We start from the raw sequence: 288,358 nt of genomic DNA on the forward strand, positions 1-288,358 counted from the left end.
GCATCAGGATCCCTGGATGGAGTTGTAAAATGAAAGGCAATTAAAAAGAAAACTTATTTCATGCAATATGAATATCACTGGCAATCATTTGTTGACCCTCACTAATTCTCCTGGGGTGGGGGGAGGTGGTGGGGGCATGGCATCAGAAACCTCTGTCCTTCATTGCCAAACAAGTTTTTACTTATCTCTGTCAAATTACTTTGGGTTTTGCATCAATACAAAAGTAATAATGAAGATTACACAGTTTGACAGTGAGCAGGATGTGTAGGAGCTTATAGTATATATGGAGGACACGAGGTAGCTAGATGGAGATTTATCCTTTTGGAATCGACAAGTATTATGGAGGGATTATTGAGGACAATGGAGGTAGGCTAAGTGGCTTGGTATAAAAAGGATTTTTGTGGTTGGTGAGGTGGGTCGTGGATAACCATTTTCTCATTGTGCTGAAATAAAGTGCTAATTGACCACTGTCTCTCAACGCGAAACCTGTTCTTTTCTCGTGATGTTACCTCAGGATTTTACAAAAGGGCTATAACTCATGAGTGGCTGCAGTCTGAGTGAGCTGAGAAAGATTTCCATGTGGGTGATACATTGTGAATGATGTAATATTCTCTGAGTGATTCATTCCAGTGTTTTAAATGCATGCTGGAATCAGACTGAGTGATAATTCACTGCTGCCATGATATTAATGTCATGTCAGCAGACAAAAAAAGTATCACTTGAACCCAGGCAATGAAGATAGTTTTAGTGCAGATACCACAAGTGTGGAGATAAAGGGTGAGTGAAATTATGTCTGTGTGTGGCATTCCACAATTATTGAATAATAACTGTCTGATGACACTGTGAGGGAGACCACATAAACCCCTTTTATTGGAAACACAGCTAACCTTCAGCCACACGAGTCAAACACAACTCCTCTCATGATACCACAATGAGTCATTTTGCCGCTTACAGAATACAGTTGCATTGTCAGTGCTGCAAAAAGAAATGACTGTATTTTACCTGCTCGGCAATGGCAGCCTTCCTCTTGTGCTAAGGACTACCGAAATCGTCATCCCATCAAGCATTTTTTTATTGAGTCAGGACAATGTCTAGAGCTGAACCCTAATTATAGAGTGAATGCAGTCAGGGGTGCAGTTCAGAGTTTGTTAATGAGTTAAGGGGAGGAGGTACTCTTCAAAGTGATATTTAATACTGGTTAATTGGCAGCACAATGAATGACATTTTATTGTAAAACAGTAATCCAAGCATTCAAGTACCCTGAATGATATGAACTGCTGCCTGAGATTCATTAAGAAGTAAAAAAATTATGTAAATATATGAATTGTAAGTTGCATTTTCTCACTTGTATTGTCTTTGTTGATTTTCCCAATGTCATTTGATTTGTGGAACGATAGTAAGCTCTAGTTTCAGTGGTCATGTGAAATTAACATAACACTCCTAAGAGGATAGGGAGAGAGGACCAGTGTTATTTTCATGCTGACAGCATCATTTGATCGAGCTATTGGTCATCTGCCCGAATATAATCCTTATGTGGCTCAGGATCAACTGTTCTCCCTGTGAAGAATCTTGGGATGTTTTATCATGTCAAAGATGTGATATAAATGAAAGTTGTTGCTCTGATTGGTCATTTATCTCAGTGTAGTTTGAGGGACCTTGTTATTTCAAAATGTCTTCCAACTTTCTCTTAAATATTTCAACAATGACACACCATAAAAGTATATTATTGGATTCAAAAAGCTTTCGAAGCTGCAATGGTCATGAAAGATGCTGTTAGAACACAATTTCCTACAAACTCGAAATAATATGATTCATCCTTATATACATGTTTGTAACAGTCTAAAAGATAGTGAGAGGTGAGTGTTAAAGGTTAAAAAGCGTGATGCGGAAGTTGAAAGGGTGTATTTCTAAATGCTTCAAAAGTCCCTTTCACTTTTTTGCATATTATATTCAAATTCAGGGGGCAGCATTTTCAATATTGATTATAGTTTCCATTCCTGATTGAGCTGTGTCAGCAAGTCATGTTTGGGTGAGAACGGAGGAGTTCAAAAGCTTGGCTAAAATTTGAAGGTTTTGTGGAATGCATTAAAGGAGAGGTGAGAGGAACAGAGGTTTCTGGAGGAAATTTCAGAGCTTAGGGAATCTTTGGTGGCCGAAGGTTGGGGCACCAATGGTCTGGTGATGGCAATTCCTAGGAAATGGCTGAAGAGGTCACTACTGAGGCATCACGGAGTTCTCACAGAATTGCAAGAAATCATGAGGGTGCATTTGAAAATAAAGATGCAAGTTTTAAGTACGAGAATTACTGGATTGGAAACCAATATGAGTCACTAAGCACATGGTGTTTATTACAACATGGTCAGTAGAGTTTTGGCTGCGTTCAGAAATGGATTCTAGTTTACTGTCAATCCTGCGACACCACTTAAGTCAATGATTTCACCGTTGATTCTCCACTTGAGTTCAAATATTCCCCATCTCCTCCCTTAACCAAAAAAAACACTACAGATATATGACGCAATTCTGCCTTTGAATGATTTAGTTGCATTGCCTAAGCTAATACAACATCTTTGCATCAGTGTCTTTTCATGTAAGCACAAGTATAGCAACCTATATTGGAAATCTAAATATATTAATAAAGGCCAGAAAGTACTGCTACAGGCCAAGAAATGTATGAATTTATGTATTCACATTTAAAACCTCTGTACTTGGAAGTATTTTATAATTAAAAGTGGACTCCTGTAATCCATAAGAGATCTGGTGGGAAGCTGGATTGCTTGCCATACATTTTTAAATGCTGTTCGTAAAGGCATAATAAAGATAAATTGAAAGCCACTCTCACAGCCCTTCCAAATTGGCCTGAACCTGCTGAGACACCAGAATAAAGCAAGTTTACGGTTAGCTTACAGATTAAAGGGTCTACAGATTTGTTCAAAGGATTTAGGGGACCATTTCAATCCAAGGAAATGCCAAAACACATAAAATCATAACCTGGGGCCTTGTTGCATATTGAATATCTGTTCAGTACTTCTTAAAAGCTCACACGCCAGTGAAGTTACAGAGTTTGACATCTTAGCAAGATTTTTATCTTGCAACGCGATACAGCCTGTTTCAGATTGATTGCTTGGAGCCCACCCTGAAAATGAATACCCTACTCATGAAAAGTGAGCAGCAGAGTCCCTGCAAATGTTCTTTTGCTTCCTTTCTTGGTGCTAACCTGTACAAAAAAAAATCTCCACTCAAAGCAGCAAGGTCCCAGTCCCTGGTTCAGACCGTGGTCTGTGTTGAAGTGGTTTATGCCAGTAGTGCTCAGAGAGATGCCAAATCGACAACAGTGCCTTTGAGGAAAGGGAGGGAGAATGGAGGTGGGAGTTGGTGATGGTTAGGGAAGTGGGGGAGAAGGGAAGTGGGGGAACAGTTTCTTGTCTCCTGCTTAGAATCCAATAAACCTGGCCAGACAAAAAAATCCACTCATGGCTGAGTGCACATCTGATTCAGTTGTGTTGCCAACCACAGTTGACTGGCTAACAATTTATAAAATTTGCAAGCCAGCAATTGCAACTGCATAGGTGAAGCTGTTAAAGTTTTTGGGGTCATTGGAAGGTCACCACGTTCAAGTGGGCCATTAGAGCAAACCTCACGTTCCTAACTTGGCTAAAATTTCCCGGATTGTGAGTGTAACTGCATGGGCTGACAGACCAAGGAGCTGAGGTTAAGACAAGCTCATTGTTAATGGTCCAAACACTCAAATAGTCCTCTTCCCTCAATCTGCCTCTGTCCACTGAAGGTGCAGGAATTGAGAACTCCCAGTTTTGGGAATCCTGACTCCTACAACTCTACTGCCCTAGTTAGGAATGGGCAGAGGCTGTAAATACTCCAAATATTCAGCGGGAGGGAGCTGGTTCAGCCTGTTCTGTTTTCTCTTTAGCCTCTCAATCTTTATTTTCTGATTTTTCTACACAGTTGTCAATTATGGAACTGCTGAGTACTTTCGGCCTTTACCATTTTAATGTTAGAAGCTGCACTTCAATATGAATTCAAGTTAAAGTCATCACAGAGGAAAGTACAAGAGCAGCAAAGGAACAAGGAAGGAAGCAGGAACAGGTAGAGTGACTGTGCAGAAGCAGAAAAATGGCCAGAAAATTGAGTGAGATCCAGGGCCAGGGGAAAGGCCAGGGTGTAGGGAAAAGTGCAGGGACTGGGGTGGAGAATGGGACACAAGCAGGGACAGGGAATTCACCAGGAAAGGGACAGGGAATGGGACAGGGAGTGGGATATGGATATGGAATGCAACAGGGAATGAGATAAGGACTAGGTTGGAGAATGGTACAGAATTGGTCCAATTCCCTGCTCCTTTATCATTCCCAGTTGCATTCTCTGTTCCTGCCGCAGCAGCAGGGAATGGTGCAAGGAATTGTACAGGGCCAGGGAGTAAGGCAAGGAATAGGGCAGAGACAGCGAATGGGATATGGACAGGGAAATGAATAGGCACAGGAAAGAATAAATACCTCCAACGTACTTTCCACTGTTGTGACCACAATGTGTCTCTTGTGCTCTCTCCCTTCTCACAGTTCAGCTAATTTCTCCAAATCTGTCTGTGCAGGAGGGGGCATGCAAAGTTATACAAAGAAACCCCAAGCAAAACCTAAATGAAGTGGAGAAAGGATTTGCTGTGTACCAGTGCTGCCTGTTCCTTGGCAGCTGGACTGCCTCATTAATGATTTGACCACTGAGCTATTCAAGCTATTGCTGAGTTCCTTTCCTCAGTGCATTTCACTGAGGTTGTTTGCTCAGAGCTAGTTAATTAAAAAATGAATGTAGCACTGAGTATAAAGGAAGACAGCTTGCAGAGAGCGCTGAAGGTCCAGTTTCATTTAATCATCCTCAGATGATAGAACCATTTCAGAGAACTGTGTGTTTGGTCCCTCATGCACATGGCCTTGAGTCCTAGGAGTATAAGAACTGAAAACAGAGAGAGTAAGAAGTTCCTTCACCATTTCTGCAGCAAAGCAGAGATTGCAAATAACTGCTGCAGTTAGCCTGTCCCCTACTGTGAGATGTAACCATCGTTGACCTTTATCAGAATGATTACATAATGGTGTATCCGGAATGTGAGGAAGCATTCAACCATGGACCATAACATGCAGGAGGATCTGGGCTACAAAAATAGACAAGGATCATTAATATCATTGCTGGGTTGTGTCAGGACAGGGCTAGACACTTCCTATAACTGCACAGGATCCTGGACAACATCGCTTTTTAGGCTGGCCTCTCCAGATTTCGAAGGAACCAGATGGAGCATCTCTTCAAGCTTATCAGGTTATCTGAATCATGATTGTTTTTTTTTAACTTCACTTCTTTGATATATCTGTCATTCGTTATTTACTGCGTGTCCTAAGTTGGCCTTGAAGTTAGTGGCAACTAATTGCTAACTAAAATGTTATTCCTGTTGTACATTATAAAGGCATTCTGCGGGGGTAATACTACTTTCTTAAAATGATACAGCTAGAAACAGATCATTCAGCCCTTTATTCCAGTGCTGAAAAGTCTTGTTGAATCTGTCCCACTCATCTGCCCTCTTCCTGTAGCCTTATGATGTTTTCCCCTAGCAAGTTCTTTTTAATCTAATTCCTTTTGCAAGTTATTCTTTAATCTGCATCCATCACCTTTTCAGACAGTGCATTATGGACCCTAACAACTAGCTTCAACTCACTGACACTGTCTGAAATAATCAGGCACAATACCAAAATGGCTCTTACCAAAATCACAAATGATAGCCTATGTGACCCTGACAAAAGTAGAATACCACTCCTTTTCCTTCTTTCTGCAGCCTTTGTAATAGTTAGTTACTCCATACTCCACTTCCAATGCCACTCCTTCATCATCCAACTGAGGGAGAAATACACTCGCTGAGTTCCATTCTTTTCCATCTCATTCTGAGAATTCGCTACAATGGCTTCTCTTTCTGCTCCCACATTAATATCTCTGATTCCTGTGAGGATCTATCCTCGACCCCATCCTACCCCTATATCTCACCTCCACCTTGATGCCCTGTGATATTGCCTGAAAACACAATTGCTGGTTAAGTTGATGGCATCCAGCCATATCTCATTACCACCATTCTTGACTCCTGCACTATCTGTAAATTGTCAGCCTGCTTATCCGACATCCAGTAGCAAATGAGCAGAAATTTCCACCAAGTAAACAATGGGAAGACCGAAGCTGTTTTATATGAATCCCACATTAACTCTGCTTCCTTGATATTGACTCCATTTCTCTGCCCAGCAACTGAGGCTTAATTGGACGGGTCACGTTCATAATGGTTCATGCTTGACACTACCTACTTCATATTCTATAGCTGCCTTTGCCTCAGCTTATCTACTGCTAGAACCCTCAGTCATGCCTTCTTTATGTCTTAACTATTATACTGTACTAATGGTGGGGCTCCCACTTCCTACTTTTGATGTTGTCCACAAATGAGTTGCAAGGTCTCAATGGTTTTAGGGAGTTACTGGTCATCAATTAGTATATGCAGGAAATGTCTGAGATTGTGCCAATCATCCCCAGACTGCACTTACCTCTTGGGGTGTCTGTTAATATCATAAAGAATATCCAGGTGTCTCGGAGTGTGTTTATACTTCTACAAACTTTCCGACACAGTAAGCTTAAAAACCTGCTTCTGCACAATGCAGCCTTTGTTTCTGGAAGTCGAAATTGCCGTTCTGCACCTTAATCCCATAATAGGAATGGCTGTAAATTGTTACATTGTTCCAATCCCTGTGAGGAATTGTAAAGCAAAATAACCAAATTTACCAAATAACCCTCAGAGAAGAAATTACCAACAAGATTTCACTTCTGTAACATTTACCTTCATGTGAATCAGAGCCAATTCAAGTTAAACGTGGATTAACATGTTTAAAATGATGATGACTTAAAAAGATACTTCAAATAAAAGATTACATTTCCATTTAAATAGCCAATACAACACAAGCATTCACATCACTTCCCACACAATGTGGCACTACATAGCTGCATAATTCCACAGTATGCTGCTCATTATTCATGCCCAAAGGCTGGTTAGACAGCATCTTCCAAACTCACTACAGGTGCAGGGTACATCTAGCAAAGTCTAAAAGGCAGACCTTAATGTGGAGGTGCCGGTGTTGGACTGGGGTGTACAAGGTCAGAAGTCACATGACACTAGGTTATACCCCAACAGGTTTATTTGAAATCACAAGCCTGTGTTATCAAAAAAGCCGGTTGGGGTATAACCTGGTGTTATGTGACTTCTGACTTTGTCCACCTCGGTTTAACACTGACAACTCCAAGTCACAGCCTGACTTGGAAATATATTGCCGTTCCTTCAGTGTTGTTGTGACAAAATCTTGGAATTCCCTCTATAATGGCATTGTGGGTCGATGTACAGCACATAAACTGCAGTGGTTTAAGAAGGCAGCTAACTGCCATTTTCTTAAGGGAAACAGGGATCAAGGCAATAAATGTTAGCCCAGCCAGTGACGCCCACATTCCATAAGTGAATTTTAAAAAGTCTCGATGTGTAGCTTTCCACAGTTCATTTTCAACTGACCAAATTATAACCCCAATCTATGGTTATAATCTTATTCCTGGGACAACTTCTTGATTGTCTATAAGCTACTCACACAGTTTTTCAGACTCTAATGTCTTTTAACCAGCTCACACAGTATCTCCAAGAGCTCCTGTCTCCTCCACTGCCAAAGCAAAACAATCTGTTCCTCAGAATAGTTTGCTTCTTCTCCTCAAAGAATCTTTTTTTTCTCTGTTATCTTTCTATCTCTGTTTGCTTTTTCTTGTTGGCATCTGTGTCTTTAACCTCCAACTCTCTACTTGTAACTGTCCTTGAACCTGCCAGCATTGCAGTTATTTGTCTGAACTTCATCCTATTGCTACTGATCCTGAGACGAAGGTCATCACAATATAAAAACCACTGTTCTCCTCACTAATAAACATTTGAAGTATTAATTTAATAACATAAGAATACTTAAATGATAGATAATGTTCCTCAGAATAAAACTCCAGCACTTCCCATTCTGCCTCCATTAAATACAACCTCATCTTCAATACACACAGTGGCTCAGTGGTTGGCACTGCTGCCTCACAGTACCAGGGACTTAGGTTCAATTCCAGCCTTGGGCGACTATCTGTGTGGAGTTTGCACATTCTCCCTGTGTCTGCATGGGTTTTCTCCAGGTGCTCCGGTTTCCTCCCACAGTCCAAAGATGTTCCGGTCAGGTGAATTGGCCATTCTAAGTTATCTGTAGTGTTAGGTGCATTAGTTAGAGGGAAATGGGTCTGGGTAGGTTACTCTTCAAAGGGTTGGTGTGGACTTGTTGGGCCGAAGGGCCTGTTTCCACACTGTAGGGAATCTAATCTAATCAACTACACACTTGTCTCCAGAGTGTTGGGGTGGACCTCTCCCTACAGTTTGAAATGCTCCACATAAGTTGCTTCCCCTTTGATTCAGATTCTGTCAATCCTTTCAAAGGCAGTGAGCAAGATTTTAACTCACTCACAACCCCCGCAGTTGGACAGAGTTAAAATTGGGCTTGTTTTCTTTATTTTTCTTTCTGTAATTGCTCCTCATTCCCCTTGGTACTTTGACATGATTGATCATATCATACTTCCTCAAAGACCCTACTCTGTTGCCTAGCTCAGTGGGGGAGGGGGGGTAAACTACTTCCTAGTTTAACTATTACCTATCCATCCTTTCCAAAACAATTCCACTGATAGCAATGAAGTGAAACTATCACGGTATTCTAACAGATGAAAGGCTTAACAGACAATCAATTTTTCAATGTATAATTTCAGTTACATCACAATGTAAATTTTTGCTATAAATTCTGTGTTAGGATTGAGCCCTCCACTACCACCTGATGAAGGAGCGACGCTCCGAAAGCTAGTGTGCTTCCAATTAAGCCTGTTGGACTATAACCTAGTGTTGTGTGATTTTTAACTTTGTAAGAAAGGGAACCCTCAAGTGTCCAGATTGGTTTTATCTCTGAAAATCATGAAATCAGCACCTAGTTTTATTTTGCAGTGCAAGTCATGTTAGTTTGACTTCAACAATCAGAAATAATGCACGCAAGACTAAAGCACTTGGTCTTCCCATGTGAACATGAACGTTTGAAGGTCTGCATCTTCAGGTTGCCATGGGGATGTGTTATTGCTGGAAGGAGCAGCTAACAGCAGTCCCTGCAACTACAAGTGACAACCTACACTGCCCCCACTACGGAATAATGTCTTGCGCAAATATTCCCACTTGAAGCCTCACAACAGATGTGGATCATTGACAATGATGCAACACCAAAGATGAGAAGTAGGTGTCTACTCATTCGGCTCAGGTACCCCCGGCTGTAGTAACCACACTCCATAGATGCTGAATTCCACCAGGTAACAAACAGCTCTAACACTTGTGGCATAATTTGAAGGTTATTGATTGCTGTTTCTTGTCAGCCGTTAGACCTTTCCCCTTTGTAATTAGAGAATAATGTCACTAGTTTGCCTCTCCTTTGGTGTGTTGTAGACTCATCTTCAATCTGCAATGAACCAGCCACTTGATCCTGCATTCTAACATAATTCCAATATCCAGTGTACAGCTCCCACTTTTATATAACATCATATATAAGATCTCAATCTTATTTAAAGAAAATCACCAGAAGCACGTATTTGTTTTCCTGTTCAGAAAAGCTTGGGTTGAATTATCTAGTGCAGCCAGCAAGATGTTACAACCAGACTCAGTTCTTCTTGGGTTTGGCTTGGGGGTGCTGGGTGGGAGTTGAAATAATCTGTGGCTATATTACTAGATGATTATCACAGTGGTCCAAACTGGAAACACATCTGTTTATTTGTCAGGAGAGTGCAGAATCAGAATTCTATTGAGTGCTCACATTTACTGTTCTCTCCACTGAAATAGCTCAAATTATTGGGACAAGTATGAAACTTGTTTCCTTCAGTTTAGAGCTCATGGCATTGTCCTGTAAGATGAGTCAGGAGCAGAAGGCTGCAAAATTTGAAATCAGAAGGAAAGGCCCATGGCCCAGCAAACCAAATGCCAGTATTGTTGCAAATAGTTATGTGTCCCATTAACAGTACTGTGACATGAAAACCCTCCTCAAATCAGTCCCTTAATCCCAAGGACTGGGAGATCACTAAAATATGTCACTCTGCTTCTGCAATTGTGTCAAGTACTGTAGCTAGTTCAACTGAAATTAATTTAGCCCAGGTTTTCCAGCAGGACAATTGAGAAACTTAAGGAAGGTGTCTACTAAGGCCCATAGAAAACTAAGCTGGGAACTTGAGGATTTCTTAATGCTGGGCAGAAGTAGGTACTGCAGATGCTGGAGATTAGAATCAAGATTAGAGTGTACAAAGTTACAAATCACACAACACCAAATTATAGTCCAACAGATTTAATTGGAAGCACACTAGCTTTCAGAGTGCCGCTCCTTCATCAGGAATGATGAAGGGCTTTTGCCCGAAACATTGATTTTCCTGTTCCTCGGATACTGCCTGACCTGCTGTGCTTTTCCAGCACCATTCTAATATTGATTCCTTAACACAGTCTGGATATTAAATTTTTGGAAAACAGTGTAATATTGCATCATTTTGCCATCTTTCTGAACTTGTCCTGTTAGTATGACCAAGCAATTTGGATTAAGGTATTTTGAATATATTTATGTTATGATAAATAAATGGCAATTGAATGGATTAGCTCCTCTCGAAGACTATTAAATGAATTGTTTGGATCTGAATCAAAATGGATTTATATCTGCATCAGTAAGATTTTGCTGTTTTCTTGGTTCAAACTCCAAGTCTTGTTTCCATGTCTGAGTCGTATTGAGAATAAAGACATAATCCCAGGTTGTTCAAATCTCACTTATAGTGGAGAATGTTAATTTAATGACAATCAGCAGTGAAGGGTACCGCCAAGACTTAGAAAGACAGGAGTAAAGACAACTCAAAGTATTGGTACATGTCAAACGTGCAGGCTGTATACGGTAAAGAAATTTGAGGGTGGTTTAAGGTCTACGAAAAAGAAAGGACGATTGCAGCAGTCTAGAGTTTCACAGTTTCAGATCTTTGGAACAAATTAATATGAAGAGGATTTAATTTATAAATAGACTGGGACATTCAGACTAAACATTTTTACATCATATTAGTTGTTTGGAAATTTAAGATTAATTATATTTTATTCCATCCATGAAACCAGAAAATGAGCCAGTCCCACAATAATCTAGTTGGTTCGGATCTCTACCTGACAGTGGCAGTCAATGTGACAATCTGCTGAAGTGTTTGATTAATTCCAAAAAGTCAAATTTAAGTTTTTGAAAATCCTGAACCTGGGGAGTGAAAATGGTCTCACCATTGATATATACCTACAAAATTCACAAAATGAACTCAGCGACCAATCAGAACAAAATGTGGGAGTTTCATGGCATTATTTGCATAACAACAGTAATTAGGACTTTGCAAATTTAGCGACAGACCTCACTACTGAATGACATTTAAGAGAGCTTCCTCTACAACAGATGACTTTTGAATAATCCCACCCTACAGCTTGTGCTGGATTGTGCCTTTATTTCCTGTGGAAAATATCATTCAGATGTGGGATTTAACTTGAGGTTTAAACAAGGAAACAGCGAAGTAAACTGTGCAGAAGTAGAACAATCCTTTTGCTTCAAATAATTAATTGACTTGTGTTAGAGCGAGGAGTTTATCCATACAATCCTTACTTGTTTAGTGCTCAAAGTACACTCTCATTACGACTATAATAGCTAAGGAAACAAAGAACTGAATAGGTGATCAAAAGACATGATGCTATTTGGTTTTCTAAAAGCTTTAAAAACCCAGACTGTGTAATTCAGAGTCGAAGAATGCTGTCTGTTTAATGATATGACCACTAAACCATTCAGGCTGCTACTAAGTTCATTTCCCTACTCATTCCTTGGAGATTGCTTGCTCGGAACCAGTTAATTTAAATTGAACATGGTACTCAGGATAAGAGAGACAGGCTGCCAAGCAGTGGAGGCCCCACCAGGCCCAGCAGCCTGGGTCAGGGAGATGGACAAAAACGGATGTTCTGCACTTCAGGTTCCCATACCTTCATCTATCAGTGCCAGGAGGGGAGCCGTCATCTTTCTCATAACCTAATTGTGGTTCCAGATATGCATTTCTCCTTTTTTTTTCATAGGAGGGACACACTATATATTCGTTAGGAGAGCACATCATTTCTATTCTCCTAGGTCAGTGTGGGAACAATTAAGTGTGGAGGGTGCAGCCAGTTTTCACTGTGCGGCGGACAGTTGATGAATGTGCGAGCAGGCAGCGAGTGACAATATGCAGACAAGTGATGTAATTTGCAAATGGATACAGCGAGACAAAGTCATGAACAGCAAGGATTTTTTTTGTTTTTTTTTAACTTGGAAAGAATACTACGGAGAAAAGGTACACACACATTCACAAAAGGAAATGTTTTGTAAATATCCACACAATTTCTCCAAAATGTTTTTGACTATTTGATATGAGTGGGGATTTTCATTAACCCCTTGAGTGCTGAAACTTCTGCTTAGCATTTGTGTGTAGATTTCTTCGAAGGTTCTGAAGTTTTAGGAAAGCTACATTTGACTGGTAAATGTGGTTTTGATTGAATCAAGCTCCACTTTAATGAGTTTGCAATGCTCTGCCGGGGCCGATGCTCTCACTTTCTTTATGTGAGGTATACTATTTGAAATATAAAGCCTTGCTTATTTAAAGATCAAAGAGGAGTTGTCTGCTGAAATACATAATGTCTTCATTAAAACTGCCTTTTCCCCTTGATCTTATTTTGGGTTTATGTCAATCAAATCTGAGGTGAGCTTGATTTAGATTGATCCAAATCCAAATGAACTATTTCAAAGGGGTTGATTACTACAGAAATTATCTGGATGGACCTTATCACTAATTTTATAAATACAGAACTATGGAGTGACATGCTAGATGCATGACATTCATTCTATTATTGGTTCTGATTGTCAAGATACATTTTTGACAATTTAATAAAAGTTTATCTATGTTGTCAGAGCATGTCTAGCAATGACTTCTCTGGTTCTTGTCTCTATACTCCTGGAGTCCTTCAAGGAAGAGGCCTCGTCCTCCACCTCACCTACATGTTGTTGTGTGGCAACATTAACCAAGGTGTGGGATGAGGTTCCACATGTGTCCTGACAGCACCAACTCTTCCTCTCCACTATCTCTCCTGATCCTTTCATAAATTCTGTACTATCAGTCTTCTTGTCAATCACTGCTTCCTCCTTCTCCCTGGAGATTGTTAAGCTGCTTTCCTTTCACTTATATATATGAGCCCTGTATTATTTCCAACGTCAAGACCATTTACTTCCACCTCCATGAGATGGCTTGTCTCTACTCGTCCAACAGTCTATCTGCTGCTGGACACCTCATCCTTTCCATTGTGATGTCTAGATTCCATTATTCCCATATTCTCTTGGCCAGACTCTTATTTTCCAGCTTCCATGAACTTATTTAAGATTCAGCCACCTACACTATCTTGTGCCAAGACCTAATCCTCAGTCTTACATATTTCTGTAACGTTCTCCAATCCTAAAGTCCCTCTGTTCAGCAAACCCTTTGATCTTTGAACCACCAATTGGTGGCCAATGTCTTCAGCTATCTAAGCCCAATGCTCTGGAATTCACTTGCAAAGTTTGTGCCTTCCCACCTCCTTCCTGGTTTTATGAAAGCATTCTTAAAGCTCTGAAATAAAACAGCAAGTCTGGCAGCATTTCAAAGCATTAACACCATTTCTTTCTCCACAGGTGCTGCCTGACCTGATGAGTTTCTTCAGCACTTTTTGCCTTTATTTTGAACCTCCAGCATTTGCAGTATTTTATTTCTTAAAGCTTATCAGAGAAGCTTATGTGTTGGGCAGTACAACTTTCTTAGGTCATGTAGTTACTGCATGCTGTGTTCAGCATTGATTCTCTCATTAAGAAACGGTGCAAAATTGGGATCTGACCTGAACGATGGGTTATCACTCTTCACAGGTGCTGACCTTTGGCTTTGATTTACTTATTTCATCATTTCATAGAATCATGGATTTATGAAATCATAGAATCCCTACAGTTCGGCCCATCGAGTCCTCACTGACCTTCCAAACAGCATCCCACCCAGACTCTCACCCTATTCCCATAATCCAACATTTACCATGACTAACCAATTTAGCCTGCACATTCCTGGACATTATGGACAATTTACAGATGCCAATCCACCTAACCTGCATGTCTTTTGATTTTATATGCCATTTTCTATTCAATAAATAGTATGTAATGCATTGCGAACAGTCTGTACTCTCAGGAATGTCATATGGGAACATTATAAATTTAATCCCTACACTAGTAATATTTCTCACAAATATGTTTGTCTACCAATGACACAGAGGTCAACATTTCTATGATCCTCACAATGTTCCAAACAATTTCTGCAGTGAGTCACCTGAAATGTTCACTCTGATTCTCCCTTCACAGGCTTGATGAGTACTTCCATTGTCTTCTGTTTTAAGTTCATACAATGGTAATCCTAGCAACAGCAATCTTTTTCCTTTGACGGGGACTTGTATAATCCGAATTTGATTTTGAATTGTAGAACAAAACTTTGACCTCTAAAAATACAGAAAGGATACCTAAAAATATCCCAGTTTAAATTATTTGCATATATTTTAGTTTCAAGAATTAATTATATATCTTCAGACAGAAATGAAGAGAAAAACAGAGAAATATGACATAAAATAAAAATGTTGCAAACAAAATAAGCAGATAGATGCCAGATTAATTAGATAGAACATGATAGTTCATATGTTGAGAATAGATAGGTATAAATAGCAGATTAATTGGATTGTACGTGATCTTAAATATAACGAATGGATAGATGATGAATAGATGAATAGAACAGAAAGAAACAATAACATCAATGTTTATATCTAGATGTATTTAGAAATAGCAGCTTTACAAAGAAATTACTTACAGATTAAACATACCTGACAAAAGGATTGAAGTACTAGTTTAAAAGGGACAAGTCTAAACTGTACTGGCAGTGCTTGCTCTTTGCTATTAAAAACTTTGTCAGATAAAAATGTATCCCTCCCCCTGTTTGAGTTTCTGTAATTATTCCTCCTTCCCTAAGCCCCTGATGTCCTGTTTCATTGCATTCATCTCCTTCACTGACAGCCTCCTGCTCTTAAATCAATCTAACTACACAAAGGTTGCTGGTTGGTTGATTTGTAACTTTCTGAAACTGGCCTGAAATTGACAAGATGATTGTTGGGAGAAGGTAAATTTCCACAGCGTTTAAAGACAAACATATTTTCATTTGATTCACCCCATCGCAGATGATTTTCAATCTTTAGGCTATGGGGTCTGCTAATATTACCAGCTGCATACCTGAGCAATCTCCCAGAGAACAAGGTGGTTTACATGCAGACAGTAAAAGCCCTATTACACATTATCTGCAGCCATCATTACTGGGAGCCCATATTGAACAGATTTATGGATAATGAAACGTTAACATATAGAATGTCTTCACTGCAGATGAATTTCATCGGCAATTTCTTTTCCTCCATTCAATCGTTTTAAATAAGCATTGGTCTTTCTTTTATCAATTTTGTTTTTATTTTCTTTATTCTTTAGGCTGAACATTGTGAAGGATGTAATTTGCAATGATTGGAACAACTTTCTGTTTTGGGTGTTAGTGGTGGTAGCATCAAACACTCCCAAGTCACACATGGCACAGGCAGATTTAGAGTTTAGTTCCCTTAAATATTCCGAACAAGGAGTTGTAATTACAATATCCAAAGCACATTCTCCATTGGAAATGTCCACTCTGACACTGACCAGCTTTATTTATTCGGTAAATTTGTCAATTTTCTCTCTGCGTGTGACAAATTTTCAACTGTCATGCTGTAGACTTGCATTGGCTAGATGTTATTTTGGAACTGTCCGAACTCGATTCCTCAAGGACATCTATAGCCAGCGAAGAATGCAGATATTTATTCCATTAGTCTGGTGAAAACTACATGATTAATCCACTGCATGGTCCAAATGCCATTATATGTATTTTTATAGAAATGTACCTTTTTTAAGTGGTATCATGATGCATTTCTTCTCTTGTCTTCAACCAGCTCGTACCACTAACATCTTGTAAATTGACTAGAAGTTTAACTGAACCTACCATATTAATATTGTGGATATTTCTGAGGTCACTATCTTGCTGTGAAAGAAATATTTTTTGAACAACATATTCCATTAAGAAGGTGAAATGTTCAAATGTTCAATTAACTTTTGAGGGATCTTAAGTCAGAACTTTAGGTGCTAAAGGGACACAAACATTCAACAAGTTAAAGAACAGTCCATTTATATCTGATGAGAAATTTATCATCAATAATATTTTTTCACTACAGGATGGCTCCCAAAATATAATGGAGTATGTTTAATTAGTGGAAATTATAGTATCAGTGTTTAAATAATCTCGTTAAAAATGACTTTTGGTTCCTTTTCAAATGGGATTATTGGAAGTAAGTTGGCACCTCATTTAACTGAATATGTCAGTTGGTTTATACCTCGACCTCCCTGGGAAGTGACCAGTTGCCTTTTTGAATGTTCCCATTCACAGAGATCAAGTAATCTTGCATTATAGAGATCACAGAACTGATATAAATTGCTGACTTCACCATGCTGTGCACATTCGAAAGGTGTTTAGGTTATGTTGGTAAATTTATACCCAGGTGCCATATGGAAACAGTGCTCTTGCTGCTTCAGTCCTGCACTGGAGTTTGAATGTAATCACAGTAGAGAATCTGGATACTATGGTAATAGTTAGAGTGGGTGAATTAAAGCTGGTCACAGGAATGTCACACCGTACAATAACTTTCACATCACGTTTTTCATCTGAAGGGATTTATCAAAATCCACATTGTCTAAAAGTTAACTCTTCAATTTTACTTATTGAAGGATCGTTAGTTTTCTAAGTGATTTTGGTAACTTGTGCACACAACTAACTGGGGCAAAAAAAATCCAAGTACAACCATAATGTGCGTTAAAAGTGGCCTCTAATTGCACATCTCCGATGTCATATGTCTGTTGTCTTTAATTACAAACCATCTGCTCACCTGTATACAGTCTACTCCCAGCAACATGACACCAACCTCCTATTGAGGAGACTAAATAAAACAAATTATGCTATCTGTATTATATAAAATAACAGATGGTTGGGGTAGCTTACTAAGGTTGTATACAATTCTGTGTTGGTCATGAGCCCTTATATATACATACAGCTCTTCCGTGTCTTGGCTGATAAGAATGACAAGACCACATATGCCATTATTTTAAATATTGTCACAGATCATCCTTTATTCTGATTATATCGTTGTTCCTTTACTTTTCTTAACAAACTAATTATTCCTTTAAAAAAGCTTTGCATTAGGTTTGTGATTGCAACCTTTAAGCGCAATTCTATTTTCTAGATGAATAAATATATTCTTGAGAAGAGCAAAAATAGAGACAGTGAGAGAGAGAAGTGGGGGAGGGAGCGGGTGGCTATCCCAGATCCCAGTCTACATGGCTGATAATTTTATTCACCTCCATACATCACTGCTCAGTGTATTAATAAGTGGGTGAGAAGAAGTGTGATGAATGACAGACAGCCACAGTGTCTCCTGTTTTATGAGTTTTACTGTACAGCTCGGAGAGCACTGGAGAAATGCAAGAGCAAAACAGCAGTACGAGAAGATTTCAGCTGTTCAGTCTCAAAGCCAGAGAAAGAAAAAAACACTTCAACTAGTTTTATTTATTGCAGTAAGTCTCCATGTAAACATTTAAAGACCACTGTTATTATGGTACGCATGAAGTTTATGACATTGATTATTACATATATATGTCAAGATAACATGAAAACTGTATTTGTAAATTGCTTTTTGTTGCTTTACTATACGTATATGTGCAGAAAGTTACATCTTGAACAATTGTGTGTGGGCTTAGTTTCTATGAGTAGGAATGACCTTGGTGTCTCCATCAAAATAAACACAGATTATGTCTCCTCAAAAGCAATGTCCAATTTATTTTGTCACGTAGTGCAGGCCACAGTCCCCCAGACATTGAGTTAAACAGCCAGTGTGTTTATGGACTGGAAATGACACTTTCTCAGATCGTTATTGGCAACTTAGCAGTATATTTGCATGGAGAGTTATTGTTACTCCTTATTTTTCTCTTTATTTTAATACATCACATTAACTTTAACAGAAAATGCTGCAGCATGAAAATGAAAACTATGCTAGCATGCCCTGCAGGGGCCAAATAGCCTCTTTCCATGCCATAATGATGCTATGAGTTTGGAGAAATCTCGACTCAGCCAATGTACACACAAGTAGAAATTTAGGGTGGTTTCTACATTGTCATTCAGTAAGACGGCTGAATTTTTTCACATGTTCCATATGCAACGTGTGCTGTCCTTTTATTTTCAGAACAAGTGCCGCAGCTTGCTATCAGTCAATAGGGGGTTGCTTGAGGTTCCAGTATTGTCTGACAGTCAGATTCAGCAGCCACACTTTGTAATGATGAGTTTCATCAGTCTTCAATGAGCCACCAGGTAGAATACCTCTGGGAGTGCCCATGATTGTTGTATTTTATGGCAAAGCACAAAGACTTTTCTTTCTTTTATCTTGCCTTATCCCCCTTTTTTCGTTTTCTCAAAAGGATTGCATACATACAAATGTAAATTGATGGAGAGAAGAAGAGAGAGAATTAACCCTCTGCCTCCCAGAATAAGTTTAGTACCCTTGAGCAACTGTTGACTATTATGGATGACCTGTTACAATAGTGGTTCTGATACTGAATGTGTGAGGGTGATTCAAGGGGAGCCAAAACCATGCAAAGAGATGGCCCAAGTGCAACTGACATCTGATAGGTCCAGTTAGGGTGGAGTGGACTTAGCTTCAAACTTGAAATGTTTATAGTGAATTTCATTGAGTTGCAAGAAATCCTTGACTGGCCAAAAAAGCCTTGGCAGTGAGCCAGCTGTAATGAATGAGACTGGGATTTGGAAGTGCCTAGAGTTGGTGCATTCCATTTTGAAGATCCCAATTTGCCTTGAGTTAACTCTAGATGTGTGTCTATAATTTACAATATTTTAAAAAATGTAATGCATTTGCTGGAAGTGTAAGTACCCACTAGTAATGATGGCTTAAATTGTGACAGTACATTCAGTTTGGAGATGCTGCTGATGTATGTTCAACAGAATGTAGGAATCAGTGATGGGGGGAGCTGTTGAATAGCTCATCAAACACAACAGGTTGGCAGCTTTCTCCTTTATATTTCTTTTAAAAGTTTGTTCCTGTGCGACAAATATTGGTGGTAAGGCTGGCATTTATTGCCCATCCTCAGCAAGTCTTCCTGAACCTCTGTTTTCAACGTGGTGTAGGTGCACATTGTTGCTGAGCTGGGAGTTCCAGGATTTAGATCCCATGACACTGAAGGCCTTCATCATGTCCAATGCTGACTTGATGGGAGGTGGCTCAGTCTCGTTTTATTCTGATGAGACTCTCCTTGCAACAGTTTTAAAGCAACTGACTCGATTAATTGCCGGGCATTTAGAGTCACAAGTAAGCTAAACTGGATAACAACAACAGATTTCCTTTTCCAAATGATGTTAGCAAGCCAGCTAGGTTTATGCAGCAATCCTCTTATCACAGTCACCATCCTTTACAGTAGCTTTGCAATCCCAAATTATTAATTCATTGTACTTAAAATTCTGTGGGGAGATTTGGATTAATCTCTTCAGGTTGTTGGACTTAAACTTCTGGTGTACTGGTTACAATGATGCCACAGAATTCCTTAGATTGCACAGAACAGAAACAGGCCATTCAACCCATAGTCAGCATGGAGTTATCAGAGGGAGATCCTGTCTCAGTAATTTAATTGGGTTTTTCTTGAAAAGGTGACTAAACATATTGATAAAATTAGTGCATTCAATACGGTTTAGATGGACTTCAGAAAGTCATTGATAAGGTCCCACATGGAAGGCTGGTCCAAGCGACAGGAGCTCATGGGATCCAGGCAAAGTGGGAAACCTGATCCAAATATTGTCTTACAAATAGGAGGCATGTTAGTGTGCTACAGACAGATGGCATACAGGGAATGGATTTTGACCTTGTATTCCAATGGAAATGCAAACTGAGGGACAGAGATGTCAAATAGTCAGCTGATTTGTTATCATCTGTTTCACATGATCACGCAAAGGCAATAGTTAACCCACTCTGTGCCCAATCTGTCTGTAGCACTTTCAAACTGCACAGAATGCTCAAAATCAAGATCTATTTTACCATCTTTTTGCTACGTGGCAATTGGTGTAGGTGATTATTGTTGTGCAATGATACAAAGAGTCCAGAGGAGGTTAGCTGAATTGAGAAATGTATTCTCTTAATAGGATAAGCTCGAGAGACCAGGATTCATTTCAACTGGAGTTTAGAAAAGTGAGGGTGACATGATTGAAGTATATAAGCATCTGAATTGTATTGACAAGGCAGATGTGGAAAGGGTGTTTCCTCCATAAACAGGAGGCACAGTTTTAAAATTAGGGGGTATTTTCAGGAGAGAGGTGAGGAAAATTTGTTTCCCTGCCTCAGAGGTGGTAGAGGCAGGTCATTGAATTGTTTTGAATATAAAGCTAGAGAAATTCTTGGCAAGGAGGGGAAACCATGGATTTCGGGAGTTAGATGGAAATACAGAATTCAACACAACAGCAGATCACCTGTGGTATTATTAAACAGTGGAGTAAGCATGAGAGGCTGAATGGTCTCTTTCTGTTCCTGTTTAGTATATTGGTATATATAACCAGTAAACAGTTGGGCCTTTGGTCACTGGAACCAAATAGCCCAGCTCTTGGGTTTTGAGTAAGGCTCACCGGACCTGAAAAGTTTTTAGATTAGATTGCTTACAGTGTGGAAACAGCCCCTTCGACCCAACAAGTCCACACCGACCTGCCGAAGCGCACCACCCAGACCCATTCCCCTACGTTTACCCCTACACTACGTGCAATTTAGCATGGCCAATTCATCTAACCTGCACATTTTTGGATTGTGGGAGAAAACTGAAGCACCTGGAGGAAACCCACGCAGACACGGGCAGAATGTGCAAACTCCACACAGACAGTCGCCTGAGGCGGGAATTGAACCTGGGTCTCTGGCGCTATGAGGCAGCAGTGCTAACCACTGTGCCACCATGCTGCCCACTGCCACTGTGCCGCCCAGCGCTCTGATTTCTCTCCACAGATGCTGCCAGACTTGCTGAGCTTTTCCAGCAATTTCTGTCTTGTTTCTTACTTGGATAGCCCTGAGTTCCTGCAAATTTCAACTCCTTCCATCCTCTTCTGCATGCCACCCATTATTCATTCCATTTCAGGCTACAGGTAGGATATCCTACCATGACTATTAAATAACTATGCATCCAACTTTCACTGATGGAACCAAGCTATCAGTGCTCCTTTTCAGACTCATACTCAGAATTGAGGTCTCTTTACATTGTTGTATTTACTTTATTTTGGTTTATAGGTCACCGGGCAGTAATAACCCTCTGATACCAATTGGAGATTAGGAGTTGGTACATTCATCAACAATGGGAGGTTGAGAACAATATGACTGAAAAGTTTGCCATCTCTTTGAGAAAGCTATCTACTTGGCCCCATACACTCCCTGCCCCCATCTTATGGCCTTGTAGATTTGCTCAATACTTCTTCAAGTATTTATTTAATTCTTTATTAAAAGTTAGCATTGAATCCACTTCCATCATCCTTCTGGGCATTGCATTCAAAATCACTTCATTTAAAATATTTGACAACATTACCCCTCATCTCACAGATACTTTCTTCTGGAAGCTAGGGCAAGGCACCAACTGGAGTGTATTGGCATCTCAAGGGTCTCCCAGTGCGAGTGGTAATTTTGTAAAGACCCCCCCAGGCCACATGTCAGTTATTAAACAGGACTTGCCAGACACTTGTTAATATTGTTGTTACAGCACATTGAAAACAGAGGGGATGTCCTTCAAAAGTATTGAGAGTGTAGGAAGTTGCTTAAAAAAGGACAGCGCAGTGGCTCAGTGGTTAGCACTGCTGCCTCACAACACCAGGGACCTGACTTCAATTCCACCGTGGAGCAACTGTCTGTGTGGAGTTTGCACATTCTCCCCATGTCTGCGTGGGTTTCCTCTAGTGCTCCGGTTTCCTCCCATAGCCCAAAGATGTGCAGGTTAGGGGGATTGGCTGTGCTAAATTGCCCATAGTGTCCAGGGATGTGTAGGTCAGATGGATTAGCCATGGAAAAATGCAGGGTTACAGGGATAGGGTAGGGGGTGTGGGTCTGGGCAGGATACTCTTCAGAGGGCTGGTGTGGACTTGGTGGGCCAAACACTGGAGGGATGTTTTTGCGATTGGAAGCCAGTGGCCAGCAGTGTACCACGGGAACCAGTGCTGGGACCCTTGCCATTTGTTGTGTGTACATTAATGACTTGGATGTGAATGTAGAAGATACAATTAGTAAGTTTGCAGATGACACAACAATTGGTGTTGCTGATAGTGGAGAGAATAGTCTCAGACTATGGACTGGTATTGATCAGCTGGTGAATTGGGCAGAGCAATGTCAGATGGAATTTAATCCCAGTATGTGAGATGTGATGCATTTTAGGATACCTGATTAAGAAGGATATACACAATGACTGGAAATCCTTAGGGAATTCCAAGAAGCAAAGGGACCTTGGTGTGTGAATTCATAGTTCCCTGAAGGTGTAAGCACAGATAGACAGGGTGATGAGGAAGGTTTGTTTTAATTTTCCAGAACATAGAATTTAGGAGCAAAGAAGTCATGTTGCAAGTTTATAAAACACATGTTAGGTCACAGATGAAATACTGTGTGCAGTTCTGGTTGTCACACAATCAAAAGGATATGATTGCACTAGAGGGTGTGCAGAGGGGATTCACCAGGATGTTGACTTGGATGAAAAGTCTCAGTAATGAGGAGGGACTAGATAGACTGGGTTTGTTTTCCTTGAGCAAAGGAGGCTGAGGGGGGATTGATTGAGGTACACAAAATTATAAGAGGCTGTGATAGGGTAAACCATGAGAATCTTTTCCCCATGGTGGACATGACAAAGACCAAAAGGCATCAATTTAAAGTGAGGACGAAGTGGTTTCGAGGATATCCGACTTTTCACTGAGAGGATGGTAGATATATGGAAGGTGCTGCCTGAGTGGGTGGTGGAGGCAATTACTTTCTCAACATTTAAGAAGCATCTGGATGTGTTTGGTGTTTGTTGATCAGCATAGACATGGTGAGCCAAAGGGCCTGTTTCTATGCTTTATGATTCTATGCTTCGATATCAACCCTAAGGCGGGAGTTCCTCAGAGTAGTGCTCCAGGCCCAACTATCTTCAGCAGTTTCATCAATGACCTTCCCTCCATCATTAGGTCAGAAGTGGGGATGTCTGTAGATGATTGCACAATGTGCAGAGGTTCTCATTTGAAACCTGTCAAGAGCTGAAGCAGTCCTTGTCCATATGCAGCAAGAGCTGGACCACATTCAAATGGGCTAAAAAGCAGTAAGTAACATTCATACCATGCAAGCGTCAAGAAATGATGATCCCCAATAAGAGTGAATCTAACCATCTCCTCTTCTTCATAGTCAACACCATGACCATTGCTAAATCTCTTACCATCATCATTGATCAAACACTTAACTAGACCAGCTTTATTATACAATGGCTACAAGAGCAGGTCAAAAGCTAGGAATCCTGCAGCGTTTAACTTGCTTCTATCTCCCAAAGCCCTGCCCCACTATCTAATCTGTAAGGTATGAGTTAAAAGTATAATGGAATAGTCACGAGTTGCCTGGATGAGTATAGCTCTAACGACACTCAAGAAGCTTGTCATCAACTAGCCTCTCAACCTTTTGAACATTCAATCTTTCCACCATAAATGCACATGGGCAACAATGTTTATCTTCTGGACTGCAGCACTAATGTACTGCAGCAATTTGTCAATCCTCCTTCAATTGCACCGTCTAAACTTATGGCTTTCAGTAGCTAGTTGGATGAGGGAAAATGATACATAGGTAGAAACACCATCACCTGCCAATACCCCTTCAAGCAATGCAACATTCTGATTTGGAACTATATCACCATTCCTTCTCTGTCACTGGTTAAAATCCTGGATTACCCTTCAAAATAGCACTGTTGGTAGACCTATGTGATAAACCAGTAACAGTTCGAGAAGGCACTTTATCATCACTTATGTCATTGACATAACGTAGGTAGGTAGGAAAGTATATTGTGAAGAAGATATAAAGAAATTGCAGATGAATATCGACAGGTTGAATTGGTGGACAAGAATCTCACAAACTAAATGCAATTTGGGAAATGTGAAGTTGTTTTACTTTGGTAGGAAGAATAAAAAAGCAGAGTATTATTTAAATAGAGATCAACAGCAGAATCACAAAAGGTTTAGGTGTTCTGGGTCAAGAGTCACATGACATTAGAATGCAGTCACAGTACATAATAGAGAAGGTAAATGGGATACTATCTTTTACTTCAAGAGGATTGGAAATAAAAGTAATGATGCAATGCTATTGGTCTTTGATGGGACCACACCTATACTGAATGCTATGAACAGTTTTGGTCTCTTTATTTCGGGAAGACTGGAAATGCGTGGAGGAGATTCAGACGAGGCTACAAGATTAATGTTTGTAATGAATGAGTTGTCTTATGAGTATAGGTTGGATCGACCGAGTTATTTCTCAAGGAAAATTAGAGATGGCCAACAATTGCTGGGTTTGCTAAGAGTGCTCATTTCCCATGAAAAAATTAAAACATTGTGGAGAATACCCAAAGTATTTTACTTAAGATAATTTCTTCTCATCCCTACTCGTCTTGTATGTATGTTTCTTTAGTATTGCTCATCTGACACTGTTCAGAATTGGAAACTCTGGATAATGTTTCCCTCTCCCTGAGCCAGGAATGTAGAGGCCAATTGTAACTCTGCCAGCCCTGATTCAGTGGAAATCTGTTGGCTCAAAAGTGAGAATTTAACATGGAACATGACTCAGACAGACTTGGGGGAGAAGTAGATGCTAATTCCTCCCCAAACCTTATACCAAGGTGCCCTGGCTGTATTACAATGGAACTGAAGATGGTAATAATGATGATTCTGACTCCAATAGTTACATGCCATGCAACTGACTCAGAGTGGAGACAGTCCAAGTAGGATAACATCAAGAGAGCAACATGGACACCAAACATTCAGTCCTTGTGGTAGACAGAATTGATAAGGACAGGAAAACACAGTGATGGGGCCATATGGGTGAAGCACAATCCATGGAGACCAATAGGCAGAACTTGACCTTGGCTAGCTAGTGACAAAAACCAGCCTGCGACAAAAGGTGGACTTGCCAACAGGTAATTAACTCACTTCCTGACTCCTCCCACTCTGCTATCTATATTGAAATATAGAAAGTAGGATCAGACATAAGCTTTCATGCCTACTCTGCCATTCATTATCATCATGGCTGATCATTCGACTCAATAGCCCACAACATTTTGGATTTGAGTTCTGAGGAAGGGTCACTAGACCCAAATGTTAGCTTTGATTTCTCTCGATAGATACTATCAAACCTGCTGAGCTTTTCCAGCAATTTCTGTTCTTGTTTCAACATTTTAGACTCGATCAATTTCTATGGTAGTGAATTCCATAGGCTCATCACTCCTGGGTGAAGAAATTTCTTCTCATCTCAGTTGTAAATGGTTTATCAGGTATCCTTAGACTTTGGCCCTCAATTCTGGACTCCCTTCCATTGGGAACATCCTTCCAGCATCAACTCAGTCTAGTCCTGTTAGAATTTTATAGGTTTTTATGAGATCCCCCTCACATTCTTCTAAACTCCAGTGACTATAAGGCTGGAAAGCCGGTGAGATTAAGAATCGCAAATTCAACAGCTTTAACAGCTGAACAACGTAAACCTAAATAAAAAACAGACTGATTGAAAACATATAGTTACTTCCTAGTGAGTTAGTCTAGGCTGACCACAGGTCAATTGTATCTGATCTGACCAGGACTGATATCCTTTCAGCAGGATTTATCCTGGTATTAGTCCTGCTCCTGATGATGCTGTCTCAATGAGAGTTATAGCCTGATTGTATACATGACTACATGGCAATTGCTGTTGTGTTCAGTCACTGAGAGCTGTTCAACTGTTCATCTTTGATTGGTTTCTGGAGCTCAGGGCAACCTGTTCTGAGGATTGCCAGTTCATTTATACAGCAAATTAAAGCAAGTCTTGAAATGTATTTTCACAAGGCACAAGGAAGACCAAGTGAATATTGCCCACTTTCTTGGATGACTATAGCTCCAATAACAGTTGCAAAATTCAAGACAAAGCAGTCTTGATTTCCACTACTGTGCACTACATACAAGATGCTCTCTCAGTTAGGATCATAGAGTCATAGAGATGTAGAGCATGAAAACAGACCTTTTAGTCCAACTCATCCATACCGACCAGTTATCCTAACCTAATCTAATCCCATTTGTCAGCACTTGGCCCATAGCCCTCTAAACCCTTCATATTCAGATACCCATCCAGATGCCTTTTAAATATTGTAATTGTACCAGCCTCCACCATTTCCTCTGGCAGCTCATTCCATACACGCACCACTCTCTCTGGGAAAAAGTTGCCCATGAGATCCCATTTAAATGTTTCCCCTCTCACCCTAAAACTATGCTCTCTAGTTCTGGACTCCCCCACCTCAGGGAAAAGACCTTGTCTACTTATCCTAGCCATGCCGTTCATGATTTTCTAAACCTCCATAAAGGTCACCCCTCAGCCCTTGATGCTCCAAGGAAAACAGCCCCAACCTATTCAGTCTCTCTCTCCAGCTCAAATTCTCCAACCTTGGCAACATCCTTGTAAATCTTTTCAGTTACTCAGATAAGTCCTGGCTTGGAGCTTTGAAATCTCATAAGCGGTCTGAAGAGGCCTTCAATTTTACTGATGTGGTCTGTATCACCACCTGCTGCTGGATCCACAATGTCTTTCTCTCAAGCTATATTTAAAATCACAAATTCATCAATGGGTACAGTAGTATATTAGTTATGCTACTGGACAATGTTATGCCAACTTTGGTTACGTTGGGAGCATTCTTGCCTTTGAGTTCGAAGATAGTTGATTTAAGTCCCACTGCAGAGGTGTGAGCGCACTACTTTAGCTGAACACTCCAGTGCATTACTGATGGAGTGCTGCACTATCAGATGAACTACTTTGAACTATTCTGTTGGATGTAAGATCCCATGAGATGAGCCAGAATAAAATTCTCTCTGGTCTCCTGGCCATTATCTATGTCTGAACCAACATCACAAGAACAGGTCATAGAGTCATAGAGATGTACAGCATGGAAACAGACCCTTCGGTCCAATCCGTCCATGCCCACCTCCTTGTCAATAAGTCTGTAAAGGCTCACACGCAGGTGCAGGAAGCTATTAGGAAGACTGATGGAATGTTAGTTTTTAATGAAAGTGGATTCGAGAACAGAAGTGAAGTTTTGTACATTCACTTGTATAGCAGCTTGTCTAGACCACACCTGGAGTATTGTGTTCAGTTTTGGTTTCCTTATCTAAGAATGGATACAGTGGCTCAGTGGTTAGCACTGCTACCTCACACCACCAGGGTCCCAGGTTCGATTCCAGCCTCAGGCAGACTGTCTGTGTGGAGTTTGCACATTTTCCCCGTGTCTGCGTGGGTTTTCTCCCACAATCCAAAGATGTGCAGGTTAGGTGAATTGTCCAAGCTAAATTGCCCATAGTGTTAGGTGCATTAGTCAGAGGGAAATGGGCCTGGATGGGTTACTCTTTAGAAGGTCGGTGTGGACTTGTTGGGCCAAAGGGCCTGTTTCCACACTGTAGAGAATCTAATCTAATTATTACCATAGAGGGATTGCAACAAAGGTTTATCAGACTTGTTACTGGGATGGCAGAACTGTCCTATGAAGATAAATTGGATAAACTTGGCCTGTACTCCCTAGAGTTTCAGAACATTGAAGCCTACAAAACACTTAAAGAGACACAAAGTTAAAAATCTCACAACACCAGGTTATAGTCCAACAGGTTTAATTGGAAGCACTAGCTTTCGGAACACCACCCCTTCATCAGGTTCATCACAACCACCTGATGACGGAGCAGCGCTCCGAAAGCTAGTGCTTCCAATTAAACCTGTTGGACTATAACCTGGTTTTGTGTGATTTTTAACTTTGTACATCCCCAGTCCAACACCGTCATCTCCGAATCTTAAAGAGACGGACAGGGTAACTGCAGTTAACATGTTTCCGCAGCTTAGAAAGTGTAGAACCAGCAGCATAAGGGGAGTACTATTAAGGATGAGATAGAAATTGTTTTGCACAGTGCAGAGAATCTTTGGAATTCTCTGCCACAGAGGGCTGTGGAAGGCCAGCCTTTCATTATATGGAAAGCAGAGGTTGATAAAGTATTGATTATCAGTGGTATAAAATGTTGTGGGGGTAGTAAGGGTAAAAGTCATTGAAGTATTCGATCAACCACGTTCGTATTAAATGGTGGGGCAAGCTCGATAGGCTGAATAGTCGATTTCTGTTTCTACATTCATACATTCCTAGTGGATTACCATGTAGTTATCCCTTTTCTGTTTGAGGGAGCTTACCATTCACAAATTGGCTGCTGTATATCAAATATAAATTTAAATTACACAATAGCAGTTTGAAACTTAGAACTTAACTTCAAAATAAATTAAATTTGAGCAGCCATCCATTGGTGAGGCTGAAGAAGGTAGACCAAAGGTGACATTAAAGTTGTTGGAGATACGGGCAGATCAGTAAAGATGTGGGGCGATACTAATGAGGATTGATGCAGAAATGAGGGTGTACAGGAGAAAGAAAATTTCAATGAAGAAAATTCCAAAGTTGTTTAGGCAGATGATAGCTGAAGAGGATTCTGAAGAAGATTTGATAAACACGGAAGTAGAATAGAGTATATATGGCAATATTATAGCAGTATTCATCTCCTATGTAATGAGTCCTTGTGGGTCCTTCAAGCTAATGTCTCTGAAAATGTCAACAGTGCTGGCTTCTTAAAACATTGGATGGTATTTAATCCTAGTGACAGGGGTCTCGCTCTCCAACTCGAGAGTTAGTGGGAGCCCCAGGTAGTCTCTTTTGAAGAAGGACCACGGTATTAAGTGCCATTTAAGCAATTCGTTTCAGATCTTCCCAAGAGATTAAGGATCCCCATCGTCCAGGACAGAATGCTGTCCCCTGAAAACCGCTGGCCAAGTGTACAGTGATTAATTAGTGTTATTAATATTCTCAGTTGAAGCAGACAGACAGTGGTGCACCATTGATTTGTGTCCCTCAGAGCAACTGACAGGGTAAAGGTATGTTTAGACTCGGTAGTTCTGTCCCAATGTCAAATGGAATCATTTGCAGAGCTGGCTTTATTCCCTTTCTACCTTATTGCAGTCTTAACATTTCTGTGTATTTTTCTATCCCCTTTTCTCTAGTTCCACCCACTCATGCCACACCCGTTGGCTTCCACACACCATCTCCTGGAAGATGCCTGGCCAGAGTGAGACACGTTATTGCAGAGGTCACTTTTCAGACTTCCCATGTGGCAACCGCTCTCCCTGCACCTGCTTGAATACCTGTGCCAAGTGGGCTGAGGCTCTCAACTGGACATGAATTATTCCCTTCGAGAGTGTGGTGCAGCAGGTCAGGCAACATCGGAGAAGCAGGAGAATTGATGAATCAGGATGAAAGGCTTATGCCCGAAACATCGATTCACCTGCTCCTCAGATGCTGCCTGACCTGCTGTGCTTTTCCAGCACCACACTCTTGACTCTGGTCTCCAGCATCTGCAGTCCTCACTTTCTCCTGATGAATTACTCACTTACAAAAACAGAAATTGCTGGAAAATTCAGCAGGTCTGGCAGCATCTGTGCAGAAAATCAGAGTCAATGTTTTGATCGAGTGACCTTTCTTCAGCCCAGATCAAGTTGCTGTTAAAAGACAAGAGACTTAACAAACAATCAAGGCCTTTTTCAATATATAATATTAGTTACATCACACTGTAAACTTTTGCTGTAAATTCTGTCTTACGATTTTATACTCCACAACCACCTGATGAAGGAGCAGCGCTCCAAAAGCTGGTGCTTCCATGTAAACCTGTTGGATTCTAACCTGATGTTGTGTGATTTTGAACTTTGCACAACCCAGTCCAATCTCTTGACACCTCCACATCATGTGGAAGAAAGGCATGTCTCTTGCATGTCCTCCTCCTGATTGGGCTGCCTGTGGTGCCACTTTCCAAACCACTGTGAGGTACTGGCTTATTAAATCATCACAGATCTTCTGCCCTTCTTCTTAAGGTCCTGCAGCTGATGGTGCACTGCAGCATCAGCCAGTTTCCCTGCTGGTGATGGCAGAACCCCTTTAGAGAACAGAGTTACTACCAAGACACTGGCATGCAAGTGTTGCATCCTCCCACCTCAATAAAAAAGGGTTTGGTATGGTTTGGGGCGGCACGGTGGCTCAGTGGTTAGCACTGCTGCCTCATAGCGCCAGGGACCTGGGTTCAATTCCCAACTCGGGCAACTGTCTATGTGGAGTGTACACATTCTCCCCGTGTCTGCGTGGGTTTCCTCTGAGTGCTCCGGTTTCCTCCCACAGTTACAAAGATGTGCAGGCTGGGTGAATAGGCCATGCTAAATTGCCTGTAGTGTTAGCTGCATTAGTCAGGGGTAAATGTAGGGGAATGGTTCTGGGTGGGTTGCTCTTTGGAGGGTTGGTGTGGACTTGTTGGGCTGAAGGGCCTGTTTCCAAACTGTATGGAATCTAATCTAATCTCAAAAGAGAGGGGGCAATAAGTAGAAACCCTCGCCTGATGCTCCTCTGCAGGGTTACCAGCAAACCCTGCTGCCCAATATCTGTGCTCATACTGGAGGTACGGGATTTTCAGGTGGACAGAGCCACTTGGGCCTGTTGCACCATTCAATTAGACCATCCCTGATCTGTACCTCAACTCGAGTTATCTGCTTTATCTCTGTAACCTTGCTCACCAAAGATCTAAGCATTGAAACTGTCAATTGACCCCCAGCTTCAAGTGCTTTTTTTGCAGGAGAAAGTTCAAGATTTGTTGATACCTATTCTGTGAAGAAATGATCTTTTAATTTGATTGTGATTTCGCTTAATTTAATTTCAAGATTACGTTACTTTCTTCTGCACTATCTTACCAAAGGAAATAATTGATCTGAATAATTCCATTCATCATCTTAAACCCTTTAGTTCCTCCTAAACTTCGATACTCAAAGGGATACAGACTTAGTTTATGTAAGCTGTGCTTGTAATTTCTTTTTATTTGGCCTTGGGAGAAAGGCGGGCTCGTGGTGCACTGAGGAGTGTTCCTGCCTCTCAGCCAGTAGCTCCAGGTTGAGTCTTGATTGCTGGTCATGGTCCAGCCTTGATCCTCAATTTGCAAAACCTTCCAATAAGCCTGTGGCAGATAGTGAGGGAGGGAAAGTCTGGTCAGCCAAGACCTGCAGAAGACAAGAGTGAACAATCTGACCAATTGACCAATCTAACCATGGGCCAAGACAATCAATGGTTGCTAATGCCTTCTTAAGTCATGGAAGCTGAAGAGAGAGACAGAATCCTCGAAAAAGTAAACTAATGAAGAAAGTAAAGATTGTAAAATCTTCATAGTTTGGCAGAAACGAGCCACATAGTATTTGAACTCAGACAAAACCCCAAACTCAGACTTTAGCTGATAAATTCATGATTCTTGCTTTTGTGATATCTTCAGAACCACTGATTGAATTACAGTCTTCTGACCCACAGCAAGATATCCAGCATCTCTCTTTGCCTAAGTGGCAGGTAGATGATGAAATCAGGAAAATGAGGTGCTGAGAGATTGCATTCTCATTGTAACCTTGGAACAAATCAGAGTACTCTTGGTTAATGCAGTCATTAATTAATCATTATTAAGCAAAGGGCTGAGTCAAACAAAAGGTTCAGAGGAGCTGGCTACTGGTGTTAATTTATTTCTCCAATTCTGTCATTGCTAAGAAATATTCCACAATGTTCTTAACAAATTGACAATGTTTCCCCTCACTAATTATATAAAATTGGTAATAGTATGCAGGAAATAGCAAGATAGAATTGAAGGGTTTTTTCATCTTGTGTTCCAATTTGCTTTTATTAATAGTTGGAGGTGGACATTGTTGGCAAGCCTGACATTTATTGTCAATCCTAAATTGCTATAAAGAAATGTTAACATTTCCTTTTAAGGTTAAGATACCACTTAAGAAACATTTAGATGTGCACTTGAGGTGCCAAGGCATACAAAGCCAACTGCTGGATAACAGGGTGAGAATAGTTAGAAGTTTGTTTTTGACTAGTGCAGACTTGATGGACTGAAGGACCTCTTTCTGTGCTGTGAACCTCTATGACTCTTTGACCCTAAGGTGAGAGCAGACTTTATTCTTGTATTGCTGCATTCCATATGGTGAATGTGATCCCACAATGTTGTCATAAAGGAAATATCAGGATTTTGACCCAGTGATAGTCAGGCTATGATTATGTATAAATCCAAGTCAGAACAATGTCCAACATGAAAGAGATCTTAATGTTTTAAAGCAATTGCGGTTGTTGTCCTAATTAATAGAAATCGCAGGTTTGGAGGATGTTGCTGAAGCATCCAGGACATGCAGCAGTGCATTTTGTAGTCAGATGGTAATGCATTAATGGAAAGGTTTGATGTTTGGGACAATGTAGATTTAAAAAATGCTTCATCTTAGATACAAACATATAACTGTACAAATAGGAGCAGGAGCCATGCTCTACTATTTGAAAAGATCATGGCTGATCTGACTATAACTTCAAATCTGGATTCCTGTCCACCTCTGATAACCTTTCATTCTTTTGCGTAACACGAATCTATCTACTCTTTCCTTAAAAATATTGAAGGATCTGCTTCTCCTATCTTTTTTAGGAAGAAAGATCCAAAGACCCATGACTTTGTTATATTCATTCATTTTGAAGGATGTGGGTGTTGCTGGCTGGCCAACATTTATTGCCCATCCCTAGTTGCCCTTGAGAAGGTGGTGATGAGCTGCCTTCTTGAACCACTGCAGTCCACCTGCTATGGTTTGACCCACAATGCCAAGAATTCCAGGATTTTGACCCAGTGACGGAACGGCGATATATTTCCAAGTCAGGATGGTGAGTGACTTGAAGGAGAACTTGAAGGTGGTGGTATTCCCATATATGAACAGATGGAAATGTCTGAGAGAAACAATTTTGCTTTGTCTCTGTTTGAAATGATGGCTCACCTGTAAAAAGAAATGTCCTCTCCACATTTATCCTGTCAACACCCCTCATGAATTTACATGATTCAGTCAAGTTACCTTTCTAAGTTCCAACGATACAAGCTTAGCCTGTCCAACCATCCCTCATAAGATTACTCCCTGCTTCCAGATTTTCATCTTCGCCGAATTTCCAACAAAGCATTTCAATCCTTCCTCAAATGAGGTGACCATTGCTGCAGTTCTCCAGATGCAGACTCACCAGTGCCCAGTTTAACTGAAGCATAGGTCCCTACTTTTGCATTCAACTGCCCTCACGATCAATGATAACATTTTGTTAGCTTGTCTAATTGCTTGCTGTACTTTGATGTTACCAAGCCTCTTGATACCTGATGCAGTTATACCCACCAAGACCATTCGATGAAACTCCTGACTTTTAGATTAGTTTCCCTAAAGTAGGGAAACAGGCCCTTCAGCCCAACAAGTCCACACCAACTCTCTGAAGAGTAACCCACCCAGACCCATTTCCCTATATTTACCCCTGATTACAGCACCTAACACCATGGGCAATTTAGCATGGCCAATTCACCTGACCTGTACATCTTTGGATTGTGGGAGGAAACCAGAGCACCCGGAGGAAACCCATGCAGACACAGGGAGAATGTGCAAACGCCACACAGGCAGTTGCCCAAGGTGGGAATCGAACCCGGGTCCCTGGCGCTGTGAGGCAACAGTGCTAACCACTGAGCCACCGTGCTTTTTGTGCCTTGTAGATGATGGACAAGCTTTGGGAAGTTGAATGATAGGTTACTTACCTCAAAGTCCCAAGCTGCTGACCCATTCTGTTAGCCACAGTATACATGTGGCTGGTCCATTTAAGTTTCAGGTCAGTGGTGGCCACAAACTGTTAATGATGATAGAATTGCTGATGATATTGCCTTTGAATATTGAGGGGAATCTCTTGCCGGAGATGACCATTGCCTGACAATTGTGAGTCATGATTATCATTTGTCATTTATCACTTAACTCTCAATGTAGGGTCCTGGTGCATGTGGACAGGGACTGGCTCTGTCTCTGAGCAGTTGTTTACAGTCATGAAGAAGGTACAATCAGTCAACATCCCACATCTGACCTTATGCTGGAGGGAAAGTCACTGGTGAAGCAGCCAAAGATATTTGGGTCCACCCAGCTCTCTTTTCATTTTTTCTGAAACCACAAATTTCTCTGTATGGAAATTATTGTGGGCTTAATACTTTCACAGCAGAGTTAAAAATTAAACAGTCGATATTTCAATCAGCAAAATTACTACACATTTGCCAGTAGATGGCAGCAGCTCCTTTCTTTCTCAATATGACAACTCTCAATTTTCCATAAATGCATTTGTTTTTAAGTGTCACAACTTAGATGTTTGGATAGTTCTACAAAATAAATGAGACAATAAAAGGTGTATATAAGGAATTTTAGAACAGCAAAATTCATAGCATGTAGTAATCCATGTCTGCACTGTACAAACTTCTCAATCTTCAAGTTAATTGCCTCTGAGCACCTTAGAAGTGTTACAACTGCTAAGAGGGACACTATCATGAATGAATCATTCTTTCAGTTGTTTTATTGCCAATGTTTCTGCAGTCAGGTCCAGCCAAACACAATATCATACACCTATATCACAAAGGTTGGAAAGTCAGCTTTCATTGAGGAAGTGCCTTTGATGCATCCTCAATGATGGGGGAGCCCAGCATACCAGTGCAAATGGCAAGACATTGCATTCATAAACCAGAACTGCCTAGTGGATGATCCATCTCAGTCTCCTCCTAACCATCCCAGCCTCACAGCTGCCAGTTTCAACCAGTTTGATGCACACCATGTTCTATCAAAGACTGGCTTAAGGCGAGGGATACTGAGAAGGCTATGGACCCTAATAACTTTCCAGCATTAGTACTTAACATGTGCTCCAGAAACAGCCAAGCACAAGCTGTTCCAGTATAGGTATAACAACAATAAAATGAGAAATACCCCAGGAGTGTCCTGTCCATTAGAAACAGGGCACGTCCAATCTAGCCAATTCCCATCTAAGTAGTCTACCCTCAATCTTCAGCAATCTGATGAAAACTATTATTGACGATCCTCTCAAGATGCACTTATTCAATAATCACCTGCTCACTGATGCTCAGATTGGGTTCTGCCACTAAACCCCTGGCCTTATTGCTGCCTTGGTCCAAGAATGGACAATGGAGGAAAAGAGAGGTAGAAGTGACTGTCCTTGATATGAAGGGCACTGAATCGAGCATTAAGGAGCCCTAGCAAAACTGGAGTCAATGACAGTCAATGGGAAATTCTCTACTTGTTGGAGTTATACTTAACACAGAGGAAAGGTGTGGTTGTTGTTGGAGGTCAAACATCTCAATCACAAGACATCTCTGCAGAGGTTCCTCAGGCTAGTGTCCTAGGGCTAACCATCTTCAGCTAACCATCCATCAGTCAACTTCTTTCCATCATTTGGTCAGAAGTCAGGATGTTCACTGATGATTGCACAATGTTTAGCACCATTCACAAATCCTCAGATATGGAAGCAAGACCTGGACAATATTCTGATTTGTGATGCTAGGTGACAAGTACAAGTGCCATGTAATGGCTGTCTCTAACTGAGAGTCTAGCTATCTCCCCTTCATACTCAATGGAATTACCAGCTGCCATCTACCATCTACCCACTATTAACATCCTGGGAATTACTATTGACAGAAACTGAACTAAACAGACTGTACAAATACCATGACTAGAAGAGCAGGTCCAAAATGACTAACACAATTCCTGCCTGCCCACCAGCTAGAAAGCACAAATCAGGAATGAGATGGAGATATTCTCCACTTGCCTGGATGAGTGTGACTCCAAAAACACTGAGGAAATTTGGTACCACCCAGGACAAAGCAGTCTGCTTGATTGGCACTGCATCCTCCAACTTAAGCATTTACTCCGTCGACCACTGGTATACAGTAGCAGCAGTGTGTACCATTCACAAGGCATGCTGCAGTAACACACCAAGACTCTTTCAACAGCACTTTCCAATCCAGAACCTCTACCATCTATCAGGAGCGAGGGATACATGGAACACCACCATTTGCAAGTTTCCCTCCAAGCAACATACATTCCTGACTTGGAGCTTACTGTTCTTTTACTGCTTCTGGGTCAAGGTCCTGGAACGTTCCTCCTAACAGCACAGTAGCTTTACCCACATTAGGTGGACTGCAGCTGTTCATGATGACGGCTCACTAGATTGCCATGTCCCATAAACAAATAAGCATAGCGTGGCCCCATGATTCGAGAGCCATCATACTCAACACATTGAATCTGATGACAAAAGGTTTCCACAAAAGACTGATCCTCTTCACAATACTCTGACGTGTTGGATGGTTTCTACAGCAGTGAAGTTACACTAACTCATGAAGTGGCTCTGCTGTTTCCGAATGCATGCTCATGAAATAATTGTGAGCTGCACAGTGAAACAAAGAATAAAACATCTCACAAGGTGATCATTCAGCCCATTGTGCCCGTGTCAGCCCTTTGAACGAACTACTCAATTACTCCCACTTGCTTTTCTCATCCTGCATGCTCCTGTAGGTTTCATCATTTCAAGCATTTATCCAATTCTCTTTGAAAGTTACTATTTCAGACATTTCAGACAGAATCTTTCAGCTCACTGCAAACTTGCTACATATGAAAAGAAAACTCCTCATCACCCCCCCACCCCCCCACCACCGATTCTTTTGCCAATTGCCTGGCCGGTTTATCGATTTTATTAAGTTTTCCTAAAGATACTGACATTTGATGTGTCATGTCTCTCAATCCGAAGGTCAGAAGAAATCAATTCTCTTTGTAACAGACAAGAAACTTGTCTCATAGCTTCATGAATTGCAGAAGTTTACATGAACCCTACCCCTGGCTGTTACATTAAGAAGTGAGGAAAGATTGATATCAGCAGTCACAGAATGAGGAGATCTGCCTGCTAATGGTCCTGCGAAGCACCTTGCAATAATTTCTCCGCTCCTCAAAGGTGCTATGTAAATGCAACTTCTTGAGACAATTAGCTATGGCAGCATTGTCACAATGTTTCAGAACATTACACATCTAAAGCCATTTCAAGTAGTCACAGAATGAGGAGACCGATCCTGCCTACTCATGGTCCTGCGAAGCACTTCAGAATAAGTTTCTCACTCTTCAAAGGTGCTATGTAAATGCAATTTCTTGAGATACTTGGTTATGGCAGCATTGTCACAATATTTCAGAACATTAAACGCCAAAGCCATTTTGAACCCTGTATGATTCCCCATTCACTTTTCTACATCTATAATTTCACCCCCTCGTTCTTCATTGTTTTTCACCCGTTAAAAAAAAGCTTAATCTGTTTATCTTTGCTTAGCTTTCCCTTGTTGTGAAATGGAAGTTGAAAGCTCAGGCAGATTACAGCTAATAAACCTATTTAGCTTTTGGGACTCTTGACCTTGTGCTTTTGAAATCTATTGCTGCTAAAATATTCCAATGATTGTACAAGCAGCTGTACATGGACTAACAGTATGAGTAGGTGAGATATCAGGGTAATTATAGGTCAAACTGTCGTGATAAGCAGTAATGACTGTTCAGTCCCCAGCAATGCACAAAAAGTGAAGGTACCATTATATTCTGATTGCAATGGGAGTTATTAATAATCTGAAGCCTATTCTAATAAGAAAGAAAGTCTTACATTTGTGTAGTGTCTGTCATGATCTCAGAATGTCCCAAAGCATTTTGTGGTCAATAATGAAATGCTGAAGTGCTGCCATTGTTGTTGTACAGACAACCTAGCAGCCAATTTGAACAAAGCAAGATCCCATAACAGAACAGAGATTGGGACTTGATTCTGCTTTTAGTCCTGTCGTGTAATGCTTAAATATAGACCAGGGCACTGGGGATTACTTCACCCGCTGTTCTTCTTGGTATCTTTTACATCCACCTGAGAAAGTAGACAATCTCATTTTAATGTCACAATTAAAAACCACTGCCAGGAGGGCAGCACATCTCAATGTTGCAGAGGAAGGATCATATGCTCAGGTTTCCAGAGAAACCACAACTTTCTGCCTCAGAGATGAGGTTGCCATATTACATGAGATAGTAAAGGCATTATAAATTGTAACTGCACAATAATAAATGGCTACAAGTAAGTTGCAGGGCAATGACACGGCTGGGACAGTGCGGAGTAAAACATTGCCTTTGATGAAAGCTGTCTTGTTAGGCTGAAGTCAGTTGGAGCTGACTTATAACCTACTGAGAGATGGTGAGCAAAGCATGAAGCAAGGGTTACAACTCTTTGAGAAATTAACTCAAAAATTGCTTTCAGTAAAACATACAGTTAGCTTGATTGTTCAATGGACAAAGATGACTAAGCTACCATGGTCAGTTCTCCTCACAACAAGTGAAATTGCTGATGAAGTTTGCACAAAGTCTAAAAGCCAATATCCTGGGGATCCTTGTGATTGCAACTAGCTCTAGGATACAATGCTAGTTCAAATAATGGCAAACACAATCTAATAAAGGAACAAAAAGTCCCAAATATTACTGGATGCAGTCCCTTGACCAAAAATATTGATGAACATGACTTTAACCTTTGACCTAATGAATAAGGGATAATTATTGGGGATGATGTATTAGTGATTGAATGTCTATCTTCCACATTACCTTTTGATTCCACCACACCAAAAAATTCATTATAAAATATCTCAACACAGATTAAGTGATCAGATTCCTTGGGGGAGAGACATTAGTATTGGTCACCACCACATCATATTTATTCTGACCTAATAAATCTCACACACTCAGGGATCAAGGTAATTTTACTATGATAGATATCTTCGCAGGACCACATGATGTGTCCTAGAGTCTAACTCCCTCTGGCTGAAGTTGAGGGAAATAAGTTGAGAGATCCACCTGATCCTAATCACTCCAGGTGAAGAGTTACAAGTAAGTAACATCAGAGACTGCTTCACAAGCTGGAGTGAAGGGAAAAGAGAGTGAATGGCTGTTCAAAGGCAGTCACACCATGGAATAATACATCATAAACCCAAAGAGCAATGCACTCTATAAATTTTATTAGTGTCCTCCAAATTATTTTACACACAGTAGAACCCTCCCAGCTTAAACTTTACAGTTCGTGCGATGATAGTGATAAGAGATTTGGCAGAACTGGGCCGGTCCAAGGTTATGATCCCATGGTACGAGCAAATGAGTTCTAATGCCGGAAATGCTTGATCCAGGGGTCATGCTGTGAATGTGTTACACTAATGTGTAATTTTCCCAAGCGAGAAATTCTTAATCTGCATTGATTAGATGTAATCTATGAAGAGTATTTTGGGTCAGGGGTCGAACTGAAGGTTGTTAACTTTGTTGAGCAGAAATAGTTGCATTTGTTTTGTTTTTCTTTATTGATTACTTTGTACTCATCATGGATAGAGGTGTTGGGAAACAGAGTATTCAGGCAATCAGTGCCAGGTCTGGTACAGCATGTGAAGGCACAGTTCCATTCCTGCTCTATCATCTTATCCCATGCCCCATATCAAACAACCTATTGGCCATTAAGGCAAATTTGATTCAAATTGGGTGTCATTTTGTTCAGTGAGCTCCAGTTAATTGGGAACTGCAGAGGGAAGACTTCCACTTTATAAGGCTTGGTTACATTCACATTTGCTCCTGACATGCCTGAATTGTAAGGGATGTGCCAACTCATAGTTACCATTCAGTCGTCCAGTGACCAGGTCCATAAGGAAAACAAAACCCTGCAAGTAAATTCAATATTACAAAATCAAATTGCAGGTTATACATAGTAAGTCCCTGTCTTCAGTTTCTCCACTTTGAAGTTGGTCAGTTACTAGGACATGACTAGACATGACATGACTAGGACATGACATGGCCATTCTGCCATGTCCCTTCACCAACCCCAGACTCTCTGTTGCAGTTGATCAACCTAGTGACCGTCCGTCTCATTGTCTCACCAGCTGCAAACTGCCTCAGCAACTTCACAACTCAAAACTGCTTTTTCTAACTGTTGTCTCATGAACCCTCGCTCACAAAGACTTGGGAGAGGGAAATGATGGGTGGGAGGTTTGACGAGAGGAAGGTTTGCTGAGAGGGAAGTTTAGGGAAACACAATTGATCAGGAGGGCTGGGGAGCAGGAGGAAGTGCAAAGAAAAAAGAGGCACAGAGTGAGGGAGCAAAGGAGTTGGTGAGCCAGAGGATTGAAGAGTGGGAGAGACAGCAAGGCATAGATAGCAGAAAGTGTGGAGAGCCAGAGTGTTAAAGAGACAGCAATCTAGAGTTAATTTTAAAAATTTTTGCATTAAAATTTTTTTTTGTTATTTTACCAGAAATATAATTGTTTAGGAGGTTGTGTTATTTAAATTTCCAAGGTATAAAGCTTTAATTTTTTTTACTGATGTGAAAAGACCTGCAAAATTAAACTAAAACTTTTCCTTTGCTGCAATGTTGTTAATTTTAAGTTGCACTTTTTAAGAATGCAGCTGCAACGTTGAATTAGAATATACTGCAATGTATTTGAAAAGGTAACTTGAACAGAAAGATGTTGCAGAGAAGTTTGAGGAATGAAATTAACTAGACTGCTGTTCCAATGAGATAGCATAGGCACATTGAAACCAATGGCCTTCTCCTTCCATGTTGTAAAATGAGGCTAATCTCATTCTATGTACCTAAATAGATTGGCTAGACACATGTCTATATGAAATCTATCAGAATTTCTCTGATTCTATAAATTTATAGCTCAGCAGATAGCACTCTTACTGCTGGGTCAGAGCACCGTGGGCTACAGTCCAGCTCCAGACATGAGTATAAAATCTGAACTGATATGTCACTGTAATACTTAATGGGTGCTGTGCTGTCCAATCTATTCTCTTTTGGATGTGACTTTTGAAGTGAAGTTCTGTCTGCCCTCTTTAATGGATGTAAATTATTCGATGGAACTATTTTAAAGAAGATCAATTTTTTTCCCCAATGTTCTTGCAAATATTTATATCACATGCAACACCACTAACATCAAATTATCTCTTCATTATCACTGTGATGTATGTGGGAGCTGGCTGTGTACAAATTGATTGCTTGATTCCTATATTACAATGAGAATTGTAAAGGGCATTGAGATTGCCTGACTGTCTAAGGTTCCATTTATTAAAGCAAGTGCCTGAACTGTGTAGTATATCATTTGCGGGTTGGGTCACTTAGCTCAGTTGGCTGGCTTGTAACGTAGCTTGATGCCAATGCTGTGGGTTCAATTCCCACCCCAGCTGAGGTCACCATGAATGTTCTGTCTCCAGTTAAACTCATCACCAGTTGTCTCTCTCTAATGAGAAAGCGGCCCTCTGGGATTATGACAACTTTACCTTTACCTGTAGGCCAGTTAAAGAGAAGAAGACTGTTCCCAGATGATGAGATGATAATTTCAGTTACCCCATTGGGGAATGGCTTGGTATCTGTTTTTAAACAGTGAAAAGGGTTGGTGAGAATGACAGGGAGCACCAAGCAGAGCTATAGATAGGAAGTTATTTAATAGTAACTAGATTAAGAGAAACTTGATCATCAGCTCTCTTCTCAAAGCTTTTCACTGGAAAATGTCTTGAAAAACCTCATGCTGTCACGCATCAAGCAAATATATTCAAAGTGTAAGGAAATTCTCGCGGCCCTCTTATGCTATAGTTTAGAGTGAGTACAATTTGTTGAGACAAGGCATAAATGTGATGGACCAGAAGACCTCCCTCAGTTTTCTGATTCAATAGTCACCCAATTCCCTCTTTTATCACTGGGAGCTGGGTAGCACACACAAGGGTAGTTCGCTGCCACAAATCCTCCCTTCCAAGCTGACTCTAAGAGCATTTCTAATTATTAGTGGTAGAGGATAGACTATGAGATTGTCTTCACAAAAAGAGGCACTGATCTTGCATGATAATGAATGATGTGGAGGTTCCAGTGTTGGACTGGGGTGGACATAGTCAGGAGTCACATGACACCAGGTTATAGTCCAACAGGTTTATTGGAAATCACAAGTTTTCAGTGCGCTGCTCCCTACACTTCACCAGATGAAGGAGCTGTGCTCCAGAAGCTTATGATTTCAAATGAACCTGTTGTACGCTAACCTGGTGTTGTGCAACTTATAACAATGCAGAACTTCTTTTTTTATAAATATTTTTATTGAAAACCTTTTTAAATCTTTTACAAAACATATATATGTAATAACGCCATCGAAACAGACAAAAAAAGGCAGTACAAAAAAGCCATAACACAGTACGATTGTTAATAAACGACCTACTATTCTACCAGAACAAACATATCTACTTAACTTAAACTAAACTACAAACATATTAAATAAATATAAACTTAAACTAAATTCAAATAACTTAAATTAAATAGTATCTCACTACTTTATTCTATCTCACTCGTCACACCTCCGCTGAGGCTCCCATCCCTGATGTTCTACAGATGTAGAACTTCTTAAAATGGCAATGTTCATCAAGTCACTTGCATTGAAATATGTTGTTCTTCTGGATTGAATGAACTTTTTCCACTACTGTTATCTTCAAGTATTTCAGTAATGGTACCTACCACTGATCACAATGTCATATTGAGTTCTGCATACCATCTACTGTCCACCACGGGAAAGGCTGTCTGTTCCTACAAAGTACATTTGAGGCAGTGCCTCCACCAAGCTAATGCTGTGGCTGTTTGAATTTTGATTTCAATTTTGATTCCTAGAACCTTTTTTGGTTTAGGCTGCTGGGTATGCCTGTTTCCAACTTCAAGGTTTCAACAGATCTCACGATGGGAGACTTCGAATTTTGGTTTTGTATGCAGTGTGGGGTGAGTGAAATGAGACAACAGAATTTTATCTGGCTGAGGGTTAACATATTACGCTACCTTTACCTTTGAGATTTTGACTGACCAGTGGTACATGCATCTGTGTTTCATTCCCCACTTACTCAACCTCTCTCTTTTTGATCCTCCTCAGTTCAAGTTCGATCCTTTATCTCCCATTCCCCTCTCCACACCCCACTACTGCTCTATTTGAGAAGATGATCTGTAGTTCACAGTTAATTTATTTGTTATTATGAATCAGGTACTGCCCTATACAGTTTGTATACAGTTAGTGATGGCAATTCCAAGTACTATGCCAAAAGTGAATAAATAAGTAAAAACCCACAATCAAATGACTGCAAAAAAACCCACCAACCTCTGGTCCTTTAAATTCAATTTATTTTTCATTTTGGGGAGAAAGATTTACACAGTGTATTAGTTTATATTTTCATTGAGAGAATTCACTGACAAATAAAAGAGCGACTGTCAACTGGAGAAATTCAGTTCTATTATTTATTTCATACAGTGTCTCCAAAGGTTCACAGTGCTATTATTGCCTCAGTACTGTTATGCCTTTTCATAACTAAGTTATTGTGTGTACAAATTACTTTAAATTATATAAAACGAGTGGAAATTATGGGGTTGCTATTCCCTAGACCCTCTACATGTACCATGTAGCGATATGAACTATATTCAGCCATCCTTTAGGATATATTCTCAACTGTAGGGGGAGATTGCCTTTAAACACAGTTAAATACAATTTGTAAGTTTGACACACAGCTGTACAGGAGTTGTGGCTTTCACATATTCACACACACATTGACATACATTTGGAGATCTGTAGAATGTATATCACAGACATAGATCATTCATCCAGCTGTATTATGTCAGTATGAAAGCAAAAACTTGTTGATGCTGGAATATGAAATTTTAAAAATGCTGGACATGCTCAGCAAGTCAAGCAGCATCCATGGAGAGACACAGAGTTGATGATTCAGGTTGGATTGATCTGTCATCTACTGGCTGAGTCTTATTTGCCTCAATTTTTCTCACCAGGAGCCCAACATTTAAATGAATTATAACCTGATCAGATATCCATGCCCAATAGATACCCACCCTGATGTTTTACCTGGACAGGGAAGCACAGACAAACTCTCCAAATCTTGCCTCGTTATCCCATAAAGTGAGACCATTCTGACATTAATTGTATGTGTCCATTATAATTTAAGTGGTTTCATCTAACATTTTATATTTTATGTTTTGGTGATTGCAGCTCCTATTTTTTTTGATTGGGAACTATTTTCTGAGGATTTCACCTCTGGATCCTTCCAATGTCTGAGAAAACTGCAATTTAGCAATCTAGTGAAGTTATTCTTGAATGTAAAATCACAGTAACTAAAACCTGAATATCTGACGCTCTGAGAGTTGATGGGATTTGAAGTCCAAATCTACAGATCTGGAGTTAGATGTAACCCTGCTTCACTGTGAAGGGAATAGGACGAAGACGTGTAAGATGGCTTCGGGAAACTAACCTGAAAGGTTTCTTAACAGAAAAACCTGCAGCAAGCTGCAGTCTTCAAAGGGCAAAAATGACTGGGCATAACATGGTCAACTCCCTTCACTACAATGTGAAAGTGCTGATAAAGATATGGAGCACATAAAAGTCATATCCTGGGGAACCCTTGTGATGACAACAAGCACTGGAAAGCCATGCTAGTTCAGATAAGTAAAACCACAATCTGATAAAGGGATCCTAGGCCCTAGGTCTTATTATCTTTCTGGACACGATGCCATGACCAAACAGATTGACCAACACGACCGTTAACTAGCCCTACATTTTCAAGAATAAATTTTAAAAACGATTTCTTGGAAATAGAATGGGCAATACATGCTATTGTTTATGAGAAGGTCTTCCCAGCGAATATGAAATAATGCTTAGGGGTGATCTATTATGGATTCAATGACCACCTTCCGTGCCACCTGTTAATTATAGAATTCCAAAGAAAATCATTATAAACATCTCAGCACAGGTTGAATGATAAAATTTGTTTGGAGAGAGCCTTTGAATAGGTCACTCCACCTCAGATTAATTCTGAACTGAATGAGTCTTTCTCTATCTCAGCAATCAAGTCAATTTTTCTTTGGCGTTGGACAGATATCTTTGCTTTCTTTTAAAGTCTTGATTTTGCATTAAGTAGAAATTGAATATCTCATATAAATTAGAATCATTTGTCTTTTATTTTCAGGATATTCAGATTTATAATTTATACTCTGTGCAACCACCAAAATTACTTTCTAGCATTAAATGTATGTGTTCCCTTAAGTCTCATCTAATATTTTGTGGATCTTACAAAATCTGAGAAAATTGCAATCGAGCTAAAATAATTTATTTAGACTATCAGAAAAAAGGTTTGACTTTTTCCTTTTGGGTGATGGGGCAAGGTGGGCCCAGACAATATATCCTAGAATCTAACTCATTCTGGCTGGAGTTGAGGAAAATTAATTGAGCATGCATCTGGTCCTAATAGTTCTCGCTAAGGTGCTTCAATTATAAAAACACCATGTCTCCATGGTGTTTCATGGGATCAATGTATAGATAGCTTACCATTCTAATGTCAATTGGGTGCCTTATGTAACAGATTTATTACTTGGATGGTGAGAATGAAAATTAACATCCTCCTACTCCCCTCACTTTCATCCTGACTATCTCCTCTTGGGTTCCAATCCCTCATGTACTGTTTTTACTGAAGGTCCAAGGAAATATTTTAATGCATGAATATGGATAATGAATGGTGTCAGCTTTCTTTGATATTGGAAGATATTGTACCCTGAAGGTGGCAACGCAGGTCAATAGAGTGGTCAAGAAGGCACATTGCATGCTTTCCTTCATCATACAGGCTATTGAGTACAAGAGTTGGCAGGTCATGTTACAGTTGTATAAGACTTTGATTCAGCCACATTTGGAATACTGTGTACAGTTCTGGCCGCCACATTACGAAAAGGATGTGGATGCTTTGGAGCGGGTGCAGAGGAGGTTTACCTGGATTTTGCACTGTATGGAGGGTGCTAACCATGAAGAGAGGTTGAGTAGATTAGGATTATTTTCATTAGAAAGACAGAGGTGGGGGGGGAACCTGATTTAGGTCTACAAAATCATGAGAGGTATAGACAGGGTGGATAGCAAGAAGCTTTTTCCCAGAGTGGGGGACTCAATTACTAGGGGACATGTGTTCAAAGTGAGAGGGGAAACATTTAAGAGAGGTATGCATGGAAAGTTCTTTACACAGAGGGTGGTGGGTGCCTGGAACACATTTCCAGTGGAGGTGGTAGAGACGGATACAGTAGCATCATATAAGATGTATCTCGACAGATACATGAATGGGCAGGGAGCAGATGGATACAGATCCTTAGAAAATAGGCGACAGGTTTAGATAGAGGATCTGGATTGGCGCAGGCCTGGAGGGCCGAAAGGCCTATTCTTGTACTGTAATTTTCTTTGTTCTTTTTGCTTTGAAGCCAGTCTCCGTCTAGTCCTTACTTGTTGTCACTTTCTAACGGGGAGTCACTGGATTGTGATCAGGACAGGGGTGATGCATTCCCCTGCCCTATCCTGTATCCTATTGCTACTTCTAGCAATACTTACAACTCACCCAGGCTGAACTTAGTTAATTGGTGTTGGTGGATTGGGGACCAAACAGTAGAATTGTACCAAGGCCAGTCAGGAGGTGAACACGTTATCAATTCCCTAATTGTCTCCTACAGACCATAGTTTTCATCTCATTATTTATATGTCTTGGGATAGCTTATGAGTAATTCAAATCACTTAGTAGAAGATGCTACAATTTAAATGTTCATGAAATACCTTGTCAATGTAATGTATAAGCTGCAGTTTTCCCTGTTATGTGCCAGGACCACAATTTATTACAATGAGACTGAGGATTGTTTGAAACCTATATAAATAGAAAATGCAAGCAACACACAGCAGATCGGGCTTTTTGTTTTGTTTTTCAGGTTTTTTTGTGTTGTTTTCTATTTGTCATTCTGTAGCTTCTTCCCATTACAATTAGCTGTTCCTTCGAGCATCAACCTTCAGTACAGAAATTAGAGAGTGTGGCAGCCTCTCAAGGTGTGTAATTCAGTGACAGGGGACCAAATAAATCAGACATCTCTTGGGATGAGATCCCTGCTGGTGCTCAGGACTGGACGACATGGCAAGCAAACCAGCAGGTGCCTGAGACCTCCTGAGACAAGCCAGAGGGGGAATAATGTTGCTGTTATTGTTATTTTTATTCTTCAGTATGGTGTTAAGTAAAAAAAAACTAGCTGGGGTACCAGAAGGCTTCTGTTGTACACATTTCATAGTATGTCCACTTTTGACCTCCAACTTGCCTACACTCCTGCACAGATCAGACTAAAAAATCGCATCATATAAAAAAAAAGAAATCTCTCAAGCAGGAGAGCAATGAGAGGAAGCAACACAGTTGGAGTATGTCGGACAATGCCAATGGTGGAATCTGATAATGTACCTTCCTTAGGTTCACCTTCTACCCAGCGAGCAGAGGAAGGAGATCCCAGTAACCGCACTGGTCATTGTGATGAAAAGTAAAGTTGGATAGAGGTGTTAAGCCGTTCTTATCTCCTCAGTTTATCATCAAGCAAGTTCAATTATAATTAGTCCCTGAAAATTCTCTCTTGGCTCAACTTTATTAAGGTGGTAAAAACAATGACTGCAGATGCTGGAAACCAGATTCTGGATTAGTGGTGCTGGAAGAGCACAGCAGTTCAGGCAGCATCCAAGGACCTTCGAAATCGACGTTTCGGGCAAAAGCCCTTCATCAGGAATAAAGGCAGTGAGCCTGAAGCGTGGAGAGATAAGCTAGAGGAGGGTGGGGGTGGGGAGAAAGTAGCATAGAGTACAATGGGTGAGTGGGGGAGGGATGAAGGTGATAGGTCAAGGAGGAGAGGGTGGAGTGGATAGGTGGAAAAGGAGATAGGCAGGTAGGACAAGTCCGGACAAGTCATGGGGACAGTGCTGAGCTGGAAGTTTAGAACTAGGGTGAGGTGGGGGAAGGGGAAATGAGGAAACTGTTGAAGTCCACATTGATGCCCTGGGGTTGAAGTGTTCCGAGGCGGAAGATGAGGCGTTTTTCCTCCAGGCGTGTGGTGGTGAGGGAGCGGCGGTGAAGGAGGCCCAGGACCTCCATGTCCTCGGCAGAGTGGGAGGGGGAGTTGAAATGTTGGGCCACAGGGCAGTGTGGTTGATTGGTGCGGGTGTCCCAGAGATGTTCCCTAAAGTGCTCTGCTAGGAGGCGCCCAGTTTCCCCAATGTAGAGGAGACCGCATCGGGAGCAACGGATACAATAATTGATATTAGTGGAAGTGCAAGTACAACTTGGATGGATGTGGAAGGCTCCTTTAGGGCCTTGGATAGAGGTGAGGGAGGAGGTGTGGGCGCAGGTTTTACAGTTCCTGCAGTGGCAGGGGAAAGTGCCAGGATGGGAGGGTGGGTTGTAGGGGGGCATGGACCTGACCAGGTAGTCATGGAGGGAACGGTCTTTGCGGAAGGCGGAAAGGGGTGGGAAGGGAAATATATCCCTGGTGGTGGGGTCTGTTTGGAGGTGGCGGAAATGTCGGCAGATGATTTGGTTTATGCGAAGGTTGGTAGGGTGGAAGGTGAGGACCAGGGGCATTCTGTCCTTATTACGGTTGGAGGGGTGGGGTCTGAGGGCAGAGGTGCGGGATGTAGACGAAATGCGTTGGAGGGCATCTTTAACCACGTGGGAAGGGAAATTGCGGTCTCTAAAGAAGGAGGCCATCTGATGTGTCCTATGGTGGAACTGGTCCTCCTGAGAGCAGATACGGCAGAGGCGGAGAAATTGGGAATACGGGATGGCATTTTTGCAAGAGATAGGGTGGGAAGAGGTGTAATCCAGGTAGCTGTGGGAGTCAGTGGGTTTGTAAAAAATGTCAGTGTCAAGTCGGTCGTCATTAATGGAGATGGAGAGGTCCAGGAAGGGGAGGGAGGTGTCTGAGATGGTCCAGGTAAATTTAAGGTCAGGGTGGAATGTGTTGGTGAAGTTGATGAATTGCTCAACCTCCTCGCAGGAGCACGAGGTGGCGCCAATGCAGTCATCAATGTAGCGGAGGAAGAGGTGGGGAGTGGTACCAGTGTAATTACAGAAGATCAACTGCTCTACGTAGCCAACAAAGAAACAGACATAGATGGGGCCCATACGTGTGACCATGGCTCCCCCTTTGGTCTGGAGGAAGTGGGAGGATTCAAAGGAGAAATTGGTAAGGGTGAGGACCAGTTCGGCCAAACGAATGAGAGTGTCGGTGGAAGGGTACTGTTGGGGACGTCTGGAGAGGAAAAAACGGAGGGCTTGGAGGCCCTGGTCATGGCGGATGGAGGTGTAGAGGGATTGGATATCCATGGTGAAGATGAGGCGTTGGGGGCCGGGGAAACGGAAGTCTTGGAGGAGGTGGAGGGCGTGGGTGGTGTCTCAAACATATGTGGGGAGTTCCTGGACTAGGGGGCATAGGACAGTGTCGAGGTAGGTAGAGATGAGTTCAGTGGGGCAGGAGCATGCTGAGACAATGGGTTGGCCAGGGTGGTCAGGCTTGTGGATCTTGGGAAGGAGGTAGAACCGGGCAGTGCGGGGTTCCCGGACTATGAGGTTGGAAGCTGTGGGTGGGAGATCTCCTGAGGTGATGAGGTTCTGTATGGTCTGGGAGATGATGGTTTGGTGATGGGGAGTGGGGTCATGGTCGAGGGGGCAGTAGGAAGAGGTGTCCTCGAGTTGGCGTTTGGCTTCAGCGGTGTAGAAGTCAGTGCGTCAGACTACCACTGTGCCCCCTTTATCCGTTGGCTTGATAGTGAGGTTGGGATTGGAGCAGAGGGATTGGAGGGCTGTGCGTTGTGAGGGTGAGAGGATGGAATGGGGGAGGGGAGTAGACAGGTTGAGGCGGTTAATGTCCTGGCGGCAGTTGTGTATCCATCTCTCCTGATGTGGATGCTATTGGTGATTTATCACACCTCAGTACCAGAGATCTTTTCTTATATTGTCATTTATCGGACAAATCTGTTCCTCCTGTTTTGGTGCCTCTTTCTCTGAATAAACAGGACTCTCTGACAAATGGGTCCATGGACACAGCTAGCTCACTAATATCACAAATTAATATCAATGCACTTGAGACTGGAGCTTCAATCTGCATTGAATTAATCAGGGATAGTGGCACTGCAAATGCCCTAGCATCCCTGGGCTAGTTCCTGCTCATTGTTCAGCCGACCCTTACTCCAACCTCACTCCTCAAACCACCATCACCACTGCTATTTTCACCTTCTTGGCCTGGGGCTAGGGAGGTCACTGCCAACAGTATTGTTCACTTTTATCCATAGCTGGCTGTGTTGGTATCTTAACCTTCCAGCTGTTGGTGATTGGCTGGTGAGATGCTGGACTATTTTCCTATCTCCCTATCAACCACAGATGCCTCACATTTCCCTTCTGATTTCAGATTTAATGTAAGTGTGCTGTCTGAGCGTATTAAAAGAAAGCAAATTCATACCTGCTGGCTGAATATTTTAGCTCTGCATTCTGTTTGCGGAATGTACTATTTTCCAAATTACTCATTTCCCTCTGTTGGGAATGATGCTGTGCATCATTTCCTGCATGCCTGCTGTCAGAGCTATTCCTGGGCTTTCCATCAATTTCAGCAAAATTAAGCTCAATATAAAGAGTAGACTGGGATCCCTTTATAAGAATACATTTGAAGAATAAAAGTAGGTATGGCATTGTGTTCACCATTCAGTTTCTGCTCCATTACAGGAGGGATTTGTTCAGGAATCAGCAACGCTAACGTAATCAAGGTGGCCAAGGTGAAGTATAATTTGGGAAAGTCAACTTTGGTCAGCTGTTTTATTTGAGAAACAGTTTCATAGCCAAACACAAAATGGTTCTCATTGGGCCTTTCAGCAAATGCGCCTGGAAAATTTCTAGAAAGGAATGATGCCGCGGTTGGGTGACAGGTCTAGGACTTTGGAAGAAGGAGTAGAATGAAGAGGGTGTGGACTGTAGCTTTGAAGAAGAGTTTATTCAGGATTTTTCTGAGGGAGATCAGGATATTGCCCAAAGGCAGAGAGGAGATGATAGCCTCAAACTCCTGTCCATTTCTTTATTGAGACAAGGTTCAGTTGGGTGGTCAGCTGCTGAAACTGGAGAAGATAAGAAATAGGAGCAGGATTAAACCAATTGTCTCCTTGAGGTTATTCCACCATTGAATAGGGCCATGGCAGTTCAGATTGTGGCTTTAAATCCCTAACCTTTGACTCCCTAGTACATCAAAGATTTGTCTAACAAAGAGAGAATTCAGGAGGTACATTTCTATTTTTCAGCAGTAATGGATGGGTAGACTGGAATCAAAAGGATTATATCAAGATGAGGTTGGAGGTGACATCTGCCAATTGATTTGGACACAAAATATTCCTTGCATTGTGCATCTGAAGTCAAGGTAGGCAGAGCAAAGGAGAGATCCGAGAGATGGTTATTGACGAAGAATAGCAATTTGGGACATCATTAGGCCAACAGCAACTATAGTAATAAAAACTTGTATTCATATATTGAGGTTCAGTTAGCTCAGTTGGCTATATGGCTAGCTCATGGTTCAGAGTGACACTGACAGTGTTGGTTTGATTTTTATTCCAGCTGAGAGAAATATAGGACCTTCCTCCTTGACTTGCACTTGAGTGGAAGGTAATGGCAAAACACCATTGGCCAAAAGAAATTACTAAGGAAATGACTCAGGATGAAACAACAATTGACATCGAGAAAGGATCTACCTTTAAGTAGAATACACAAATGTGTCATTTGTACAGAACATTTAAATTAGTAAAATGTCGCAAAACATTATCAAATAAAATTTTAAAATGCACCCTCTGATGAACTCTTGGGACAAGTGGCCGAAAAACTAGACTTAAAGGAAATCATAAAGAATAGGTCAATTGACTTCTTGAGCCTCCTCTGCCATTCAATAAGATCATGACTGATCAAATTGTATCCTTGACTCCATTTTCTTGCCTGACCTCCATAACCCTTAATTCCCTGTGCAACAATCTGTCTCATACACCCTTGAATATATTCGATGACCCAACTTCCACTGCTCTTTGGGGAAAAGAATTCCAAAGATTAACTACCCACTGAGAGAAAAACTTCCTCATCATCTCTTTATTAAATGGGAAATCCCTATTTTGAACCTATGAACTCCTAGTTCTAAATCTCCCCAGTGAGAAGCAACATCCTCTCAGCATATATCCGAGAAACCCCCTCAGCATTTCAGTAAGATTACTTCTGATCATTCCTGTTCAACCTTTCCTCGGGAGACAATCCCTTCATCCCAGAAATCAGCCTTCTCCAAACTGCCTCCAATGTGAGTATGTCCCTTCTTCAGTAAGGGGATTGTTCACCTAACTCTATGTGCAGTCTCACCAATGCAGTTGTAGCCACACTTTATACTCCAGTACCACTTGTAATGAATGGGAATGAGATAGAAAGGCAAAGAGTCTTAGGAAGAAAATTCCAAAGCTTTGGGTCTTGGCAGCTGGAAACATGGCTGCCAAATGATGAGGTTATGATGTGAAGGTTCTAGTGTTAGATTTAAATGGACAAAATCAGAAGTCACAGAACACCAGGCTATAGTCTAACAGGTTTATTTCAAATAACAAGCTTTCGGAGCACTGCTCTGATTAAAAAGCAGCTCTCTGAAAGCTTGTGAATTCAAAGGATGAAGTGACAGCCACTGGGGATGTGCAAGAGTCATAAATTGGAAAGGCACAAATATGGTGAAGCATTGTAGGAATGGCTGAAGAGATAGGAATTGATAAGGCAATGGAGGGATTTGAACTCAAAACTTCAATTATTCACGTTAATGAGAAACCACAATGGGTTAAGAGATTAACTCCACTACGAATTCATCAGATGTTGGGCTGTATAGCAGCCTTCACATAAGACCTAAGAATGATAATTGTATATAATTGTATATTTTCCTATCAGAGTTTGTTATAATAAGAATCAATGCCTTAAATTTCAAATAATGCTTCCCATTGCATTTAAAAATTTACTACAATATTGTTATAGAAGCCAAGTATTTAATAAGGGTTCCTGCCAACAGAATGCCTGTATTTTAGATCAGCAAAAGATATTTCTGTGTCCTGGAAATGTATTTTTAAATGTAACCAGAATTAGCTTATATACTTTTGAATCATTTTCACATGTAAACCTGAGAAAATAAATTCATTTCCCACACATTCCGAAAATGAAGCCATTTAGAGAGTCATTTGAGAATGAGCATGTTGAAATGATCAGTAGTTAAACCAAATGGACAGGCAGTTCCAAGTTCAGTCCTGTCCTGTACTGAGTTAGCCGGTGTTAGAAACAATGTAGTTGGTGCACCACAGTTGCTGTCAGTGCCTTAGATGCGTTTTCAGTGGTACATCGATCTGTTGTGCCTCTGCATCATGCTTCCTTAGTACTTTATTTCAGTAATACTTTGTACAATTGCATCTTTGAAACAAGGCAGTGCTTTGTTGTTTTTGTGAGGGTTCTGCTTATTGGTAATGCTCAATGATTAATCTTTTAATGAACTTTTCACACGAAAAGTGTTCCATATCTGTGGACTGTGTGAAATTAGGATAAGTCAAAATTATCTGTTGCATTACCTTCACATCTCACCAGGGAGATCTTGAACACTAGGCTGCCCTCTGCTCTACAGCATGTCTGGTTTTAGCTCAGCTATTGGGACCCACCTGGGAAGGGAACTCAAATGGAAGAAATAGGATGAAAAGACTTAAGGTCCCTTTCCTGAATCTTGTGGGCCGTGTCATTGTGCCTTCGCAACAATGTGAGGGAAGCTTGCTTCACTCCTTAAACAATGTCAGAATAGAAGAGGAAAATTTACAAACCAAACTGAAAGTTAAAAAAAAGACTGTTCTAAAGAACCGTTCTTTGATAGGATCCGTACAGTTTGTCGCAATCCTTGGATAAATAATCGAGCCACATTATCATCAAGGCTCCCTCTTAGCAACCTGCCTGCAGTTTACCTGATGGGAGCTGTCACTATTCACTGTGTATCAAATAAACCTGTTGGACTATAACCTGGTGTTGTGTGATTTTTAACTTTTGTTCACCCCAGTCCAACAATGGCAACCTCCACATCATGGCTACCATTAGCTACGTCTATTGAATAGCTGAGGAGAACACAGCATTTTTGGGTGGGGAGGATCAATAGGAGTAAGGGCTGGGGAAAAATATCAAGAGGGAAGGGCACCTTGGGGAGATGTATCTGGTTTGGAGTTGAGAGCTGGAGGTGTGGCAAAAAGGAACCAAAAGGGGGCACTGTGAACCAACAATTCAATATCATTAACACTAATCTGCCAGAGATGCAGATGCAGTGTCTTCTCTGTTTTGCGTTTGCATGTATAGGAATGAACAGCAGGAAAAGCCTGAAAGATAATTCAAAATATGCAGAACTGTGTTTATTAACTCTCTTTTTGAAGGTGCACCACAGAAGTGGCCCAGTCTCTTCCACTGAGTCACAGTGACCACTTACTATGCCTGAGTTTAGATAGGCAGTGAATGTTGGGTGGTGATTCATACCTTAGAGAGGGGAGGGTCTGTGACATTGAAAACCAATTCTGTCCCCACTGAAGGTCCAAATAAACATACTTGCAGCTCTTGCCACTGGAACATAGCTAGGATCAGATCACCAGGTCACTTTTTTCCTACTCACCCCAAGAGCGCTGAACCTAATTGCAAACCTCTCGTCACTGGCTGCACTACCTGAGGTTAGGGATGATCATTCGTAATTTAAAGGGCTTTATATAATAATACAACAGGAATTAGAGGCATCTCAATTATCCAGTGCAGATCCATTAACATATCCCATTAACATTTTCTTTGGATAGGGCGTGGTAGATGTATGGCTTGTTTTCAGAAGTGAATACACTTAAATTATGACTCCTTCTCTTCCAAGCTCCCTACCATGTAACCCCAAAAAATTACTTGAGTCTGTAAAGGGACTGCCTTGAAGAGGTTAACATTCAGTGACGATTTCAGTATACGGCAAGAATGGAAATTGACAACAGAGGAGTTTCAACACAACTTCTGTACATCACCTGAAATGGTATGGAATTGTTACTGTATAGGCTATTTTGTAGCAATGCCTTGGGATACCGGGCTGCAATTTTCCAATATTTTACATTCTCCGATTAAGAAATGGTCGTTTGTAAAAGTTATCAAGTGCAAAGTATTGTTTTACAAAGAAAAACATATCAGTTAAAAATGCGTTGTCTGAGAAATAATGCAGATGTTCTTACAGCTGGTCGGAGGGGATGAGAGATGAAGAGCAAACTTAAAATCTTTGCTTATTTCTTATATCAATATGCAGGTTCTTGCTTATCATTTAGCAGTTTGATATTGATTTACAATCTTGGAGATTTGTTAGAGCCAATGCTGCCACCTTCCTCATTGTACTTTTGTCATCCCAAGGTTTAACAATTCTGGGATTTTCTTTGTCCTATTCAATGCCAACTTGCCGAAAACCAGCTGCCCAGCTTCCTGTCCTATACCATGACCCCCCCAAGAAGGTCCCCATGCATCTAAATTCTCCACTTTCTTTGTGTATCTGTTCATGAGCTGACTGATGCTTTACTCTTGTAATACCCAGTCAACTGATGTCCCAGTTTGCATACTATGATTCTCAGATTTTGGTCTGTCATCTCTTCTCCTTCGACCGTGCAGGGCATAACTATTCAGCCATTTCTATTTTGCACTTTTGAACTGCCTCTATGAACCACTTTACCTTACTATCCCACCTGATGTCTCTGCACTTATGTTTCCTGGAAAGCTGCCATTTTGATCATACTTTCAGTTCTTTCCCCATTGCAGTACACCACCTTCTCCTTTACAAAGCACCTTGCAACCTTCACAAAAGCACCAAATAAATAATGATAATTTGCATTTGTATAACAACCTTTAACATAATAAAACATTCCAAGCTGCTTCACATATGAGGGAACAGATTGAGCAGTGGTGGAAAATTAGAAGATGTGGATGAAAGCACAGTCAAAAAGGCTTTGAGGAGGCTTTTACATAAGGACACATGAGACTGCCTCAATGTAGCAAAGTTTAAATAAAAAGCTGAGAGAATCTCTGATATAGTTACTGTTTTACGCTCCTGAAGAGGACTAAATTATCTGGACTTTTGCACAGAATTGTTATGCTTCTTTCGTCAATGTGACCACTCTTTGTGAATTGATATTTGAAAGTAAATACTGAAGGCCATTCAAACATTTGATTGGAACTGAATCTAACCTTTCTAACATTTTCACTTTCCATCAGTGATCACAGGATTCTGCGGAAAAGCAGAAACATTTTTTTAATATTACATCTACTTATTCTGGAGATATTGGAACCAATTAGGGTGCTCAAAATGCATGTCCAGGCATAATAGTAGAACAGACCAGGCTATGTGTTTAGGACCTGCTGGTTGAAAAGTAGCTCAGTACCTCACTTACCTGTAGAGACAATGAGGACTGCAGATGCTGGAGATCAGAGTTGATAGTGTGTTGCTGGAAAAGCACAGCAGGTCAGGCAGCATCCGAGGAGCAGGAAAATCAATGTTTTGGGCCGGAGCCCTTCATCATCCCTTCCTGATGAAGGGTTCCGGCCTGAAATGTCAATTTTCTGCTCCTTGGATGATGTCTGACCTGTTGTGCTTTTCCACCTCACTTACCTGTGAATATCTGGGAGGCAGTTAACTATATTACTTTGATTTGCTGGATTTATTAGATTTGATTAGATTAGATTAGATTACGGCACGGTGGCACAGTGGTTAGCACTGCTGCCTCACAGCACCAGAGACCCGGGTTCAATTCCCGCCTCAGGCGACTGACTGTGTGGAGTTTGCACGTTCTCCCCGTGTCTGTGTGGGTTTCCTCCGGGTGCTCCGGTTTCCTCCCACAGTCCAAAGATGTGCAGGTCAGGTGAATTGGCCATGCTAAATTTCCCGTAGTGTTAGGTAAGGGGTAAATGTAGGGGTATGGGTGGGTTACGCTTCGGCGGGTCAGTGTGGACTTGTTGGGCCGAAGGGCCTGTTTCCACACTGTAATGTAATCTAATCTAATCTAAAACCAGTATAATGCATAGAAAGAACTTGTGGCACCAATGTATTCAACAGCAGAAGGTCCATCCACAATGTTTATTTTTATCAAAGAGTTCACTTGAGGTTAATACAAAAAGGCACAATGAATGCATGAGTGCTCCAATGATTTACCAAAGCTGGTGATGCAGTTGGTGGCAATTTCAGTTGATATTTGATGTACAAACTGCAGTGACAAGTCACTGCCATATGTTAGTGACTGTCAGAACACTTTGTGGAGGAGGTCCACTGTCTTAGGTCGTATGGTTGCATTGTTTGGGTGTTGATGGCTTCAGGAAATGAGGGAAAAATTCATTTCTGCAGAGAAGGAAAGTAAAGGAAGAATAAGATTTGGTCTCAATACCTCAAAGGAGAATTTACATTGTGAAGGAATAAGATCTAAAATGAACGGGACTGATACAAGAAATTAACTCCAAAGCTCCTTTTCAGTAAAGCCTACAGCAAGCTGCATTCTTCCAAGGGGCAAAAATGGCCAGGTATAAGATGGTCAACTCCTCTCACAGCAATGTGAAAGTGCTGGTTAAGATTACATACACTGAAAAGCCACTATCCTGGAAATTGTTGTGATGACAGCTAATGCTGTAATACAAAAGCTGTCCAAAAGCGGTCCAAAAATGTGCAAGTTAGGTGAATTGACCGTGTGAAATTGGACATGGTGTTAGCTGCATTAGTCAGAGGGAAATGGGTCTGGGTGGGTTACTCTTTGGAGGGTCAGTGTGGACTTGTTGGGCCAAAGGGCCTGTTTCCACACTGTAGGGAATCTAATCTAATCTAATCTAATCTACAATGCTAGTTCAGGTAAGTAAAATCATAACCTGATAATGGAACATTAGGCTCCAGATCTTATTATCTTACTGGGCACAATAATGTGACCCAACAGACTGGCCAACATGACTGTTTATTAGCTCTATGTTTTCAAGAATAAATAAAAAATAAACATTTCTTGGAAATTGAATGGGCAACCTAATTGTAATGAACAGGCCATCTAGCCAATTAAGGGATAATACTTAGGTTTGGTCTATTATTAATTGAATGACCATTTTCCATGCCTACATTTGAGTTCTGCAAAATCATAAAAATTCATTGTAAATATCTCAACATAACTTAAATAATTAGATTTGTTAGAAGAGATTTGTTGGTATCGGTTATCTCCACTTCCCAGACCCATTCTGAATTGAACACATCTTACACTCTCAGGGATCAAGGCAATTTTACTGTGCCGTATGATGAATAGCCTTGCTTTCTTTCAAAAGTTTGTACTCGAATTAAGTGGAGGTTGAAGTTTTAATTCTCTGGTAGAAATAATAACTAGTTTTCTTTTCAGGATCTTATTTAGCTTTGTGATTTATAGTCTGTGTATAACCACCAAAGTTGCATGTTTTCTGTAATATTAAATGTATGTATATATTTAAAATTTAAATTGCCTCACCTAACCTTTTGCATTAATGAACCTAACTCCTATTCCCCTTTGGTGGGGGAATATTTTCTGAGGAATTTCACCCAGATCCTTACAATATCTGAGAAAATTATAATCAGAATTTAAAAAAAATGTAATTTAGACAATTGGGAAGAAGGTAACACTTCTGTTTGCCTTTCATCCTTTGGCTAAGGGACTAGTTGAATTCTGCAAACCCAAATGATGTGTCCTAGAATCCAACACCCTCTGGCTGAAGTTGAAGGAAATTAGTTTGAGATACATCTGATCCTAATAGCTCCAGGTAAGGTGTTACACTTGTAAAAACACCACAACATTTCCAACGATACTTGCAGAAGCCTCCCCTCCCAGGCTTCATATGACCTTCCACTGCTGTGAAATGTCAAACTAAGTTCTGATTTTGATGCAATGGTTTTGCTGTGTTGGGTCCCATTAATTGTATGAGGACAGTGGAAGAGAACAGCAACAAAACATATTGTGATTATGCACAGAATAATAGGTACCTGGGGGTGAGTTACCAGGCTGTAACCCAATTAAGAGGCTTGGATGACATCATAAATCATTACAATGAAACCTGAGCCAATTGATAAACATGATCAGAACACAGAAATTGAGCTGCAATCTTTTAAACATTTTTCTTTCAATTTATTTAGAAATTATATATATTGCAGGTATGTTCTCCAACATCAGCTGAGTTGCTATAGGCTGATAGTATTCTTCAGTGTGCACTGTTGGACTTTAATGAGCACATGTGACTCCTAGAATGATATTAACAACTCTTTGTGATGTAATTACACCATCATGCGACTGACAGAAGGGTATTGCAAGGTTGCCGATTTAAAGATGGTTGTAATTTTATTTGTTAGAGGCTGTATCATAATTACTTCATTCCTTTACTGCATTGACACAATACAGTAAATTGAAAGATTGTATGGTTTAATTCATCTCACTAATGCTGTATTTATTTTTGTGCTTCACAGGGTCAAGTACTGTTCTGTTGGTGCTGTCTAATGAAAAGGCTATCCTTGATATGTAAGTCTGAAACAGGAGCTGTAGACAAGCTATTCATACCTGGGAGGCATCACTACTAAACCCTAGCCCACCTCCTCTCAACATAGACAATCTGGAGCCACTTTTTTTTTGCCCCTCTATATCTCAGTGGTTCTGAGAGTTTTCTCTTAGTCACTTTTTAAATAATCATGTTAAAGCAGGCAATGTATAAATGTTTGGTATAAAAGTGTCCAAACACAGAGTACAATCATAGGTAACATCACAGTCATGTGCTGAAACTGAGCTCTTACTGAGGAAGACAACCCAGTCATTCTCTCCAAGGAGGGAGAATTTTCCAATGGAAAAGATTGCTCTTAGAGTGAAATTACACTTGAGAGAATTTTTGCATTCTGTGGGGATTGCCATCAGCTTCACATATACAGATGAAAAGCTGGGATAATTTAACTCTTCATGGGAAGCTGCTTTGAAATAGAGAAGCCTGCCCTGTAACATTTCAAGAAGTCAGAACAAAAGTGCAATAGGTTCTAGATGAGAGTGAGAGTTCCTAAGTAAACAGTTTATAGTGGAATTTGCAGGCTGAAAGGTGTTTGATTCATGTGAAGTTCATGTGCAGCTCTGAGACTAGTGAGGGACCCCAGGAACAGGGTATGTTCTGTAAACAAGCACTCAATTCCTTTCTGATGTCACAGATCTAAGCTCCCTTCCCTCCCACTGCAACCGTGATTGATTTTCATGAGTTCACTTCTGTTGGCTTCCAGTCTTCTGATAGGACAATGTCAATTTAACAACTCCTCCCATTCATTTCTCTCTCTCTCTCTCTCTCTCTCTCTCTTTCTTGTTCCTTGTGTTTTGTTCTGTCCTTCCATGCATCTTTTCCTGTCGCCTGACTTTTCCAAGTTGTGTGTGTATGTGTGTGTGTGTTTCTTTACAAAAAAAAATCTTTCTGAAGAAGGAAGCAAAAGGACTGTCAAGTGAGTGAGAAAACTTGTTGTGATGTGTTGGTCAGAATTTTATTTTTTTTAGAAAAGGGATAATACATGACAGTGCTGAAGCTCTGCTACAATTGGAGCTGTAATTAACTGGTGCTGTAAATTCTAAGCTCTACAGGGTAGTTTACATAAGTGTATTGTACCTGACTCCCATGAATGTGCACCATGTAGGCACTTGCCAGTAGCAGCCCCATACCATTTGATTTATTTTGCTAGTAGCCAGATTTGTTGCAAAAATGAAGGCCAGGTGTCTGCCAAAATGTCAATAACAACAAAAAGGGAGACAATTTTTTTGTTAACTAACTGCAGTTTTGAAACGCTGCTGGCAAAATCTGCTGCAAAATGCATTGTGCCCGTGCTGAACTGTAGAGACTAGCTTGTGTGTAAATAATATTTAGTGACTGAACATGCGTGATGGGAAGCAGTGCCAATATCAACCCCAAAATTGCAACAGAAATAAAAAGAGAAAGGCGAAGGAGAAAATTCCGATGCAATGTGCCAAAACTTCCAAAATGAATATTTCTACAATGTATTTACAGCTTTAAAACATTACTCATAGAATTCACATTTAGTACTCAGAGCCAGTTCCAAACTGTCACAAATTAGCCTATGTATTATGCGTGTACAGTACAATGTGTTGTGATTGACTGAGTGACTATGTGCAATATGAGCTGCTTGCCAGCATTTACCTTCTTTTGTTGCAGAAATTGAACTGAAGCATAGAAAAAGAACCTCACATGGACCAAGGGAAAAAAAACTTTTGAGGTTATCAATAGCCACTGGATTTATCTGGAACATGTGGGCATTAGTTTATGTGTTTATTATACTGAAAGAGAGAATATTTCAAAAGGGAGAGCTACTCGTGCAGCCCATTCCCATTTAGAATGAGAGGTGTCTCCTTACATTTTAAAGCAGGAGGAAATGCATTCTATTATACGGGGATTGAGTTCAGCATTAAACTGCAGCTTTGTCACACTGTGGTAAATAAAGAGTGGGTAACTATCATCACCTTTGGGATGACAGCAGAGAAAATGAAGCCTATTTGTAAGGTGTGCAACGGTTTCTCTAATTCCGTTTCAATTGTGAGATTGAGGAATACTCAGCCTTAAGTTTTATTTTGTGCAAGCCATTAAGAGTTTATTTTGCAAGGCCTTATTTGTCATTATCAATTGAACCATCTGATTATAAAATAGCATTCAGATTAAAACCCATGACCATCTGGCAAGTAACCTAGCAAGCATTTGTGACAACAGGTACCACTTTTCTTTCTTCTTCACTCTTAAATAAATGCACAAACCTACACTGAAAATTAGAAACAAATATTTATGTAGAGAGTTAATTTTGTCAATAAATTACTGGAAATAGGTTACAACTTTACAGTCGTTTTGCCTCATAAGTGCAATGTTTCGCCCAATGGTACATATTTTGGGTAAAGCAAATAATTGTGTAATGTATTTTTTTTTGCTTCACTGTCAATCTGCAATATTTGGAAACTAAAAAATAAAATGAATGTCCGTGATAAAGTTTTCAAATATCATAGCCCACCTCCATTCTAAAATTGCTATCAGCTATTTTTCCACTGAACAAACTATGCACAATGTGGTCAGATGCTAGTTGTAGCTACTTCTTGAGTGGAAAACAGAAAATAATTTGGATTGTGCCGCTTTTAAAAGATCACTTCTTTCTAAGAGTGTAACAAATATCCAAATTAGGTTAGCTAGTGCTGGTCCTCAACTGTGAAGATTCCACCGTATTGTGATTAAGTGAATGAGTGTACAATGTAAGCTCTTGCCGCTAAAAGCTCCTGTTCAGTTTTTTTTTCTAAAGCACATTGCATTTACTTAGAGTGATGATTACCAATGTAGTTACAAGTAGCTATTTTGCACCACACAGATTGCTCTGTGTGTCTATTGTCTCTGAATGAATGCCTCACAATATGAGCTCTGGGTTTATGTTTGTGTGTATGTGTGTGTGTGTGTGTGTGCTTACAATTACACTATGCCTCAAATTGATCATGCTACAGGATAGGATGGCAAAAAAGATAATTCGAACAAGCAATAATTTGAGGCAAACAATTTCTGCTTTCATTTTTTTGACCTTCCCAATGAGACACCCCATTGACCAGCTTAGTGGAAAGCTAGCCTCAAGTCAGCTTTACCAGATGAGTTTAAATACAAAATTTGGACTTGGGACTTTCTGACTGTGAACAGGAGCAGCAACAAGAAGGAAGCCCACTCTCCAGCAAAGAAATCAAAGGTTATAAGCATAGGACAAGAAAGTGGAGTTGAGGGTGATTAAATCAGCCATGATCTCATTGAATGGGGCAGTGTATTCGACGGGCAGAATAGCCTACTTCTGCTTCAAATCTTATGGTTTTTATGATCAATTGGGATCCATTCAGTTCCTGTCGACCATGTCATTCATGATCGTGTGGCCCAGCCATTTAATTGGAATGGACTCTACAGCTGGATGCTATTCTGGCGCTGCATCATAAAGGTGTCTGCAGTATGTTCGTGATATCGAACATCACCCTGTAACCAATGTGCCACAGACTCGCTGAGCGGGATTTCTAGTTGGGATTGGGCAGATGTATGACAAAATTTTCAAAGAGAAGGTCAGAAACTGTACGCCTTGATTCAAAACCGTAACCATTCCTATCGCAGCCGCGGGCGGGAACAATTTTTAAAAAGAATGCAGCGATCAAAATGAAAGTTAGTAAAAGTTTGCAGGCTTTCTTTTGTGGCCTGTTTCTCTGCTGATGGCGAATCTTCAAGTGTGAGGCAAGAGAGTGTGTCGGCAGGACGGTGAGGAGGATCATAACTCGACGCTGATCCTCGAAGAGCCATTATTGCCTGTTAACCCTTCGTGGGCTTCTGTGGGTGGCTGATGGCGAACAGTACTCCAGTCTGTCATTGACAGACGGATGATTCAGAGCGTTTCACATATTGCTGCTCACGAAAAATCGGTCAGCAGGGAAAGCCATCCGTCCAGTGTGTGTCGTACAATTAATGCAGGCGCAATATATACTATATGCCAGGAAAATTTGATTGCAAGTAACTGATGCCAATGGTGTGCTGCACATGTCAATCTATGTGTACGTACTTTTATTTGAGTTGAATGCCTGGCAATGCGATTTGTTGCCAGAAGTAACCTCCTTTAATTGGAGAACAGAAACAAACATTCAAGACGCAGCATATGTTAAAAACTCCTGCGTTAAAACATGACGAGGAAATGCTAACATACACAGCTGTTGCCAGTCCTACAGGGCACAGGTTAGACGGAAAGCATCTTAAAATGTGCTTCTATGCCAGTTTTTTTTTCCAATTTAATAAAATAAAGGAAGAGGGAAAGTAAAATATTTTGCATTTAGAAAACTGAAAACCAAGAAAAAAATATCACCAATCAAAAGAAAATACAGATGTAAGGAACTGTTCCCGGAATGGCAATATGCAGATGAGATGTATTCCACTAGGATATGCGTGTGTGAAACTCCACCTCATATTAAACTATCTGTTTCTTAATGGTATGTGGCGAGAGAAGCAAATATACCATAGACTTAATTTATTTTACAACCTTAGTTCTCAAACATCCAACTGTATGCATATTAGATGCTCGCTCGGCAGGGCACAGTTTAGAATTGCAGTGCATTGAATTCCATGTATAATAGAATTTATTACAAATAAAATTATCAGTTGCGGTACAATAATGACTCACAGCACATTAAAGGATTTTTTAAAATCACGTAGATGAAAATAGTATTGCAAGTGCGGTGCATGGTAGAAATAGTTGAAAATTCCTCGATTCTTACCTAGAGATAATGATTATCCTTGATATTATTAGTTTATTTCTTTTCTTATCCATAAGAATGTTCTGACATATCCACAAATAAAGAGTTTACGCTCCTGAATATTCCCCTGCTGCAGGAGGAGGCATGAAACATATTGTGTTTCTCTCGTTTTATTTATGCACGTTGATTTATTCATTATTATTGGAAAGATTGGAAGATGGAAGGTGCAATTTGACTGCCCAGGACGGTTCACGTTGGGACATCAGGGATTAAAAACTTCCAGGGATATGTTCAGAAAGTGGGTCTGCTTGCCTGGTCTCTGCACATGGAGCCATGCACCTTGAGGTCAGCTCGGCCGTCGTATCTGGGGTTAACCTGCTCTCTGAGATTCTTTCTATATTTCTTCCTTCCCTCCTTCAGTCCATGATTCTCCCGAATCAGCCTCCCCAAGGGTTACAAACTTTGCAGAAATAGTAAACTGGAGGCGCCAGTTTATACCCCCCTCCCCATCCCCTGAACAACATTAGTAAATCAGTTCCAAGTCAGAGTAGGTGGTGGGATAGGGGAAAACTATTAGCCCTGGTTTCCTGTTTCAATCTTGGACAAGCTTGGGTGACAGGGTCTGCAGAATCTGAAGGAGGAAAATCCTACTAACCCTTCTCTGCCTGCCACCCCCACTGTCAAAGCAGAGTCCCTCACTGGCTTGTGATAAAATGATATTGACGGATCAGGGGGCGAGGTGCTGTGAAGAAAGAGTGAAAAAAAGAGATAGTCTTTCAAACATGTTGACTGGCGAAGCAATGGAATTAGCAGACACCGACCTTTGTGTGCTATATAAATACCTTTCAAATAAATTGTTTTTTTTTTCCTTTGCAAATTAGCTGCTGCCAGCCACAACATAGAAAGTTAAATGATATCAGTGCAAATGTCTGCTCTGTGTATGAGCTTGGCGAACGGAAGCCCCCTATTTAAAATCAATCCAATTCATTTAGTCAGAAAGATGATTGGAAAATGTTACTGTGAGTGGCTATTAGCAGTTTAGCACTGCTCAATTTAGTCCGCGTCTGTTAGTTTTTGATTTGTGAGAGGGAGATTATACTTATCTAATAAACTAACAAATATGCTCTAGTGTTAATCATTCATTCCTACCTTCAATAACGAACTGCAGTAAGACTGCATCTCCCGCTCTATAAACATGAGTGGTGTGTATGCCCCTTACTGTGTTGTTAAATAATTTCTGCTATAGAGATTCAAACTCCTTCCGCAAAAATAAAATCTGAAGTTTTATTGTGTTCTGCTAGCGTTGCGATGGTTTTAATGCCCTCCAGCTTAATAACAAAACAGAATTTAGCCTTTAAAAAAATGCCCGTTTCTATTTAAGCACCAAAAGGGACTGTCTTACACAATGCCACAGTGGGATTGTAGCTGAAGATGTCACTAATCAATATTGAGGTGTGGCTTTGTACAGACGAGGTATCTGTGTTTAATTAGCAGTCAGTGGTTTAGTTTTTTTCCCGCTTCTGATCATACAAGGCCAGCGGTGGAGGAGACTATCAAATCTTACATATTATGCCAAAAGCATCATTTCCACCCCCTAACCTTTCCCCATCATAATTAATAACGTGTGTGGTGTATGACTGAATATATAATCGTATTAACCCGTGCACTGGAGGCAGCTCAGTCATTGCTCTCATTCTTCTGGATCGAAAATAAAACTCTTCAGAAAAGATGCAGGCGAACATTTGAGGATTGAGTCTCGCTGCTCTACACCTTCCGTTCACCCCCCCAGTCCCCACCTCCCCCCGCGACCCTTTGCCTTAATGTTTGCGCGTTATTTTGAATTTGCTACAAAGCGGATGCTTCCATCCAATTTGAGCGCTTTGTAGCCGGTTTACTGACAGAATCCTTGCAAACGCACTTTAAAAAAAATAATTGCAAAGGGGATTCGGACGCGCAGCAGCGAGTGGCCAGTGCGCTGTGCCTGGATGTGAATGAAAGCTGCTCCAATACCAGTAGCAGATCCGAGTTGCGGAGGGAGCTGGATGAATCGGTACATTCCCTCTCCACCTCCTCCCACCACACACCCCCCCCCCCCAGCCCACCCCAGCTTCAAAAAGAATCACTAAAATACATCAAACGTTTGAATAAGCAGTTGTTGCCAACTCTGTAGTTCTCGGATTAGCCGTGTGTATGCATTGTGCGTGAGTCACTATCTGTACAATGCGCTCGCTTGCCAGTTGCAATGCAATGCATTTCCTTGAGAGAGAAAAAAAACGATTGCAAACATAGCAGTAAGTAGCTTTCAGCAGTCCCGCTCTACTCCGGTTTAACAGACGTGCGCGTATGAGCATAATTGCAGATGAATGAATCCCTTCCAGCCCTCCCGCCCTACCCCTCCTCCCCTCTTAAACAGTTGAGCTCCTATTTTTAAAATACAATCCCTTGAAACGAAAAAAAAACCATACACTCCACTCGGAAAGTTCATTATTTTAACATATATGTATATATAATAAAGGGCTGCGAGAAAGTGTCAGTTAGGGGGAGTCCGGCTTAACTTTCAAATCGCAGTCTTAGAAAGTTTGGGGGAAATGAGATATTTTTACTTGCCGATTAAAAAAAAAGTGCTGTCACTGTAGACTTAAAGTTAAGGATAGTGAGAGGGATGGGGAGAGTAAAGAGTTTTTCATAAAAAAAGGTGCTTTCCAGAAGAACGATGCTTCAATTTTAAAGGAAAATAGGCAAATTGCTGAAAAGTTTTACCTATGGATTAAAGCCTCTGCTATGAAAAATGAAATATACATGCAACTTGGAAAAGACAACGATCGAAGTTTTTTTCTAGAGATTATTTTTAATGAAGAGGAAAGCAAATTGATAAATACAATGAAAACTTTTGTTGGGGATTTTTTAAAGTGCAATTTGGAGAAGACAATTACTTTTTTAGATATTATTGTGTTTATTTATACCATGCAGGCAACTTGCAGAGTGCAGTGAAAACTTTTTAGGGACAAAATAATCTTCGTGCAACTTGCAAAAAACAACACAAAGATTGCTTTTAGGGATTGATGTTTCTATTTACACGTGCAACTTGCAGAGAGCAAAAAAAAATGTTGTTTTTAAAGTGTGTGCAATGCATTTACTGCACGATGTGGAGTAAATTGAAGAAAAGTGGGTTGTGTGTGGGATAAGGTGTGTGTGAGGACAGGGGTTCGTACAAGCAGACGTGTATGTGAGATGTCTGTGTGTGAGATGCGAGTTGTGTAGGGTGGTATGTCTGTGTAAGCAGAGGTGTATGTATGAGGCGGTTTGTGAGAGGTCTGTGTGAAGAGGCATGTGTTTGTGAGGAGAGGTATCAGGTGTGTATGGAGGTGTGTGAGAGGAGAGGAGGTGTGGAGAAAGGTGTGTGTATGTGAGGAGACATGTGCCATATGTGTGTATTGAGATCTGTGTATTTGAGGAGAGGTGTGTGCCAGGAAGAGGTCTGTAGACGTGAGGAAAGGAGGTATGTCAGGAAGTGTGTGTGAGAAGAGGTGTGCGCTTATGGTAAGAGGTGTGTGTGGGAAGAGGTATGTGTGAGGAGAGGTGTGTGTATGTGAGGAATAGTGTGTATGAGGAGTGTACGTGAGGAGAGGTGTGCGTATGTGAGGCGGGTTTGTGTGAGGAAGAGAGGTGTGAGGAGACGTGTGTGCATATGAAGGAGGTGTGAGGAGATGTGTGTGAAGTGTGTGAGAGGTGTGTATTTGAGGACAGGAGGTGTGTGAGGAAGAGTGTGTAAGAAGAGGTATTTATGTGAAGAGGTCTTGATATGTGAGGAGAGGTCTGTCAGGACGCGTGTGTATGTGAAAGGAGGTACGTATGAGAGGAGATGGGTGTGAGAGGATAGAAGTGTGAGAGGAGAGGTGTGTGTGAGCGAGGAGAATTGTGTGAAAGAGGTGTGTGTGAGAAAGGAGAGATTTGTGAGAGGGAAGAGGTGTGTGTGAGAAAGGAGAGCTGTGAAGGGAGAGGTGCGTGTGACAGGGGAGAAGTGTGATAGATAAGAGGTGTGTGTGAGAGGGAGAGGTATGAGAGATGAAAAGTGTGTGTGAGAGAGGAGAGGTGTGTAAGAGGGGAGAGGTGTGAGAGATGAGAGGTGTTTGTGAGAGGAGAGGTGTGTAAGAGGGGAGAGGTGTGAGAGATGAGAGGTGTGTGTGAGAGGTGAGAGTGAGGGGAGAAGTGTGAGAGATAAGAGGTGTGTGTGTGAGAGGGGAGAGGTGTGTGAGGAAAGAGGTGCGTGAGAGGAGAGAGGTGTATGTGTGTGAAGAGAGGAGGTGTGTCAGGAGGTGTGTGTGTGTGAGAGAGAGAGACACACACACACAGAACCAAGCAAGTGTCTCGGCTCTTTGCTTGGGGAAAGTGGGCGAGAAGGAGGAAGCCTTTATGTTTATTTTAATTCCCTCCCTCTCCCGACAATGTGATGCCTTTGCCAGTAGTAGCCCCCATTGAGCTGGCGGCTAATTCAACATCGGGGCTTTGACGTTCAAGTTCGCGGGCGCGTCACGTCCGCACTTGAACTTGACAGTGTGTGTGTGTGTATGTGTGTGTGTGTAGTGTCTGTGTGAGAGAGAGAGTGTGTGTGTGTGTGAGAGAGAGAGTGTGAGAGAGAGAGAGTGTGTGTGAGGGAGAGAGAGAGTGTGTGTGATCCTGTGTGTGTGAGTGTCAGACTCCCTCTCTCTGTGTGTGTGTGTGTGAGTGTCTCTCTCTCTCTGTGTATGTGAGTGTGTGTACACTAGCAGCTCTCTCTCTCTCTCTCTCTGCCCCCTCTCTCTCTCTCTCTCCCTCCCTCCCTCCCTCTCACTGACGGCCGTCCCACAATCCATCTCCATCCGCCATCTTTGCATTATTTCCAATTTATTTTCTGTCAGGGGCTCTGATGAAGATATTTTTCTCTGGAGTCTCCGGCTTTCCGCTCCAGATGTGACCGACTATGTCTCGCCGCAAGCAAGGCAACCCTCAGCATTTAAGTAAAAGGGAATTTTCGCGTAAGTAACCATTCAGAGAGAGACAGAATGATAACAATTATTATAATAATGATGGTTATAATAAATAAAACAGCCCTCTTTTTATTCCCCTCAGAATTTGTATTTTTTTTTCAAAAAATATAAATTTCCGAACCCACTATAAATTGTTTTAATATCTCAGGCTGTTTTTGCTTGCGTGTGTGTTGTCTGTTTTTCTCTATTTTCTCCCCTCCCCTTCCACTCTGTCTTCTTTTTTAAACTAATGTTTGAGGTGGATATTGCACAGGAGGATGACAACAAAACACTGAGACTTTTAAAAAATTTCTGGCGGAGTTGTTTCTCCCACCCCTCCCCAGATCCCCGTGCTTTCTTTATTTCTTGTTGGGTTGAAGATCGGTCTGTGGAAATTCGTAGCTCGCTATAAGTTTGATTAATATTATCCCACCCAGCTCCCCCCATCCCCTACCCACCACAACCTCCAGAAAAAAAGGAGGAAAATAAATTTTGAAAAGCCCTCCTTCCCGTGCGTGTACAGTTTTGCATTGCAGTTTTTCTTTCGCAACGAGGGGGATCGCTTGGATTTATTTTGTTTTTTGCAAACGTTTTTGTTTTAATATTGGGGGAAAGTTGCAAAATGAGATAATTTTTACGCTCTTCGGTTTGCAGATCTCTCTCTCTCTCCGGGTTTTCCTTTTTTTTTGCAAACATTTTTTTTTGCGCGTAATTTAATTTTTGTTTGAGTTGCCGGACAACCCCCCCCCCCCCCCTCCTTCTCCACCACCACCTCCTCCTCCTCCTCCTCCTTTCCTCCCCCTTTGCAACCACTTACTTAGTTCTACCGAGAGTGTGCCTCTTAGGGAAGGGGGGGAGAGGGAGTAGGGGGGGAGGGGAGGGGAAAGGTGTGGGGGGGGGGGGGTGAAAGGAAAGGAGAGGAGCTGGGGAAAGAAAGAGGGGCGAAAAGAAAAGGAGAGGTTTAAAAAAAAGTTTGTGCAATAGTGCGTTGGAGTGCTTTCTCTGCATTGATGATTGCACGGGTGTCTGTTCTTGCATGTTTTTGGGTGTTTGGGGTGAATTTTGTGTGTGTGTGTGTGTGTGTAAGATCGGGAGAGTGTTTGAAAAGTTGCGAGTGGCGCGTGGAGCGGAGCTGCCCAGCGCGAGGCGGCGGATCACAACGTTCCAAACGTGGCCAAATAAGGAGAAAGTCGGAATATTTATGTCCCTTATTTCTGCTAAAAATTTAAATAAATATATTCTTTCCTTGCCCCCCCACCCGCTCTCTCTTCCCCTCCTCCTCCCGACCTTCCCCGAAATAAAAAAAAGCACTAAATGCACTCCGCTGCTTGCGATGTTAGGAAAATAAAACCCCCTTTCTCTTTTATTTTTGCAAATCAGGTGTCAGTCGCTGCTCCTTTTTTTTTAAAAGAAAGAGTAATTTTATATATATTTATATATGCTGAGTTGGGCAGCATTTTTGTTTTGTCTGAAATTCTCGGGGATATTATTTTGCTTTCCACCCCTTCTCTCTCTCTCTCACACACACACACACACACAGAGTCAGTCTTGCAAATTAATATATTTGCAGTGGGATCTTTGCAATAAGGTGTGTGTTTTTTTTTCGTGTGTGAAGAAATAATGTTATTTTTTCTCCGGTTGTTGCGTCGCGTGTCCGTGCAAAGGTCGGAATATCATTTTCTTTTCGATGGAGATCGGTTCCATTTTTCTCGCGAAAGAAAAGGTAAATGCATGTTTAGTACGGCTGGGGTTCTTGGAGGGAGGTCGGCTGCATTGGGATATTGGGCGTAAAAAGGCAACACTTTTGAGCAGAAATAACAACATTTTTGCTGGGGTGTATTAGGTATATATGTGTGGGGAATAAATCCGACCCTTTTGTTTTATCATTTAAAACGTGTCTGCATGTCAGACTGGATGCACGTTGCCGTCTTTATGGGGTTTAAAGCGCACTTTTTGGTTTGAGAGATCCTGCAACTCACTGAAAAGGTAAATGCATATGAGACATTTTGCCGTTCTTTATTCTTTGACAGCCTTAATAGTGTTGGGGGGGGGGGGGGGGTTGTATGGAAGAGGTTAAAACAAAAGTGTAACGATTTAGTTTCATTCTGAAAACGATTCTGCCCCTGACCCATTGCATGCATTTTTAAAATTAAATTAACTGACGGGAAATCGGAATGCCTCTTGCCACACACATTTTCTTTAGGTTGCATTTATTTTAATGCACATTTCCGAGTAGCTTCTTTGCTTTCATTCTGTACTCACGCTTCTAACCCCCAGCTTCCCCCTCCCCCCCCCAAAAAAAAATCGTGCTCTTCTCTCGTCTGTCCATCCCGGTTCGGGAATAGGATGAGGAAACTCGCGCTCTGCTCTATACCTTTCATACAGTCACAGAGAATGAATACCACACGCTCCGATGCAATTCTGAATCCCCCCCCACCCCCTCCCCCAGCTTCTTTTTGCACCGTATGGTGGAAACAGCACTGGCCGCTTTTTAATGCCACTTTCTCACTCGATCCGAATAACTTGCCTTCCACCAGTTTTCCCCATTGTATAAATCGTCTCCCTAAACAGTGGCTGGTGGGGGGGGGGTAGTCGATGCATTTCTGTGTGATGGTGTGTGTGTGTGTTTGTGGGGGGGTGGGGGGGTTGTTGGGAGGACGCTGTGCAGAGAGAGGTGAAAGAATTTCATATGCAATTCGTGTATTTTGCTTTGCATGTTGTTTCGACTTTGCTATCGAAATTTCTGCAGTGTTCCAGTGCAGTGCTGCAAAGTCTGGCTGCGGGCAGGTTATTGAGCGAGCTGCAGAGACGGAGGAGGGTTAGACATTGAACTTGGGCTTGTGCTGGGTCTGAGTTAGACTCCTTTTGGCTGCCTTTGTGTTTGAATAAAGGGTTGATGAAAGGAGTGGGGGGGTGGGTGGGGAGGTGGGGTCGGGGCAGAGAGTGTGTGCTTGAAATTCCCATTGCCAGCCGATCGAGGTTGCTTTGCACTGAAAGTCAGAGGGTGTTGTGCATCGGAAGCACACTGTGCAAAAGGAACATTTATTTTTGTTATTAGAAAAAAAAGAGAAAAGCTTTCGCAAACGCATTGACGATATTGAGTCCTATTGAGATAGTTATAATTGTAATAAACTTTGTCCAGGGTTCCAACTTAAAAGTGCGTGGGTCCCGCGCTGCTGAGCGGCGGTAACGCGCTGTCGCCGCAAGGGGGCGCTCCAAGTCAACTCATTAATGCCTTAAGAGCCAGGAAACCTGTTCTAGTGACCAGCAGCAGTCCCATTTACCTGTATCACTGTCAGGCATACATAATACACACAACCCTGCTAAATATAAAGCATTTTCTGCAGCATTCCACCGTTGCAATTCTTTCAGTGCGGTATAATCTCTTTTTTTTTTGTTTGTTGAGGAAGAATATGCCATTTCTTTGCTCCATTTCCAAAATCTCGCTCTTTCTTTGCATCAACTTCTAGTACAACACAATCAGAATCAGTTTGGTGAAACCAAAATGCCGTGTTGATCTTCAGAGGAACTTAAACCATTTCATATACGGGTGGGAGGGAGATTGTAATTAAAATAATAAAGCAAAACATCCAAAAGCAATTTGATATTGGTCGTATTTGAATTAATTCAAACGCTGAACAGCACCACGTAATGGAAATTAAAGTGTGCATCCTTTTTTTTCCAAAGAAATGTGTGTTTGTGTGGCTGGGGAGAAAAAATATTTGGGGCATACCTTCTAAAAATATTTAGGATGTTGCAGTGATGAGTTTTGATTTTAATTAAAGGTGGGTAATCTGAATGAGAGAGTGAGAATGTTTGTACACATTAAATAAATCAGATTTTAACTATCAGTTCGATGTTGTGAAGCAGGCATTTTAGACAAAATGAGATGGTGTTTGTTTTATTGTGGAGTTCCTTCTAGCTAGCCCAGGCTAGCGAGGGGAGAGAGAGAAAGAGAGTATTCGACTTTAAGGGAATGCTTTCGAGCTTCTACCCTTCCTTCATTGTTTTTGTGCTCATAAAACCCAGGAATAAAACAAAAAGTGCCTTAAGCAAGTTATTTAGAAATAAATTAAAGCAGAGGGGATACACTTCAGCAGTTGTACACACGTCAATGAGTAGGTTAGATGAATATCATCATTTTCTTGCTAAAGTGACAGCAGATGTGGGAATTGATTAATGATAGAGCAATCACTGCAAGTCTATTTGCCTTTTCTGAGTCTTCATATATTAAATATTTCAGATTTTATTTTGTACATCAAATGCAGATTTTTTTTGGTTGCTGGGAGAGTTGTTGGGTCACAATTGCATTGCCTGCTGTTGTGTACAAAAATCATTTGCTGCTCATTTTGACTTATAATTTTGTAGGGTTTGGGTTTTAGAAAATAAATAAGATTGTTCTGTCCGTACACATCTATCTGTACACTCTAGTTTGTTGGGATCAGTTTTGCTGCTGATTAATATTCCTCGAGAACCTGTTAAGGGTTTTCAAATAACGCAAAAAAAAATTGTATCACTGAAATAATGAGGCTTCTTGTAATCCTGTGACAGAGCAAGTTGTTAAACTTTGAGCGACTGTCTGTGGAGAGCAGTAAAATGTTACGTGCTTGTCGGTACAATAGCCGGGGAGCTGAGAGGAGGCAGATGAATCAGAACATTCCTATTCATGCTTTGTCTTCCCAATCTCTTTCTCCCTCTTTCCCCTTCTCCTCTTTGTTATTCCTGCTTGCTCACTGCACCCATAAATGTAGAAAACTGTCTACAAAATTTTCGATGTGATGTTGCTCCTCAGCTGTGCGACTTGATGAAGTGACTCGTCCTATTTATTTACATGGAGGCAAAAAATAAAATTGGTGGATGTTTTAAAAATAGCTCGGTGACAGCCGTTAACATCAGCTCAACAAAAGGGCCCCTACAAACCATGAGTTGTGACGTTTTCATATTAAAATGCACTTCTCTGCATTAAGTTTTTTTTTGTTTTGATTGGAAAGGAACAAGGATAGGAAAATTATTCTGACTGATTACTCCACCACCTTTCTTGCTTAGTACAGTATAACTCTGTGTTGGTTGTCAGTAATTGTCACAGACTTGTAATGCAGGTCTTAGGTGGGGAGGCATTAGGAAGAGACTCGGTCAATGTGCCCTCTCACCTGTGAAAAGAATAGTCAATCTTGGGTCTAGTGATTGACTCTCATATTCAATACAATGAGAATAAGCCCCCAAGCCAAGATATCAATAAATGTGAAATTAATCTGAATTGGGCAGGGTATCACTGTAGAATTTGTCTAGATTTATAATAGTCCAGGGTCTTTGTGTTAGAAAAGATCATTTATTTAGTTTCTTTCAGGGAAAGTATAATATCTTCTGTCTGGTATCCTGTGACTTGTTCTACTGACTGCTGTGTGTAAGGTGCAGTTTACCATTTTTAACAAATGAAAGAAAATGGTTCTCTAGCCCCGATTTTGGGCTATTTCCATACTGTCACGGCTTCATTTTCACGACTGCAAATAAAAAAAATGTTCTGTTTGCATGGGAGGGGTTGGGGGGGGAGGGGGATTATGGCCAATAAAAGTCTGGAAATTGTATCCATGCGATCTTTAATTTTGTATGCAAACTTATAAATGGGGATGATGTTATACTGCAATGAATTCCTAGCTAAAAGCAGGCTCTCCTTTTTTTTTGTCTCTCTCTTTTTCTCTTTTCCCTCTGTGTGGTGTGTATATGTGTGTGTGTGCGCGTGTGTTCCTGCGTGAAGCAGAGGCTGACCATGTGGAGACGGCGAGCACGGACGAAGAGGACACGGTCATGGCGGGGCCAGGCAGCGGTGTTGGCAGCGGAGACCACGACCTGCTGACCTGCGGGCAGTGCCAGGCGCACTTCCCGCTGGCCGATATCCTCGTCTTCATCGAGCACAAGAGGAAGCGGTGCAGCGGCGCAGGCATCTGCTTCGAGAAACCAGTGGATAAATCTAGCCCCTCTCCCCCACACCCGGACCCCAGGAGAGTGTCTGAGCCCGTCGAGATCGGCATCCAAGTCACGCCTGAGGAGGACGACCGGCTGCTAACGCCTACGAAAGGAATTTGCCCGAAGCAGGAGAATCTTGCAGGAGGTAATGCGTCTGGTACCTCTCTGTGTCAGATAATTGCTTTGTTTTTGTTACTCATTATGGATTAATAAGTGGGTATGGTCACAATCATAGATCCCCTCTCTCTCACTGCATCTCTCCAGGTACATTTAGCATTTTGCCTTAAACTTTCATTGGCTAACCAGATGTTCCTCTTTTCCAGATTGCTAGACAGGTTTTAATAACATGCAGGGGAAAAGGAAACCCTGCCTGTCTTACTGTGCAAGTTGCTTTCCTATGCTATTACTTATACTGTATATAGCAAGCATCGCGAGAGTTATAACACACAGACATGGACACACACACACACAGACAGACACACACACAGGCACTCTCTCTCTCTAACTCTATAAATAGTTAGGAGGAGGTACAGTCGGCCCTCAGTTTATTTTTAATTTAAGCATTTTCAGAGGATGCTGTTTTTAAATATACTTTTATTGCTGTCTTTACAGAGAGGGCTCCTGGGGTGTGTACACGTTTTTGCATGTAACTCCTGCAGAACAGATCACCTTAACTGTTCACCATGTCGAGTGCATTTAAGGAAATGGGTTTTCTAAGTCAGTCAGTGGTGACGTGTGACACTTGGTGCTTTTAATGGTGAATAGGATGTTAGATATGTGTGGTGTTTTATATGTGTGTGTATGTATTGCCAATGCTCCTTGCTCACTGCTGTTTGGGGTCCAGTTGTATAGAAGGGAAGAAGAATTCATGAGTTGCACTCAGACTGGAAAGGGAAGGGTTGACACTGTTGGCTAAAAATATAAACCGGGATTTCAACTCTTGCTTCTTCCCCTGACCCTTTACCTAGAAAAAGCTTTGTCCAACCTGGAGTGAGAACTTAACTATACTTAGCACAAAGGTGGTTAGCACAAAGGTGGTTAGCACAAAGGTGGTTATATAGAAATGGAACTTAGGCCTGACGCCGAATCGTTGTCTTTCTGTGTTTTTTTTCAAATCAGGTTTGAAATCTCCAAGTCTCTCTGTTCGGCTCTTTTGTGCTATAGAGTGATGATTATGTTGCTAGACTGGAAATCTGCATTTGGACCATAAGATCAAACGCTACTTGTGACAAGCTGTGAAGATGGATTTGATGAATAGCGGGTGTTTATTGGGGGGTCTCGGTGGAGGGGATGGGTGATGTGGTTAATGGAGTAAAACAGACCAGCCCTGGTTTGATGTTTGGACTGACCAAGGAAAGGTGATGGTTAAACTGTGTTAACTCCATCTTAGTTATGCGCTGTACAAAGTCTGTGAGCTGCCCCATTGCCAGCAACGGAAGTAGAATTTGGGAGTGGATGAGTTGGTGACCAGCTTGAGGTTTACAGGCCCTTGTGATCAAGCCTACTTCGCTTTTCTTGTGTCGCAGTTGCTTGTGTCACAAGAACATAAACTGGTGTCAGAATTCTGCGTTGGCTCATTAGTTAGCTTGCCTGTAAAAGTGAACCGCAGAAGATATGTCACTTCCAAGGGGGGCAGTGTGGACTTTTCTACTCTTCATTCAGAATCTCCCATAAGAGGGTACCATTTCCATTTAAAACAAAAGACTTTTGATAATCTTTTAAAAGCTTCTTTAAGCATAATGAGTATTATTATCAGTGTGGACATTGTTTCAGGACGGTAAAACCTCCTTTGTTGGAAGATTTTAAAAGGTTCAGCGTAAATAGGAATGTTCTGGAATTTTGTTTCTTTCAAAGATTGCAGCACGTTGTATGAAGGGGAATGAAAGGTGGTTCATTCAGGTGATTGGGGAATGGTTGAGATTTGAACGAGTAAGTCTGTTTGTGACTAGACATTTCCAAGCAATCGGGAGTGAGGTATTTGTGTTGTTTTTTTTCCTTCAGTGCGATTCACAAACTTCTTTGATGCTTCTCGGGGCCTGAAAACACAAAATCCATGAATCGGGTGACTTCAGCTTGTGCTGTCTTTGACTCTTTCTCATTATGTACATCTTCCTTCAGCCTCTCACACGCACAAACATATCCATATCACTGCGTTCATCACCTTCTCCCTCATTCAGAGATATGTGCATAAATGCACTGTTCAGATATTCAGATTTTGCCTTTTGCCTTGCTTGCTCCCTCTCTCTCTCAAACACCCACTCTACCCTTTGTGTGTTTTCCCTCCACCCATCCGCACCACTATGTTGTGCTCATATGACCATGTCTCTTCTCCCTCTCTTTCTGTCTTTCACTCGCTCAGACATGCAGATGCATATCCTTGCCTTCTCCGCTTGCTGTTACATTCTCACTCTTTCTCCCAGAGTCACTGTTTCACTCACAATGTCTCCCCCGACAATCCCTAAGAAGCTGCTGAGTTAAGTTTGTTTAGTTAAATTTTATTAAGTTTAAAAGAAGGGGTGGGACACCAGGTAGATCTGATGTTCATGGTTAAGGGGCTTATCCATAAATCCCAAACTTACAATGAAAACAGAAAGGTCTTCTCTGCTTTCCTTTTTTTTGATGCCTTTGGCAGTTGGAGCACTCACGAGTCCCAGTGTTTTGTTTGTGAGCGTTTGCCTTAGACTCACATGATGTCCTTTTTTAAACAAAAAGAAAATTACAACATAGATGAGAAACTAGCATTTTTTAATGAAAATTTAAGTTTTCCACTAATTGAAATTTGCGCAAAAATGCTTAGCTTTCTTTTATTAAAAACAATATCGTGGTTCATGTTCGAGACAGAAAAATCAGATAATCCTAGCAGCCAATCCCATGGCTTTCACAAAGTGGATGGAATTATCTGATGGTTACTAGTCTTTAAAAATGAAATAAGTGACTGAGTTCCACATGATGAAGTGCTATAGTGCTCTAATTATTGTCGTGCTGCTGTTATTTCTGTCACTCCTTCCTCACCAACTCCACCCCAAAACAAAAGAAATCTTTCTTGAATTGGTTCCCACAATTTGTCATTGCCTTGGATTATTGCCCCTGGGAGAGAAACTGAAGAACTTTTTGATTATCACATATTGGACTGCATCCTAATATCTAGGTATCTCCCTTTGTAAACTGTGAGCTGCTTAGCAGGTAGAAATTCAGGTGGAGATGAGAGTTGTCAATACTGCAAGGGTGCACTTTGCCGAAGGAAAGTCATCTTGTCTGTTTTAAAATACAGTCTGGAATTGAATGTCAGGTACCATTTGGCGCTCAGCATTTCTTTGCGTCTTATTTGTTTACAGTAAGGTTGGGAAAAATATTTCAACAGAACTTTGGAAATATATCTGTGGAAATGTGCCAGCACCTGCCGTGTGATACACTCTTTTATAATTTGATTTGACTTGCAGTGTTTACGTTGTGCTTCCTTACACCTCACTCACTGATGGGCCTTCCTACACTGCACTAGGATTGTACTTTAACAAACGGAATAAAACTGTGGGCTGTAGAGATCTCTGTTTCTGGGTGTGCTGTTTCCTGCAAGTATCTATGCACGGGCACGTGTACAAATGTATTCTGTCTCTCTCTCTCTGTCTCTCTCTCTCTCTCTCTCTCACATGCACACTTACTTATATTTATTGTCGTACATACGCGCTCACATCTTTATGCTCCTGCATGCTTACACCCAAATCTATGTACATGGACATTCCACACACATGTGCTTGGATGTGCTTTTTCTCACTCTCACATATGCACTCCTTTACAAACTCTTGAAGCTACATATTGTTACACATGTGCGCACCCCTGTGTAAAGGCATATTCCGAAACATGCTAACATATGGATGCTCTGTCTCCCACGTGCATTCAGAAACATGCTCCCAGTACACATGTATAGCATGCGTGCATGCTCACAAATCGAGTCTTTCATGCAATCTTACAATTTGTAAACTGTGCTTACTTTGGAGTCTTTACCTGGCACATACCAGAAACATCTGATTTATGCCATTTATCTTTGCAATTTACATTTCAGAACTGAATATAAAACTTGGCCAAGTTGAGCCCCAGATGTGTCTTAACAGCCAGAGCTCTGCTTCCACAGTTACTGCAGATATCCGGAACCCCTTGGTTGTATTATGGCTCTGCAGCTTAGTCCCACCAGCCAGTGTAGTGGAACGTAGCCAGTTGAGTAAGCTTCGCTTGAATTCCAGAATTCCCAATATAAAAGTTTATTTATACATCATGGCCCTGCTATATACATGCTGAGACAAAAAAACTGTGAAATGGGAGACTTTTTTTTGAAGGGGACATGGGAAAGAAAAAATGCTCTGTCTTTCTAGCTGTCTGTCTCATTTTCCCTGACTCTGCATGTTTCTCTGTCTGTGTCTGTGTCTGTATCTCTGTGCCAGGCGTTGGTTTTCTTTTCTCTGTGTTTGTACCTGTTGATGTCTCTGTCTCTGTTTGTCTGTATTGCTGTGCATTTCTCTATCTCCATTTTCTGCTGATTAAGCGTTTCTCTTTTTTTTTCCGCTCTATCTTTTCCCTCCTTCCTTATTCTGTCTCTTTCTAACTTTTTTTTTCTCTCTGTCTCCCCCCTTGGTTTTATGTCCCTCGTTTCTTTATTTCCCTCCCTTTCACAGAGGTAGTCATTGCCAAAGTAAGCTTTTCGTCAGCTTACTTCAGCTTCAGGAGAGAGTGGAGAGAATGGATGGGTGAACAGCCACATGAAACATTGTAAAATGTTTACCTTGAGAAATGCTTAATGATGGAGTTTGCTGGTACTTGGTAGATTGGACAGCGTTTTCTTTTGAGCTCCGTTCATGTGACTTTTGAAACACAATAGGAGAAACGGCAGACAGTATTACTCAATTTCCCCCATCCCACTGCGTGGCTTTCTTTTCTCTTCAGAAATGAACTGCCTTCCCCTCCAGCTACCTCCCTTTTGCAAACTCAGTGACTATTCCCTGTGGAAAGGTTCCACCAATCTTCTACTTCGCTGACATGGCTTTCTGCATGCATGAAGCTTGACATGTCAGCACTGGTAGGGCGTTTCAACTGTGCAAGGCATTGTGAGGCCGAAGAACTGCTCCGACTTGATTATCACGCCAGACGTGCACTTTGCAGTGGTGGGGGTGGGAGGGTGCTGGGTCTCTCAGAGGATCACTGGATGGTGGGTATTGAAGTGGGTCATGACTATTTATTTCCACATCCCAGGTACTCATGCCAAATATTATAAATCTCGCCCCCCCCCGCACCCCCATTCCGTATTGCACCAGACACTGCAAATTTTTATACCTCTTCATGTTGCTATTGTTCAGCAACTTCCCAGTGTATTGCCAACAGTGTGAACGGGGAAGAAAACCCTTCCCTCCAGTTTGCAGTAAGATGTCTGGGGGGTGAGTGGGAACTCTGGGAGTGGAGAGAGTGGGCAGTTGAGTGGAAGTTGCTTCTGTGCTCAAACATGAGACCGTCGAATGTAACAAATAGCACTTTTGGGGTTGTTGCCCTCTGATGAAAATTTAGTCTCCTCCACCTCCCAAAAGCCAACTCTTCTCGTCCAGTGTAACGTCTGCTGAATCAAACCTCCTATCATGTCCACAATGAGCCACCTGAGGTGAATGAGAAAGTGTTGTCTAAGACTGGGCAAGGAAAAACGTTGGAAAGCTTTCTACAGCTGCCTGTTGCTGGGGATTGGATTTGCCCCCCCTTTGTATTTCAGTTGTGTGTCAGAGAGCATATTGTTAATCTATTTTCCTTATGGTTTACCCTTGAGCTCTGGCTGCATTCTTGTTTTGCCCCTTCTTTTGGTTGCTAGTTTGTAGTCAGCACATTTCTCCGTTTTCTGCATTCTGTCTGTTTCCTTACTGGGATGATCCATGTTTGCTGCATTGCAGTTCCTGCTGTAGTTGAAAGGGCAGTAGGGATCTGCTCATTATTTAGAGTTTGGGGGAGGTTCAGTGGTAAGAGGGATAAGAGAAGTCCAAAGCTGGCAAGTGTTTGTGTGGACGGGGGGGGGGGGGTCCAAAGGTGGCAGCTCTAACCTGTGAGACAGTGTTTCAGACTGAGGGGTGGGGAACACTGTTGCCTCTGCAAGTGCTGGCAGAAGGCAGCGCGGTTCAGCAGGCCTCACTCTTACTGGTGAGTCAGATGACTTCGAATCCCATTCCAAAAACTTGAGCACATTATTCAAACAGGGCCTTCAGTACAAAGGAACTGTGTGCCATCTTTCTCTCGAGCTGGCAAAATGAGATTCTGCTTGGGTGGGTATAAAATGTCCCTTACTACAATGCAAGAAGAACAGGGGCATTCTCCTGGCATGCTGGCTAGTATTTATTCCTTAGCTGATACTCTATTATCCACTTGTTTGTCTCAGATCTGTCTGTGGGACCAAGCTGTGTGTAACTTTATGCTGTGTATACGTTTGTAGTAACACTGGCTACCCTTTTAAAAGTGGTTGATTGATTGGCTGTGAAACTCTTTGGTGCAGCTTGCACACATACATGGTGCTATATAAATGAATTTTCCTAATCTGGATCGTGTTGTCTCAGTGCCTCAAAGAACTTGCTATTGACTGCACTGTTTAAACTAAAGGGTAACTATTAGCCTCTGGTTTTCCCATTGAACCTTTATTTTTTTATTCCTTTCCATCTCCAAATTTTAATTGGATCCAGTGATGTAGACACTCTGGACAGAAGGAAGCAGGCACGTTCTGAAACCTCTTGGTGTTTATTGTATTGGTTTGTATTTCCATTGAATGTAAGGTAGTGTCAGTCAGTGTGGGATAAACTGTTTCACACATCACCTTTTAACTTAACCCTGAAGCAAGGCAAGTGGATTGCTGCAGTTCTGATTGCTTGACTTCCAACATTAACATCTGTTTACTAGGAAGCTCCAATTCCCAAAATTAACAGAAACTGTGCCAGACTTGTCCATGGTTTGTTTCCGGTTAAGATCAGATATTTAAAAATAAAATCAGTTTCCATTCTTTCCTCCCCCAACTCTGCCAAAAAGTGTTGACACACATTTGTCTAAATCTAAAGCAATTTACATAACGGGTCTTGGATTAATGGAAGATGGGTTTGATCACATCCTATTGATTGCCCCCCAACGATACGGGTTCGATCATTAGTGGCAGGAGAGAGTGAAAAGTATAAATTCGCCACAGTCCCAGAGGAGCATGGGGCTGCTCTCATCACATGAGAGATGACTGGAGGTGGTTTAACATGAGGGTCAACATGCCTTAAATGAGGGGTGGGAGGAGAGGTTGGGAAGGAGAGTTCTTCATGGTGACCTCCATGATTAGTGGAAAGTATAAGCTGCAGCTGTCCTGCTCCTGATGGTTAACAGCTATGTTGTTGTACTTGCATGTCCATCAGGGTGAGGATTGTTTTTTATCTATATCACTCTCACCCTCTCTGTCTGCACAGCACAATGTGGCTCCTTGCTAGTGGTAGTTACCAATTGGTGGGGAAGTACTGGCACAACGATAATGTTCCCAATGCTATCTCTAGGACTGGGCTGGTGCTGTGTGGGCATGCGGTCAAATTACTCCCAAGGCATCTGCTAGATTTTCAAATTGACTAATAAATTTGGAATGTAAAAGCTAGTGTCCATGAGGTTGACTCTGATAGCCTCATTGATAAGAGGCCAGCTGGTTCAATAATGGCTTCCTTTCAGGGGAGGAACCCTGCCGTGATTACCTGAGTTGGCCTGCACCTGACTGTAGAATCCCCGCCACTCTTCTCCTGCAATGTGACTCATTCCAGGCTGCCCTCAGTTCAAGGACAGTTAGGGATGGGCAATAAGTGCTGGCTTTGCCAAAGGTAACCACCTCCTGTGAAAGAATGAAAAAAATCGAATCTGATTGCAGGGAGGGGTTCAGATCTTTCTTGATCTCACACACAGGTACAGTTTTGTCTGTGTGTTTTACCATGCCTGCTAAATTGGTAAAGGGTTACCCGCAAGAAGCCTGATCCTGTTATGTTTGGGATTTGTGTTTACTTTTGCTTCCTTGCTCCCTGCTTTCATCCATGGCATCCCTGTCTTTCTGATGGGAATACTGAAGACTTGGTTTCATGTTGAATGTCACAGGGCTGAAATGGTTTATGCATGCATTCCACATCCAAGAAGCGGATTTTTCACAAAGGGTTTGTGGGTCAAATGAACAGGGGAGGGGGAGAGAGTGGGTGGGTGGGAGGAGAGAAGGGGAGAGGAGAGAGCAGTAATTGAATAACAAATTGGGAGACATGTTTAATACAGTTGGATTGGATGTCACCAGAGCCTTATTCCTGATTAGATTAGATTAGATTAGATTACTTACAGTGTGGAAACAGGCCCTTCGGCCCAACATGAAGGGGTTATGCTCGAAATGTTGAGTCTCCTGCACCTCAGATGCTGCCTGACCTGCTGTGCTTTTCCAGCACCACGCTCTTGGTCTGTGATATCCCACAATGTGTGCTTGGTCACGCAGTTGTAGCCTGGCTGACCTGTGCACAGAGGTCACTAGGTTTGTCAGATAACCCTGTGATTGCAGGGTAACTGGAGAGCTGGAAGAGAGGAGTTCAGTTGCCTTGAGGTGGCATTGATGCCCTGTGAGGCATGCCCCAGGTTTGTGGACCTGCCCATCTTGAGCCACCTTTTGACTTAAAACAGACATTTGTGGGGGGAAATCAGCTCCAACCTTTGAGCCCAAATATACGAAAGTGGAATGTGGAGCTCATTCTACTTGTATGGTTATGAAGGAGCTGTAGCTTTTTTCTGATTTGAAGGCAGGCTGTAGTAAATACGAAGACTACACTGGATGAGCTTCAGTGTTTACTTACTTATTAAGGCTAGCTTTTGTTCAACGGTGTTTGTTCCTTCAGAACCTGGTAGACAGCAATGATGGGTGCCTTTGTTTTAATGACACAGGTTGTTGGTGTTGCTTCCATTCCCTGGCAACATTTTAACTTCCTGTGGCAATGATTTTAAAGAGAAAAAAACCTCTCCCTGCCCCCTTGCTGCCTGCTATTGTCCAACTGGCAACAGTCTGCGTCCATGCCTGGCACTGATTCAAAGTCTTTCACAGTTAGGTTTTCAGTATCTTTTTTTTTTGTTTTTAAATAAAAACACACACACACACCGTAAGCTGTGAGGCGCCAATTCAGTTGCAGAACTCGGCCAGCGGAGAATCAATGCAAGTACTGAACGCACAGTGGCAATGCAGCTCCGCTGTTTGCCACTTGGAATGGGAGCAATTCACCGGATCCTTGTGTGTTTTTTGTTAGCAAAAAAAGCAGGTTTGAGTTGGTGCAGCACCTTTCCCAACCTTCTTGTATTGCAGTCACTAGTGTGAGAAAGGGTCCTGAGAAAGAGTCCTGCCTGAAATGGCGACTCCCCTGCTGCTCAGATGCTGCCTGATCTCCTGTGCTTTTTCTAGTATCGCACTCTATCTATTCTGACTGTCCAGCATCTGCAGTCCTCACTATTTCCTAGTCACTACTCTAGTAAGGTAGGGAATGTGACAGCCACTTTGCATACAGCATGTGTCCACAAAATGACAGTGAAATAAAGGATCGCTTTTTTTAGGGATGTTGGTAAAGAGATAAATATTGCCTGCTGTTCTTTGACATTGCTTTAGCTGTAATTGCATATACTGCTGGGTGAACAATGCATAGTTCTAAGTAGGCCAGGGAGTGGGGTTTATTGAGTGTTGGATTGGCTCATTGTCAAGAGCACTGTCTGAAAGTTCCTAAAATGTGAGGGATGTGGGCTGGGTTGGAAGGTGAAGCTTCTTAATCCAAGCAGTTGTGGTCATGCCTGACTGGTACATTTCTCTCTGTGTTTATGAATGTCACTCAAGTGAGCAATCTCTGGTCAGCTTTCTTTTCTCTCGCTTCCTAGCTCTGGGACGCAGGGACCATATACAGTGGCAGGCTGCCACTTTGCTAACTAGGCATAAACGAGGCTGGGACATTATTGGTCTGTGCTGCTGAGTGAATTGCAAACTGTGTCCACACTAATCAAGAGGTTGCTGATGTTCTTATCCCTTGTGATGGTCTGCACTGTGTTGGCAGAGTTTCTACATCATAGAACATAGAACAGTACAGGCCCTTTGGCCCTTGATGTTGTGCCGGCCTTTTATCCTACTTTTAAGATCAAACTAACCTACATTCTCTTCATTTTACTATCATCCATGTGCCTATCCAAGAGTCGCTTAAATGTCCCTAATGTACTGCTCTCCTACTCAACTATCACCGCTGGCAGACCATTCCATGCACCCACCACTCTCTGTATAAAAACCACCCTCTGACATCTCCCCTAAAGCTTCCTTGAATCATCATAAAATTAGGCCCCCTTGTGATAGCCGTTTCTGTTCTGGGAATAGGTCTTTGACTATTCACTCTATCTATGCCTCTCATAATCTTGTACACCTCTATCAAGACAGCTCTCATCCTTCTTTGCTCCAGTGAGAAAAGCCTTAGCTCCCTCAATCTTTATGCATAAGAAATGCCCTCCAGTCCAGGCAGCATCCTGGTAAATCTCCTCTACACCCTCTCTAAAGCTTCCACATCTTTCCTCAAATGAGGCGAGCAGAACTGAACACAAGATTCCAAGTGTGGTCTAACCAGGACTGTATAGAGCTGCAGCAAAACCTCGTGATTCTTAAACTCAGTCCACCTGCTAATGAAAGCCAACACACCATATGCCTTCTTAACAACCCTACCAAATTGTTTGGCAACTTTGAGGAATCTATGGACATGGACCCCAAGATCCCTCTGTTCCTCAACACTGCCAAGAATCCTGCCTTTATCTCTGCAATCTGCAATCAAGTTCAGTCTTCCAAAGTGAATCACTTCACACTTTTCCAGGTTGAAATCCATCTGCCACTTATCAGCTCAGCTCTGCATCCTGTCAATGTCTCGTTGCAACCTCAACAGCCTAAACTATCCACTACTCCACCAACTTTTGTGTCATCAGCAAACTTACGAACCCACCTTTCCACTTCTTCATCCAAGTCATTTATAAAAATCACAAAGAGCAGAGGTCCCAGAACATCTCAGTGGAACACCACTGGTCACCAGGCTCTAGGTTGAATATTTTCCATCCACTACCACCCTCTGTCTTCTATGGTTCTGTATCCAGCCAGCCAGATTTCCCTGTATCCCATACCTCCTTACTTTCTGAATGAGCTTACCATGGGGAACCTTATCAAACGCCTTGCTAAGATCCATGCACACCACATCCACTGCTTTACAATATGTTTTGTTATATCCTCAAAGAATTCAATAAGACTTGTGAGGCATGACCTGTCCCATCACAGTGCCATGCTGACTATCTCTGCTCAGCTATGGTTTTCCAAGTAATCATACATCTTGTCTCTCAGAATCCTCTCCAATAATGTGCCAGCCACAGATGTAAGACTGACCGGTCTGTAATTCCCAGGATTATCCCTGGGGAAGGGAAAAATAAGGGAATGTTCACCATCATACCCTTACCTGGGCCTCTGGCTGACCACCATGGGAACAGTAATAGTGGATTCAGCGAAGTCTTTCAGAAAGGACCAATTAGAGTATCCCGTGATGAAGGAAGGAAGTTATGTAAAATCTTTAGGCTCCAGTTGGTGTAGTGTTGACTTCTTGATGATGAATGAAGGAAAATTTGCAGGCATGGCAGAAAAGAGCACATGAGCAAGATCAGGGGGCAGTGGGCCGAATGATGTGCTGAAGAATCACAGAAGCAAGTTGGCAAGATTAGTCAAGTGTTGAGGGTTTATACCATGAAAGAAGGTGCTACTCGCCATACGCTGCAGTAATTGGTGTTAGTCTCGAACCATTGTCTCTCTATTACATCATGAGCAAGAAGACTTTGGTTTTTATTACCGTTGAGAGTGTTACCTGTAATATATAGTCTTTCGAGACTGAAGTCTCATCAGGAGATGCTTTTAAGATGTGATACAAAAGAGCACTTCATACCACATTCCTTAAACAGACTTGAATTTTTTTGAAGAGGGTAGCAGTGTTGAACATGTGATGTCCTGTACCCTGTAGATCTTTCTCCTTCTATTTCTGATTGTGCATTGTCACATCTCAGCCAGGAACTGTTTAATCTTTAATATGGAAAGTTATTTCCTTCCTTCCTTCCTTTACAAACCCCATGGTCTTTAACACCTGCTAGCTGCTGCTTGAACACATATTTGTTTGTTTGTTTTTCTCCCTCTCTGTCTCTCTGTCTGGTTGTCCTAATAACCCTTTCCTTCTTTCCTGTCTGCTGTCACATGGCTGGTGGTGCTGTCTTCTCATCTCACCCTCTTATTCTTATTTGTCATGGACAGTTGTAATTAATATTGCCACTTCTTCCCCAGACGTAACACCAGAAGCATTTTGTAACTTGTCAAATTTGCCATGTTCGACAGACTGTCCTTGTTCAGAAGAATTGGAGTAAATTCAACATTTCTGTTGAGTTTTAAATGTCCCAGACTTGCACCTTATGCTTTTATCATGTGACTGCCCTCATGAATGTGGCTAGGGCTATGTTGAAAATTCATGAACTGCCTCAGGAATGGTAATAAGTAGTGTCTCTATTTCGTAGGGTGCAAATACAAATGGAAACACCTTCTTCTTTTACCAGTCAAGCTTTGTCATTTAGGTGAAACTGAGATCTGCAGATGCTGGAGATCAGAGTCCAGATTAGAGTGGAGCTGGAAAATCACAGCAGGTCAGGCAGCATCCGAGGTGCAGGAAAATCGACGCAGGAATTTTGTCCGAAACGTCGATTTTCCTGTTCCTTGGATGCTGCCTCTCTAAGTTTTGTCGTTTGACATTTTCAGCCATGCCGTTCAAAACTTGGGCCACCGAGCACAGAACTAGATTGGCGGGTTATATCTCTGTAAAAAAATGCAGAAATGAGCTCTCTCCGCAGAAGCCCTGCACTGACCCAAATTAAACGTCACCTTGTTTGGTAATTTAGGATTTTTATTTAACCATCACCAACGTTTTACAGAGGGCTGATAATCTTCCTGACTGCAACAGCAATGGTCAAGAAATTCCATTAGATTAGATTAGATTTCCTACAGTGTGGAAACAGGCCCTTCAGCCCAACAAGTCCACTCCGAAGAGCAACCACCCAGACCCATTTCCCTCTGACTACTGTACCTAACACTATGGGCAATTTAGCATGGCCAATTCACCTGACCTACACATCTTTGGACTGTGGGAGGAAACCCACACAGACACTGGGAGAATGTGCAAACTCCACACAGGCAGTCGCTTGAGGCTGGAATTGTACCTTGGACCCTGGTGCTGTGAGGCAGCAGTGCTAACCACTGAGCCATAGGTTGGAGAAAAGAAGGGATTGTATTTACATGGCATCTTTCACAACCTTGGGACATCCTGTGTTGATTTCCAGCCAATTAAATACTTGTAAAATTTAAGAGAGTTGCACTTAATTTGTGCATAGTAAGCGCCTAGCAAACAGGGAGGTGATAGTGAGCAGATGATTTTGTTTTTAGTGATGTTGGTTGAGGAGTAAATGTTTGCGAGGTCACTGGAGAGAAGAGCCTTGATCTTCTTTGAAATAGCCCCAGGGATCTTTTACGTCCACCTGAGAGGGAAGATGGAGCCGCAGGACAGTACTCTACCTGAATGGCAGAACCTCTGGCAGTGCACCTCTCCTTCTGTGCTGCATTGCAGGGGTCAGCCTGGATTCTGCTGAGTGGGTCCTGAACTTTGTCTGGCTCAGATGTGAAAGGATCACCCACTGAGCTGTGGCTGTTGGTTGGCTGTGAGCTTTCAAGATCCTGATATGTTCACCACAGTGAAAAACTGCAGATGAACAGTGGTTTAATTGTTAATTATTTGATCCATGCATACCATCAATTTTTAGACTAGCTGATCCTGGCCATAGGATGCTGCAGTTTGCCTGAGTGTGCTCCATGAGTCTTTTTTATTGGAGGGTGGGAACTATAATCAGCAAGTGCCCTCTCTGAGGTGTACCTCAAGTGAATGTACTGAATGAGCAAGCAAAATGGAAATGTACAAAGTACTCAGCAACTCAGGCTGCTATGACAACTCCGCCACCCGGTCAGCTGAGCTGAGGTGAGGGGATGAAGGCCCACCTGGATAAGCTCTCTAAAATATTTCAAAGATTCAGTTGTGATGTGCAACAGTTGGAATCTTTAAAAGGACTTTTTAAAAATCTTCTTGCTTTGTCACCGGAGCCACCATTTTACAAAGGTTACTGTTGTACTTTGAACCAGTTTTGCAGGCATTGTCGACACTTATTAAAGTAAAGGCCACTGCCTAGTTTAGTTAAACACTGTTTTCAAATGGCCTCCAGCAGCAAAAAAGAGCATTACAGACCAATTAAATGTGTGCAGCCATCTTTCGAGAAACAAAACCATGCCACTCAGCACTGGCGCTCAGTGGGTTAAATCCAGCGTTGTGTGTTTTTATCAAAAGGAAAGAATACTTTGGTATGTCTGGTGTCAGGTAGAAGAGAAGTCGATCACTTTTTTTTGTTTTTATCTTCGTCTTTTTTTCTTTAAAGGTGTCTTGGGGTGGGTTTTATGAGCTTGTAAAGATCAGAACAGTGGCCGCTCAGCTTCCTGTGCAGGAAGTTTTTATTTCTCTCTCTCTCTCTCCCTTTGTACAGAGTTAGCTGTGAGTTTGGCTGGGAGCCAATTTACCTCCACTAAACGGAGGAGCCAGTTTGTGCACTGATTGAGAACGGGGAGGGGTGGGGGGAGTGGGGGTGGGGAGGTGCTTTTGGTGAACGCACAAGTCCAAGGGCAGAAGCGTTCCTTGCAAACCCTTTATCTGTTTGTTACTGATTAATGCGGCTGCTTGTTCGACTGGTGCTTTGTCCTCAGCCTTCAGGTTTCTGCCGTGCAAGGCTTTCTTTGTTGTGTACGGTTACATTGAACAGAAGTACAGAGACAAGAACATTCTTCTGCTCTTTGAGTTTATGGAGTGTGTGCTGGAGGAGCAGATGCCAAAGCAGAGGAGTCACTATAGCGAGTCAATGGCTTCTGTACCTCCGACTCAGTGAGATATTTGATAACTGTTAGAGGAAGGTTATTCATTTTTAAAGAAATAATGTGTTATACTTTGGTGGGAAATTGGCTGGTCCTAGGATGATTACAGACACTGCCCTGGTTCATGGAGCCAGCACAGAAATGATGGGCCACTTAGAGTCATAGAGCCGTAGAGGTGTACAGTACAGAAACAGACCCTTCGGCCCATCTTGTCCATGCTGATTGCATATTCTAAATTAATCTAGTCCCATTTGCCAGCACATGGCCCATATCTCTCTAAACCCTTCCTATTCACTTACCCATCTGGATGCATTTTAACTGTTGCAATTGTACCAACCTCCACCACTTCCTCTGGCAGCTCATTTCCATACACACACCACCCTCTGCATGAAAACGTTGCCCTTCAGGCCCCTTTTAAATCTTTTCCCCCTCACCCTAAACCTATGCTCTCTGGTTCTGGACTCCCCCACCCCAGGGAACATCAGTGTTCATCATTCTGTGACTTTGTGAAAGTGGAATGGAGATTAATAGATTATGTATTGTTGCTTTGCGCTGGTCTTGTTATTCTCACAGTCTTTTTCCAAATGGCTATTCGTTTGGAATGTATTGGCAGAGGTTGGGGCGGCATGGTGGCTCAGTGGTTAGCACTGCTGCCTCACAGCGCCAGGGACCCAGGTTCAATCCCAACCTTGGACAGACTGTCTGTGTGGAGTTTGCGCATTCTCCCTGTTACTGCGTGGGTTTCCTCTGGGTACTCCGGTTTCCTCCCACAGTTCAAAGATGTGCAGGTTAGGTGAACTGGCCATTCTAAATTGCCCATAGCGTTAGCTGCATTAGTCAGAGGGAAATGGGTCTGGGTTACTCTTCGGAGGGTCGGTGTGGACTTGTAAGACTGAAGAGCCTGTTTGCACACTGTAGAGAATCTAATCTAATCTAATCTAAAACTTCACGCTGTGGGTCTTACTAGCCTGAAGCAAATGGGCAGGGTCTGTCTGTGATACTGTAGACCTATCTCTGAGCTAACATATCCTTGTAATATAGTAAAGGCTATCATGGTGAAGTGGAGGTTGAGCAGTCTGGCAGTATGGAGATCCATAAAGGCACATGTCTTACCGGCAGATACCACTATGTAGCCGTGGATTATAGTGTGATTTTGAACAAGCTGTTAAATACACCAGTCTCACTTGGAGAAATATCATTCAGCAGGTGCTGAAAGGACAGGAATTTTGGCAGTGGCAGTCCACCTGATCTGCAGTGGGAGATTGGTTAGGAAATCGGAATGTGGCAATAATGACCTTAAAAATCCATTTTAGCTAAGAAATGTTTTAAAATACTAGCTAATGCTTTTGCCATTTGACATGGGTAGTGGCTATTTCTGGGTTAAGTGCCCAGCAGTGCTTTAGGAAGGAGGATTTGAAATCTTCATTCTAAGTGGTGAGGAAATCATGGTGAAGTTGATTAACTGTGTGCTCAATCTTCATGTACATTTGACAGGTGATAGTTTCTTTTCCCGATTTGCCTCTGCAGCCTGGAGATTTATTAAAGAAAGGCCTTCAAGATAATTAACCCTTGCTTTTGAGGCTCAGGGATCATTGGAGAACTTTGCTTGATGGATTTTTTGTTTAGATAAGGGTATATAAGGTTGCAGAGTAAAGGCAGGCTGCTGCAGTCAAGATGGAAATATGCCATGATCTACATAATGGGATAGCAATACCAGCTGGAGGGACTGAGCCGCCTGCTCCTTTACTATATTACAAGGATCTGCGAGCTCAGAGATGGGTCTACAATATCACAGCCTGGGTCTGCCTATTTCCTTCTGGCCAGTAAGACCCAGTAGTGAAGTTGCTGAAAATGTGTTGCTGGAAAAGCGCAGCAGGTCAGGCAGCATCCAAGGAGCAGGAGAATCGACATTTCGGGCATGAGCCCTTCTTCAGGGATGAGGAATGTGTGTCCAGCAGGCTAAGATAAAAGGTAGGGAGGAGGGACTTGGGGGAGGGGCATTGGAAATGCGATAGGTGGAAGGAGGTCAAGGTGAGGGTGATAGGCTGGAGTGGGGGTGGGGGCGGAGAGGTCAGGAAGAAGATTGCAGGTTAGGAAGGCGGTGCTGAGTTTGAGGGATTTGACTGAGACAAGGTGGGGGGAGGGGAAATGAGGAAACTGGAGAAATCTTAAGTTCATCCCTCGTGGTTGGAGGGTTCCTAGGCGGAAGATGAGGCGCTCTTCCTCCAACCGTCGTGTTGCTATGGTCTGGCGATGGAGGAATCCAAGGACCTGCATGTCCTTGGTGGAGTGGGAGGGGTAGTTGAAGTGTTGAACCATGGGGTGGTTAGGTTGGTTAGTCCGGGTGTCCCAGAGGTGTTCTCTGAAATGTTCCGCAAGTAGGCGGCCACTTGCGGAACGTTTCAGAGAACACCTCTGGGACACCCGGACCAACCAACCCAACCACCCTGTAGCCCAACACTTCAACTCCCCCTCCCACTCCACCAAGGACATGCAGGTCCTTGGACTCCTCCATCGCCAGACCATAGCAACACGACGGTTGGAGGAAGAGCACCTCATCTTCCGCCTAGGAATCCTCCAACCACGAGGGATGAACTTAGATTTCTCCAGTTTCCTCATTTCCCCTCCCCCCACCTCGTCTCAGTCAAATCCCTCGAACTCAGCACCGCCTTCCTAACCTGCAATTTTCTTCCTGACCTCTCCGCCCCCACCCCCACTCCAGCCTATCACCCTCACCTTGACCTCCTTCCACCTATCGCATTTCCAATGCCCCTCCCCAAGCCCCTCCTCCCTACCTTTTATCTTAGCCTGCTGGACACACATTCCTCATCCCTGAAGAAGGGCTCATGCCCAAACATCGATTCTCCTGCTCCTTGGATGCTGCCTGACCTGCTGCGCTTTTCCAGCAACACATTTTCAGCTCTGATCTCCAGCATCTGCAGTCCTCACTTTCTCCCAGTAGTGAAGTTGCCTGTGACCTCTGCCAATACATTCCAGCTTTTTCTCCTTTTACAGTCGGTCCGTAAGTTCTGTTACTTGGTTTTGAGTGAAAAGTAAATTCATCCATCATTATTTCCACTTAATCTCCCTCAGAAAGGAGGTGCAATTTATTTAGCAGGCTAAGACAAGAGAGTTAACAATTCGAGAGCATCAATGACCTGCTTTAACATAACGAAAATGGGCTGAAACAGCTGACAGCGCTTTTACAATTGGCTTCCATTTCTCTTGGATCAAGAAGTGGAGGAGGGTGTCCAGATCCTTATTCCTGAGCACAATCTGGGGAATTCTTGTTGGAATTTGCACCAGGCCAGGACAGAATGAAGCATTCTGAACTCAACTCTCTAGGTTAGTGCTTAAGGCCAGTTGCCAGAGGGCAACTATTGCATGTGGAGCCAGTGTGTAAGGCACTTTGTTACTGCTGCCTTACATTTTAGTACAGATATAGGGATGAGTGATCCCTGTTACTACTTCAATAAGAGGGGAATTTCCTCAACTTTTTGCTGTTCTCACCTGTGTTAGCTCAGGAGCTCCATTTGCAAATCTTATTCTGGCTAAGGTTCAAACCTCCCCCTTGTACTTTTCTTTCTGATCAAGTGAATTGACGATATGGTTTTAAAATTGATGCTCGTTCATATTTAATCAGCAGATTAATGTTCCTGCTTCTCACCTTTGGAAATGCAATTTTGTGAATTGAGATAAAAGTGCAGTCAGATTCACACCTCGTTCGCTCATCATTATCCACTCAGGTTGAGTAGGTTCAGCACTTTGAGTTTTCCTAAAATCTCTGCTCTTAGAACAAATACAGGACTTTTTTAAAAAAGTGCACATTTAGGTTTCGCAGTTTGTCCACTAAACGCTCAACTTGCTAGGATTATTTTCTTATTCCCAAATCTCTTAAATTCTGATTGTGAGTGCAAAGTGGAACAACCAATGCACCTTTCACATTTATGGATAAGTTCAAGAACAATATCACCAAATTGGATGGATTGGTTTTGGGTTGGCCCTGGCTGCTCATGGTATGGAGCCCAGTTTCCTTTCATTGGGAAAAAGGTTTATTCTACTAGCAAGTATGGGAATCTCTTTAACTACTTAGTTGAAAACTACAAGGAAGATAGATATAGTTGCCAATACACTATACCATACAATCCAGCACAAGAACAAGTCGTCCAGCCCACTAAGTCTGTGCTGAGTCCTAATCCTTACAGACCTGCTATTTATTGCCCATGTGCGGTATCTATCCCTCTCTTTGCTTTACGCTCATGTATTTATCAAGATGCGCCTTAAACATTGCTACTGTGCCTGCTTCCACCACCATCACTGGCAGTGCATTCCATGCACCCACTACCCTCTCTGTGAAAACATTTCCCTGCACTTCTCCCCTAAACCTTCCCCCTCTTACCTTGAACCTGTGCCGTCTTATCGTTGACTTTTCCACTCTCGGAAAAAGCCTCTGACTATGCCTCACCAAATTTTGTAGACCTCTATCATGTCGCCCCTCAGCTTCCATCATTCCAAATAATCCGAGTTTATCTAACCTCTCCTCATAACTAAAACCCTCCAGATCAGGCAAGATCCTGGTAAACCTTCTCTGCACCCTCTCCAAAGTATTCACATCCTTTTGGCAGTGTGGCGACCAAAATTGCACACAATACTCCAAATATGGCCTACCTAAAACAGCTGTAATGTAACTTGTCAACTTTTATACTTGATGCCCCAGTTGATGAAGGGAAATGTGCTGTATGCCTTCTTGACCACCTTTTCCACCTGTATTGCCACTGTCAGGAATCTGTGGACTAGTATGCCCAGATCCCTCTGTATGTTAATTCTTCCAAGCGTTTTGCCATTTATTGTATAATTTGCACCTGAATTTGATCTTTCAAAATGCATTACCTTGCATTTGTCTGGATTAAACACTATCTGCCATTTCTTTGCCCATATCTGCAATCTGTCTGTATCCCACTGTATTTTTTGACAATCCTCCTCACTCTGTAACTCTGCCAATTTTGATACTGTCCACAAACCTAATCAGAAAATGTTCATTTTCCTCCATATCATTTATGTGTATTACAGGCAGCAAATGCCCCAGCACTGATACCTGCGGAACACCACTTGTTACTGATCTTCATTCTGAAAAAACACCCTTCCACCGCTAGTCTCTGTCTTCTAAGTTTTTTATCCATCCAGCCAGCTCACCCTGGATCCCATGAGATTCGACCTTCTGTACCATCCAGCCATCAGATACCTTATCAAATGTTGCCTTGCTAAAGTCCATGTAGACAACATGCACTACCCTTCCTCATCAATCATTCTTGTCACCTCATCAAAAAAACTCAATCACGTTGATGAGACATGACCTTTCCAGCACAAACCCATGCTGCCTATCACTAACAAGTCCATTCGTTTCCAGATGTGAACAAATCCTGTCTCTCAGTATCTTCTCCAACAGCTCCCCCACCACTGACTTCAGCCTCACTGGCCTGTAATTACCTGGATTGTCTCCGTTTCCCTTCTTAAACAGAGGAGTAACTGTTGACCATTCTCTGGTCCTCTGGAACCTTGCCTGAGGTCAAAGAGGATGCAGAGTTAAGGCCTGAACTATTTCCTGCCTTGCCTCCTGTGATTAGGTTCTTTCGTTTTAACATGAAAAGGAAGGTCTCACATTTAACTATCGTGCCATTCATGACTGCAGGCACCCCAGAGCGCCTTATATTCAATCAGGTTTAGTCACTGTCATAATGCAGTAGGTGTAGCAGCCAATTTGGGCACAGGGATCAGTGTTCTGACAGTAGTCCATGGAGAGACTGAGAATTTAACGGATTGATAACTCAGTACAACACTGAGTCACGGAGAAGATTTGTTTCAATGTTGGAGAAGGCTGTTTGGCCCATTACATTTGCTCTGACTCTCTGAATGAACAGTTCATTTAATTCAACCACTCGCTGCATGAAGTGGTTTTTTTCACACATCACTGTTGCTTCTTTGGCAAATTACTTTAAATCTGTGCCCTTTGATTCTTGATTCTTCCACTAACGAGAATAGTTTATTTCTGTCCAGACTTCTAATGGTTTTGAATCTTCTATCAAATCTTGTCTTGGCCTTCTCCAAAGAAATGTTCTCCAATTTATGAAGCACTAACCATTAGAGGAGAGGGTACGGGGTTTGGAGTGCTATAAGTTCTCCTTTGTTTGTACTTTAACTGATCAGCTATGCACTGTCTGCAAATTATTTATCTCTTTCTGAAAGAGTCTCCATTTTCTGACTGTCAAGTTCTCTATGTGCCTCATTTTCTTGTTCTCTCCACTCATTATTGCTGTTTTGTGCACTCTGTCTCTGTCTCTCTTTTCTTGTCTTTGATTTCTGTTTTCATCATGCCTCTTCTGTCTTTTTCTGATCGCCATTCTCGTTTATCTTTCAGCCTTTTTTCTCCATCTGTATATCAAGCATTCTGAATGTCACTAGTTTTCTTTCTATAAATATTTCTGTATATCATACATTCATCTGTCTCTGAAACTTTGAAACAGAAGCAAACTTTCAAGCCTCTGCTATCTTTATGGATTGTCTTCTCCAGCTCTCTGAATGCCTGTTGTGCTCTTGTTTACCTTATGAGTGATTTGGTGGGCCATAACCTATCATGGGAAAGAACTTTGAGCTGCAGTCAGGCTAGGAAGGGATATGGATGCCAGGATTTAGTGAGAATGCAGAGACGGGAACATTGTTGGCGAGGTCACTGGGGAGGCTGAGGACTGACCTCTGAAGAGATGATCGTGTTGGACTGATGGCTCAGATTTTTGTTCTGTCTCAGTGATTACGTAACGTAAAGAGCAGTCCAGTCACCGAGATATTGAGGATGAAATTCGTTTTATTTCTTGCTGTACCACATGAACGAAGTATGTCAGTGTTACCTACATGAATACCAAAGAAATAGATAAATAGAAAATTAATGCACCACAAACATGTATGAATTGAAACATGTGAAAAAGATGGATGATTCCAATATTGTAAGTGTGAGTGGTTGGGAAAGGGGGTGAGGCCAGTTGCTTGTGCAAAGCATAGTTCACGTGGTTGGATAAAGGGCATGATCTGATTTATTGCTCTTTTTTTTAATGTGGTCTACTATAGGATATGCATTTGTGCTGAATAGAATTGAATTTGAAACAAGTAACTATTTCTTGACATTTTACTAGTGGTGAGTGGCACATAAACAAACCCAATTGTACGGAAGAGAGCTCAATGCAGTGCATCATTTGTGCCATTCGGGGCTGCAGAGTAACCCACCCTCTCACCCACACTCTCTGTCCACATGAGATTAAACTAAGGGCGAGGGAGGACAGATAGCTGTGCCTCAATTTTATTGTGATGCCTTCATACACGAGGGTCACTTTGGGGATCTGTGTGATGCAGTTCCACCCTTGACGATTTTTCTCATCGTCAAAAAGACTGTCCTTAAAGATGCAGCATGCATCTTCATTCACATTGTGTTAAACTGTGACCCTAACTGTAAAAATGCTGATATTTTGCTAAAATAAAATGTGTGGGACAGTTGGCTGCCAGTGGACTCATTCTGTCAACTTAGGGGGCATTTAATTAACATTTGTAAACGAATGTACAAAAGTTGCTGTATTGCCTGGGAAGAGGCTGTGGGTACAGCAGAACCTAGAGGGATTTGAAATTTTGATAATAGCTACTTTTAGTCAAACAGTTTGTGCAACATTCATGGTTCCTTTTTGACTTGGCCCTTATTAATGTTGATTTTCTTTAGTTAAATGTGGAAATTTGGTGATGAGTGTAAGAGAAACCTGCATCAATTTGATCAAAAGCCAAAGCCAGAACAAATGACTTTTAAATAAAAAATTTATGCAAATAAATAGGAATACAATTGGTAATGGTGTTTCTGTTGCATAACCAATTTTTGGAAGTAGGAAAAGTGCAGAACATCTTAAGGCCAGGGATGAAGCATGTAAATGCCACCTATTATAACAGTCAAACAAAGCACATGTTCCCGGACTGGGTTTGCTGTGACTGCTGTTAATGCTGGAACGTTGGACAGGAAGGTCTGTTGCGGCAGAGTGGAAATTTCCCGATCTCTGGCTCCTGGTTCAAGTCCCACCTGTCTCATGACATGTCTGAAGAGGTTGAATAGGAAATATTTATAAGTAAGGACATGGCAACTGATGGAGGTTAGCACTGATGCAGCCTGCTTCCTGGGGGCAAGAGGAATAGTACTGTTAGTCGATATCAGTGGGTACTGGGAAGAAGTGGTGAAGTTAAATCAATGCAGAAGTGCACTTAATGGATTTGATCTCGCATTCAAGATGTCCCAATGCAGCTATTATAGAAAACTGCCAAAAAAAAAATTACCCGTGGCAGGAGCAGCCTGAAATTTACTGCCGAGCTAGTTGCACTCTGGTCAGCGGCGTTCTCGCTGACCGGTCTCAGTGCAAAAAAAAACGTCTGGCTCTCTCCTCGTTTCCTTCAGAGCAAATGTCTCTTTGTGCAGATGTATAAAATGCTGACTGACGGACAATAGCGCTCTGTGTGACTCTTAGTAATAACAGTCCGGTCTGCTGTGTGTTTACTGGCCCTGTTTCCCCAGCAAGCGTGTCACATTGATCTTGCTGCACCCATTGCACAAATGTGTAATACCCAGGGTGACTGTACTTCCTTTTTTGTTTCTGTCTGTGTGTCTGTCTCAGGCAGTGTTTTAATAATAACTTGCAGCATTGGCAGAGTACCAAAGCCTGGCTTTGTAGGATGTTGACCAGCAGCCTACTGTCTTCAACAACCAGACCAACCCAATTTTAAATGCCTGTAGAAGTTGTATGCTGGAAAGCCCACTGACTGAATAAAAGCTTGAAGTACAAAACATCACACTAAATGAAATGGGAAAAATGCTACCTTTTGTGTAGAACGTGACACACCATGGAATAGGGCTTGTATTACAGGTGAACTCGAGAATCCAATAGATAAATACTGACTTAATATGCAAGACAGCACTGAATAGAATAGGTAAAAAATATGGCTTTAATGTGCAGGGAGTACACACAGTAAATTGATGAATAAATCACTATTCAATATGCAGAATATTCCTGGGTAAAAATACCACCTTAATGAACAAGGCAGGAGAGGATAGTTTAGGTAAAAGATTCAGACAGGAGGGAATAGAGTGACTAAAACGCCAAATTAACATTCGGGGGATTGGAGAGTATCATGAGTAAAATACTGCTTTAATATTCGGAGCAAAAGGAAATAAAATGGGTAAAACACTTTAATATTCAGGGCAGGATTGAGTAAAATCAGTGAAATGTTCTCGATATTCAGGGCCGGTGAATATAAGTTCTAACATTGAAATGAGCTTCATCTTCAGTTTATTTTGTTTCTGTCAGAAATTGTCTTGTGAAGTATACTGTCCCTTTTGTTTTGGAAAAAAGTTGCAGATTTACAAGCAGTTATAGAGAATATTGAGTTGAACATACTGGTTTCAAGGCTGTCATATCTTGGTATTGGCCGTTATTACGTATAGGTTTTATTGTGTCATCTATTGCACATGCTGCTGGGAATGAGGTGATCCTTTGCAGACTTCAGCAGGCTCTGTTTACAGTATTATGCTCAAATGCTGCAGAAACATTGCCAGTATGTTTTTGGAGAATTACTTGGAATGTTCAGAAAATATCAATAAGGAAATAAGAATTCATCATCTGAAATTGTTCATAGAGCTGGACAGACAGTTACTTTGATGGAAAATGTCAGATACTTGGTGTATGTTTTGGAGAATATGTGGAATTTAAGAAACCACAAATTATTAGTCACTAAAGCAAAACACAGAGGCTCCTGTAACCTTGATACGAATGTCCAAAAAGCCTACAAAATACTCACTCTGTGACAGTGGGAGTGCAACTGGGGACTGCATAGGGTTAAGTAAACTGACAGCCAGCTTTCTGCAGTGCAAAGTGATTTGTCGTGATTAGTTCAATTGCAGTAGGAGAAAGCGACTGTTGAAAGTACTTTGTAGCATCCTTAATTACGACATTTTTTTTTTGAAGACATGCATCTGAATGAGGAAGGAGCTATTGTTTGGTGGTTGCCGTGCACCGACTTCAGAGTATTCTCCTGGGCCCCATTTATTACAATCTAACAAGATACCATCTACTTTTGAAAATCTGTAAATATACTTCGGGATAAGACAGCTGTATTCATAATTCATAGATACTAAAGAGGAAAAATGCTGTGTTTGATTTTGTGCAGATAGTACAGGGAGATGAAGGGATAGGGGAGGATGAGGAGGATGTTTAACAAAGTGCTTTTTTATGCATGAGCCTTCAAAAGGCTTCCATCTAAAAGTGTAGACCATAAGTGAAGATTTCCTCTGTGCGCTCGTTGCTGTGGGATTGTATATCCATTCCTCTATAAATTCAGCTCCCATATTGTTAGACCTGGTACAGAGAAAGTCATCCCGTGTGAATATTTGTATAAATGTAGCTAATTGTTTCTGGTAGCTTACTGTGTCTGATTATTGACTCTGTGCATAGAAAATTATTTTTCATTGGCCAGCCCATATTTTCATGAATTAAGTCATGTTTATTTTATTAAATTAATACATTTTAAAAATTTACCTTGTGCCTTCTTCACTGGCATATAGCTGAGATGCTGTGGGTGAGGACTACAAATCAGTTAAATCAATACCTGTTTGCAGCACTGTTAGTTAAAATGCTACGGCAGTGTAGTGAAGAACCTTTTACCATTACTACTTTTTAAACTCTTACTGGCTTTGAAGGTACTATAGATTTAAAGGGGCAGGATCTATCTCCAAGATTGGGATTGGAATGCATTTAATCACATCTCTAAATTTCTAATTGGGAACATTTCTTTTCAGGAGGAATACCATTTACTCCCAACATCTTTTAAAGTAAAAAATAAATGCATCAGTTTTGGGTGAGAAGCCCATCATCTTAACCATTTTATGCAATAATATGATGAACAAAAATAAAAGTATTTTGGTGATTTTGAGCTACAGAACATTCTGAATGTGTCTTATGATTTAATTACAAATAGGGTGAAGATGACATGCCATCATTTCCCTTTACTTGGGGAATGGAAGTTGCTTCCTGAGATGTTGCTTTTGATAACAAAAGCCTGTTTTACAAGGCTGAAGTGTGTTAGAAGGCATGGTGCAGAATTGCTTTCATTTTGTCGATAGCTTTCAAATGCAATCTCGACAGGTTAGCAGAAGGGGTTTCTGTGCGGTGTATGAGACCGCTGGTCAGTAGTGAAGTTCTGCTAACATAATATCAAATGAATCTTATTTGTATGAGTGTCAGTGGAAGAGTGATTTTGTTTCTTTGTGTTCCCCAGGAAGCTTTTGTGGGTTGGGGGATTGTTTAGTCTTTTCTTTGGGCCAGCTGACCTTTATTTTTAAATAGTGCTGATTTTCAATCCCCGGTTGAGGATCTGGAGTTTAGGATTGAATGAATTGCTGTTTTGAGAAATTTACAACTTGGTCAGCAAGTTCACACCAGTGTTTGATGACCTAATTTTAAAACAAGTTTGGACTGTAACTCTCAAGCACATTTGAGCACCTACAATTTTATCTCTTATTCTATTATCAGACATCTAAAAATCCATGTTCTTTTGTTCCCCTTGACTCATCTTTGCACCCAAGCAAGCACTGCATCAACTTCACCACTTATGGCAGGAATTTTGCACTTTCTGAATTGCAAACTGACTCTTACTTCACTTGTAAAAAAGCTCATGACACTTCACCAGGTTTGCACAGGAGTGAAATGAGAGCTGCAGTCATATTGAGTATTTGATATTTGTATACTTCATCAATCTGTTTAAATGCATTGCTACACATATGTTACAAATTAATCTGTAGGTTTACACTCCCAGAGGAGAGAAGGAGGTGAGAGTTTGGAAGACCACTGTCTAAGTACCCAAAGTCTGTAATGCTGTCTGCATTTGATGAATATTTGATCACTGTAGACAGTGAACAAAGTTATAAATCTTCCAGGTTTCATTTATTACTGTGAGAATTTCAGCTTATTTAGCATTGTTGTGAGTGTGGCCCACTAATGTAATGTTTTAATTCCTCGTCTGTTCTATTACCCCATGCACTTTGTATGGTATGATCAACCTGTGCTGCACACAAAACAAAACGTTTCACTGTACCTATGTACATGTGACAATAATAAATCAAATCAAACTGTGGGATACTGACACTACAATTCCTGGTCACTGTCGGGATATTTTGTTGCTTGTGATGTGCTCTGGTCGATTATGCTGTTCGTACCTTTGTACTGAAGGTTGCTTGTATGCAAGTCCAACTTCCTTGCCAGCTGGTTCCAGAGCTGTGAGGAGCTTCTGTTCCGCTGTTTTGGCCTTTCTGGCGATCACTCCCTGGGTTGCTGAGCTATAGGTAGAAAGATCCATCCTTGCTCTGCACTTCCCAACAACAAGGGTGAAACAAATAATTGCTGCATGAAGCCACAGCGATCCATCACAAATGCGGCAAGGAGGGAACAGGGCAGAGTTATGGAGAGAGGGAATTATACATGGGCACCAGGGGTGGAGAACAGGGCATAGGTACAGCATCTGTTAGGCAGATGAAAAAATACAGTGTATGAATTGTTTAATTGTTATGAAATAGGTTTTGTCTGTAGAAAGCAAGCAGTTAGAAGGTTGTGTGCTGATTGCTTTAGGAATTCAGAAGAGATGCAAATTCTATAAGGTTGAGTTTTGCTGTATTGTTTTTACAGTAGCCTTTTATTTGTTTTATTTAATTTGCTTGGATTCTTTGTTATTTTCTTCTCTCTAATTAGCATAAGATTATGTCCAGCATTGTGTTGACTGACTCACATACATAGCTACGTAGGAAAAGATTTTACATCTGGGTTTCCTTATTCATTCAGTGAAAGCCCTTGACTTCAGCTTTCCCAGGTATTGAAAAAACATTCCACTCCCTTTTTCTTATTGGTTGTCTTTAAAAACTCTGGTTCATAGGCTTTCATGTGAGGGTTGAAACAAATGAGCTGTAGGACCTTCCTGTTATACAATTATCATGTGAACTTGCATGGAATTTGAAAGCATGTACAGCATAGAAACACACCATGTGTTTAAATTGCTCCACTTTTTTCTAACCCTAACAGCATAATGTTTTGGGAAGTTCTTTATACATATATATTTTTTTAAATGGCTGCCTATAAACATTCTTGTAACAAAATACTTCATCAGTCTAAACTGTTCTCCATCCATCAGTATGTCTGCACAAACTTTATATCAGACCTGAGCTGGGTTTGGTTGTCATATTGGTGCTTAGCTAAATTTGTTTCGCTTTTTACCTCAACGTGTTACTGTTCTTTAGCCATCAATCAGATGTCAGGGTGAATATTTTATAAATGATCAAAGATGGAAGAGGCCGAGAGTGAGGTAGAGGGACTTAACAGAGAGCAGAGGCCACGGTTACAAGAACAGTGTAAAATCATTTCAGTTCTGTCAACCTGAATGTTACAGACATCAGTGCACTGGTGTACAAATTGAGGTTGTGTGATCCATTACTGCATCACAGTCACCAGCTACTGCTCTAACTCAACAGTGGTATTCTTCACCTCCCTCAGGTTTACTTGGGACTGCATGAAAGGTTGCAATTAAACTGACTTGGATTTTCAGCTCTGTAACTCACTGTCTGTTATCTCTCCCTTGTGTATAGCTGGGACTGATAAAAGCTGTGGCATCTTATCATGGTGGCTAAGGTGTATGATCAATTGAAAGAAGAAATCAAGTTGAATTTGAGAGAGTTTTGGTTCTAGTTAGAATCTTGATTTAAAAAAAACAATTTTGAGTATGCTGAAAATCTGAAATTAAAAGTGCTGCCAATTCACATCAGGTCAATCCGCTTTTCAGAGTTAGGAAGCAGGTTAACACACTGAGGTGAAATATTCTGGGGTCTGAATGTGCTTTTTTCTTGGGGGCTTTCAATTATAAAGCAATTCAGAATTGGAACAATGATGACATCAGTATCTTGGCAACCATTGCTGAACTGATTATGAATTAATTAATATCAGGTCTCCCCACCACAGACCGGAGTGTTGATCAGCTCCCTCTTGCTGTGAAAGCCGGGCTTTGGGACTGATTCAGGGCTGGTCACTCCAAACACCAAACTGAATTTTCAGAGTAATTTTGACTCTAGTATGAGTTCACATTCGCAGCAGTTCTTTCACATAGCATCAGCTCTTCTTATCTCTGGAACTTACTGCAACCCTCAGTCCCCTGAGGTCTCTGTGTAACTCCTGTTCCAACCTCTTGTGCGTCCTTGATTGTTCCACCCCAACTAACCATACTGCCTACTGCAGGCTGCAAGCTCTGGAATACCGCACTTTCATCCTTTACTTTCAAACCTGTCTTGTGGCATCTGCCCTTATATTCCAGCTTCCATGACATGGTGTCAGTTCCGTTTGATGACTTTCCTGAGAAATACCTTTGGGATACTTGCAAAAGCTGCTATAAAAATTGGTGGTGGTGTTGTTGTTGTTGTTGTTGTTGTTGCTGTGCTATGAATAGAAATCACAACGCCCATTTCATTCAGAGCTGGAAAAAGGGGAACCTGTGCACCATTTCCTTGATCTAAATTTTTATAAATTAGTCTGTGGTTTTGTATAGAGAGTTATTAAAATATTGTATGGACTTCTATATCCCTTTTGTTAAGGATTGCAAATGTTGCAGATTGTGCATCCAATAACAAATGAACATTAGGCAAATGCCTGCTTCTTGGATTCAGTGATGTGTGGTGCACCTTCAGTCGAAAGTGCTGGTTAGGTAGTTGTTGAAAAAGGATGTATCCAGGAAACAAGTGTGACAGAGAACAAGGTGGGGAAGTAAGAATTCGAAGTGGGGACAACGATAGATGGACTCATAGTAATCTATATTATGCGGTTGCATCAAATAACTATATTTGGAAAGTACTTTTATCATCCAAAGCCGATTGTGTAGTTCAACTGGAAATTTGAGAAGTTTTTTAAATTTTTGTTTTAATCCTCCAGTTGGGATCTTAGCAGCATATTGTTTAATTTTTAGACAATAAGATTAAAAGCTGACTTCATGACGACATGAGATGGCCCTAAATCTTCCAGGTTCAAAATGGCTCTCAGGCCCGACACAGTTGCATGGCAGCTTTGTGTTGGATGAATCCCAGTATTTATAAGACCAGTTCCCCACTCAGGCATTTATGTTCAATTGCCATGCTGCAGTAGAAGTGGAATGTTGGGTGTGTTAGGAATGGGGTTGCGGGCATGGGAAAATAAACTCTTCTGTATGGTACTGCATTTTCAGATGAGACTTGAAATTGAGGACCTGCCTGTCTACTCAGGTGGATGCAACAGGTAATGGGGGAATTATCCCTGATGTCGTGGCAAATATTTGTTCCTCACCTAAAATCTAAAGATAGATTATCTGGTAACTATTCCATTGCAGGATCTAGCTATGTGCACATTGACTGCTATATTTGCAGCAATGACTGCCTACACTAGTTAGTGATGAACGGTTTTGGGATGCCTGCAGTCATCATGGATAACACACAAATGCAGGGTTTTGAGATGTAGTTCTTATTTGCTTCTCCTTTCTGTTCTGTAGGATGTTAATGTAAAGGAGGGGGTCATGGGAGGAAAATGAGAAAGATTTACCTCACCTCCAGAAAAAGAGCAAAAGGTTTAATGTTTGGACGGTATACCATTTAGCGGTGCACAGTTCTGATAAAGGGTCTTGTTCTCTGTACAAACCTGCCTTGTACCTCCAGCACTTTCTATTCTAATTCATGATTCCCAGCTTTTGCAGTCTTCTCTTTTTTTTTCTCTCGTGAATCATGCTTTGATTTTCCCACCTTCCTACTTGAGAGGAGTCTTGCTTACGTCACAAGGTGACTTGGAAAAGAGTCAGCCATTTTCAGGTAAAATTAAAAATATAAAACCACATGCCACCTTTCTGTAACTGTGGTTTGGAAATAAATAGAGATTGGCCCATCTCAGTGCTGTAGTTTTGCTGTCACTTTCAAGAGTGTTTCTGGTAATTAGTTTTGTTCCCAATTTTAATCTTTTTTTAAAAATTCATTTCAAATCAAAAGCTTAACCTTTTAAAATTCAGTGATCTTCATTGCTCACCACTCTTTTTAAAAAAAAGAACAATTACTTTTTTGGCACCTTTCACAATCTTGGGCCTTCTGAAAGCTCTTTACAGACATTGAAGTACTTTTGAAGTACCATCAGGAAATACAAAGTTAAAAATCACACAACACCAGGTTATATTCCAGCAGGTTTAACTGGAAGCACACTAGCTTCAAGAAAGAATACCATACTTCTTTCATGGTATTCTATCATGGTATTGTAACAGATGAAAGGCTTAACAGTCAGTTTTTCAATGTATAATTTCAGTTACATCACAGTGTAAATTTTTGTTATAAATTCTGTGTGTTAGGATTGAGCCCTCCACTACCACCTGATGAAGGAGCGATGCTCTGAAAGCTAGTGTGCTTCCAAATAAACGTGTTGGAATATAACCTGGTGTTGTGTGATTTTTAACTTTGTACACCCCAGTCCAACACCAGCATCTCCTAATCAGGAAATATGGCAGCTAAGTCAGAGACGGCACATTCTATCACCCATTCAGGCTCCAGCAGTGCCTGAGACATTCACTGTCCAGTTTCATTCTGATTTTTGAACAGGCTTAATATTAAAAGCTGAGTGGAGTCCCTGGGGCGTGACTTTAAACCCCACCCCACACCCCTGACAATCTAGTCAGAATTTAGTCTGTAAATACTTGTTTGAATAGCTTAGTTTCTGTCTTGTATTGCATTTTATGGCTGAGTGTATTATAAGATTGTATACAACAGACTGAGCTTGAAGTTGCTGTCTTGGAATGTGTCAGGTTTACCATTTCTAGTGCCGCATAGATCTTCTGCCAGATTTATTGTGACCTCGTGTATGCTTTTCTTCAAAACTGCTACGTTTTGTTTTCTTTAGAAGTATCAGAGACCCTCAAAAGACTCGGGCTAGAAAACGTCTTAAGGTCTTGTTGCTTATAACTACCGAAGGTGGTGATTTCTGAGAGATAGCTCTCATTTCACGTCCCAGCTGAATTCTGACCAGTATATAGCTGTGCACTGAAGGTGAGCTGACTCGGTTCGCCTGTTGAATCCGACATGGCTCTGTACTGCTTCAGCCAGATTTGCATGTTTAATATAAAAACAAATGCTGATCGACTCTTAATGAAAACACAGTGGTAATTTTTTAAAAGAAAAATGAGCAAAGTGGCTTGGAATGCCAAAGAGAAAAGAAGCAGTTGCAAGAAATATTAAATAAATGATAAACCTATGTTTTGATGTTGGCTGAAGTGAAGCATTAGAAATTCCGTACTGGATGAGGACACTGTCAGCAAACCTGCACCATATTGCTGCCCTGAGGTGTTATCACTGAAGCCATTTTAAAGTTGGATGCAACTTGCTTTTCTACAGAACTTGGATATTAAGCGAATTGTATGTATGTAGAGCCATTCTTGCTGCTCAATTATAGATGGAGCAGAAACGGTTTGAGGGACAGCCCCCTGCCGCCGCCAGTCAGTCCACTGAGATAGGGATTAATAAGCAATTGCTCATTCTTTTAAAATTTGGCCTCTTCTGCTGATGTAACTGAAACATTGAGAGACATGCAGTGCTTCATAAAAAATGACGCGTCCCTTTAGCTCACTTGGCTGGACAGTTAGTTTGCGAAGCAAATTGATGCCAACAGAAGATTCGATCCTCTAAGGTTACCATGAATGACTCTGCTTCTCAACCTTTCACCTCGCCTGAGGTATGGTGGCACTCAGGTTAAATTACCACCAGTCATCTCTCTGAGAGAGCAGCCCTATGGTCTGGTAAGACTGTGGCAACTTGACTCATAAAAAGCAGCATTGTTGATTTCTGATGCTCTATCCGAGCTGATGTCTACCATGTTAGGCTATCTTCTTCCCCTGCCCTTCTTTGTTGGGGTGTCCTGATGAAATCATCCAAACGTGATGTACTCTGCTGAGGCATGTGTAAGGAATCTTTGCTTCTTCCGCATGTTTGGTCCTTTTGCAAGCAAATATGGTCCTCTTGGCATCCAGATTCTGAAGCCTGCTGAACCAGTAACTGCCAGACTGTGTTCCAAAGTGCGTGAGATAGGTAGAGGACTAACAGTATGACTCTTGAGTCAGCTGCCAGAACCTGCCCAAGGGGTCACTTTGTTCTTGTCTTTTTATAAAACTTGCCTCATCCACATGGCCTAGTGTATCTAGGCAGCTCGTGGTATCTGTATTATATGTACAGTCAGGGAGTAGGAACATTTTCCTAGTGGGGACAATACAAGGGCAATCATCACACACTCTGACTTTCTAGCACAGTTCACTGGCACAGAGCTGAATGATCCAGCAGAGTGTAGCTGATCCCAGTTTAAACTTGAGACATTCCTGTAGTTGAGAGATTGACACCCATACACTGGCTGCTTATGTTTATGTTGTTAAAGCCAGCTCCTTACCTTGATGGCAGAATCACGAATTTCCAAACACAGCTGTCTCCCATGATCCAAGCTCCAGAAATTGCTAAATGCTGTAAATGTAAGAGCTGCTGCAGATACTGTAGAGCTTCCATTTGACTAGGGTCCTTGCTCTCTGCTCTGCAAAAACCCAAGCACATCTGCCGGTATGAGCTTTTACTGCAAGATCTTGTTCCATCTGTTGGGACTGCTGTTCGGGAATTTGGATGGAATGGCCAACAAAGCCAATAGAAATTCCCGTTGTTGAAATTAATGCAGGGGAGAAACCCTATGGGCCAAACATCTGAATTTTTAATTTGAGCTCCTGGGAGGAAGCTCCTTGTTAGAAGAGTAGATTATGAACATAGCTCCCTCTCTAATATGACTGTTTCACTGGGTAGGAAAAGTGTTAATTCAGAGCATGCACGGCTGTATTTGTATTTAGCTCTATTATTTTAAGCTGATAACATACTTACTTCAATGACTGTAAATGCTTTGGGCAGTTTTGAGGTTGTGAAAGGTGCTGCCTGTCTCCCCTCATTCCTTCCTTCATTCATTATTTCCTCCCGACGTTCTGTCCTTCCTTTGTTCCTCCCTTCCTTCCATCTTTTCATTCTTTTTTCCTCCTTTTAATCCAAACAAAACGTCTCTTAGGTTAAAGCTGCATTATTTGTGGACTGAAATTGTGTTTGTGTTTGAGTGTGTCTGTACGTGGGATGTGTTGCATGGGCACACGCTCACAGAGGTTACAAAATCAGTCCAGGGGATGATGTCTGAAGTAACTCCATGAAGGCCAGTATCCCTTCACTGAGTCATCCTTTATTTAGGAGAAAGTGAGGATTGCAGATGCCGGAGATCAGAGCTGAAAATGTGTAGCTGGAAAAGCACAGCAGGTCAGGCAGCATCCAAGGAGCAGGAGAATCGACATTTCGGGCATGAGCCCAAAGTAGGGCTCATGCCCGAAACGTCAATTCTCCTACTCCTTGGATGCTGCCCGACCTGCTGTGCTTTTCCAGCAACACATTTTCAGCTCACCCTTTAATTACCCATGCATGGTACATGATACTGACCCAGCTAGTTTAGAGCTGGCTGCTAGACTGAGCAGAAATCCTGACACTAATGTTTATATCTGTCAGCCAGGGCTCCTTGATTGGACCAGGTTAATTGTCCCAGTCAGGGAACTCATAGTCTATGATGTCCACTTGGCTGACCTCGTTACAATCACTACAATGTCCTCTGGCCCATTTGATCTCTTTCAGATGACAATGCCATTCTCTTTCATTTAAGAGATAGTCCAGGGGCATTTAATCATAAGCTGATGTCCATGTCTGACAGTGTATAATATTGGGGAAGGATAACAGATTAATGTGAGACATTTTTCAGAATTTTATTTTCTGTTACTACCTGGGAATTTACTGATGTACTTTTGTCATCTGTGTAAATCTGTAGAGTTGAATTCTTACACTGGGAAGTCTAAATGGCAGACTGTATTTGGAGCTTGCAGTTCATTATCGGTGCACTTTCAGAGCTGATAACGAATATATCCAAGTTTAATTTTTCTCCCAGAGTCATCGAGATGTACAGCACGGAACAGACCCCTTGGTCCAACCTTTCCATGCCGACCAGATAGCCCAACCCAATCTAGTCCCACCTACCAGCACCCGATCCATATCCCTCTAATTCCTTCCTATTCATGTACCCATCCAGGTGCCTTTTAAATGTTGCAATTGTACCAGCCTTCACCACTTCTTCTGGCAGCTCATTCCATACCCATATCACCCTCTGTGTGAAAACGTTGCCCCTTAGGTCTCTTTTATATCTTTCCCCTACCACCCTAAACCTCTGCCCTCTAGTTCTGGACTACCCTCGGCCTGCTTCTCGGATGCTGCCTGACCTGCTGTGCTTTTTCAGCACCATTCTAATCTAGACTCTGGTTTCCAGCATCTGCAGTCATTGTTTTTACCCAGGGTAAAGGCTTTGTCTATTTACCCTATCGATGCCCCTCATGATTTTATAAACCTCTATAAGGTCACCCCTCAGCCTCCAATGCTCCAGGGAAAACAGCCCCAGCCTATTCAGCCTCTCCCTATAGCTCAAATCCTCCAACCCTGGCAACATCCTTGTAAATCTTTTCTCTCTTCTCATATTTGTGATTTTTTAATTTGCTTTATTTGTGGAGATGTAAGATGAAATCCCAGAACCCTTTAACATGATTGGAATCAGGCATGGAATTCATTAAGACGTTAACTGTCCTTGGGTGTAGGCTTGACACCTATTCTTTGGGAGAAAACGCAGTTGGGGGTGGACGTGGTGTACTGTCTCCCAGTGTGCGAGTCCAGGTTAAAAGGGGGAGCATAGCTACAATTTAAAACAAAAGTGACATCCACCACTGCTCCGTGATGGCAAAGCTGCTTAATTCCCTGCTTGGTGTGGTACTGAACTGTTCACCTCAAGAAACTCTTGGATACAATCTATTGCTACCACCCTGATGGGAGTTAGATCACCTGGGCGGCAGTGGTGTGTGCATTGGCAGAGTGCTGCCTTGAGGATGGTGGGTGTGTGGAGAGAGAAGGGAGGAGGCGAGTCTTGGCATCCTGAGAGAATCAGTTTAAGTACCTGCCTCTGATCAGTGCCTCCTTTCAGATCAGCTGGAAGGTGCCCGCACCCCCTCACCACAGTTAATGGAACAAATACACACAGACGGGGGCTGCACCTGAGTGAGCTGCTACCTGGGCAGGAGGGGGGAACACGGTGAGGTGGAACGCTGTTGGGGCTTGTGTCTGCATGGGTCGGCGAAACAGGGAAAGAGGAGGGGGAGCCAAGAAAAAAGAATTAATGTCGTTTGGAAAACACTGCTCCAACGAGAATCAATTCATTAACAGACAATCCTCGAGATCCTCCATTTCTGTTTAATTTCCTTTTGTCTTCTGTTGTGTATGGGTGCTTTTTCTTTAAAAAAGATATTTAAAAAAAAAACAAATGCCAAGCTCTGGTTGTGCACTGCAGTCCCTCCACACCCCCCCCTTCCCCAAATCTACCCTTTCCATTTCCATTTTCTGCACACTTGCTCTTTGTTAATAATTCGGCAGCGCTCATTTGAATATTAAAAATTTCTTTAATCATCAAAGGCAGGAGCGGCTTCATGAATATTCATATTTTGACTGGATTCTAGTTCATTACCCTGCAGTAAAGCCAAACACTCATATATCGCCTTCATTACGCCTGCTGCCGTTTTGATTGGCCGCCTGGTGGTGATCGATTCTTGATGAGTTGCTGTGTTTCTGTCAAAACTTGCAACAACACAAGAGATTTTTTTAAAAAAAATTTGTTTCCTTTTCTGGAAGTGCATGGGCCTACCGGCTTGACAAGTTTCTCCTTTCAACGCTGTTATTTCTTCTGCTCTCCCCCCCCCCCCCCCCCAACTTCACCACAACCAACAACACACCCACAGCCCAACCCAACCCCCCCCTCCCCTTTTTTAAAAAAAATCTCCCAGAAATTGATTCTGGTGCTGAATATTTGTCAAGAGAGTTGACGTAGGTTTAATTTGCATAATGACTTTGTACTTCTGCATTAATAAAATTTGCATATGAAGCTCTGTTAATTACTTTTGATCATGCTTTTTGCATTCATGCATGGTAATTTTCATGACTTTTGAGAATTAATGTCTTGGCGTGGGGGAGGGAGGGAGATGAGGGTGATGCTACTGTCATGTAGCTGCTGAGCCTCACTGCTTTGCCTGTCTGCCCATGGCTCCCCGTCACCAGCCATTCCCAAAAGCACGGTGGATGAGCCAATTTTTAACTCTTGTGTGACATATCACAGCCCTAATATTTGGGGTTTTATTCTGAACTTTATTCTTTTTATAAGCTCATTGCTGAAAGGAATGCCGTTCAAGAGCAGCTTTGCATATCTGCATCTTCACCGTGACTTCAGCTTGGGTTGACCTGCTGCTTTCATATATTTTAAAGTCTGACCCCCCACTAGGTGCACATTTGATTCATGCACACAAAAACAAGGTGTGTGATGTGCAAGTTGAGGAGTTGGTGGTGAGGGGAGTCCAAAGCAAAATGTTTGGAGGTAACTGTTAATAATTCTCTCATCCTCTGTTTATACGCAAGTGAAAGTTTATTCTGGTAGATGCTGCTATTGTGCTTTCGGAATCAGGTGCACATAGCAACCTGGTGAGCTTGGCATTGTGTGCATGGTGAGCTGCGAATTGCTTCTTGTTCCTTTTTGTAAATGAAGAGGTAGCAGAAGCTCTGTGCAACTGTTGCACCTTACTGAAACTTCTCCTTCAGTCAGCAGATTATCTGGATGCCCCTCCAAATTGCAGTCTGTCAATGAGCTGCCACCATCTTAGCTTTAAGCTGTTGACATATAGTGATCCACCTGATTTGAGCACCTTTCTCCATGTATTCACTGTCTGCATTCACACATGAAAGACCAGCCAGGTACCAGAATGTTCAGGAGCTTGTGAAATTCTACTCCAATAGGATTTGGGATAAATTGGAAACAAAACAAGAGGGAAGGATGTTGAACACCCTCTCTTGGCACCTATAATGTTGTTCATCCTCTGTCCCTGTTACAACAGCAGTTTTCATTTATGTAGCCCCTTTAGTAAATCATATGAGATCACCTCCAGGTGCTTCCCAAGACAGTTATCGTATGACACAAAGCCACGCAAGAAGTATTAGAACAGCTGACCAAACACACGGTAAAAGTGGTAGGTTTCAAGGGGCAACTTACAAGATGAAGGAGAGGTGGAAAGGCTTAGGAAGGGAATTCCTCAGCTTGGGACTGAGACATGACAAAGGGTTATGCCTGAAATGTGGACTCTCTTGATCCTCAGATGCTGCCTGACCTGCTGTGCTTTTTTCCAGTGCCACACTTCATCACCTCTGAAACTTGTTTTGCCATTCCATGAAATCATAGTTGGTCTGGGACTTGCCTTTATATTCCCAAACTCCCTCCAGATTCCGTGGTGCTTTTGGTTAACAAAAATCTTATCCATTTCAAATTTAAAATTAGCAGTTGACCAAGTATCATTTGGCATTTTATGGAAGAGGGTTCAAAACTTCAACCACAGTTTTTGAGTAAATGAGTTTCCTAACTTCTCTCTTTTAAGGCCTGGCTCTAACTTTTGCCTATGTCCATACTTCTCCTGATTGGGCAATCTAAGACTACATTTCTCTCTGCCTGTTCTACCTGTTCCCCTTATTAGTTTGAACACTTTAACTTAATTACTCCAAGTTGCATGTTCAAACTTATGTCAAACTTTTTTTTATCGGACTCAATGTTAACTTTGTTTCTCCGTCCACAGGTGCTGCCAGACCTGCTGAATTTCTCTGACACTTTCTGTCTTTGTTGCAAATTTCCAGCACCTGCAGTTTCTTTCTTTTATTACAATATTCCAGTTGTGGTTTAACTAGGTCTTTGCAAAGCTGAAGCATGACTTCTGCTCCCTCATGAAATCCTTTTTGGGGGATGGATTCATTATACATATGCCGAGATTCGACATTTACACAGTCTGTCATTCTCAAAGTTAACCTTGTTGATTTTATTCCTCACTAGCCCAGCCCCAGTCAGACCAATCCTGCTTGAGATCAGAGCAGGAAATCAAATCCTGGAATCTTCTGACTCTGAAGCTGGCTGTTACTTTACCTGACTATCCTATTGAGAGAAGTCAACCTGTTAACCAAAACTAGTGAGCTCACCATGGCCTGTATTGATTAGTTTTTGGTTTAGTTGAAGTGATGGAATCTGGTCAGCTGCTTTATTGTCATGTCAGACTTGGTGCAGCACCCTGTCCCATTGCAAGAGAATAAGTTTGAGCATTATTCTGTTGGACGACCTGCACTTTCCTTATGCAGCTTACTCTAATTACAGTTTGTAAATTTATGTTTCTTCTTGTTGCCTAAGCTACTTCAACATTGGATTTTGTTCTGTTTTAGATCCTTGGTCTCTTGGACCACTGCTGAGTTTGGCAACAACAGTGTGCCTGAACTGGCTGTAGGGAACACTTTTAATTTTCCTTTCCTTCTCTTTCCCAGTCTTGCGGCTCCTGGGTATCAAATGGAAGAAACAAAACTTGTCACAAAACCAGTCTGAGCAAAGCTTCAGCGTCTTGGTGGGAGTTGCACATTGAGCTCTTTCCAGCAATAACGTGTACACATATACCACATTTTAAATACAGTAACATGTCCCAAAAGAGCCGATACAAACCAAACAAGGTCATCTTAGGGCAGGTGACCAAAAGGTTGGCCAAAGAGGTAACTGCTGACTTGAATCTCAGAGGTGAAGATGGTGAGACAGACAGGGAATTCGGAGATTTAAGGGTCACCAGGTCATATGGTCACCAGTGATGTCTTGAAGGAGCTGCTGAGTGGACAAGATCACTGACCACCCACTCTGAATTCCTCCCATCCCCTCCCAGCAGGTTTGGCTGAAATTGATGATGTCAGTGAAGAATTGAATCTTTGTCCCATTGCCTCTGTTTTTAAAGTTGAAATGCAAATAAGACAATCTGGGACTTTAAACTGATCAGGACAAATTACTAAGTGAAGAAATTAATAAACATATCATATGACAGATTTCAATTTGGTTGATTTTTTAAAATCACTAAATTAAACCCAGACAAATTTATTTTTTCCTTTGGCTGATTTAACGCTATTTACCATCGGCGATAGAGTGAAATTAAGCTTCAACAAAATGTAAATCCCATGAAAATAAAGCATTACACAGTGTGTAGTAATTTGTCAGGAGAATTGATTGATAAAAGTATTTTTGCACGGCATATTTTCCTTACCATGGGGTGAAAATAGTTATCATAGCTTTAATGGAATTAACAAATATAAATAAAGATTAGAGAAATCATTCGCATTGCACATAGAATTTGTACTTTGAAGAAAATTCAATTTTTCATGCCCGGTTAGTTTTAAATATAGGCTTTCCCTGGTTCCTAGGGTCCTTCGCAAGGAAGCCTTTTCAGCCTCAAGATTCAAACCTGCCGCAGAGGTGTTGATGGAGGTAATTTTGGTCCTGGGAGTTGGGACTTTATGATAAATGTAGCAAATGAGAAGCGACAATTTGCATCGGGCCCCCGAATTGCTGAGGGGTATTGATTAAAGCTCCGCTAACCAATTATTATGGCAATTAAATAATCTGTCAATTATTGAAAGAAATAGCCGACTGTTCCGGTTAGGCGTGTAATCACCGTTTCTGCAGAGCAGCAAAGCTGACATCATGGGGAATGCATTAACTGTTTTTTAGGCTTGCATGTATTTCAGTCATTCGGCTTGCAAGCTCAAGTCGCAAATGTATCTCGGGCAGCATCGCTCCCTTGTGACAATATTATATAAGTACGTGGTCATAATCTAATAACTCCACAGCAGTATTCTGTTTTATTCCCTGGCTTTACGATTGATATGATTGGATGGACACGTTGTTCCTGCTAACCTGGCTACTCTGACTTGGAATTATAGAATCCTACAGTTTAGAGGGAAGCAGTTCAGCCCATTGTATGTGTTCTGGGTTCTCTGAAGGAGCTGTGCACTTAGTTCCATTTCCCTGCACCCTTCTGAATTTTTTTTTCCCTTCTTCAAATATTTATCTGCTTCCTTTTTAAAAGCTCTTACAGATTTTGCTGCCACCGCATTTTGTGGAAGATCAGATCGAATGGTTCTGCAGCCCAAGTCCACAGACCACTCGTCTTAATATTGAAAGAACCCATTAAGTGGAGGGAAATAGTGCATGGATAGAGTGACCAGAAATGGCGGTCTAACCAAGGGTGCAAATCGTGTCACATACCAGGGTTTTGAAGGTCAAGTGACTTCAAATAATCACCTGAATCCTCAGGATTATAGTCTTAAAGTGATTATTGGTTTCTGTTTATAATATCTTGTTTTCAAACTTGTGTGGGAGCCTTACTCCCAAATGCTGCTGGTGCATTTTCTTAGCGCCAGGAGTTCTGAATATGAAAATCTGCTACAAGTGAGCTTCACGTGGTGGCGTTCAAAGCAGGGAATTAATGCCTCTGTATTTACAATCTAATATGTTAAGTGGTTCATCTCAAGTTTGATTGTAAGCTGTCAGTTACACTTCCTAGTGATCACCTGGAACTGAATCTCAAAATCTATACCAGAGCAGCCATTTTGTTCAAACTCTGGCAGTTTCTTCATTAACTTTGTTGTTATTGGTGTTACCATTTTTCTGGCTAAATGGGTGATGGAAGCAGATGGAATACTAATTTTCAAAGGATAGATACATGTAAAGGAAATAAGTTCAGAGCATAGCAGTGGGATTTGTCAAATAGCTCTGACTGTGAGCCAACACATATATGACAGGCTGAATGGTCATTCTTCTCTGCTTTAAGATGCTGTGCTTCCAAACTCCATAATAGCCTCTGCGACTGTATAGGAGTGGCTAGATGGTATTTGATTGTCTTAGTCCGCATGGGCCAGATGTTGTAATGGAACCATCAGTTTTCAGAAAGAAAGTGCTAATGGATGCCATGAAAGAGATTTGAGATGGATTTGATTCAAGTCATGGGGAAGCAGTGTAGCAAAGAGGCTTGAAACTGTGGTGACAGGAGCAATTGTCCACCTGAGTGTGTTATTGGAGAGGACCTTGTGCTGTGACCTTGCCTGTATTCAAACTCCCTGGCAAGAAAGATATTTGTGTTTTCACCCTGATAAAATGCATAAATATTCTGGTCATTTCAAAAATCATTTACTTCTTTATTTTAAACAAAATCCTGTACTTTTATAAAGTGATCAGCTTCTTACAAAAATAAAATTTGTGAACAAAAATTATCGAGATGTTTGACTTGCCTTTATCTCTGCCTTGAAGGTGCTTTGGATGTATGTCCAGGCCTGAAAATATTTGTGACAGAATCTCCTTTGTTGTCATATCAGCTGTAAAACACCTCCAAGCATTTGGGTGTCCTGGTAACGGCCTGGGTGTGGATTCATTTCCTACTCAAGAGACTTGAGCCCATATCTGTTCTAAAACGTCCCAGTGTCCGTGCTGAGGGAAGTGCCATCTCTCGGATGAGACAATAAACCTATCTGCTCATTAAAGATTCCCATGGCACTATTTGAGATAATGGTGGGGATTTCTCGCTGTTGTTCAGGAAATTATTTAAACCCGCAACCATCATAGCTCAAATAGCTTATCTGGACATTATCAATTTGCTGTTTGTGGGATCTTGCTGTGTAGAAGTTGAATAGATTGTAAAGCACATAAATCTTGGGAGCCGCACCACTTTGATTAAGGCCACTGATAATCCTGATTTTATTTTAACAAAAACAACAGTGACCTGGAATGAACCAGCAGGATTGATGGAATCGCTGTTGTTTCACCGTGACTATTGATCTCTTTTGATTTATCATGCTGTCAGATTCCATTGTCTCTTAAGTCTTACTGCAATCTTGCAAAGCAACTTTTACTGTATATGCAAGATTCGGCAGTCTTTTGGTGTTTTACGTTTTGCTTTTAATCCCAGCCTCTCTCGCTTCCTCAAACGTCCCACTCACCCCATGAAATAATTAGAAATTAATAATCTGAACTAGTGGGAGATGGGGCCAGGGATTTTGAAAGGATGTGGTAATGTAATTTCAACCTGTTTTGACCCAGAAAGGTTCTTATGGAAACAACAGTGCTTGCAGTCTGTGCAGCTTCAGCCAGCACTGTCACTATTCCCACATAGGGGAGGCTGTAGGACAGCTTTTGCAGGGAAATACTGGAGATGTATTGGTGTACCGATGTATTACGCAGGGAACAAAGGGCGCTTTTTTTGCTTAAGACTAGCTTGAAAAATCATCGTATATTTTTCATTAAACTGAAATAACTAGGTTTTGCAAACATTTTTCTATCTCCACTCCTCAAAAAAGAAACACTGAGTTTTGCAGTTTTTAAAAAAAAAGTACTTGTTGGACCATTCTGGTCACTTGACCTTTTCAAATAAGGAGAGTTGTTTAATCGCCAGTTTTTGGACACTTTTCTGTGGAATACAAGCCCACCTGTGTGAGACAGGGTATGAGTAGCAGTTCATTTTATCATGAGGGAATGGAGCCTGTTCGTTATACCTGTAGTAAAGCTCCTCTGAAAGCTTAGCTTCTTAGAGTGAAAGCACCCGTACTTGCCTGAAAAGGAAGGCTGTGTCAAAATCCACTTGTCATGCCTGACAAATTGAGCTCGGCCAAGGCGTAGTTGTCTTAATGCTACGATGTCATGACTTCGGTGTTTGGACTGATCTGTCCTCCCTTTAGGTTGGTGGTGTTGTGGGAGGGTGGGGGAAGGTGGAGAACAGAAATACTCCCTAGGATGCTAGCGTTGTTGTGGGGAAGCATCTTTGTGGATTCTTCAAGCCAGCTGAGTGGTACAATCCTGTGAATAAGGCTGTCTGTCCTGCTGAGTACCTAGCATTGTACTGTAGCTAGAGTCCAAGGAGCAGCAGCACCTTGTTTATTGTACAATTGCCAAAGACTGTACTATTGTCAGCATTGTTAACTGCTAGCTAACACCAGCACAATTGAAATCGTTTTCTGTGACATTCCAATTGACTGAATTCAGATAACTTAACACTGTAACTATGTGTGGCCATTGCTCTCTTGTTAACCCCTGGCCTCCACTCCGTTCTCACCCTGTTCAGTTCTTGCTCATTTATACAGCATTCCTCCTGGTTGATGGCTAAAACTCACAAATCTAGGAGTTGCAAACTGGAGGTATCGAAGCCCATCTTGGTTAATTGCCTTCCATCATCTGGATAATGGACAATGGGAGGGAGGGGGACATAGGCTTGACTTCAAACTGATAACCAAACCCCAGTGCCTACAACCGAAAATGCAGGAGTGTGAACCCAAGGTGAGAATGGATAGGACTTGATGTGGCTGCGATGCCCTTTACAGCTCAATAGCTGCTGAACGTTAAAGAGGGAGAAAGGGCTGGATGGGGTATCTCTCATTGGAAGACAAAAGGAATAGATACAAATAGAATGTGGAGAACTGAAGGAATTATCAGACATTTATTTTATTCCTTTCTCTCTCTTCCTACACCACAAACAACAACAGTATAACCCCTTGTAAGATGTAAGATGTGTCAGAGGGGCATTTTAAAACAAAGTGTGACACCAGATTACAGAAGGAGATAATAAATGAAAGGACCAGAAGCTTGGGAAAGAGGGAGTGTCTTAAGGAATGTCTTAAAAGAGGAAAGCAACAGAGTCAGAGAGAGTATTCCGGAGTTTGTATCATTGTAGTTGAATGCATGACCATTGAGGGTGGAGCAGTTATAATTGGGCGTGCACAAGAAGCTCAGTATTTGAAGCTGGAGAAGATTTCAGAGAAAAGGAGGATGACACCATGGAGGGATTTGAAAATGAGGATGGGAATTTGAAAATCAAAACGTTGATTGACTGAGTAGCATTGTTGGTCAGTGAGTATCTGGGTGATAGGGAAATTGAACTTCAAGATTATGTTGGATGGAATGTGGGGAATAATAAGGAATGCATTTAACAATTAAGATCTGTAAGGCACGGATGAGCGTTTCAGAACAGATAAACTGAGATGAGGCACAGTTGGATGATGTTCTAGGAAGAGGAAATGGACAAATTTAGCCATGTCATTAATATGAAATTGGAAGCTTATCTCAATGTTGTATTTGGCATCAAACATACAAACAAACTAAAACAAAACAAAGAACCGCCAATGCTGAAGATCTGGAAAAAAAAGCTGAATTTAATGGAGAAACTCAGCAGGTCTGGCAGTATCTGTGAAGAGGAAAGAACATTAATATTTTGAGTAGGGTGACCCTTCTTCAGAATTGAACATTTAATTCTGAAGAAGGGTCTTTGGACCTGAAATGTGAACTCTGTTTTCTCTACCTCAGTACTGCCAGAACCAGCTGGGTTTATCCAACAATTTCTGTTTTTGTTTGATGCAAACAGAAAAGCTTAATCTCAGACAGTTGCCAGGGAGCGGGATGGAGTTGTTAGCTGGAAAGTTTTGAGCAGAGACCAAAGTGAGGTGACTTCATTCTGACCAACATTTAACTTAAGACTATTTCTGCTCATCCAGTATTGAATGTTGGACATCAGAAGATAATTTAACACAGTGGAGGCACTGAGAGAGGTGATTGGGTAACAGAGTTGTGCTCACCAATGATTTTCGGTTTCTGAACTCGATTTGCATCTACAATCAAACCTTTGAGTGTGATTTTTTTGGGAAGAAGAGGATAAAGATAAAATTTAGAAGGGGAAGAAAATTTGCTTTCTTCTCTCCCTTTCATGTCATGAACACACCTCAATGCAATTCTCAGAGATTTGGAGTATGATGGTTAAGACATTCCTTTCTCCTTAGTTTTCAGTGATATTTGGGACTTTGAGTGCACGGACGTGTTTTTAATGTCTGTGACTTATTGCATGTGGGACAAAGCATGACTGTTTCCAAAGCTTTGCAACTGCTCCGAGTTAAAAGATATTGCACCATTGACCATATGTTTAGAGGCATTCCATCACAATAGTCCTATAAATCACAAGCATGAGTGACTCACTTGTGACAGTGTCCTCAGAAGTGACAAAACCCTTGTAATGCGTGAACAGCAGTGCGATACTCTGTTCTATTTGTGGGTGAGCTTTGAGAGCACAGTGTACGTTGCATTTTGGGCTCTATAATCTGTGAATCTAAGAGAGTGTGATTGGGATCACTCAGCCTGATTGATGCTTGAGTCTGTTGTAACTATATTCTAATCAACCTATTCAGAGATGCTATTACCACACCTCTGGAGTGGGTGGGACTTGAACCCAGGCCTCCTGTCTCAGAGCAGGGGCCACTACCACTGCACCACAAAGACCTGATGGTGTTTTGTCATATTTGGATTCAGTGAATTGCCAAGTGATAGGACTGGGAAGAGATGCAGCGCCACTCTTTAACCTGTTCTGATCCCTGCTGGGTTAGTGGACATGGTCCTCATAAGCTAGATGAAGTCGTCAGAGGGAAGAGGTTGTCCACTCTCAGACACCACATGGACTAACTAGGCATGTGGTCAAGTCGAAAGTGCAGGGTTGGGCAGAGATTTAGTAGTACCAGACTAGGAAATGCGTGTGATGCCTCCACTGTTCTCCCCTTCCTACCTCCAGTGGCTGAATAGCTTGTCGAAGCTCTCAAATAAATCTTCACAAGGGTATTCTTGTATGACACTGTAATGGCATTGTCCCCGACATGGTACAGTCAGTGCCTCCAAGAGGAGAAGGAAACAGAGGTGTGGGTGGAGCGGTGGGGGAGGAGGGGATACGGTTAAGGAATTGACACGTGAAAGAAATTCCTTTGTATTCCCAGTCCGTAGAACCTGCATCCTGAATAGATTGGAAAAATAACCTGTAGAAGAGACATGGAATTAATCACAAATACTGAACACCATATGGACTAAATATAAAGTCAAGTACATAAGTTATTTTGACTTCTCTTTTCTAGCAGATAACCTGTTGAACAAATATTTAACAAAATGAAACTTTTTATACAACTTCGCAAGGAAAATCTTTTTTATTCCCTCCCCCACCAGCCGCACAACCACTTGTCCAGTTGCACATGAAAGAAAACCCTTAAAATCAACTGATATTTTTAACTCCCTTGTCCCTCCTGTGTATATGTTGGTTGTTTACTAGGGCTCAAAACACATAATGTTCTGCACTCCAGGGACAAGCAGTAAGATGCTTTAAGTGTAGATTAACAAAACAGTGTGCCTCTCCTCCACTAAAGTGTCAAAACTGTATGTGCGCAGCCCTTCAAAAACCCAGCTAAATTTAGTATTAAATCAAAGTTCTCTGTTTTAAATCCATGCAAGATGTTGCCATTTTAACTATGAAAGGGACCGAGAGAGTTGGAAGCCTTTTTTTTATTGCTGTCTTTAAATTGAGTTTGGTTGCCTTGCACAGCTGGTGCTCATTAAGATATGCACTATCAATAAAATAGCATGTGTAATTAATTTTTAATGCAGTATTGTAAGTAGCACTTTAAAGCAGTTCCAGTACATGGGGAATTTTTGATGACCAGTGAAGGAAGATGAAAGTGATTAGATCAGTTGTTAAAAATAGGAGACCTGACAGGGTGAGGGGATAAAGTTGGGACCCACGCAGGCATGAATCTAGAGCAGCTTGTGCCAGAAGAGACCCCAAAACTCTTGGGGTGGGGGGAATGGAGTGCAGTAAAATGCTGCCCCAGATCAAAGCCTCCCTGATACTGAGGAAGTGTTGACCACCTTAAAGTATACATTCCAAGGATACAATGGCTTTGGAAATAGTGCAATACATACTCACCACTGTGTTAGTATATTAACCCTTCAAGCTGGATTATGAGGCAAGGTTACAGAAAGTAGGTTATGTTGCAGAGAATGCAGAAGTTTAAGGTGAGGTATGAATGATCCTTTTAGGATTTTAGAAGGAGTCAAAGAGTGTAGTGCTGGAAAAGCACAGGCAGTCAGGCAGCATCGGAGGAGCAGGAGAGTCAGCATTTCGAGAATCGGGATGAAGGGCTTATTCTTGAAACATCGACTGTCCTGCTCCTCAGATGCTGCCTGACCGTCTCTGCTTTTCCAGCACCACACTCATCGACTCTGATCTCCAGCATCTGAAGTCCTCACTTTTTCTAGGATTTTAGAAGGGGTTAGTATGGTCAGTATAGAGAGAGAGAGAGTGTGTTTCTTCTGCTGGGAATATCTCAGATCAGAGTTGGGCCATTCAGGAGAGAAATTTGGGGATACATCTTGAAGGCTGGTTGAAAAGTGCATCTCTCCCACAAAGCAAAGCAGATGTCAATAATGACTTTAAATCTGGACCTAATTGATTTTAGCCAGCCAAGAATTTTAAGGGAAATGGAGTCAGGAAAGTTGAATGGAGTTAGGATACAGGTGTGGACTGCTTGAAAGATGGAACTGATTCAGGGGTTGCTGTAGGGCCATTTCTGTGGCTATGTATGTAGTAGTAATGTACCTACCAATCGTAAAAGGAACTTGTACAAAATCTTCCATTACCTGAATGGGTTATTTATTTCAGTGTGCTGAAACCATTCTCTCACATGGTTGGATGAAACATTGAGAGAAAGCTCATTGTCTGCCTTTTCCTTCCCTCCCACTCAAACCACCATTCTCCCTGTCCCCCCGAAAAATTCAAAACATTAAAAAGCAGTAGGACAGGAATATTAGAAGGTGTTCCAGTCAGATTTGCATTAGTAGGTTCGAGAATGGGATTTGGAGAGCCCTGGACATTATCACCATCCGAGATATTTACATTGGAGATCGTGTGAGGGAGCAGTTAAAATGTGGAGATATGCATTAAGAAAGACAGGTGCTTGAAGTGTTCATTGATTTTAAGACTTGTACATCTGTTAGTTTGGATTTTAGTTTGTCAACTTGTGTAATCAGAATGACCAAATAAAGTATTGTTTTCACCATACTTTCCAGGGAAGGAGTAAAAATCTGTTACTTAAGCCCAATAAAATAATAAGCTAAAACCAAAGATAATTGGATATTTGTTCAAAAATTTGTACTTTTTTAAAGTTTTATTTATACTGTTTTTATTTGGCATATTTTGTCAATGAAATGTTTAAGACAATTGCCAACTTCACAGGAACTTTCAAACCAGGATACAAACTCGTTCAACAGACATAGTGACGACAACCATGTTCCATTTTGGTCTGTTCTTTCCTTCTGAAATAGGCTACAAAGGAAAGTAAGCCAGAGAACTACCTGATAAAAGTGAGATAAGATTAAAAGAAGCCCACACTTGGTATCCAGCACCATGATGGTTGTTGAAGATACAGTAACAACAAGGTGGTTATTTCAGTAGGATGATGTCTTTTCGTGGATTCCTGACCAAAAGTGGCATCAACTGACTTATTTTAAAAAGGATTGAGCTCTAGAAATTGCATGAGAATACTTTACATATTAAAATCTGGGTGAGATTGTGTTGTGATTCCCCCTTGCACCTTCTTAAAGTTTTGCAGAAGAGTTGAAATTGTAGCAGATGGGTGTTCACAAATATGAAGAATTGCTTGCTTGCAGTATCTTTATTTTGAACCTTTGAATTTCTGAACTGTGCTTTCTTACAGATAGTTGCATGGGATCAACAACACAGAAACAGACCATCGGGTCAGCAGGTCTGGGCTGGTATTCTACATGATCCTCACACCAACTCTCTCTCTTTAGTGCTGATGGCATCACCTTATTTTCCTTTCTCCCTTGTGTAGTTAACAAACTTACCCTTAAAGCATTAGTGCAATTGCCTCAAAACCTCCTATGGTAATCTATACTGTATCACAGATATTCTATGCATAGAGATGTTTCTCAAGGATTGCCATTAGGATTTATTAGGACTCCTGTTATATCAGTGGCTGCTGCTCGATATCTTCGACAGTGGGTATTGCCTGCATATCTTCCAGATATGCTATGAATTCAGTTCGGTGAGATGCTAAACTATTTCTCTCGGTAGACATGGGGCAGGTTGTAACAGCTGCTTCCCTAAGCACATTAGACCTTGAGTAGGATCACGAGAGCCCACCTTGACCCCTTTCTTGGCTCGCCTGAGCTGCCAGCTGGTCAGAGGGTGACAGAAATTATGTGGGAATATTGGAGAAAGGTTATGACCTTGCCCTCGTGCTCCTCTGTTAGGGAAATTGAGATGTATACTGTATACAACAAACTGACTCATCACAGGAGAGCAAATTAATAAATGAGTGAGATGCGCTTCTTTGGATCCTTAAATAGACTATCCTGCAAGATATTTTCACTAGCCCCTGCAGCAATAAGCTCTGCATCTCCATATCCTTTCCTTTAGCTTGGAATCGGATGAGACAGAATGACATTTTGTCAATACGTCGTGGTATTGCACCAGCATGTAAATCCATTGGAGTATTTTTTTTGATCAGTGGGGGAATGCAGCACAGAGGGGAAATTGCTGGAATATGTTGGTTAACCTGACCTTTTTATTAGTGTCAAGTGTCACAGAATCCTGTGGCACGTAATGAAAACAGGTCAGGATGAAAAATATGATGTCTTTTTGACCCTACTCCCATGTCGTTATAATTCAGTAATGATAACAATAACCCTGTATATACAGAGAGAAGACAACCTGCAGTACAAGGCAGGTTGAAGTAACTCGTACTAGTTTAAGAGCCGCTTCAATAGGTTGTGCATTAAAATAAGCCATCAGCTTGACTTTGTATATATTGAACAAAAGTGCCCGTTTTTTAAGGGAGGATTGCAAGCTGGAGAGGAAAGAGATTCTCTCAAACCATTGTTTACGGTGACATTGTGAACAAGTTTGTTCTATGGCTGTTTTCAATATTTTCTATTAATAGCATTCTTGCAATAGGACTCAATACTTCTACAGAACTGTAGTAATAATGATGGCATTAAAATGTAGGGTTGAAACACAACTCATTTTCATCTTTTAATAAATTGATGGCAGGTTGTTGTTTGTTGTTTGGACTGTTTCAGGTAAATCAAAAGTTTACATTCTGTAAGAATGTTCTTGACAGTCATTTGGATTTAATCCTGCTTCACCCAGATTTGTAGGATCACGGTTGAACGCAGAACTTTAAGAACATGGTTCAAACATTTCTGAAAGGTGTTTGCCCCACCACCCTAATCCCTCAAGGGAAGTTTGTAGCCAATTGTGCTGTCGCAAATTATGGTATTCTGTTGTACAATAAATTATTGAGTGGCCATTTCAGGCATTCTGAACAATTGTAGTCTTTTGTTTAATGACACTTCAGTGTACAATCACAGAATGGTAATAGTGTAGAAGGAGGCCATTTGGCTTGCCCTGGTTGTGTTTGGCCCTCTTGATGCACCTATTTCCCAGACAACAAAGGCCCTGTCAAGCCATACAGAATAAAGATGGTGACTTGAGCTTCAGTATTCCTCCCGAGTGGATGATCTGCGAACATTGATTTGTCTAATAACTAAATCTGCCAGAGCTGCCCTTTGCAGCACTTTTACCCAGCTCCGGGCCAAGCTCTGAACCAAAACAAAAAAATATGCCATAAACCGCTCATGTGGAACTTCTGGTGCTCGGAGGCTTGTGTGTATATATCAAAAGAAACTGCAGCCTCTGTGATTAAGGGACAGGGTGCCACATGTTGAAAATGTCTTGTTTCTGAAACTGGTGAAGATGGACAGACGTGAACGTAATTTCCTTTGTCAAAGGATTAATTTTCAGGCATTCCCTGACACTACTCCCCGAATAGGAGAAAGTGAGGACTGCAGATGCTGAAGATCAGAGCTGAAAATGTGTTGCTGGAAAAGCGCAGCAGGTCAGGCAGCATCCGAGGAGCAAGAGAATCGACGTTTCGGGCATGAGCCCTTCTTCAGCACTACTCCCCGAATCCCAGGTTTCAGGATGGCTCAATTAACAATGCAGTCAATGGTTTGAGAATTTGCAATTGGAAGATGTGGAAAAATGTGGTAATGGGAGTATAGGTGCAATGAGATGAGTAAAGGTAACATACACCCCTTGTTAGAGGAATAAGACTAATTCTATTTCTGAGTTTGCCCTGCTCTGTCTGGCAAACACAAAGAAAATAGCACAAAGTGATGCGAGTAGGGAGCTCTTCAGCTCGCTATTGATTCTGTAACTGTGTCACTTTCTCTTGAAATGCGCACAATGGGCACTTTGCTGCTAGTTGGAAGCTGGAACTCAAGTGGTGAAATATGTAAATTGTCAGTTAGAAATTAAACAGAATGCCCAGAAATGCAATCAAGGACATGTAAGTATATCTTGTAGAGTAGATGAGGTTAACTGGAGAAAGAAGAAAAGTTAGACTCTTCCAGAACTAAGTGGCTGATGCTGTGTAGTAGTCAGCCAGCTTGCAACATAAGCATATTTTTAAACTTCTGTTGAAGCTGATGCTCACAGGAAATGAGAGCTGGAATGTCGATTGAAGGAACTAGAAAGGACTTGTGAGACTATTTGGAAAAGATCAGAGAAAGCTTTCCTCCTGCAGCAGCTCCATTCTTTTTGAGCCGTGTTGTTGCAAAATGCCACAGATTCTGGAAATCTGAACTAACACCCAAAATTTTCTTGAAACGTCCAGTAGATCAAGCAGGGTGAAGTTTTATAGTGAGGCTCCTTTCATCCATTCAGGTGGATAGTAAAGATCCATTGTTGTTGTTGCATCTAAGAGCAGGGGAAATCCTTTTGGTGGTCTGGCCAATATTGAGCCAGCATTGCTAAAACACATTATCTGGTCATTATCACATTGCTGTTTGTGGGAATTTGTGGTGTGTACAAATTGGCTGCGGTGTTTCCGACATTACAACAATGGCTGCACTTCAAGAAACTACCTCATTGGCTGTAATTTCTCTTTGTGACACTTAGAGGTCATGAAAGACCCTATGTAAATGCAATGTTTTATTTAGTTTATGTGGAACAGTGCCAAAGTAGAGAAAGTTGGAGGGAGAGCAAAAAGTAGAAACTGTTGCCTAAAACAACTCACTCAATTCTGGCCAGTTGTACAGAACCTTGGCTTTTTTTTTGTTGTTTGTTGAAAATTTTGACAGGAGCTAGGCTCAGCTCCCAAGATTTTTTAGCTGGGAGCTGTTGGCAGGGAGCTAAAATCTGGACTAAGCACTAGAGAGTTTGGCAAGGAAGTGTGCATTGCAATCTCTACAAGGTGTGATTGCAAGCAGGAGCTAAGTTTAACTCTAAAAGACATGGCTTCTGCAACATCCAGCTCTCCAATGATTGTTTTCATTCAAGGTCGAGGTCTGTGACCATAGGTTAGCTGTATTAATGCACAGCCCATTATTACCAAGATATACAAATCGGAAGGTATAAGATTTTGACCCTGGCTGATGTAACTAATCACAGAATCCTATAACATCAACATGAAAGGAGGTCGTTCTGTTAGTTATATTTGTACTGGCTCTCTGAAAGAGCAGCTCAGCTCATCCCACTCTATTGCCCTTTTCCTTGCTGCCTTGCATTTTTTTTTCTTCAGACATCTATCTTAATTCCTTTTAAAGGCCATGACTGTATTGTCTCCACAAATCTCTCAAACAATGCATGTCATATTGCAAATCATATTGCAATTAATTCATTTGACAATTCAGTCTTCTCCCAATCCAAGCCAATACCATCGTGGTACTGCCATTAAGCACCTTTGATCTCATCTACTTAGAGTCATAGAGTCTTGATCTAGACTCTTAGTGATTTTGAGCCCCTCTTCATATCTTCTCTTTCCCTTCCTCAAGGAGAATAATGCTGGTTTCTCCACTTGTTCATCAAATTGAAGTTCCACATCCCTGAAGCTATTCTTCTCAATACTTGCTGCACAATGTACTTGAGCTGGCAGCAGCTCAGAGTAAGTTCACTACACTGATTCTTGGGATGATGGGATTGTTGTGTAGGAAATGTTGAGCAAGTTGGATTGGGGCTTAGAAGAATGAAGTAATCTTATTGAAGCAATTATTCTTAGGGAACATGACAGGGTAGATACTGAGAGGATGTTTCCTCTTCACAGGCATAACGAAGTATAGGGCAAAACAAAGGAGACTAGGAGAAATTTCTTCTCAGCGTCACTAATCTTTGGAATTCTCTTCCTCAGATAGGAGTGGTGACTGGGTTATTAAGTATATTCAGGATTGCGTTAGATTCATTTTTGAGGGTTATTGGGGCAGCCTGTACATTGGAGTTATGATCATAGAATATAACAGCACAAAAGGAGGCCATTTGGCCTATTGTGCCTGTGCTTTTTAAGAGAGAGCTAACAAATTAATCTGTTCTGTCACCTACTACTTTGCCATGGCCCTGCAAAATTTCAGATGAACCGTGTCTTAATGAAGGCCAGAACAGACTTAAAGAGCTGTTTGGCCTTCCCCATTCAAGTTTAAATTATTTTATGTCCTTCTCTAAGGCCTTTACATCCTTCCTAAAATGTGGTGCCCAGCATTGAACACACTGCTCCAATCAAGGCCAAACCAGTGCCTTCTGCAGATTTATCAAGACTTCCTTGCTGTTGAACTCTATTCCTCTGCTGTAAAGCCCAGGATTCCATGTGCTTTTGAAACACTTTTTCAACTTGCCTGACCACCTTCAATAGTTTGTGCTGTTATATCCCCAGATCTCTCTGTTCCTACACCTGTTTTTGAATTGTACTCTTTGCTTTATATTGCATCTCTGTATTCGTCCTACCAAATTGTATTTCTTCGCCCTCTGCTGCATTAAATTTCATTGGCTGCCTACTCGTTCACTCCAATTAGCTTTTTGTCCTCTTGAAGTCTGTCACTACCCTCCTTACAGTTCACAATGCTTCCAAGTTTTGTCATCTGCAAATTTTGACATTTTGCCCATTACTCCTAAGTCTAATATGTATAGATCAGGAAGAACAGTGCACATCTCGGAAATCCCATTGTATGTCTTCCTTTAGTCTGGAAAACAACTGTTCAACACCACCTCCGTTTCCTGTCACTCAGACAATTTTGGTCCGATACAGCAACTCTTCCTTTTATTCCAAATTTACATCAGCCTTGTTGACCAGCCTGTTATATGGTATTTTATTCAACTCCTTCAGCTGCCTAGACCCTCACATCTGGAATTTCCTCGCCCATCTCACTACATCTGTTTTCTTCTTTTCACATCACTTTCTCAAATCATTGGCCAAATTTTTGGCTACCTGACTCAGTCTCCAGTCATTGGACTAAGGGTTTGTCGTGTTGCTATGGTCTGGCGATGGAGGAAGAGCGCCTCATCTTCCGCCTGGGAACCCTCCAACCACAAGGGATGAACTCAGATTTCTCCAGTTTCCTCATTTCCCCTCCCCCCACCTTGTCTCAGTCAAATCCCTCGAACTCAGCACCGCCTTCCTAACCTGCAATCTTTTTCCTGACCTCTCTGCCCCCACCCCCACTCCGGCCTATCACCCTCACCTTGACCTCCTTCCACCTATTGCATTTCCAACGCCCCTCCTCCCTACCTTTTATCTTAGCCTGCTGGACACACTTTCCTCATTCCTGAAGAAGGGCTCATGCCCGAAACGTCGATTCTCCTGCTCCTTGGATGCTGCCTGACCTGCGGCGCTTTTCCAGCAACACATTTTCAGCTCAGTCTCCAGTCATGTCTGATAACTGTTATGAAGCTCCTTGAGGTGTTTTACTACAAATAAGGTGGGATATGAGTGCAACTTGTTTTAATTGGAATTGTGTTTTTATATCGGCGTTTACACTGCCCATACACAGAGTGCTTGCACGTTGTGACTCCTTTCATCGGAAACGAAGCAGTTCTGATGAAGCTAGTTACCTTGGTATTGCTTGTCAATCTTAAACTATTGCTGTGCCCAGATCTCCACATTGCAAGACAAAACATTTTCACCGCTATGTTATGCGTTTGTTCATTAGTTCTGTGTTAATTAATCCAAACTATGTCACATAGATCTTAGTTGGGCTGTACAATGTAATGTTCTCATGTTAGGATGGCAGAAATGTTGTACGAACTGTGTTCACTGCAGCTACTGAATGCAGTTTTCAAAGCAAACACTTGCAACACACGCCCTCCCGGGGCGATTCTGATTTTAAACGACAGGGTGCGATCACACCAGATTGTCCATCTGTTGCACACCCACTGACCTGATTTACAGTCACAGGCCCAAATCAAAATTGCTCCCATCTTTTTGCATCAGTATTTACTGTGAAAAAGGATATGGAAGATATAGAAAGTAGCAAAATAGATGGTGACACCTTGCAAAATGTCCATATTACAGAGGAGGAAGTGCTGGATGGCTTGAAACGTATAAAGGTGAATAAATCCTCAGGACCCGATCAGTTGTACCCTAGAACTCTGTGGGAAGCTAGAGAAGTGATTGCTGGGCCTCTTGCTGAGATATTTGTATCATCGATAGTCACAGGTGAGGTGCCAGAAGACTGGAGGTTGGCAAACGTGCCACTCTTTAAGAAGGGTAGTAAGGACAAGCCAGGGAACTATAGACCAGTGAGCCTGATGTCGGTGGTGGGCAAGTTGTTGGAGGGAATCCTGAGGGACAGGATGTACATGCATTTGGAAAGGCAAGGACTGATTAGGGATAGTCAACATGGCTTTGTGCATGGGAAATCATGTCTCACAAACTTGATTGAGTTTTTTGAAGAAGTAACAAAGGATTGATGAGGGCAGAGCAGTAGATGTGATCTATATGGACTTCAGTACGGCGTTTGACAAGGTTCCCCATGGGAGACTGGTTAGCAAGGTTAGATCTCACTGAATAAAGGGAGAACTAGCCATTTGGATACAGAACTGGCTCAAAGATAGAAGACAGAGGGTGGTGGTGGAGGGTTAATTTTCAGACTGGAGGCGTGTGACCAGTGGAGTGCCACAATGATCGGTGCTGGGTCCACTACTTTTCGTCATTTACATAAATGATTTGGATGCGAGTATAAGAGGTACAGTTAGTAAGTTTGCAGATGACACCAAAATTGGAAGTGTAGTGGACAGCGAAGAGGGTTACCTCAGGATCTTGATCAGATGGGCCAATGGGCTGAGAAGTGGCAGATGGAGTTTAATTCAGATAAATGCGAGGTGCTGCATTTTGGGAAAGCAAGTCTTAGCAGGACTTATACACTTAATGGTAAGGTCCTAGGGAGTATTGCTGAACAAAGAGACATTACAGTGCAGGTTCATAGCTCCTTGAAAGTGGAGTCACAGGAAGATAGGATAGTGAAGAAGGCGTTTGGAATGCTTTCCTTTATCAGTCAAGAGTATTGAGTACAGGAGTTGGGAGGTCATGTTGTGGCTGTACAGTCATTGGTTCGGCCACTGTTGGAATATTGTGTGCAATTCTGGTTTCCTTCTTATCAGGAAGATGTTGTGAAACTTGAAAGGGTTCAGAAAAGATTTACAAGGATATTACCAGGGTTGGAGGATTTGAGCTATTGGGACAGGCAGAACAGGCTGGGGCTGTTTTCCCTGGAGCTTCGGAGGCTGAGGGGTGACCTTATAGGGGCATGGATAGGGTAAATAGACAAAATCTTTTCCCTGGGGTGGGGGAGTCCAGAACTGGAGCGCATAGGTTTAGGGTGAGAGGGGAAAGATATAAAAGGGACCTAAGGGGCAACTTTTTCATATGGGCCGGGTGCTGGCAGGTGGGACTGGATTGTGTTGGAATATCTGGTTGGCATGGACGAATTGGACCGAAGGGTCTGTTTCCATGCTGTACATTTCTGTGACTCTATCTGCAGTAAGCCGAGCCTTTTCATTTCATCTCCTCATGGAGAAGTTAAACCATATTTAAGAATCCATTTCACACCCAGAGTCTTTTCTCCCTTCTTCAATGACTACTAATGTTTGCAGCTGACTTCCTGCTAACTAACTAGGATGACTTTTCTTTCTTTTTGTGTCTGGGTGTGGGGTAGTTGGAGCAGCAATAAATAGGGGGAGAGCAATAAGACATCAATTTAATGAAAAAAAATGCCAAACTTCGGAGGCTGGCAATCAGAAACAAAGACAGAAATAACTGGAAAAGCTTAGCGGGTCCAGCAGCATCTCTGGAGAGAAATCAGAGTTAATGTTTCATGTCCAGTGACCCTTCTTCAGAATTGATGGTAGCTAGGAGGGAGTAAGGAATAAACGATAGGTGGAGATAGAGCCCAAAGAGAGAGAAGAAGAGTTGGACACACAAAGGAGTGTTTAATAGTCAGCCTGGGAGAATGAATGCAATTTAAACATCCATTTAAAACACCTCTGAGATTCAGGTCAGCTAAACCTTCTACATTATTTCTGCCATGCTGGCTCAAAGTAGCCAGAGTACTGAAGACAGCGCAGGTTAGAACCTGGTCCACATCACTTCTCTTATGTGATAAATATTAATATTTAATTATCAATTGTGTAATGAAGGAAGTTTAAAAACATATTCTGCAGCAATATGGCTTAAAAGAAAATGTTTTTGATCTTCATTATAAAACAAAGTGACCATATAGGGGAGGAAAGCAACTCTTTCATAGCTGTTTAGAGGTAGAATTCATTTTGTACATAGTACAATAGATGTAACTGCTTATTTTTGTGTAATTTCAAACCAGGATAGTGCGATTAGATTTAAATAACCTGTATTTCTGGTTTGCTGCCTTTTCCAGTTAACATATTTGTGGTAGGGTTATTTATTTTGCTTATTTCATAATTTCTTTTAAACTCTGTTATCATTGGATTGGATAATCTGGCTAGATCATCAACACCGTGAAATGTTGCTCTGGGTCCACTTGCTCGTGAACATTCAAAAGATTTTTGTGAACCTCTCTCTGCTGTCTCAAAGAGGGATCCCCTGTTGTGGATTATTGTTCTTTCTTGACTAAATGAGTGGAATCAGAAAAATCATGTGAAAGTTTTGAGGACTTCCATGCCAGTTTGCCAGATTTTCACTGTAGCTGGCAAATGGGACTGGATTAATTTAGGATATCTGGTCAGCATGGACGAGTTGGATTGAAGGGTCTGTTTATGTGCTGTACGTCTGTATGATTGTGACTCCTGGCAGATAACACTGATGCGGTGCTTCTATGGTTTGAATTTTTTTGCTTTAAGACAGCATGGAAGTGTAAATGAACATGCTCCACTGGGTGTCTACACTGTACATCTTGGTAAATTGAGGTAAAAAGCGATACCCAGAAGTAAAGATATTTATGTTGGTAGTCAGCTATTTAACCTTTCAAAATTATTACTTTTTTAAATTATTGAATAATTGAATAATTTTTGTTAAATTATTTGTTCCAAAGTAATACATTTGCATTTATATTTCACAATAATAATGAAAGACCAGAATTAAAATTTCAGAAGTGTGGCATCAAGAAAGAAATCTCCATAAATATAATAAGATTGCATAGTATGGAGAAAGGATTTTATAAATTACAGCAAAATAACAGCACAAGTATGTGTTGTGGGATTAACAAGACTGAATAACCAGCATTGACCTTAACAAGGGAATGACATGCTGGAGGGCGAGAGAAAGGCCGACCAGTACTGCCCCATTACAATCGCCGGAAAAGGTTCAGTTCATGGGCACTGTAAGAAGAAGGGAAAAAGCTGGCATTTCTCATTACTTATTATAAATCTGTTTATTTATGTGGCAGGGTATTGGTGGTTTTGGCAAAAAGTTTGGGTGTTTTGGAAGTGAGAATTCCTTGCGATTGTCCAAAGTAAACAGGCTGTGTGTGTTATTTTAAAGCAGGATACTTTGGCCCATGTTCTGCTTTTGCTAGCAGACAGGTGATTGGTACAGCTATGTGCTGAAATGCTAATACTAGTATGAGCAAGAGCAAGGAGAGAAATGAGTGCTTACTGTCTCTGGCCACTGTTGTACTGACTAAGAAAACATTTGCTATATAAGGAAGTTGTTTGGCAAGTGGTATTGGTTCCGGTGTAAACTCCCTTGTTGACGATGACTGTCGTAGTCCCACTTTCATATTCTTTCATTGTTTCTTTTTTGAATTTATTCAATTCTGTTTCTCTCCTTAGATTTTAAAAGTCTCATTTTTGTTTTCAACTCCTTTTGTCGTGGCTTGGTGATGTTCTGAGTTTCTCCATCTCTGGCCTGTTCAGTGTCTCCTGTTACGATTGCTTCACTGTTGGCAGCTGTGCCTTCAATCACCTAAACCCAAAGCTCTATACTTCCCACCTTCCAACTACTTGCCATCACATTTCTTCATTTAGACACTCTTAAAACCCTGCTTTTTTTGACCAACTGCTAGTCTCCTTTTGTAACATCTCTTTATGTAACAGCTCACTATCCAAGTTTTGTCTGATAAAACACATGGAAAGTAACTAGCAGCTTTTCACTGCAAAAGATGGTGCATAAAAGCACTCCATTTCTGTTGATTTGGGTTTAATAAGTAGCCAAGTGTGATGAAGTCTGTCCAATCTTTACAGGACAGCAGTTTTATGTATCTCCTACCTCAGGAATAGCATCTAAGTCAAATTTCTGTCTTAAAGCCAAGCCTTTTTTTTTGTTATTATTGGTTTGCAGTCATGATTTGGAGATGTTGGACTGAGGAGTACAAAGTTAAAAATTAGGCACAAGTGAGGACTGCAGATGCTGGAAACCAGAGTTTAGATCAGAGTGGTGCTGGAAAAGCACAGGAGGTCAGGCAGCATTTGAGGAACAGGAAAATCGACGTTTCGGGCAAAGCCCTTCATCAGGAAGTTAAAAATCACACAACACCAGGTTATAGTCCAACAGGTTTAATTAGACGCATTAGTTTTTAGAGCGCTGCTCCCAAACACCTGATGAAGGAGCAGTGTTCCTAAAGCTAGTGCTTCCAGTTAAACCTGTTGAACTCTAACCTGGTGTTGTGTGACTTTTACCTTTGGTTTGCAATAACTGTTATGTCCAGCTGCTGAACATAAATGTGAGACACTCTGGGATTGAAGCCCATTGTTATCCAGACACTTTCCTTCTGATTTTCTTTGCACACTTAACGTGTTTGTTTTAAGTTCTGAGTTAAAGGAAGGAATAAGAATGTGCCTTTCTTTATTGTATATCGTGATGTCCCAGTAATATGTAAAATCAAAACGGAACTAGTTGTTACGAGATAACGATGAGAGTGATGAGTTTCTGTGAAGGCGCCTCATGGGCTTATGAACATTCACATTCCAGCTGTTGCCAGCAATCTCCCCAAATCATTTCAACTGTCCAGGAGGTTAGAATGCAGGGAAAACAAAACTTGGGATGTAATTGTGAGTGGGTTGGAGGATGTCCCTCCGGGAGATACAGGATACCAAAAATATTCAGTGCATTTGTTCAGAGATTGTTTTGCATTCTGTGGTTACTCCGGGGAAGTTCTATTTATGTAACACATTTGGTTTCCTACATTTGTAATTTTATTTGAATGTTTAAGCTCAAATTGTGCGCATTAGCCAGACATTTGCCCAATCCTAAATCATTTCCTTCCCAATGGAGACTCAGTCATTGACTAAGGTTGCCCCGGAGTTTCCAGGAATGCTGGGTTAATTTCCAGGAGACTGTGGCCAGCAACACAGGAGAACAATTATAGGGTTACATTCTTTTAATAAAATTTTTACTCTATCTCTTTGTAAGTTATTTAAAAAATTGGAACCAGGCAATTTGACCTTCTGCCAGGTTTCATTCATTTGAGTGTTGAAGAGTTTGCTTGTTCTGCAATTGATATCTGAAAGCACGGTTCCAGATAGACATGTTGGATTACTAGTGGGATAGGAAGGGAGTTTAGAGCATGATATTTCCTAGAAGGAAGTTGTATGATGAAGTTCCGAACAACATGACCAACTGAAAGAGGTGGGATCTGGTAGGTGTAATCCAGTAGTGACTTAGAGCAGGAGCTGCAGTGCTAGGTTTACTCTGTGCAGTGCAGTGAGTAGGACAGTAATGTTTCAATTCAGGTCTAAGCCAGTCAGTGAGAAGAAAACCAGAAATCTGCCTTTATGGATGAGGTTTACTAGTTCCTTCCACACACCAGTCCCACCTGTTCCCCATTCATATTGGTCCAGCCTGTTTTATAATCAATCATCCTGGTCATCTGCTTAACTGTGTCCTGTGTTAAGGTACTGTAGGTTCTAACCTCTGATCTTCACGCCTGCGTGGTCTAGTTAGTACTCAACATCCAGTAGTACAACCAGCCCACTCTGATATGAGGGGAGCTGCAAAAATTCGCTTTTGTTTAATGACATGAGTGGAAATTAAGATATTGTTTGTGCTGGGGGAGGCTTGTGGTGTTGGCTGATTGGATGCTGAATGAAGTTGGATTGTGCAACCAGTGGATGCACTTGCCTGATACCTGGGAGTTTTGTGACTGAGATTGTCTTTGACAGGTAGAAATCAATTGATCCTAAGTGACATGCATTTTAAATTGGTGATAGCATTCCTGCAAAGAACTCTGTTGCCAGTCATAAAATAAAGAATTTTTTTTAAACCTCCTTTTTATATACAAGCTTCTTTCGCAAGTGTAAGTTTTATCCAGAGTGGAGGTGTGCTGGCAGAGTTAATATGAATGGAGCTGTGAATGGCCACCGCTTGTGGTGTTAGTCGCTGTGGGGGTAGCATTCCTGTCAGAGCTATGTTTGTTAACGGGTTCTTTGAAAATGATATTTATTGTAACCAGGCACAGCTTCAGAAATGATGCACACCATGTAGTTGGCACATTTCCACTTAGATTAGGGAATGTACAGCCATTCCTTATTCCTGGTATTAATCCATGATTTAGCAGTTCAAATTAAACAGGCAGTACCTTACTTGTCAAACCTAACTAGATTTTTAGCATTTCTAATCCCGAATTGACATGGAATTACATTAAATATTGATGGAATGTGGGCGTTGCTGGCTAATCCAGCATTTATTGCCCAGAGGTCAGTTAAGAGTCAACGACATTACTGTGAGTCTGGAGTCAAATGTAGGCCAGGGCAGGTAAGGATGGCATTAGTGAACCAGATGTTTTTTTCTCAACAATGTTAATTAATTTCAGAATTTTATCCTGCCCATGGCAAGATTTGAGTCTAGGTTCCCAGAATATTACCTGGGTCTGTTAGATTAATAGTCTAGCAATAATACCAAGCCATTACCTTCTCACAAGCCATTTTCATTTCTCCCACAAACAAGCTAAAGAGCCCATCTGGTACTGTATATGCTATCCATAAATTTTATCCTACTCTTCTTTACCGTTCAAGAAGTTTGTTTCACCTGAACTTTCTATTTAAAACATTTCTTACTTTCCCATGTTTCTTTGCTTTGTTTAATTTGAAACCGATGCCAAATGACCCAGAGTGTATGTCCAGGGTGGGGGTGTAGTGGTAGGAGGTATTGGAGATGGTGTTGGGCAGAGTCAAGTTTGCAAAGAGGCAGTAAATCCCTGAGATCAGGTGACATCCTAATCAGTGAGCCAGAACCAAAATGAATGGTCACCTTCTGCTGGTCCTTGCGATTGAACACGTGTGTCATTTGTCAAGTCGTGTCTTTGTGATATAGGGAACTTCTAACATCTTAACAGAAATTAGCAGCCAGGGCTGTACCATTTTCTGACTCCAAAGGGTACCAAGGCAATTTTGCATTGTGCCTTGCCGTATGCATAATACCCAGAATTAAAATGTCTCCTGTATGTACACTTAAATTACCTTTTTAACTGTTTCGCAACAGAAATAGAAATATTTAGCACAGGACTGTGTGGCGTGAAAAAGATGTCTTGACATTTCCAGAATGTTGCATTAATTTGGAGTGAAAAAGAAGTCATTCATAATGATACAATCATATCATTGCGGATATTTGGGTTAAAAATGAGAACTCAAATATAAGGTGACTCTGGAAGTTTTCCGTATTACATAGGGGAATTTTCAGGTAACTTCTTCTCAGATGCCTTAAATGGGGGTTAATTTATGTTCATAGTCATAGTGTCTCCTAGTGAGCACCTTTATTACCTAAGATATGATTTATAGATTGGACTCTGGGATAAAAATGATAGGGTCAGAGTGGTGTTATGCAGTGTAATCTCTGCAGCAACTGCATAAAGATACTAATATTGTAGATTAGGGTTTTTACAGCTTCCAACTCGAATTTTATTCTCCCAAAGGGTGTTTCCTACCTTTCCTGAAGGTGCTAATTGTTACTGGAGTATAGTTCTACAGTTGTTGGCTGCCTCTCCATCCCTCAGGAATTCATTTAAGTGGCCAATTCAAATGAGAGGCTGGACAAAAGTATTGATACCTTGCACTTTAAAGGAGTGCTATCAAAGGAGACTTGACATTAAGATTCTGGGATGGGTGACAAAAATAGGTAAGTTTTGAGGAGTGTCTTGGCAGGAGGAGAGAAGTTTAGAGATGGAAAGATTTCAGGAGGGAATTCCAAAGCTTGGGGTCCAGGAGGCTGAAGGCATAACTGCCTTCGAGGAGCATTTCAAAACTGAGGGTGCTCAGTAAAGTGTATTTGACATAGACAGCATCGCAGTGATATCTGATTCTCATCCATTTATTTTGTGATATTCACACATGTATAGTGTGCAGTGACTTTCTGGTCAGTAATGATTGCAGTAAATGATCTGGCTTGACCCATTTATCACAACCTTGAGCTGGGATTGACTATATGAGATTCACTATAATAAACTCACCATCCCAGCTATTGGAAGTTTGACATTACTCAGGTGCCTGTATAAGATGGATTCAAAAGCAGGCATTATGGCAATTAACATTTTTTGCAGTCTCTGTGCTGTTAAATGCATTTCAAATATTTTTTAAGAAGTATTATTCACCATTTTCCATAATGTTATGGCGGCGCTCTGTTATGCTAGAGTTATAGTGTTCAGACCAGTAATGATTACATTGTGATAGCCATGCCTGTGTTGCAGATTTTCTAGTATTTTTGGCAGTGAGTTTACCAGCAAGTAAACTGACGTTTATTCACCTTACAAAACTGTCACATCATAATTTTTATTTCCTTGCGGAAATGCTCCTGGTATATTTTGGGAAGCAAACACAATATTAGCTTTACAGATGTGGAAAAAAATAAACATTGATGACATTTGGTGTAGATTAGAGATGTGATGTAATTTAAATATTCAGTTTTGAAAAGAAATGCTGGGCATAACATCTCAGTGCTATGTGCAAGATTTCAATCACTTTGCTAGGGAAGGAGAACCTGTCACAATCTGGGCAGCTACATGGAATCTGATTAATTACTGTACAAGTCTTTTCTTACCTTGCTGTTATTAAGTAATTTATTGCGTGAGCAGCATGTTCACTCTTCCCAGTGTAGTGTGTGTCTGACTCACACAAGTGCAAACATCTAAATTAATGCGGTAAGCACATGAGCACTCTGTCAGCTGGTGCCCGTCCAGGTTTGTTTATCAGATTATGTGCTCTTTTTAGCCAGTTATGTAATTTAAGACCTAAACATAACCTTCACACAGAAAGAATGAACTATGTTCACTAATAAAATATTCTCTCTTGCTTAACGTGATGCAGAATTGAAATCTGTGGTTTCTGCCTCTGTGGAATTACTTTTGTTGTTAGAATGAAATGTAGTATTTGATTTAATTGTGGTGAAGCTGTTTCTTGTATTCTTATGATGATGCACAGTAGGTGCATAATAAGTACAATAATTATTTTTGCAAATGTAGTTCTTGTGTTGAACAGTAGTGATCGGGATAATGTGCTCTGATGAATCTGTATATTTGCATCCAGGAAACTTGGATCAAAAATCAGGAAAATGCAAGTTCACATTCCACCATGGCAATTTGAATTCCATTTTAGTTTAAAAGTCTGGAATTCAAAAGGTTGGTATCATTGATAGTGACCATTCAGCTGTCAGAGTTTCATTTAAAAAGCAACTGACTTGCGAGCATCCTTTTCAGGTGAGAATCCCAGAAGTAATAGGTTAAAAAAATAAAATTTCAAAATATTGTGGATTATTAGCAATTGTAATATCAATTGCAAAGTTGCTCAAAGCACATTATTTTGTTTTTTTTTCCTTTCTTACTTCAGTTGCTGTATATTTTGCTTCAGCATACCAGTGGAATGTGCATCTGAATTCTCTCAAGCAGTATTTTCAGAGATTTATTCCTTTACCACACCACCACCCCCCCAACCTTCCCCTTCTTTCACCACGACCGACTGACGTTGCTTTTGACTGTACTTGGAGAGGCGAGTGTGACACACTGTCAAAGAATTAATGTGGAGCAAAGCGCATCTGGTTTTGATTTTACTTAACCCTAGTGGAAATAGTTGCAGTCATTTTAATTTAGGGTGTGTGTGTGTGTGTGTGTGTGTGTGTGTGTGTGTGTGTGTGTGTGTGTGTGTGTGTGTGTGTGTGTGTGTGTGTGTGTGTGTGTGTTGCCATGGGTCAGCCATCTCCTCTTTCCACAACCATGCGGAGCTATGCTTCCCCACCACCCCAGAATGCTGGTTCATGCTTTTCCTTTACTGTAGGATTTCAGATGATTTGTAGTCAGGGGCATCGCTGAAGATTAAATAATGCAGTGCCCAAGAAGGTGGTGGAAGCTGATTCAAGAGCAACTTTCAAGATGGGATTAGACATAATTCTTAAAAAGGGAAATCATTGCAAGGCTTTGTTGGGGAAGGGGCTGCGTAACAGGTTTAAATGAGAGAGTTCTTGGAAAGAGCTGGAATGGACATGATGGACGGAGTGGCCTCTCTCTCTCTCTCTCTCTCTCTTTGTGTTGTTGGGAAGTGAATGAATATCTCACCGAGGCCATTTTGTCCTCCTTGTCATCAGTGAGGTGAAATTTCTGCCTTTTGTCTCCGACCTACAGTGCACAATTTGTGGGGCTTCACCAATATTGAAAAAGTTAAAAATAATTTTTAAAATGAAGCAATGAAGCTAATTTGTGTGCGTGTTTTTAAGCTCCTTGCATATCCTCTTCCTTTGGCTGCCCATTTTGGTGGAAGTGTGCTAATGTAATGTTGTTGCAGTCCTGCTTAAGCATTAACGTCTTTCTGACAATTCCTTAAAGAAAGGAATTGAAGTCTGACAGTCATCTGAGATCTCTCCACTCCCCAAAATTCTTTCTTTTCTTAACTCTCTCATTTCTTGCGCTGTGCTAATGGTAATCATGTCTTACGATATTTAGATGAAGCTTTACATAAATCCATCCCTTAGCTTTCCTGCCCCTATCACCGTCTCCATCTTAAATCTGTTCTTCAGTACTTTTGGGCACCTGCTGCCTTTTTCAGCTCATTGTCAGTTTTGGTCTGATCATGTTACTGTGAAACACCTTAAAAGTCTTGCAATGTTAAGGTTACATAAAAGGTATTTTTAAAAAAGGACAGCAGGTGAAAGTCATAAATGCGCTTCATACATGGAAGGAGGAATCGTGGATGTCAATGAAAGAAATGGACTCTAGTAGCAAATTAAGAATGGAAAAAGCTCAGTAAGTTGACAGAGGGGGGAGGATGAAAACCAGGAAATTGCATATTTCATCGAAGTTCTAACAAGGCATGAGAGTGTGGTGAAGGGTGTATCAGTCTTTGGGCTCACGTGACATCAGTTCACTATACAGCATTGCTGTGTGGTTTATGACGTTGTCCAGAGCAGTTGTTGTCTTGCAGACTGGTAAACAAGCTTGCATCCATTTTGTCATTTTCTGCCTTAGTGCTCTTGTTGGCCAAGAATATTGCACTCTTGCTGGAGGTGCAGCATGTGGCTGGGATAAAAAAAACCAGTTAGTCTCAGAATGGGCTTAGTAATGATTGGCCAGAGCCACATGTAGCTTTAACACAAAGCTGACGCTGACAGTGCAGTGGGTCCTTGATTTGAGGTCCCACAGAAGTGATGTGATGGGCCTCAGCTGCAATAGAGAATAACAACAGTGCAATATTTTAACCATTTAAGGGTTTTAAAATAACTGAGGTGTAAAGGAGTTAGGGTAGAATCATGAGGCATAGAAGAAATCATTGACTTTGACAAGGAGAGAATTTGTGGCCGTTGAATGTGCACTGTGCCCTCTCACTCTAGGTTTGTTGCTCTTTGACGATAGTGTGTCTCTGTGGTGTTAAAGCTGTCTTCACATCGTCATACAGCCATGGATTTTAGCTTCAGGTCTCTTTTTTTTTACATTCCCTCCACTCGACCAGGGTCATTTTCTCTTTATTAGAGATCAGAAACAAGCGACAAGGAAACACAGCTTGAAAATAGTAAACGCCGGAAGTTCACAGCAGAAAAAAGAAATGACAGCAAAATTTTTCTGGGTGGTTCAGCTTTTTGAGTTCTGATGAATCTAGAACAGAGACAGCGACTTGTCTCTTCTCTTCACTGATCTTAATTGAGCTGCTGTGCAAATTCAGGCCAACCTATTAATTTATCTTTCTCCTCAGTTCTCAATTAACTGCTAAGGCTTTTCTAAAGTTGCCACTGAATATAAAAAGACCAAAACCACTATTTGATTCCCCACTTTAGAAATCACCCAAGACCTGAAAAATTATCTTGGTTGTGGTTGTTTTGAATTTTTTTTATTGCCAGTTGGGTGGCTGATTTTAAAACATTTGTTACTGTTTTGACTTGTACCTGCTTCATCTCTATCAAAACTTCACTTTCCTGGATAATTCTTTAATTTTTCCCAGTGTGAGGAACTCCAGTCCAGTAATCTGCTCTTTTCCCAGTATGGGTTACTGGTTTGTGAAGTGTTCAAAAAACTGCAGATATTGCTGTTGGTGCTAGCATTTCTTTTAGATTAGATTACTTACAGTGTGGAAACAGGTCCTTCGGCCCAACAAGTCCACACTGACCCGCCAAAGCGCAACCCACGCATACCCATTCCCCAACATTTACCCCTTCACCTAAGACTACGGGCAATTTAGCAATTCACCTGACCTGCACATTTTTGGACTGTGGGAGGAAACCGGAGCACCCGGAGGAAACCCACCCAGACACGGGGAGAATGTGCAAACTCCACACAGACAGTCGCCTGAGGCGGGAATTGACCTGGATCTCTGGCGCTGTGAGGCAGCAGTGCTAACCACAGTGCCACACACTTAAATATTGATTAGATTCTCTACAGTATGGAAACAGGCCCTTCGGCCCAACAAGCCCACACCAACCCTCCGAAGAGTAATCCACCCAGACCCATTTCCCTCTGACCAATGTATCTAATTTAGCATGGCCAATCTGCCTAACCTGCACATCTTTGGACTGTGGGGGGAAACCAGAGCACTCAGAGGAAACCCACGCAGACACGGGGAGAATATACAAACTCCGTGCAGACAGTTGCCTGAGGCTGGAATCGAACGCGGGTCCCTGGTGCTGTGAGGCTGCAGTGCTAACCACTGAGCCACCGTGCCGCCCAATGTTCCAATCTGCTGTATAATTGTTCCATATCTTGAGAGTTTGAAATCTTGACAAGTGTTCAGAATTGTGAGGAGTAGATTAAACAGTGAGAAACACTCCCCATTGGCAAAAGGGCTGAGAACCAGAGGACATCAGTGGAAGGCAAATGGCAAAAGAAACAAATAAGCAATATGGAGAAACACTTGTGAGTTGTTACACTCTGGAATGCATTGCCTGAAAGGTTGGTGGAAGCATTCTTCACTCTGCTTTCAAAAGGAATTAGATGAGTAATTGAAAATAAAAATGTGCAAGGCAATGGAGAAGGGTGTCAGACTAACTAACTCACTTTTGCAGAGCACTAACAAGAACTTTGTGCAGAAACCATTCTGTAATTTTATGAGTTTAAAAAAAAGTTAGGAATTCTCTCTTAGATGTCTTCTGGTGCACCATTGATATGTAACTCCTGGAGTTGATCCCTGGTCTGTGCTAAGTTGGGTGATCCCTGCTGTAGCAGCATTCTGAATGTTACACCTGACCTCAGTTTCCCAAAGATACAGGTATGAGATCACCTCGGTTCTCTGTTTCCTCAGTGCTGTCCATCCTGTCACTTTGAAAAGTCTGTCATGGGCTACCTTACTTTGGTTACTATGGGCTACTTTGCTTGACTGCATTCCCCCAGTGTCTCTCAGTGTGTTGTTGTTGGGACAGGACAGAATCAGGGGGTTTGTCTATGGTTTCCCCTCGTTTGAATGAGACAAAACTTGTAGTCTAGTTTGATGCTGAACCAGTGGGCTCTAAAGGCAAGGTACTGTTGGCTGACAATGAAATTGTGTCCCAGCATGAATGGGGAGTGCAAGAAAGATGGGGGAGGAGGAAAATAAAGAGAGAGCCACTTTTTCCACACATGCTTTGAGAACTCCTTGGCGGGCAGTTCCAAGAAGGATGTTAAGAAAGTACAAAATGACTCAAAGGCCTTGTGTCCTGTCAGATGTGGACATAGCCCAGTGAAAAGGCTCGTTGCAAAGCAAAATGTTGACTGTTTTAAAATCATTGTTAGACTGGTAGTGTAATCGTGTTTCTATTTGACAGTTTCTTTTTTTAGCAGGGAATTTAAGCTGCCTGCTCAGAGATACACTATTGCACCCAGCTGAGCAAATAAGCAATCTCGCATCCCAGTTGGCAGGGCTTGTATACATGATAGACTGTGGCGAAAAGTATAATTTTTTTCTTGAAAAATATTTTAAACTGTAACAGATGTGCATGTAAGCACAAGCATACCAGCTCCCTTCCTCAGAAGTAGGATAAGTTGCATTGTTTTGTAGGGTGTAGGCTGGGCCCAGTACAAAGAGGCACCTTGCTTTAAAGGCAGTTAATTGTAAATAAGATGTCGGATAAAGGGACTCATTTTGACTTTAGGCACGAGAGTAAAACACCAGTTAAACATCTCTCCAGTATTTTTTTATTTGACCTAATATCAGTCAAGGAATTTCATTGATAGTTTGCAGTATATACTATACGCTGACTACTCGTTGAGTAATATATGAAGTGGGAGTAGACCAATCAGCCTTTCAAGCTTATTCCACCATTCTGTGTGATCGTGCCTGTTCTGTATCTTAGCTCCAAGTACCGGCAACTGTTAACTCTCTTTCCTAATCTCAGATTGACACTGGGTACAGTTCATCTGTTACTAGTATCTCGCCAAAGTGTGTGAGGTCTTTGAATATTGTGGGGGGAATCAAAATGTTTGGTTTCCACCTGCCTCTCACCTTTGCATTGAGGATTCTTTAATATAGAGGTCTGGAGGTAGTTTCATGTTTTTGATTCCCTCCTTCACTAAAGCAGTGGTGCTGAGGCCAATGCTGATGAGCTGAGTGCCATTTCAAATGAGGTCAGCTCAACAGAGTTGCTTAGACTTCATTGCTATAAGAAGAAAACCACATTGCTCAGCGATTAGGCGATCTGGTGACCGTAAATTGGTTTGTGTGAAGTGGGGAAAAGGTGATAGAGGAAAGTGTAGTAAAAGGGACAATAATTGTTGCACCATGTTTATGCTGAATAGCATAATTGTTATACTGTACATCTACACATGCTAACTAGGATTGTTTGGGGTATAGTTGGGTGTTGAATGTCATCATCTGATGAGTGTTTGAACTTTTGCTACAGGCCTGAATGTGCAAGCATGCTACGGATATGCTGTACATGAGCATTCATTTCCCTAAATCCCTTGATTACACAAAGCAAAATGGGCATTTTGCGATAAAATGTTTCGGTAAGCATTGTAATTAAGATGGGCTGACAGAAGGATGACCTTTTCTAATTCTCGCACCTCTTGCACTCTGTATAGGGTCAGATACTGAAATGTTAAGTTACTAACTTATAAAAGAGATAAAGAGCCACCAGCTGATCAGACTAAGCAGTCAGGCAAAACATGGGGTTACAAGGATAAAGATTTTTGTAAAAAGGAATCTCATTAACCAGGTGACTCTGCTAAGCAGATTCTGTTGTGTATGTGCTAATGTGTCTCTTTAATCAGCTGCCTTCTGATTTCTGTACCTGTCTCTGTCATTGCAATCTCAACAGAGTTTGGGCCACATTTGGATGAAGCCTGTGAGAAGGCTTTGACATGAAAGCAATAATTTGGCGATGGGCCAAAGATAATAGTTTAATTTGCCTTCTTAGAGTGGATAGATCTTAAGTGAATTAGGAGACCTGCAGACAACACAAAAATGTCTCCATTGCTATTGGGTGTTGGGTATCCCTCACTTTCACTGTGCCACCTTGAGAAAGAAAATATAATAATGTACAAGGAACGGAGGACTAAGTACACAGTGGTACAGGTTGAAACTCACCCCTACAAACACAATAATCTTGTGTTGTCTTTTGCGGGTTGGAAAATGGAACCAACACTTTCAGACCGGGATGATCCCATATATAGTTTCCCACCCTGCTTCTGTCATTGCATTGAATTATTGGGAAGGATAATTCCCCTGAATAGGGATGGATTAATAATCTTGTGTTGGTCCTCCTGCTATATGGACTTGCTCTCCACAACTGTCTGGATTTGTCCCCTTGGGTATATGGACAGCACTGAGAACAGACACAATGACGATAGCTGTTGTGATGCTGAGGACACCTGGTGCCGTGCACTGTCAAGACTGTGGCTCGCATTAGAACTGCTCTGCCCCATAAGAAACCGGGTCATGTTTGGAGCGTAAAAATAGCAAAGGACTCTGATTTTGGAGCCTGATACCTGGTTAAAATCAGGCCAGGTTCTGCTGCTCTTTCTGTAGAATTATTGCCAGATGAATGCTCAGATCTTTTAATATGAACAAGGCCCCCTTACCTCTGAGAAAATTACACTGATGGTTGGGGTTGGACACAGAGGAGGAGGGGAAAACAACATAGAAAACTCCTGAGGAATTGGGCTGAAAAATTTTTCATGAAATTTGATCGGTCACAAATCACTAGTTTAATGCCTGTAGTTAAAATACATAGAAACAACTAATACTGTATGAATTAAGAAATTCTGTTGCACTCTCAGGTTCAGATCCCAGTTGCAATTCCTCAGGGAACAGTATTTTTCTGATTTTAAGAAAATGGCATTTTACCTTCTCTTTAAAATCTTAAAAGTTAAGCTTAGCCAGAAGCTCAACACTTAGCTGTGGCAGAATGCCACTCATCATAAAAAGCACTGCACTGACTCTGGAACCTGAGTTTTTTGCTGAGTTTGGCACAGAGCTGTGAGTACTGAACTTAGGCTGTACCTTTACTGTACTGAGACGGGGGGAGAGCTGAAGTGTTGGGGGGGAGTCTTCACTCTGTCAGTCATACTCAGTGTACAGTCTCGCATTCGTCTGGTTAACCCTTTCTCAGGTAAGGTTTGTTTCAGCTGTGGTTCAGTGGATGACACCCTTCCCTGAGTTACTAGCTTGTGGGCTCAACTCACACTCCAGAGCCTTCAACATAAAATCTAAGCTGACAGTCAAGCATGCCGTCTTCTTTCAGAGGTGGTGCAAGCCCTCTCCTGGCTGGATGTTAAAGCATGCACAGTACTGTACTTGAAGCAGACAGGAAAACACTCGGCAGGCTGGACCAATATGTATTCCTCAGTCAACATCACCAGAACTGTTTAACCGGGCATTACCGCATTTGTGGAAGCTACTGTGTGTAAATTGGTTGATTTTGTTTTCTCTGAAATTGCAACAGTCGCTACGTTTCAATAAGTACTTCATTGTCTGCAAAGCACTCAGCAATGCCGAGAGGTTGAGAAAGGCACACTATAAATGCAGGTCTTCCTTTTGCTTTTATTAATATTTAGAGTAACTGCCTCAGGCTTTATTTTATATCCATTATGGTGCTGACCCTGGGTTTGCTATATGGCATCATTGGCACTGAATTTTCTCTTGTATCACTTTGTTAATGGCTTTGTTTAGATGCTATTTGGGAATACTATCTGTCTTCACATAGGGAATTAGCCGTACATGGAGCAATGATTGCTAACGTGGATGTACAGTAGTGATGGAAAAGTTGTGAATGAGTTTTTAACCCTTACTGTTGGACATGACTGGGATAATAATGGTGGTGCTCATGTTGCCTTGGATACCCAGCCCTTAACCACACTCGGGGAGTGGGGAAGGCAGATACCCAGAGAAGGTTTGATGAGTAAGAAACTGCATGACAAATTTGTTGGAACTGTTTGAGAAGGTAACAGGCAGACTAGATAAAGGCGAGCCAGTAGACATAATATATTTGGATTAACAATAGGTGTTGGATAAGGTACTGCATTTAAGGATACTTAATTGGATTAAAAAACCATGGTATTGGGGGTAGTACATAAGTATGGATAAAGGGTTGGCTATCTAATACAAATCAGATTTGACATAAAGGGAACATTTTTGGAATGGCAGCTGGTAGAGGGATCAGAACAAGGGGCTATTTGTTACAATATATGTTTTTGGACGACAGACTATGGCCAGATTTGCAGATTACAGAAATAGGTGGTAAAGTAAGCAATGAAGTGGGAAAAAACGTCTACAGAGGAATAGAGACAGTTTATGTGAGTGAGTGAGCAAACATTTGTCAAATGGCATCTAATCTGGGAAAATGTGAAGTTATGCACTTTGGCAGGAAGAACGGAGGAGCTGAATATTATTTAAAGGGCAAAGACTGCAGAAAGCTGCAGCACAGAGATTTGGAGTACTCATGCATGGAATATAAAAAGCTTATATCTAGGTTGAGCAGGTATTAGGGAAGTCAAATGGAATGTTGGACTCTATTTCAGAGAGAGTGGAATACAAAAGTAGGAAGGTCTTGCTTAAACTATACAAGGTACTAGTCAGACCACACCTGGAATAGTGAATAATTTTAGTCATCTTATCTTAGGAAAGACATTGACATTGGAAGCAGTCCGGAGAAAGTTCACTAGGTTGATTCTGAGTATGGAGGGATTTTCTTGTCAGGGCGGGTTTAGTCAGTTAGGATTGTATTTACTGCTGTTTAAAAGAGTGAGAGATGATCTTATTAGCTGAGAGGTTTTTTCACCTTCTAGGATAATCTAGGGTAGATGCCATAATCTTGGAATAAGGAGTCCGCCATTTAAAACAGAGATGAAGAGAAGTTCCTTCTTTCAGAGTGTAGTCAGTCTGGAATTCTTCACCATAGAGTGCTGTCGAAGCTGAGTTGTTAAGTATATTCAAGGCTGAGGTAAACAGATTTTTAATCAGTGCGGGAATCGAAGATTACGGGGATTATGCAGGAAATAGAGTTGAGCATTATCATTATCAGATCAGCTATGAACTCATTGTATGGCAGAGCAGACTGAATGGACTGAATAGCCTATTTCTGTTTCTATTGTCTTAAATTCTTATGGTCTCATTGGTGCCTACAGTCTGGGTTAGCTTCTCTGCTCAGTGGCAGTCCTTGGAGGGTGTCCCTGTGAAAGCTGGCTGAGCACAGAATCTGGTTCCAATCCTGTCTGTTCCATTCATGCATTTGACTTGTTCCAGAGGTTCACTGGTGAAGTAGAGTTTTGTAGGAAGTGGGACACTGGCAAGGCTGCCAGGCATCTGTGGAAGTGTTCGCTGGTGCAAAACGCGGCATTATCAGCATAAACGTTGGAAAAATGACCATGCTTACTCAACATCATGACACATAATTCTTTGTAACTGAGCAGCAAAAAGACTAAACTCTTGATGAATCAGTATCGTCTGCTACACTGCCACTTCTTCCGCTTTCGTCGGATTGATTGTCTCTAATCTCACAACAACAGCTTCGAGAGGTTAGATCTGCCGGGCTCCATTTTATTATTTCCCTTTATACCTGTGCTTTCCACCAGTCCAACTGGTAGCAGCCTGAGTTCACAAAGCACCTTTCACGTATAATATCCCAGTGAGTATTATCAAGCAAGAGTTTGAGGAGAAAAATCACGGCAGTTCATCCTTTAGTTGGATGATTGGCAGTCATGTGCTCTGGCTGCTGCCCTCCAAGTTGGGTCGCCCCTTTTACTCTGTCTTTTAAACCACAACTTTTTAATTCCCTCAGTTCCACAGTGCATACTTAATGTTTGGCTGAGACAGTGAGCCAGTCTTTTTTTTGTTTTATTTTCAGAGGGAACAAAACAAGAAAGAACGCTTTTTAAGAGGGTTGGGGGTTGGGGGGGTTGGTGGGAGAAGAAAACCACTACAAGGGAGGAAAAGAAAAGTTTGTCCAACTCAATGGTTTTCAGATGTGGGCTCGCTTCCTTGTTGCCACCACAGCAGCGTTTGTTTACTGACGGCTTACTGATGGAAGTCAGTGCGCCTCTTTACTTTTGTGATCCCCCCAACTGGACCCTCACCCAAAGCCTTCGGTTTTCCTGGTGCCTGACTTTTACATTACACAGTGTTGTTGCTGATCTTCAGTCGCCAAAAGTCCAGGAACCATAAAGCAGATCTTAATAGATGTTCCTGCTTAGCCTAAGCTTGAGAAAGGAAAATCGCTGACTCTGTCCTCTTTGGATATGTTGCAGATTGGCTGCACCCTTGAAGTCTCCACACCACACACACACGAAGATTTAACCAAATTGTAATTTTCCAGGTTAACAGCCTCAGACATGATTCTTAGATTAGCTGATCAAGCAGTTTGGCTAGAGACACAAAGCAAAAAAAAGTAAATGTTATTCACAGGGAAGAGATGACGACATTTCACTCGAATGCCAGTTAGCTGATGGCAGTTTGACTAAGCCATATATACGTATTTTGGCCATATTCTCTGGTTTGTTTTTTTTTTGTAAGAGCAGACAGTTAGAGGCGACCAAGGGAGTTACCACAACTTCACCGCAGGAAAAAATGTCAAGCTTTAGCCAAGGAGAAAGGGAGCGACTCTGTCTTAGAGAAGAGTTAAACCCAGCACCGTTTAAGCAGCAATCCTGTCCTGAGACTACCACGACACAGGGACCCCCACTACACTTTGTACATTGCCTTGACTCAGCTTAAACCAACCATCAGCAGACAATAGGAGTTGAAGTGACGGATATAAATGAAAAATTATCAGAAGTTCAGGAAACAAATTAAGATTTGGCCCAGATCAGAGATGCCAGTTGTGAGTGTTGGTATAATTTTCTCGATTTGCCACCCAGCATTAGCATTACGTGTCTTGAGTCAGTCAGCTACAGTGCTGTCTTGTTGCAGGGTAAAGCTTCCTCAGATCAGCCAAAACTGTTGGCTCTAGCCCCAGCCTCACACTTTTTATCACTCGCTGCACCCAGTCATGCTCGTCATCTTTTTGAATGAGACGGTCAATTCAGTGTTTTTTTTAATGTAAAACACAAATTACGCAGCTTTATTTATATTCAGTAGCTAAAAATAAAGTGAAACGCTCTTGTACTTATTGGACTAGAAAATTGTTGACTGCAGGAAAATTTAAAGGCGCAGTGTTAAAATGAAATTGAAAACAAATTTTTATAACATTTATTTGCTGAATTAATGAAAGTGAAAATGTTCCCACAATTCTCTATGAGCAGATCTCTTGAAGCTAGTTCTCAAGAAAACTGAAGAACTGAAACAGTTGCCCTCATCTCTGTTTCAAAGTCCTCAGCCAGGCCCCTGGTTGGAAACTCAAGCTGAATTGGACTGCTCACCATTTGGGTTTCTGACCCCCGCCTTTTTATTCCAGCATTCGATTAGCAATGGTTTATCCCAATCTGTCGCTAATACCTTCACTCATCCTTTTGTCATCTCTTGGCTGAAATATGTCAATACCTTGGTCAATTTTCTATCTTTCATAGTCTGAACTTCAGCACATCCAAAATTCTGCTGCTAAAACCCTGATTCTTCCCAGAATACCGTTTGTTGTTTCTATCTCTCTAACGCTCTCTCTTTCTCTCTCTCTCTCTCTCTCTCTCTCTCTCTCTCTCTCTCACTTGCACCCCCTCCTGGTCTATCTCTCGCTTCTCTTTCTCTGTCGCTGTATTTTTTTTCTCTCTTTTGGTCTGACTGGACAATTTGCATCCAGGGATACTGAGGAAAGTGATTGAAGGCTGAAGTGTAAGGATAACCCATACAACTACAGGCAATTAGTGAATTTCGATGGTTGGAATTCTTCTACAGACAATAATTTGGAACAAAATTGATAGTCACATGGATAAAGTGAGTTAATTAAGGAAATCCAACATAGATATCTTAAGGGAAAATTATGTTCAACTAATTTGCTAGAAGCCTTTGAAGAATTAACAACAAGTGTTCATCTGTGGTGTACACGGACTGATGCACAATAGATTTGTGAGAAAAGTTTTAGCTCTTGGATTAAAAGGAACAGAGGAAACATGGATACAAAATTGGTTGAGTGACAGGAAGCAGAAAGTAATTGTTAATGGATTTTTTTTTGGCTTGAGCAATGTTAATACTTGAGTTCCCCATTGGGACATTTATTTTTCTTGATATATATTAATAGTCTAGACTTTGGTGAAAAAGAGCACAGTTTCAAAATTTGTAGATAATGAGAAATTTGGAAGTATTGTAGACCTGGAGGGGACCACTGTAGTACTGCAAAAGGCCATAGGCAAGTTGGCGGAGTGGGCGGGTAGGAACAGATGAAGTTCAATATGGATTTTGTAGAAGGAACATGGAGAGTCAGTATAAACTGGGGCGGCACGGTGACTCAGTGGTTAGCATTGCTGCCTCACAGTGCCAGGGACCTCTGTGACTGTCAGTGTGGAGTTTACATGTTCTCCCCGTGTCTGTGTGGGTTTCCTCTGGGTGCTCTGGTTTCCTCCCATATTCCAAAAGATGTGCAGGTTAGGTGAGTTGGCAATGTTAAATTGCCCCTAGTTTTAGGTGCATGAGTCAAGAGTAAATGTAGGGAAATTAGTCTGGGTGGGTTACTCATCAGCGGGTTGGTGTGGACTTGTTGGGCTGAAGGGCCTATTGCCCCATTGTAGGGAATCTAATCTAAACTAAAAAGTACACCCTAATGGGGATATAGTTTTGGAGGGACTGGTGTATATAACTACATAAGACATTGAAGATAGGAGGCTCAATTTGCAAGTAATTATTAAAGCATATTTTATTAATAGGGGCATAGAATACAAGTGCATTTAGGTTATGTTGAGCTAATATAGGAGATTAGATTGGCTTCAGTCAAAGCGTACACTTTTGTTCATCACACATTAGGAAGGATGTGAAGGCAAAAGGGAGAGTGTCATTTTGCAGCCCACCATGTCTCTGCTGACCAACAAACAGAGTGATACGAGAATAAACATTTTTGCATCATGGGTGGATCAGTGACATTGATTTGGATGCATTGTGCAAGTTTGCAGTGGGCGCAGGTTTAATCAAGGCAAAAGAGAGATGGTTAGCTCTGGATGAGATGCACGTTTGGAGATCTGGCAGAGACGCGGTGGGCTGAATTGCCTCCCGCACTGCAGAATCTCTGATTCAGTGGGTAGAAAGAGTTGATTATGGTCCTGAAGTATATTAGATAAAGAGAATGGGAGAGGTGAGGCCTCTTCACTTTATTGATAAACATAGTCAATGGAAATCAGTAATTTTACAGATATCAACCAGTGTTGTTCGGTTTTTATTGATTGGCTCAATGAATGCTCCGTCACTGTATATTATGTTTTGTTTGTTTGTTTCTGCCATGGCAACTTCGTGGCAAGTGATTGTAACCATGAGTGACACAGGAAGTAATCTGAATGTAATACGGCATGGTTGCTGATCTTGAAGTTGTCTCTGGTGCTCATATGTGGCAGGATTTTCAACAATAAAGTGAAACAGGAAGCTGTGGCTAATGCATATTGGATCATTGCAGGGATATAGATAGCTTCCTTGAGTTAATTAACTACCTGCACTCTTATTGCTTCAGCAGTACAATTGTCCTTTATTTTATAAGAAATGAGAGTGAGCAAGACAAAATCACATCTGTCCCAGAGACAGGTATAAGAGAATCATTCCAATTCAACTTGGCACTGCCCTTAATACCGAGGGATATGAGAAGGGCAGTATCTCACAGCTGAGTTAATGATTGCCTCACTGACTGAGTTGACCTTTGCCACAATATTTATGCTAATGGCTTTGCTTTTGTTTCAATGGCATTCCCTTTAATTGTCCAAAACTAGCATACAATTCAACCCTCCGTCGTTTTTTTGTTCATATAGGTTAGTTATTTGTAGACTTAGTAGTATGTGCCCCTTCACTTCTGAAAATCACTAATCTTCCATGGCCCCTCCTTGTCACTGAAGTTTCTGACAATACACGGAACTGTGTTGTCTCTGCAGTCCTCCAATTCTGGCTGCTCCTGCACCACACCCACCCTCTCTCGTTTTCGTCGCTGGTCCCTGACAACTGTACCATCAGCTGTCTCTTCCCTAAGCTTGAAAGTTCTGTCCTTTAAACCCATTTGCCTTCATTGCCCCTTTTCTTCTTTTCAGAGGCTCCTCAGAACCTGCCTCCTGATCAAACTTCCAGTCACCATTCCTAACTATTTCTGTGGCTCAGTGTCAAATGACATCTGACAATGGTCCTCTGAAAGCGCCTTGTTGCTATGTTGAAGATGCTATATGAATGCACACATTTTTGGGGTGGTGCTCCGGCAACCCCTACAAGCTGAGAAAAGTGGCAACACAGTTTGGCTCACAGTCTGTCATTATATTGAAAAGGGTGTTGGGGGTTTCTTTGATTGCTGGGTGAATGAATTTGTTCAGCTAATGGATTTGAGTGATGTTAGCTAGCAGAGACTGGCTACGATGTCTGGTGTGTGCTGAGTGCATTGTGTTGGAGTAGTGATTGTCAGGGAATTGAAAATGAGCTATGTTTACCATGCCGGCTCACCCCATTGGGTTTCATGCTGCCCTCATACATGTAGTTCCGTGTAGAGTCACTGGATAATGATTCAGAAAAGGTGGCTGGGCAAAGTTTCTGTAAATGTATATACTACCTGGTGAAACGAAATCTCTCATGGTTAAAACTTTGCCAGATTCTACATCTCTTGCCCAAAAATTCCAGATATTTGCAAATGAAAAAATATACCTGAAGTGAAAGGTGCATTCAGTCTGCAAATGGGTCTGTGTGTGGGGGGCATAAGGAACTGTGGTTATAATCCATCACACCAGCGGCTCTGGCTTACTTGCCTTTCAGTTTCAAACAAGGTAGCTGGTTGATGTCGGTTTCTCTGCCTTACTTCAGTGAATTGGCAATATCCTCCCTCTCTTAGGTATGTTTGAGAATAGGCCAGGGCGTGAGGTGCTTGTTATGTGATTACGGCCCATTAAATCGGTGATTAATGGACCATTTTACAGGGGAAGGTCACTTTAGATCACCAGAGTGTGCAGAACTAAAAGAAAATAGTTACAGTGAAATGGAGTCACATGAAAAGGAGACACTCGCCCCTAAGCTCAGAAATTGAATGTGCATCCATTGGCTCCTACAATTTTTCAATATTCATCACCTTTCTTTAACAGAGAAAATAATTTATTTATCTCTGTCTCACTCTGTCTCTCTCTCTCATTCTATAATTGTCTCTGTCTGTCTCAGTCTCTCTCTCACTAACACACTGTCAACCTCTCCTGGTTGGACAAAATAGTATTGGGGATCATAACGGAGAGATCAGGGTGGGATGGAGTGTTGAAGTGGAATGCAACCCTTGAAGCAGCCACTTTCCCTTTCCTACTTTCCCTGCCCCTGAACTTCTCCTGTCAGCCTCAAAATTGAGTTGTTTTGGAAAGTAGCTACTTAGAGGCCTAAGTTGCCATGAGGGTAGACAGGCTGTTCTAGGACTTGCCTCCATGTAGGCAAGTCACTGGCAGGAAAGCCATCTGCAAGCGAGCCTGCTAGCCGGGTCCTGCAAAATATGTAGTAAGTGAACACAGTGCTGTCACTGACTTTGATATAAAACATGGTGATCTTGGCACTGATGCATTGTCTGTGTGTGCTTGGTGCCAAGAGAAAACTGAGACTATTGCAGAAGCCAGAATGACCTGCATCATTCAGGAGCTGGGGCTGCATCCCAATTCCATCACTTGAGCTTTTCTCATCAGGGAAGCCTTATGTTTCCTGCTTTTTGCAGGGCTCAGAATAACCTGTGTTTAATTATGTGGGATGTTTCTAAAACAAGTTTCCTCCATCCTCCTAAAGTTTATTGTTGCCTTTTTATAATGAATCTCCATTTTTGGTGTAACTTTGTGCTAGATCATTTAGGCATAACTAGATTTAACCTAACCATCTACAATTCAAAAATAGTATTAAAGAAATCCATTTGGTTCTGGCTTTGAATGATAAGAGGAATAAAATTTTTGAGTCTAGCTGTGATTGCATGTGTGCAAGTCCAGAAGTGTCTTTTAGAGAATAAAGTACAAAATAAATTGCTTAAAGCAAGTTTCTGTTAAAAAGGAATATATGTAATGTATAAATGCACTAAGCATTCACCCTGCAGTAAGAAAGACTTGCATTTATCTAGCCCCTATCATAATTTAAGTATATTTTGAAGTATTTTACAGCTAGTCAAATAACAGTTTTGGATTATAGTTCCTTCTATAATTTAAGAAAGGTAGCAACCAGTTTGCCTAAAGAGATTTCCCACAAGCAACAATATGATAATAATCAGCTGTTCAATAGCAATGAGTGAGAGATAAATATTTCTGAATATTAAATATTCCTCTGCTCTTTTTTAAAATAGTGCCATATGATGCTTAACATCCATTTGAAAAGCAAACAAGATCTAGGTTTTCACATCCCATCCAAAACAAGTGTTACCTCAGAACTGCACTGTAGTGTCAACCTTAGATATTGTGCTTCAAGCTATGCAAATCTCACAAATTATCACTCCTGGTTGTAATAACTGTCTTAAATGCCTTAAAATACGTCGTCACATAACCGTCTGTGCTTTTACATTTTGTGTGCTTAAGAACTCTTTTCTGACAAAGTACAGATTCTGACTGAAAGCTCAAGACTTGTTCAGTTCAGTTAAACTGACTGCGTTTTTGTGTGTGTGTAACTGAATATGCATTAAACAGGGCTAGTGCTGTGGAATGTTATTAGGTTAGAGCCTGTTCAGCTTCCTTTAAGACAGAGATTTTGACAGTGGAGCAGAGTCCTTGCCCAGTTAATCAAAACCACCATGTAAATAATTTAAGGGAATAATGGATGCATATGTGAACTGTCTTGCTGCATTGAGTTAACTTGAATGATGGAGAAATGAGACACAAGGTTGAATATGTCAGTCCTTCACTGTGTCCTCTATTTGCTAAGACTCAATGTAGAAAGTCCATTATAGATATCTAATCAGACAAAAGAAATGTTGAATTTCTAGATTTTGATTTGCTCCACTTGAATTTTTATTTCAAATCCCTTGCTTAAGGATCAGCTTGTGCAGTGCATTTAATATTTCAATAAATCATGATCCACTTGTCTGCGTATAAATTTGTTGAGATCAGGATTGAAGGGTAAAAGACTGAAGGGTTAGGAGGGTAACTATTATTATAACTGGAATTATTTGGTTGGTTTTTCGATGAAAAATGAGTGGCCTAGCAATAGAGAGAACAGTAGTACCAACAAGGATGAAACATTTAGTTTATTGAGCCTTACAAATGAAGGCATTTGATAGACTTCTCTGAGATGATCATAAGTGTTTAGGCACTTGTTCAAAAAAAGAAAGTCTGTAATGAAGAACACACATCTCTGGCTCTTTGAATCTAAAATGCCCTCAAAGTTGTACTGAAGTAACTTGGAGGATGTATGGCTGGAATGAAACACCCCTCTTGTTTCAGATTACGGTGTACCCACAGATTATTTGACGTTGCAAAGTGGAGACAACTTTTTCTCTTATCTCAAGAGGAACCAGATCATAAGAACAGAATTAGGCCCTGTGATTTTCCTCCATCATTTACTTTGTAATGAATGGTCTTTTCTTCATCTCCATTTACATGCTTATGCTCCATCATCATTTTTATCTCTCAACTGTGATTATCATTATCGCAGCACTGTTTGTGGGACCTGGCTACGTACAAATTGTCTGCTGCATTTCCTGTATTACAAAAGCGATTAAACTCTGAAGTACTTTGCTGCCTGCAAATCACTTTGGGGCAAGGGATCAAAGGCTGTTGAATTTTATCTGCCACCTACCTGCCCACTCCAAAGTGTCAGTGCCCCTTTTAAAGTTCTACACTGTTATCCTTGCAGTTTACACTTCTCCCAAGTTTTATGTCACCTCCAAACTTTGGAATTGCCCCCTGCATACCAAGAGGTAGATCATTTAAAAATCAGGGAAAGCCTGTGCCCCAGTACTGACCTCTGGGGAACTCTACTACAAATCTTCTTTCAGCCTGAAAAATACTCATTACTCCATAAGACTAATAAAAACAGAACTAGAGGGGACTGTCCTTGTACCCTTCCAGCCAGCGATGTCTCTCCTTAAATTTTGAAATGTCTTTATAAAAAGCTACCTGTTCCATTGGTCCTTTCTTAAACCTTCTCACAAGATTTGATGCTCCGTAACTTTTAGTCGTACACCATGTGTGAACCTTTTTCGTACATTAAAGACATTTGTTTCGTATAACAGCTAAATTTGATTCGCTGAGGATCTTCAGTGAACTACTTTTGAAGGCTGTCGAATTTCACAATGTAGGCAAATATGACAGCCAATTTGTGTGCAGATTTATCAGATGTTATGATGAGTAACTAGTTAATCTACTTTTGACTGTGTTGATTTGAGAAACAATTGCTATCCCTTGGAAGAATTCATTGTTGTTCTCAAATCCTAACATTAACTTGCAGTGTTGTGGTGAGCCATGAGAACTAGTGGTTGTTCGTTAGTCCGAGTTAGTTCACTTTAGATAGTCCGATCGGACTCACGTATTTTCTCCCATCTTCTTTCATATTGTTCTTTCCAAACATTAGCTTCATTGCTTTTCAGATAAATTTCTGACTTGTATATGGGAATAGTGAAGTACAGTTAATACTGAACATTTTACATTCTAATTGACCACTTTCAAAATATCTTTCTTCCATCTGCTTTTTTAAAAACAATTACCTTAATATCTTTTACTCCTCTGTAACCTTCTCATTGACAATTTGCTGCTGTTTACCTTCAAAGTCCTTCATAATGGAGAAGACCTCTCATTTCACTCTCATAAACTTGAGCTATGAATGTTACAGAAGCAGTAGGAACTCTTCTTTCTAGACAACTCTCACCTCTGATGAGACCTCCAGTGAACCTCTACTCAAGTCGTACATTGTCCTGAATTTAATATGTATTGGAGGTTGTTGCTTGGTGAAAATCCTTCAAAGGAATCCCCTCGCTAACAGTACTGTGGACTGCAGCAGTTCAAACGTTTAACTCACTGTCACCGTCGTGAGGGCTTTAGGGGATGAGTAGTCATTTACCTTGCTAACAACATCCCTACCACTTCAAATTAGTTTTGTGAATAGTTTCAAATAGTGGTTTGAGTTTTAAGTTGAAGTGAAAGCAAAAGGTAACCTGGATGATCGCAGTTCCCTCAAGCCCTTACTTAAAGTGGTTCACTTCAGAAGTTTGCATGTGGAAACAATTAGGCTTCCTGGTAGCTAAGCAAAGAGTGCAGCAGATCTGGTCCAGTCTCCAGACATTTTCATGAAGTCAATGAGTGTTACAGGTGGCTTCAACAAACGGAAAGAATTGCAACTACTAATCATCTAGGCACACCCTCTAATAGAGTGACTCCGTACATGGGTGCTGGGTTAGGGCACAAGCCTGACACGTTTGAATGGTTTGCCTACATTCTTTGTAGAAGCAGACATATGACTAAAGATTGATTGGCTGGTGATCCATTGAAGTCAAAGAAATAGCTGTGAAACTGTATGCAGCAAAAATCCATCAGATTCAGGAGAGAAGGGGAATAAAAGAAAGTTACCTTCTTCTTCAATGTGTCAATACTGTTCACCCCAACTACTCAATGAGAACTATTGGTAACTGACAATGATTATAAACTATCTGCATTATCAATGCTTGTTGAGGAATACATTTTAGCCAGGACAATGGATGGAACTCTCGAATGGGTACAACCATGTTCTCATCCATTACAATGCCTGGGGAGGTTTAAGGCCTAACCAGTGGCTCAGATACAGTCTCTGACTTAAATTGTTTCCAAAAGAGTGCACCTCCCTCAGTTCTGCAGTTGATTATCAACCCAGATTTTATATTCAGGTTTCTGGATTGGGATTTGAGACCACAACCTCCTAATTCAAGAGTAAGAGCTCTACCCGCGGAACTGCATCTGCCACAAGTTATAGAAGTATTTCCATTGGGGTTTCTTTCCACTTGGCTCAAATAAAAGTCAGTGTAGAAAAAATTGGAAACAAAATAAGTCTGATGGAGGTTTTCCTTTTGGTTTTGCTTTGTTGGATTATATGGGCCAAAAGAATCATTTTGGGATTAAATGACATCTGGATTTGGCACTCGCATTAGAACCAAGAAAATAAAATATTAATCAGCCAGAAAGAGACAGAGAATTTCAGGATAGTGTTGTTTTCAAATGCAGATTAAAACATTTGACACTCAGTAGCTTCATGTCAGGGCAAGGTGTGTGAAGCCGTTTTATTGTGAAGTTGTCTTGAGTTTTAAAAGGTGAAGTGAGACCAGTTGAAAGAGGTAGGCTTGCACAGAGCATGGTTAGTGTAGAATCACATACAGCATAAAGCAGGAGTACGAAGAGCTCCTGGATGCAACTCTAGGCTTCCAGACCTCAGATGCACCAAAGAATAACTTGCATTTATATGGCACCTTAGCAATGTTGCAAGGTTCTTCAGAAGTCTGATTATTGAATATAATTTGACACTAACCCACATTGGAGAATAGGAAGACAGAGCAAAAAGAGAGAGACGTTTTGAGAATGAACTTGTGGTAGGTCAGTGGTTCAGGGACAGAACTCCAGAGTTTTACGCTTAGACTCCTGAAGTGTTGGATGCTAGTGGTGGATGGCATACTTAAGAAAACAAAACTGGGAGAGTGCAGAGATCTTGGAGGTAATAGGTAGCGCTGGAAGCTGTCCAATCCACAATGGTCAGCATTCTGCATAATATTGAATTCATGCAGATAGTGTAAAAATACTAATAAGAGCATTGACAGTTTTCGTGAGTTGAGAACAAATCTATATCAGCAAAATTGAGATTGGCAGGCAAACTTTAATGAGTGTTTAAAGACTATTGTTGTGGTACTTTCTCATGACTGGGTAAGATGGGACAAGCAAAGCCAGACCTGTCTGGTTGACAAAAGAAATAGAGACTAAGGTGAAGCAGAAAAAAATTGCATATGACAAATGTCAGGTTGGTAATACAAGTCACCTAGTCTGAATGTCAGAATTTCAGAGGGGAGCGACTAAGTCAAATAGAAGCAACGAATATGGGGAAAATACTGACAGCCAACATAAATTCAGAATTTTTAAAGGATATTCTATAGATATAAAGCAGTGGTGGGGCCAATTAAGAACCAAAAAGGAAACTCTGCATCGAGGTCAAGGTCATGGTTGAATACTGATGAAGCATTTTGTATCTGTCTTTACCAGGGAAGAAAATACTGCTAAATGTCTTGTGAAAGAAGAGATGATTGTGATACTAGATGGGCTAAAAATTGACAGAGGTTAACTTTAGTGTTGGAAATGCTTTTAAAACTTACAACCTGGGACAAAAACAGCAATTATTTGGATAAGGGTAGTTTAATTAAGAAAAGCCGACACAAATTTGTTAAAAAAGGCAAATTGTGATTACCTAAGTTACCTCAGTTAATAGAACACTTCTATTGATGTATATATGGATGTTTTAAGGTGTTTGACAAAACGCTACAGAATAGATTTACCGGCAGAGTTGAAATGTGAGACAGTGACAGCATAGATATGAAGTTGGCTGAGTGACAGGTAACAAGAATAGTGTTGAATGGCCTTTTTTTCCAGAAAGAGGCAAAGTAAACAGACGGGTTCTCCAGGCATCAGTATTAAGACAGCTGCTTTTTGTGATCTGGATTAATGACCTCAACTCAGATGTACATGACACAATTTAAACATTTTTAGGTAACAAAAAAAAAGGTAGAAATATTGTGAACCGTGAGGAGGATAGTGATAAAAGTCAATATAGTTCTCCCAGACCATAAGGCTGCTCTCTCTGTAACGATGACCCTTTAAGCTGAGAGTCATCATGCTCCAGACGAAGGGAGGGATTGAGAAGGAACGTTCTTCATGGTAACCTCAGCAAGTGCCGAATTGAACCCACACTGTCAGCATCACTGCATGTTAAACCAGTTATTCAAGGCATCTGACTGACTGGACCTTTAAGAGTAGGTGGATAGGCTGGAGGATTTAACACAGAGAAGTATGAACTAATAATGTTTGATAGGATCAATGAGGAGATGTAATATAAAGTGAAAGGTGTGTTTCTAAGGGAGGCACTGGGACAGAGAGATAATTGGAGTTTACCTGCACAAGTGAATTGCAGAACAATTTGTAAATGGGCATATGTAGCCTTTATAAACGGTACCATCGAGTACAATACCAAGAAGGTTATGATGAGTATTTGTATAACATCAGTTCATCTTCATCTGGACTGTTGTGTCTAATTCTGATTACTCCACTTCAGGAAGGATGTGAAGGCTTAAGGGAGGGTGCAGAAAAGATGCAGAAGAATGCTGCTAGGAATAAAGCAAAGCTATACTGGGAAAGTTAAGAGTCATCTCCTTGGAGAAGGGGACACTGAGAGAAGGTTTGATAGAATTCTTCCAAGTTATAAGGACTCTGGTCAGATTGGATTGGGAGAAATTGTACCCATTGGTGGAAAGGTTAAGAACAAGAGGACACAGGTTCCAGGTGATGGCCAAAAGAAGCAAAGATGAAATGGTGCTAATCTGGAATATCTTGCTTGAGCGAATGGTGAAGGTAGATTCATTTGAAGCATCAGGAATGGAAATGAATAAATATTTGAAGACAAAAACTGGGAAACGAGGCGGAAAAGGTTCAGGTGAGTGACCAGCCACTTTGCCATGAATAGACTTGATGGGCTGAATAGCTTCATTTTGTGCTTTAGCGATTCTGTTATTCTAAGATTATACAAGATTTATGTAGTTTATTTCTGTTTGAATCCATCTATTTATCTTGCTCATTCACCACTGATATTGCTGTAACTATATTGTTGTGTTTATGCAGAGATAGTTATTGCATGGCTGGATAATGGCGTACGTCTTGTTGAATAATGGCTCACACCCATTCTGACGTTCTAATCTAAAGCTCAGATTGGATTGTCAACAGTATACAGTACTGACTGCTCCTTGTTGTGTGCAACCAATGTTATTTTTACCATCAGTATACACTGACTTGCTTGTCGCAAGGTTTGGTACTTTTCTGGCCCATAAATTCAGATCATTTAACCTCACTATTGAGGGTTCCATCTAATTCAAGGAAACTCAGGGTGAGGAGCAGAATATGACATTTTCACTGGTTAAACTTCAGTTTTTAGTGAACTGTTGAGGCGTTAAACAGAGGCATTTAGTTGAATAATGAAAGGATTAGCATTTGTAAAGGTGAGAATGGGGTCATTAATCTGCTGCTTAAGAGTGCATTGTATGCACGGACACCAAAAACACTATATTTTGAAATTAATATTGCCCCTTGTGCTTAACACTTTTAACCAGACTCCCTTAAAAAAAGAGATAAAGTTGCAGCTTTAAAAAGAAGCATTTTACAAAAAGAGATTGACTTCTGACATAGGGTGCATTGCACTGGAGAGGGGTGAACATCATCAATTCTGCTGTCAAGTTACTGGTGGATCCCTTCACTGTGTGTTGAAGGCCTGAGCTACAAAGCTGCATTTCTCCTAGAGGTGAAGATTAATGCGGAAATAACAACATGTCTGTAAATGAAAATGAGGAACAGATGCTTGTTGATTAGGAATGTGCTTTTGATAACAGGACTGCGCTGGTACACTGAGCACACCGATAGAAAGCAGCTGCTTTCCAATTCCTCAGTCTGATAACTATATAAATCATTCAGTAAATATTGGAGATGAACTGATACCTGGTACCATTTATCTAGGATCTGACACACACAAAAAATGTTGTCTGTGTTGTTGGCTGGTATTGGGTGCAGCGAAGAATTGAGGATTATCTCCTCTTAAAATCAGTTTCCACTTGGATAGATTCCCTTTCACTGTAGAGCTACAGAAATCACTTTCACTGTACAAGGGTGAGGAAATGACACCAAGCATTGAGACAAAACGTAATTAGCAATGCACAGTATTTACGTTAGTTCTCCTGAAATGTGTGCATGGCAGAATTTTAATAATAGGCACTCATCACACATTACAGCTTCAGAAATAATAAGTTTCTTTTATGCTGTATATCATTAAACCACAAAGCCAAAAACGCTCAGAAGTCCTTCTTTCCAGAGTTATGAATAAACTGCTTAAAAATAAAATTACATATTTTTTTGTCTGTGCATTTGATTAAATTTCAAGTTTTTTTAGGGATTGAAAATGAATCTTTTTGCATTGGGAGAGGGCCTGTCTTGAAGGTTTAATGGCAGTTTTCAAAGGTTTATAATATTTCAGCGTGAGCCTTTTCGGCTCTCTAGGCTTGATGTCAACAGTGACTTGTTTTGCTTCAATTGTCTTTGAATTCAAGTGCATGGGAATGTTGCTCAGCTGAAATCCTTTGGATTTGAGGGTGTTGTACATGCCATTCCCTTTTTGTTGCGAACAATTGAACGATTTTGAGAAAAAGTTGACACGACCGGACCATCAGGTTATGCTGAAAGTTAAAGGTGGCCACATAACCATTCATGGTTACGCTGGACAGTTGCCACTCCTCCAGGAATAAAAGATTAATTTCCTGTATTCTGCCGCGACCTTCAACGGAAAACAAAAAGCATGGAGACATCTAAAAATAAACCTTTGTTTCATTTTCTTCAGGTATATATGTTTTAACTGGATATGAAAGGAAAATGGAAAAAGGTAGAAAAAGAGATGGTTTGACAGATAGAGCAGGAATCCTCAGGAATATGTCAAACCAGCCTCGGTTATCCTAAGGTAGTGTTGGAATGACAACATGTCTGTGATGTTGAGGCATTTTTATTTGAACAGAATTGATGAAATGTTGGGAATTAATTTGATATTTCAAGTATCACAAAAGAGGAAAACATCTGGATCTTTAGAGCCACTTCTTTAAAATTTTGTGGGTGATCTTCCAGGGAACAATCTAAGCTATTTATATAAATACAGTTCATTGGATTTTTTTTTTACGAATTTGTAAGGAATGATTCATCTTTAGGCGCTCATAGCTTCACGCAGTGAAGGGAACACTTCTTGCTGCAAAAATAAAAGAAAAAGTATGCTGCATGCAGATGAGAGATTTCTCAGCCAAATGTACATTTGAGTTGTCGTACAAATGTTTAACTGTTTGACAACTTTTAAGTGACTAGTAATAACTATGAAAAATTGGTCACCCCCACACCCCAAAAAAAACCATCTTCGCCGGTGTTAATGTTAAGTGCCAGTGTCCATCGTCTCTCCAAACCCGCCACCCCCCGCCCCATATGCTACTATTCTGAAACTCTTTCCATGAGGAAGAGATGAGGGGGGTGGAAATTGTTCGATTATTATTGCAATGAATGCAACGTCAGTAAGACGAGGTGTGAAATTAGAGCCTGCCAACAGCAAGTGGCAGATTTAAACTAATGAACTGCGGGCTAAATAACAGAGCTATCTCACAGAATTGTCAGGTCAATTTAACACAGCTTGAGTCCCAACCTCAGTCACACAGTACATGTTAACTCAGCCCTGGCCGCTGTCAAGCAACACAATAAAATGGATATCATTTAAAGATAATTCAATCTACAATTTTTTTTCTCTTGCTCCCTGGCAAGCTGAGACTGTCTCTGTTCTGATGGGGTTGGCTGATATGGAGGGAGCAACAGTGGTGGGGTGGGAGGGGGAGCTATTTTCTCTTTAAAGCAGCCAGTGCAGAGGGCACAAAGGATAATACTAACACACCTTTGGGCAGATTTGTACCTTCACATTATCCATCCGAACTGTAAGTCTACAAATATCAGTCACTGCCTGCCTGGGCACATTCACTGAATTAGTCTAGATTAAAGTGGTGTTGGAAAAGCACAGCAGGTCAGGCAGCATCCGAGAAGCACCTGCCTGGGCACATTCACTGAATTAGTCTAGATTAAAGTGGTGTTGGAAAAGCACAGCAGGTCAGGCAGCATCCGAGAAGCAGGAAAATCGCCATTTCTGGCTTTTGCCCGAAACGTCAATTTTCCTGCTTCTCGGATGCTGCCCGACCTGGTGTGCTTTTCCAGCACCACTCTAATCTTCAGCATTTCCTGTACACACTTCTGCCACATTCACTGAATGGCTTGTTACTTGGTTTAAAGTCAAATGCCTCCTCAAGCTAAGGCAATTGAGTTGGAAGTCTGTGGGTTCAAGTCCCAAACCAGAGAGTTCTGCACAAAATCCAGCCTGACGCTCCAGGATAGTGTAGAGTGAGCGCTGGTCTGTCAGGGGTGCTGCCTATCAGGACCCCACTCCCATCTGTCCTCTCAGATACCCTGGGCAACATTTTGAAGAAGAATAGGAAGCATTTATTTCTCTCACTTCACCAAGCAGAGTACCTTGAGGCATGGTGGGGGTAAGAAAGACAGCAGGGTTAGTAGCCTTCTAGCTGTGCTCATACTACGTCCCATTCTAGATGCAGTGAGCTCATTGGTCAATATAAATTTGAATCATGCACAAAATAAAAAGTATGACTAACATTGCAATAGGGAAACGAGTAATTATCCACTCTGGGGCGAGGTAACATAAGCAATCAACGAGTCAGAAGCACACTTGCGGTATGCTAGTGTATATATCCTGATGGACAAGCCTGAAGTACCTACACCGTGCTGAACAGTGTTTAATAGAAAACCTTCTCACAAATACACTCCTTCAATCATGGCCATCTTTCTCTAATCACATGGGGTGAGGGAATGAAAGGTTGCTCAAAGAATACTTTTGAAATTGCTGTGTATCTGTGACATTTTGTACATGATTTATACAGTACCTTCAGTTAGTACCTAATAGGTTCTAATGGTAGATATTAAATACCTCACAGCTAAATGTAATAAGGTAGTTGGGTGTTGGGTATTAATTTAGTTAATTACACTTCAATGTGTATATAAAGACAAGCCAGCCAGTACTTGGGTGGATACTTTAGCTTGGAGACGTAAGTTCTGAGGCAAACAATAAACAGTCTTCACCAGAATATTTTATTCTTCGTGTATTCTTAGCCAACAGACTTGGAAGTCCTCTAAAACTGTTCACAATCTCAGTGCAATCTCAGACAAAAAAAAATGTGGTTAGTTTTTTTTAAAATGTTGAACAGTTTGCCTAAAATTAGGCAGTTTGTATACAGCAAGGCCCAAAATCACTAACAATCAGATTATCACTATTGGTGCTGATGGTTTGAGGAATAAAATTGCATAGGAGAAATTCTGGTCTTAGAGTCATAGCCATAGAGATGTACAGCATGGAAACAGATCATACCGACCAGCTATCCCAACCCAATCTAGTCCCACCTGCCAGCACCCGGCCCATATCCCTCCAAACCCTTCCTATTCATATACCCATCCCAAAGCCTTTTAAACGTTGCAATTGTACCAACCTCCATCACTTCCTCTGGTAGCTCATTCCATACACATACCACCCTCTGTGTGAAAAAGTTGCCCCCTAGGTCTCTTTTATATCTTTCCCCTCTCACCCTAAATGTATGCCCTCTAGTTCTGGACTCTCCGACCCCAGGGAAAAGACTTTGTCTATTTATCCTATCCATGCCCCTCATAATTTTGTAAACCTCTATAAGGTCACCCCTCAGCCTCTGACTCTCCAGGGAAAACAGCCCCAGACTGTTCAGCCTCTCCCTGTAGCTCAAATCCTCCAACCCTGGCAACATCCTTGTAAGTCTTTCCTGAACCCTTTCAAGTTTCACAACCTCATTCCGATAGGAAGGAGACCAGAATTGCACGCAATATTTCAACAGTGGCCTAACCAATGTGCTGTACAGCCGCAACATGACCTCCCAATCCCTGTACTCAGTACTCTGACCAATAAAAGCAAGCATACCAAACGCCTTAGGGTATGCTCCTGTAAGCCTAACATCTCATCTTACATGTGAAACCTCTGATGCTGCAGCAGTACCTGAGTATGGCACTGCTGCATTGGAGTGGTGGCCTTGGTTTTGCGCTGGAGCCTCTGGAGGGGGATTTGAGTACATAGTTTCCTGAAACAGAGGTGGCGGTGTTACCTACTGAGCCACAGGCACCACCTCTACACAAAGGCAGGGTCAGAGCTCCCCAGTCTGAATGGCTGTATGGTTAGTTTCAGTCAACTTTTGGAGTCCGTTGGAGGAAGCCTGACTGACCCTTATCTCGCTAATTACAGCCCAGTTCCAGCCTTCCATTTGTCCGTATACAAGCGTAAAGGAGAAAGTTTCAACCCCTTGGCAAAGCATTCTGTGATAAAATAGTCAAGAGTTGACTTCAGAGCTGCTCAAGACATTGAACTGATGCATGATGTCATACAATCAACCACGTCACATACTGTGTAGCACTGAGGTGGTGCCACATAAAGGGAAAGCTCACCGGTCAATACATTCTGAGCGAATGTATACAGTTGGAATGAATTTACAGGTAACTGGCAGATCTGAATTCCGCACCGAGCAAGTTATTACTGCCTTGCAATTGTTGTTTTTATTGGGTTATTAATAGCACGGACAAATGAACAGGGATTAAAAAATGATGTGACTGTAGCTTTCCCAGCTCCTTGGAACTAGCTTAACTGATTAAAATTGCTGGAATTGCAGAAACTGTCTGATGTAAAAGCAGATCTCTTGCAGAGTGGGTGGAAAAATTAAACTGGACTCTCTGACTTCTTTAAATTGTATATTTTTTGTTGTGTGTTCATCGATCTTAATATAACATGTGCCATGACAAGCTCTTCACTTAATTTTCTTTGACTGTTGCTTTGACCGAGAGGAAGTGAAGTCTGAGAATCAGTAAGAAGTATCTTCGTTTACAGCCTGTACTAGTTCTTGAAGCAGCAGTAGGAATGAAGCTGCAACAGTGCATGGTGTAAAATCCGACATGACAGGACAGTATAAAAGGCTTGGACATTGAGACCTCTGAGTGCAACAAAGTACGAGATGTGCCTTGTTCCTAAGCAGTCCTTTACTAAAATATTCCAGCATTATCTTAAAAAGCTTGCCAGATACTGTGCCTTGTTGCAAACTGTCGGGAGATGTGAAGTGGGTGGGGGGTAGAAGAAACTTCAGCCACAGTCTGAAATATAATGCAGAACAATCTTCCATCCAGAAGGACTCAGGCTACAGGAAAACTTTATTTACAGTGAAATGAAAAGGACACATACAGTGCTTTGAACCCAGTTTACGGCTTGTGTTCAGACAGCCTGTCTAAATCCTTGAAGAAGAATGTAAATCCTGGCTTGCTGAGTTCTTTCAGCCTCCAGTTTGTCTAGTTTGGATTCCAGCATCTGCATTTTTTTTGTCTCTGACTACACCCCTCAACTGTCCTGCTCCTATCTCATGATAGTTTCCAGCTGACAAAACCTTCCTTTTACCCCCGATAGGAAATTACTTCTGGGGACCTTGTCACTTTGTTAAGCTAATAAATCCCAGTTGCAGCTGCTGCTTTTGCTATAGTAGCAAGATATTTGCTCTGGACCAGTGGGCAAGTAGGTTTCTTACATTTCACACCATTGGGCATCAGTGATTGGATGTGCATGTGGCATGCAAGGTATTTCTGGTGGGTCCCATCCTTCCATGCTCACTGTGGGTTGTAAACATATAAGTAAAGTGAACCATGAACTTTTCCATGTATGCCTCCAGTCAAGGTTTCCCACAGTTAAAAGCCTTTATTTAGTTTGCTGAAGGTTACCTGTTCGAAGTGATTTGAACCTTTGTGTGGAGTACCATGCTTTTGAAGTTGTGCATCCTATATATTGGGAAGAAGCAGTTTTGGTCATTGTATGCCAAAAGCAGTGCAACTTACTGCATTATTAATGTGTGTTCGTTTTGAAATGCCATCCTGGATCATGTGCAGGAACAAGGCTGGAGCCCATACATTTCTAATTAGAAACTGAGAACAATACTGTGGGCAGCACGGTGGCACAGTGGTTAGCACTGCTGCCTCACACCGCTAGAGACCCGGGTTCAATTCCCACCTCAGGCAATTGACTGTGTGGAGTTTGCATGGAGTCTCCCCGTGTCTGTGTGGGTTTCCTCCAGGTGCTCTGGTTTCCTCCCACAGTCCAAAGATGTGCAGGTGAGGTGAATTGGCCATGCTAAATGGCTTGTAGTGTTAGATGAAGGGGTAAATGTAGGTGGGTTGCGTTTTGGTGGGTCGGTGTGGACTTGTTGGGCCGAAGGGCCTGTTTCCACACTGTAAATAATCTAATACCAACCGAGCCAATTTCTCTCCAGCTGTAGGACACCATCTCCATTTTGAGCTGTTCAGTAATGTCCTTGGGGATCCATAGCAAAAGAAAATCAGAGCAGGAAAGTGTAGTTCCGGTAAGTTGGCTTGAAATTATACTGAGTTGGTCAGGGAAGTATCTTAGTATTAAATCAGAATGTGACGATTCGTCACCCTTGATGGACTTTCTGCTCTGCTGGAGTTAGGTATGAATACAGGTGGCATGGAAAGTGGGGTCACCCACGAGTGTGGCCACCTTTCTTCCAGAGAGGAAACAACAAGTTGCATTTCTGTGTTACCTTCTAACATATTAAGAACATCACAAAGTGCTTCACAGGGGAATTATGAAACAAAACCTGATGGTCAGCTATATAAATGAAGAGTAGTACAAGTGGCCAAAAGCTTGGATAAAGAGCTAGGCTTTAAGAAATGACTTGATTCTGCGCGGCTGCTGTGTGTTTGGAGATTTGTTTTTCCAATTATGAAAATTCATCAAAATCTCCAGGGACTGTATCTCAATAGGTAGTATTTCTTCAGTAAACAATAGAGTAGGAGAAATGAGTGATTATTGTTCCTGATAAGTCTAAAACCAGACCTGAGCTCGAAGTGTCCAGAGAGCTTAATTGAAATTTGGACGGTATGCTCTAAAAGCAAACAGATTGACGTTCTCTGTAAAAATGATGTTTTATTCAAACGAAACAGGACGCTGCCCAGTATACCAAGCCATATTTAATTGGTGCTGTAAAACTGCAAGCTGTGCAGGACTTAAAACCAGAGCTGGAACTAAGATCGTAAAGATAAGAAGAGATAAGGGCGATCACTCAGCCCACCTTGCTCACCTTACCATACAACACTCCAGTCTCACCAGCACACATCCAACTCCCCCACGAACCACTCTTAAAGAGTTTTTGTCTTCACTGCCCTACCCAGTAGAACATTCCAGATATTAATCACCCTGTGAAGAAGTGCTCCTGAGCATGCTTTTTTATTAGTTGTGTCTGTGCCCCTTGTCTTGCAGCCAAGGTTTCAACAGATTACTTAGTCCTGCTTTTCCATTCTGCGTATTTTCTTTTTCACGACAAAGCAATCAAACTTTCACTAATGTTTCCTCATCACTCATTCCTCTGACACGTGGAATCAGCCGTGTAGCCCTCCCCTGTGCCACTTCCAGACCTTTTGTGCTTTGATGATAAGAACTGAAAGCAGTGATCAAGGTACAGCCTGAGCAGAACAATACACAGCTTCTACATAATGACCTTCGACTTGTACTCTACTGATTGGCAGCATGGCTCAGCATCCTGTTTGCTTTAATTACTGCTTCGCAGTGCCTGGGCATGGTCATAATTGAGTCTACTGTCACTCCCAGATCTTTCTAAGTTTCTTCCCCTAGATAGCACACACCACTCATTAAGTGAGCATATTTTACTTTTTTTTTCTCCCTTTTAATCTGTATCACCTCGTACGTCAGCTTTGAATTTCATCTGCCAAATTGTTCACTCCCTCCAGATTTAATCCTGCTTTCTATAGCTTTTCCTTTGCTCCCTGTAGTTTAGTGTCTTGTGTGATACTGACTACTCTGTGCACTGTGTTTAATTTATACAAGTCAGGGCTGTAGGATGAAGGTGAATGGGTGTATTTAAGATTCAGATCAGCCACAGTCTAATTGAAAGGTGAACCTGGTTTGAAAGGCTGAATAGCCTATTGCATGTTCCTACATCACTGGTAAGAATCATCTCTCTAAGCCCTAGAACTTACATCTTTCCAGCTTCATAGCACTCCTTCAAGTAATAACCAGATGCTTTTGCTGTCCTTCTCCCACACCTCACAGTCTCAACCTCCATGTCTATTTCTATCCTGTTTGTTTTGCTTTCTCATTCACTCTCTGCATCTGACTCCAACTCTGTATCTTTCTCTGTATCTCTCCTCATCTCTCTTTCTCTCTCTGTCTCTCCCCCCAACTCCCGCTCCCCCCTTCATTTATCTTGATTAATTTATTTTCAACCTCCTGAACCTTCAACAACCCCAACCCTACAAGTTGCTAGCTACCTTAAAGCTGCCTTAGGTTTGTGTGATATAGACTCATATATTTGGGAAGTCTGGTGGGGTTTTACACCTTCTGTTTGAGGAAATAAGTTCTTCAGAAAATGTTGGACAGGCAGGATCTCTGAAAGTTTGCTACCTGCTGTTCCCAGTATTATTTTCAGGCGATAGCAAAAGCAATGTATTTGGAGAATGAAAATCTGAAACAAAAATCTAAAACACTGGAAATACTCAGCAGGTATGGGAGCATCTGTCGAAAGAAGTTAACATTGCAGGTCAACAAGCTTGCATGAGATAGTTTGCTTCCAGTTGATTCCACTATCTTCGCTGGTTATCAAAGTAAAAAGAATTGGCCTATACAGTAATGGGATTGTTTGGTCATTTTTATTTTGAAAGCAGACATCACCTCAGAGCTTGTTTGTAATCTGGTGAAACCTCTGAGTGCCTCAGGAGGCTTCTACCTTTAACCACTGGGATTGCATGACATTCATGTTAAAAACACTTAGTCCTTGTGATCACCCAGCAAGAGATGGGAGAGGAGTTTTCATTTTACTTGTTTTTCCTTTGTCGGCCCTTTGTGTGTCGTTTATAAATCTCCCAGGAAATTAAAGGATGGGATTGGGGAAAGCTATCGAGGGATGAATTTCATATTTGTGCAATGGGGCCAGCTTGCTGGGCTGACTGATCCTTCTCTACTTGTAAATTTTATGTGTTCTTAAAATATTTCATACTGTGGTACTTGGGGTTTTCCAAACTCGCACCTTAGCAATGAGTACAGTGTGTGTGGTACAGCAGAGAGACTTTAATGATAACTTGTAAAGATGTCTCAAAATGTTCACACAAACTAAACAGGCTGGACGAGGATTCTGAACTGAAAATGTTTGAAGGTGGGATCCTCAAAGTCCAACCTTTCCCCTAGTGCTAATATGCATTTATCTAATGCCTTGCACATGAGAAACAATCAAGATACTTCACAGTAAGGAGTCCTGAAAGAAAATTGTGACAGCTCCAACACAAGAACTATTAGTTTCCTCAAAGAGGTAGGTTTTGGAGAACATTTAAAAGGAGGAAAGTGAGGTGGAGAAATTTAGGGAAAGAATTCTTGAACTTAGGGCCCAAGCAACTGAAGGCATGGCCTCCATTAGTATAGTGAAGAAAAGTGAAGGAGATGCTGAAGAGGTCAGAATTGGAGAAGTACAGAATCTCTGGAGTACAGGGCCACAGAAGCTTGTGGAGGTGTGCCGGGCCAAGCTTCGGAAAGATTTGGAGACATGAATGAGAATTTTAAAATTGAGGCATTAACGACTTTTATTAGAAATGGAGAGAAATCAGTGTTGTCAGGTCGAAGAGTCATAGAATGATGTACAACACGGAAACAGACCCTTCGGTCCAACTCTCATCCATGCGGTCAGATAACCTAAACTAATCTAGTCCCATTTGCCAGCATTTGGCCCATATCCCTCTCAACCCTTCCTATTCATATACCCATCCAGATGCCTTTTAAATGTTGCAATTGTACCAGCCTCCACCACTACTACTGGCAGTTCGTTCCATACATGCACCATCCTCTGCGTGAAAAAGTTGCCCCTCTGATCCCTTTTAAATCTTTCCCCTCTCACCTTAAGCTTATGCTTTCTAGTTTCGGACTCCCTTACCCTGGAAAGAAGGTCTTGACTGTTCTCAGTATCTGTGACCTTCATGATTTTATAAACCTTGATAAGCCTCAGCCTCTGATGCTCCAGGGGAAAAAAATGCCCCAGCATATTCAACCTATTCCTAAAGGTCAAACCCTCCAATCCTGGCAACATGCTTGTAAATCTTTTCTGAATCCTTTCAGGTTTAACAACATATTTTCTATAGCATGGAGACCAGAATTGAATGCAATCTTCTAAAGGTAGCCTAACTAATGTCCTGTACAGCCACAAAATGACTTCTATATTCAGTGCACTTACCAATTGGAAGCAAGTGTGCCAAATGCCTTCTTCATCAACCTGTCTACATGCAGCTCCATTTTCAAAGGACTATCCACCTGCACCTTCTCGGTCCCTTTGTTGCCTCCCCCCCCCGCCCCTGTGCCCGATCATTAAGTGTGTAAGTCTTGCGCTGATTTGCCTTACCAAAATGCACCACCTCACATCCATCGAAACTCCATCTGCCACACCTTGGTCCATTGGCCTATATGATCAAGAGCCCATTGCCCTCTGAGATAACCTTCACTGTCCACCACACCACCAAATTTTGGTGTCATCTGCAAACTTACTAAACAAACCTTCTATATTCATATCCAAGTAATTGACATAAATGATGAAAAGCAGTGGACCCAGCACTGATCCTTGTGGCACACCACTGATCACAGGCCTCCAGTCTGAAAAATAACCCTGCACAACCACCCTCTGTCTCCTACCTTCAATTCATTAAATACATCTTCTGTCTTTTAAAGATTCTGGTTTATGCTTGATACAGAGAAATACACGGAGGTCCAAAACACAACCAGCAAGTGCTGCTAATGGTCAGGCAATATCTGTGAAAAGAAGGGATGAGTTAGCATTTCACATTTGGACTCTTTTGTCCAGACCCAAAATGCTGACCTCATCTGTTTCTCCTCCTGCAGATGCTGCCTGAACCACTAAATGATGTCCATTTGCCTATGTGGAGAATCTTGAATGAAAGAAAGGAAGAACTTGTACTTATTTAGCACCTTTCACAACTTCAGGACAGGGGAACTGTGCCACTTGTCTTGCACACCTCATCGATTCCCCAAGTAGGTTAGTTATTGCCAGACCAGTACTTGTACTGCTACGGGAAGCACAGTATCTGCAATGTGACACCTCCCCTTTAATTGCAGAATGTCAGGACCACAGGCAGTTGTGCAATTAAGTAGTCTCCATTAACATGAATGGGGAAGTCTCCATCTCTCAGTGCAAACATTTTATTTTCTGTTGTTTGGTTTGCTATTTTCAAAAGGATGCATGGAAAAAAACAATACCTACTACTGAAAGAGTGAAACACTTTAAAAAGGGGGAGGCGTGATTGTCCCAGTGGGGCGTTTCCTGGGATAAGCCAGCTCTTGACAGTTCACCACTGAGCTGCTGTGTTTAGCCATTGGGGAAAGTTCGGTGCTGCAGCACTGGGAAACTTTTTTCATTGTAGTGTTGTATTTTTAGCATTGTTTTAATAGATAATTGTTATTAGCCTAAACTTTGACACGTTACCCATTGCTGAAGTCTAGCCAACTAACACTGACATTTAAATGCTAAGTATGTTCCTGTCCACAGCAGAATCTCTCATTCATCCTTTTGTTCCCTCCACACTGATTTGTTTTGGTACTGTACTCCCCTGGCTGTCAATCTGTCCTGCACCTTCAGTAAGTTGGAGCTACGCCGTATCCTAACTTGCACCAAGTCCTGCTCTTCCATCACATTGTGCTTGACAGCTCTCACTTCAGGGTCACCTTTTATGGATCAGTTTTAAAAATTCTCATCCTGTATTTCAGATCTCTCCATGACTATTTTTTGAACCTCTTTCAGCTCGAGAATATTTTGGGGATTTCTGCACATTTTTAACTACGGCCTTTCATTCCCAACCCCCCCCCCCCCCGCCCCCCCCCGCCCCCCCCGCCCCCCATCCCCACCAACACGCGCACACTTTTAATGAAAAGCCAACATCGACAAAGGAACTTCGGAACATGGGATGCATCAAGTGTCATTCCATACTGGACAGTTGAAGTCCACATCAGGGTATAGTGACCATTGCTGAGGTCTAGCCAACTAACACTGACATTTAAATGCTAAGTATGTTCCTGTCCACAGCAGAATCTCTCATTCATCCTTTGTTTCCCCCTGCTGCCATGTCTCTGTACCCAAACAGCAGATAGCTTGATAGTTCTGATCCCAGCTCATGTGTGAAAAATGTCCACTTGCTGCATCTGCCATTCAGATATGGGAATCCTTGCTTGTGTAACCACCACCTGTCCATGGAACATGGCCTTCAGAAGGATGGGAAAAGACTTGTCATAGTAGTTTGGTCAACACGCATGGTGGCTGTTTTGAATGGGGATGCTCAGAATTACTTCAGCTTTCAGTTAGTTTTTGCATGTGTATTTTTGGTGGCATGTTCCTCACAATTCTCTGAAACATCATTATTACTTCTGATTGATATTGGTTAGATGGAGGAGACGGTGGTGGAAGATGTGAATAAGCTGATGGAATTCAATCCAAAGGCAGAATTTGGTGTGTAAACACACATTTTACGCATGTGAGTCAATTTGAGTAATAATGTTACTGATACAAGGAAAATGGAAGAAAAATTAGAGACTTGAGACACTTTATGCAATTAAATGAGTATACAATTGACTGCTGTAGAATTAAATGGGAGGTACTGTCCTGGAATAGCAATTTCATTACAATTGTGCCCATACCACGCGCAATGCTCCAATTACTAAAGAATTGTGAAATGGAAACAAAAGGTGCTAAACTGAGGCAGTGGATTCTGTATAATAGAGAGGTGAGAATTAGCTGTAATTTTATATTTAAGTTGTGTTATTTTTTTCACTCGAGCGTAGGAGGTTGAGGAGTGACCTTGTAGAGGTTTACAAAATAATGAGGGGTATGATAAGGTGAATAGCAGGTGTCTTTCCTTAGGGTGGGGGATTTCAAGTCTTGGGGGCATATTTTTAAGGTGAGTGGAGAAAGTTTTAAGAAAGACATAAGGAGCAAGTTTTTACACAGAGAATGGTTTGTTTATGGAATGAACTTCCAGAGTTGGTGGTTGATATGAGTACAGTTACAATGTTGAAATGGCATTTTGGTTAGTACAGGAATAATAAATGTTGGAGGGATAGGTGCAGGCAGCTGGGACTAATTTAGTTGAGGATTATAGTCAGCATGGACTGGTTGGACTGAAAGGTCTGTTTCCATTGTGTATGAGTCTGTGACCCTCATTGGATAATACCTGAGTATCAAAGAGGTTTCTACTGGATTGAATTGCACTTTTCTCTTTCTAGTGGCAGTGCTTGGTAAGTGGTGGGAAATGTAAACAAAAGGTAAAAAAATGTTTAAAAGTCATTAAAACTGTGAACTGTTGAAAGAAAAATTATTACGTAACTCTGTCCTTTCCATGGATATTTGTTGGTAATGATATTGTGGGATGTGAAACTAAATCTGGTAAATGCAATTGAAATACAGATCAGCCATAATCTAATTGAAAGGTAGAACAGCTTTGATGGGCTGAATGGCCTATTGCTGCTTCTCTGTTCTGTCCATAGGAGGAGGTAAACCTCATCATTGCCTTTTTTGGGCAGGATATTTTTCATTCTTGATGCCCTTTCCATGTGCACATTGACTTAAGTTATCCTTGATTATCTGCGCATGTTCATCAAGAATTAGGAGGCTTGGTGATCTGAATTTGATTTTGGAATCCCAGTAAATGGGTTCTTGGGTGCATATATGCTGTCAGTTGTGATTATTTGAAATTTGGCATTCTTGGATTTGTCCTGATGAGTGCAAATCGAAAAACTTGCACAACATTTGCTGTGGTGTTCAAATTGTATATGAGAGAATGACTGACTGTTGTCAATTTGACTTCAGAATTGTTTTTATTGATCAGTAATGGTGCCCCAACACCTAGTACACCTTTTTCTGCTTGGAGTATGAACAGAGATTGTGATATTGTTTGATACAGGAGGGCTTCAACAAGCCAGCAAACTTCCAACCTTACCTGATGCATGTGTGTGCACGTGGAGGTACAATTTTCAGCAAATACCTCTAGATAATGTTCAGGTGTACCAAGCCTAGCCCTTTATCCCATCCCTACCCACCAGAAATGGACAGGCAAATTACAGCACCCTTGATGTGAGCTAAAATCAAAAAAAGAATTAAATAGCCTTGATTAAATCTCTCCTCACCCTAGCATTTACTGAATTAAGCTCGGAGGAAACTTCTGTAGCATGTATCCAATAGTACAGACCAGCAAGTTCAAATAACCTGTTTCTGTGCTTTAAATGTTGTACAGTCCAGAGATACACTTCACTGGGTTGGCAAATGCTAGGTGAAGGAGGTGATTGGCATTTCAGCTGTGTTGGAATGATATAAATTTCTCTATAGTGTTACAAGGCAGGGGATGGTTTGCAATGAAAAGATTGGAGTTGTTTAAGAATGCGGTTTACCACTTGAGGGCAGTTGGGGATGGATAACGAATGCTGTCTCTGCTAGAGATGCTTATGTTCTATGAAAGATTAAAATAAAATAATGTCAGAGACAGTATCCCTGTACTTTTGCTGAAGACGTAGTGCCCATTGTAGAGGTCTGCTGGGGTCTGCCTTAGAATATTGTCCAGAGTTGGTAAGCTGTGCAGTATCCATTTACTGATTTTTCAAGAACTTCAAGGCACTACTGATATTACAGTAGCGATCACATAGAACTATTCAGAAATCTCTGTCAATTTAAATTCCCACCCTCCCCTTTAAATAGAGAAAGGTAAACCCCATTCAATTGCTGTGTGTTGTAATTGCAATAATTTAATTTAGCTATTTAACCTGTAATTCGGCAATATTTATTAAAGCGCTGTTCACAGAATGAGGCCATTAAGAGCAAATGATGAATACATTTAAATTAAAATTAACAGTTCTAAGAGCTAGTTGACCTCCATTTTGTAATGGTTTTATTAGACTGGTCACACTAATTATAGCCAATGATTCACTCTAAAATGAAAACATTTTGCAGTGCAATTTTTCCCTGTTTATTTGAGAGCGTTCTCCACTGAAATGCAAAGAGAAGGTCTTTCTATGTTTAAAACAAAATTAAATTTTGCTTCTATTCGCTGGTTACACAGATTGCTGTCAGTGTTCTGTTTGTTTTCTGCATGTATTCCAGGGATGTATGTGTCACTGAATAGCATTAGTATAATTATTCGTGTCACAAATGAGACTTAATACTTCTTTCTTTGTGAGAAAAATTGTTTACGTTGTGTTCTTAAATTACACAATGACAGTTTTACCCCATGTTGTTGATTTCTTTTGGTGGGTGTGGGATGTGGGATATAGTTAAAGGATTTTGGGTTTTAAAATCTGATAGGTCTCTCAAGTACATATCAGTCTACTCACTACCCCAAGAATAAGTTCAGTGAGGTATAAACTATCTCCTTTGACAGAATATAGTATGGGGAGAAGTGGTGTCCCAGCCACATTTATCCTTTGGGGCCAACATTACCAGAAGAAAATCGCTCATTATCGAAATGTTTTTGCTGAATTTGCTGTGCAAATCCAAAGCTGGGGTTCCCTACACGTCAACAGTGATTCCACTTCACAAGTATATTATTATTTACAAAGGCCTTTAGGAAAATGGGAGGTCACGAGTTGAAATTAGATCCCAAAAAGAAAGAAAAGGGAGTATTCTGAAAATAATAGTGTTTCCTGTTGATGTTTTGTATTTAATGTGGTTGTTTGTGTGTTGTTTCTTAGGGATCCTACAACACAGAAAAAAAAGTCCATTTGGCCCATTGAGCCTCTGCTGGTCCTTTGAAAGAGCAATCTAATTAATCCTACTCCTTGTGGGTGACACGGTAGCTCATTGGTTAGCACTGCTGCCTCACAGCATCAGGGACCCGGATTTGATTCCATCCTCAGGCGACTGCCTGTGTGGAGTTTGCACATTCTCCCTTGTCTGTGGGGGCCTCCTTTGGGTGTTCTGGTTTCCTCCCACAGTCTAAAGATGTGTAGGTTAGTTGGATTGGACCATATTAAATTGCCCATAGCGTCTAGTAATGTGTAGGTTAGGTGGATTAGCCATGGGGAAATCCAGGGATAAGGTATTTGGAGTGAGTCTTGGTAGGATGCTCTTCTAAGAGTTGGTGTGGACTTGTTGGGCCAAATGGCTTGTGTTCAAACTGTAGGGGTTCTTGTTCCTGTCCAATAAGCCAACACATTTTATTCTTTTCAAACATCGTCCAGTTCCCTTTCCGAAGTTACTGTATTTCTAGGCAATGTATTGCATGTCATATTTTATCCCATGTGACAAGTTATCTTCTGTACCTTGTACGCTGCAGGTATTGATGAACAGTAGGCATACCTGCTTCAGCATCCCGTCGAAGCAATGACGAATTTCAATGTGCAGGTTTCTTCCTACTCCATTACAAAGAGTTTTCTGTCCATCTGGCAGCTGAGGGAACAGTGAGAACAAAGCTTCTAATCTTGGGCATCTTCTTAGGTATTTTGCCACCCATGCAGTGCCACACTCCACTTAGTGTACCATGTTAAGCACACAGTAATCCTCCCAGTGATGGCTACTTCATTAGGGTAAAAAAGTAAAATGCTGCGTGGATTGAGTGCTATATGGACTGAATCCATGCCATTCACCCCCTCCCGTTACCTAGTCAGTGACTGAACCACTTGCAGCTTGGTAGGGCAGGGATTGTTCCCTCCTCACAAAGAAGACAGTAGAGTCACCTCAGTTTCCTTCAACAGTACGCTCTGAACCAGGAGGAACAAAATATGCTGTTTTTGTTGATGCAGCGTACTATTCATTGGTGCCTGCTGAGGCGTTGTTGGGTCTCTGAAAGGAGTGGACTCCACTTCTGAAGTCCTCTCCTTAACTCCACAGATGTTCAATTTCTAGAAAGGTCTAAAAAAAAACTGTGGCTGTTTGGGGGAGAGATAATGGCAAAGACGAGTGTCAACAATAATGGATGTTAGGGGTGATATAGCAGAGTACTGTTAGCACCCCTTGAATCTGGACTCTGCGATAATCTATTCCTCCTGCAGAAGAGAACATTTTTTTAATTAGTATGTAGTTATTTATCTTTTACTTTGCACTGCCAGTGCAAATCCAGTTGAGAAATTGTCGCTGAGAGTGCAATACAGAGACAAACCTTGATGATGGAGAGCCCTTCACAGCTTCAGTACGCCCTAAGTTCTTTACAGCTAATTAAGTACTTTTTGAAGTCTAGCCACTGTTGTGTAACTTAGGAATTAAGTTTCATAATGTAGGAATGAAGTTTCGAGCAGTCTGCAGCAGGTTGCTAGTGAATGGCTAAACCGCCCATGTAATTCAGTGTGCATTGGACTTTTTCCAAAAGGCCATAAAGGTGGACAGGGTGGGAAATCAAAATGATGTCTTGATGCAGTATGAGTGCTTTTTTGAATGTGTGGTTAATATTGACTCATTTCCAGAGGGTGCGATTATAAAACATTTGGCTAATTTTGAATTCCTGATGCATTATCCAGAACAGTGAGCTGCTGGCTACTGACTCTTAGTAACCTGTGGCATGATAGTGGCTCCAAGATCTCAGACAGTGTTATTAGTGGTGAGGGCTGTACTAAATGGCTTGAAGCATTATGTAAATTTGGAGAAGGATAGGGCTGAACAGAAACCAAATCTTAAACTGGCCAGATTTGAGAAATCTTAATGTTGGTTAGGTTTCCTGTATTCACCTGCTATAAACTGTAAGCAGTGGTCCACAGTGAGTTGAATGTTTGCTGATGTTCTGCTAGGTAACACTGTTTGTGGAACACAGTAATTAATAGGGGTTTTGATGGAGCGCTTTGCCCCTCTCTTACCTGGTGCACTGGGGTCCGGTAATCTGACCAAATACTGCCCTATCAAAACTTGCGCAAAGGGTTTGGAAGGTAGGATTGGGGAAACCATTGAATCAAGATCAAAACTGCCATGTAGATCTGATGCCAAATAATTGTTTACTTTTTAAAAATGAACTGAGGAATGCTAACTTAACACCTATTCATTTGTGACTAAAAGTTACCACTTCTAAAAAGAACTTAGGAGCAAGTTTATAAAATGCATGGAAAGAAGGGTAGGTAGGAATTGAAATCATTCACTGATGTTCAGTAGAAATTTCCGAGTGGTCATTTTAGTAGAAAATGCCTTATAGCACCTGCACAATGCAATAATCTTCAGATATTTAAATACAGTGGCTCGGTTGCTGGGCTAAAGAAATAAATGTTTGCACTTAGATAGCACCTTTCATGACCTCAGAAGTCCCAAAATGCTTTCTGGTCAGTGACATGCTTCTGAAGTTTTGCCACTGTTGAAATGAAAGAAATTTGGTCGTAATTCTGTGTACAGCAAGCTCCCACAACAGCAGATGATTTGTGATTTAATGATGCTGGTCAGGGATAAGTGTTGGTTCAACTGAGTAATCCAAAAGCCAAAGGAAGTTCTGAAATAAGGAAGATACTCCAGTTCTTTGTCCTTGCTTGGTCAAGCTTCATAGTTTCCCTGTCCTGCCATATTCTGAGTTTTTAAAAAATATTTTCTGTTGCAGTGTCTGAAGTAAATGAGCACAGCTCTGCTGGATAATGTGCTTATTAATCCATATTCAACTCACAATTGTGGTGTCACTTTCAAAGCCATTAATGATTTAATAAGCAACTCAGTGGATCAAAAGAAACACTAAAACAAACTGACACTGGAAGCATTCGAAGTTCTGCCCTTTTTTTGCAGTTAAGCTGTGTTCCTGATTCATGATTACTGATTTTATTTGTGTTGTTTTGTAGTGTCAACAGTGCAGTTCTACAGTTTAATACTGATCCTGGCCTTAGGCTGGTAGAAAAGTATGTGTCCACAGCAGCTTTCCTCACTTAACAGTCTCATTGTTCATTGAGGCAGATGCATTAAAAGAGATTTGCGCATTGATGCCATCTACTTGATATGTGTTTTTGTTTAAATTTGCATATTGTTTGCCCGGTCACATCCATGCTGTCCACATGCCTTGGAAGGAGGGCAGAAAAGGGTGCTGCTGGTTGAGCCCACAGGCTATTTCCCCAGTCCCTGGAAATGTTACACTCATTAGCTGATTTACTGCTACGTTGTCCAGTACATTAGATACTAGCCACATGCGGCTAATTGAGAATCCAGATGTGGCTAATTGCATTTCTGATTAGTAAGTTAAAAAAATGTTATAGACACTGATCTCAATATTCATTCCTGCAAGGTGCTTGCAAAAATACATGAACCTTTCCATGTTGGTGAAATGAAAAGCATGAAAGGCCATTTATTTTTGATTGTTTTGTAAGTTGTAGCTCTTTGGGTGTTAGATGTTTGTTTAGTCAACATGAGAAGGCCTTGCCTAGTGTTGTCCCAAGCAGCATCATTTTGCATTAACATTGCTGTCCAATTAATATTCTGCATTCCTGTTGTATTGTTGCTGTTACATGCTAATGTTATTTCTGCGTCTGAACCGAAGTGTCTAGACAGTCCTGTGTAAACCTGTGTGAGAGTTGAATCAAAGGTGGGTGGAAAACAGGGAGGGTGTATCAGGTCTTAGAAGGACTGGAAGCAGATTTTTAAATGTGTTGAGAATTGTTTTGGCTTGGTTTCCTGTTGTCCTACTAAATAAAGACAACAGGTTACATACTCACTGCCTTCTACTGAGGTAGTATGGGCTGAGGTTAGAAACAGGAAAGGAGAGGTCATCTCGGTGGGAGTTTTCTATAGGCTGCTGAATAGTTCTAGAGATGTAGAGGAAAGGATAGAAAAGATAATTCTGGATAGGAGCAAGAGTGACAGGGTACTTGTTATGGGGGAACTTTAACTTTCCAAATATTGACTGGGATTACTATAGTTCAAATACTTTAAATGGGTCAATGTTTGTCCAGTGTGTGCAGGAGGGTTTACTGACATAGCATGTAGTCAGGCCAACAAGGGGCGAAGCCACATTAGCCAGGTGTTAGATTTGGAGGTAGGTGAGCACTTTGGTGATAGTGACCACAATTTGGTTATGTTTACTTTAGCGCTGGAAGGGATAGGTGGATACCACAGGCCAAGGGTTGTAGCTGGGGGAAAGGCAATTACGATGCGATTAGGCAAGTTTTGGATGCATAGGATGGGGAAGGAAGCTGCAGGGGATGTGCACAATTGAAATGTGGAGCTTATTCAAGGAACATCTACTGTGGTTCCTTGATAAGTATGTACTGATCAGATAGGGAGGAAGTTGTCGAACGAGGGAGCCATGGTTTAATAAGGAAGTTGAATCTCTTGTCAAGAGGAAGAAGGCTTATGTTAGGATGAGATGTGAATGCTCAGGGTGCTTGAGAGTTACAGGTTAGCCAGGAAAAATCTAAAGAAAGAGTTAACAACCAGGAGGGGACATGAGAAGTCGTTGGCTTTCTTTTCTTCCTGATATACCTGTAGAATAACAAGAGTAAGATTAGGGCCAGTCAAGGATAGTAGTGGGAAGTTGTGTGTGGAGTCTGAGGAGATTGGGGAAGCGCCAAATGAATATTTTTCGTCAGTACTCACACTAGAAAAAGACAATGCTATCGAGGAGAATACTGAGATACAGACTACTAGACTAGATGGGATTGAGGTTCACAAGGAGGAGTTGTTAGCAATTCTAGAAAGTGTAAAAATAGATAAGTCCCCTGATGGGATTTGTCCTAGGATTGTCAGGGAAGCCAGGGAGGAGATTGCCAAACCTTTGGCTTTGATCTTTATGTCGACATTGTTTACAGGAATAGTGCCAGAAGACTGAAAGACAGCAATTGTTGTTCCCTTGCTCAAGAAAGGGAGTCGAGACAACTCTGGTAATTATAGACCAGTGAGCCTTGCTTCGGTTGTGGGTAAAGTGTTGGAAAAGGTGATAAGAGATAGGATTTATAATCATCTAGAAAGGAATAGGCTGATTATTGATAGTCAGCATGGTTTTGTGAAGGGTAGGTTGTGCCTCAGAAACCTTTTTGAGTTCTTTGAGAAGGTGACCAAACACGTGGATGATGATGAAGCGGTTAATGTGTATATATTATTTCAGCAAGGCGTTCAGTAAGGTTCCCCATGAAAGGCTATTGCACAAAATACGGAGGCATGGGATTTAGGGTGCTTTAGTAGTTTGGATCAGAAATTGTCTAGCTGAAATAAGACAAAGGGTGGTGGTTGATGGAAAATGTTCATCCTGGAGTTCAGTTACTAGTGGTGCACCACAAGGGTCTGTTTTGAGTCCACTGTTGTTTGTCATTTTTATGAACGACCTGGATGAGAGCGTAGAAGGATGGGTAAGTAAATTTGCGGATGACATTAAGGTCAGTAGAGTGGTGAATAGTGACGATGGATGTGTAGGTTACAGAGAGACATGGATAAGCTGCAGAGCTGGGCTGAGAGGTGGCTAATGGAGTTTAATGCAGAAAAGCGTGAGGTGATTCACTTTGGAAGGAGCAAGAGGAATGCAGAGCACAGTATTACTGGTAAGATTCTTGACTTGGAGGTGCCAGTGTTGGACTGGGATGGAAAAAGGTAAAAATCACAACACCAGGCTACTGTCCAACAGGTTTCTTTGGAAGTACTAGCTTTCGGAGCACTGCTCCTTCATCAGGTGATTGTCAACCTAATGAAGGAGCGGTGCTCTGAAAGCTACTGCTTCCAACTAAACCTGTTGGACTGTAACCTGGTGTTGTGTCAGATTGTTGGTAGTGTAGATGAGCAGAAGGATCTCGGTGTCCATGTACACATATCCCTGAAAGTTGCCACCCAGGTTGATAGGGTTGTTAAGAAAGCGTATGGTGTGTTAGCTTTTATTAGTAGAGGGATCAAGTTTCAGAACCATGAGGTCATGCTGCAGCTGGAAAAAACTCTGGTGCGGCCGCACTTGGAGTATTGTGTACAGTTCTAATCACCGCATTACAGGAAGGATGTGGAAGCTTTGGAAAAGATTCAGAGGAGATTTACTGGGATGTTGCCTGGTCTGGAGGGAAGGTCTTATGAGGAAAGGCTGAGGGACTTGAGGCTGTTTTTATTAGAGAGAAGAAGGTTGAGAGGTGACTTAATTGAGACATATAGGATAATCAAAGGGTTGGATTGGGAGAACAGTGAGAGCGTTTTTCCTCGGATGGTGATGGCAAGCACAAGAGGACATAGCTTTAAATTAAGGTGTGGTAGATATAGGACAGATGTCAGAGGTGGTTTCTTTACTCAGGAGCGTGGAACACACTGCCTGCAACAGTAGTAGACTTGTCAACTTTAAGAGCATTAAATGGTCATTGGATAGGCATATGGACGAGAATGGAATCCTGTAATGGAATTGGTTTCAGATCAGTTTCATAGGTCAGCACAACATCAAGGGTCAAAGGGCCTGTACTGTGCTGTAATGTTCTATGTTCTACTGTATAAATGGGTAGAGTATGTGACCCCCCCCCCCCCCCCAACTTGTACGCCAACAATGCAAAGAACCCCTTACAACATCTATCCAAAATGTCAACCTAACCTCCTGTAAAATCCAAATCCATCACTGTTCATTCATTTACCTAATTTCAAGGTTTCACAGCTTGGTGACTACTTAAACTTGGTTGTTGTAGCTTTTTCACGGAAAGACAGATTTACTGTTGACGTTCTATACGATTTCCTAACTTTATAATGTCAGTGTACCTATTTTTATGGGAATGTGTATTCCAAATGTCCCCCACACCATGAATGTAACCCCTAGTTATAACATTGTGTGTATGGGAAATTATGTTTCATTTAATGTTGAGTTTTCCAGGAACTAATTTTGAATGCTCAGCAAGGACTTCCTCTGTTTGCACGTGAGTTGCATTACTTTGTTTAAATTTATCTTCTCTGGAGTTGTGGAGGAACTAGCATTTATTGTCCTTTTCCAGTTGAGTGTTGGTGGGTCATCTTCTAAGTAGGAATTGGATGAACTGAGTGCCTTCCTAGGCCCATTAATAATGGTCTGGGACTGGAAACATATGTGGGCCAAACCAGCTAAGGGAAACAGATTAATTTGACTAAAGGTATTAAGGAACCCAGTCAAAAATTTAGATCAGTTTGAAAAGTTCCTGGTCATTTTTACTGATAACACTTTTTATTTTCAGATTTTTAAAACTACCAGTAAAACACTAAAAATGTACAAAACCACAGTTGGAGATGAATCCACATTTTCTAGATTATTAGCCGAGACACCTGGATTATTTGCTGTATTACATAGTTGTGACATAACCCCATACGTACATCTACAGGGTACACACAAATAATATGCTTAGGAATGAGGAGATGGCTGTGATGCTACTTCTATGAAGCATTAGGTTAGATGCTAAGACTGCCAATGGCTTTGCAATCCTCTCTCCAATCCAAAGCTTCTCTGTGATCATGTATTCTTTACTAGGAGCAGAATAGCACAGAATCATTTCTCTGGGATTGCAGAGAGGTGCAGCCGTAGTCCTATGAATTTCAAATTGTTATCGAGTCCAGCTAACCTTATGACCAACAGCTAGTTAGAACATTCGAGGAAAGGATTTGAAGAAGATGAAAACATGCAGAGAAGTTATAGAAGAGAAATTGTCGAGAAATTATATTACAATCAGGTGATGTCAATCAAGCAAAGGGGCTTCTGGCCTGGCCTTTATTTGCATTCTGTGATTTTTGCCGTGTCAGTGTTGCTAAACCCACAGGGACAATTTGAAATGGTGTAATCTGGAGTGAATATTGGCTGTTGGTTGTTCTAAGGGCATTTTGAGAGAAGCATATCATTATTGTCCATGAACCATTTAAAGCTGAACATGACGTGGCCACAAGGTTGTTTACATGATCTTTACCCCCATACACCCCCATCCCCAACAGACTTCAGTCCCCCAGGCACATGTTGTTAGGTCTTGCAATAGTGAGATTGCGTAATGCAATTTTGTAAAGATTTATAGCACAGGAGGTCATTCAATTGGAACAGTCCAAAACTAACTCTATTGGCCTGTGCTTTCCCTGTAGCTCTCTCTCTGCTTCAAATATTTCTTCAGTATTCCCCTAAAAGATTTTGTTCCTGTCTTAATTCCTTCTGATGGCAAAGCAATCAACTATCCTTTGCATAAAACTTTTTTTCCATGCCACCTTCCTTGCTCTCTTTGTGACCAGTTTAAATTGATGACTCCTTGTTACGGAGGAAAGAGTCTAATATATATTGCCAGCTTTGGTATCACACCACTAACTTAATGTACAAATTTATATGGAACAACTTGATGGTCTGGAAAATGTTAGGAAACACAACACAGGTAAAATCATTGAGAAAGACCACAGAAAGAACCACCTCACAGGAACACAGCAATGACCCTAAACTTTGGTTGATTGAAGCAGTCAGGTTGTTCATATCTGGCTTCACACCTCCATTGTTTTTTGGTGACTATGCGTTAACTGAGCTGTTTAATGGAAAGTGAAATATATCATTAAAAAAAACAACATGTTAATAACCCGTTGCTGCTCTGATGGACTCTTTCATTGTAGCCTGATGAAAAGAGAGCTTATCACTCAGTAGCTAGCCTGTGCCTCTTAATTACTGCAGCACTGACATTTTTATATACTGTGGCTCATAGCCCACACAGCTGATAGCCCTAATGTGCATGACCATGACAACTGTTCAGCTCAAAACAGAGTACCAAGGCTTGTTTTCTCAATTCATTTCTGGCTGGTTTCTCCCTTCATTCACACTGCTGTTCAAAGGTAGGAGCATTCTCCTAGATTACCTAGTAGTGCAGGCATCTCTCTTGGCTGTCCTGTCTCAGCAGTGATGTCCCGGTATTGAATTGCACTGGTGCAGAGCACTATGGAAGCAAGTAAGATCCAGTGCATTTAGAGAGCCACCTGCCATCTCAATCTGATCTGCCTTCCCACCCTTATAGAACTTGGTGGTTTATTAAAGATCATTAAAAATGGTAGGATCAATGACCGGGGAGGAGTGTGGGGGGGCATAGATTTAAGGTAAGAGGGAGAAGGTTTAGAGGAGATATGAGAAATACAACTTTTCACCTGCAGGGTGGTGGCAATCTGGAACTCACAACCTATAATGACAGAAACCTTCATCATCTTTAAGGAGAATTTAGATGTGCATTTGTGATGCCAGGCCATAGAGGTCTATGGATCAAGTCTGTGGAAAATGAGATTAGAATAATTAGGTGGTTGGTTTTGCCCGACACCGACACAATAGGTAGAGGGTCTTTTTCTGTGCTGTAACTCTCTATGGCGCGATGACTCTGTGGCATGGCAGGTTGAGAAAGCAGCTACTAAGGCAAAGGCAAGAATTTCATAAATGAGGTCACATCGTACAAAAGCAACAAAGTTACTGATGAACCTGTAAAAAGTACTGGTTTGGCTTCAGGTGGAGTCTTTTGCCCGATTCTGGACACCATGCGTTAGAAAAGATGTGAGGGTAGAAAAATGATTCATGAGAATGATTCCACGATTGAGAGACTTCAGCGACATGTATAGATTGGAAAAACTGGGGCTGTTCTTCTCAGCTAATGAATGGGGAGCTCTAAATCATGAAGGTAGAGTAAATAGGGATGAACTGTTCTTATTGCTGGGAGCATCAAGGACTAGATGGCACCAATTTAGGGTGATTTGAAAAGAAGAAATGGTGACATGAGTGAAAACCTGTTTGGTTACGATCTGCGGAGAGTGTGGTAGGTTCATTGTGGCTTTCAGAAGAGAATTGGGCAACTCCTGAAGAGAGAAAATTTGCAAGGCTCTGGGGAGAAGGTTGGGGAGTGGCAGTAGGTGAGTATTTCTTGCAGCAAAACGGTATGGTCACAGTGGGCCAAATGACTGCCTTTGCTCCAACCATATTCTGATTCAATGAATATGAGTAATATCTAAAGCTGACTGCTGGAATGTAACAGAAGCTAGGCTGTACTAACTTGGCAGTGGAAATTGTCTCAGGATTGTTGAATGTTGGATCTAACATATGGTGGAGAGTTTGAGAAGGGGGAATGATAACATTTAAGAATTGAATTTCAGAGGGAGCACTTCCTTATAATAAACCTCCCAAACATTTTAAACTATGATGTAATTGTCTTGCATGTGGAATGGCTTCCTTTTACTGGCCACACCTTGTAACCCAACTTTGACAGCTTGTTCTGAGTAGAAGCCTCTCTGTTGAAGATGGCCAATTCTTCCGTTTGCTCATTGACAGTGCATTAAATATGTTGAATGTTTTGAAATATTTGTAGGACATCATTCTTTTTTTAATTGCTTTGAATACTGATGCTTTAATTTAAAAAAAATAAAGATTTAATGAGTTGTTGATAAATTGCCTGCTTGCTTTGAACCTTCGGTGTTGCACAGTCATCTTACATAGCCCCTTCTTGTTAGTGTGCCACATTCAACACCCTCCCCACTATCAATGCATTCTGAGGAAAATGAAGAAATGGGCAGTCTTTATAATTGCCACAAGCTGTTATTTAATTCTGACTATTCTATATAACAATGAAATGCAAAGTATCTGAGATGCAGACTATTTTAGAAAAGAATCTATGCCTCAGCCACAAGAGCACTGTGGGGATTGACAGCTCCCTTTTTATTGTTATCAGTGATTTATATTGTCCAGGTTGTGGTGAAATCCTTTGTGTGTGCTGTGTATGTTTAAAAAAAAATTGGCTCTTTTCTTGGGGAACAAAAGATTGAGTCAATTTTAACCAAGGTGTTCTTATTAATGAGGTTTCAATTGACTGTAATGAAGTAATATTTATACTGTAACTGTTTTAAAAAAAAATAAGGTTCAGAAGAGAGTACACACATAAGGAATTTAATGGAACGGCACGACATAGAGCCATAAATTATACAGGGAAAAATAAATGGCTATTGGCCCAGAAATCCTGTGCAGATTGAACTGTGATTAACCCTAACTTTACTGAATGAATGGGAACTTGTCCCATTGGCATGTTGAACATTATGTCTATTGATTTGAGGAGCTGCCTTACATGTTGTGTGGAACAATCCTTGCTGCCGTTACGTTAACCCACTGTAGATGTAGCCCAGATACAAATGTTTATTGGGCGCAATTTTTTGAAACTGGTTGGGATGAAACTCTGTTATTCATCTGTAATCAGCAGCGCTGCACTATTCTTTTTAAACTGCTGTTCTGCCTTGTTTGGGCCGTTGCAAGCTGCAGTCCAGGGTTTGAAAACCTGAGTGGACTTTTCCGCAGCCACGTACCTGCATTTGTTGAGGGTGGGATAATGGTGTTATTGGTATTCTGTCCTTAGGTATTGACCAGAAGAGGCTGATTGCTCTTCTTTATTCAGGAGTGCTTAAGCCCTTTGTATCATTTCTTCCCATCATAGTTTTCAACTTGAAGGGTTTAATTTTGTGAACTCTTGCCCCAGTTCCCCATTTTATGAGAACACTGCCTTGTGCTGGATGCACTCTTTTTTTTGTGAGGGTGGGGAAAGGGGAGTCAAGTAATGGAAAAATCACCTTAATTGTGTTACTGTAAATGTGTTTGGGCTCAATAAAATATATCTGTGCAGCTTGGAGTTAAAATATTTGCCTATCTGAAGTACAGGCTGATGGATTGGCACAGGTGGATCTGCGCTTGTCATGGGTTTCCAAGCCAGATTACTGGAAAATCTACTGCTTTACTTTCAGTGGCAGGTGTAGACCAGATTACAGACAACACTGACTTTAACCTTTTATTAAATCGCCAATCTTTTAAATGATTTATTCCCTGCCCTCCCACATAAAATTGCAACTATTTATTTTGTTCCATTCCAAGAAGAAGGAAAAAAGAAAGGATGTCTGACAGTTTTCTTTCTTTCCTGGCAGTCATTCCGTTTCACATGTCCACAAATGTGACACCTCCTATAGCCTATCCGAGTGGGCTGCCTCTAATATAACGCGTAGCCATTCAATGTCGCTGTGAAATGCAGTGTGACATCTCCCCAGGGAACTCAACAGATCATTTCAATAATTGGAAGGGCACATGGAGCTGCCATATGACAGCTTTCCTGTTGAGCTCAATTAACCCTTTATTTTACTTCTCATGACTCCAGCATCATTTGAAACATTTCATTAATTTAATCCCAACCCAGTGCATCGTGTGCAGTTCTCTCACTGGATTGTGCCTCTGAGGAACTCAAATTGTCATTCACAAAGGCCACACCCAGTAGATCATTATTTTTTAGGAACTTCCAGCTGCTTGTGTGTGGCAGTATAAGAAGAGCTAGTTCCCACTTTATACATAAATGGTGTATATAAACATACACACTCATTCACTCTGTTGCCATCGTTCTCTCCCTATTTGATCCAGGAGTCAAAAGTTCAAATCCCACCATGGTGGTTAGGGGATTTCAATTCAGTTAAAAAATAAATCAGAAGTTTAAACAAAAAGGAAACCAATCTCAGCCATATTTATTATAAAACTATAGGATTGTTCTAAAAATTCATCTGTTTTACTGAACTCCTTTAGGGAAAAAAAATGACTGTCCTTTCTCTGGACTGGTCTCTGTGACTTCAGACCCATTGCAATGTGGTTGATTCCTATCTGCCCTCTGAAGCAACCTGACAAAAACTCATTTAGGCTAGTTAGGAATGGTCATTAAAGGCCAATGACATCTGCATGATTGAATTAAAATATGTATCTTATACACAATTGCAGACTATGTGTACACAGGCACACAGTGGCATATGTTCATGTCCATGTATGCTCATTCCTTCCCCTTCAAGGACTGTGGGACCAAGTCCTGAAAAAGCACTTGAATGTAAAGGATCTCCACATTAAAACACAAAGTAGGAAATAAGGCATTAAAGGTCATGCACTCTATGGTGTCCACAAACATTTGTCCTATCTTCTGTATCCTGACAATCCTTTGTCTTCAGGTATGATACTGAAGTACGATTCTTCAGTTTTGTCCTTTTCACACTCTCCCACAGTGCATTACACCTGCATTCTCTGTCTCAGAAGTTGTTCAGGCTCTCGCGCATCTTACCTCTCAGACAAAGGCTTGCATCTTCTCTCATTCTTGCCAGCCTTTGACTGCTCCTCTGGGAAAACAGGAGACAAATACTAGCATTTGCCTTTTTCCAATTGATACCAAGAACATGGGGTTCTCAGCACAGGCTGAATGGACCATATGGCCTCATTTTGGGCTGTAATTGTTTGATCACCGTGATTGTTGGAATGGTGCCGCCAGCATTTTATGTTGCCAAAGTTTTTTGCTCAAGGTGCTGGAGCAGGATTAAACTCCATGACCTTCTGACTGGAGACAGGAGTCCTGCCCAATGAAATGTGGCTGGGTTGACATTGTGATTTGTGCAACATTCAGAGATGCAGTGGGAGTGGCAGTGAGTTCAGGCCCAAGTCAGTGAAACGACTCCTGCGGATTTTAGAGGTCTGCAGGGAAGACACCTTCAGCACAGAATGCCATCTTTCATCTGGTGTCAAGAGGCACAAGTTTGCTATGGATTTGGTTACATTATGGACAGAAGGGAGTATTCCCCTGTGTACATAAATTACGATGAGTTCTGCAGCGCTGTGCAAGTGAACTGTGACCATTAAAAATGAGTAAATACCTGAGGCACCAAAACCATTCCCAGAGTTGAAGGGAAATATGTTTGCCTTCTCATGGTTTAAATATTTCTCTATTAACCATTCCACCAACCTGTAGTCACAAAAACAGAAATTGCTGGAAAATCTCAGCAGGTCTGGCAGCATCTGTGGAGAGAGAGCAGAGTTAATATTTTGGATATGGTGACCCCTCTCCAGAACCCATATTGTTCCCCCCCAGAGAGTGGACACTGTTCTGATTTTGTTGCAAGTTCAGCTATCTGTTCCATGGAGAAGGTTTCCAAAATTAGATAAGTTAACAAAGCAGTTTGCAGACATTTTGTTCTTCCTTTTTAAACAGAAGTCTATACTTTTCCAAGTGTTTTTTGTTTATTGTTTTGTGTTTGCATAGATTAACTTGAACTGTCTCGACATGGATCACAGTTTTCACTGGTGGTTAACATTTACACTTGTGCACAGTGTCACCGACCAGCTGCTCCATCCCAATGTTTAAAAAAAAGTTTGCGAAGCATTTTGGCCGTGTTTAAAAAGTCAGCAGGGTTCAGATCTGCTAATTTCAGTTATTCCAAACATGTCAGAATTAATCACAGTTGTTAACCTGCCTCTTGTATTCTGTGCAGATTGCCTTCCCATTTCCAAAACTAAAAAAAAGTCTTGTTTGGCTCTGAGTCTCTGTTGGCAGGAAATGTCACATTATTTGGGGGAATAGCAATTTTGCGATTTTGCCCTCATTACCGATTTACTGTCTCGGATACTATCTCTGGCTGAAGTCTTTGAAGGTTCATTGATCTTTGTTTTGGGGGTGGAAAGACTTGCTCTATTATGACATCTTTCACCACTTCAGGATGTCTCAAAGCATTTATGGTTATTGAAGTGTTCTTGAAGTGCAGTCACTGTGGCAGTGCAGGGAAAGCAGGCAGCCAGTTTGTGTAGAGTAAGCTCCTGCAAACTGCAGCACGTTGATACAATGCATTACAACACAATACAGCACGGGAACAGATCCTTCAACCCCGCCATGCCTGTGCCAATTCCGAGTTCTTATCTAGACCTGCTACTTACTGCCCATGTGCGGTTTCTCTCCCTCTGTTCACTTCCCTTAAACGTTGCTAATATGCCTACTTGCACCACCTCCACTGGCAGTGTATTCTGGGCACCCATCACCCACTGTGTGAAAAATTTTCCCCGCACTTCTCCCCTAAGCTTCCCCCCTCTCACCTTGAACCTGTGCCTTTTTCTAGTTGACCTTTCCACTCTTGGAAAAAGCCTCTGACTCTGCCTCATAATTTTGCAGACCTCTATCAGATCGCCCCTCAACCTCTGTCTTTCCAGTGAAAACAATCCAACCTGTCCTCATAACTAAAACCCTTTAGATCGTCATTTGTTTCCTGTGATAATTGTGAGGGCTACATGTTGACTAGAATGCTGAGAAGAACTTTCCTGACAGCCTTAGAAACAAATGGCACAAGTTCTTTTTATGTCCACTTTATAGAAGGCTGAGAAAATTGAATCTGAAAGAAGCAAAAATGCTGCCAGTGGTTGAGCATCTCACTGGAACTGATGAACATGTCTCTTCTGATGTTTCATCCTGCTTTGCTCTTCCACATATTGACTGGCTTGGCTATGTACTTGTGACTTTTCACAAAATTATAATTAAAAAAATTCCAACTATCTGTTCAGCTACAATTCTCTGAGAAAGATAGGAACAGGTGTTGGACATTGAACCCTTCAACTTGTTCACCTCTTCATGGTTGGCCCTTTTACAGCAATGTCCTCGCCTCAGTTCTGTAACCCTTAACCTAATAAGGCTGTTCCATCTTTCTTTCATATTGAACTGTTTTGTACTGGTAAAAATCCTTTTTGAAATAATCAAGAGCAAAAACATTATGTGCAGATTTTCCAGTTGCTGCTTTCTCACTCCAATTTCTAAGCTGAAACCCAGAAATGAATCAACTTGCTCACATGCTCATTGATTATTCAGTACAATCAGCACATCATTCTTATAGTGAAGAGCTGCTTAGTTTAAAAATAGCTCCAGAGCAATGTAAACACAGCAGCCTTTAAGCAATACAGTATTTGTAGCATTTGGCAGTTTCTCAATTCCACATAGTTACTGTGGTGAGCTTGTTTTGTTCTGTTCATGTCCTTGGAATATTTTACCTGCTAAACTATATATATTAAAAAACTGGTTGATAAAAATTCTTTTTTGCCATCTCTGTCAAGATTGCTGTTGGGGGTTAAGTTAGTCGATCTGGTAAAATCCTTTGACTGGAAATGCATGTTAGACCCAAAGGATCTTTAATTTCAGAGAACTTTGTGCTGTAGGATCGCATTAGTAAATTTAAAGCCTTTGTATCAGAGCTTCCCAACGGATCAAAGACAAGTTTGCTTTTCATTCTAAAGGTGCAGATGAAGTGTGACCACAATAGTTATGAAGAATTTAATAATTTAGCAAAAGTAATTGGAACATTAGATCTCAAAATTCAGCAGTGGGAGAGTGGAATATGGAAAGGAATATGGAAAGGACAAGGAGTCCATTGTATTATTGATGTTGTGACTTTAACCAAGTACTAATCTAGGTTGAAGATTTGCAGGATTACTGAGCAAGAATATAACTGGTTAAATATCTGCTTTGGGTGAAAAGTACGATTGAAAAATGATATAAGCTGCAGGGCTTCGATGTATTTGTACCAAATAATTGAAATTGAGATTAGTTTTGTTCCAGTGCCTTACTGAAAACAGTAAATTAAAAATTAGTTAAGTTTACAAAGCATTAAAAAAGAAAATGCGAGTGAAAGGGGACATGATTTAACACGTCTCCATGTAATTTCTTTCAGTCTTCTGATGGTGGCAACAGATGAAGCAAAGTGGACTGATCCACATTTATACTCAAGGTTAACTTGGAAGTTGCTAGTCAAACATGCCCTATCATGTGTGTTGATATCTGCAGCTGTTTTAATATTACACTCAGTGGGGGTGGCAGGGCTGCTTGTTTCTGGCATGTGCATCATACTGACGTTAGAGCAGGAGAAGGTACCTCAGTCCCTTGAACCTGCTCTAGTGTTCAGTAAAATCATGGCTTACTTGATGACGCCACCTTCCCGTCTACCTGTGATAACCTGTCAATCCCATGTCCTCAGGGTTTAAACCCCTGCCTTCAGACCACTTGCATTGGGTTCTGAATTGCTAGTCCAGTGACATAACCACTACATTGCTGCCTCCCTACTGCCCAGTGTTTTCCAGACTGATGGTGATTTGCTTTTACATTATGTGGCATTTACAGCACAGAAACAACACTGTTTGGCCCCACTGCCCTGTGCTGGTGTTTAGTCTCCACGGGAGCCTCTTATGATCTTACTTGATCAGCAGTGGATCGGGTGGACACGGTATTACACATGACAGCTTTATTCCATTCCGAATCAGTTACCTCTGGCATTTGGGAAGTGTTTTTGGGAAAAATATGGGCTGATTATTTTTGATTGTCGTTTGTTCTTAGCATGTGGGTGGCACTGGTGAGATCAGTTTTCTTGCTTCTGACTGGTTATCTTGATAGAGGACAACCTTGTCTCTTTACAGCACCTTTCATGACCTGTAGATATGCCAAAGCATTTTGCAGTTAAGGAGGTGTAGTCACCATGACTTGAGAGCAGTAAGATTCACGTGCAGGCCAGTCCAAGTAGAGTTGCAGTCTTGGAGTGTTATGAGAGAACTGTTTGAGGGATTAAATCATATCATTCCCAGTATTGTGACTGTAATCATTCATGGAGCTAAGTGAGGAATAATGTGACAATAATTTGCCATAATTTTCTTTGAATGTAACTGTCCCAGATATTAACTTGAAAAAAAAACTCGATACTGAGTGTTTTTTAGAACTAACTTCATAGACAGCTATAACTGCCAGACAATGCAGAAACAATGACAGGATCAATTTGGAACTTCAGTAATTTGGAACTTAAGGTTTGCACTGGAGGATTTGGGTCAGCAGTAGTAAGTTTGATAGATATAGTGACATATACCCATATAACATAGTCACACACATGTTACTATCTTTCATATGTACTCATTTTACCTATGGCTTCATGAAACCTTGGGTAAACACTGTATAATGAACATCATTGTTTGATGGACACTACAATTAGTGGGATATTTACAAGCCATGGAACAATAACGACCAATGAAGAAATTCTTAATGTTTATGGCCAGTTGAAGAGGAGTGAATCATTCCTCTCTTCTTAGCCCGTCAGTCGCAGTAAAGTTTCTACAATCTTTTTAGCACAGTTTTGTCGCACTTTGAGTAATATGTAATTCACTAGTTCAAAAATAATAAACTAATTGCACAGTTTTTTTGAGTGAAAGAAAGTGGAATTTTATTGCCTAACAACCCTGAAAACCCTTACCAATCATAAAACACAACATCACACACATGTGCGTACAAACACAGGTAAAAAGATTAAAAAGGAGAAAGTGTCTAGTACAAAAAGGAAAATAAAAATTTATAGTTTAAAACAAACTTCAAGCCTTTGAGCTGTTAGGTTTAACCTGAGATCATGGTTGTTTAATTGATGACTTGCATCATCTACAACAATTATATTTGTAGATACCTTTGTGTCCTCATGAATGGCTGTTCCCTGATGGGCACTGTTCATCAAAGGGTTGACAGAAAGAGCAAGCCTACTAATTCAAATCCATATTTTTGTCTCTCTGCTCTGTCCAAAAGGAGTTAACTTTCTATATTCCTGTGTATCGCTTTATTGTTTTTTCCAGTTGAATTTCTTCCCAACGTGTGAAACTTCGAAAACTGTATAAATCAAATAGGAGATAGAGATCTATGTGATTGATGTCCAAGAGTGTAGTGCTGGAAAAGCACAGCCGACCAGGCGGCAGCCAAGGAGCAGGAGAATCGACGTTTCAAGCTTAAGCCCTTCATCAGGAATGTCTATGTGATTGATATCAGTCATTTTGATGGCATGTTCACTTTGGATTAGATTGTGCCATATTGATGTTTTTATGAACTGGGTTAAACTGTGGTAAAAAGATCACTGTGGCCATTTTAAGACATTGTCTTTCCTTTTTAGTTCATGATGTATTCCCGATATTAAGATTAGATGATGGAAGTCAAATCTTGATGGTCCATTTGTGCCACTAAATTCTTTCCCTGTTTATGTCTGTCACTATCTCGTTCTTTCCTTTCGTGATTCTGAGGGAATTTGGGACAGTATGTAGTTTAGGGTGGGGCAGAGGGTAGTGGATTACCATTTGTCATACACCCTCCCTCATCTCACTTACCATTGAATTGACAGGAGGTGATGTGTTAGCTTGTCCAGTATCTAACATTTGCATTCATAAGTTGGATTTTGTCCTCATTCAAGTTTAAATTGACTTTGATCGAGCTGTGCCGCAATACATTTTTTTGAGTCTGGAAAGAAAGAAAACGCTGGAAACGTCACATGTCCATGCTGCTGTCAGTCCACAGAACTTGTCTGCTAGTTGTTTTTACTGGATGGAGATCATTTACTAGTCTGGGCTTGTGTGCGATCTGTGTTAGTAGAATCCCCCTGAGGGCTATTGAAGTATTACAAGGTTTATATAAAACTGGGCTTGTTTTTAATGAAGGGTCCACAGATAGTAAAATCTTGTTACCAAACCTGCCAAAATTGGAAACTTGCAAGTTGAGTTCAGGGATTTCAGATTATTACCATCTATTTGCCAGGGTCGAGAGATCTTTTTAAGTGTAGTACTTTAATTAATTAAAGTATTTTGAATCTGTCAGTGAAATAAGAAACATTAGTGGGGTATTTCCACCTATAATTTGGAACTTAAGGTTTGCACCAGAAGATTTGGGTCAGCAGTAGTAGGTTTGATATATATGACACACACACACACACACACACACACACACACACACACACACAGACACAGATACATACACACTGACACAGATACATACACACAGACACATATATACACACACAAACATTGTCACCTTCTCTCCCTTTGTTTGTCTTTTGCTTGCTCTCTTGCACACGTGTGCACATATGCACACATAATCTTTCTAGCTCCAGGGTCTGGAAACTAACTCCAGCTGTGCAGAGGGGATTATACAGTTGTGAATTTCAAGGTATGTTTATATTTGGAAAGGATTGCCATGCTGGTGATTGACTTGGCACGAGATGAAGCTGAATGCTGAAAATGGACGTAGCCATACTGAATAAAAACAGCCATGAACTATGCACATCTGCAAATCCCCTTTTTTGCCATTCTAGTCTATAGGTTTTATGGTCAGCCTGGTCAGTGAGTTTCTTTCCTGTGATCTCTTTGGCTTAAGGTACATGTACTGCCCGTGATTATTTGTCTCTTCATCCTTGTCTAGCTCTGCCTTGAACAACTCTGGACTCATTTTATTCACGTGTCCTAGCTTTAAAAGCAACATATCCATTTTGGAAAGGGGGCACTGGTTTAGGAGAACAATTTATTTTTTTTTATCCTGAGCCCTCATTAGAATCATGCAGAATCACAGATTTGCTATGGGCAGATGAAGGACCTTAATGAAATATATAACATACATGGAGGTTGACAGGGTAGGTATGGAGTGGCTGTTTCCTTTAGTGAAATAGTCTCGCTCCAGAGGACATTATCATTGAGGGGGTCACCCATGTAAGACAGAGATAAGGAGGATTTTCTTCTCTCTGAGGATGATGAATCTGCGAATGTTTTTTATTACAGAGGGCTGTCAAGGATAGGTTACTAAAAATATTAAAGGTTGAGATGGGCAGAGTTTTAATCACTGAGGGAATCAAGGCTTACGGGAATGAGGCAGCAGAGTGGGGTCGAAAGTTATCAGATCAGCCCTGATTTCCTGAATGGTGAAGTGGATTTGATGGGTTGAATGGCCTACTTCTCCTTTGTCTTATAGTCTCATGATGTCCGTTTGGCTCATTGCATCTGTACCAGCTCTCTGAAAACACATCATGACTTCATATCACTTTCCTCCTCTTTCCCCATTACTGTGTGCATATTTTAAAAAACAAATAATGGTCCACTGCCCTCTTGAATACTTCAGTTGAATCCTTGGCACCTGAACCACTCACCACATGAAAAGATTTTTCTCATATCAGGTTTACTTCTTTTGCAATCACATTAAATGTTCGCCCTCTCAGTCCTGATCCATTTGTGAATGGGAACAGTTTTTCCTTGTCAACTGTATTCAGACCTCTCCTGATTTTGAAAACTTCAATCAAATCTCCTCGAAGCCTTTACCTCTGCAATGAAAACAGGTGACGTAAACTCGTTGGAAACCTTCTCCTGCAATCCAGAGGGTGACTGGTAGCTATGCTTTTGTGTTCGCTGGCGTAGAACTTGAGAGCAGGTTTCTGGCTTTCACCCCCCCTGAGCAGCTTGTGTTGTATGTCCTGAGATGACAGGCTGTTTGGATGGAGAAGAGTTTGTGAGGAGAGTTTACAGGGATTCCTATCACAGTGAAAGGTTTGGAAGTTCTGCAACCCTACACCTCGTCTTCGTTTTCCAACTGGGTTTTTGTCTAAGTAGGTCATCTGCAAAGTTTTCTGATTGATACACGAACACTGTGCATGCTGGCCTCTCCTTCTCCCAAAACAAGCGGAATTGTTAATGGTTTCTATAGCATCTGTCAGGAGTAATGAACATTTTTCAAGAGCCACTTTTAAATTGTAAATTTGCAAAGGCCTTGCACCTATTCCCTTGAGTTGTGTTGTAGAGTACAAATTTATTAACATTGCCAAGAATTTGTTGGATTCATTCCATCTGAGGCAACAACAACAAAACAAAATCCTTGCTTTTAAATGCTAAAGTGACAGTAAGCCTCAGATCTGATGCTTAAAGATGTCTTATGAGCTTCTTTCATTTTCAGAGCAAAGCCAGATTGTCAAGTGAAGGTTCCTTGAGAAGAAGTTTTTCGTTTTTGTTTTAAAATATTCTGTCACCTTCACCAGAAAAAAAACTACCAAAGGGAAACACAAAAGTAATTATTGATTGCAATTGTTAATGAGACATAGAAATATAGAGAATAGGAACAGGTGTAGACCATTCAGCCCTTTGACTCTGCTCCTCAAATTAGCCTGGTATTGGCTGGTCATCTAACTCAGTAGCCTGCTCCCACTTTCTCCCCAGAGCTGTTGATCACTTGAGCCACTAGAACTGTGTCTATCACTTGCTTGAAAATATTCAATGTTTCGCCCTCAACTGCTTTCTGTGGCAGAGAATTCCATAGGCTCATCGCTCACTGGTGAAGATATTTCTTCTCAACTCAGTTTTCAATGGTCTTCCCCGTATCCTTAGACGGAGACAAGAACTAACGATACATCTCTTAATTGTATCATCTTCACAGTGGATGGCACAGGCACTGTTTAGGTCTGTCTGCTCATGGTCCAGCTTCACCCACACAAACTGGTGCATGAGGTTGAGGCACTGGCAGAGCGGCTGGCACCAGTGGCAACATGTTAGTCTATTTGGGGGGGCATAAAGAATGGGGAAATTTGTTTTTAAAACATCATTATCAAGGAAGAAATCAGACATGGCTGAAAGGCAATGAGCCATGTAGTCATTTAAATGAGTGCCATTCTAACTTGACATGGCCTTTATCTTTAAAAAAGGCTCAACAAGCGATAATGTTGACTGCAATTTTGAGGAAGTCAGCAGTAGCTGTTATACTTTAGGAAAATGTCCAAAGTCATCATTTGTGTGTATATAGAACTGTGCCTAAATAAACACTTTCTATAAGTCAGGAAGGCTACATCAGAAATGCATTATGTGAACACGTGTTACTTCATTATAATATAAAAATAAATAAACACTTGGCAAGCCCGCACTGACAAGGTTTTTTGTGTTGTTGATCTTGCTTCCCTTGGCACGTGTGATGTTAGAAAACGGATGGTAGGAACTGTTAGGATGTGAGTGTGAACGTCTCTGACGGCATTTTACTGTGCTCTTTCCAAGCAGCCCTTTGCCAACACAGTGTGTGAACAGTGTCCAAAGCAAGCACAACATTCCTTCCAGTCACAGCCCATGTGGACTGACTAGCTCTTTAAAAAAGGGCTTTCTCCAGCACACGATTGGGCGTTTTCTCGTTATCTTTTTTTTATTGCTTTCTCTCTCATTATTTCTCTCTTGCTTTCTCTCTGATCGTGCAGCTCCACTAGTCTCTTGCTCTCTGTGCTCCCATGATTTCTCACTCTTTCCATGGTTGTATCTCTTTCTTCCTCCGCCTCTCACTATATCCCTCCCTTTCTCACGCTTTCCGTTCAATTTCATTTTACCATGCACATTTCTGCACTTTCTCATTAACCCTTAACATTCTAAAGAAGTATCTTGGAAGTGTGTCTCATTTAGCTGACACCAGTATTTTAGAGCAGGTTAGACAGCTAAACTGAGAGGCACCTTGTTTCTCTGCAGAATTTAAGTGGAAGGTGTCCTTTGACTTTTAGATGAAATGTGAATTTCCAAGGTCAGAATTTGACCAAATGGTGATAATTTATCTGAGGCTAGGATATTGGCTTGTCTATTGTATTAAATTAGTTGGGTGAAAATATCCAGCATATTAGCATTTTCACATGACCTGACTCTGGGACCCAGGCTCAGCATTGTTCAGAACAGTAAGCCTGTAATCGCTGCCCTCCCCTTCTTACGTGTGCTTCACTATGCTGTTTCTAAGAATTGGACCTAATGCCCTTAGGATGAGCAAGAAAGCAGGAAAGTTTTCCAGGATCCCTGCTGTCTCTCATTGGCTGATCCTGTGGAGGATGCACTCGGTCCATTGGGCTGCTTTGACAGTGGGCTGTGATGGTCTGCTCTTCTGCCTTCAAGTTTCCAGCATGGCTGTGTTTTTCCATGTGATGTAAGCATTTTCTTAAGTCCGAGAGCGCTTTGAGCAACTTTCCGGCTACTTTTCCCGTCTTTGTGTGAGAGACTGTCTGTAACTCGGGGAGGAGTAAAGCAAATGGCTTTAAAGCTGCATTGATGGTTCTGATGTGAAACAGGAGCTTGCGCCCGTTGGTAGAACCTACTGACCTGGGAGGTTTTGTGCACAACAGGTTGGTTACCCTCTGGTTAGCTTATCCTGCGTAGACCCTTTTACCTTCATCTGCACACCATTTTAGAAACTATCCCAGCCTCCTGTTTCCACTGCGTGTTTTGCTTCAATACTGTATTCTCAAATTGCTTTTATGATGTTTTTTTAAAAGACCACATTCTGTTGACAAAATATTTCCACTGTGTTGTTTTCAAATCTCAGGCATTTTCAAAACTTTGCTCAGTGGCAGTTACAACAAGGAAAAACGAAAAAAAAAGCTGGAAGGCTCACACCATCACTTACACACAGCAATCCTTAACCTCTTACTGTCCCACGTTTCCTTCTTAGCAGTGCTTTGTAAGCTTAGTATCAAGCTGTGTTCACTTGGATCCTTCTCCACACTTGCATTACTTCCCTCACCACTGTCTACCTCTTTGCTCTTGTCTGTTTTGTGATGTCTTACACTGTGGACCTCAGCTTGGTTTTCACTTGCTGAATATATAGAGTTCTTACAGCCTTGCTGTTCTGTCCAGTTTGATCTTACAATAATCTGAGTCTGCTGAGGCTGTACAGATCAGGTAAATTATTTTGAGTCTGGGTTCCTCAGGAAATGGGTGTATTTGCAACCACTCAGTTGATGTTAACCTCAGGGAATGTAAAGCCTGGAAAACTGGACTCCTTGTACTAGAGTACTATTGGCAACCCGATTGCACAAATGTCAGGTGGACTGCTCACTGTGGTCTATAGCTGAAAGTTTCGATGAGAATCATTTCCATTGCAAATGTTCTCATTTGCCTTTCCTGTACATCATCTTCACCCACCATACCCCCCCACCCAGCCCCGACTCATTGCCCGCGCACAAAAAGGTAAGAGGCCATGAGGAGACATTCTGCGGCAAAGTGTTACAACTGTGGACGTTGCTCTTGGCTGCAAATTTTAAAAACCAGGAAAGGCTTAAGATATTAAAAGGTTTTGAGTAGGTGAGTCTTGTCATCTTCCGGTATGTATGTAAGGTCCTAGCTGCTGATGGTTGTAGTTTTTACCCTTATCTTTGATTTTGTTTCAGTTTCATACTAATTTCATCCAACTCCAAAAAAGATACATGGTGGTGCCTGTAGGTTGCTCTTTGCTGTTGGTGGGTGAATTTAGTCACAGCACTTGTTGTTTAACCATTCCCCCAATTCAGCTCTGCTTGGGCTGCAACTTTTAATACCATTGTGTTGTTTGGTGCTTAGTGCAATCACGTGCAGACTGAGCCTCAGTGACTGTCTCTTTAGCAGCTTCACAGGGCAGACTGATCAAAAAAAGTCAAAATCTTTCCATCTCCACTCATTGTCAATTGGAATAGCAGCATATTTTTGGATTAATATATCACACTGGGGGATTTTTCAACTTTTATTTTCTCCACCACAGTTACCCACTTAAATTCTGCCTTAATGAAATAAGGTGTGATTGAGTTTTCTGTTTCTGTTTTGATGTATTGTATTAGATTTGTATTGTAGGGAACAACAGATGACCTTTGTATCAAAAGTTGCTTTTTATACCTATCCGTAACCACATACCACTGTCACCTGAGTTTCCCAAATGACGACAGGTAGGTGAAGCAGAGAAAAAAAATCTTCTTTTCTCTCCTGAGTGTCAGTGTGTGTGCCCACTGGTGTAACCACACCTAGTAGCCAGTAGCAGTGAGACCTAGACTTGTCTGCCCAGTGTGGTACACTATCATGCAGTGAAACTATTGGCTATATCTCTAACAAATCTAGATGTTTCGGTTATCCAGATGCATGCAGGGTAAGATAAAGCATTAAAATAGAGCTTTATGACAATCTCAAAAAAGTAATACTTCAGGGAGCTTTGAGGTGTATAGGAAGTACAGTGATGAAGCAATAAAGAAAATTCAGAAAACAAAGATAGGGTAAAATATTGGCTGTTAAAATCAAAGTAAATCCAAAGAAGTTTTATCAGTTCATTAAGAGCAAGAGGATGACAAAGGAAAGAGTAGGACTGTCAGCAATACATGGTAACTTGCACATGGATGCACAAGGTGTGGGCAGGATTGTTAATGACTGCTTTGTCTCTGCCTTCACAATGGAGAGGGATGATGCAGACATTCTGTTAAAGAGGAGGAGTATGAAATATTATATATAATGAACATAATGAGAAGGGAAGTACTAGAGGGACTGACCTCTGTGAAGGTGTATAAATCAGCAGGGGTGGAAGAAATGTTTCCTAAGCTGGTGACGTAGGCCAGGGAGGAAGTAGTGGATGCCCAGAGGATCATTTTCCAATCCTTATGAGACAGAGGTGAGACAACTGGTCCGGAGGCTTGCAAGCATTGTATCGTTGTTGTAAAAGGATGCTGGGCCAAATCATATAGGCTAGTCAGTCTACCCTCAGTGGTGGGAAGATTACTAGAATCAAAGCTGAGAGATATGATTAACTATTGCTTGGAAAGGCTCAGACTAATCAGGGATAGTCAGTACAGTTTTGTTAAGGTTGTGCCTTACTAGCTTAATTGAATGTTTTGAACAAGTAACAGTGTTTTGGTGTTCCTCTGGTTTAATGAGGGTAGTGTAGTAGACGTTGTCTACATGGATTTTTGAAAGTCATTTCCAGTGGAATTCTGGTCAGAAAAATCAAAGCTCATGAAATGGAGGAGAGTATGGCTAATTGGCTTAAAATTGGCTCAGTATCAGAATAGTGGGTAATGGTTGATGGATGTTTTTGCAATTGAACTGGTTTCTAATGATGTTCCACAGGGCTTAGCATTGGATCTCTTGTTGCTTGTGGTATAATTAATGATTTGGACTTAAGTATGGGAGACATAATTGGGACATCCCATAAATTGTCTGGGTAATTGATTAGGAAGAGGATGGCTATTGACTACAAGATGATATCAATGATTTGGTTGAGTGGGGGCACAAGTGGCAAATAGAGTTCATTGTGAAAAATGTGAGGCAAGGTGCTTGGAGACGGTGAACAAAGCAAGGAATGCACAAAGGAAAGGGTATTGAGAGAAAGAGAAAGTGAGAGATCTTGGAGCACAAGTGCACAGGTCCTGAAACGGGTAAGACAGGTGGATAAGGTGGTCAAAAAGACATATAGGTTGCTTAACTTCATTGGACGAGGTATGGAATGCAGTAGCTGGGATGCAATGCTGGAAGCATCTTAAGACAATGGTTAGGCCAGAGTTAGGGTTTTGTGAACAGTTACGATGGCGTTACAGGAAGGACATAATTCATTTACAAGAATGCTGCCGGGGCTTAACAATTATGAGTATAAGGAAAGGTTGGACAGGCTAGAGTTGGTTTCCTTAGAACAGAGGAGGCTGAGGGATGACTCAATTGAGATGTGCAAAATAATGAGGGCCTTGTGGTCAGTTTGCCTGCCTGGAGATTTCAGTTTCCAGGGGGCACAGGTTTAAGGTGGAAGGATTATAGGGCACATGAGGTAAAGGTTTCTCCCCCAGAGAATTTGCTGCCCAATTTTGGAGGATGAGGTAACTCAACCTGAACTCAGCTCAAATGCCTGAAGGACTGTAACGTGCCAGGCTCCAGACCACGTGATGATAAATGGGATAAGATTAGGCAGCTGTCACAAACAGGGAGTGGGGGTTGAATGGCCTCTTGCCATACTACAATTCCCCATGTTCTACTTCCCCATGTATCATGTGTATTTTGTGCTACAGTATCCCTTCTCTGAATCATCCAGTGGAATGGCATCTGTACATACACAGCAGCGGTCAGTTTGCTATCCTTTCAGTAGGTTCACTCTGCTGTTTTGGGCAATAGTCAGGCTGCTCCCATGAGACATCAGCCTCTTAATTTAAATGCCCTTCAGTTAACAAGTTGCCATTTTCAACACAAACCCTCATTAACTTGGACATGTGAACCAGCCACCCGTTGTAGCTCACACTTGCTGTCCATCCCACTGTGGGTGTGTAGGCTGTGGATGGAGAATCCACTCTGCTGCATCACCAACCTGTTCACCAAATTAAACTTTACACCTTTTGAAAGTTTCCTGATTTTTGTAAATTTTAGTGTTTGTTTTTCTTAAGAAACCCTGTATGACTGAGGTGGGAAAATACTAATAGGCAAAGTTGTTTTTTTAAAAAAAAAAGTCAGGAGCTGGTTTTCTGGAAGGCTTTGCATGTCCACGTTGCTGTGGGCTTGAAAGGGTTATTGATTGAACTTTGCTCTGTTTCTCTCCCTCTTGTACAAATTAAATGTCTCCCGTTTATTGTTTGGAAGAATGTGGCAGAACAAAAATAAAAGACTGTACCTTTTTGTTTTAAGAAGCTGCTGCATTTCAGAGTTTTTTGTTTCCTAAAACTGTCATTTAGAACCATTTATTTCCCACTGATGCAGTTTCAATGGTGGGGCTGCAGAAATAACTGGGTCAGTAAAGTGACCAGACTACTCGCCTGGTTAGAAGGTGGAGCTGAAAACCGAGACTGTGTGACATTGAGGAGTGGTAAGGCAAATGAGTAACCAAGGTTGTCCAGATAAGGTGGGCATGATCTTTTTTCACAGTATTTATCTGAGCAGACTCCCATGTGTTCCTCAATTGTACAAACTTAGAAGCAGAAAGTCTCAAGACATTTTAGCGCCATTTGGTGTTCCTCTGGTTTAATGATACATTTGATTTTGGTTGTGTCGGCTAAATAGTTGCTTTAATGTGATTGTGCAACAAAGGCAAAAGACAAATAAAATTCACATGAACTGATCTGGAGTGAACTGATCGGCCAGTGTGGTTTTGAGACAATCCTTTTGTGTTTACCTTTGGAACGGCGTCTGTCGTAGAAAGGCTTTACCTATGTCTACTACAAACAGGAGAAACGAGACAGAATTGCAGTTTGCCAGAGATATTAATGAGAATGGACCTCAGCAACTAGTGCAATTTACCCACCAGGCTGGGATTAACACTAACAACTTGCATTATTTCCTGCCATTGATGTAGTAGGACATTGACATGTATTGACAGGAGCATAATCAAACAGAGTATCAGAATAGTGGTGGTATTAAGTTTTTATCAAAAGGGATCAGAACATTGTGCTCTGTCACTGTGAGTTAATTCAATTTAAGGGGTTAAGTTTAGACCTAAGTTGCATCGTTTTGATTAACTAATTACTCAGTTTGTACATCTCTTAAATGAGCAGCCTGATTGAGAGAAGATTTTGGACTTGACAAAAGGTTCAAGCAACACAGCTTGCCTTGTTTACTCATGTCTTCCTCCATCCCACATCACTCAATCGTGCCCCTCGGAGAAATATTATCAGTAAAGTACAATGGGAGGCAAAGTTTGAGGTAGAGGACAAAGGCCAAGATGGTACAGTCAGTTCTGCTATAACGCAATCATTCTGTTCTCATGCAATCCCGTGTTGTAAGCAAATTGTGTAATAGCAGCACCATTTAAACTAATGGGGCCAGAATCGCATTAATACATGCTTTAAAACTTCACTTTAGAAACAGTGTCCCAACTTGTCAATCGTGTTATAGCGTATTCATGTTAACGAAACATGCATTTTAGCAGAATGACCTGTGTAGCCAAATAGCGCCATTGGAGTACTAAGGTACAGGCAGAACATGTCAAGGAATTTATACCATGATGCTGGACCCTTGACAAAAAGTAGTACTTGAAAGGGAGTGATAAGATTATAAAATACAGACTTGAACAGATAAGGTGAGTCTTTTAGCTTGCTTCAAGTCAGAACAAGTCAATTAACATTTGGCAAGAAAGTAAGTTTTAAAATAGGTATCAGGATTTTGTAGAAGTTGGAGGTATGACAGGAGCTCCTCTGGACATCAGAGGTGTTAAAAATGTGGTCATATGCTTGACTTGATCAACCTAAGCAGTGACGAGGTGACTGACATGTGTAGAAAGTCCCTTCCTTATCCTTGTGTCTGTGGCTGGCTTCTGATTGAACTGGAAGTGGTTCTTGTGGCACCTACTTGTCAATCTTGCATAGCAGCCTCACGTCTCTCAGTATGTACTGATTCTCTGGTAAATACATTTTAAAAAATTATTCCGGCCATTGCGTCTGTTGTTGACAGTAGTAACCATTGCGTTTGGGTATTGGGAGTGGCACTGTTTTAGTAAGTGAGCTGGAGATCTGAGTTCCAGTTGTCAGTGGAGTTTGAGTATCCTTTTTGAACTGGACACTAAACATTTACTGTCTGTATACAAAGTTAATTGCAAGGATGTAGACACTAATTGATTCCACAGTAGGTTTTTATATGCTGTAAGCTAAGCATTCTCTTCACTAATCGCCTACCATGCCCTACTCTCTACCAACATAGTTGAGTTCCCTCCAGTGTGATTACATAGAGTGAGAGTTACTTGTTGAGGGCAACCATGTCCTTACCAAATAGTTGCAGCTGGCCTTTTTACAGCACAACTCTCAGAGCAGTGACCAGGAGTTGCAACCGTGGCCCATTTTCAACCTTTTTCTTCTCACTGGTATTTACTTTACAAAAGGCAAGAACTAAAATTTGTATAATACCTTTCACAACCTCAGCTCATCCCACAAAAAGCCAGTGAAGAAAGTTTCTGAAACAGTGCTGTGACTGTTGTAAAGTGGAAATGTGACAGCCAATTTGTACACAGCAGAACCCCTCACAAAGCAAAGTTATGTGTGTGAATACTTTTCATTTTGATCATATTTGTTGAAAAAAATTATCAGCCCAGGACTCCAGTGCTCCTCTTAGAAATAGTGCCATGGGACGTTTTATGCTCATTTGAGACGGCAGACAGGATTTCGGTTTCTTGTCTCCTTCTCTGCTGCTTGAGCAGATTGGCTAACTCATGTTAGGGATCGTTCATCAATCAGTCTTCACCTTTGTAACGCACCAGGCTTTTGTCATGAACGTAGCTCTTCATCTCTCTCTCTCTCTCTCTCTGTCCAGTTTGGGTATGTTTTAGGCACCAGATCCCGTGGAACGGAGCTCTCATTTCAATGAGGATTATTTTAAAAACAGTGACAAAAGGTTGGCAAATGCCAGATTTTAAGAACTGAACTATTCTGATCGACCATTTCTGCAATATCTTCTGTCTGCTGCAAATTTGAACATCTCGTGGCTGGCAGCTTGAGCTAATTGGTTGACGTTTTCTAGCTTCCGGCTATTTAAATCAACCTCTGTAACTTGTCCAGGCCTTTGCAAGCACAGCAGCTGCATTTTTGATTATGATTACGTCTTTTTTTTTGTCCTTTCTGAGGAGAGATATTAGTGACCAGTGTGAATTCAGTTCTCTAAGCTGAAGGGTAAGGCAGCTATTGTGATGAGGACCAAGCAGGAGCTGCTGTGGGTTTTTTTTTCATATGGAAATGCAGAATAATGGGGTGATTAAATAGAGCTGTATATAAAAGTACATCTGACATTGGAATTAACATAATACTATGTAGCCTAAGGCTGAGGACTTTATTTGCCATCTGTGACTGAGCAAAATCCCCCTGGGGGCGGCTAAAATATTCTGAATAAACTCAGCCGAAAACCTTATTGAGAGTAAAATACCATTTCTGGCACGTCATATTGATTTTGCTTAATTGCGGTGCAGCTAAGAACATTTAGTTACTGATGACTTTTGTACTGCGTGACAAGTCTGCAAGCGTCTTTCTGACTTGAGAGGGTGGGTTTACATGGTGAGCTCTTGCCTGCTATTGAGGGAGAAGACTAATACCCTGAACTCTCTCATGGGTATCTGTCCTCTCTGTCCGGGATTTTAGTGAGGAAGATTGTTCCCTCTCATTTTTTTTGTTGTTGCTATGTTTAATTTGGAGATGGAGGTAGGGAAAACATTACCAGTCGAGGAATGATACTCACTTTGCCAGTTGTTTTAAATGGAATGAAAGGAGGCTTTTCTGGAATGCAAGTAAAAAGGACAGTCTGTTGACTCCTTTAAAACTTGTCCTGAGAGGCACAATATATTTTATTTGGCACCTTAATACACTTCGCCAAACTTCTGATTTAAAAGTATTGTGAAGATTATGGATAAAATCAGCTTACTGCGGATGCTGGAATCCAAAACCAAAAAAGAGAAAATGCTGGAAAATCTCAGCAAGTCTGGCAGCATCTGTAAGGAAAGAAAAGAGCTGACATTTCGAGTCTAACTGACCCCAAAGGGTCAGCTCTTTTCTCTCCTTACAGATGCTGCCAGACTTGCTGAGATTTTCCAGCATTTTCTCTTTTTTGGTTTGTGAAGGTTATGCTCAGTCTGTATCCATCTCTCCTCGTACTAGGATGAATTGCATCCCTCAAGTAGCAAGTGTCTGTCAACTATCGTCCCATGGAGTAATCACATTGATGCCTGTTTCCCGTGGTCACCCGACTTTGCAGATACTAGATGTTGGGAAAGTGGCTGGATGAAGCAAAATTGGTCAAATTTCTCGCACCGCCTTAGCCTGTGTGTCCTGAGACCATGAGTCATCATTTTTGTTTTGACCCTGGCTAAGGTGAACCGTATCATGGCTAATCCAAACTCAAGGCAAATAAGAAGCCACTTCCACCCATTCCCAGGCAGAGGGAGGCACATCTTGGTTGATTTTAATCATGTGGATCCATCTAGATTCCACCAGTCCAATTCCTACCTGGAGTCAGTTGGCAGGAGGATACAAGGCAGCAAATCAGTGGATTCCCAAGATCAATTGAAATGTCATGTGGGCAATGGGCAAAGGAAGGAAAGGCCATTCATTCATGTTTTTGGCAACTGCTGTGTTCCCCTGTGCTATGAAACCTCTCATCTTACAGGGGCCAGAATTCATCAGTCAGATTGAAAAAACGTCCCATTAGAAGTATTGAATTATCCTAACCGATTTTGCCATTTCCCCACATCACTCGCTCCTGTAGTGTTAACCCTTCTGAAGAAGAGCCATATTGGATTTGAAGCGTCAACTCTGTTCCTCTTTCCACAAATGCTGCCAGATCTGTTTATCTCCAGTTAGTTTCAGATTTACAGCATGTGCAGTATTTTTGCACTTTGCAGTATGTTAACCCTTTCCTCATCTGGCCCTATCCCCTGTGAATATAGCAGGGTTTTGCATCCATTATTTGTACCATTGCACTTTAGAACGCATCATTAGGCTTCTCCTGTTTAATGTGCACAATTCAGCCTTTACGGTTGGTTTGAAGTCATATGCAAGACCTTCAAACTAGCTTATTTTAATTTGTGTATGCAAGGAAACAGCTGCACTGGGCACTGAAAATATAACTGGCCAGTTATATGTTGCTGCATTGCTTTTCCCAGCACACTTACGGACTCACTGACAGGCACATACTCACTCACTCACACTCTATCTCTCTCTTTCTCTCTCTCTCTCTCTCTCTGTCTTTTTCTTGTTTTCTCCGTGGGTGGAACCAAGTAGCAACCACAAAGGGATACCAAATCTAAGGATACATGGTCCAACTTTGCTAACTCCCCCTGTCTCCGGGTCATGACTGTATCTGGTCGGCAACTTGGATGCTGTTGTACTTCTTCAGTGTTTTAAAATCTGTGTGGAGTAAATTGGCCCAAGTGGGGCTTATTGGTAAATTGACACCAAGCAATGTGTTAATGGTTGTTGCCAACTGTCTGAAAATTCACAGACACCTGTCTCAATTATCAGTCGGTTGAAACTTCTTGTGTCATATTACTTGGTGTATGGTAAGATGATGGTTATTTTATTGGTTAGAACTAGTAATGCAGAGGCATGTTCTAATATTGCAGAGAACATGCATTCAGAACGTGAGTTCAGTTTTGAAAAGCAATAGTGAACATAAGGCTGTCCGATGGCACTAAAAATAAAATTTGTTCACAAATGTCTTTAGGGAAGGCAACCTGTTGCCTGTAATCAGTCTTGCCTCTGGGTGACTTCAGACTCACACCAAAATGGTTAACTCGAAACTGCCCTCCAAAATGGATTATCTGTTTTTTCAAACTAGTGCTAGCCATTCAAGGAAAGCCCACCACCACGTTCCCAGAAAAACAAAGCCTTGCCACCAGTGCCCATATCCCACAAATGGATTTTGTTTAGGATTCCATAAGTGTCTGTCCAGCCTGTTAGCAGTGCACTGAGTTCCATTGTTTTAACCCCAGGCTGTCTTGAGGTGGTCGCAATCTGGTGTTTATTGTTTAGGTGTAGTCATTTTAGGACCAACAAAGGGACCAGGTCAAGAAGTTGGATGGAACTTCATTCTGGGGGCAGTCTGACCAAGAGCAGGTGTTGGTTGTGGCAGTGATTTTAGAATGATTGTAATCATATCTCTCCCCATTTCCATATCTAGTTCTTCATATCCAACCCATCTCAACTTATAAAGAATTGCTAACAGTAAAATACAGTGGCAGCCAAGGTTCTGGGTAGAAACAACCACAGAGACTATACATCCGGACATTGCATTCTGCATAAACAGGCTTCAACCTCTGTGTGAGAGACCAGAGGAAATCATACAGGACTCGCTGTGGTCTGCAACTAGTTTTTTCTTGCTTAAATATAGACATTGGACAAATGATATGTCCTTTCAGAATGGACATTGATCACCAGTAAAGCATTTCATAGTTCACTGTACAGAATTTCTTAGATCTTTTGAAGTAAGAAAAGTCGAAAAGTTTTCTTTTGTCCATCACTGAAGAGTTTTGATTGGATCACCACATCCCTTTCTTTCTTAATTGGGGTTACTTGAGTTGGCATTCCACTGTTGTCATGAATAATGGCCGTTCTGTCATTGCTGTTTGGTTTGCTTTCAGAGAAGAATTATTTCTGTAAGATATAAAAATTTACAAATGATGGAAGTCTGAAAATGAAACCATGTTTTTAGATTAGATTAAATTACTTTACAGTGTGGAAACAGGCCCTTCGGCCCAACAAGTCCACACCGACCCGCCGAAGCGCAGCCCACCCATAACCCTACATTTATCCCTTACCTAACACTATGGGCAATTTAGCATGGCCAATTCACCTGACCTGCACATCTTTGGACTGTGGGAGGAAACCCACGCAGACACGGGGAGAATGTGCAAACTCCACACAGTCAATTGTCTGAGGTGGGAATTGAACCCAGGTTTCTGGCGCTGTGAGGCAGCAATGCTAACCAATGTGCCACCGTGCCACCCACTTCTGCAGCACTTGAGAAATGAGAGAAATGGATTTATTATTTATGCCTTTCATCAGAAATTAAGCAAATATTCACTTTTGAGAAGCTTAATGGGGGAATGAAAGATATTGTGTAAATGCGTGTTCTTACCTCTTGCCCAGATGGTCACAATATTGTACACACGGTATAGATCTTTTGAAGTATACGAACTGTAGTTCTGACATTTTAAGCCGTACTTCTGACAGAGGTGAGATTTGAACCTAGACCTGACCAAGAGGTATGGATGTAACCATTACGCTAGAAAAGTCTGTTAGTGACTCTTGTTATTTGATCAAATACAGCAGCCAGTTCTGTACACAACAGCATCCTGCAAGACAAGCACATGATTGCTTTGACTCCTCATTTGCTGCTGTTAGCTGGATGAGGGAAGTTGACTAGGAACACCAGGGGAATGTTTTCAGTTAGGACTGTGATTCTGGATGAGGCATGAGTTGACATCTCAAAAGGCCATTCCCCTGATATCCTGGCTGTTCATTTCAGTATAAAATTCAGCCTCCGTTAGATGCTGGAGTTCACAGTGACATCTCAACTCTCAACCTCCTTAACATGGAGGCAAATGTATTACCAAGTGAATGAAGCTGACACTAGATGCAAAGCATTGCAAGTCTGCTAAGAGTCAGACTGAGTAAGCACCAACATAGGCCCACTCTGAAGTTATAATATTTTATTGTGTTTCAGGTCAGAAGGCTGACCTTTAATTTAATAGACAAATGAGACAAATTTACTGGTGCTCAGTTGTCATTTTTTCCTGTTTTATAAATCCCACAAGACCCAACACTCTCAACATCACATCGTTCAGCACTGCATACATACATTATCATTTGTTTGCTCTGCCCCATTAATGACTCCCCTCTGTATTCGCTAACCTATATAATGTGGCTATGAGACTGTGTCTGTGTAATGTCAATTACCACTTAGTTGCTAAATGTATGCTCTGCATAGCTCCATTAAAATTAAAATACTGTCTGTACATTGGCTCGTGGGATTAGGCAGGAGGTTTGTGTAGATTTACTACGATAGAAGCTAATGGAAAACATAACTGTTAACAATCTGAGGTTTTCAATTAGCCATTCTCTGATTGATTTTTATGAAATCTCATCGACTAATAACTATGCATCGCTGAGCTAACCATAGCACATGCTGAGATATCAACATTTTTTTTAATTTAAAAAATAACACATCTATACCTAGAGAGGTAACAAAACAAGTAGCATGTTCAGTATTTTGCTTTTATGTAGTTGATGAAATACAAAGCCTTTTTGTGAGTGTGCCCTAGAGCTAACCACAGCACATGCTGCGATATCAACATTTTTTCTAATTGAAGAAAAGATCTCTACCTGGTAAGGTAACAAAAAAAAGTAGTATGTGCAGTCTTTTGCTTTTGTATTGTTAATGAAATACAAAGCTTTTTTGTGAGTGTGCCTTACAATGATTCTCCTCTCATGCCTGCTTCATAAACTCACCAAAATTGAGTTATTCCTGGTCTAAATTCCAGAGACAGGGCTTTGTGATTTTACTGTGACCAATCATGTCTCACTGTACTTGCAAAGAGTGTTGGATTGGTTCAGTCCTACAGGAACCTGTTCTAACACAATCGTTCGGTCACTGGTTTACGGCAACTGAATAAGTCAAGTTTTATTTTGTACATAGAAGGGATTTTCTGTCCTTTTTTTGCATCGGCACTCTGCGACTTTGCCAGAGTCCCTGAAGCTGATTGGGCTTTTTAATTGCACATAATTTGGGCAGGCTGTCCTGCATGACATAAAGGGAGAAGTTCCCTAGCCTATTACTGTTTCATTTGTATTTTCTTAACCTTGTTAACTTGTGGTAAAGGTGATGTTATTCCAAAGTTAAAACTTCACAGTGCCTGAGGGTTCCCTTGCTGACCTGAATGAACCAAAACAGCACCCCCTTCAGGAGATCTAATCCATATGGATCTCTATATATTTTCCCTTTCTTGAGAAGAACTATAATGAAATGTCAAAGTAAGCAATCAGGATTTAAAAGGTGGAAATTTTATTCAACAGGCTTTATTTGTACAGAGACATATATACTAGTGAAAGCTCTCTCAAAGAGTAACAAAAGTCAGTTGCTGTAGGCAGTGTGGTTACATGTGAAAGGAATACAGAGTGCATTTGGTCCGTTATTGATCTTCTATGCATCATTGCTTGGAATAATCATAGTTAATAAATAAAAATAAATCTGTAAAGAAAATCAAATTACCACCTTATTTATTCCTTGCCTTTATAGAGTAGTTAGGCTAAGTTTTAAATGTATTATGAATTCATGAATAGTGTAAGAAAGAGAGATCATGATTGTAGCACAGTGCCGTGTGCTACATTCATCCAGAGCCCAACAGTCGGTTATACGCCTCATTCAAATTAGGCTGAAGGGAGGGGGATGAGGATCATGGTCAACCTGTGATCTGAATAAATTTTTTGAAACTTTTGAATCTATCAGCCAGTAAGTTTGCCTTTAACTGTGAATAGCTTTCTTTTCATTGCATTCCAACTAATTAAACAAAAAGTAATTCTGGTACTCATGGTGTCATTGGGGATGTGTTGAGCCCAACAGTGTAGGTTAGCTGAATTAACATGACTATTTTGGATTAATGACGGTCTCTTACTAATGGTTTAATGATTTGCTCTCTTTGTGATGGTTCAGCTCTCTTGTGCTGTATGGTTTGCCCACTCTTCCAGATCAGAACCCCAGTGATACCATGAGATGTCAATTTTAAAACAATAATGTGAACAGAGTAAAATTACACTCAGGTTCATGGTAATTTTTACAAATTGGTACATCAAGAATGTCCCATATATAATGTGATAGGTTTGCTGTTGGTTCTGGGCTTGAATCATTTCAGTGTTTCACCTTGGCTTTTAGCAGTATCAAAAATGTAATTTATTTCTATAAGCCGGCAATAGTAATTATTCCTATCCTGTGACTGACATTCCTAATGGTTAAAGAGAAGGTTCTGATCTTTGAACTGTACAAGCCTGTGGCATCACAGGCTCAATCTGTGGCATCAACTGACCAGGCAAATAGGACATGAAAATGTCTGCAGTCCCTTGGTTTAAAGGACAGAGAAATAACCAGAGGTTCCATCCCTACAGTGATCCTTTTTCCAGTAAATATGCTCTTCCACTGGAAGGTGTTGCAAGGTCAGTTGAGCTGTAACCATTCATTGTCGAGGCGTACCAATGAAGAGAGGTCACTTGACCAGTGCATCTAGGAAGAAGCAAGATCCCAAGGAGATCATAAACAACATCAAATCAGGAAAGGTGGGAAGAATTCCGATAAAATAGTAATAATCCTGCTGGCTAGGTGTCTAGTGACCCCTCGGTAAGTGCTTTGAAACAAAATGTGGCATTTTATTTAGAAGAATAAACCACATCAGGAATTTCTTATTCTTATAAATGCAAATATTGATTGAAAGAACCAATATTTCAGTCTTAAAAACCTACCTCACTTAGTGTCATAGAGTCATAGAAATTTACAGCATGGAAATAAACTCTTCGATCCAATTCGTTCATGTCAAACATATATCCTAAATTAACCTAGTCCCATTTACCAGCATTCGGCCCATATCCATCTAAACCTTTCCTATTCATGGGACCCATTCAGATGTGTTTTAAATGTTGTAGCTGTACCCGCCTCCACCAGGTCCTCACTTGATGTAGTCTATTTTGTGCATTCACCATAGAAATATAAAACATGTTAGGACCCAGTAAAAAAAATCACAAATCCAGCAGACCATTTGCTTAGCTCAGCGTCATCGAAACATTATCTTATTCCCTTGCCTCTCCCGGAAAAGTATCTGTTGCCTGTTGAACCTATTAAAGAAAATCTGTTTGCTATAGTTACCTTCCCTGGTGATTTATTTCATCTTAGTTTAAAGTAGGGCTCAGAAACGAAGGGATGTCATTTAAAAATTAGGAGTGATTAGGGAATTTGTGCAAATGGCCATATGGAATAAGTTAAAAGGGGGAAAAAAGTCTCTGAAACAAATGAGACAGGTTCTTTCGGAGACAGTTGAATGCACTTATTGACAGTCAGAAGGATGGAGATGGTCTGGAGAAAAGCTTCAAAATGGGAAGAGTGTTGAGTTCAGTCGAAAACCTGTTGAGCTGGATTGGCCAAACGGTCTCCTCCAGTTCCTGTGGCTTGATGCCAGCAGCACACTTTTTAAGTGATTGGTGGTGGTGGAGATGGGGAGTCACAATGCACAGCATTGTTTCTCTATAGGGATGACTGATCTGTGCAGATCTATTGCCAGTACTGTGCTGAAGAGATCTGAGGGAATTTGGTTGAAAACGTTTAAAAGCATCTTTGTGGAAATGCTGGCGGGTAGCCGTGAGAGTGTTTCCGAGGGTCAGTGAGGGGATGGCGAAACCTCGTGCTTTTTTGAGAATTCCCAGTTAAATTGCGAGTTCACCTCTGAAACACTCCTAATGAAAAAACCATATGTTAGGTGGATGTGTGTATTTTCAAGTGGGAACCCTTGCGTGTTTCTAAAGGCACTGTATATTTTACTTAGTTCTTTCTCCTGGCTTTGTGTCAGTCTGAAGCTATCAGAAATAGTTGCCTAGTCGCATGGCTCATGCTGAATTTCAGCAACGTGAGAAAATTAATTCCCAAGTCAACAAGATGAATGTTCTTTGTGCTATGTTTTGTTTTAATGGCTATAAAATATATATATTGAAGGGGGGAGGGGGGGGGTTCTGAGTGGTGTAGGAGGAAAAGGAAGTTGAGATTTATTTGTGCTCTGAAAATTGTCTCATTTGCCCATCATTCTACTTTAAGATGGGGGAGGGCGGTGTCTGCGTGGTGGTGGTGAAGTGTGTTAACTCCTGTCAGTAAAAGATAAAGAATTAGGCTATCATATTAAAAACAATGTACTGGGACAGTCTTAATGAAAAAACATTAGTAGTATTCTTCATTCAGTAGGGTAGCAGTGAGCAGGTCATTAAAGTTCCCCTCATCAGGAACCATATGGAAATGGCTGTAGAGATCGCCAGTAAATTTTTTGAAGTATAATTGAACAGCTGTCTCTGATTAATTGATTAGTTTAAAGCCAGGAAAAGCAGGTAAAACCCAAGGTGAAGGATGCGGTTGCACATTAAATGGATACAATACCACTCCTGGGACCTCCTTCCAGGTTCTGTATAGGGAAGATACACTTGGGGTTGACAGTATTAATATCGAACTGGAGGGCTGCTGCGTCTGAAGCTTGAGAAAACTGGGGTCTGTTCAGATAACTGCCTTAGTCCAGAAACTGCTTCTGACCAGTTTCACGTGCAGCGGGATATTCCTATCACGCTTGTTATGTCGCTTTGAATCTCATTTCCTGATTGTAGAATCACAGAAATTGGTGGTGCAGGTAGAGGCCATTTGGCTCACTCTGTCTGTGCCAGCCAAACAAAAATAGGGTTGGCAGCTGGAAGGTTTAGTTCAGCTGCCAAATAATAAAATTTGCACCATAGTGCACATTTCAAAAAAAGACCCAAGAGGTTAAAAGCAGTCGTTGATAAAGGCCGGGGCGTAGATTAGGGCAGGTGGTTCAGGTTTGAGGAGGCAGCTGAGTTGTAACAACTAGAGGAACCGTTGCATAAGGCAAATCTTTATCATTTCTGCTTGACACCTGACTATGACATTCCACTGCTGTGTATCAGTGACTGCAATAAATTGAGTTCTGAGAGTGCAGCTGATTAGGCAAGGACTGAGTGGTCTTAACAATTGACCTCTGTTACTATTAAAGGTCTCTGGCTTATATTAATTTACCCATCGAGGTAATGCGACATGATTCAGTTCATGCATGTTTGTTAATTATTGAAAAATAGCTTTTGGTTGTCTGTGCATTATAATTGATTCTGCCACAGCATTAGATTAAAGCCAGTCAAAAAAAAAGTGGCTTCCATTTGAAATTTAAACAATCGATGAGAGCAGCTAAACCGATATCCAGCAATCTCTTTTTCTCTCCTCTCTCTGACCGTCCAGTGTGTTATGTCAGGGGCACATAGCGTCCCCCAACTCCTTTTTTTTAAATCATCAGCACCAGAATTCCTCACTTGTACCAATTCCTCTGATCCTTGATTTCTAATTCCAGTATAATCTCGTCCCTCCCAGAATGAGAAAATATAGGATATTGACATTTGGCTCTTCGAAAATGCTATCCAGTTTCTCCCACTTTACATGCTCTTTCCCCATGGTCCTGTAAAAGTTGGCTTTTCGAGTATTTATCCGATTCCCTTTTGAAAGTCACTGTTGGTTACTTCCAGGCACCGTCAAAATGAAGTATAACAGCTCAGCCCGTACGATGCAAAGAAAATGAATGACTCTGATCTCAACTCTTTCCAGAATTCAATATCCAAAATTTATTGTCCCCTAACATATGAATTTTATTTTGTTCCCACTCATTTCAGCAGCATGGTTAGGTGCCTGTAAAACAGCCCTGTGTTTTTAAATTAGCAAAACATACACAGATTCTCTCCTTCCTGCATTCAGGACTGTTGAATCCCACAAACATGGTGTACCTTGGGTCGGAAGAGCTTTTATTTTTCTCTTTTATTTTTCCAGTCCATCAGGGACTGACAGTGTTTACCAGGGATCAAGTAGCTGTCAGTGCAGGAAAGGCATGATCAGCGCAAGGATACTGTTATCTTTCATTGATTCTGGTATTGAGGTTGATATCTTTGAACTTAGTTCCATTTATGTGTTGTCCCATGTATTCACCAGCTTATATTGGCTCCCATTCCAGTGATTCGTCGAATTTAAAATTCCGATCCTAGATTTCAAATCCCACCCAACCGCATCTCTTAGCTGTAAAGAGAGATTGGACAAACTTATTTTTGCGAGAATGTCAGAGGCTGAGGGGCAACCTCAGAAGTATATAAAACAATGAGAGGCATGGCTAGTGTGGATAGTTGGGTGGAATTGTCGAATACTCGGGACAGCTGCAGCTCTTGTTAAACCACATGACGGCTCTGGAGCTGCAGATGGGCTTACTTTGGAGCATAGGAGATGCTAAGGGCATTGTGGATAGCACGTTTAGTGAGTTGGTCACACCGCAGATTAGGATTGCTGAGGGAGAAAGGGAATGTATGGCCAAAAGGCAGAGAAAGAGCAGGAAGGCAGTGCAGGTGTCCCCTGCGGTCATCTCCCTCCAAAACAGGTATACCATTTTGGATACTGTTGGGGGAGTTGGCTCACCAGGGGAAGGCAGCAGGAGCCATGGCACTGTGGCAGGCTCTACTGTATGGAAGGGTAGGAAAAAGGGTGGAAGGGCTATAGTCATAGGGGATTCAATTGTAAGGGGAGTAGATAGGCAGTTCTGTGGTGGAAAATGAGACTCCCGAATGGTATGTTGCCTTCCAGATGCACTGGTCAGAGTGTTAAGTTAGTATATTTGACATGAGGATTAAATCTCGGCACAACATTGTGGGCCAAATGGCCTGTTCTGTGCTGTACTTTTCTTTGTTCTATGTCTCAGATTGGCTGCAGAACATTCTGAAGGGGGAAGGTGAACAGCCAGTTGTCATGGTGCATGTAGGCACCAACGATTGAGGTAAAAAAAAAGGACGAGGTCCTACAAGCAGAATTTAGGGAGTTAGGAGCCAAGTTAAAAAGTAGGACCTCAGAGGTAGTAATCTCAGGATTGCTACCAGTGCTACGTGCAAGTCAGAGTAGGAATGAAAGAATAGGCAGGATGAATGCATGACTTGAGAGATGGTGCAGGAGGGATTTTTGGGACATTGGAATTGGTTCTGGGGGAGGTGGGAGTATTATAAATTGGATGGTCTACACCTGGGCCAATCTTGAACCAATGTCCTTGGGGATGCTTTCGCTAATGCTGTCGGGGAGGCTTTAAACTAATGTGGCAGTGGGATGGGAACCACATGAGGAGATTAGTGGATAGTAAAAAGGTAGCAACTAAAGCCTGTAAGGAACTAAATAATGAAGTCAGGGTGACTAAGGGGAAGAGTAGGCAGGGAACAAATGATGAAAGCAAAGGGGCTGATGGTCTGAGGTGCATTTGTTTTAATGCATGAAGTGTAGGTAAGGCACATAATAGACAATAGGTGCAGGAGTAGGCCATTCTGCCCTTCGAGCCTGCACCACCATTCAATATGGTCATGGCTGATCAGTATCCTGTTCCTGCCTTATCTCCATAACCCTTGATTCCACTATCCTTGAGAGCTCTATCCAACTCTTTCTTAAATGAATCGAGAGACTGAGCCTCCACTGCCCTCTGGGGCAGGGCATTCCACACAGCCACCACTTTCTGGGTGAAGACGTTTCTCCTCATCTCTGTCCTAAATGGTCTAACCCGTATTTTTAAGCTGTGTCCTCCAGTGTCCAATCCTTTAATAATCTTATATGTCTCAATCAGATCCCCTCTCAGTCTTCTAAACTCAAGGGTATACAAGCCCAGTTACTCCAGTCTTTCAGCATAAGGTAGTCCCGCCATTCCAGGAATTGTCCTCGTGAACCTACGCTGTACTCCCTCAATAGCCAGAATGTCTTTCCTCACATTTGGAGACCAGAACTGCACACAGTCCTCCAGGTGTGGTCTCACCAGGGCCCTGAACAGCTGCAGAAGAACCTCTTTGCTTCTATACTCAATCCCTCTTGTAATGAAGGCCAGCATGCTATTAGCCTTCTTCACTACGTGCTGTACCTGCATGCTTACCTTCATTGACTAGTGTACAAGAATACCCAGATCTCTTTGTACTGCTCCTTTACCTAAATTGATTCCATTTAGGTAGTAATCTGCCTCCCTGTTCTTGCCACCAAAGTGGATAACCATACATTTATCCACATTAAACTGCATCTGCCATGCATCTGACCACTCACCTAACCTGTCCAGGTCACCCTGTAATCTCCTAACATCCTCCTCATATTTCACCCTACCACCCAGCTTAGTATCATCTGCAAATTTGCGAATGTTATTGCTAATACCATCTTCTATATCATTAACATATATTGTAAAAGATGAACTTAGGGCTTGGATTATTACCTGGGGATACAATGTTATTGCTAATACTGAAACTTGGTTGAGAGAAGGGCATGATTGGCAACTAAATATCCCAGGACATCGATGCTTCAGGCGGGATAGAGAGGAAGGTAAAAGGGGTGGAAGAGTTGCATTACTGGTCAGAGAAGATATCACAGCTGTGCTGAAGGAGGGCACTATGGATGACTCGAGCAGTGAGGCAATATAGGCAGAGCTCAGAAATAGGAAGGGTGCGCTAACAATGTTGGGGCTGTACTACAGGCCTCCCAACAGTGAGCGTAGGATAGAGGTACAAGTATGTAAATGGATACTGGAAAGATGTAGGAGCAACAGGGTGGTGGTGATAGGGGATTTTTATTTTCCCAGCATTGACTCAGATTCACTTACTGTTAGAGGTGTAGATAGAGCAGAATTTGTAAGGAGCATCCAGAAGGGCTTTCTAGAGCAGTATGTAAATAGTCTAACTCGGGAAAGGGCCATACTGAACCTGGTGTTGAGGAATGAACACTTATGGACAAAGACGAGAGTGGTTCTAAAGGAAGAGTGCTAAACTTGGGGAAGGCCAACTGTACCGAACTTTGACACGAGCTGGGGAGTATGGATTGGGAGTAGCTGTTTGAAGGTAAATCCACATTTAATATGTGGGAGGGTAGCAGGGATAATCCAGGCAATTATAGACTGCTGCGCCTAATGTCAGTTGTTGGGATGCTGCTGGAGAAGATACTGAGGGATAGGATCAATTCCTATCTGAAAGAAAATGGGCTTATCAGTGATAGGCAACATGGCTTTCTGCAGGGAAGGTCATGTCTTACCAACTTAATAGAATTCTTTGAGGAAGTGACAATGATGATTGATGAGGGGACGGTTGTAGATGTCATTTACATGAACTTCAGTAAGGCATTTGATAAGGTTCCCCGTGGTAGGCTGATGGAAAAAACGAAGTTGTATGGGGTCCAGGGTGAACTCGCTAGATGGGTAAGGAACTGGCTAGGCAACAGGAGACTGAGAGTAGTAGTGGAAGGGAGTTTCTCAAAATGGAAAACTGTGACCAGTGGTATTCTGTTGTTTGTGATTATACATAAATGATTTGGAGGAAGGTATAGGTGGTCTGATTAGCAAGTTTCAGATGACACTATAATTGGTGGAGTAGCAGATAATGAAGAGGACTGTCAGAGAATACAGCAGAATATAGTTAGATTGGAGAGATGGGCAGAGAACTGGTAGATGGAGTTCAATCCAGGCAAATGCAAGGTGAGGCATTTTGGAAGGTCCAACTCAAGAGCGAACTATAGAGAAAATGGAGAAGTCTTGGGGAAAATTCATGTACAGAGAGATCTGGGTGTCCAGATCCATTGTTCCCGAAAGGTGGCTATGCAGGTTAATAAAGTGGTAAAGAAGCCATGCAGCATGCTTTCTTTCATCGGATGGGGTATTGAGTACAAGAGTTGGCAAGTCATGTTACAGTTGTATAAGATTTTGATTTGGCCACATTTGGAATACTGCATACAGTTCTGGTCACCACATTACTAAAAGGATGTGGATGCTTTGGAGAGGGTGCAGAGGAGGTTTACCAGGATATTGCCTGGTATGGATGGTGCCAGCTATGAAGAGAGGTTGAGTAGATGATGATTATTTTCATTAGAAAGACAGAGGTTGATTGGGGACCTCATTGAGGTCTACAAAATCATGAGAGGTATAGACAGGGTGGATAGCGAGAAACTTTTTTCCCAGAGTGGGGGACTCAATTACTAGGGGGGTCATGAGTTCAAAGTGAGAGGGGAAAGGTTTAGGGGAGATATGCATGGAAGGTTCTTTACTCTCGCTTCCCTCAGCAACCTGGGATCGATCCTATCTGGACCTGGGGACTTGTCCACCTTAATGCCTTTTAGAATACCCAACACTTCCTCCCTCCTTGTAGATGTCATATACACGGACTTCAGTAAGGCATTTCATAAGGCTCCCCATGGTAGGCTGATGGAGAAAGTGAAGTTGCATGGGGTCCAAGGTGTACTAGCTAGATCGATAAAGAAGGGTGGTGGCTGCCTGGAACGCATTGCCAGCAGAGGTGGTAGGGGCGGGAATGATAGCAACATTTAAGATGTATTGAGACAGATACATGAATGGTCAGGGAGCAGAGGGATACAGACCGTTAGAACATATGTGGCAGGTTTAGAGGATCTGGATTGGCACAGGCTTGGAGGCCGAAGGGCCTGTTCCTGTTCTGTAATTTAACAAAACATAGGATTAAGATGAGTAGGGAAAAGTTCAAAGGAGATGTCCTAGGCAAGTTTTTTAAACAGAGGGTGATAGGTACCTGGAACGCACTGCCAGGGGAGGTGGAAGAAACAGGTACGATAGCAACATCTAGGAAACATTTCGACAAAGACAGGCAGGGAGTAGACAGATGGGATTAATTTAGAATGGCATCATGGTCAGCACAGTCACAGTGGGCTCGAGGGCCTGTTCCTGTTCTGTGGTCAGCAGTAAACTGCTCCAGTTCTCAAACCTTTCAAGATCTCCAATTGTTACCTTTTGCGTAAACCCGCTTTTCAGTTACTCTGAAGTTGAAACCTGTGCCTTCAGCGATCCAGATCCCATGTTCTGAAATTCCCTCAATAAATCTCCAGCTTTCTAGCTCGGTCTCTTTTCCTCTCAACACTGCTTAAACCTACTTTGATATGCTTTTGTTTTGGTCACTTGTCCTCATTTTGTTTCTGTGGCACATATCAAAGTTTGCCTGGCAGTTCTCCAGTCAGGTGCACCAGGAAAGTGCTACATGAATGAAGGTTGCTGTTGGTAATATTTTATATTGTATTGTGTGAGTGATTATATTTTAAAACGCACCTTTCTGCTTTCTTGACAGGTAAAGATGAGCCTTCAAGCTACATTTGCACAACATGCAAGCAGCCTTTTATGAGTGCTTGGTTCCTGCTCCAACATGCACAGAATACACACGGATTCCGGATTTACTTGGAGACGCATCCATCGAACAGTCCCCTTACCCCTCGGATTGGCCTTCCCCCCTCCTTGGGACCAGACCCCATCTCACAGTCCCCCCTTACTACTTTTCTCGGTGAGAACAATCCTTTCAACCTGCTGCGGATGACTGGACCTATACTTCAGGAGCACCCGGGCTTTGGCGATGGCCGTCTCCCCAATACGCCTCCCATTTTCAGCCCGCCGCCTCGCCATCATCTAGACCCGCATCGTCTGGACCGCCTTAGTGCTGATGAAATGGGCTTGGTATCTCAGCATCATAGTGCCTTTGACAGAGTAATGCGCTTGAACCACCCACTGGGTATGGAATCCCAGACTATGGACTTCTCCAGGAGGCTCCGAGAATTAGCAGGGAACAACAGCTCCACTCCGCCCTTGTCGCCCAGCCGTCACAATCCTATGCATCGCTTGCTTCAGCCCTTCCAACCCAGCCCCAAGTCGCCATTTCTGAGCACTCCGCCACTCCCCCCCATGCCCCCCAGCAGCACAACTCCTCCTCAGTCACAGTTGAAGAGTAAGTCCTGCGAGTTCTGTGGGAAGACCTTCAAGTTCCAGAGCAATCTGATAGTCCACCGGCGCAGCCACACGGGAGAGAAGCCGTACAAGTGTCAGCTGTGCGACCATGCCTGCTCCCAGGCCAGCAAGCTGAAACGTCACATGAAGACACACATACACAAGTCAGCCTCCGTCACGGCCAGGTCAGATGATGGGCTCTCCACCACCAGCTCACCCGAACCTGGCACCAGTGAGCATGCGAGTGGAGAAGGATGTGGCCTGAAAGCCAACATAACCAATTTCAACACTGGTCAGATGAATGAGAACGAGGAGGAGGAAGAGGAGGAGGAGGAGGAAGAGGAAGAGGAACTGGAAAACGAAAGCCGGCCTGAGTCCAGCTTCAGTATGGACTCCGAGCTGAGTCGCAACCGAGAGAATGGCTTCAAATTGCCAGTGAATGAGAAGCACTGTGTTCTGGGCAAAGTCATGGAAAATGTCGGTCTCCGTGCAATTCAGCATTACAGCGATGTGCTTACCGATAAGCAGAAGCGTAATAGCTTCTCAAAACGATCCTCTGATGGTCAGAGAGACACTGGAGATGAGGACTCTGTTGCAGGCGAACTGGATCGACCGGAAGATGGCACAGTGAATGGAAGAGGCTTCGGTCCCGGTGAATCATTCCCTATCACATTGCCGCGGAAACCTCCTCTCATCACTAGTCCCTCTCTGTCAGTTGCTTCTTCAAAAAGAATTAAAATGGAGAAAGACGTGGATTTGTCCTCAGCACCTTTAATTCCCTCTGAGAATGTTTACTCTCAATGGCTGGTGGGCTACGCAGCATCAAGGCACTTCATGAAAGACCCGTTCCTGGGATTCGGCGACTCTAGACAATCTCCCTTCGCCACTTCCTCTGAGCACTCCTCGGAGAACGGCAGCCTGAGGTTCTCCACACCGCCTGGAGACATGCTGGACGGGGGACTCTCTGGCCGTAGTGGCACAGCCAGCAGCGGCAGTACCCCTCACATGGGAGGGCCCGGCCCGGGGAGGCCGAGCTCCAAGGAAGGACGCCGGAGCGACACTTGCGAGTACTGCGGCAAAGTGTTCAAAAACTGCAGCAACTTGACAGTGCACCGCAGGAGCCATACCGGCGAACGGCCTTACAAATGCGAGCTCTGCAACTATGCATGCGCCCAGAGCAGCAAGCTGACGCGCCACATGAAAACGCACGGCCAGATCGGCAAGGAGGTTTACAGGTGCGACATTTGTCAAATGCCCTTCAGCGTTTACAGCACCCTTGAGAAACACATGAAAAAATGGCATGGAGAACATTTGCTGACAAGCGACGTAAAAATCGAACAAGCAGAAAGAAGCTAAAGCTCCTTGAAGTAAAAGAGACTTGGTTTTAAAAAAAAAACACACACACAAAAAAATTCAATTGTAAAGCTTAATTAATTGCCAACTGAGAAAGTCGGCCCAGAGTGCCTCCTGTGGCACTTAAATATTTTCAAGGTATAATTTGTGTCTGAGAAGCTCAATCAAACCTGAGGGTGATATAGAGGCAGTAAAATAATGTTGAGCCTTTTCAACTGTGCAATAATTTCTGTATTTATTGTTTTTTTTAAAATATTTTTTCAAGCATCATGTGCAGGTATTTTTTTTCCTTTTCCTTTTTATTTTTCGTTGTTTGAAACTTTTTTTTTGTTTTGGTTTGGGTGTCCCTTTTGATTTTACCCACTTTTCAAAAAGAAACCTGAGATTACTTGCATTTTGAGGTGCAGACCTGTAGAAATAACCCTTGACCCGGGCCGCTGCTTATGTGGAATTGAATAGTTAAGCTACTCAACGCAGTAATTTCTTGAATAGAAGCCGCGTTTATTCATTCTTTTATTTTTTTTAAAATATGGGGAGGAAGGATTGGAATTGCACAAATTTCTTTTTTTTAATTGTAAGATGAGAAAAAGCCACAGCGGATCACAATCCTAATCGTAGCACTTAATAGGCTTTTATTACAAGCTGGGTTCGAAATGTAGCACTGATCTTGCCAGCCTATGGTGTCTGGAACTGCCATTGTCGCTTTTCATCAAAGACGCCTGCCTAAACATAACACAGTTAATAACTTTTAAAAAAAAAAGCAGTAAGCAAATGAGAGAGGCAGTTTACTATCTGGTATCCAGTTGTACCAGCCAGAAACTTAACCTAAGCAATAACGGACTTTTAGTTGTGTTACTAATTAGTGAATAAAATGCACAGCGAAGTAAATCTGAACAAAGTCAAAAGTGCATTATTGCCAACACCTAAGGAAACATCTGTGCTCGATTGTGAGCGACTTGCATTATTGTAGAAATGCACTGCTATTTTGCCATTAGGGGTAGATGGTCTTTGGCCACTGTGTTAAATAGCTAAATTTGTACCTGAGATATTTCCTTTTTTTGAACCCGCACCTTAACATATTTGTTTTTTTAATTATAGAAACTGCGACTTCTGAACAAGAAACTATGGGAAATCTATGGTCCAAAAGGGTTATGGTATACATTAGGGAACAACTGAGATTAAAAGTGTCAGTGTTGCTTAGCATAGCATTCACAATGCTGGCACTATAAAAAAAATGTTAATGTCAGTTGACGGTTTTTATACTGCCATTCAATTTGACATGAGTGCCTTGAATATTTGATCTTCCTAATGAGTCTCTGAGACAAATGCAAAACCATTTTTTGTGAAGTTAAAAAAAGTACTGATTTGAAGAAGAGAAAAAAAAATCACACAACAAAGAGAAAAATGTACGTCATATTAGATTCTAGAGTTCTACACGCACCAACAATCCAGCATTTGTAAAACAAAAACAAAAAATAAATTCAGCGGAACTTCACGCCAGCCGCTACAAGTTGGTGAAGACGAAACAGCATCCCTTCCCCCCCCACTTGCCCCCCCTACCCATCTAATCAACTTCGGAAAAACAGTTTGACGGTCTGTTCTCATCAATTGACGCTGCAGGACGCTGCTTAAACTGTGGGAACCCCACTGTAGCAAGGCTCAAAAGTTTTTAAAAAAAAAGACGCCTCCAGAGTCCCACCAAGAACGTAAAGACAGTTACTCATCAGGAACAATGGCTACTCCTTATTTTTTTTTGTTCTGAACAGAATTAGTGCACTCAGTCTCGAATAAGTTTACAGTATTGAATATATACAAAGGTGGAAAAAAATAACAAAAAAAATTGTGTGTGTGTGTGCGTGCGTGTGTTTGTTGAATGATCAAGAGATTTTTTTTTCCGAAGTTTGCTTAGTAAATACATGGATGCCATTATGGCCATGTGTATATTGGTTCTCTGATTCAACTGGTGAAGGGGTTTAATATATATATTACAGTTTCTTGATCACTGTAAAAGTGTACCAGTATTTGTAATAATGGAGAATGCCTGGGCATTTTACAAAATGGAGAAAAAAAACAAAAAAAATTTTTTTTTCAAAAATGGAAATTGTTGCAGTAAATTTGTGGGTCTAAAATTGTACTTGTCACTGTAATTGTAAAGTCTAATTGACTATCAGTTTTAGTAGACTTTTTTGCCTTGGGTGTTTTATCTTTTTTCAAAAATTGTATAGAACTTGTATTGGGAAGAACGATTACTGCTACCATATGTAGACAAGAAAAAAAATAGTAGAAAAGTGCATATTCATGTAATTGCTTTGCTTAAATCACATTCCTGACCTGTACTTTTTTCCCTCTGTTTCTCTGGAATGGTTACTTGGTATTGGTTCATAATAGTGTAGGCACTTGCTGTATTTATACAGGAGCTTGTATTTTTTAACTGTTTGCTTGTCCTTTTAAAGGTACGACAAAAAAGTACCTTTTTTTTGGTAGTGGATTAGAAAAAGAACACACAGGCTGCCATAATATATTTTTTTAATTTTGGCAGGATAAACAAATAGTGCAAAAATAATTTGTATGTTCTGAAATCTTATTGTACAGGAGAAAAAGAAAGGTCGTGTAACGACCTTTTGTTAAAAAAAATACAAAAAGGAATTAGGAAATGCATTGCTGGTCACTGATAATTTGATTTTCATTTGTACAGTTTCCCTCCCAGATTCCCTGTTGGATATGCACGGTTTACAGTTTTGCTAGTCTGTCTCATTTATTTTTTTTTGTTCATGATTTGCTGCCTTCACTCTCCCTATTCACGTGGACTCACTTCAAATCCATTGTGGTCAGAGTCAGATCAATGTAAATTGGACTGAATGAAAACTAAAATATGTTGCATCTTGCGCTGCTTTTAAGGGTCATTCAGTACGTGACATTGAAGACAGCAGATGAATTGTATAATGTCCATGTTGGGCAGGTGTATACTCACAGGGATGAGAAGTTTCCTTATTTTGGGCACATTTCTGCCTTTCGTAAGTTTCATAAAATAGTTACCCAGCTTTTTTTTTGAAGAAAACAATTACTAAGTTAAACTATGAGGTTTGCAGTATGTAGTGACCACTAGATGTCACTGAAACATTCAATTGTCAGTGTGCTAGCGACCACTAATGGTAGTGAACAAATACTGCATTTTTCCAAAATGGAACTCCCTTCAATGGTTCCTTATTTTTATTTTCTCTTGAAACTCCTCTCTTGTCCCTGATGCATCCACGTTACGTGCATGGCACTATTTTGTTTTACATTTCCATGGGGATTTGGGTTTCAGGCCTCCTTGATCTGCTGCTGTGTAAAACTGATGAGGCAGATACAAGTATATGTTGATCTAACTGCCATTTGGTTTTTTTTTAATTTTTGTGTTAACAGGATCATTCACACCTTATTTCACATTCCACGGGTTTCTCAACGTACACAATAGTAGGTAAGAGGTGGGATGAAACCTTTTGTATTTTGACACTTTGAAATTTGCACTAAAAGGCAGAAACAAAACAAAAGCCATCCTGGATGAATAATCTTTAACTGCTAAGGTCTGAAATATTATCACTCCACTACCTAAAGGCATGGGCAGCATTCATTAAACTCCACGTGTTCAAAGTTGCTTATCATTTGGTGGGCTAAGTGGCTTGAAATATCCAATTGTTAGTGAGTTTGATATTCAGACATTCCAGTGCATTTCTGTGAATAAAATGTAGCATGAAGGCTGTAGAGGCTCCATTGCATATCTCTTGATCTGCAGCAGCTATCATCGTTTGACCTAGGTTGTGTCAGCGGTTGACAGTTACAAGTTCGTAATTGATTTTACCAATATAAGGTGACCAGGTACTATTTATGCCTTTTTCTCTAGCTCTAGTGGAAAGTGTTTTTGACAAGTTTCCCCTGCATCATCCTTATTACCGTGAGTAATTTGGTGAGATGGAAGGAGATTGAGCCTGTAGTAACCTAAGCCAGGGTTGAGTGTCAACCTTGTCAGTTCAAGAGATGCACCTCATAATGTTTGGGCACCAGCAACAAAGGTATCAACTTTGACAGACAATATTCATTGGTTAAAAAGAAAATGTTAAATTCATTATGGGTCAAGAAGGAGCAATCCATGGAGCCAATTTCTCCTTCAGTGTGGCACTTCATGGGGCTTCTGGCATGTCAGTCAAAGGCTTTTTTTTTACTTCCCTGTTTACATCTTCCTTGTAAAACAAGCAGAAAGCAGAAAAAGCACTTTGGTCATTACTGTAGCGAAATATTGGACCAGAAAGTTGATTTCAGAATAATACATTGTCATCAAATGGTCACTATTGTCACCAAATAGTTATATTTGGTACCCACATAGTTCCAACCAAGGTCTGTTTTACCAGTATAAGATAGAATAGTGACAGCACATTGCTATGTTTTCTAAGTGGTCCTTGGCACAGGAAAGCTTTAAGGAAAACATTATTAAACAGGTTGCAATACAGGAGTATATAGGAAGGAGGTATCTCTTGTTTGAGCAGGTTTCATGCCACTGAGGGGTGGCAGGGAATTAAATTTAAGATGTTACAGCAATATTTTACAGCAGCCTTTTCAGCCACAAAGGGAAAAAAAATTAGTCAGCTGGTGAAAACTAAGTATTTGCATATTGGCAGCCACTGCATATGTTACAATGGACACAGGTTTACAGAACTAGATAAAACCTAAAATATATACCGAAGTTTTCAGATTTTATCTGTGAAAGGTTGATGGAATAGAATAAAAGCGCCTTTTGCTTGAAGTGTCAGATTCCAGAACTTGGTGCTAGAGAACTAAGCTAGAGAACTAATGAACTCTAAATCGAGCCAGTGTAGAAGCTGCACAGTGGATTTATATAGAGAACTTGTAGTACCTGCTTCCCTAAAGATGACAAATCTTTCAAAACAAAAATCCAACATAGTAGTTTATTGTATTGGCGTACTGCCTATGACCATTTTATATTGGGTGAGTTTAGGGTTAATTGATTTAAACTTTTCCTTTATATAGTGGTGTTCAATGCTCTGATGTTCTCCATCACTATTCAGTGTTTGAGCTGTGTTGTTTCAGCAGCTTCCGACATTGTGTGCCACTACACGAGATCCACCTCCCCATGCTGCCATTTACCACCAACCAGTTAACATTGTATACATTCAATGAGGAGTTATGCAAGGAAAAGTACTGACAAACACTCAAAGGTTAAGACTTCACGTTTCATCCCACCTCTGTTAAATACAGTCCACAGGTTGTTTTATCATGACCAAAACACTTTTAACGGTGCTGTTGTATTTTTAAGAATTGTACTTAAAATGCAAAGCAAATCAATGCCACTTGAGTTGGACCTATTTGTAATGGCAAGGCAAAATATTTTATTAGCTTTTTTTCTATTTCTGTATTTAGAGCTTTTTATTGTAACTTGAGATTTGGTCTTATACTACAAGTTTGAACTATTTATTATTGCTTGTGTTGTGCTCTGTTTAAAACAGATGCACGTTATCCTTTTTTTTATGTTGAAGTGCTGACCAGAGGTCACATCAGCTTGGCTTTGTGAAATATTTATTGTTCTGTTTTTCTGTACAAAATCAAGCCCTCTCCTAATCCACACTGTTTTCAGCTTGTGTCTACCATTTCATTCATACACTCATCCAAATGTTTGTCCCATTTTCAAGTGAAAGAAATAAATCAAAAGTTATCTTTACAATCTTCAAACTTCTTCCTTTCTGCCTATTTTTTCCCCCCCACCCTCCTTCTCAGTATGTGGGTTTAACAATAAATGTTTAGCAGCGAACACCTGCATGACTCATGGTATCACAGGTCAAGTTGAGCACAATGAAGACTCAGATAATAAAACCTTCGATGGCACTAGAAATGATGATGGAACATATCTGCACGTCATATTGTGACATCTGGCTGAGTCCTAACAGCCCACTTATCCTGTTGAGTAGGTCAGTAATCATCAGAATCTTGTTAAAATATGCTATTAGTCAGTGCGTAAGTAAGCAAGAACCCATTGTGACATACAGCGCCATCATAGATTAACCAATACACCCTTTTAAAACCATTTTTTTGTAAGTACATTCTCACGTTCAGTTCATACCAATTGGACATCATTTCATCCTTTTGAGTATTGTACACACGTGCACGCGAATCCATTGGTACTATTTCTGTTCACAAATGAAACCATTTCTTCACTCTTTGCTCTTCCCTTATTTGCAGAAAACAATTGTCCCATTAGTTTATCTTTTATAATTGCACTTACTTCATATCTATTGGCAAGGGTTTATCAAAAGCTGTGTAAAACAAAAAAATCAACTGGGTATATTACAATAAGAAATGGACTCTTTTGTGTGTACCTTTTGTGAAAAAGTTCCTTTTTTGAATAAGAAGTTAAGTCAGTTATTTTAATTAGGATTCTTTTATCCAAAAACGTGATATTATTCCAACTATAATATAAAGCAAAAAACAGAAACTGCTGGAGAAACTCAGCAGGTCCGGCAGCATCTGTGGAGGGAAAATAAGAGTTAACGTTTCAAGTCCAAAGACCATTCTTCATAACATAAAGCAGTTGGTTCTTTTGAAGATGCTATTTTTAGGGATTTCAAAAAAATATTCTATATTAGAATGCATCCATGATGAATGATTTTCATAAACAAAAACTTGAAAATCTTATGCAAGACTTAATGACATAATGTTTCCAGCACTGACAAAGGATTGGGGTTACATAACATGATGAAAAGCAGAAGCACTCGTTTCAGACTGAGTGGGCTGCTTTATTGAGAAAAAAACATTCAACAGAGTTAAATGCTGTGGCTGATATAAAATATAGAAACAATAATGGACCTGTTTGGTGGAAGCCAAGTCTAGTAGAAGTGCAAGACACTAAGCAATGGTTTTGATCAACATTGGCTAATTTGTAAGTGGACTGAGCAAAACTTTCTGAATGAAGAAAAGCCATTAGGCCTAATAGCTCCTACCCACATCAGTCAAATATTATTTTTTCAGAAGCACATGTAGTCCTCTCAATTCAACATATACTGCCCATGCGAATGGCTTTGAGAATGTGTTCCATGACCGTAACTTCCTTTGAGTACACTTGCTCCAACAGCTTTCCCAGTTTAATTTCTTCCACTGTAACTTGTAGTCCCGCTATTAAGGAACAGCCTTTGGGTCAACATTTAACAATTCATTTTGCTATTTTGAAATAACTTACCTTTACAGTACTTTTCTCTTGAGGTAAAGTGATCTCAATTCCTGTAACTCTTACTGTCATATTTTGCTGATACTGGGAATTATCAACATTCCTTAAATGATTTGCAATTTACCGGACATAGGAATGATGCATCCAGAAAGTTATCTGGAGCCTTAGAATAAAAATATATATTAGGTTTTAATGATCATAGCATAGGCAAGTTGCAAGTGTGGAAGGCAATACAATTAACAGATGTGATGCATAGAAGATAGCAGAAATTGTTTCTGACCCAAGAATGTTTGGTATATTGTTGGGGTATACTCAGACACAATATACTTCATTGAATGTACCAAAAAGTGTGTTTTTCCAGTAAGATCAGTATGCATATCAGTAGTGCTTTTATAATAACTGTTTGGTTTAACTGCCTTCCTGTTAACGTGTGCAATAAGCAAGGCTGAACTAGCTGCTTAAAAATAAACAAATCCAACTACTACCCACTAGCTTACAATGACAGGCTCACCAAACAAAATAATGTGAGTCAAGACTTACACATTAAGATGTCCAAATATCTGTATCAGTCATAATTAAAATTGCCCTGGTCAATAAAAGATGCACAAAAGTTAAAATGTCATAACGCAAATAATGTTCACGAACATTTATTTACATCGGGTTTGCTTTAATTGGAGCCTCTTATTAGCCTTCTGACAAATTGTCAAAATTGTAGCTTGTGGTAAATTTTTACATACTCGCCAGAAGTTCTTGTCACTAGATGTACTGGTTGGTATCTCCGTGCAATAGCAGGTGTGTTAATTTTTAATTAGCTTACTATATGAAATTATTGAATCAGGTACATCGCCCCAGTTGGGTGAATAAAGTCAAATGTCAGACCTATGCAGTGCTAGCATCAGATAAATTGTTGAAAACGTAGTTTGTGTTCAAGTTATTGCGGGGGTTTTTTGATAAAGGAAAGGCTGCAGAAGAAAATTTCTGCCAAGTGTAAATTAGAAGATGTCCACATAAATGATGGTAGAAAGTCAGTAATTCTCAGGTTTGTTCAATGCCCCCATTGCTCATCTCATCCTCTCATTACATCATTCCTTCCATCTGCTTTGCTAACACCCATTTTGCTTCTGTAAGCAAGGGAAGCATTTACTGGAAAGCATTTTGTCCATTTCAGTTGGTGGGCAAGGCCTTTATAAGTTTTTAATTAAGCATAGTTTAGAAAACAAACATTTCTGTATATGCTAATGATTAATGGAAATTTTCCTAAGTTACAAGATGGAAATGATTGTCTCCAATTGAAACACATTGCATAGCTTATTTTGGAAAGTCTAAGGAAAGTAAATAGGATCAGTAGAATAAATGTGAAAGGAATAAGCCCTATTTGCTGTTTTGATCCATGTATTTATTCTTGTATCAGGATATTCTTGTCAAAATTGTTCCTTGCCATGTCCGTGGTATGCAAACATTTGCTAAATGTTTATGTTCATCAAACATTTAGTAAGGAAAAGCTATCCAGCTTGGGTTCTTGCAGTCCTAGGTTGTGACTTGTGATCACTGCCTCTTCATCAGCCACTGCAACAAGCACAGTGTTAAAATGCATCTTAGAAAGGAAAAAGGAGAGGCTACAAAATCAGTATTGCTGGGGGAATCTCCGCAGGTCTGGCAACATTTGGGGACAGAAAGCAGAGTAAACATTTTGGGTCCAGTAACCGTTCTTCAGAACTGATGGTAGCGAGGAAAAGGTTGGGAGATATGATGAAGGGGGTGGTGGTGAGTAAACGATAGGTGGAGATGAAGCCCAGAGAGAACAAAGGAATGGGTAAAGGTCAGCCTGGGAGAATAAATAGCTGCTAATTGGGACCATTAGTGGCTGACAATGGGTTGGTTGTGGTAGCAGCCGAAGTGATGAGTGAAGGGGTTGGGGTAAGGACGCAGGAGAAGGCGCTCAGACCCTGAAATTGTTGAACTCGAATGCTGCAGTGTATCCAAGTGGAAAGTGTTATGCTGAGCTTTGCTGGCGCACTGCAACATGTCTGAGACAGAGATATTGACCAGGGAACATGGTGTGTTGAGTTGGCAGGCAACTGGAAACTCAGGGTAATGTTTGCAGGCAGAACATAGGTGTTCTGAAAAGTGGTCACTCAGTTTACATTTCATCTGCCCAGTGTAGAGGAGACCACATTGTGAACAGTGAATGCAGTAGATTAGGTTGGTGAAGTAGAGGTAAATTAGTGCTTCACCATGTAAGGAGACAGAAGAGCAAATGTTCAAAAGCTTAGAGCAAAGAGAGAGGTGTGTTTGAGGGCTTGGATAATGAGTAGGGAGCAAGTAAACAGGCAGGTAATACACCTGCGATTTCATGGAGATGTGAGGAAAGTGTTGAGAATGGAGGAGTGAACCAGGGTGTCCTGAAGGGAATGGTCCCTGGGGAAGGCTAACAAGGGAGGGGAGGAGAATATGTGGCATCCTGCTGCAATTACAAAAGCAGTAGCTAATGATCCTTTGGATGTGAGGGTAAGGAAGGACCGGGGGGGCCCAATTGCTGTATGGGAGGGAAAACAAGGGATGAGAAAAGAATTGTGGGAGATGGATCAGGCAGGACTGAGTTCATCTGGTAACCATGGTGGTGGGGAATTCTCAGTTGAGGAAGAAGGTGGACATTTCAGAAGCCCCCATCTAGGTAATCATGGGAGTTTGCAGTGGATATTGTTGGCCGGCCTACCGCCCCCCCGCCCCCCAAAAATGGAAACAGTTATCAAGGCAGGGAAGGAAGGAAGGAGTCAGATGGATCAAGTGAAGATGAGCACAGGGTGAAAATTGGAAGTGTAATAGATGAACTTTTCCATAGATTCCCATTCAAAGAGCAAAACAAGTTTATTCCTTGCATTCATATGATCTTTAATATGAAACAAGCAGATATTTGCCTTTGTAAGTTTACAAATTAAAGAGTTATCATTATTTTATAGTGATAAGTACTGGGAATTTTGAAGAATGGGATGTTTTGTCACACAAAATCTGTATACATAAATTATCCGTGAAAGGAACTGTGATAATTTCATCAGCCTACTATGAGGAGCTTTCTTGTGTGCTACTGTGGTCTGCTGTTGAAGTTTGGTTTCCTTTTTCAGAGGGCCAAACCATGCTGGAAGTTCCCCTGCATTTTGAGACCATTCTTTCCTCACTGTGCAACACACCATTGAATGTCCATCGAGTAAAGTACCATACACTTAAAATAATGAACAGGAACATTTTCATTATGGGGCTTAGCATGCCTATACCACCAACATAACAGTTAAACCGCTAGTGAAGAGGTGGACATAAACACAGAGTATAAGAACACCATTCAGGACCAGATAATTGTCGAGGTTCGAAGACAGATTTCAAATGATTCAGGAACCAAAATTCTTCATAGCATAAAGACAATAAAACGGGAGTGATCCTATTCAGTTTTTTAAAAAGAAAATGCAGTGAGTAGAATTTTCCGTTGATATTTAGCGATAGGGATAATCAGTACTGTAGATAGTGGGGTAGGTTGAAATCCTGTTTTAATAGTTTATTACTCATAATGGTGGGGGTGATGTTCGTGACCTGTTCTCCCCAGAATACTAAGGGAAATGGATGATTTAAGAATCTCTTGTAATAGACAATAGATCTCACATGTATTCATTGCAGTTTGATCCACGTAGAAAGGTTAGGTACTTCTTGGGTGTTTAGGAGTTGAAGAAGTCTTAGCAAGTTCTTCAGAAAAAGCAACAGTTTCTTAGCCTAATGTCATAGAAATGTGCTTTTATTGTAGCTTGAAATGAGGTGTACAAATCAATCGAGTCATTTATCAGAGAAAAGCCATTTTTTAAAAAAAGCATACTTCCTGAAACTCGAGCTTGTGGCAACAGCTATCAGTCAACTGAGATGTCTTTGCATCGAATATGATTCAACAATAGCAGCCCATTTAAGTCGGTGGTATTTGCATGTACACTCATCCACTGAAAACCTCTTTGGTCCAAGCTTTTAAACATTTGCTCTTCTGTCTCCTTATATGGTTCTGTTTTTTTTTGATAATTGTTCCTGTGAAGCAGTTCCATGAAGTTTCGTTCTGTTAAAGATGTTATATGAATTCAATTTGTTAAAACTGTGCAGGTTTCAGATAATGATTAGATCCATCTGATACATCTACAGATCACATTTGTAGACGCTAAGGAGTCTTGATAAAGCATCTGATGGAATGCTCCCAGGCCAGAGCTTCAAAATAGCTATATTCTGGGGGAATTAATCTTTGTGCTGATCTAGAGCTTCTTGTTTGTAATATCAAGAGGCTTTCTTTAGTCCACAACATCATCCACACTCACCAATTAAGATGGCTAGCTCAGTGAAGAGCCATGTGTTTCTTGCTTTGACCATGGGTTGCAGTAGACCAATCTTTTAAGGTTACCTTTGGAACAAAAGCTGTACCATCGAGGAAGAAGAACTATCTAATTACCGACCATAGCAACTCTATTGGGTAAACACTTTTAGTCAATATGTCTGATCAAACAAATTGGTGTGAGGTATCCCAAGGAAGCAAATTGGCACATCAACAAACTGGAGATGAAAGCAATTAAGTCTGTTTTTCCATCATTTGCAACACGTAACTCTGGTGCCTACTATCATGAGATGGATTACCCAGGACTGCACTAGCTAATCCTCCTCTTTATAAAGTTGGCACTATAGTTACAGGAACACTGCCAAATTATGCGCTTGAGATTGGGCTCTGTAAAAAGAGATACATAATACCTATGGCTCACCACTTATCAGTAAAATAAATAGGTTTACAGACGTATAAAGTAGGAGAATTATATATTCCATGTAAGCTTTAGATATAGTGTTGGACCCAAAAAGTCAATTCTTTTGCAAGTGATAATTACAAAACTATAGCTGTTTAACAGATTCTTTTACAATGTATTTATTTCTGATCTCAGAAGGGCAGAGTTATTGTGACAACTGTTCAGTAGTCCTCAAACTTAATTTTCAGCTTTCAGTATTTGTGATAGTACCTGTTACCATTGTCTTGTATGCTGACTTAATCCAGGCCTTGCTCAATGCGTACAGGTAGATGCTAAAGATGCAATGGCACAGTTTCAACACAGAAGGGAATTATCCAAATATAATATCCTTCAAATGACAGTACTAAAGTTGCATTAACTGCTCATTCATCTCGTTGTTTCTGAGCTGTCATTTGCGTACATAATTTTGTAGGCTGTTATGTTTGCCTACAAAACAATGCATGTTAAATTCATTCACTGTATTTGAAGATCCTTTGGGTTGTTTGAATAATGAGATAAAGGACCATAAAGTTTAATTTGCCCTAGAGGTACATTTTTCTTTTTAGTGCTTTCAACTTGCAAAACTCTACATCAAGAACTTTAAACCTGAGAATTTAGAATAGAGATCTATAAACTGGAAGAGTGAGAACTTCTGCTCTTGTGGATTGAATTTCTCAAACAGGTCCTGGTATCCTGTATCTCTCCACTATTTGGTTGAGTAGGGAGGAAATACTCAAGGGGTTAGTGAAGATGATGGCTCACTTCATGGTGCAATCTGGAAAACCCAATATCTGAGCATGCAGAACAAATATATCTGGCTTTCCATCATATCCTCAAATTCCCAATGACCCTTAAGGTCATCTAGCATATCCAGTACTGCATTCTTCTCATTGAAAGATGATGATCTTACTAGTTTTCAACATAACTCTTACTTTCAAATTTAATGTTTGATTATCTTTCTATCAATTAGAATGAGTTACAGACCTTGACACTCGATTATTGAGTATTTGGGAAGCTGGTTGAAAATAATTCCATAGTATCTGCACGTAGATCTACCTAAGAAGCATGGTTTGAAGAAGCCTTTCTTTTCATGATGTCAAGTGGCAAGATTATGCTGGGATCCAAACCCAAGATAGAGTTAAATGTGTTCTCTCATTTACACTAGTGTAGTGTTATTAAACTTGTACTCAATAATAACATTATATGCATCGATGCACTCTGAAATATTTTCCAATTAATTACATACAAAAATTGTTATTAAGACCTCACAACTGGGTATGAATGGGTAGTGACATTATAAATGAATTTCCTAAGAGATCCTCCAGTGGATATTTATAGGAAAATTGTAAAGATGTTCTTAAAGATGTAACCACAGTTCCATTGGAAATATAGAACAGGGGGAATTCTCACAATTCATTTGCAATGACAACCAAAGGGATCTTTATCACAATATTATATAATGTGCTATTAGTTAAAATTAAAATGTAGCAAAGATAATGCCAATTTGGCTGGGACTTTATAGGTTGACTGACTTAAGTAAACAATTATATTTTCTGATTGAAAATAACTAGTATCACTTTCCAGCATTTTTTTAGTAAATTACCGATCAATCCAAACTCTACTGTGGCACCAAAAGAAAACAAGAGATGAAAACATAAGTTTTGATGGAGGAATTCATCAAGGCAAAAACAAAAGAGCTAATTCAGCAAAGATGGAAGGCAGAATTACTGAGTTAAAACTTCACAGCAGTGATCACTTTTGGCCATTCACAACTTACTTTATTGAAGGTGGCTGTTGAATCTGCATGACAAACAGCATTCGACACCAAACAGGACATGTGGTCAGCCATCCATTATTATGTATAAGAAACAGGATTCGCCCATTTGATCAATATTTGTTGAAGCTTATGTTATTATTGGCTCTGGTAAATAACTATTAAGTAGCTAAATTGGAGCCTGTTTTAATTAAATGTAGGCAAGTGTTCTGAGAAAAAAGAGATGGAGAGTTTTAATTCAATTTTCAAAGGTGCATATCTGGATGTTTATGCCCCTGACCATCTCTGAACAGAAGCGATGAAGGGTTTAAAAATGGCAAAGTGGACCCAATTCTGTGATTCACGTCCTCAGTCCTGATGTCTCCAATGTTCAGTGGCACAGAATAATGCTGTGTGTAATGAATTGCACCTCTACCCCTACCCCATCTCTCTCTCTCACACACACACACACACAACTGGCTGCAATGCACGCAAAGGCATCTCCCATCCCCCCGAAACTTTCATTGAGCTCTGTCAATTTCACTATGATTCATGATTTACTATCCCTCAGAGGAATCACACAGTTGTACAGACCCTTCATAACCCTAAGACCAGTCCATGCTGACCATGTTCCCAAACTAAACTAGTCCCACCTACCTGCAATTGGCCCATACTCTCACAACCTTTGCTATTTGTCTACCCAACCAAATGTCTTTTAAATGTTGTAACTGTACCCGCATCCACCACTTTCTCTGGCAGTTCATTTCACACATGAACCATTCTCCGTGTAAAAACGTTGCCCCTTGTATTCTTTTTAAATCTTTCTCCTTTTACTTTAAAAATATTTCCCCTAGTTTTGAACACCCCCACCCTAGGGAAAAGACCCTTATTTATGCCCTTCATGATTTTATAAACCTCTGTAAGGTCACCCATTAGTGTCCTACACTCCAGTGTAAAAAGACCCAGCCTTTCCACTCTATATATCTCAAACCCTCCATTTCAGGAAACATCCTGGTAAACCTTTCTGAACCATATCCAGTTTAATAACATCCTTTCTATAACAGACTGACCAGAGAGTACTCCAGAAGAGGCCTCATCAATATCCTGTATAACTTCAACATGATGTCCCAACTCTTATACTCAAAAGTCTGAGCAATGAAGGCAAGTGTGCTAAATGCCTTCTTAACCATGCGGTTTATCTGTGACACAGGTTTGAAAGAATTATGTACCTGAACTCCTGGGTCTCTCTGTTCTACAACACTATCCAGAGCCCAGCTATTAATTCTATAACTCCTGTCCTTGTTTATATTACCAAAATGCAGTACTCTCATTTACAGTCTGGATTCAGGAGTCATTTTTAAAGATAAGGTCAAAAGACTTTACCCATATCCTTCATGCTCCCTCAATGTCAATTCATACTCACACTCACAATGGACTGCATGCCAACTCATAAGCATTTTCATGCCCATTTATACAATAAGGTTTTTGAGTGCAGTGGGTTGTCCCTTCCTCAGGGTAGACGGTCTGAGTTCACGCCCCACCTGTCACAATATACCACAACAAACTGATCAAAAAAAAAGCTGCACTGTACAGAACCAGTTATCAATTAAAGTAACAATTGCACGTGTGGAACTGCTAAAGGAAACGATCTCACATACGTGATGTTCTTTAAAAAATACTGCTCCCACCCCATACAAGTGACAATCAACTAGACATTTAAAGTATTAATTTTGGAAGCTAAAAGTACTTCAAAGCTTTTGTATCGTCTGGATAAACATTAGGCCATTGCCTAAAAATGCCCACAGAAAAATAACTTCTTATAACATCATAAAGCTATCAATCATGCAAAGTTTTTCTTTCTTCCTAACTAAGTAAAACCTTCTATGGAAATCTGGGCTCTCAGCCAATCATGTGCAATGAGACTTTTGTTCAAATAATAAAATTCTGAATCTTTATGTTTTAAAGCTGTGTCACACTTAAAACCATAAATATAGGAGAAAAGTTAGACTATTCAGCCCATTGAGTCTGCTCGGTTATTTATAGACAATCGGTGCAGGAGTAGGCCATTCTGCACTTTGACCATGGCTGATATGTTTCTCAAGGGGTTTAGATCAGAGTGGTGCTGAAAAAGCACAGCAGGTCAGGCAGCATCCGAGGAGCAGGAAAATTAACATTTTGGGCAAACACCCTTCATCAGGAATGGAGGCAGGGAGCCTCCAAGGTGGAAAAATAAATGGGGAGGTTGGGGCTGGGGAGAAGGTAGCAAAGGGTACAATAGGTGAATGGGGGTGGGGATGGAGGTGATAGGTCAGAGGGGAGGGTGGAGCAGATAGGTGAGAAGGGAGATTGGCAGGTAGGACAAGTCATGAGGACAGTGCTGAGCTGGAAGGTTGGAACTGAGGTAAGGTAGGGGGAGGGGAAATGAGGAAACTGGTGAAGTCCACATAGATGCCCTGGGGTTGAAGTGTTCCGATTCATCCCATTCATCTGCCTTCTGACTGTAACCCTTAATCCTCTTACTAATCATGAACTTATTTATCTCTCTCTTACTGTACTCAATGACTTGGTCTCCACAGCTCTCTGTGGCAATACATTCCACAGATTCATCACCCTCTGGCTGAAGAAATTCCTCCTCATCTCAGTTGTAAAGGGTCATCCCTTCACTGTGAGGCTGTGGCCTCAGGTCTTAGTCTCTCCTATGAGTGGAAATATCTTCTCTATGTCCACTGTATCCAGGCCACTCAGTGTGGTGTAATTTTCAATCAGCAGTTGGACCATGAGTAAAGTTCCCCAATTCATTCAGATTCTGCATGGGATATCCTACTTTCTGAAAATACTCTTCAACTCCTTTCTTGGCTAGTTGCAACAAGATTAATTTAAATATATTTCCTTGCCTCATGGATACCTTTTCCCAACTGAAATGTCTTTGTTTTAAAAGGATCCAAATATACTCGGCTTTCTTAACACAGTGAGTGTATTAGGCACAAAACATGAAAAAAGATGATAAAATGACACAGAAATACAAGTAAAGTTAAAAAGTTGAAAAGATTTATGAGTTAATCTCTGGCTAAATTATAATATAGTGATAATGTTGACATTAGTAGTGAAGTCATTGATTTCGAGAATTCTGGCATTACAAGTTAGCTGGCAGGTTTTTGTCCTGTTTGCTGTTTAACAGTGCCTTAATTGGTTTGCCTAGCTTCCAGCACGGGGAGGAAGAAATGGTCTGTTTTTACCTGCAGTGCAAGTATGTCTAATGACTGCCATGAAGCCATGTCCTTCACTGCACACTAGTGTACACTCACGTATCGGCTCTGAACACACAGATCAGCATTTTTCTTTGGTTTTTAATACTCTTTTTAATATTTTTCCAGCAGGCTAAAATGCAAACATTGTAGTTTTGGACCTACTTCATAGGAGCTGACCTTCTGCAGAGAGAAGCGATCAGCCCCTCATTGTCTCTGCAGCCATTGATGATCAGAGTTTAGTTTGTTTTAAATTGAATCTCACCCTTTGAAGGATTGCTGTTTGATATTTCATCCATGGTTCCTCTCATGGATTTGCAAGGCAGTCACTAATTTTACAACCTCAGTCCTCTTTTGGCTGTAGATCCTCTTCTTAAAAAAATGCTTTGACATTAAAAGTTCAAGAAGTCAATAAACAATCTGAAGTTGTGGTCCATTTTCATAATGTACCATATCCTTCACTAGATCTGAACAGTGAATGGCGATGGAAGTGTCATAAATTGGTCTGGAAAGTTCTATGAACAATTGTGGGATGCTAAGGAAATGAGTTGGCATGGAGATAGCATTGGCAGCAGTTGGGATTGTAGGGAGTGAGGCTAGATTGCCTAAATATAGAGTCATAATGCCCCTTAAGTCTAACCAATCCATGCTAACCATAATCCCAAACTAGTCCCAGTTGCCTGTGCATGGCCCATATTCCTTCAAGCATTTCTTATTCATGTATTTATCTAAATGTCTTTTAAATGTTGTAACTCTACCCACATCTACAGCTTCCTCTGGAAGTTCATTCCACACACTAATCACTCTGTGCAAAAAAACTGCCCTCCATGTCTCTTTTTAAGTTTTTCTCCTCTCATCTTAAAAATGTACCCCTTAGTTTTGAAATCCCCACCCTTGGGAAAAGACACTTGCTGTTTACCTTCTCTATACCCCTCATTATCTTATAAACCTCTATAATGTTATCTCTCAACCTCCTACACTCCAAGGAAAAAGATCTCAGCCTATCTAGCCTCTCTTTATAACTCAAACCCTCCACTCCCAGCAACATCCTGGTAAATCTCTTCTGAACCGTCTCCAGCTTAATAATATCCTTCCTATAATAGGGAGACCAGAACTGGACACCATGAGCAACTAACTGCGAAGAAGTCCCAGAGAAGTAAGGTAGGCATTTTAACCAGCCTGCCCTGGCAATTGTTACTTCTGCGGCCACCTTGATTTGTTTCCGGAAGGAACAAACCTGTCTCTATTTCACACCTGCTCTCCTGTAACAAAGCCTTCAGTCTGGCAGGGCACTTTCCACCAAAGCAGGTTTGCTGAGTTGCAAAATATTTGTCTCAAAGATGAAAATTCAGCTTAGTTTTCGTGTATGAAACAATAATACATTTATAAAGCAGAGCACGGCACACTCACAGTATCCTAAAGCAACAGTGTTTACTTTTGACGTGTAGTTACTGTCATTATGTAGGCAAGCACCATAGCCAAGTTTGACACAGTAATGAGAGAATGACCACTTCCTCTCTCTATTCAATTCTATAACCATTGCCATATCTCTTCAAACCTTGGTCAGGTCACAGCTGGAGTATTGTGTGCAGTTCTGGAATCCACATTAATGGAAGGATGTGATAGCATTGAAGAGCATGCAGAGGAGATTTACCCGGAATTTGCCTGGGCTGGAGAGTTTCAGTTATCTTTGCTTGGAGCAGAGGAGATTGAGAGGGGAACACCATCAAGATGTATAAAATTATGACAGACGTAGATGGGGTAGACAGGAAAGTAACTTTTTTCTGTGATGAGAGAGATCAAAGCCTAGAGAGCATAGATTTGAGGCAAGGGCTAGGAGGTTAGAAGGGACATGAGGACTTTCTTTTTCACTCAGAGGGTGGTGGGAATCTGGAACTCACTGCCTGTAAAGGTGCTAGAGGCTGAAACCCTCATAATATTTAAGAAGTATTCAGATGTGCACTTACGATGCCAAGACACACAAGGCTATGGACCACATGCTGGAAAATGGTATTAGAATAATTGCATGGCTATTTTTGACCAGTGCAGATTCAACGGGCATTCTTGTGCACAGTAGATCTCTATGACTCTTCAACATTCTGGGGCATCACACATAAACCAGAAACCCAACTGGGAATTGATACTGAAATAATCTGGCTTCTATGGCAATCAGATTCTGGGTATTTTATAACTGAGCTCCTAACTCCCCCAGATTCTCTTTAAAATCTACACAGTTCAAGACAAAAGTGTAATGCAATACTCTAATGTCTGTTAAGCAGCCAGTTCACCACTTTAAACATCAAGCCTCGACAGCCCTTATTGTAACTACACCTATTCCATCTGTACGATGCATTGCAGCAAGTCATAAAAATGACTTTGACAGCAACACATAACACCTCAAACTCCACAGCCTGAGAAGACAATGACAGCAGGCACATGGGAACACCACAACCTGCAAGTTCTCAAGTCACACTTCATCCTGACTGACTTGGAAATATATCATCATTCCTTCATTGTCGCTAGGTTAAAATTGTTGAACTTCCTTCCTCTGCCCTGTGGCAGGGTTTATGGAGAACAAGCATGCAAAGACTCACCACCAAGTACATGCAGAAACTAGACACGAGCAATAAACACCAGCTTTGTCTGCAACATCCACAACCTGAAATGAGTTTTAAAGGTTTTCTTTTGGGTAGTGATTGAGGGAAGATGCTGATCATAATGAAAGGTGATCTCTTCAAATAGTATCATAGAATCATTTCACCTACTTCGGTGAGCAGTTCAGTATTTAATCTCCAGACTTGGGGTGGTGGGGGGTGAAGATCGTGGAGGTGAGCAGGTTGGTTCATTTCCTACAAATAGCATGTACAGAAACATGTATAGTTCATTTTGGCCAACTATTGCTCAGGTAAAAACTAATTTATTATTCTAATGATTGGTCCCTTTATTGGTCCTTTATTTTCATATCATCTGTGAATCTCAGATTGATTTAAGGGGATGGTGGGGGGTTGGTGTTATATAAAAAGGTGCAGAGTGCATTTGTATTACAATAACTTTGAATTTGGTATTGGGGAACAGTAGATCTATGGAAGAGGCAGCCCACTCAGTCATGGACTCATAGAGATGCACAGCACAAAATCAGACCCTTAAGTCTAACTTGTCCATGCCGACCAGATATCCAAAATAAATCTAGTCCCATTTGCCAGCATTTGGCCCATATTCCTCTAAACGCTTCCTATTCATATACCCATCCAGGTGTCTTTTAAATGTAATTATACCAGCCTCCACCACTTCCTCTGGCAGCTCATTCTGTACACGTACCACCCTCTGCATGAAAAAGTTGACCCTTGGGTCCCTTTTAAATCTTTCCCCATCTCACCTTAAACCTATGCCCTCTAGTTCTGGACTCCCCCACCCTGGTGAAAAGACTGTGTCTGTTCACCTTATCCATGTCTCTCATGATTTTATAAACCTTCATAAGGTCATCTCTAAGCATTTGATGCTCCAGAGAAAATAGCCCCAGCCTAATCAGCCTCTCCCTGTAGCTCAAAACCTCCAACCCTAGCAATATCCTTGTAAACCTTTTCTGATCCCTTTCAACTTTCCCAATATTGATTGGAATCTCCTTTGAGCAGAAGATTTGAATGGAGCTGTTTTTGTAAGGTGTATTCAGGAGGGTTTCCTAACTCAGTACATTGACAGGCCGATGAGGGGAGAGGCCATCCTAGACTTGGTGCTCGGAAACGAGCCAGGACAGGTATCAGATCTTGTGATGGGAGAGCATTTTGATGATAGTGACCACAACTGCCTCACATTCTACATAGTTATGGAGAAGGAGAGGATTAGGCAAAATGGGAAGATATTTAACTGGGGAAGAGGAAACTATGATGCGATTAGACAGGAATTAGGAAGCATGGATTGGGAGCAATTGTTCCATGGTAAAGGCACTTTCGACATGTGGAGACTGTTTAAGGAACAGTTGTTGCAAGTGATGAATAAATATGTCCCTCTGAGACAGACAAGAAGGGGTAAGATAAAGGAACCTTGGAGGACGAGAGCAATGGAGCTTCTCGTCAACAGGAAAAAGGTAGCTTACATAAGGTGGAGGAAGTTAGGGTCAAGCTCAGCTCTAGAGGATTACAGGCAAGCGAGGAAGGAGCTCAAAAATGGTCTGAGGAGAGCCAGGAGGGGGCATGAGAAAGACTTGGCAGAACGGATTAGGGAGAACACAAAGGCATTTTACACTTATGTGAGGAATAAGAGAATGGTCAAAGAAAGAGTAGGGCCGATCAGGGATAGCATAGGGAATTTGTGTGTAGAGTCTGAGGAGGTAGGGGAAGCCATAAATGAGTTTTTTGCTTCTGTCTTTATGAAAGAAGCGAACTTTGTAGTGAATGAGACCTTTGAAGAGCAGGTGTGCATGTTGGAATGGATAGAGATAGAGGAAGCTGATGTGCTGAAAATTTTGTCAAACATTAAGATTGACAAGTCGCCAGGCCCGGACTAGATTTATCCTCGGCTGCTTTGGGAAACGAGAAATGCCATTGCTTCGCCATTTGCGAAGATATTTGCATCCTCGTTCTCCACTGGAGTCGTACCTGAAGACTGGAGAGAGGCAAATGTATTTCCTCTCTTTCAGAAAGGAAATAGGGAAATCCCCGGCAATTACAGACCAGTAAGTCTCATGTCTGCTGTCTGCAAGGTGTTAGAAAGGATTCTGAGGGATAGGATTTATGACCATCTGGAAGACCGTGGCTTGATTAAATGCAGTCAACACAGCTTTGTGAGGGGCAGGTCATGCCTCACAAACCTGATCGAGTTCTTTGAGGATGTGACTAGAAAAGTCGATGAGGGTCAAGCTATGGATGTGGTGTATATGGACTTCAGCAAGGCATTTGATCAGGTTCCCCATGGTAGGCTCATTCAAAAGGTCAGGAGGAATGGGATACGGGGAACTTATCTGTCTGGATACAGAATTGGCTGGCCAACAGAAGACAGCGAATGGTAATAGAAGGAAAATGTTCTGCCTGGAAGTCTGTGGTGAGTGGTGTTCCAAAGGGCTCTGTCCTTGGGCCTCTACTGTTTGTAATTTTTATTAATGACTTGGATGAGGGGATTGAAGGGTGGGTCAGCAAGTTTGCAGATGACACAAAGGTTGGTGGTGTCATTGACAGTGTAGGGGGCTGTTGTAGGCTGCAGTGGGACATTGACAGGATGCAGCAAAGGGCTCACCTTCATCCCCCTCCATCCACGCATCAATGAATTTAATACACGCCGTGATGTTGAACTATTCTTCCGTCGCCTCCGCCTCTGAGCTTACTTTCACAATCAGGATTCCCGCCCACCTTCCGAGGACCCCTTCGCCCACCTCCAACACACTGCATCCACCTGGACACCCTGCACTGGCCTAATGCCTGCCCTCGACCTCTTCATTTCCAACTGCTGACGGGACATTAACCGCCTCAACCTGTCTACCCCACACCCCCACTCCAACCTCTCACCCTCACAACGCACAGCCCTCCAATCCCTCTGCTCCAATCCCAACCTCACCATTAAGCCAGCGGATAAAGGGGGCGCAGTGGTAGTCTGGCGCACTGACCTCTACACCACTGAAGCCAAACACCAACTCGAGGACACCTCTTCTTATTGCCCCCTCGACCATGACCCCACTCCCCATCACCAAACCATCATCTCCCAGACCATACAGAACCTCATCACCTCAGGAGATCTCTCACCCACAGCTTCCAACCTCATAGTCCGGGAACCCCGCACTGCCCGGTTCTACCTCCTTCCCAAGATCCACAAGCCTGACCACCCAGACCGATCCATTGTCTCAGCACGCTCCTGCCCCACTGAACTCATCTCTACCTACCTTGACACTGTCCTATCCCCCCTAGTCCAGGAACTCCCCACATATGTTCGAGACACCACCCACGCCCTCCACCGTCCAAGACCCTCCACCACCCACCCCTCCAAGACTTCCGTTTCCCGGGCCCCCAATGCCTCATCTTCACCATGGATATCCAATCCCTCTACACCTCCATCCGCCATGACCAGGACCTCCAAGCCCTCCGTTTTTCCCTCTCCAGACGTCCCCAACAGTACCCTTCCACCGACACTCTCATTCGTTTGGCTGAACTGGTCCTCACCCTTAACAGTTTCTCCTTCTAATCCTCCCACTTCCTCCAGACCAAAGGGGTAGCCATGGGCACACGTATGGGCCCCAGATATGCCTGTCTCTTTGTTGGCTACGTAGAACAGTTGATCTTCCGTAATTACACCGGCACCACTCCCCACCTCTTCCTCCGCTACATTGATGACTGCATTGGTGCAACCTCGTGCTCCCGCGAGGAGGTTGAGCAATTCATCAACTTCACCAACACATTCCACCCTGACCTTAAATTTACCTGGACAACCTCTGACACCTCCCTCCCCTTCCTGAACCTCTCCATCTCCATTAATGACGACCGACTTGACACTGACATTTTTTTACAAACCCACCCATTCCTACAGCTACCTGGATTACACCTCTTCCCACCCTACCTCTTGCAAAAATACCATCCCGTATTCCCAATTCCTCCGCCTCTGCCGGATCTGCTCCCAGCAGGACCAGTTCCACCACAGAACACACCAGATGGCCTCCTTCTTTAGAGACTGCAATTTCTCTTCCCACGTGGTTAAAGATGCCCTCCAATGCATCTCGTCTACATCCCGCACCTCCGCCCTCAGACCCACCCCTCCAACCGTAACAAGGACAGAACGCCCCTGGTGCTCACCTTCCACCCTACCAACCTTCGTATCAACCAAATCATCCGCCGACATTTCCGCCACCTCCAAACAGACCCCACCACCAGGGATATATTTCCCTCCCTACCCCTTTCCGCCTTCCGCAAAGACCGTTCCCTTGACTACCTGGTCAGGTCCACGCCCCCCTACAACCCACCCTCCAATCCTGGCACCTTCCCCTACCACCACAGGAACTGTAAAACCTGCGGCCACACCTCCTCCCTCACCTCTATCCAAGGCCCTAAAGGAGCCTTCCACATCCATCAAAGTTTTACCTGCACATCCACTAATATCATTTATTGTATCCATTGCTCCTGATGCAGTCTCCTCTACATTGGGGAGACTGGGCGCCTCCTAGCAGAGCACTTTAGGGAACATCTCCGGGACACCCATACCAATCAACCACACTGGCCCAACATTTCAACTCCCCCTCCCACTCTGCCGAGGACATGGAGGTCCTGGGCCTCCTTTACCGCCGCTCCCTCACCACCAGACGCCTGGAGGAAGAACGCCTCATCTTCCGCCTCGGAACACTTCAACCCCAAGGCATCAATGTGGACTTCAACAGTTTCCTCATTTCCCCTTCCTCCACCTCACCCTAGTTCTAAACTTCCAGCTCAGCACTGTCCCTATGACTTGTCCGGACTTGTCCGACCTGCCCATCTCCTTTTCCACCTATCCACTCCAGCCTCTCCTCCCTGATCTATCACCTTCATCCCCTCCCCCACTCACCTATTGTCCTCTATGCTACTTTCTCCCCACCCCCACCCTCGTCTAGCTTATCTCTCCGTGCTTCAGGCTCTCTGCCTTTATTCCTGATGAAGGGCTTTTGCCCGAAATATCGATTTCGCTGCTCCTTGGATGCTGCCTGAACTGCTGTGCTCTTCCAGCACCACTAATCCAGAATCTGGTTTCCAGCATCTGCAGTCATTGTTTTTACCACCAGGATGCGGAGATGGGCTGAGAGGTGGCAGATGGAGTTCAACCTGGATAAATGCGAGGTGGTGCATTTTGAAAGGTCGAATTTGAAAGCTGAGTATATGATTAAGGATGGGATTCTTGGCAGTGTGGAGGAACAGAGGGATCCTGGTATGCAGGTACATAGATCCCTTAAAATGACCACCCACGTGGACAGGGTTGTTAAGAAAGCATAAGGTGTTTTGGCTTTCATTAACAGGGGGATTGAGTTTACGAATCGTGAGATCTTGTTGCAGCTCTATAAAACTTTGCTTAGGCCGCACTTGGAATACTGCGTCCAGTTCTGGTCGCCCTATTATAGGAAAGATGTGGATGCTTTGGAGAGGGTTCAGAGGAGGTTTACCAGGATGCTGCCTGGACTGGAGGGCTTATCTTATGAAGAGAGGTTGGCTGAGCTCGGACTTTTTTCATTGGACAAAAGGAGGAGGAGAGGGGACCTAATTGAGGTGTACACGATAATGAGAGGCATAGGTAGAGTCGATAGCCAGAGACTATTTCCCAGGGCAGAAATGGCTAACACGAGGGGTCATAGTTTTAAGCTGGTTGGAGGAAAGTATAGAGGGGATGTCAGAGGCGGGTTCTTTACACAGAGAGTTGTGAGAGCATGGAATGCATTGCCAGCAGCAGTTGTGGAAGCAAGGTCATTGGGGACATTTAAGAGACTACTGGACATGCATATGGTCACATAAATTTGAGAGTGCATACATGAGGATCAGTGGTCAGCAAAACATCGTGGGCTGAAGGGCCTGTTCTGTGCTGTACTGTTCCATGTTCTATGTTCTAAGTTTCACAACATCCTTTCTATAGCAGGGAGACCAGAATTGCATGCAGTATTCCAAAAGTGGCCTAACCAATGTCCTGTACAGCCGCAATTTGACCTCGCAACTCCTGTACTCAATGCACTGCCCAATGAAGGAAAGCATTCCAAATGCCTTCTTCACTATCCTAACTATCTGTGTCTCCACTTTCAAGGAGATATGTACCTGCACTCCAAGGTCTCTTCGTTCAGCAACACTCCCCAGGATCTTGCCATGAAATGTATACGTCCTGCCCTGATTTGTCTTTCTAAAATAGAGCACCTCACATTTACCTAAATTAAACTTCATCTGCCACTTCTCGGCCCCTTAGCCCATCTAGTCAAGATCCAGTTTTACTCTGAGGTAACCGTCTTTGATGTCCACTACATCTCCAATTTTGATATCATCTGCAAACTTACTAATGATACCTCCTTTGTTCATATCCAAATCATTTATATAAATTACAAAAAGCAGTGGACCCAGCACTGATCCTTATGGCACATCGCTGGTCATATTGTGTTGTGAAAGTTTATTCACTAAATTTGTTTGAAGTAGGAATTTGAACCGTTTGTGGTTGAGGTGAAAGGGCAGGAATGGTTCACTTAATTGGGGCTGGAATGCCCTCCTTGACCAGTTGAAGCATCTGAAGGAGTTGGAAAGAATATTCCAGGTGTTACCTCCATGGTCAGTGTGATATTTTACCCAGTCTCCCATCTCTCTGAGGGCAGTACATGGGTTTTCAGTTGGGTGGGTAACATACACATTGTGATGACACAGTGCAGTTGTAAGAAAACAGGCTGGATAGACCAATGGGTCTTTTCCTGTCTGTCATTATTTATATATGAGTAGATAAAATTTGTAGAAATTCTATTTCTAATTCTAATGTTAACGATTTCTTGGCCCCTACTTTTAGGATGTTAAACCTTTTAACTTCTTAGCACTACATTCAAGGAGGTACTTATCCACTATTTGTTCTTAAGGCAGTTGCAACATTTATGCCTGTGTATGTGATGTTCCAAAAATAGAATCCCAGTGAAAGGAAAGACCACCTATATTTGTAACCAAGGAACATTTGTTATTACTAAATATTATTACCCTTTAAGATCACCCGATAATATCTTGTTCTCCTTTTCGCCAGGAACCTAAAGTCCCCATATCTGACAGTTTAACTTTAAGCGAAGTTAGTAGCTGTGGCTGCCTGATAATAGCACTATCTTTTTATTCACAAGCTCCCTCGCACAGGATCCACATTGCTTTATTGTCAGTCTTCACGCTGAGCTAGTGGGCTACAGAATCCTCCACAGATACTCCTACCATTACTGTTCCATATATTGAGTGGTGGGAGGCGTACAAACTGGGACGAGATGAAAAGAGCTGTCAGACTTAATATCTAATTTACAATAATGCCATCCGTCTACAGGTTCGTTTTTTATAACACCCAATCATTCACTCTGACAAACTTAATTAAAACCACAAATGAGTCGCAATGCCATGTTCTATTATGATCAGTTCTTGTTATTATCTGGCTAAGGATTGCTTCTGGCACTAGATGTTGCAAGTAGATCCATGCAAGTGTTTAAAGAGTAGGGACTACCCATGGTGGATTTACCTTCAAATACATAGATATGACGTGTCGGAAGGAACCCAGTTGCTGCTGGCATGAAGCTTCCCAATGTTATACTGTGCAGCGAGCTTGGATCTCCTGTTGCAAACAGTTTCACCTCAACAGGATCTTCCAAGTGTGGAGAAAAACCCTTTGTTCTGTTCTCTTCACTGACTGTACTACTGAGAGTAGTTACTGAGGCTTCATTTCCCTGGACCTGTATTTTCAATGGAATAATTACATGGCCCCACATCTAATAATGGAAAAACAACTGTACCCTTAGCACGGAATCTAATGCAAATTTTGTAATTATTGGATTCCATCCATTGATGTGGCCTGACAATTAAGGAGACCTTAGACCACTTTTCTTGATAAGGACCATTTTAGTTGAATGTTTTGACCAAATGTAACACAGAAGCGAAATCAAAATCTTGTCATGGTTCTGTTCCAGTTATTGCAGATAAAGATAGGTTTGATTATCTACTTGCTATGATTTATCTATCTATTTGATAAAGGAGTTGCCCCAAAAGCTTTATGAAGAAGATATTGACTCACTATGCAGTCCATCTCAAGTCATTATTTGCTGAAAAGGTGGTCTACCTTGACGATGTGCTCTCGCAAGCTCAAAGAAGACAGAAGATAATAAAACAAAGAAGATTACTACAGTTTTAAAAAGCACTGAAGAGAAAGTGCACTTCAGTAAAGTGCCACTTCTGAGGTCCGTGAGTGAAGGTTTTTTTTGATATTCAGATTTCCCAGCCTACGCAAAGCATTATGGCACATTCTCTTGGCTGCATCGTGGGATTAAGTGTCTTGTCTTGTCAATTCCGACAACAATGGTATGAAATAGGTTGCAATTTTCACATAGCTTTTTTTTGTGTTATTACAGACAGGTTTTGAGATTTACATAATTCTTTGGGTTTAGGTAGCAAAAGGTTTCTTAATAATGACGAAAGAGCAAGATTTGAGAATTTTTAATACTTGAAATCTCATATGCTGCTATTACTGTCAATGAGGCTATGGTCAGGTAATCCAAAAGTGTTGTAAGCTGAGACAAGGAAGAAATGTCTGTGATCTGAGAAAAACCAAATTGTCACTGATATACCAACTTTCTGTTGATGTCAAATGAAGGCCATCTCTACGCTAAAAACTCTTCATATAATTGGTTGTTTTGACAATTTCTCCTCTGTAATTAACTATGATTGTAAGAACAGGATAATAAATGGAAACTTTTGGTTTTACTTAAGTGCACTTTATACACAATGAAATTAAGTGAGTGAAGTCTGATGGTACAGACTCATTACAAAGATAAAACCAAGGCAAACTGAGCTAAGATTGAATTGCACATTATTTGGAATGGAAATCACAATTTATTACCTACCAGTGTCTATTCAAATGGAGATAGGCACCACGTAAATTTGGTGCTATCACCTCATTTAACGTGATAGTACATTGCCTGGCTCTGTGCTCAGTTAAGAGCTCAACCGTGTTATGTTGATAGCACAGGGCATGGCCAACCTGCTATATTTAAAGGCAATCTGCTCTTCTTAAAGGGGAGCTGCTGACTATAATAGCTACAATTCAAAACAAAGAGAATGGCAGAGAGGGGCCTTCTGATTCATGGACGAGATACTGGAGGCACTTGCAGTTGGAGTCTACTGGAGGAGACAATTCATTGTCCTTTTGGAAGTCAAAGGCCCTCGATGATATTGTTCAGATGAAATTGGGAGCAAATTAGTTCAATTCCCAGCATCTGGACCCAGTGCTTGACTTGGCAGCAGTACCACATGAAGTGGAATCCCCACACAGATGGTCAAGATCAGGGAATGCAACTTCATAAGACAGTCTGCAACTACCACAACACCAATAACTCACAGTATCCACTGGAGTACAGTCCCAGCAGCTCTCCCAAATCCCAATGTTGCACTTGATCAATGGTGCGTTTCTTGCCCACCGACCTCTCAATGTCAACACGTGTCTCCTGTTATTCTGTGGCAGGCTCTTCACCCAAATACAATATCTGCTGTTCTGTGGGGGTTGCATGTAGTTAGCACTGCTGCCTCACAGCACCAGGGACTTGGGTTTGATTCCAGCCTCAGGCAACTGTCTGTGTGGAGTTTGCACATTCTTCTCATGTCTGTGTGGGTTTCCTCCAGTTTCCTCCCAGAGTCCAAAGCTGTGCAGGTTAGGTGGATTGGCTCTGGGAAATTAGAACATAGAACAGTTAAGGCCCTTTGCCCTTGGTGTTGTGCTGACCTTTTATCCTACTCTAAGATCAAGCTAACCTACATACCCTTCATTTTACTATCATCCATGGGCCTATCCAAGAGTCACTTAAATGTCCCTAATGTACCTGACTCAATTACCACCGCTGGCAGTGCATTCCACACACTCACTGCTCTCTGTGTAAAGGACCCAACTCTGACAGCTCCCCTGAACCTTCCTCCAGTCGCCTTAAAATTATGCCCCTTTGTCATAGCCATTCCCACCCTGGGAAAAAGTCTCTGGCTATCCACTCTATCTATGCCTCTCATCATCTTGTACACCTCTATTATGGTGCTTGGTAACGAACCAGACCAGGTGTCAGATGTCTCGGTGGGAGAGCAGCCCCAAGTCACCTCTCATCTTTCTTCTCTCCAATAAGAAAATCCCTAGCTCCCTCAACCTTTCTTCATAAGACATGTCTTCCAGTCCAGGCAGATCCTAGTATATCTCTTCTGCACCATATCCTTCCTTTAATGAGGTGATCAGAACTGAACACCCTGAATATTCCAAGTGTGGTCTAACTAGGGCTTTATAGAGCTGCAGCATAAACCCACAGCTCTTAAATTTAATTCCCCTGGTCATGGAAGCCAACACCATACATTTTCTTAACGACCCTATCAACTTAGGTGGCAACTTTGAGTGATTTATGGACAGGGACCCCAAGGTCCCTCTGTTCCTCCACACTGCTAAGAATCCTGCCTTTAACCCTGTAATCTGCCTTCAAATTCAACCTTCCAAAGTGAATACTTCACACTTTTCCAGGTTGAACTCCATCTGCCACTTATCAGCCCAGTTCTCCATCCTGTTAATATCTCTTTGCAACCTACAACAGTCCTCCACACTATCTACCACTCCAATAACCTCCGTGTCATTGGCAAATTTACTAACCCACCCTTCCACTTCCTCATCCAAGTTGTTTATAAAAATCACAAACAGCAGAGGTCCCACATCAGATTCCTATGGAACATCACTGGTCACCGAACTCAAGGCTGAATACTTTCCATCTACTACCATCCTCTGTCTTCTATGGGCCAGCCAATTCTGTACCCAGACAGACAGGTTTCCCTGTATCTCATGCCTCCTATCTTTCTGAATGAGCCTACCATGAGAAATCTTTTCAAACGCCTTGCTAAGATATATCTATACCACAGTCACTGCTCAACCTTCATCAATGTGTTTTGTCATATCCTCAAAGAATTCAACAAGGCCTGTGAGGCATGACCTGCCCCTCACAAAGCCATGCTGACTATCTCTAATCAAGCTATGCTTTTCCAAATAATCATAAATCCTGTATCTCAGAATCATCACCAATAATTTGGCCACCACCGCGTAAGACCGACTGGTCTGTAATTCTCAAGGTTATCCCTATTCCCTTTTTTGAACAAGGGAATAACATTTGCCACCATCCAATCATCTGGTACTCCTCCAGTGGAGAGTGAGGATGCAAAGATCATTTAACAAAGGCACAGCAATCTCTTCCCTTGTTTCCTGTAGTAACATTGGGTATATCACATCTGGCCCAGTGGACTTATCTATCCTCATATCTTTCAAAGTCTTCAGCATTTTCCTTCTTAACATCAACCTGTTCTAGCATATCAGCCTGTTTCACGTTGTCCTCACAAATGATGACATACCTCTCTACAGTGAATACTGAAGCAAAATATTCATTAAGGACCTCCCCTACCTCCTCCATCTCCAGGTGCAAATTCCCTTCACTGACCCTGATCGGCCCTATCCTCACTCTGGCCATCCTCTTGTTCTTCAAATAAGTGTAGAATTCCTTAGGGTTTTCCTTAATCTTACCCACTAAACCATTTTCATGCCCCCTTCTATCCCTCCTAACTCCATTCTTCAGTTCCTTCCTGGCGACCTTGTAACCCTCCAAAGTCCTGTCTGATCCTTGCTACCTCAACTTCAAATAAGCTTCCTTCTTCCTCTTGACTAGATGTTCCACATCTCTTGTCACCCAAGATTCCTTCACCCTACCATCCCTTCCTTGCCTCAGTGGCACAAACCTATCCAGCACTCTCAGCAAGTGGTCCCTAAACAACCTCCACATTTCTGTCATACATTTCCCTGAGAATATCTGTTCCCAATTTATGCTCCACAGTTCCTGCCTAATACCATTATAATTCCCCCTCACCCAATTACATTCTTTCCCATACCGTCTACTCCTATCCCATTCTGTGACTACAGTAAAAGTCAGGGAGTTGTGACTATCACTGAAATGCTCTCCCACTGAGATATTTGACACCTGACATGATTTGTTGCCAGAACCAAATCCAATATGGCCTCCTCTCTATCAGCCTATCTATATATTGAGTTAGGAATCCTTCCTGGACACACCTGACAAAATCTGCTCCATCCAAATTATTTCCACTGAGGAGCTTCCAATCAATATTAGGGAAGTTGAAGTCACCCATGACAACAACCCTGTTACTTCTGCATCTTTCCAAATTCTGCCTCCCAATCTGCTGTTCTGTGTCTCTGTTGCTACTGGGGGGTTGCGATGGGGGTGGGCGCGGTGGTGGGGGGGGGGGGGGGCAGGGGGTTTGTCTGTAGAAAACTCTCAGTAAAGTGACTGTTCCTTTCTTGTTTCTGACTTCCACCCATAATGACTCAGTGGACAAACCCTCCTCGACGACTTCCCTTTCCACAGCTGTTATACTATCCCTGATTTGTAATGCCACTCCTCCACTTCTTTTACCTCCCTTCCTATTCCTTTTGAAACATTACCCATAGTGTCTAGGGATGTGCAGACTAGGTGGATTAGCCATGGGAAATGCAGGATCACAGGGATAGGATTGGGGTGTTGGGTCTGGATAGGGTCCTCTTTAAGGGTCGGTGTGGACTCAATTGGCCGAATGGCCTGCTTCCACGCTGTAGGGGTTCTATTATTCCCACGCGCCTGGAGGACAAGATGGCACACCTTAGAAAGGGAGCAACGTCAAGCTGGTAGTGGGTTCAGTGGCAGGAACAACAAGGGCAGCTGCATCTCCCAAGTCTCCCAGATAAGCTGGCTATCCATTTCATGGAAATAGACATGTCAAAGCCTGACCACACTGAGCGGGATGGCCTTCTCACTCCCCGTCCTGCAGTCCGCCTTGGTAAGCAAACTGCAGCTGCTGTGCTGAAAGACTTCTTATTCTCTACCTATCTTGTCCCTCCAATCTAACCTTTCTGTCCTGATCTCCATTTAGCTACCCAAAGATCGCTGCCTGCCCAGTCACAATAGCTCAACTCCCCCATGACCAGATCAGCCAATGGTCCTGCATATACTTTAAAGGCTCGAACTGAAATGGGTGGGGTGCTGCCAAGGTAGGTGTAAATGATAGTTTGTGGGTCAGCTCACCAGTGGACAAGGCCACTGATGGGTTCTGCAGAAGACAAAGATAGAGAGATGGATGGAGGGGCAACAGGAGAATACTAATGGGCACGCTCAATATGGTGCTCGTGCACATTACCAAGGATCATGGAGTCTAGCTCTTGTTTGGCTGAGGGCATGATGCAGAGCTTCACAGTTCCACAGCCTCCACACCATCTGCCATTAGGAGTTCCAGGCCCAGAGACTGCACTGACGGTGATAGCCTATATCCCTTCCACTACGCACATTGCAGCCTTGCTGTAGACAGGTCACCAAAGCATCCACCCTCTCTTTATAACTCACTGCTACATCTTCAGAAACTTCTAAAGCACTTTCAGATACTTTGCACTAGCAACAGTTTGTAACTCTGACCTTCTTGGTGATTTGGAAGCCTGGCACTTTACGTAAAGCTAGTCTGTCTTGCAGCTCAACCTTAATTAAGTTGTACAGTTTTGGATTACTTATTACTTTGGTTAGACCTTCAGCATGCGACTCCTATACTTATCATGTTTTTCCAGTCATTCACCTTGTCTCCAGCCCCACCATATTTTAATTTTTTTGTAATTATCTCTCCACCTCATTTAAACGGATTATAGGTCATCCCTGCCCTGGTTATTCAGCTGTTGACACCTTACTCACGCTGTCTAACACCGTTGGTCATCTGCGGAGACTTCTTATTTGACACTCTACTCACACCAGTTGTATGATCTTTTGATCGCTCTGCACTTGGTCTCTCTGCTTATAAATTCTGTGATGTGGAGGAGCCAGTGTTGGACTGGGGTGGACAAAGTTAAAAATCACACTATACCAGGTTATAGTCCAACAGGTTTATTAGGAAGTATCAGCTTTCAGAGCACTACTACCTGATGAAGGAACAACGCTCCGAAAACTTGTACTTCTGAATAAACCTGTTGGACTATAACCTGGTGTTGTGTGATTTATAAATTCTGTGTCTGTGTTTTCTTCTGTCTCACTATACCTAATGAAGAGGGGCAGTGCTCCAAAAGCTTGTGATTTCAAATAAGCCTGTTGTACTATAACCTGGTGTCATGTGACTTCTGACTTAGTTCAACACTTGGGACAGTACTTAATGGAGGCTATGCACCAGAGTCAGTGAGAATCTAAAAGAGTCATCTGTTTTAGGTAGGGGCTGCTGTATTAAGGTAAAAACAATGACTGCAGATGCTGAAAATCAAATACTGGATTAGTGGTGCTGGAAGAGCACAGCAGTTCAGGCAGCATCCAACGAGCAGCGAAATCAACGTTTCGGGCAAAAGCCCTTCATCAGGAATAAAGGCAGTGAGCCTGAAGCATGGAGAGATAAGCTAGAGGAGGGTGGGGGTGGGGAGAGAGTAGCATAGAGTACAATGGGTGAGTGGGGGAGGAGATGAAGGTGATAGGTCAAGGAGGAGAGGGTGGAGTGGATAGGTGGAAAAGAAGATAGGCAGGTCGGACAAGTTAAGGAGATAGTAACTGCTGTATTAAGTGCAAGTCAGGGAGTGCGAGGGCCTTTGCTGAGCCGAAAGACTGGGACAAGAGGGTGGAGAGGAAAGGATGTTGTTTGTTAGAGGAGAGAGGGGATTGTGGCTCTCAGCAAACCCCTCCTTCCTGAGGTTGGGTGCCACGACCAGGCTCTGAGTGAGTGACACGAGAGCCCCACCTCGGCTTCCCTTACTGCTCAGGAGTTTGCAGACGGCTCCACTCTGCTTTGCTTCTCATGCTCCTCACGGGGTGAACCCTCCACCCGTCAATCCCTGAGGCAGAGAGAGATGATGCTCCCTGATTGTCGTTCACAGGGCCTTCCAACTCTGAGTTGGGTGAAGGTAAGAAGGTGACATAGTCCCCATTCACCAACCTCTTGGCTGATTAAATGTCCCCCACCCCTGCAATGCCAAACCCTTCATGTAGGGATGGGGGGAATGGCGCGGAGGGCCCTTCAATGAGTGATGTGCACATTTAATGAATGGAGCTGTATATTCTAGATTTGTTCAGAGGGCATCAACCTGCCTGTTGGACTGTACAGTACCCACTCCATTGCTCCTAGTGCCCATAGGAGGGTCCATCTGTAGGTGGCATGTTGCTCTGGTCATGTGAGAATTGGAAACAGTGTTGGAGACGTGCCCCAAGAGGAAGATCGACTTCGGTAACATCACCTCCAGTAGCGAATAGTCTGAATGTCTTGTCAATTGATTTCAATGCAGCTATTTGTCATGTCTGTTCGAAAAACATCAAAGTACTTCATGCAGGATGATTCAGTTTGAAATGCAGCATTGACCATCATGTTGTTAATCTTTGCCAAAGTTTACTTGCAGTCACCCAAGCAGACTACCTTACTCTCTTTCAAAATCATAATGTAAAACTCAAATAGTGCTAACTGACTGCGTACTGTTTATACTGCAATTAAATCTCATGAGATTTTAACCGACAGAATGGGAGAGGGAACTTTGGACACTGCAACAGCCTTACCTTCGACAGGACGCCTTCAAACAATCAACAGCTACTGAGAAGACGCAACTTCCAATAAATACATTACGTGTTGTGAGAAAGTGGTACATATGCAAGGGTGAGGTGAAACTTTGACTTGAGGGAGATTCCAAAGTAATGTATTACCCCAAATCCCCCAACCGATGTAATAGACTTTTGAATTGAAGAGAATCCAGCCTGCACTTTTTAAAATCAAAGTCAAATTGATTCGGTTTAGTTCAGAGTCTTTGGATGGAAAGGCTAGCTTACCTCTAGCAGTAAGCATCAGTTCGGAACTTAAGGCCAGGAGCTTAAACTGGACAGATGCATGAGTAAGTGGGGAGCAGAGGGAAACAGATGCTTAGGAATTGGGCGACAAGTTTAGACAGTAGATTTGGATCGGCTCAGGCTTGGAGGGCTGAAGGGCCTGTTCCCGGGCTGTACATTTTCTTTGTTCTTTGCAGCAGCATGTTTCACAATTCAGCTAGATTGGTAAAACTCTGTATCTAAACCCCATTCACCTGGCTTGTTTCCTTATTCCAAAATATCCTGAACTAACATAAGTCTGTCAATTTCAATTCTGGAACTTTTCGGGCAGTGAGTTTCAGATTTCCACTCCACTTTGTGAAAAAAGTGGCTCTTGATATTACCCAGAATGGGTCTGGTTCTAATTTAGTGTTGTCTAATTTGATGTACTTGTTCTGGACTCCTCCCCATCATAAGAAGCAACTTCTCTCTATCTATCCTATCAAATTCTATAAGCTTTTAATCATCTTAATCTTCCAGTGCATCTTATTTATGGGAACATTTGTTTACAAGTTAGCATTATTCAAAGGCAGGATCACTTGCCAGATAGTAATCCTAAGGAAAGTCTACTGGTTTGGAGGAACAACTTAGATCAGATTTTACTTTGTAGGCATGACTCTGAGCCATTATAATACCCTACCCATGATTTAATTAGCAGATATGCACCCAGAATGTACAGATGAATTACTTCATTTACCAACTCAAAGAGTGAGTAAGTTGGATGCTCCAATGCCAAATGAATGATTTTAAACAACATTACAAACAGCTGGTTCTACATTTTTAAACATAAAACATTCATGGCATGCAGGTGACACAGGGCTAGGGCAATATTTCTTGCCCCCAGAGGACAGCTAAGAGGCTAGGCCTGGAGTCACATGTAGACTAGAATGGATAAGGACAGCAGATTTCCTTTTTTAAAGACATTGATAATCTAGATTGCTTTCTGTGGCCATAGCTGTTATTGTGCTAGCTGTTTATTCTAGATTTTCTTTCCCTGTTGAATTCAAGTTTTACTGTCTAACATGGTGAGATTTGAACCCACAACACCAGAATATTATCTGGGTTTTACGAGCAGTGACATAATCACTATGCCACCACTCCCTTCATTTGTACTTGCTCTAGTATAATTGAATGTAAGGAACGATGCTAGTTTTTCAAACACAATTAGAAATTTCCATTGGCTGACCTGGTCCTTATATGGTCCCTTATTAACATCTGAATGAATGAGAGACTCAGAGAATGCCTATAGTGCAGAAAGAGATCATTCAGTTTGCTAAGTCCATTTGGGGCTTTTGTAAGAGCAATGCAGCCACTCACTGGCACTTACCCAGGAGACCTACAAGTTTTTTTGTTTCTCTTCAGGCACTACAGTAACTTCACTCTCAACATCACAGTGGAATGGCTGCCTCCAGCAACCTTTGAAATATTTCATCACTACACACTGCCAAATACTTTCACCCCATAAAACAACTGCAGAAATTGGATACAGAAACAGAAATTGCTGGAAAACTCAGCAGGTCTAGCAACAGAGAAAACTGAGTTAACGTTTTGGATCTAGTGACCCTTCGTCTGAAGAACAGGGTGTAACTATCACCCATGTTGTCTTTGGTTGTTTTTGCCAATCACTTTAATTTTGTGTCCTCTGGTTCAAACCATGTGCCAGTAGGAACAGTTTCCTTCCACCTGCTCTATTGAGACCTCTCTGAGTGACTTTAAACATTTCCATGAAATCTCTTCCCAACCTTCACCCTCAAAGGAGAACAGCTAATGCTTCAATAATCCATCTTCACAACTAAAGTTTCAATTTTGAAATATTTTTCTTCACCTTTTCTAAAGCCTTCACATCCTTGTGCATGCATGTAATTAAATACAATATTCCAGTGAAAGATAAACTGGTGTTTTATTCAGGTTTAGAGAAACTTTCTTTTACACTCAATGCTTCTATTCATAAAGCTTAGGTTACTACTTCTGTAATCACTTTTCCATGTTCCTACCACCTTTGATCATTGTGCACATGTATTCCTGCACACCCTTTAGAATTGTATCTTTTAGTTTTTATCTCCTCTCCTCATTCTTCCCAAAAAAATGTATCACCTCACTCTTCTGTACATTGAAGTGTATCTGGCATGTCCTCCCATCCAATATTCATCCAAGACCTCTGGAAGTCTATCGCTAGCCTTCTCACAATGCATCTATGTTTGCGTCATTTGCAAACTAAATTGCAGCCTGTGCATCCAAGTCTACCTCATCGATGCACATTAAAAACAAAATTGGAGCTGATATTGATCCCTGTTTGTCCAGTCTGAAATGCAACCATTGGCCACTACATTATGTTTCTAGCTATGTGCAGTCCATTTGATTCCATGGGCTTCAATTTCACTGATATTTCATTATGTGGCATTTTATCAAGTGCCTTCTGTAAATCCATAAAACCGCATTGACTTCACTGCCGTCATTAATCTTAGCTCGTACTTATCAAAAAACATGTTCATCAAAGATGACTTACCTTCAACAAATCCATGCACGCTTTTCTGAAATAATCAACAATTATTCAGGCGACTATTAATTTTGTCCTGGATTATCAGTTCTAGAAGTTTTCCCACCAAGATAAAACCTGACTGGTCTACTGTTGCTGGTTTTCATCTTACACTGTGTTCTGAACAAGGCTGTAAAATTTGCAATTCTCCATCCTCTGACACCATCCCTATATCGAATGAGCAATGGATGACTGTAGTCACATCCTTGCATCACTGTTGGTGCCTGTATGCACTGATGATGATGGCAAAATGCTAAGGTTACAAAGTAACCAGATAACATTGTCAACTGTGAAGAGAACATGAGGTAAACAGAGAAACTGTAAATACTCAGCAGGTCAGAACTGATGAAAGCTCACTGCACTTAAAATGTTAACTCCGCTTTCTTCCACAGATGCTGTTGGACCTGCTGAATTTCACCAAGAATTTCTGTTTTTCTGTTGATCTCCAAAATGTGGTCATCAATTCAATGGATGCAGTGAGTTCCAGGTTCTACATCAGTGATTGGCTATAATTGTGTGAGAGAGATAATCTGTGTGAGTGCATGACTGTGCTGCAAATCAACATATTGTCTAGCTATCACCCATTGTTAACAGCTAACCTGAGAATGCAATTTTTAAAAAGAAGGTTTTGTGATTTACACATGAAAGAAGTGAAACTATCAAGGCATTCAAACAGATGAAAGACTCAACAGACAATCAATTTTTCAATGTATAATTTCAGTTACATCACACTGTAAATTTTTGCTATAAATTCTGTGTGTTAGGATTGAGCATTCCACTGTCATCTGATGAAGGAACGTCGCTCTGAAAGCTAGTGTGCTTCCAATTAAACCTGGTGTTGTATGATTTTTAACTTTACAAATTTGATAAAGTGTGTGGAAACCTCAAAATGTATGTGTGGAACATGGGAGAGTGTGTGTGAGCTTTTGGAGAGTCACTTCCATCAGTGTGCATTTTTGAGAGTGTAGTATTCAGGAATCCCACAAGAGCCAGAGATGCGAGGTGGAATCATACAGAGGTTAGTGCAACATGGACTTTCGTGAAATGCTTGGCGAAAGCCATCTTGATAACAAGATCATCTCGCCACATCTTTTTATGCTTTTCTGAAGCGATGTGACAAAATTCTTGCGAGGTTCTAATGAGCTCTTGATTGATGTCATGTGTCACTTTAAGTGGAAGGGGAAGAGGAAAACAGAGTAACATCTGTGGTGGCGAAATTGTTAGAGTCTATAACCAAGGATAAGGTAACTGAAAACATTGAAAATTTTCAATTAATCAGGAAGAGCCAGCATGGATTAATGTCAGGTAGCTCATTCCTTACAAACCTCGAATATTTAGAAGTGGTGGCTAAGATTGTGGATAAGGGAATGATCATGGAGATTGTTTGTATGGACTTTCAGAAGTATTTAATGAAGTCCTACATAGGAGACTGTAAACTAAGGTAGAAGCCCACAGAATTGAAGGCAAATTACTGACTTGGCTGGGAATTGATTGAGTGGCAGGTGACAGAAAGTAGGGATAATGGGTCAGTGCTCCAATTGGCAGGATATGACCAGTGATGTCCGACAGGGATCTGTATTAAAGCCTCAATTATTCACATTGTCTATTAATGATGTGGATAATAGCATAGAAAGTTATATATCCAAATATGCTGATGATACAAAGTTAGGCAGCATTGTAAACAGTATAGATGATAGCATAATATTAGAAAGGGATATTGATAGACTAAGTGAATGGGCAAAACTGTGGCACATGGAGTTCAACATAAGCAAGTTCGAGGATATCTATTTTGGACTAAATAATAATAGATCTTGTACTTCTGAAATGATATGAAGTTAAATACAAAGGATGTCTAAAAATACTCGGGGGTTCAGGTCCATTGATCTGGGCGGCATGGTGGCTCAGTAGTTAGCACTGCTGCCACAGCACTAGGGTCCCAGGTTCGATTCCAGCCTTGGGTGACTGTCTGTGTGGAGTTTGCACATTCTCACCGTGTCTGCATGGGTTTACAAATATGTGCAGGTCAGGTGAATTGTCCATGCTAAATTGCCCATGGTGATAGGTGCACTAGTCAGAGGGAAATGGGCTTTGGTGGGTTACTCTTCAGAAGGTTGGTGTGGACTAGTTGGGCTGAAGGGCCTGCTTCCACTGAAGGGAATCTAATCTAATCTTTAAAAATATCACAAACAGGAGCATAAAATAATTAAGAAAGCTAATAGAATGCTGGTCTTTATATCAAGAGGACAGGAATGGATGGATGCTGAAGTTATGTTTCAGTTATACAAAACCCTAGTTAGACCCGTCTTGGAGCTCTGTAAGCAGATTTGGCCCATAGGAAGAACATATTGGCCTTGGAGAGAGTGCAATGTAGGATTACGAGAATGATATCTGGACTTCAGGGGTTAAGTTATGAAGAGAGATTAGACAAATTAAGTCTGCTTTCTCTTGGATTTAGCAAGTTAAGGGATGGTCCAATCAATGTCTTCAAGGTATTTACAGGAAATGATAGGATTGATAAAGATAAATTATTTCTGCTTGTTGGGAATTCTAGAACTAGGGGGCATAGTCTGAGAATTAAGGTCAGACCATTCAGGAGAGCTATCCGGAAACATTTCTACACACAAAGGGTAGTAAGTGTTTGGAATTCTTTTTCGCAAATGGCAGTAGATGCTGAATCAGTTGTTAATTTGAAATTTAGACTGGCAAATTTTTCATTAAGTCAGGGTATTAAGGGACCTGAGCCAAATGCAAGTATTGGATTTAGGCCATAGATGAGCCATGATCACATTGAATGGTGGAGCAGGGGCCAAAATGCTGACTCCTGTTTCTATGATTCTCTTGTTGCTTGCTTCAAACCATCTCCACGTTGCTCAGTGGGCACCAACATCTCTGGACACCTGAGATGGGCACCAGCCACAGACACTCATGTCCACGGACATTGGCATCCGATGTCTGAGAACCCTCATGACACATCTCCAATCCATTTACAAGAAGCTTCTTGCCTCAATGCTGCATCTCGTGCTACGCATTTGCATGCCATGATACTCATAAACAATAATTCAAGATAACTTGTGGAGTGGGGCCAGCAGCATGGAGACATGGAGGAGTGATCTAGGGGAAGGCAGAGTGAGAGATGGAGAGAAAGGGACCATGGAGCAGTGAAGTGGGAGAGAGAGAGTGAAAGAGACAGCAGGGGGGAGAGAGACAGACAGACAGACAGACAGAGGGAGAGAGAGAAGGCATGGAGGAGTGAAGTGGGAGAGAGAGAGAGAGAGAGACACCATGGAGGACTGACATGGGAGAGAGAGGTGGAGAGAGAGAGTGAGAGAGATGGAGAGAGATGGAGAGAGAGGCCGTGGTGTAGTGAACTAGGAAGGGCCTGATGGGTCATTAAATGAGGGGCCGAAGGGACAGTGTCAGTACTGTCCAATTGTGTGCCCATCTCAGAGTGTTGCCTGGTAGATTTTTTCCAGGGTTTTAGATTCACCTTCAACATTTTCTCTCCCTCAGCAGAGATTACTTTTGGACAATGTGTTTTACAATGTGCTTTAGAAGGAAGGGCCATCTGATCCTAAAATTTAGGCGGCTCCCACAGAGGTCAGTAAAGTACATCTCAGGACACCAGGACCAGCGTTCAATAAAGAGTGAACACAGAAACAAAACATCGTTTCATCCCTATTTAAGGAAATGCCCCAAATCCTCTGCAACCATCAAGGCATGCCAATTATGAAGATACCTTGATCCCTGATTTAGCTAATCTTAACAAATAATGATGATGCGCACCTGAATGAAGTGAAATGACTGTAATGTGAAATATTTACAAGTGAAATTAAGTTTGAAAGTTGTCTTTCTGCTTTCAAGTTTCACGTGAAGGAAGTCGGGCAGTCACAATACGGATTCTGGATTAGTGGTGCTGGAAGAGCACAGCAGTTCAGGCAGCATCCAAGGAGCTTCGAAATCGATGTTTCGGGCAAAACCCCTTCATGAGGAATTCCTGATGAAGGGCTTTTGCCCGAAACGTTGATTTCGAAGCTACTTGGATGCTGCCTGAACTGCTGTGCTCTTCCAGCACCACTAATCCAGAATCTGGGTTTCCAGCATCTGTAGTCATTGTTTTTACCTCAGTCACAATACAGAGTCCCTGTTTGACCGGGAGACTCTAATAGGCCACCCACAGATTCAGTATTTGGAGCTGACAGCAGATTTCACCAATAAGTAGCTTCCCCAGCTGTTAAATTCAATATGTTTTCCATGCACGCTGCTGGCACTTTGAATTTTAATTAAAATTGCAATGGAAAAGGAGAAAAGAGAGAAAGTGTAAGTGGCATACAGTTCCGGTGACAATATTGGAGCTAGGATGAGCAGGTATTGACAAAGTTCAGGCCTATGAGTGTGTGTCAGAGAGAGGTGGGGGTGTGTGTGTGCAGAGTGAGTGTATGACAAGGCGCACCAATGTGTGAGTGAGAGAAAGAGAGAGAGAGAGAATGCAAGTTTGTGAAGGTTCTAGACTAGAAGAGATTGAGGTTCACAAGGAAGAGGTATTAGAAATACTGCAGAGTGTGAAAATAGACAAGTCCCCTGGGCTGGATGGGATCTATCCTAGGATCCTCTGGGAAGCAAGGGAAGAGATTTCCAAGCCTTTGGTATTGATCTTCAAGTCATCATTGTCTACAGGAATAGTGCTTGAGGACTGGAGGATAGCAAATGTGGTTCTCTTGTTCAAAAAGGGTAGTAGAGACAACCCTGGTAATTACAGACCAGTGAGTCTCACTTCAGTTGTTGGTAAAGTGTTGGAAAAGGTTATAAAAGATAGGATTTATAACCATCTAGAAAAGAATAATCTGATCAGGGACAGTCAGCACGGTTTTGTGAAGGGTAGCTTGTGCCTAACGAATCTTATTGAGTTCTTTGATAAAGTGACCAAGGTAGATAAGGTAGATAAGAGTAAACCGGTTGATGTGGTGTATATGGATTTGAGCGAGGCGTTCAATAAGGTTCCCCACAGTAGGCTATTGTACAAAATGCAGAGGAATGGGATTGTGGGAGACATAGCAGTTTGGATCAATAATTAGCTTGCTGAAAGAAAAAAGAGGGTTGTAGTTGATGGAACATGTTCATCTTGGTGTCCAGTTACTAGCGGCGTACCGCAAGGGTCGGTGTTGGGTCCACTGCTGTTCATCATTTTTATAAATGACCTGGATGAGGGCTTAGAAGGGTGGGTTAGTAAATTTGCGGACAACACTAAGGTCAGTGGAGTTGTGGATAGTGACGAAGGATGTAGTAGATTGCAGAGAGACATAGATAGGATACAGAGCTGGACTGAGAGGTGGCAAATGGAGTTTAATGTGGACAAGTGTGAGGTGATACACTTTGGATGGAGTAATGGGAATGCAAAGTACTGAGCTAATGGTAAGATTCTTGGGAGTGTAGATGAGCAGCGAGATCTCGGTGTCCATGTACACAGATCCCTGAAAGTTGCCACCCAGATTGATAGGGTTGTTAAGAAGGCATACAGTGTTTTGGCCTTTATTAATAGAGGGATTGAGTTCCGGAACCAGGAGGTTATGCTGCAGCTGTACAAAGCTCTGGTACGGCCACACTTAGAGTATTGTGTACAGTTCTGGTCACCACATTATAAGAAGCTTCGGAAAGGGTGCAGAGGAGATTTACTAGGATGTTGCCTGGTATGGAGGGGAGGCCTTACGAGGAAAGGCTGAGGGCCTTCAGGCTGTTCTCGTTAGAGAGAAGAAGGTTGAGAGGTGACTTAATAGAGACATACAAGATAATCAGAGAGTTAGATAGGGTGGACAAGGAGAGCCTTTTTCCAAGTATGGGGACGGCAAACATGAGGGGACACAACTTTAAAGCGAGACGAGATGGGTATAAGACAGATGTCAGAGGTAGTTTCTTTACTCAGAGAGTAGTAAGGGTATGGAATGCTTTGCCTGCAATGGTAGTAGATTCGCCAAATTTAAGTGCATTTAAGTCATCATTGGACAGGCATATGGACGTACATGGAATAGTGTAGGTGGGATGGGCTTCAGATTACATGTTGGCACAACAATATGTGTTGCTGTGCTTTTCCAGCAACACATTTTCAGCTCTGATCTCCAGCACCTGCAGTCCTCACTTTCTCCTGGGCTTCAGATTAGTATGTAAGGGCAGCGCAACATCGAGGGCCGAAGGGCCTGTACTGCGCTATAATGTTCTATGTTCTATGTTCTATGTGTCAAAGTTTGTGTGTCTGAGGGAGAGTGCGTGTGTGTGAGTACCAATATTTGTACATGAGAGAATGTGTGAAGGTGTGCATGTTTCAACATTTCTGTGTGAAAGTGTGTGTTAAGAAAGTGAAAGCGTATGTGTCAATGTGCGTGAGTATATTTGTGTGAGTGAGACGGTGTACATCAATGATTATGTTTGAGAGTTCTGTAGGAAAGAATGAGGATGTGTGTATATCTATGAGTGTGTGTGTCAATGTGTGTGAGAGAATGAGTGTGTGAGGATGCACGTCAGTGTTTCTGTGTGAGAATGTATTAATGTTTGTGAGCGAATATGCATGTGTGAGAGAGAGTCAGAGTGTGTGTGTCAATGTTTGTGTGAAATAGTGTGTCATTGTATGTGAGAGAATGAGTGTGAGGATGTGTCAATGTTTATGTGTAAGAGTGTGTGTTAATGTTTGTGAGCAAATGTGTGCGTATGACACTGTATCAATGTTTATGAATGTGAGTGTGCTTGTGTGAGAATTTTGTGTGTGTATTCGTGCATGTGAGAGAGAGTTGTGTGTATGTCTATGTGAACAAGAGTGTATGTGAGAGAACATGGGAGTGTACATAAAGAGGAACTGAATTCTAACTTAATCCATTAGGTAGGGAACAATTTAGATGTCTATTTTACAACCAATTTCATTTTACTTTCCATTGACTTCCACTGACATTAAAAAAATACAACTGCAAACGTTTATAAAATGGATAGAAAAAGGGACCTGCCCAGGTTCCCACTGGATGAATGAAGTGAAGTTAATACCAGCCTGAGTGTACAAGTGTGTATCAATGTGAACGTGGTTGTGCGTAAGTGTTAATGCATGTGAGGGGCTGTGTGAGAGTTCGATTGGGACAATAGGCAAAACAAACTCACTATTTAAACCATGGATTAACTGCTGGACTCATGCAGTGTCTTAAAATGACTCCCTTGCTTAGTTACATTTTAACTGCAATAACCTTTTGTGTATGTCCTCTCCCCTCTATTCACACATGCAAATATACACACCCCTTGGTTTGTGGCTTAAACTGAGAGAAGAGGAAACATGTTTATATAAGCTAATCTCATGTATCTGTAAAACTCATCAGTTGTGTGCTTTTTTGGGCCACACGTTCACCTTTCCCCCCTGTGACCTAGGAACAGAGCCCAGGTATGTGGCATAGAGCCGGGTTGGAGCTGAGAATCCATTGGAGATCAACAATGAGCCGGGAAATCCCACAGAACAACTGGAAGAGGAAAAGATGTAGACGAGAGGAAGGGAATTAGAAGAATACTTGGTCGCAGAGACAACACAGAGGGACAGGATGGTAACAGATAATGATCCACCCACCAAAAAGCCAGATGTTTCATCATCTGCATGGATGCAGCAACACCTGACTGTTTCTAAGCTCAGTTTTACTAACTACTCGAGTGAGCTATGTATTTAGATGGCTGAAGGTTGATTCCATCATCTACAATCTGATAAAATCTATTCTTCTTAACATAAGAAAAAAGCAGAGCAAATCTTTGTGGTTTCAATACAATAGGATTCTGGCAAATCCATCTTGATAAGCAACCTGTTGGCTTACCATATCTGATGTCATACTGTGAGATGGTACTGGTGAACCATGCTTTCCAACATAAGTTTCCTTTCCAGCTTTCTGTGTTTAATCATTTTGCAGGAAGTGCAAATTCTCAGACGATGCGTAGTTCTGCACTCAGGCAAGACACAGAGCATTGATATAAAAATGCCCATCACGCAGCTTTGCATGTGGGCTACAGCAGAAACTTTGGCCTACATTAAGAGGTGAAGGTACACAAGGAGATGTATATATATATTCAGGTCCAGCTGGGTGTTAAATGCATCAGAACTGGGGCACAGTGAGCCTTCTGCTGCTGTGTTTCTGAAACGGTCATCCAGGTTCACCTTCACTTATTACTTGTGGCTTGAATTGGGCTGTTCCTCTGGGATCTTGCTTAATGAAGTCAGCAGGAAATGGTTACCAGCTCCTTGAAAGGGCAACAGCAGCAGTGAAAGACAACATGTATTTTTGGCATGAAGTCTTGAGCCCAAAGCTTTTGCTTTTCACTCCTCCTCTCCCTGCAGTGCCCTGATTATCTGAGGACAGCTATTATGAAATTAACAGCAGAAGGCAAGGTGAGCAGGTTGGCCCTAGGAGTGTTTACAGTGGGTATGAACACTGAACCATGCCTTTGGTATTACTCTGCACCATGTGGGAAGGTATCAAATTTTGCAGCCAATCTGTGGTCTGTCATTGGGCAGCTCAGACTCAAATGATCTTACTAGTCTCCAAAGTCCAAGCATATCTCGTTCCGTTTGCTATCCTGCCATAGATATTAATGCTTCTAACTCTCCAAATTCTTTATCTGCCTACTTTTCACAGATAGATACAAAACATTGAATTTTGGTTCCTATGTGGGTGGCATGGTGACTCACTGCAGCCTCACAGTGCCAGGGACCTGGGTTCAATTCCCGCCTCAGGCGACTGGCTATGTGGAGTTTGCACATTTTCCCAGGGTCTGTGTGGGTTTCCTCCCACAATCCAAAGATGTGCAGGTCAGGTGAATTGGCCATTCTAAATTACCCATAATGTTAGTGCAATAGTCAGGGGTGGGTCTAGGTGGGTTACTCTTCAGAGGGTCGGTGTGGACTTGTTGGGCCGAAAGGGCCTGTTTCCATACTGTAGGAATCTAATCTAATCTAAAAAAACCTTTGGATTATTTCAATCTTGATTCTTATTGATTTGCTGTCTCCTTTTTGATATTCTTTACTGCTTATTTGTAACATATAATCCTCTTTCTTATTGGCCACTGATAATTCCTCACTATTTATTTCAGGTAAAGCTTCTGCTTTTGTAGCAGCAATCACCCTAATCATTGCTTCCTTAACTTGTCCAATGTATGGAACAGGAAATAACTAAAGATGACCATCCTGAAATCTTGTTTGTCAACCTAGCTTTGAAAACACCTTTATCTTTATACTATTGGTTCCAGCAACGACTTTGGATTACTTTCCACTATTCCTGATGAAGAGCTTATGCTCGAAACATCAATTCTCCTGCTCCTCGGATGCTGCCTGTTCGGCTGTGCTTTTCCAGCGCCACACTCTCGACTCTGATTTTCAGCATCTGCGATCCTCACTTTCCCCCTTTGGATTACTTTTCGCCATTCCATTGGCTTCTATATCTTTCTTTTTAAAAAGCAGCTGTTGTACTTTTGATATATCCTTAAATAGTTCAGGCTTATGTTCCATTTTCATGATATTCTGCAGGTCCTGTGGTCCTTGGCTGTCTAGCATTGCTTCTTGGATTCTTGCTAAGAAGTCAGCTGGAGAGAATGTGAGAGACTGAACCTACAGGGAATCAGGCAAATATTCCAGGGATGAATATGCTTGTTACCCAATGACCAGTAAACCCAGGAAAGACCAGCCTCAAACATGGTGAGTCAGGACAATTTAAAGCAAACACCATGAATTCCCGCGTTCCCTCATTCCCTTCATTACTTGTTCAAGTAGGAATGCTGCTTAGAGTGGTTACTGAGCACAACCTGGAAGATTATGGAGACACAGATGTGCATCTGCAACTGTTAAATTGAATGGATGCAAAGTTACAGGGTCTAGACTCTCAATTCCTTGCCCTCTGCTCAATGCTCTTGGGAATTCTAATTATGGAGCGGTCCCTCATCCCCCCCTTCCCATATTCCCTTGAAAACAGAGAAGAAATTAAAGTGCTATTGACATTGCCAGAATCAAATCACCCCCATCCTTCTCCCCAGTGGACTCGAACCATAAATCTTAACTATATGCCTTCTCAAGAAGGATGTGGACGCTTTGGAGAGGGTGCAGAGAAGGTTTACGAGGATGTTGCCTGGTATGGAAGGTGCTAGCTTTGAAGAGAGGTTGAGTAGGTTAGGCTTATTTTCACTAGAAAAAAGGAGATTGAGGGGGGACCTGACTGACGTTTATAAAATCGTGAAGGGTATAGATAGGGTGGATAGAGATAAGCTTTTTCCCAGGCTGAAGGATTCAATAACGAGAGGTCACGCTTTCAAGGTGAGAGGTGGAAAGTTTACACACGGCAAGTACTTCACACAGAGGGTGGTGGGCGTTTGGAACGCGTTGCCAGTGGAGGCAAGCATGGTATATTCATTTAAGACACGTCTGGATAATGCATGAGTAGCTGGGGAGTAGAGGGATACAGACGCTTAGGAATCGACTGACAGATTTAGACAGTACATTTGGATTGGCTCAGGCTTGGCGGGCCAAAGGGCCTGTCCCTGGGCTGTAAATTTTCTTTGTTCTTCTTTGTTCTTTGTTCCCAGTGTGCTTAAAGATCCTTCTTGTTCACATGAACCATTGCCTGCTCCCAATGCTCCAGGGCTGCAGTGGCATGATGGCTCAGGGGTTAGCACTGCTGCCTCATCAATGCCAGGGACCCAGGTTTGATTCCAGCCTCAGGTGACTGTCTGCGTGGACTGTTTGCATATTCTCCCTGTGTCTGCGTGTGTTTGCTTGGTGCTCCAGTTTCCTCCCACAGTCCAGGTTAGGTGGATTGCCCATGGGAAATATAGAGTTTAAGCGATGGGTGGGATGCACTTTGGGCTGGCAGTATGGGTTGCATGGCCTGCTCTCACACTGTAGGGATGCAATGACTTGGTATCCTATCTATGACTCATGTGGCTGCTATGGCCTCAAGAATCATGAGGTTGAGCTTCAGGAGCCTGGAAGAGTGGGTGTTCCAAATAGGAATGATGACCACATTTGCATTCAATTGTAAAATCTAAAATGTCAAGTGTATTCTTATGTCTGAAGGATAAAAATCTAATAAAAGTTGAATTGCTGGAGTGGAGGTCACTGTTCATGTGGGGAGGCGGCGCCCCTGTGAAAGTTCAATGAACTTATCTGGGGTTTGGAGGATGGCTCCATTGGGAATTGTCCCATTTTATAGGAAACTGGGAGCGACTCTGACCTGATGGAAGCATCTGCTGCAATGCCCTCGTTACTTCACGTGAATACAACTTTAGTCATGCATTCATTCCTTCAGACAAACCTTTCAGTTAGATCCAACTTTCTTGAGGGCAATTTGGGATTGTGATTGGAAGGCCCAAATCCACAATCTTGAATCAAACTGGGTTGATTGACGATAAGGTTAGGATGCTCTTTCCAGTGTTGTTTTAGGTGGAAAGTGTACAGTAACTGGACTATTGTTTGTCCTCAAAATGCTCTGCATAACTATCTTCCAACCAAGTTAAATTTAATCTCTAATTCCAATGTACCTGCCTTTGAGCAGGCCAATCTTTCAGTGCAGTGATTAGAGTTAGGAATTTGATTAATGTTTTGACACTCCATGCAATGTGTTATACAGATTATCAATCACAGCGCTCCCTTCACCACTTCCACTAGCAAGCAGGCTGAAATGTGCCAAAGAGATTAACATAGTCTCAATAAATGATTCTGTCTCTTCACTGAAAAGCAGCTTCTCACCAGGAATCCAATTTTACTGACCGAGCGACTCTTTAAATAACCATTTATTTTTCCACTCTGGAGCTCAAACTATTCCTCCATCTCCACGCTGGCTTTCACTGACTCTGACTCGGACCTGTCCAGTGTGCAGATTCTCAAACCTCTCGTCAAGTCAGAGCTGGAATATAGAGTCAAAAAACCTTCAAGATTTATTACTTATCACCATCACAACAAAAGCCAGATACATATTATGCAAAGGACAACAATTGAAATTGTTTGCCATATTAGACTTTTACTTGCAATCTTTGGAGCCATCTTTACTTAAAGCAATAGTGAAGGTTGGATAGATGCATTTAAGGAACAGCTAGACAAGAAAGTGGAAATACTTCAGGGATGTCCCAAAAGCATACTGCCTAAGAAAGATAAGTTCATGAGAGAGAGAAATAAAAATCGTAGGATATACTGTGAAGAGGTGGTGAAGGAAGGTGCTCATGTGGAGCTGAAACACCAGTATAAATCAGTTGGGCCAAATGGGAGGTTTCAGTGTTTAAATTCTACATAATTCTATATAAGTAGGTTTGAATCAACTGCTTGTTATAGATCTCTCACTATTTTAATGCACTTTGAATTCATTAAATTTGGAAGCTGGGAACAAATATATTTTAAGGCTCCTGACTTGTTTTCTCTTTCCATCTAATCATTTGATATATAGAAATTACACATTGAGAAGGGTCACTTCCATTTGAGAAATAATCCAACCGGAATTCTGGACCAATGTCAAGTTGAAAAATCTAACCCCTGGATATAAATCAGCTTTGTAAACCTGAGTGGTGCTACAAAAGGTGATTAATGAAGGAGCACTTTGTTATATTATGAGTCATATCTGCATCTGCAAATGCTTGAACTTTAAACTGGCAATCAAAAAAAAAGCCAGCACATGGAGGATGTTTGTGCCACAACAGATTATAGCATCCGCTGCCATTGCTCAGGAGGCCAGGCTAATAGACTCTGAGAGGGGACTTATAAAAAAGCTATTCCTGGTTAGAATGTAGTCAGTCCCAAATTTTTCTAACTAATGAGAAGAAAGTACTATGCAGTGGCTTTGTCGAACACAACACACAAAACAGTGAAATCTCTGACATATTAGAGGGGATGGCAACAGGATATGCAGCTTAACCTTCCATTAAGAGCTTTCATGCTACATATGCTTTTCATTTTTCAAAAGGCATTTGAGCGCTGTTTGAAATCAGAACCACGTAGCAACAAAAGGGACTTTAAAACTTAAGCTTGGTGGCAGCTAAACTCTATTTGAGTTTAGCCCATTCCTCATTACTACATCACTCCTGCCATTTTGGAGGTGTCTTGTATTATGGGAGCTTGGCTTTCACCTCATCCTCACCACAAGGTCTCTCCATAGCTCTCCAGCAAACAATATTGGGCTCCTGCCCTTAACAACATGACCATTGGCAATGTGACTCAAACTGAAGTGCCAACATGACAGCTCTCACTAAGCAAGTGGTAAATGGAGCACTCTCTAACCACATAAAAATTTGGTTCAAATAAGAAGTCGAGGCAGCTTTGACTCCTCCCAGCAGATACACATTGATGTCCAACAATCACTAACAGTTTGGAATGTCTCCCTCAGCTTATAATGATGGAGAAATTAAAAGTGCTCAGAAATTTACAAATTCTATAGTGTTAAAAACTAGAGTTAGAGAATTGTAGAAAAAGATGCTTGTAGGCCCTTGCCCGCTATCTAGGACTGAGCCACACAAGTCTGGAACAAAGTTACATTTGCTGATCTGGTCCTAGTTTGCAGGCCTCAGGCAAAATGTTTGTTCCTGACCATTGTCAGGTGTGATGCACTGGAGGTTCATGGGAGGACTTTGAGGGAGGGGAGAACTGGGCCTAGTTGGCATGTCTTTCTTTGAATGAGGGGCTTTCTGATACCCACTGCCTTGGACTGAGCCACTCAATGAATGGGCACAAAGGTGGACCATTGCATCCATGCCCATGTTTCATACCTTCAGTCTGAGTTCTCAGCAGAACAGAGGATTGATGGAAAAGTAGTTATAATAAAAATCCATGTGCATTATACTTCAAAACAAAAGAAAGTGAGACTGAAGAGAAGAAAGACATACGTTTGAAGAAGGCATTTATAAAGAGCATTTTATAGCTTTAGGACAGTTGAAAGCACTTTACAGTCAATAAAGCAGTTTTGAAGTGTCATCACTGTAGCTATGTTGCATGCCAGCCAATTTGGACACAGCAAGTCCCACAAATTACAATGAAGTAACCAGACAATCTGTTTTAATGATATTGATTTATGGTTACTGAGGAGAACACCCTACTCTTCTTTGAAGTGGTGCCATGAAATATTTTATGTCCATTTGAGAGAATAGATATTGGCTTAGTGTCTTATTTAACAGACAACACCTCTCGCAGTGCACTGGTTCTCAGAGTGCATGCGTGTTTTGCCTATACTAATGTAACTCCCACACTTTTTGCTGAAATCTCAAAGTAAATTTCCAGTTAGTGGCTCAGATTGTCCAGTGAGCCAACAAAACCAAGTCTCATGAAATTTACCACATAAGAGTGTTCCATTCTTATCCAAGAACTTGGAAGGGTTAATCTTCTGTCATCAACAAAATAGCTTACCTGTCACTTTTCAACCGCATTGAAAATTGCAAAAGGTTAAGCACTGAAGATATTTTCAGCAAGTCAAGCTGATTTAATCTGAGGCATATTTATGCTGTGCAGTTATGATGTAAGATTAAGAACTCAATACAGAGTGAGGAGATAATTCATTTTGTTGTTACTGGCCTCTATTTCACACCTCCTCATTGTAGTGACACCTCCTGCATCAGATAATTATTGATAATGCAATTATTCTGAAGATGTTTTGTCTCCCGTGAATCTGCAAGGTCATGTGTTTACAGCGGAGATTCATATCTTGGATAAACTTTTTAGAAATCAATACTGAGTGAGAGAACAAGTTTTGAATGTACAAAGATCAGGGGTCTCCTCTTGCCCTTGCAGACACTTCTGGTCCCTGATCTGTCCCCTCAGTTATCCCTTCCAAGCTTCCTTTCAGCTTTCCTTTATTCTCTTCATTCATGGCCTCACATTTCGAGTTGCCTTGCAGTTGTCAAAAGCGTTATGTCAATATAAACCCCTTACTTTCTTCAGACTTAGTGCTAACTCCATTGATCCACCAACATAGAGTCTACTTCTCATCCCACATTACCCTCCAGTTGTTGAGTCAGCTTAAGTCTGTCACTGCCTTCTTGGTATTTTTCACCATGCCCACTGTGGGCACTTATTGCCCGTTTTGCCAGATACATTTTTCTGAACTCATCAGGTGGTCAAACTTGCCAATCCTTTGGCTTCTATCACCAACCAACACCTCATTCCATTTCACCCAGCAGAATGGCTACCCCCTCATGATAACTTCCATCTCCAACAGTAACATTATCATGAATTGGTTGGTGTCCCCGATGCTAATAAAAGTTGAGTTATGACAGAGAGACCTTTCTCCTTACTGAAATCATTTTCCTCCTAGTTGCAATTCTCAGACCAAATTGCTGCATTGGTGGCATGACTTGACAAACATCATCTCGATTTATCTCTGCAAGTGTGGGAGCTCCTCCAGCTTGGAGGATCGCACCCTGTTCTACGCCTACTTCCTCCCAAAGCAATGACTTTGTTGCATGGCACAATCACAGCTCTCACACTGGCTCCTCACTTAGCCAAAAGCTTTCCCCAAACTAACTGAGCTTGTTCTCTCCTAACTGACCTGCCTTCCTATAATCACCTAATATCTTCTCATGCAATCCCATGACCATGCATTCCCCCAAATTTTATCATCTCTCATGCCCAGCATATTTAAAGTCTTGACTAATCATGACCACGTTCTTGTATTCCCTACCATTTGCAACTCACATCTTTCCCACCAGCTCCAAAATCCTACAGCTGGAGAATGACCCTTACTCCCATCACTACTCCACGCTGTCTCACCCAAATTCAATCGAAAATCTCAACTCTCTCTCTCTCTTCATAGAATCATAGATACCTACAATACAGGACGAGGCTATTCAGCCTAACATGCTTGTGCTGGCTATTCCAGGAGATTCACCTTGAATTTACTCAATCCACTTTGCATTCATTTCCTCATCACTCACTGATCTCTCTGGTCTTTCTCTCAACACCATTCCCTTTCTCAAGTGGACAAACGTGAGTCGGGTTGACTGTCAGTCGGGTTCTGCCTGCTGACCACGTGACAGTAAAACTCTGTTGGAAGCAGCACATGTGGTGGATGCAGGGTTGGGTTTGGTTGTGATGCCCTCCAGAGGTGAATAGCTCAGTAAGACTCATTCTGAGTCTGACCAGGACTGATCAGTTGGGCTACAGCACCAACAATTCGGAATGGTCATGTATCGAGTAACAAGTGATCCATCTTCAGGAGTGATGGGAGGATAGTGTTAACACAGTGAGGTGGGCTGGGGGCTGCTGAGGGAAGTATTTTATTTGTGTGCTGTAGCACAGCACCCTTGTTACACCACCTCCAAGTCTGCAGCGTGGCCAAAAAACAGTTAATCGAGACACTGCCAGAGGCACAAGGCACAGGAGCCTGCTGTGGTTGGAGCAAGTATACTCTTTCTAATGCTCCATGGCTCCAGATCTCAATGCTGGCACTGGAAGGAATAATTAAAATGATAGCAAGCATCCAAGATGTTTGCATAGACATAGTAGGAAGGAGTCCAGGTGGCTTGTGTGGAAGTACCATACTGTGTAACAAATTAACCTGGCACTAGCTGTGTGAAAATCCAGTCATCCGCTTGAACAGTTTTGATTTTGATGTCCAATCAAATAGTTAAAAGTGGCAATTTAGCTTTGACAATTTGATTCTATTTGATCTGATATTTCAGTCGGAACTATCAGATCAGCTTCTCTGATTTCCTCACGCTTACAGTCAGGCCAAGGGATGATGCTGGGGTGGGGGAGAGTGCAAGGGGGTGGGGAGGTGGGGGTGGGGAGCACTGGGGGCAAGAGTGCACGGAACAAAACAGGCTTTTTGCTTATTTTTAACCAGCTTGCTCAGAGATTTTATGAGAGACCTCTGGGGCGAACGGGAGTGGAACCTGGATTGAGGACACTACCGCTGTGCTACAGCAGTCCATTCGAAAGGACAAGATCGTAATTTTAAAAGCAAGCCAGTTTTTCGAACAAGTGGGACTAGAAACCAGGGTCTTCTAACCTAGAGGTAGGGACAACACCACTGTGCCACAAGGCTATATTTGCATTACTCCTTCCATTTCTTTTGATTAAAATCATAACCAGATTGTGAGTCACAACCAGATTCGGAGTGTCTGGGCTGGCATGGTGGCTCAGTGGTTAGCACTGCTGCCTCAGAGCACCAGGTACCCAGGTTCAATTCTAGCCTCTATAAGACCACAAGAAATAGCAGTGGAAGTAAGGCCATTCGGCCCATCGAGTCCACTCCGCCATTCAATCATGGCTGATGGGTATTTCAATGCCACTTACCCACACTCTCCATTGTGAGACTGTCTGCATGGAACTTACCTGTTCTCCCATATCTACATGGGTTTCTTGCCATAGTCCAAAGATTTGCAGGTTAGATGAATTGGCCGTGTTAATTGTCCGTAGTGCCCAGGGATGTTTGGAGTAGCCATGGGAAATGCAGGGTTGTAGGGAATGGGGGTTTGGTCTGGGTGGGATGCTCTTCAGAGGTGCAGTGTGGATTTGATGGGTCAATTGGCCTGCTTCCACACTAGAGATTTGATGAAAAAGGAATGTTATGCATAATTACCAGAGGTGATGACTGATGGGTAAAAGATGTGACTGATCACAACAGCTCAGATGCAGCAAAAAAGTTTAACTGGAATAAAACATAACATACACAGAAAGACTTGATTTGATGCTGTATCTTAAATTAACCCTTTTGGATATGTAACTCCAGGGCAGGTTGGACTTGAACCCTGAGGTAGGGACATTACCATACAGCCACAAAACCCTCACCAATATCGATTACAATCAGGGAAAGCCTTAAAGCATTTTGGAATCAATGAAATGCTTTGGGAAGTATAATAAAAAAAACACAGCAGAACGTTGGCACAGAGGAAGCCCCAACACAGCAATGAAATAAATGTCCAGATCATTTGCTTTTTCCCAGTTGGTAGAGGGACAATTATTTGCCAGGGCACTGTGGGAAAATGTCAAGATTAGAGTGGTGCTGGAAAAGCACAACAGGTCAGGCAGCATCCGAGGAGCAGGAAAATCGATGTTCTAATGCTTCTCGGATGCTGCCTGACCTGCTGGGCTTTTCCAGCATCACTCTAATCTTGACTCTAATCTCCATCATCTGCAGTCCTCACTTCAGCCACTGTGAGAAAGTGACTTGGAATCTTTGATATCTACCTGAAAGAACAAAGAAGTTTAGTATCTCATTTCAAAGACAGCTCAGCACTCCCTCTGTATTCAGACCAAAGTGATAGCCTGGTCGTGACATTTGAACTAATACTTTTTGCTGGTACTCTCAGAATTGAAAGCACCACCACTGATGTACAGCCGACAGGTTAAGACTGGGTGTTATCTTGTTTGCTAATGGTAACCCCGATAAGGAATAAATGGTTAGGCTACTCACTGCTAGGAAGGAAGGAAGGAAAGAAAGGAAAGAAAGAAAGAAAGGAAAGGAAGGAAGGAAGAGAAGGGAAGAAAGGAAGGAAAGAGAAGGGAAGGAAGGAAAGAAAGAGAGAGAAGGGAAGGGAAGCGAGGAAGGAAGAATTCAATTAATTTCAGATCAACAACACAATTCCATCTGCTTCACAGAAGGAAGAAAAAAGGATTAGATCAGAAAGACTTGCATTTATATAGCATCTTCCACAATCCTAGAATCTCCCAAGGTTCTTTGCAGCTAATGTGATGTCACTGTTGCAATACAGGAAATGTGGCAGTCAGTTTACCAATTTCCACCTTAACATCTAACAGCTCCCATCGCTGGAATCCCCCCTCCATCCTCGAGGGTTACCATTGATCAGAAATTGAACTGGGCTACCATAAAAGCAGGAGAGAGGCTAGAAATTCTGCGGTGAGTAACTCCCCTTCTGTCTCCCAAATGCCTGTCCACTATCCATAAGTCAAAAATTAAGAGTGTGATGGAATAACCCCGTTCACCTGGATGTATGCAGCTCCGGCAAAATTCATGAAGCTTGACACGATCCAGGACAAAGCAACCCACAGGATTGACATGACAACAACAACCTTCAATATTCCATCCCTTTACCATGGAAGCACAGTGGCAGCAATGTATACCATGTACAAGATGGACTGCAATAACTCACCAAAACACCCTCCAAATCCACAACTTATACCGTCTGGAAGGACAAAGGTAGCGGATCTTCCTGCATGTTCCTCTACATGGCACAATCTATTCTGACTGGAATTGTATCACTGTGCGTTCACAGTCATTGGGTCAAAATCATAGTATTTACTTCCTAGCAGTGTTGTGAGTGTCATTACATTCCAAGGACTACAGTAGTTTTTTTTGTAGATTCTCTACAGTGTAGAAACAGGCCCTTTGGCCCAACCAGTCCACACCGACCCTCCGCAGAGTGACCTGCCCAGACCCACCCCCCTCTGACTAATGCACCTAACACTATGGACAATTTAGCATAGCCAATTCACCTGACCTGCACATCTTTGGACTGTGGGATGAAACCGGAGCATCCAGCGGAAACCCACGCAGACACGTGGAGAATGTGCAAACTCCACACAGACAGTCGCTCGAGGCTGGAATCGAACTCGGGACCCTGGTGCTGTGAGGTAGCAGTGCTAGCCACTGAGCCACCGTGCCGCCCTACTTCAAGAAGTTCAAGAAGGTACCTCACCACCAGCTCCTCCAGGGTAATTAGGAGTAGTTCCTAGTGCTGGCCAAGCCAGCGACATCAGTGTCCCACCAACCAATCAAAAGAAGGCTCGATAGTCTGCAATGAGATACATGATTAATAGGAGCATACTCCACCCATCAGTATCCATTGACATGATGTTCTCCAATTAATATAGGATCCAAAATTAGATATTTTGGAAGCATTATGCCTTTTTCAAGGTCTGTTTGATAAACCAGCCAGTGGGTCTTGGATGACCAAAGGATGTGCAATTTGTCGTAACAAATTTTAAG

At 41.5% G+C, this 288,358-nt stretch overlaps 1 protein-coding gene across 7 annotated transcripts; it reads left to right on the forward strand.

Annotated features, from left to right (window-relative positions):
- The first annotated feature begins 60,863 nt into the window (after positions 1–60,863).
- On the forward strand, positions 60,864–236,067 carry bcl11ba (BCL11 transcription factor B a). Of its 7 annotated transcripts, none has more exons than XM_072568257.1 (4): positions 60,924–60,941; positions 69,645–69,761; positions 75,508–75,861; positions 228,344–236,067. In XM_072568257.1, exons 2-4 carry the CDS (start codon positions 69,707–69,709, stop codon positions 230,344–230,346), a joined length of 2,412 nt encoding a protein of 803 aa, XP_072424358.1. In that variant the 5' UTR covers positions 60,924–60,941; positions 69,645–69,706; the 3' UTR covers positions 230,347–236,067. The 7 variants fall into 7 exon arrangements, with proteins under 7 accessions (XP_072424356.1, XP_072424358.1, XP_072424357.1 ...); XM_072568259.1 differs by lacking the exons at positions 60,924–60,941; positions 69,645–69,761 and adding an exon at positions 70,693–71,475 and having other exon boundaries at positions 75,511–75,861; positions 228,344–230,225; positions 231,442–236,067; XM_072568255.1 differs by lacking the exon at positions 69,645–69,761 and having other exon boundaries at positions 60,864–60,941; positions 75,511–75,861.
- Positions 236,068–288,358: the final 52,291 nt, after the last annotated feature.

The sequence above is a fragment of the Chiloscyllium punctatum genome, chromosome 4 (assembly GCF_047496795.1).
Source record: "Chiloscyllium punctatum isolate Juve2018m chromosome 4, sChiPun1.3, whole genome shotgun sequence".
Lineage (NCBI taxonomy): Eukaryota > Metazoa > Chordata > Chondrichthyes > Orectolobiformes > Hemiscylliidae > Chiloscyllium > Chiloscyllium punctatum.

What these genes read in the sequence shown, in the direction of transcription:
- bcl11ba (XM_072568254.1), top strand. Translation starts at nt 71,373, where the DNA reads ATGTTATTTTTTCTCCGGTTGTTGCGTCGCGTGTCCGTGCAAAGGTCG. An exon ending in TTTTTCTCGCGAAAGAAAAG is followed by an intron (nt 71,476 to 75,510) that starts GTAAATGCATGT and finishes TGCGTGAAGCAG; the next exon opens with AGGCTGACCATGTGGAGACG. An exon ending in GCAGGAGAATCTTGCAGGAG is followed by an intron (nt 75,862 to 228,343) that starts GTAATGCGTCTG and finishes CTTTCTTGACAG; the next exon opens with GTAAAGATGAGCCTTCAAGC.